Source organism: Callorhinus ursinus, unplaced genomic scaffold (assembly GCF_003265705.2).
Source record: "Callorhinus ursinus isolate GAN/ISIS: 27379988/994484 unplaced genomic scaffold, GSC_fseal_2.0 scaffold57, whole genome shotgun sequence".
Lineage (NCBI taxonomy): Eukaryota > Metazoa > Chordata > Mammalia > Carnivora > Otariidae > Callorhinus > Callorhinus ursinus.
This window is the reverse complement of record NW_027397119.1, coordinates 7,793,480-8,022,060: the sequence shown is the minus strand read 5'-3', so window position 1 is coordinate 8,022,060 and position 228,581 is coordinate 7,793,480. Positions and strand designations below refer to the sequence as shown.

The following is a 228,581-nucleotide window of genomic DNA, read 5'->3' as shown; positions in this document are numbered from 1 at the left end:
TATCACAAGGGTGTGTACCTATGAGGCTGAGTCTTTCTCTGCCGCAGTGATTGGGGTGGCTCTGGATTTGCTGTCAAGACAACTGGACTGTGTCTCAGTTCTGTCACTCTTAGCTGGGTGACACTGGGCAGATCACTGAAAGATACTTAATTGCTCTGAGAATCCACTTCTTCATCAGTAAAATGGGAATAATCTTATTCCTACTTAGGATAGTTGTGAAGACATGTGGATTAAACACAATGATTTTTTAAATTTTTTAAGGATTTTATTTATTTTGAGAGAGAGAGAGAGCAAAGCAGGGGAGAGGGGCAGAAGGAGAGGGGGGAGAAGCAGACTTCCCGCTGAGCTGGGAGCCCGATGCAGGGCTCCATCCCAGGACCCTGGGATCATGACCTGAGCCAAAGGCAGACGCTTAACGACTGAGCCACCCAGGCGCCCCCACAGTGATTTTTTTGAAAGATTTATTTATTTATTTTGGGGGGGGAGGGGCAGAGAAATCCTCAGAACTACTCCTAGCTGAGCTCAGAGCCTGACGCGGGGCTCAATCCCAGGACCCCAAGATCATGACCAGAGCCGAAATCAAGAGTTGGCCGCTTAACTGACTGAGCCACCCAGGTGCCCCTAAACACAATGACTTTTTTAAAAAGTGCTTTTTGTGTTGCCAAGAGCCATGCAAAATACTGATCATTGTTCCCTCAATTGTGTGGTATCTAAAGGTAGGGATTATCTCCTGAATGTCTGCATTCGCCCCCCACCCTCCTGCTGAGCACAGTGCCTGGCGCAGGCTCAGTAAATACTTGCAGGCTGGGAGTGCAGAATAACTGCCAGAAATTCAGATGTGGGGGAGAGAGGTTGCTGGGAGGGGTGAAGGGTTCGGTGGATGGGGGTGTGTGCCTCTGGGATGGGGCCTGAGTAGACAGAGGAAGTGAGGAGTGCATTCCTGGCAGGGGGGTGTTGGGGATTGGAAAGAACGTGATTTGCATGAGGCCGGGGGAGCCCAGTGGAACTGAGCAGGTGGACCTGGAAGGGAAAGCTCACTAGTCTATCTACACTTGCCTTCCTAATTTTGCTTGAGGGCCAGAAGGGGTCTGTGGGCTGGAGGGGCCTAATTATTCTTTTAGCCATTTCGACCCAGGGCTCTTGGAGCTTCTTTTTCAGGCTTATAATAGACAATGCTAATGTCCTTATTAATATTTAATAGTAATGATGCTAATAATGCCCTGCATTTATGTGGTCTCTCCAAAGAGCTCAAGGAACCCTGAGTTCTTTTATTTTAATGGAACAATATGGCCAATGTGGGGGTGGGGTGGGGTGGGGGGCAGGGGCAGTGGAGAGAGACTGAGTCATGGGGAGGGTGAAGCACAGAGAAGTCAGATGACTGAGCCAAGGTCACAGAGTGGGGGAGGTGGAGCCAGGACTAGGACTGGGTGCTTGGGCTCCCCACCTGGAGCTCTGCCCTCAAGTCCACTGGGGCACCGGGATCTGAGAAGGACACACCTGGTGGGGGCATCTTTTGGTCCTGGCAAGACCAAACGGTCCCTGGTTGGGGGCAGCTGTGACTCTGCACATGGGCTGGGCTGCAGAGAAGTGGCCACTGAGTATGGTTTATGACGCCTGCCTAGGGTGGCTAATGGGCAGCCATGGAACATGGGAGCTGGGGCAGGTGAGGACACTGGGGGCCCTCGACCAGACTCCGCAGGGCTCCCAGAGTCTCAGACCAGACCCCAGTTTTCCAGGATCCCTGGATATCTGATGCCTAACCTCTTAAAAGCAGCTTCAATCAACCCATGTCAGCGCACAGACCCTCCCTCTAATTGCTCAGGCTACTTGTGCTGACTTTGCTATCTTTATGTTCCCCACCATAATTTGTTAGGGCCAAAGACATAATCCAAATCTATAGTTATGCAAAAGATGGTACATTAGAATTTTGAGGCTGCAGTGTGCTGGTGCACCACCCAGGGGGCCGTATTTACGTAAGACCGGTGACTTGTGCCCCCTGGAAGGAGACCGTGCACAGCAGAGTGGAAGCCAATGGGCTTTGGAGTCAGACAAATATTGATTTCGGTTCCACCTTCTCTATTGATTCGTTGTGTGACCTTAGGCTTCTCTAAGCCTCAGTTTTCTCATCTGTAAAATGGAGGCGAGACTATCTGCCTTTTTAAAGGGTTGTATGGATCAGATGAAGCGACATGTACATGTGTTGGACAGCAGAAGAGGGGGTGGTGGAAGGTTCTGGCACCCTCATAGGAAGTGTCCAGAAGTGTCCAGTGTGGGCGATGCCAGAGACGGTGTCCTGATCAGGCTTGTCCCTGAGATGTGACCTCAGTGAGTCTCTGATGGCTAGCCTCCCTTGATTTCTGCCCATTTCTGAGTCGTCTTCTTTAGCCATTGATTCTGTGATCCATGTGATAGCTGAAGTTCTTCGCTGCTTATGATGGCCAAAGTCTGCAACTGTTGCCTGCAACCAAGAACCTGGATTGATTCAGAACTTAAAGCTCCTAGTACAGTGCCTTTCGCAAGGCAAAAGAAGCGTTCCACTGTGATAGCCAGAAATTGTTAGAAAATTATATCCATTCATCCATCCCTCCATGCATTCATGCATCCATCCATCCATCCTTCCATCTGTCTTTCCATCCATCCATCCATCCATCATCCATCCATCCATCCATCCATCCATCCATCCATCCATCATCCATCCATCATCCATCCATCCATCCATCCATCCATCATCCATCATCCATCTATCCATCATCCATCATCCATCCATCCACCCATCCATCCATCCATCCATCATCCATCCATCCACTTAACAAGCAAATATCGAGTACCTTTGTACTAAGCACTATACCAAATGCTGGGGATACTGAGGACGATAAGATATGATACATCCTCTTGAGAGGCTCACGGTATAATGGTGGGATGATATGTACAAATAATCAAAATATAATCCAGTAAGAGCTGTCACCCAAGTTTGCACAAAATATTATGGAGGGGTGCCTGCCTTGGCCTAGTGAGGATCAGAAACAGAGAAAATATTTAACCCGAGTCCTGAAGGAAGTCTCTGAACTCACCAGGTGGAGGTGGCACGGGCTGGGAGGAGGTAGGGGCGGGTGGGGCTCCAGGAAGCCCTAAGAGTTTGTGCAAAGGCAGCCGCAGAACGTGGAGAGCTTAGAGAGTGAGGAGTCATCACATCTGCACTTTTGAAGTTTCAAGGAAGGAAGGAGGCTGGAGGGATAGGCCAGTCCAGTCCATGAAGAGCCTTATGAGCCCTAAGGGGCTTTATCCAAGAGCCATTGGGAGCTCCTGGAGGGGTCTGAGCAAGCAAGAGGCAGGCTGAGACATGTACTTTGGAAGTCCACTTTGGGGTGGTGGGGAGGGTAGAATGCACAGAGCAGATGCAGACCTGGAGGCAGGGAGGCCAGCTAGTCAGGCATGGGCAGAGGAGAGGTGATGAGGACTTAGAAGGATCCTTGGGGCTTCAACCTGCACTGGCCAGACGGAAGTCTTCACTTGAATGCCTGTGGGCCTCTCACATTCCCAACCCCCTACCTCATTCCCCTTGATGGTCAGTTTCACATGTCAACTTGGCTAGGCTATAGTGATTTAATCAAACACCGATCTAGGGATTGCTGTGAAGGTATTTTGTAGATGTGGTTGACATCTACGATCAGTTGACTTTAAAGAGATTACCCTCAGGGCACCTGGGTGGCTCAGTTGGTTAAGCGTCTGCCTTGGCTCAGGTCATGATCTCAGGGTCCTGGGATGGAGCCCCATGTCAGTTTCCCTGCTCAGCAGGGAGTCTGCTTCTCCCTCTCCCTCTGCCCCTGCCCCTGCCCCTGCTTGCACTCTCTCTCCCTCAAGTAAATAAATAAAATCTTCTTTTTAAAAAAAGAAAATATTATTTGAAAAAATAAAGAGATTACCCTCCGTAGTGGGGGTGGGCCTCATCCAATCAGTTGAAGGATCTTAAAAGCGCAACTCAGGTTTTCCTGAGGAAGAAGAAATTCTGCCCTCAAACTACAGCTTCAGCACTTGCCTGAGTTTCCAGCCTTCCTGCTGTCTATGGAAGACAGAGCCAGCCCCCACAATTGGGTAAGTCAATTCCTTGAAGTGAATCACACCTGTGCATCTATGTGTACACACTCACAGGTAGGACACGCGTGTACTAGACACACACATACACATGTCCCACCTGTTCTGTTTCTCCGGAGAATGCTGACTGATACACCTCCCCCGTCTACCTGCTGCTCCTCTTGGGTTCCCTGCCCCCATGAATGGCACCCTCCAGACCTTCCCATCCTCCCCTCCACCCCCGTGTTCTGCCGACCACTCAGCCCTGCCGCTCGTGCCCCTCGGAGGCCTCTCCTCTGCGTGCCCCACAGTCTTGGCTCTGACCCTCACAGGCTTCATCTGAATTCTGGCCATCTCATCCTCACCAGCCTTCATGTCTAGTCTCAGCCTCCTATCCCCTCTCCAGACTGCAGCCGGAGTGAGCTCTCTAAAATGCAAATCAGAGCCTGTCACTCTCCTGCTAAAAATTCTTCAGCTTCTCCTGCCTCCAGGTTGGTGACAGGCTCCGTCCCGTGACCCAGGAGATCATCGGGTCTGCCCCTTCTTTAGCTCTGCCCTTTTCTCTAGCCTTGCCTCACCTGGCTCACTCCTGCCATGTTGACATACCTGCCCTTTCTGGAAGGGGCTAGACTGTCTCATTTCACCCTCTTCATGCTGTTCCTGGTTTGGAACAGTCATCTTTCTCCCTTGGGTATACCTGCCTAAGTCCTCTGTGCTCTCAAAAATTGGCCCAGTGGTCACCGACTCTCTCTTAGGCCCTCGGCGGTGCTGTCCCTTTGTGCGCACACATCTCACGGATCTGTCCCGGGTGGGTGTTTCCACGCTGGATCTCCTAGCTTTGCGCTTTTGGCAGAGCGTCCAGTGTGCACTATATGCTTGTTAAATGAACTGATGAGTGCGGCATCCATTCCTCTGCATTTCGGGATGAGGGTGGAGGAGCCCATGTTGGGGCGCAGCTGACTCCTTCTCTCCCAATGCTGGGTGTCCCAGAGGCAGGGCAAGTGCCAGCCCATTTAGTACAAGCTCCTTTGAATGGAGGCAGCATGGCCCTGGGGGTGCACAGCATGCAAGGGGAGCGTGAGCTAGTTTGAAGCCCCCAGTCACCACCTCGGCCAGGCCAGATGTCACGGTGCAGGGCACAGTCCTTCGTGCTGGCCCAGCCTGAGGGTCTGTGGGAGAAGCTGCCCCCAGGGTCGGAGAGCCTGCCTGATGGGCCGGTCCTCTGCCCGGCAGAGGCTGCGAGGTGGGTGCAGACCTTCCCGGGAGAAGACTGAGGTCTGGGGCCGGCTTGGTGGGTGTGCAGCCTGTGTGGCCGCCCAGGCACGGTGCTCAGAATGTCCCTGCCGGTTTCATGCTCTTCTGCTGCTGTCTTGGAATTATTAATAATTTTTGAAGAAGAGCCTCGCATTCTCATTTTGCATCAGGCACTGTGAATTATGTAGTCAGTCCTGCTGAGCTTAGTGGGGCTGCCCCACTGAAAACGGTACCTGGAGTTATTGGACCAAAGGGACTGGGGGTGACTGGCTCCCTCCTCGGAGGAGGAGGACCAGGACCCCATTCATACCATCAGCCTCTGCGCCTGACTTCGTTCATTTTGTGGGGGCAGGTCAGCAGGAACCTCGGTGTTTTGATTCCTCTGAGATCCTTGAAGCCAGGATCTCACGGTCCCTGTGCTGAGAATGAATGCATTTGATGTTTTTAAATGGTTGAAAAAACTAAAGAGGAGACTATTTTGTGACACATGAAAATAATATGAAATTCAAATTTCAACGTTCATAAATAAAGATGTATTGGAACACGGCCATGCTTGTTCACTTATGTATGGTCTGGCCGCCTTCATGCCACACCGGGGGCCGTGTGGCTTCCAAAGCTGAAAATATTTACTATCTGGACCTTTACAGAGGAGGCTTGCCAAACCCTAGCGAAGCCATCCCTCAGTTGCCTGGAGCCTGGTGGAGGCGTCAGTCACTGACGCTCAGGTTTTGGGTTTCCTTCTTGCCTTAGCTCAGTGGTTCTCAACCAGGGGACCTCTGGCAGTGTCTGGGGACATTTTTGGTTCTCATGAAGGGTGCGTGTGGGGTGGAATGTGTGCTAGCAACATCTAGGGGGAGGTCAGGGATGCCGCTAAACATCCTATAATGCACAGGGCAGCCCCCACCCCTAGGGTTACCCAGCCCCAAATGTCAGTAGTAATGAGGCTGGGGATCTCTGTGTGGAAGCTCAGGATGTGGGCATGGCAGATTCCTGCTAGGCCTTCTGGGCTAAGGAACCAGCCAGAACATCCACTGCCCTGCAGATGAGCAGCCCAAAGACTGCGTGTACAGGATGTGTGTGTGTGTGTGTGGGGGGGGTGACAATGAGAAGGACCAAGTAAGGGGTTTCCCTTTCCTTGGCCCCTTGAAGCTTCTATACCTGTTAGGGCCCTCAAAGGGAGGACTAGCTTCCTTCCCTGAAGTCCCCCGAGGCACAGGACTGTGCTCATCTACTTAAGCAGGTGAACTTGGTCCTGGAAGGGGAGATGGTTACTGAGGCTGCCGGGGGGCCAGGGACACAGAGAGGACCTGGAGGTGTTCCCAGGGGACCAGGTGAGCAGGGCGCTCAAGCTGACGGAAGGAGCCTGAGGTGTCGGGAGCCTCAGGGAAGGGGCTGGCACGGCTCCCACCCGACCTTCTGGAGAGTGACAGGAACAGATGCGGTGACTGTCAAATGAGAGGCTCGCGGCACTTGGGGAAATTGCAGAATTAACAAAAGGAGGGCTGCTTTCAGGGAACGCAAGCAGGGGCACGGTGTGTACAGCTGGGCTGGCCTCTGGGGACTCCCTTTGCTTGAAGGGCAGGGAGCAGGGGTCGTCCTGCTTGGCCTCTGGGCTGCTTGTGGGCTGGGAAAGGGTGGGCAGAGGCAGAGTTGTCAGGCCTGGGGGCAGGACAGGGTCAGGTTAGAGCCAAGGCCGGGGCCAGGCTGCATGTAGCCTGGAGTCTGGCAAGTGGCAGGGCTGTCTGGAGGTCATCTCATCTCTCCTCCTGCCTCTAGGGCCAGCCCCAGCAGATGGCATCTTGCCAGCTGAGGATCCAAGCAGAGGGGCCCTCAGCAGGAATGAGAACTCACCAGCTGTTACTTGCGAAGCCCCCTGAAGAAGCAGCCAGCTCTCTCGGAAACTCCACGGACAAAGAGGCATGTGTCTGAGGGTCTGCAGGGAGCCTGCACCTTCTCCTGGTGGGGGTAGGCCGTGGGAGTGGCCGGAGCTGGTGTGGCCTTAGCCCGGAGGCTTACCTGGCCTGCCCCGAGAGGCAGGATGCTGCGATGCGCACTGTATGGCCCGGAGGAACTAAGGAAGGTTCCGGGTAGGGCCGGTTAGAGGCAGGAGGCTTGGACTCCATGCTCCTAAAACCTATTAAAAGATCAGTAAAAGAGAAGGACAATAAGCCATTTCCCAAGTGGGGATGGTTTTAATTGTAACGTGGGGCTAATTTAGACCCAAAGAAAACTCTAAGGCTGAGTTATGGGGTGCCAGATAGACAGAGAAGCTGTGGAATCCTTCCGAGGTGTCAGGGACCTGCCTGCTTGATCTGGTGGCCGGGGCTTGGTTAAGGTTCCCCCAGCCAGATGGTCCTGAGCGCAGCTCCGTTCTTGCTTGGCAGACCCTCTTCTTCCTTGTTCCTGGAGCTGCAGCAGCTGAAGTACATAGATGGTAGACCGGGGGGCAGGGAAGCCGGGGGCTCCCGACGTTCTAGAGGCCCCTGGGCATTGGTTCCAAGAGCCCCCCCACGGGAAAAGCCTGCCCTGTCCTTCCGGGAAGTGACTGGAAGCAGGAGTCGGAGGGGGGCTGGAGGGTGGAAGACAGCGGACAGATGCAAGGGGTCACTCATTTGCTGGAGTGCCATCCTTCTCCCTGTCAAAGATCTGGGGTGGGGGCAGCCCGCCCGACAGACGCGCTGCAGAGGTGGGGGCTGCTGGCCTCTCCCCACTGGCCAGCCATCCTGGCTTCTTCCCCCTTCCTTGCTGGTTTCCCCGGAGCCTGCCACATTGTTAGCTGGCGCCCCAGGGGACAGACTTCAGATGGAGGGAAGCGGGTGTGTGTTTTGTTTTGTGGGGTGGGGGGAATCTCTGAACCAAGAACCTCTTTGGCTAATGAAGTCGTAATTACTCCCAGCTCACTAATAGGATGAAAGCGGGGGCGGGGGGCTCCGTTAAAAGCCACTGATGGACCCACGAGAGGGTGCCTGACAGCACTGAAGGGGGGCTAGGTGATTGGAAATGGATGTCAGGGCTGGGGGGAAGGAGGAAAGGGAACGCAGAGGCTCCCCCCTGGCCTCGGGCCTGCCTGTGTGTCTGGGAACTAAAGTTGCACCTCCATGGTCCCCAGTTTAGGATAGGACGAGATTCTGGAGAATGACCATATTGCCTCTTCCGGCCGCCAACTTCCCCAGAGCAGCACAGCTCCCAGCTGTCTGCTGTGGGGTATGTGTCGGGTGGGGGGTGGGGGGCTAGAGGGCCAGGGAGAGTCTAGAGCGGCTGAAGCTCTCAAACTATTTCTGTTGGCTTTGGAATGAGTGTATTTGTAAGTTTGTGTATTTCTCTCCCCCTGGGAAAAACTCTGAGCCCTTTTAGATGCAGTCTGGTTGGCCACAATCTGAAATGGGCACCTGCTCTCCCCAAGGAGCTTAGCTACTGTGGAAGGGAGGGGTGGTGCATTCACTGGGTCCCTGAGCAGCTGGGTGGCTGGGTCGGGGGAGCCAGTTTGGGATTTCGCATTTGATGTGGGGAATCTACGGAATGAAGGGGTGGGCCAGGGCTCACACCAGCCCTACCCGTCTGCAGGTCTGGGGCGGGTGCACGTAACTGAGGAGGGACTGGGCCTTCTCCAGGGGGCCTGCTGACTGACCACTGAACATATGCCTTCTTCCCAACCCCTCGAGTCCAGAGCATGTTCTCTTCCCAGCAGCGAGCCTGCAGCCTTGACTACCCTGGCTGGACCAGGGAAGGAGGCCCAGGTGGCTCTACGGAGGGACTTTCTGTTTTAGCCCTTCTGGACCTCCAAGAGGATTGACTGGATGATGGTCTTTGCCAAACTCCCCTTCCCTGGAAAGAAATGCTGTTGGTGTTGAGAAGGAAGGAGCCGTGTGGCCTGGAAGAGGTGCTTTCTCCTACCCTAAGCTTGGGAGTTGGGCTCTGGAATCCCGGGGAGGGAGGGGGGGGATTTCCTCCCTGACCCACTCCTGTGGGGATCAGGGCTGCGCATGCTCAGGGAGGGGGCGCTGGCTGAGTCCCTGTCTTTCTCTCTTAGGACAAACCTGGGCCTTATGGATGTCTGGCCTCATCTTCTTCCAACCCAGGGACTGCCTGGTGGGTAGAGGGTCGTGCTGTGTCTTAACCACCAGGCTGGAGCAAGAAGGAACGGGAGGGAGGGAGGTGGAAGATGGACAGTCCTTTCCGATAAATGAGAGTGGGTTCCTAGGCTTTAAAGAGAGACAAGAGCACTTAAGGGACTTTGGGAAAGTTAATTAATGGGGCTGTAGAATGAACCTCTAGCTCTCAATACCCATCACTGGCCCTTGCATCCAGCCACTCGGAACCTTGTAAACGTGCTTTTAGGAAGACAAATACTGCCTGCCCCCTGTGCCCCCTTGTCAATACCACACAGACTGAGCCACTAGCTGGGCAGTAAATACGGTAACGCAGCCGGCCTGAATACAAATGAGGCCTGCTCACTCTGTGGGGGCCACCTGCGTGGGAAGGGCAGGGCTGGGTGCCACAAAGGTGCAAGCGGGCATGAGTACTGGTCCTGCCCTCCAGAGTTTATAGACTGGCCAGGCATAGAAGAGACAAGTCCCTGCAGTGGCAGTGAACTGATGCTGAAGGCCAAGGTGTGTGAGGGTTGGCAGGGCGGGGAGAGGGTGGGGAGGGGCAGTGGGGAAGGTCAAGAGCAGCTCCTGGAGAGAAACAGCCCTGGGGGCTCAGCTGGTCACAAAAGGTGGGATTTGAGCCTGCCTGGAAGGATGGGGAGGACTTTTAAGGAAGAAGTAGAGGCTAGGGAGAACATTCTAGGATGCAGAAGAAGGGCAAAGCCTAAGGGGATTCATTCATTTATGTACATTTAACGCATTATTATATAATACCTACCATGCATCAGGCACTTTTCTTAGAACTTCCCACATTTTAACAGATTTCATCCTTACGTCAACCTACGAGAGAGCTACAGTTACACTCCTTGTTTTATGGATGAAGAAACGAAGGCAAGGAGGGGGTGTGTAACTTGCCTGAGGTCACACAGCTAGTGCCTGACTTACCTTCCGAGTCCTGGCTCTTCTTTTCCTGGTACTCAAGGCAGACTTGGAGCAGAATGAGTCCCTGTGGCTTCACTGGCACCCCCATCGCAGGACCACTGAGCGGCCCGGCACCCACACCCCTCTCCCCTGGGCTCTCCCGGGCTGGGGTCGGGAGCCTATGGGTGCTCCCCCCAGCAGAGCCAAGTCGTAAGGGGCAAATCGTGGCTGGGCCACGTTGACAAGCCGCCAGGGGCTGCGGGGGCATGATGCCTTTGCAGCACCGAGCGCCGGGCCCGTTTGTCGCGGAGATGCCTGTTTTTGTCACAGAGATGCCCGTTCATACCCGAGTGTCATGACCCACGGGGAGGTTTTAGAGTCAGACAGGCCTGGCAGCGAGTTCTGGCTTTGTCATTTCCCCGGGCGTAGCAGTCAGCCCTTTGCCGCCGCAGCTTCCTCCTGCATGACCTGGCCTGACGCTAGCGGCCTCAGAGGGCTGGTGTGGGGGTCACAGGAGAGAATTTGCATAAAGTGCGCATCACTCTCCCCGCACAGACCACAGACGGCGGGCGTCAACGTCATTAGTCGCTCTTCTCTGAAGTCACTTAATGTAAATGTATTGTGACCCAGATACCATCTGGTGCCCTCGTGCCTCTGACATGGATGAAAATGGATCAGTTCCCCTGCCAGTTCCATGCTCTGTGAAAAGTTGAAGACTCTCCCACGATGTGTGCTAATGCCTACGCGTTTGTGTTCTGACCCCTACATTCTCCTGCGGTCTCTGCTTCACCCTGCATCAATTTGGATGTAGAATTCACCAGCTTGCCTGGTTTTTCTAAAAGATCCGCTCCCGTGAAGCAAATTCATCCATTGGGTAGACACGACTGACACTTCGGGGAGCACGCGGAGGGGATGCATCCCAGAGTACCCAGTCTTGCCACTGTCCCTCTCATCTAGAGGTCCTCACACATTAGCCTGCATCAGAATCACCTGCAGGCCTTGTGAAACAGATTCCAGAGTTTCTGCTGCAGTTGATCGGGGTAGGGCCCAAGAATGTACCTGTCTGTAAGTTCCTAGGAGATCCAGATGCTGCCGGTCTAGGGACCATACTAACAGAAGTACGAATCTTCCTGCTGCCTGTCTCTGCTCCTCATCTGCCCCCCCCCCGCCCCGCTCTCGCCCTGGGGCTCCAAAAGCTCCCCCCTCTAATAACACAGGACTCTCCCACGGCCTATCTGCAAACTCCCTACCCACATCAGTCCCGGACCCTCCACTGAATAGGATTCAGCCTTGTTAGAGGGCAATTGTGATGTTAAATACTCACTAAGTAATTTCATTTGTTTGCTTCGGAGTGATTGTTCCACTGTCTACACAAAGCCGTGCTCCTCTGCCGTGGGGTCTGGGGCTAATCAGCAGCAAGTTCAGGGGCAGGGGTGGGGGTGGGAGTGGAGCTTGGGAGCAGGGCTGCTGGGCCGCAGCTGTGGCTCCAAATTGCTCTGAGGCCCACTGCCTGGTCCTCGCTCCAGCAGGAGCCAACATCAAACAAATGGGCTCTGATGCATTAAGTGGGGAGGGGAGGCTAAAATGGCCCTCCCCTACCTTCCTCCACCTAATATGGTTTTGAGCAGTAGCAGTTGCCTTGATGAGAGGGGCTATAATGAATTCCCAGATCCCATCCCTTTGGGGGCAGCTGGGCAAGATGGGTAGAGCCTTCACTCTTAATGAAGATTGGAAGATGACTTGTCGCCTCCCACTGGGTCGGTTAATCCAGCTCCATGCTGGAGATTAGCATTTCTAATGGGCTGGGAGGCACAACCTTCAGGAGACAGGGATGAGGGATGACAGATATTCTGGGAATCCCTTGGGCCCTGAAGAGAGGCAGCCGCTTTGTTTGGCCTCAGCTGAATTGAGGTTGGCTTTCTTCAAATAAGATGCTTGCTTCATCTCTCCATTTCTGTCCCCTTGAGGGGGGCCTCCTGCTCCCAAAGTGGGCCAGTGGACTGCCCACGGCCCCCCAAAAGTCATGCAAATCCAATATCCAAAGAGGATGACACAGAAGTCTTGAATTCACCTAGCCACTTCTTTCAAAGGAACGACTGTTCACCCATTCATTCATATTCATTCGTTTTGTCGTTGCTGCGTGCTGGCCACTGTGTGGACACACAGATGAAGCAAATCTCTCATACTCAGGATGTTCACGATTTCGTGAAAGAAATAGGCAATACATGCATGCGGACTCTCTGGGAAAGACAAAACAGAGATGTTCTGGGGGCAGAGCAAGGGGGTCTGAACTAGACTGTGCAGCCCGCGCCCGCGCACACACACATACTTGCACGGTCTACATCAGGTGGTGGGGAAGACTTCACCTGAGCTGACAAAGATCAGCACTTTGTGACCCAGCACGAGGCCACTGCCTGCCTTCAAGGAGCCCGGGAGAGATGATCTGTAAGGAGAAAGAAGATTGGAGGGGTTTGAAATGGGAGAGAGGAAAAAGCCTGGAATCAGGTGTTGCAGGGGCTGGTTGTGAGCATCAATTCCAGTGATTATGAGTTATCTAGAAGAAGGGGCGTATGGAAGGCCAGGAGGAGGGTGTACCAAGCAGACCCACCTTTGGGCCATCATTCATTTGTTGAACCCACATTTATTGAGCCCTTTGTCCTGGATACTATAACATTGATTTTTTTTAAAAGTAAACTCTCGTCCCAATGTGGGGCTCGAACTCACGACGCAAAGATCAAGACCTGCATGCTCTACAGACTGAGCCAGGTAGGCACTCCTATAACATTGCTTTTGCTTACTTGACTGTTTCTCATGACAGTTTGAGCTTCCTGAGGACTGGAACTCTATCCTACTTACCTTATAGCATTAATTAGCACAGAGTAGGTTATTAATAGGTGCTTTTGAGTGGAATTGAATTGCCAACGCTGAGAAGTGTGAGAAATAATTGCATGTCGGGGGGAGCAGGAAACAGAATAGAATGGGAATTTAGGATACATGTGGAGGAGTGGTTAAAAACAAGGCTGCCGAAGGAGAGGTCAGATCCACAAAAGGTCTAACATGCCAAGCCAAGGCGTTCCGATTTTATCCCATTGGAGCAGACTGAAGGTATTGTAGCAAACTTGAAGGTCTTCAGTAAAGAAGGGACATGATCACATTTGTATTTTAGCAGATCCTCTTGGCTGCAGTTTCGAGCAGGGAGTAGGTGCCAGGAGAGGCAAGGACTCTGTCAATTCAGGATGAGGGCTTGGGTTACTGGTGGGAGGGTGCACATGGACATGAAGGGCAGATTTCAGAGACAGCTTGTGAACTTGAGAGTGATGGAAAAAGATCTTTCACGTATTCCAAGGAGTGATCAGGGAGGTTCAGGGGTGTTACGTGGCATACCCAACGAGATACCCAAAAATTCAGGAGGAGTCAGACCCAGAAATAAGGCCTCAGGTCCCTATCTGTTCTGAGGACTTTTGAAGGGAGAGGAAACACAGGTGGGTTGGATAGTTACCTGATGGTCCTTTATCCAGGAGAGTGGGGCTTGCATTTTCAGGGGAATCCTTTGCCCTTATTTCCCATTTCTGCCTGTAAACCATCAGTTATCTTTCTACCTGAGCAGAGCCATCTCCCAGCCCTGCCCACTCTCTAGCCCCTGCACCACCCTGAGAATAGGGAGGGGAGTTACACCATCTGGGCGCCCCTCGCTATTCATCCTGCCCGGGTGACGGCCGATGGGGCACTCCTCAGTGAGAATTAGCCCAACTCAGGCTGAAGAATCAAGAAAGGACGCATAACTGTGGACCAGTGCCCCTCCACCAACACAGCCCTCTCTGCCTCCTTCCCTCCCCTATTTGCTGGTTGCTTGAGATTCCTTTGAGTCTACTGAGAGAGGTTTTTGGTTTGTTGTAGGCAGTATTATTCATTCCTTCAACAATATTAAATGTGCTGGTATTCTCCCACCTAAGGGCCGGGGTACAGAAGAAGGTGGGGGGACACAGAGCTTCATCACACACTTCTCCCCTTCTCCCAGCATCCCCATCACAGCACTTCTTAAATGGTCCACAAGCACACATACGGTTGCGTTGAATCAGGCTATCTCCACGGCTGCACACATATCAGTCACTGTACAGTTAGAACACAAATTGTGCCGATGAGGCTTCCGGGATAAGACCAACTTCAAGATGGGTCTTGCAGAATCCCCGGAAGTGGAATCATGGAACACTACATCAAAAACTAATGATGTAATATATGGTGATTAACATAACAATAAAAAAAGAATCCCCGAAGTGTGTGCTGTCTGTTGCCCCTGAGAAATCCTTTTTGATTCTCTCTGTTTTCAATCCCAACACCCCTCTCCCTCTTCCCATTAACTAAAGAAAATGAACAAATCACTTGGCCAGAGTCCATTTTGAACTTTTATTATACGTTTAGTGTTCTCTATACAAAAGAAATCAGTTTTTTTTTTTTACAGTGATTCCAAAAAAAAAAAAATTCTGAATAATTTGGCCTTTTCATTGCTCATGCAGTCAGTTTATAAGTCCATGTATTAGATGGTCCTCCGCGGCCCGGAAGTCTTCCCTGCTGAAGGTCGTGTGTGACACCCTCAGATCCGCATCTGTCGCTGACAAGGTTGGTTAATGCAAAATAACTCGCAAAGAGGAAAGAACATGATGTGAGAGGGGTTAAAACAAGGTCTGCCATGGAGAGTTAAATCTTTAACCAATGGAAAAAAGATCAGACCACTCTGTAGGTATGTGGGTGTGCAGGAAGGCATGGAGAGGTCGGGGAAAAAATAACCCCCCCCCGGGAAGAAATAATGCGGCACGGTGTGTGTGTGTGTGTGTGTGTGTGTGTGTGTGTAGGGGAAAGGGGTGCTGGTGGGGGGAGGCAGGGCGAGAGGTCCTCTCCGGCCAGGGTGGGCTGGAGGTGGGACCGGGACAGAAGGCGGCCATGTCACAGGCGACTGATGCTCAGCCCAGGAGGAGGGTGAAGTTGGCAAAGAGCTGGGAGCTGGGCAGAGGGACAACACTGACTGAGGATGTCCAATTGGGGGGATCAAAAAAAAAAACAGGGGCAGGGTCATCCGATCGGCATCGTTTTTTGAAAAAGAAACAGAGTAGGGCACAAAATTCTGGATTTCTTCTCCCAGATTTTTGTGTTTATTGCTTCACTGAACTCTTCACGTGTGCTGAACTCCAGCCCAGTGAGCCCTGGGGTGGCCGAGCCTCCATGGCTGAGGGCCCGAGGGACGCAGCCTGCTGGGGGCCCCAAGTATCACGAAACAAGAGACGCCACTCCAGAGTACAGTCGAGACTTCACAGTGACAAACACCAGTCAGCTCGTCACTCTCTCCTGGCCCGGGTCTTCCCTGCGAGGCTGGCTTCCCTGTGGGCTGCCGCAGACGGCCCGGTCTTGGCCTCCGAAAAATCCTTTGTGATTTTCATTTTGGGAGGCGTACGGAGGATGGGGGAGAAGTGATAAGAGGTACAGACAGATGTGAAGTTACACCTCTATTTCTAAGGAGGCCCCTGCGGGCAGGTGGAGAACCCTAGATAAGGACTCAGAAGGCCCGGGTTCAAGCCCTCACCTCCCCCTGATTTACCAGCCGAGGGACCTCGGGCAAGTCCCTTCCCCTCTGTGGATTTTAGTGTCCTCGTCTGCATGAAGAGTCCTGTCTATGAGATCAGCTCTGTGATTCCTCTGCGTGCTGCGGTCTGAGGCTATCCAAAGCAACGCACCCTGGGACGGAGCTCGTTTCCAGCCTTAGCGTCACAGGACTTCTGTTTAATACTATGTTGATAGAGGTGCGCTGGTTAGGGGTGCGGCACAAGACACGGCTCGGCGGGGTCTCGTGGCTCCCCCGGGCGGTTGTCCCATCTCTCCGATCCTGCTCTGAACCTGTCTCAGGAAGGCTCTTCTCAACAGGGGGGAGAAGGCAGGGCGCTGCCCGGGCTTGGGCTGGGCCTGCTGGCGTCGGCGGCAAGGTTGGGTCGAACTCCCAAGGACCGGCCCCCGCCTGGTTTAGGGGACGGGACTGCCCGGAGTTGGCTCTGCCTGGGGCACTGTCTCCTTCTGGCATTTCAAGTTTTTTGTCTCATTCGTTTGTCTCCTCCGATTTTTTTTTTTTTTTTTTTTTAAATCAGGGACCTCCTACGTGCTACTCCTAAGCCACCATGCGAAGCTCGACCAGGATCCGCCAGGTGATTTCTTCCTAGCAGATGTGTGTGTGTTTGGCAGGGGCTGTAGGAGTGGTGACCAAGGTGTCACAAATGGGCAGCACGCCCTGTGCCAGCATCCGAGGAACCTGCTGCCCACCCCCTGAGAGCTGGGGGAGCCTCCCTGCCTCAGTGTTAGTGAAGCAGCCTTGCTAAGACTGAGGCAAAGTGTTTGAAATTCCCACTGCTTCCGTCCCATGGGCTGTCTGTGACTCTCTGTGGCTTGGCTCAGATCCTGCAAAGGGCCCCAGGATCCTTAAAGAACCTCGGCCCCGGGCTGTTCCCGGGGAAGCTTCCCTCTCCTTTGGATCAGACTTTCTCTCTCAGTTCTGCCTGCAGGAATCACTCAAATGGGGTCCAACCTGGGCAGCCTCCTCCCCCCTTGCCCCGAGCTGCACACTGCACCCCATGCAGCCCTTCACATCTCGTCTTAGGCAGGTTAGGGTGTGAACTCACCCTAAGATGTCATAATCCGTACTGTTGCCCCTGAAAGTGCTGCCCTACTGTGTGGGTTGGCCTGTGCGTGGGTGCTGGGTGTGGGCGGGGGAGGCAGCCCCTTAGCTGGAAAACCCATGTGTCCTCAGCCCTCCCCGAAGGCTGTGTTCAGGAAAGCTATGGACGCAGTATCTGGCCCAGGTTGCAGATACCCCTTGCAGGGTGAGCAGGGGTGGCACTGGCTGCCTCTTGGACAGGTGGACACTTCTCCAGACCTTGGGACTTGCCAGGAAGGGGTGGGCCAGATGCCTCCCACCTCCCAGGGTCAAGGCAATGGACAAGGGAAAGAGCTAGTCTGGTTTTCCCTTCAACGGAACCTCAACCATCTCTTCAATAGCAACGTAAGGAAAGATGGGTCCCCTCCACCAAAAGCCAGGCAAGGTGGGAGGCAGCTGTCCCCTGGCCCTGCAGCATTCTACTCCTTACACGCTGGCCTTCCTGCTCCTTCAGGTGGGCCCCTGCCCCTCTGTGGGGGGAGGTATTCAAAGGATGGATGACACAGCGGAGACGGGGGCACCAACATACAGACAGGTTAAGCAACTTGCCCCAAGGGGCAGAGCAAAGAGGCTCAGGAAGCAGGACTTGTCCTCGACCCCACCCGGCAGCCTCTGACTGCCCCGTCTTGCTCAGCCTTGTGGACCATGTGCTCTCGCCGAAGCATCTCCCTTTGAGCCTGGAGCCATCGGTGGCTTAAGCACTCAGGGTGCTCCCAACCAATGCCCTCTGTGTCCTGAGCCTCAGCTCCAGGCCTGTGAGCCCTGGGAGGGCGGGGGCCACGCATGACTGTGGCTCAGAGCCCGGCTCACTCTAGAAGTTCAAGAGCGTCTCCTGAGCCCACAGCCTGGTGGCCGAGCACAGCAGCTGGGCCTGCAGCACAGGCAATGGGGCTTCTGGGGTCACTGCAAGATGCCCCCTCAACAGCCAGGCAGGTGGAAGCACCAGTGGTGTCCCATCTCCTGGCTCCACGGTTGGTAGGTTTTTGGGGGGCTGCTTGGGCGCCCCAGCTGGCCGGGCGGTGTGGGCCAATACGGCTTTCCGGCTACGCGGGCTGGGCTCTGGCACGGGCCCATGGAAAACGGACATCCTCTTCCTGGAAGGGCTGCTCTCGAACCCTGCCAGCCACACACCTCTCTAAGCATCTCTGCTTGGGGAAGACTGCTTCTCCAGGCTCAGGGTGGCGCCCGCCTGCCACAAGGGCTGGGAGGTGTGTGGCGCGGGCAGCGCCTCTCCTCGTGGCTGCCGAGGGCAGCTGTGGCTCAGAGCCGGCAGGACACACACGAGGAGCAGCCGGGCTGAGGGACCCTCCCTCCCCCAGACCCTGCGCAGGCAGAAGCCCTCCTGCGGTCCTTGGCTGCGCGGCAGGTGGACGGGCACTGTGACAGCACACAGTCCCCTCACCCTATGAACCTGTCTGCGGTACACTGAGCTCACTAGTGTGTGGGATGTCCCATGGAGTGAGAGGCCAGAGACTGCTCTGCTCAGATCCAGAGTGTTTTCTGGAAAGGCTGGTCCTTTAATTCAGTGCACAGGCACACTTCCCTGACATTCCCTTGAGGGCCGCTGGGCTTGGGTGCAGGAATGCCCCGCTGTATGCAGGCGGGTGTCAGAGGAAAGCCAGGGGAGGGGACCCCTGAGCTCACTCCTAGCCCCCTGTTATTCACCCTGTCCCCTTTCACCATGAGAGAACTGCCCCTCGGGCTTCTGGGCCGCAAGGCTGGCCATGGCCGGGGCCAAAGGCCTGTTACCTGCTCTCAGGTTCAAACAACATAATTGGCTCAGCTCTGGGCTATGGTTTCTTATCTGCAGACAGAGTGCATGTGTCTACGGGCTTGACCTTGAAATGACTGATTACTAAGTGATGCAAGCATTGCTAATACCTTTGTGGTTTAAAACGTGTGGCAAACGATGCTTTAATCGAGCCTCTGAAGGACAGAGCCCCGTTCCTGCCCAGGCCACCCTCCAAGCAGCTGGAGGCTCGAATCAGAGGCTGTGCCCGTGGCAGGCAGGCCATCGCTGGGGGTCAGCTTTACCCTCCCGAAACCGACTCTAGCTGCAGCGACAGCTACCGGCTTGCTCTCAGGCTCAAGATCTCTCTCTGGGGCTAGGTACCTTTGGTTTCAGAAACGGATTAGGTGGGGAGGATGAAGGCTGTGCCTTCGGTCTCGGAGAACTGCAGTCAGCCAGGGTCTCGGGCTGGGGCAAGAGGATGCAGGGCAAAGGTCGAGTGGTTGCTCTCGTTCTGCGGTGACGTTTGCAGGGGCCGCCCCGCTCTCGAGACTGACATCGCTGGAGGCTTCGAGGCTTGCGGGCAGGGGCTGGGAACTGGGAGCTGCAGGGCCAGATCAGAGCTGCGTAAGGCATCCGGAGGGCGTGGGGTCCCCAGGCCAGGCTCTCTGGCGCGGTCAGCGTGGTGTTCCCGCGGGCTCTCCTGATATGTAAATACCCCAAGGAGAGGACACGCTGGTTCGGTCTCGGTTGCGGGGGGCGGGGAACCACTCGGTTGGGGTGTAAAACGCCACGTTCAGTGTCTTACAGAATTGACCGAGGAGATGCTCTCTGCTAGAGACGAGAGGGGGAGCAGCACGTTATACCCCCAAACACACCAGCAAAGCTTCTGCATCGCCTGGTTCCATCTCCGTGAGGGCAGCGGCAGGGATCCCTGACCAGGTGGGGGGCACCCTCTCCCCTGCAGGCAGGGGGCATGGTCCTCTCTCCCACATCCTGGGTTTCACTGATGGGGAGGAAGGGAGTCCAAACCCAGCCCTTTCCCTCTCTCCTGAGGTGAGCACAGCTCCCCAGGGACCAGACGCCCGGTTTCCTTCTGGCTCGAGGTACTTGGCCCCTGGTGTCGAAGCTCTTCCCATCGTGGCCGCTGCTGTTCCTCAGACTCCTTCAGAGCCGGCGCAGCTCTTGTCTGGGACACTCTGGAGGAAGGGGCAGGGTGACAGCGAAGGAGCAAGAGGTAAGCCCCCCTCCCAACTGAACCAGAGTGAGGCAAGCAGGCCTGCCCACTCTCTCCTGCCAAAAGTCCTGCCATTTTCCAGAAAAGAGCCAAGCCCAGCTCAGCAACGGACAAGGCCAAGGTGCATGGGTTGGGGGCCCAGGGAGGCATCTGGCGAGAAAGGCATCCTTCGGAAATACATTGGCCAGGTGGCGGTGTGAATACGACAGCTTTTCTCGATGTTCTTTTACAGGTCAATCCTTTTGCCTATCTGAGGGAGAAGCCACCTATTCTTTCTTTGTCCAGGGACATTTCTTCGAAAGGAAAAGAAAATGGAGATGCTGGGTCTGGATGGGGAAGATGCACAAAGCAAAAATGAAGAGACAACGCGAAGGGCCATAACCAACAGAAACTGGTGTGTGTGCCGAGGTCAAGGGTGGGCAGTGGGGGTGGAAGGCTCAAGGTGGTCATGAGGCTGAGCAAAGGGCTGGGCTCCCTCCAGCTGAGCTTAGCCTGGACTCTGGCTCTTCCACATGGTGGCACCCCGGGGGTGCGGGGCGGGGGGGGGGGCGGCTTGGGGTTGGCTGGGCGGTCACTGGTCCTCACAGCTTGGCAGACCCCCTTGTTGTACCCTTGCTTGTCCCTGAAGGTGGTGGCGGCCGTGTGGTAGGTCTGCGGTGGCTTCATCTCCCCCTCTCCCCTCCTCCCGCTTGCAGAGTAGTGGCTGTGCCCTGGGTTGGGGGGGAGGGGCTCCGTTAGGCCAGAGAATAGATGGCGTTGACAGGCGACGTGGCCTCGGAGCTTTCGTTGCCCTCTGTCTCCTCCTTGTCCTTTTTGACCGTGTACTGGCCGATGAAGGACCCGTCCTCGTTAAACTGCCCCTCGCCACCCTCGCCATAGTCCACCAGGCTGTCGTCACTCTCCTGCTGCTTGATGGTGCCATCCAGGGACGTCTGGCTGCCCTGCAGGGGCTTGTTGTCCTCGTCACTGGCCAGAGAGAGACAGAGAATCAGGGTCCGGCCCAGTCCAGTGGCGCTTAGAGCCCGGTGGGGTAGCACCAGGCTGCTGGTCTCCCGCCAGGCGTATGTGCTCCGCAGCTCAGAGAGGGGAGGGCCTCGGAGGTCACCAGTCAGCGCCCCCACCCCCCAGGCCTCCCCCGTCCGGCTGGGTTACAGAAGGGAACCCAAGGCCCGGAGAGGACCGGTGTCTCCGCCCAGGCGAGGTGGCAAGGTGGTGGAAGCCCCCTCTTCCAGACTGCCGGGCTGGGGTCCCCGTCACGAGGCAGAGACAGCCACCCCACAGTGAGGAGAGCCAGCTGCTGTAAGACGAAGCAGGATGGGGTGGGCCGAGGAGCTGGGGGGCTAGAGCCGCGTGCGTCACTGTGTGGTTCTGGGGTCTTGGGAAAGCCTTTCTTCTCCCTGGGCCTTAATCTCTCCATCAAGAGGGGCTGAACTCGCTTTGACCCTCTGTGATCTGGGTGGCCCTGTCTCGAGAGGTTCTGCCCTTAACAAAAAGCAACGGGTCTGGGCCACAGGGCAACAGACCTCTCCCCTTCTCACCGTGGTGTGGTTTCCGCCTGCTCTCTGGTTTACCAACGGGCAGATGCGGTTGCTGGGGCCTCGAGTGAAAGAGGCACGAGCGGAGGGGCACAGACAAGAGTGCGGGGCCAGCACCCGGAGACAAAGCTCAGCAAGGCTCTGGCGACCCTGCCCAGCCTCCTTGGAGGCCCCCAGGTCCTGCCCTTGGGCTCCGAGGGGGGGGCCAGGTGCTCCTGGCCCCATTTCAGAGAGGAGATGGCCCCCAGGCAGGAGGCAGCCAGGTGGCAGTGGGAGTCTGGGTCCCAGCCAGCGGGGCCCCCACGGTGCCAGGTGTGCAGCAGACACATAATGTCCCCTCCCCGGCCCCCAGGCCACAATTAGTCCTTCCTGGGTGTGTGTGTGTGTGATGGGGGCGCTGGAAACAGCCGGCTGAGTTGCTATTAGAGGGGGCAATGCATGGTGGCTTCTAACACTGGTGCTGGGCAGAGACAGCTAGCAGGGGAGACCTGGAGCCCGAGCCCGAGGGGGCGTCAGTCCATATGCAAAGCTATCAGGCCTCCCTCTTTTGCTCCATTACCTCGGCCTGTTCTCCGATGGCAGGGCTACAGGGAGGCGGTGGGTCTGCCGGGCTGGACTGAGTCTGTACGGAGAGTGGGGCTCACATTTTGAAAAACTAGCAGCTTCTTGCTGGTCCTGGTCCTACTCACGGGTCTTTTTTACACACACTCCCTCCCAGAAGCATGAGGATTGTGTGTGTGATTCTAGGGGATTCCAGGTACCTAAGCCAAATGCAGCCGCTGGACAGGAATGGCCCAGCTTGGACAGAGGGAGCGTCTCTAGTGTGTCAGGTTCTTACAGAGAAAGAGGATCTAGATCTGGAAAGAACGGACCTCTTCCAAGGGAAGCTTGAAAGGAACCAGAAGGACTAGGGGGTCCCTGGTCTAGTCACCTGTCAGCCCATCTTCCGAGAGACCCTGGAGACGCAGGTGGGCAGATGAGGGAGAGAGAAGCAGAGAGACCCACAGGGAGGTGCTTCGCTGCCAAGCTGAAACCGAGGTGGGTGTGCGCGCATGTGCGTGTGCGTCCGTGGTGTGTGGGCCCATGCATGCACCTGTGTGTGTATATCCAGCCTCAGTGTGGGTGGGACAGGGGAGTGGGTGGGGAGAAGGCAGATATTTTTGCCCAACAGCTTCGGTGTCTGGGGGAGGAGAGGTGCCTGAGGGAGCAACTTCTCACAGCACAGGAGGTGGGGTTGCACTGAGGGCCTGGGGAAGGGAAAGCCCCATGTTCTTTGGAACCGGTAGCCAGGAAGGAAATAGGGCTCAGCCCCTGGGGAAGATGGGCCCTGCCAGGGCTGCTGAGGACAGTCAGGGGAGGGGCCTCTCCTGCTTGCCCTTTTAGGAGGCTTTTGGAGATGTCGGGACTGGGCAGACGGATTTGGTACATAAGTCTCCAGATAGGCTCCTGGCTGGGCAGTGGCTCTGGGCAGCGTCTGCCTGCCAGGCTGCTGATGAGCGGAGTGGTGGAGGCCGAGGGTAGGATAAGGAGAGATCAGGGGAAGACGGGGTGATCTCGCCCCAGAGAGTAACAGAGTGGGGGTGGGGGAGTAGGGTTCTGATCAGAGCATTTCCTCCCGCCTGCCTTAATTTGGGAATGAGGCCTCCGTGACCCCCCCCCCCACATCATTCCTTAACGCAGGATACACTTGCCATCAAAATGGAGATTACAACTTTGTAATCTGTCTCTCTCACACCAGCCACAAAGGCCCGTCCAGATCTGAGAGGGATGGGTCGTGATGTGACCCTGCTGGGAGTCAGGCCCTGGCTTCTCCAGCTCTGCCACCAGCTTGCTGGGCGGCAAGTATGGGTGGGATTCCTGGGCAGGTCACGTCCCTGTCTGGGCCTCAGTCCTCTGATTTGGGACAGGCCCCGACCAGGTGCTTCTCCAAGACATGCTTTGGGCTAGGGCCCAGAGATATCATTCAAGTTCACGAGGAAAAGATCTAGAACCCCCCCACCCCTGCCCCTCATCCCTCACTAAGTTGAGGTTTCAAGACAATACAGTTTCCCCGGGTCCCTGTCTTCAGGGTTAGGGTGGGGGGTGGGCAGAGAGGAAGCCAACAGCTCATTTCATGGCCACGGTGTCCCCAGCATCTGCTTTCAGAGGAAAGAGATGGAAACACACATCGAAGGAGCTCAGTAAATTGGAGCTGTGCGGGTGAATGCATGGAACAGTGTCCCTCAAGTCCGTGTGAGTGCGCAGGGCCGTGTCCTCCCTGCGGGGAGGCAGCCTCATCCAGCCCGCTCAGCACAAGCAGGGGCTGTTGGAGAGGCGGAGGGGACAGCCGGGATGGGTGGGGGGGGGGGCCAGGAGCCAGACAGGTCACCCACCTGTAGTCAAAGGAGCCGTCTTCTTCCTTGGGGTCCTCGGGGCCCAGGGGAACATCCTTCTTTTCTCGCACTTGGCCGGTAAGAGAAGCAGAGACACAGACATGGGGATTATGCCCCTGCCCCCCCCCTCCCCGGACCCCGACTGTAGCTAGTGACTCTCTCCCTTTCAACGAGGCACCGTCGATGCCTCCCCCATTCTTGCTTCCGGCATTTAACCAGCTGTCAAGTTGACGCCCCCGCCTCCTCCTCAACCCCGGCGTTTCCACACATCTCCGTTGACAACTGAAGCCTCCTCCCACCAGGCCCCCCCGCCACCTCTCCACGGGGTTGCCCCCAAACACCGAATAGATGTGATCCTCTCTTTGGCACCTCTCCTATGCTGCTCTGCAGGGTAATCATTTGTGCACGGTTGTAAAAGCCCCTAGCAGAGTGCCCTGGGCAGAGGGGGCGCTCCCTACGCACTTTCGGGCTGGAAAATGCTCCTGTGTCTGTGGCCTCCCTAGTGTGTGGGACCCCCTTCTCCCACACCTGCTCTGTGGTTTGCACACACCCAGCCCAGGCCCGTCTCCTGGGCTCTGATCTTCCCGCGGCGCCAACTGCAGTGTCTTGGGGGAGAGATCATCCTTCCTTCTCGTGTCCTTCCCGCCCAGCAGGGCCCGGCACACGGGGACACTTATGCGAGGGACTATGTATCCTTCCTGAGGTACAGGGCAAGATAATCTCCCCCATTTTAGGAAAGGGAAACCGAGCCCTTCAGAGGTGAAGAACATATCCCAGAACTTATTAGTGACTGACTCAAGTTTAGCATGAAGGCTAGAGCCCAGGCCTCATGGTTTGCTCATCTTTCCAGGGGACTAGGGCCTTACCTTGCAGCTGGAGGGAAGGAGGTAAGCTGTGAGAAGAACTTTCTGGAAAAGGACACTGTCTAAATGGGCAAAGGAAGCCTCCAAGCTTATCTGATGAGTTGGGGGGTGAGCTCAGTAAGGTTGTTCTTCTCCCTGACTCTGGCTTTCTAATTTACAGGAGAAAAACAATCCCAACACAGCACAACAAAGTGAAAGAAAACGTCATTAGCCAATAAAGAATTATAACTTCCTGCCCTCCCTCACAGACATCTCCCTCACTTAAAGCAGAGACAGAACTCTTTAGAATCCTAGGGTCTGAGGGTATGCGGCGGTGGGGAGGTGGGGAGAGGAAATAAAAGAGAATCTTCTCTCTGAGTTGAGTTTTAGGGGGACCCTGGAGGAGGTCTTGTTTAGAGGCAGAGAGCGGCGGCATTTGGGGAGCACGGCCTGTGCTTGGCCATGGGGCTTTGGGGGGCAGGGAGCAATTTCTTTCTGCAGCCCAGCGGGATTTTCGCTCCCTGGGTCATCCATTGCCCTGTCCCCTGTCATTCTACTCACCCCGTCCCAGACAGATGGCTTTGTTGCCCCTGTTTGAAAAAACAATCAATATTTCCAGAAGCAAGAATGCCAGAGGTCCTTGTCCTTGACCTTGGTCTGTCTGGGCTGGTGGATCTTGAGGCCCCCAGAAGAGCAACGGCTCTTTGGGACGCTAGGGAAGTCCAAAGCTCTTTCCCGATGGGGTCTGTACCAATGCAAGCCATCCCTCAACCTCTGCCTGCTCTTCAAGCAGGAGCTCCTGACCCTCTGCTGGGGAATCGGTCATTACAGCCCAGTCACCGACAGCCTCTCTCATGGGCGTGCTTCTTCCATCCAGACCCTCCCCTCTCTGTTCTCTCTCGTGGTTAGAGAAAATGCCTTTCTTCCTTAGGACACAGGATCCTAATGAGATTCAGGCTGAAAAAAGCCAATTTACTGAGCAGACGGCTGGTGAGTCAAGGGGAGGGAAGGTCATTCTTAATAGGAGCCAGGGTTCCTTCCATCCCCTCTTTGGAGCTGCCTGGACCGTTCCATCCACCCACCTCGGATAAACTTAATTAACTCAAGTGCTTTCTGGCAGCTTTAAGATGCACGGACCAGCTGAGAGGACTCTATGTCCAAGCTTGGCAAGGGTTAGGCTCGCTGGGAGAACTGAGCCCCCTGGATCTGGTCAGGGTCCTGGTGGCTCCCAGGAAAGCTTGCCGGCCCCATTCTCCCAAGCCCATTCCTCCCATATATCCTACCTGGGTACTTGCCACCTCGACTCCTCTTGATGAAACAGACGATGAGCAGGATCAGCACCAGGAGGGCGATGGCACACATGAGCCCAATGAACCAGCCCTGGGTGGCGATGTCTGCCTGGTTGTTGGTGTAAGCTGGGGGGGCGGGGGGAGGGCCAGAAGCAAACACACAAGTGATTTCCCATGGGCGGAGGTGAGGAGGGAGACGTGGGGGGGAGAATGGCTATTTCATGTCGATGTTCCTCTTTGAGCCTTACGCTACTACCTAGCAGTCCTCTGGCCTGAACCACCCCGCTACAGGGACAAAGAGAAAATAATTAAAGAGCCAAGGTCCAGAGGTCAGAAAAGAGGCACAGGAAAGGGGTATAGGGAGCAGAATAAGCAGCAGAAGGCTGAACAGGTCCTTTAGGAAGGGGAAGTTTCCTAAGGATGGGGCATGGCACTCTTGCAAACCAGACGGCTGGTCACAGCCCGGTGGGGATGGAGGGAAGGCCAGGGGTTGGCCCTGGAGGTACAATTCCCCATCAGCGAGCCTGGGGTGAGGAAATGGGACTCTGCTACCCATCAGGGAACGGGGGCCGTGGTTACACTGCAAAAACCTGTTCTAAGAACACCTTCACAGGCCTGCACTGGCTCCGAACAGCGACCTTTCCCACCAATATGGGCCCGAAGCCAACCAGGTCTCCTGGCTGTGGGTCCCGGGCAGGGTGTTGTTCCAGAATGCCCTGTGCTTTCTCACATTCCCCCAACCGTCTCCCTTACAGCAGAGACAGTCCCTGCACGGGTACCCCCAGATGGGCTGGGGCCAGGCCTTCAGTGCACCCCATGCCACTTCCGACCACTTTCACGCATGGAGACCCCCCCACCCCCGTGACCGTGAGTCTCTCCCTAGCCCCTCAGGGAGCGTGTGAAGACATGTCTCAACCGGAGCAGACCCCTTCACAAGTCAAGGGGCATGTGAGTGGGCCTAGAGGACCAGGGCTCAGCTGCCATCTGACGGTGTCCTGGATGACCCAACGGTTGGCATTAGGGTTTGGGAAGGGGTGTGGAGTGGGCAGGACCCCCTCACTCTTCTTTCTATGGACTAGAGAACACAAGCACCCCCTCTTGAAACCCAGCCTGCATTGGGAACCAAGACTTGGGAGGAGAGGCAGGATCCAAGCAACCCTGAGCAGACCCAAAGTAACCCCGGAGCCCTCCGAGTGCGCCGAGGGGTGTCTCAGAGCGCCGGTCGACAGCAGGGTCCCAGAGAGCCCACAGAGCCCAAGCCAAGCACGGGGCCTCCTCCTGGCGGCGGGGGAGGAGAGCACAAGGAACAGAGGGGTGACCCAGAGCCCTCGTGCCCCACGGTCTTTATCCCATGCCCTTCTGTGGGGCAGGTGTCTGGGTGCAATCTTACCCTTTGTTCTTCTTGGACAGAGAAACTGTCTCTATAGCCTTCTCTGTGCCTAGGCAAGGGCACGGCACCAGGAAGGGTCTGGACAAATGGGGAAGACGGATGAGCAAAGGCTTTCATGCTCTCTGCCCTGGTTGTGCTCACCCGATCTATGGATGTTGTGGGGGGAATCCCACGCCACCACTCCTGCTCCTGCAGGCCATTCCCTGGACAGTGTCACAGAGATCCTCCCAGAACCCCACGTACGAGCAAATTACTTCCTCGCCCCAACCCTCCAACGCTGCCCACTGCTACCAGGGAAACGCCTGCCTTCCTAACCTGTCCCGGCGGGCTCCACCTGAGCTGGCCCCGGACACTTCTCTGGGCCTGTCGCCTACCCTCTCTCCGCCAGCCACACTGGCCGCTCACATCCCTACCTCAGGCCCTTCCATGTGCAGCTCTGCCTTCAGATGGCCGCCTCGGTCAACTGGCCGCCCAGACCTTCTCAGCTAAAGCCAAAGCCTTCTCCCCCAACCAGCCACCCTCTGAGGGCTCTCATTCCCCTTTCTCCTAGCACTCGTTCTCAGCCGGAAGCCGCAAGGCTTTATCATCCCCATTTTACTGATGAGACGACTGAGGCACAGAGAGTTTATGTGATTTGCTCAAGGTCACAGAGCTGGTAAGCTACGTGCGCCTCAACTGGACCTCTGCTGCTGCCGGGCAGTCCCTCCACTCGCTGCTGCCTGACCCCCAAACTGGTGCTCCCTCTCGTGCCACTCCACGCCATCCTGTCCCCGTGCCGGCGACATCAGTGTGACCACCGAAACCTCACAGCCGCTGCAGCTGTCCCTGCCTCCAGAGCAGTGGCAGCAGCTCGCCCCTTCTGGGGGGTGGGGGTGGGGCTCAGTCCTAGAAGGATCTCCGACCCCCCAGCGTCTTCCTCTTTGCTTTCCCCTCCCTCCTGCTGTTAACCACATTGAAGCTTCCTGGATCTTAAAACAGAAACCCTGCAGGAGCCCACGACTTTTCAGCTCTAGATGAGGCACTGTCCTTTTCTAGGTGAACTCCTTCATCTTCCGTGGTCTCTGGGTCCCATCAACTCCTTCCCCCAATCCCGTCAGGCCAACCTCAAGCCTCTCTCTACTCAACAACTACCACCATGGAGTGGGTCTTTCCCAAACCTGCCTCTACCTCCTTGGCTCCTACCTTCCCCTGTCCTCCAGGCCTGACTTTCCAACCGGCGATCCCTCTACTCATCTCGCATTGTCCCTCCAGCCAGGTCCGCAGCTGTAAGCCCAGCGTTCCCAGCTAACATCCCAACATCTCCTTGGATGGTCCGTCTGCTTGAAATTCAACGCCATGTCTTCCCGCCCCTCGATGCTCCCCACTCCCGCCAGTGGCTTCCCCATTCCTGCCATCCCTAAGGCTTATCCTTTCTCCTTCCAGTGTCCTTCATATTTGCCCCATTGCTCTAGGCTAGAGGGGTCCCCTCCTTACCCTGGGCCTATCAGGTCCCAAGGATACAATGGCACCTCATGGCATTATGCTCTCAGGACACCTCCCGTCAGGCCTGGCCTTCCAGGCGCTCTGCGCGTCCCCTCCCTGCAGCTCCCCCCCTACCCCCGTGCCCAAGAGAGCCTGCCCTGCTGCCCTTCTTGCTCTCCACCTCCACACTCCACCCCTCCTTCCTGAATCTCCCACTCCTCCAGCTCACACCAATCTCAGAAGTCCGATTTTACCTGTTTACTCCGCGAAATGTAACATTCAATCGCTCCGTTTCCTGGGTCTGGATTTTTAATGATACTATTAAAGGCTTGAGAACAGGGGAGTCTTTGGGCCCCCTAGTGCTTAGCACGATGCTGGTCACATAGCAAGCAGGCAGTGACTGCTTATTAAAGACCAGTTTAATCCTAATTTAATATGGTTAATTTGGGATACTTGCCGGGGTCACAGGGAGATTGGCTTGACCATGTGCCACCTTGAGATTGGATGGTGGTTCCCACCTTCTGCAGAACAGTTGGTTTGCTCCACTACCATCTTCCTGATGCTTGTTCTGATATGTCCTGACAAGCCATCTCCCCGAGACTCCTTTTCTCTTGGGACAGGAAGTCACAATCGCAGGGAGAGAGGCCATACGGGCAATCCGGAAAGCGAATGTAGCTCTCCATTCCTGACAGCACCTGAAGCTCAGATGTTACCTTCAGTCCTTACCAAAAAGGTCAAAGAATGTTCTGGACCCAGAAGGCTGTTCAAATCCAAATGGGTTTTGTAAATACGCGTGGTGCTGGCTGTTAACTAAACTTCTTGTGGCCATGACTTTGCAATATATACATATATCAAATCGTCATGTTGTGCACCTGAAACTAATACAAGGTTCTATGTCAATGATACGTCAATAAAAACCAAAACCCCAACCCAAACCAGGTGGGATCTGGGGTGAGGTGAGCTCAACCAGACTCCATCAAAATGACTTAGTTTCTCGAGAACCAAAAGCTCACTCACAACGTGACCCGACAGAGTGGACTCTGAGAGGCGGAAGGCCTTGTAGTGAGGCTTCAGCGCATTACATTTGGCTGCCAACATCATTCTTAATCGATCTGCTCAACGTGTTTCAAGATTCCTAATGGAGACAGTAAGGACAACGTTCAAAGACCGGGGTGCATTTACACTCGCGACCTTCCACTGGAATGGGGAGCAGAACAGCACCTGCTCCTCCGGCCCACAAGGCCTGGCAACCTCAGGCCCAAAATGCCTCTGACTCTAGACCAGAGGCCATATTTTGTGTGCCTCCCACACACCTCAGCCTGCAACACTGCTCAGACATGGGCTATTCGTGTGCAAGGCAGGCAGTTCTCACGACTCAAAGGCCAATCACTCAGAGTCCGCGGAGAATTACATTCAGAAATAGGGGTAGATGAACACGCAGAACAGGGATGGACTTCCTTCAGATGCATCTGGGCTTAGCTGATCTTACTGAAGCACCATCTGACGCCTCTGCAACACCACTGTGCCCCATGGTGGGATTCTTCCAAACACAACCGAAAGAGGCTGACTACAGGGAGGTCCCCTAATGTCCCTCCTCCCGCTTTCCTGAGGCCTGAGGCAGTTTGCAGTCGGTCCTGCTGGCCCACCGTCAGCACCTGCCTGCTGCCGCCTGGCCCCACCCCGCCCACCCCAGGACAGAAGAGCTGGCGAGCCCCCCGGAGTCCAGAGTTATGTGTTTGTGGCCCCTTGGGTCTCTTTGCCTTCAAAAGCTTCAAAGAGGTGATTAACTTTCCATGTGGGATCTTCCCGCCGAGGGTCAGGGAGCTGGTTAGCATTCCTAGTGGTTTTCTTCCATATCCCCCGTGAACCACTGCCGCATGTTTGAGTCTGTGGACTCAAGTGATGGCCTGTGGTCACCTAAATGACCCGTGGTTGGACCCAGAGATGCTCATGAACTCTTGCTTTGATGAGACGCTGGGGCCTAGGGGATCGTGTGAATTTGGCTTGGGAGTCCACCCACAGGATACACAGCGTGCATTTTCAAAGAATCCAGAAACACACAAACTTCAGAAAGTGAAAATATTTCCCTTTCTTCTGTGGTTTGCACATAGTAATCTCTAGCCAGCCAGCGATGTCAGTAAGTAATACGTACTCAGGGCTGGGGTTGCAAACCTGCTCACCCAGCTCGCACGGAGAGGAAGCGGGGAAAACTCGCTCACTCTGAAAGCAATCTATCAGGAAGAGTGTCTCCAGAACAACCACAGGAAAAGAGAAAAGGACACTGAGTCAATGTTCAGAAGTGTATTATCAATCGTCTTATTTTTCTTTTCTTTTTTTTTTTCCCCCCTGTACCGCATGTTTTATATGGGGAAGCAGATTGGGATGTCCCCGAGGGCAGGGCCTGGTCCTTTCCTCTCTGGCTCTTTCTCCGCACCCCTCACTCACAGCCCCAGGACTTAGCGCTGGGAGAAGTCAAACTCTGGAAGCAGGCTGCCCTGGCTTTTGTAGCATTCCCTAGGAGGGGGCTCTAGCCTGGGATCTTATCTGTGCTTCCTGCCTCTGTGCTGGACTCAGGTTGATAACGAAGCAAAATCAAACGCACGCACCGATAAGCAACAGCTTGGGATCCTGACTGGGTCAGACAGAGTCCAGCCACCTGCTCTGCTCGTCAACTGTCCGGTTCCCTTGCCTGGCTCCCAAGCTGGCCAGGCCACTTGCTCAGATGTCTTGCCTGAGTTGGCTGGGCTGGCCTCAAGCAGGCAGCTGGACTCTCAGACTCCCTGCGTCTCGACAGCCTGGACATGGGCAGTACAGGTGGAGGCACGGGGCGGAGGACAGGACGTCCAGACCAGGAGGGACCAGGCCAGAAGGGGTGGAGTGAGACATTTATACAGATGGGTAGTGACTCTTAAGATGCAGGCTACCAGGATGAGCCTGGCCAGGCTCAGGAAGAGTGATGAATTATTTCAGCCAACATTCAGAATGCCATATAAATCACTGTGTGGTTTTTTTTCTCTATGCGTGCGTCTACTACCCTGCATCTGATTAGGACATCCTGGGGGCAGGGACTGGTCCTTTTCTCTCTCTGGCTGTTTCCCCAACACTCGCCCTTGGCCCCAGGGCTTAGCGTGGCCACCTGCCTGGCCGACTGTGAAGATACACATGAACACATGAGCGGGTGCCCTCAAGTCTCCAAGCTGCCTGCCCACCCTGACCTTCTCCCGTTTCCGGAGCCCCTACTGGCCTTCCTTTGGCACACTGAGGTTGCTTCTCTAGCAACAGCCGAAGTCCCTTTCGAGCCAGAACTCTGCTCCTACTGGAGAGCTTCCTCCTCTCCCCCAACTCGACGAAGATCAACTACTTTGAAGCCATGGCAAACTTGGGATAAAAATTAAGCCAAAATAAAGCCCCCAACAACTCGTGTCACACACTTTGGAATTTTTTTTAACAGATGACAGTGGCAAGGCAGGGATATACATGCTGATCCTGGGAAGATTTCTGGGTCGAGACCCTTGGATGGCCCTATCTCTTAATGCCACGTGAGGAAGCAAGGTCCTGTGCACACGGGGCAGGCTGCCCTGCGCTCCTCCAGCCCCCAGACCCACACACAGGGCCCAAGTTTGCACCTATGCCAAGCCCTTTTGTTCTAAGCACAGCGAGAAGGGCCAGGCGCCTCCTCCGTCCTCAGCCTACAATCCTATTTCCCTCGGACTCCCCATGCACGCCTCGGGGTCGGAAGGGCGCTTCCTCGCCACTGTGCATGCACTCTGGCTCCTCTTGGCTTCCTGGGAGCTGTGGACTGATGTATAATAAGAGCCGAGACACGCCATGCAAGGTGGGGAATGGGTGGGATGAGTCTTCTTTCCAAGAAGGAGAGACAAGCAGGAAGCTGAGAATGGAATGAAATGCCCCATGCTTGCCGGGGTGGGGGGGCAGGCCAGACCCTCTCTCACCTGTACTGGTCATAAAGGTGATGACGGTACTGCTGATGCCCTCGTTGTCCCGGGAATAAACGCGCAACGTGTATGTCATCCCGGGATAGAGGTCTGTCAGCTGTACAGGCTGGGCCTGGGCCTTAACAGGGACAGTTTTTTTCGTATGGTTGCCTGGGGAACAGAAACCTCAGTCAGCCTAGGGCCAGGCACGAGGAGCTGGAGAGGCAGTGCTTAGGTTCCTGGTCACCGGTCAAGGGCAGAAGCATGGGGGGAGGGCCAGGCTGCTGCGCAGACCAGGAGGTCACTGGACAGCTCACCAGGCTTCCATGCGGTGCTGACTCTCCCGCACAGCAGCCTTCCCGCCAAGGGCGCTCTTTCTCTCTCCTCAAGCTTTCGTTCCTCACTACAGTCTCAAACACTAAACACTGTGACCTACTTCCTGGGTGGGAGCCTTCCCGGTGAGGGTCCGAGAGCCACTCAGCATCCCTCATGGTGAAGGGAGGTGAGGCAGGACTCTACTTCTTGGCTCTCACCCCGGTTTCACCTCTCCTTTCTCACTGTGTGGAGGATTCACACATCAGGAGAAGCCAGTGCCCTGGCATCTGGGGTGCAGGGTGCATGGTGGCCGTAGGAAGCTGCAAAATCGGGGTGCCGATTCTATGGATGTGAACCCCTCCAACCACAGAGGACTGACAGTCGGCTTTGCTCTTTCCTTACAGATCTTCGGGTAGCTCGCCCAGGTGGATCTCCTGGCTGGGTGAGCTGGTTTCGTTCATTGCTAAGGATAACACCATAGTGGGTCTGAGTCTTCAGGGGCAGGGCCCTTCCCTCAAAGAAGGCAGATATCTTGACCACACTCTACAGTCTGATAAATATGTACCCTTGATCCTAAGATCTAATAAAGAGGAACAGCTCAGCTCCAGCCACCCGCTCTCTGCGACAAAGTGGCCCCGGTCAGTGCCTTGGATAGGAGGCCACTGGCATTCCTCCGTGAGGAAAGCACAGCTATACCCAGAAGTCTGAACTGGCCTAGCCCGTCTAGTGGACACACCAGAAACAGGGATTGTGAGTTAAGGAAATCCAGGCAGAAGTGAGGTTTGGCTCATGGCAGGGGGGGGGGTTGCTATTCAGAACCCTCATCCTGGACGGGAAGCGGACGCCAGGCCCCATTACCCAGGTCCTCCCCAGCACATGCAACCCTAGACCTCCACTAATGGCTTCAGAAGCCCTCTTCCTTCTCTTTTAGCTGCTCTTCCCACCCCACTGCCGCCGGAGTGCGCATCGATTTCATCGAGTCATAATTAAGCCGGACTAACAGGCCCCTCGGAGCCTGGGGGAGTTCGCAGCATCTCTCTAATGGCATCTACACCACCCGCCGCAGCTGCTGCCACCGCCCCCCCCCACCGCTCAGCAATGCTTACTGTCGGTGTACTCAACCACAAAGTCAGTTCCGGGCCCGAAATTGTGCTTCCAGGTGATGTTGGCCCATTTACTGTTGGGGAGCACCGTGACGTTCCATATGGACTGCCTGTCGGGGGCTGGTGGGCAGGTTAGAAGAGGGGTTAGTGGTGAGGGCGGAGGCAGCTCTGGAGACACACACATGTGCACACACACATGCACACACATATACACACGTGCGCAGCTCGGAAAGGGAGGACTCAGAAGAGGCTGTGCACGGGGCCCGACAGAGCTCCAAGCTGCAGCCTTGGTGGCCAGGCCAGAGGTCGCCATCCAGGGACGGGTGGGTGCAGTCAGGAGGACCTGTGCGTGAGGGAGAGTTGGAGATGGTCTGTGTGTCCACACAGGTAGGGGCAGGAATGAAAGAGTGGGTTTTGACCTATGCCACTGGAGGCTCGAACGTGGGCTCTTTCCCTTTTTAGATCCCTTGTCATGGATTGGAATGGGGCGGTGGAAGGGACCCGGAGAAAGCTCCGTCGGCCAGCGTACGGACCGAGGGCGAGAGATGTGCCAGCCTCGTTCCCTTCAACCACAGACATTCGACAGGAAGGAGAGAGGGATCTTCCAAAGGCCCTCGAGAGTCGTGATGCGTAGGAAGGGCAGGGCCAAAAGTCGGAAAGCTTTACAGGGCTCCTGAGACTGGAGGAGAACAGTAACCCAGACGGGTGACTCTGGAGTCCCTGTGGTCCTTCTTGGTCAGCAAGATCTTGGATTATGTGGAACAGGGCCTTGGACTCTCTGAGGAGACTTGGGGTCTACAACCCCAGGGTCCCAAGTAGAGAGGAGAGGTATGAACCCCTCTTGTCCCTCTCCTGGCTACGTGGGACCCAAAGAAGGAAACTCATTCTTGGCCCTTCACCCTCGAAGGTTCAGACACCAGGAGAGTCCAGTTCTTTTGGCTTCTCAGCACTAAATTGTCTTTGAGGCTTGATCTCCACGCAATACGGAAGACATTAATTATCTAGTGCCTACGAGCTGGGAGCTACTTTATCAAAGCCACGGCACCATCTGAAACCATAGCCTGTGGACAGGAGAGTGGCACTAATCTTCAAGCGTAATCATTTTTCACGAGTCCCAGCAGTCTGATTACCCCATTTCCCAGCAAAGATTTAATAGTGGAGTACTAGCGTGAAGCCTTGTATTTCAAAGACTTTACAAGTGTGGCTCCTGTATATTTTATTAGCATGCAAGGGGGCACTGTCACCAACTCACTTGTCAAAAATAAATGAATAGAGTACGTTGGTGATGCATTTATTCATTATCTATTTGACACGTGACTGAGTCTGCAGGGCTGGGAAGTGATAAAAGATCTCTTGGTCTTCACTTCAAAGAAGTGCCTTCTCTACTACAACCTTGTCAGCTGCTGGTTGCCCCAGGTGAATATGATTCTTGTTAGGTGAGGGGCCAAGGAAGAGACTCCACTGATGGTGCCATGGGGCATTCCCTGTGGGAAGCGCAGAACACAGGCTTCTTTGCTCATCTGCCTGGGGTCTCCATTGTACTGGTGGCTTTTAGCCACCCCAAATCCCAGCCCCTTGGAATCTCAAGTTCTTGTGAGTGGGAATGAACTAGGAGAACTCATGATTTGGGAACTTGAGCTTCTTTCTCCTCAGCTCTGGGGCCTGGAAATAGCCAGAGAATTTGGGTTTAAACAGTTTGGCCACCAATACAATACTGACCCAAATCTGATGGTCTCAAAGGTAGTGGAGATTGGGGCACTGCTAGAAAAGGTGAAGTGATGGGGAAGCAAAAGACTTAGAGGTGGGAGCTGGGGGAAGGCAGTGCCATGTAGAGAGACCTAGATACCGACCGCTAAAGAAAATGTTCAAAGAGAAAGACCAGGAAGGAGGGCTATCAATTGCTATAAAGAACAGAAAGCGTGAGAGGAAGTATGGATTGTTCTGCCGAGTCCTGGAATGGGAGAATTAGGGGGTATCCCTTGAAATTTGAAAGAAACAACTTAAGGACAAATAAAAAGTCCCATTTCACCCCAAAAAAAGTAAACTTAAGAAATGTGGTCCTAAGGCATAAGACATGATAAAGATGAACGATCATTTAAAAAAATCATGGATGACAGAGCCACTCTGCTGCATTAAGGGAAGTGAGGACGTTTGAGGGGTGTCCCCAGGCTCTAAGGATAAGTTCAGGGGCACGGGCAGGTCCTCTGCAGTGTCTTGGGCAGTTAGAAGTTGCACATGAGAGTCCATGGGGTTAGTCCTATGTGGTAGCAAGGCCGACCTCTCCAGAGGGCAAGTAACTCTGCTGGGGAGCAAGATCCAGTCCCTTCTTCCTCCTTTGTGCATCTCCTCTGTGACCTCACAGCATCCATGCGGACACAGAGCCCTGTTATAAGGTAAAGTGCCTCCCTGTGGCCCCAAAGAACACCCATCTTTGGTGGTAGCTTCTAATAACCTGCCAGGCTTCTCCTCAGCCAACCCCTTCCTAAAGCCCATATTGTTTAAATTCTAGATATTGTATCTTTAAAGCAAATCGGTGTTTTCAAGGCCTGAAGAACATGGTGTCAGTTATGTATCCCTTGTCCCCTTAGGGCTCATGTAACTCCATGTAACTGAATTAAAGATGATACTCACACTCCTCTTGCCTCTTAGTTGCCTGAGTTAGGTGTTATTTCTTTGCTCCCACCAAAAAGCCCGTAGACCGAGGGAGTGTGGAGGCAGCCCTCCCATCCGGGACCCAGGGGTCCTGCCTGAGGAGGGTGGGCCTCTGTCATCAAGGATCTGAGGCTAGAACGCGGCTGTGGAGCCATGGAGGGCCACCCAAGGTGGAGAGCGCCTAGGGGGTGCTCCACGCCCCCAGGCTCCCGGACTGGGAATCCCTGTGCGCTCTCCAGGTAGAAACAACCGAAGGTGTCGGCCAACCGCACCCCAGGCCCGCCCTCGTACGCGGGGGGCCTCCGGCGGAGGGACGGGGTGCGGGGACAGTGGGCAGTACCGGATTCGGGCATCTTAGTCCCGGAGGTGGTGGTGGGAGGCCTCTCCGTGGTGGCGGCGGCAGTGGTTGTGGTCGTGGCGACGGTGGTGGTGGCCACGGTGGTAGGTGCGACACTTGGGATGGTGGGGACTGTTGTGGCTTCGGTGGTGGCAGCGGGGGCGCCCGTGGCACCCACCGTGGTCGGGGGCCACGTGGGAGGAGCTGGGAGGGAAATGTAAAACAGCCACGTCCGGTCGGTCCGGGCGTCCCCCAGCCGGGACTCGCGGCCCCGCGTGCAAGGCAGGCAGCCCCGGGGAGGCGATGGGGCTCGGGGACCAGAAGCCTCCCACAGCGTGACGGACAGGGTCGGACGGGTCACAGTGAGAGAACACAGCCATGGGCCAGGAAGAGAATGAAGCCCTGTGTTTCATTTTCTTCTCATGGTCTGTGTGGCTCGAAGCACCCAGCATGCACCCCGCCCAGAGTGAGGGTGAGGATGGGTTAGGACCCACCCTGAATCGCTCAGGCCCCAGAGACGGCATGGGGTCCCCGGCCAGCACCACCCAGACACAGGCCAGTTAGCAGCGCTTGGGTCCAGCCCTGGAGCTCCCGCCTTGGAGGGGGCAGGTGGTGGCCGTGTCCTGCAGGAGCACTGGGAAGACTCCCATTCCCAGCCATTCAAGCCAAAAGTACTCTTGTTCACAGCTGCTTGAGTTCTAACACCCCCAAACCCAACGACAGAGCGAGAAGAGTCCCTACTCTGTGGGTCAGCCTCCCAGCGGGGTCTGTGTCTCCTGTCTCACTGTCTGCCTGTCCCCAGGCTCTCAGCTCTTGTCCGTGGCCCTGCCTCTCCTCCCTTCTTCCCTGCCCAGTGATGCTCCTTCCTGCAATTACCCCGCTCCACCCTAACTCCTCTCTTCCGAGGACATCTGGGCTCCAGGGAGCCCCAAGTCCTTTCCCTTCACATTAAGCCGTGGGATGGGCACTAATGGAGTCGCAGCGTACTCTGTTCTCGGTAGCTGGAGAAATCCCAGGACACAAGTGACACACATTTGTGGGCCTCTTTGTTGCGTAAGTCTTCGGGGAGATTGGTTCAAATCTGTGCCCTTTCTCACACTCTCGTCTCCTACCCAAAGCTACCCGGGGTGTCAGTCAGCCCTGCGGGGCTAAGTCTATCCGTGTGACACTGTCCCCACAGGCCCGCTTTCCTTCTACAGAAGGGTCGTGGAAGCTAACTGAGGGCGGCCCTACTACTCTCTAGTTCCAAAATTACCGAAAGCCGAGAGGATGACGAAGATGGGGGCAAATCTGAGAGAGGCAGAAGGCAGGGACGTTAAGACATAAGAAGATACCTGTAAACCCCCGAGGAATAGCTACATCCCAGCCCTATCTCAAAGCTTCAGAAGTTTAGGAAGATAAGATCCCCAACTGCCCAGAAGTGGGCCAGGGCAGGGAGGGAGACAGAGAGCTTTCTCAGGGGTGGGGGGTGAATGAAGAGACCCGAGGCCTTTTCAATAAGAGCCTGACCAACAAAGGCGCTTTCATTCCCCTGGGTCTCCAATATTATAAGTCCCCACAGAGAAGGAGGGAGTGTTCTGGGATCCCAGCCACTTCCCTATTCGCAAGATCAGAGGCGGTACTGGACACTGAGGGTGCTGACCACAGAAGTCACATTGGGTAGCTAGCTACGTCCCACGCATTCCAAACATTCCTGGGCAGGGTGAAAGCAGACTGCACTCTAGTCCCTATACCCCAGGCAATGCAGACATCAGGAAGGTGTGGGGTGGGGACAACTCTCCCTGTCAAAGTCACTGTTCAAGGATGTATTAGTGCAAGGCGGCCCCAGGCCTGGAATGCCCAGTGCTATAAAAGCTCCACAGGAGGGAATCCACCTATCCCACTCACCAAGACAGACAGACAAACACACAGAAAAGCCAGAGAGACCCACAGGGCAAAGGTCAGCTCTCTCCCAGGCCTGACTCCCTGCAGCTCCCGTGGCCACGGACACACATGGGCTTTTCCCATGCTGCTCTGTGCTGCAGGAAGGACTTTGGAGAGGCTACCTTGCCCCTGTGGGCAGGACCTGCTCTGACTTGGCTCCTTATCAATGGTGTATTTTCTAATCATTTCTGGCAAGTACAATGTTCACAGGGCCCTCCTTTTCTATGACTATTTAAAAGGCATCATCAAAAAGCTTTGCGGGGGGGGGGACTCTTTTGGAGTTAAAACCATCCCGTGCACACCTGGGCAGTGGTGTTACATTTCCTGGGCCCCCAGAATCAGTGGCATTTCCCCCCAAAGCTATACACACTCTCACATGCCCCTTGGTTCTCGTAAAGCGGAGACACACACACTACACTCCCACAGGCCCACAGCTAGGCTCACACACGCTTCCCTGTGCATTCCAGTGAGCAGCCCTGGGAACAGAGATGCTAAGAGAAGCTAGGTTAGGGTGACTTTTTTCCTGGGCCCTGCTGGTCAGAGACAATAATGGGAAATGACTTCGAGGCTGCTTCTCAGTCTTGCCCGTCCCCCGCCAACGGTCCCTTCTGCCAAACGTGCCAAGAAGGAAGCATTTCTGATGACGGCCACCTAACCGCTTTTCCTTCAGCTCAGCGGCCACATTCCAGCCCTATCTCAAAGCTCCAAAAGTTTAGGGGTATCAGTAAGAGGGAAACAGGAGGCAAGGAGTGGCTTCCCTAGTGTCCTCCCATTGGAGTCACTGTGGAGGTGGCAGCCTCAGCTGGCTGAGGTCACAGATGGAAAAACAATGCTCTCTCTGACCCACTCATTAGCTGTGTCTATTGTCCCATGGCTGGACAGGACAAGAGAGACAGGGAGATAGGGAGACGGGGAGACAGGGAGGGCAGAGGCGAGACGGAAAGGCTCTGAGTCAGGGGAGTGAGTTGTTGGAGGCTCACATAGGCGAGAGGGGAAGGCAGGTTTCCATGGGGAAACTGTCCGGTGCTCAGGTCACAGGGGACCCAGAGGATTTCATCCCCTGGGGTGGGGTTTGGGTAGAGGACAGAAGGGGACAAAGGGCTTAGAGACAGAGAGGCTCACAGGCTGGACAGGCACGTCGCTGAGCTCGGATGTCATCTCCAATTAAAGCAGGAATTATGGGCTGGAGAACCACCCTGGTCAATGATCGATGGAGAGCACCTGCCTGGCAACTGAGAGGAAGCGGGGGGTGGGGGGGGGGTGGGCACGGTGGGCCTGGAGCTGGAAGCACAGCACCCCTACCCAATGGCCATGTCAGCCTAATGGGTTACCTCATGCACACTGGAAGGCACCCCAGCCGTGCCTGAGGGTTTGCCACCAGAGTCTCAGGGAACACCACAGAAGAGATGGAGAAAATTGAGGAGAGAGGACTTGTCTTATTCATCTTCCTGACCCCAGTACCTGCCACGGAGCTGCCCAGCAAACATTTGCCAATCTGAGTCACAGAGGAGGCCAGCAGTTTCCAGACATTCCAAGGTGGAAGGTTCAGTCCAAAAATGGCCACATGGCGCATGGACTACCCTGGCCAAACCACAGATGGCCAGGCCAGATGGGCAGCCATCCTGAGAGGCTACAGACACGGGTGTGCGAGAGGGATTATTTTCAGCGGGTAAAATATGAACAGAGTAGTGTGGGGAAAAAACTCCCAGGCTCGGGGAAGAGGAGAGGGAAGGGAGCAGTGGGCTGGACAACAGACCCACGTCAGAAGTGTCGAACCTGGGCTCCATTGCTTGGCACCTGCAGATTGTGCAGAAGGTTCTTGAGGATTCACAGCTGAGAACAGCCGAAGCCATGAGCACATCTCATCTACAAAGATGTGCACGGTGCCTCTACCGCCATGTCACAGGGAAGCTGGCGCCCAGGAAGCACATTTGATCGAGGGTCAGCGACCGTGCACACATGGTGCATGCCATGATGGGCTTGGATCTTTTCTAAATGGGTGGCAGAAGGTGGGGGGTTTGGAATGATCACCTCTCCCTCGCAGGTGCCACTCATGAGAGGGGCAGCCCAGGCTGGCTCAGATGCTCGCTGAGCAAGGCGGACTCCCTGCTACCCGACCCACCTGCCTTGGGTCCCAGGGTGCCAGAAAGGGGGAGGCAGGCTGGGAGCTGCTTGACCAATGAGCTTCCAGAGGATTCTCTTGGTGTCCTGTGTCTCCACCTTCTATGTTCACTAAGCCTGCTTAGGCTACCCTGAGCACCTGCTAGAATAGTTCCAAAGAGACCCATGTGCCAAGTTGCATCGGAAAGCCAGGGCAGCCCCTGGAGTACAAGGATGGCTTTCTCCACAGTCCCCAGGCTCAGGACATCTCTCTACCTCATACCCCGGCGGAGGTGCTCGGGCCCTGTGGGGAGGCACTGGGACCCACCAGCCTGGTGATGATGTGGAGGGGGGATGGGGAGCTGGAGGGGTGGGGACACGGAAGGATGATGACTGCGCACCACCCACAGATCTGGCAGCACAAACACAAACTGAAGGAAGCAGGGTGTGCAACAGAAATAGAATCAACCTAAAATGGGGGCGGGAGGAAACCAGATCAGGCCGTCATCTTCACAAGCCACCCCTCCGGTTCCTCACCTGCTTCTCAGTCCTCCCCGCTGCCCAGAGCTTCTAGTGGTCCCCTGCCCCCTAGCCTTTGCTCTGCCAGGGTGAGCCTTGCCCTCAGCATCAGTGGAGGACAGGGGAAGGAACCCTGGGGTTCCCTGCCTAGCGCCTCCAGCTTGAGGATAGGCCTTCTGCGGTGACACACCCTTTGGTGTCCTCGAACCCACAACATGAGGGCTTGAGAGGACTGTGATGAGCAGGCCATTTCCTAAGCCGGGACCTGCCCGCCCACCCCTCACTGCTGCTATGCATTTACCTCCCAGACCCCGAGAGTGGAGGCTGTTCTTCATGCTGAAGACTCTGAGGAGCTAGGTTTCTAAGGGGCGAGGGAACAATCAGCCCATGGTGCCCACTAAGACTCCAGGTCCTGGAGCACCTGGCCCTATCCAAGGACAAGCTCACTCATGGTCACTGACCAGAACCCATGGTAGATGGCAGCGCTGGTGCTGGGCCCCCATGCAGCAAGCGTGGTCAGCATGCACAGCGTTGCACAGTGTGCTCCCCCATAGGTCACCCTTTCAGGGGATGGCAGCCTGACCAGAAGACAGGAGCCAGCTCCCTCCACTCATGGTACAGCATTCCTTCAAGGGGCACGGCCGGCCACCCAAGGGCTGCAGATCCTTTCCCTGCGCTCCGAGATGTCAAAACTAGGCAAGGGCCCAGGTCAGTCCGGGGAAGGAATCACTCGGCTTCCAAGAAAGCTGCAGGTGCAGAGGCTAGGTCTGAAGCCCATGTGTGTGTGGGGGCCCCTCCTAAGCCATCCGAGGGGGGCCAAGGGTATGTGAAGGGAAGAGGGGGAGGGTTTGAGCTCCTCTGGTCCCGTCCTCCTCATACATCCCTCTTGACAGTCTGGCTTCCCAACCCCTGAAAGGTTAAGTCTGGAGCATGCTTTCATCCCGAGCTTCTCCCTCCTTCTCCACCCTGGCTGGGCTGGGCTCCACCTGCATTGTCCCATGCCATGCCCATTACCTCTGCTGCTGGTACGGTACCTGCAGTTGGAGTAGCTTCAGAACACAGCGCCCAAGATGGCCAGAGAGAGGGAGAAAGGATGAGAGAGGGAAGACAAAACAGAGCACAGGTGAAACCACAGGACAAGCAAGCAGAGAAGCGTCTGGCTCAAACCTGACCCAGACAGTGTGGCCAGGTACTGGCTACTGCCCTGAGGATGCTGACTGGTGTCCAGGGTTTGTGGTCAGCTCCATGGGGGGTCTGGTATGTTCCTACAGAAAATTTTCCACCCGAATCTTGGAGACCTTTCTAATATACTCTGATTCTACCTCCACTCAAAGACTATCATCTAAGGGGTGGCCGTAGGGACGGTCTACCTAGAGTGCTTTTGTTTCCAGGTCTTTCCCCAAGAGTGTGTCCTTCCATAGCCGGGCTGATCTTTATGAGCAGGCCGGGTGACCTTTCAGGGTGCCAAGAATTGAGGGCATAAGGTGTAGGTGGCATAGGAGGACGCCAAGTCCAGTCAAAAGGATGGTTCCTGTATCTTTGGGGGAAGATGGTGAGTAGCGTTGGGGTGGATGGAGGAGGGGTGAGCATATTTCGTGAACCCTCTCCCACACCATCTCGGCCTTGGAAGGCCCGGGAGCTGTCACAGATGGCAGGCCTTGAGGTCCCTGCCTGGAGGGTCTGCTGCCCAGTTTTTTCCCACCAGCTGTACTTTATGAAATAAGAAACCCAACTGTGGATTGGGAGCCCTAAAAAGAATCCCTGAATTTAGTGCAAACCCCTAAATGGCAAAGAAAGTCTCCCTTTGTCTTCTTGTCCCCTGGGGCCCCAGAACGTACCCTGTGGTGGTCACTAGGGCTGGACAATGGGGTACTTGTTGATCTGATGTTCTGTGTTGGGCTCAGGATGGGGAGGGGCAAGAGGCTCTCTCTATGTCTCTCCTTCTAGAATTAAGGAATCAGAAAGCGCACTATCCCCTGTCTGGCCAGGCTTTTGGTAAGAGGCATATTATCAGCCACTTACCCAAAGTCCCCCAGCCCTAATAAACTGCCCGAACACCCAGGCGGGTTGATGAGCACACTAGGAGGGGAGCTTATTGAGTGGCTCACGCCTGGTTTACAAGACCAGAGAAGGACCGTTAGCCTTTTTCTAGTTTCTGCCTGTCCCTGCTCCCGCCTGCCTCAGCACCGGCCTGCCGGCCCTGGGGGGCTGGGGGAGGCAGGGCTGGGGAGGGGAGGCAGGGCAGCTCTGAAGCTGAGCTGGGAGCCCCGGCAGCATGACTGGCAGCGCCAGTGAAGGAAGCCCTGAAGCTCTCCTGGGGTGGGGAGGAGGTGCTCAGGAGGTCCAATCTGGGCCAGAGTCAGGCCGTCGGACCTCAGCCTTCTGGGACAAGCACCGCACAGAGTAACCTGTTATCTGCTTCTAGAATCCCAGGTCACACTGCCTCTTCCCTTGCAGAACGGACCCCTCCTCCGCCCAGCCTCTGCCCAGCCACTGCACCTGCCTCAGCTAAACCTAACATTCCTCATGTTGAACAGCAAGGAGATACTCTTGTGGATGTCTCCTCTTCTAGACCTTATCCCTTGGTTTTTGGCGCAGTGTCCAGCACCTCATGTTGCATGTGCTCGGGAAATGGCCGTTGAATACACCACTGCACCTCCGAAGAGGCAGGGGTCCCCTCCTTCGGTAGGGCGCCTGCCAATATCTAGGCTTCTAAAGCCTGGTATCGTGGAGCTTCTGGGCGCCAGCACGGGTACAAACGGGCCTGGAGTCCCCCCTAGTGGACTTCTTGGGCAGGCGCACGCCGGTGGGGATGCTCCGTGGCTGGGAAGATGCCAGGAGCCAAGAGCTGAGTGCATTTGCTCTTGGGGAAGCTAGCTTGGCCAGTGGCTGTTTCCCAACACCCCCCCTCCCCACAGCCTGACACCCCACCAGCTCAGGCTGCAAGCAGGGATGACACATCCGGCTCTGCTCATGATACTGGCAGGTAGCCTCAATCAAGGCTGCTTCCCTCCCTCCTTGGCTCCATGTGCCCTCGGGAGAAGGGAGCTCCCAGAGCCCTCCCCAGGCACCCTTAGTAACCCTGCTGCCCCTCTTGATGGGCGAACACTGCCGCGATTCTCTGAAGTTCATTAGCACGTTTACCTCGCACATGCTTTCCCTCATGTCATCTCTACTATGGACTTAGGCTCTATTTCTAACCCCCCGCCCCGCAGGAGGACAGATGATAGATGTTGGGTAGCCGGGCAAGTCAAGGCAAAGTGGCGATCAGGTCTGACTGCAATCGTCTAAGAAGATCTGAGTTTTCCAGATACATCGTCAGCACCTACCTCTCAGCATAGGAGATGGGATCTCTTGTATCCTACTGGGGGGCTGGAGGACCCGCAGCCTTATTTTCTCTCCATCCCAGAAGGCCGTCTGGCCAGAAGGCCAGGTCAGGGTGTTTCTCTAGGCATCGGAATTAGCCGGGACCTTCCACCCCCAAGGCTGCTGTGATGCACCTACCTTCGTTCGGGGGTGCCGGTGACTCCTCTGTGACTGCTTCCCCAGAGCCCACCTGCGTCCTGGCACTGAGGGTAAAGCGGTAGCGCGACACGGGGTCTGCTCTTCGCACCGTGAACTTGGTCTGATTGGGAGAGAAGTTTTCCACTATCTGCTTTCCTAATTTGGTTCCATTAACTGGGGAGAGATAGGTAAGTGAAATTGAACTTCAGCAGCATTGACCATGATGGGTTATATAATCTGCAGCTGGAAGGAGAAAGCCTTCCAGTGGAGCCTGCCCCAGGGCCTTAGTGACCCGGGGGGATGGGAGACTGGCGTTCAAGGGCAGAGCCCTGGGCAAGAACTTCCCAGCTCTGCAATGACACACCAGTGTCAAGGCTTTTTCACCGATCTCATTATCTCCAGCTCACTGCAAAGTTATGTGGCTGATTCTGAAAGATTTAGTTTATAATCCCCAGGCCTTTTCAACAAGGACAAAAGTTTTGAGGTCCTTTCTTCCTTTCAAACAGAACTAGGGCAAAACCACTAGAGCTTTTGATCATTAATGCCTCCTTTGTAAAAGGCCTGTTCAGGATACCTCAAAGGGGGACAGTCAGGTCCAGAGATCACTCGGAACGGCATATAAGGACACAGTTGGCTGCTAAAATCGTGAACAACACAGCACCTGGCCCTTTGAGCTCCCCACCAAGGTACAGCACCGTCTACTTTAGAGGCTTTTCAAATGTAACCACACGCATGTCCTCGCAGGGTGACACTAAGCTCTTTCAGTGAGGTGTCCCCTACCAAATCCTTCTAGATACAAGCCGCCTTACCATAAATGACACCTTATTTAGCGTCCCTGAGTGTTGTGTGAATTCCCTTGCATGTAGTCTACCCCATCGGATGAGGTGCACAACTGTCTTTCCTAGACTCACTTGTATGTGTTGGAGACTCTAAGATCCTCGAGGGGCCGGGCTTGAATCCCTCATTAGACCAGAAGTTCCCTTTGTCTCACGGACCAACCAGAAGCTCCCTGCAGAAGGAGCTGTGTCAGGCGAGCAGGGGGCTGGGTCTCACCTGCCTCCCCTAATCCTCTGGGGAACTTTCTCCGTGGCACCTCCATCATTCTGCACCCATAGGCTTTCTACCTCGATTCCTTAGTGAAAGGGTGAGAAGGGGGTTTCTGAATCCCGGATTAAGAGAAAGAAGGGAAGAACGTACAGGCCACGTATTTGAGAGTGTATCCAATCAGGATCCCATTGGGGTGTTCTGGATGATCCCATTCCAGGTTGATTGTCTCCAGGTTGGGCTGCCGGACTCGGAAACGCCTGGGGGCACTGGGTACTTGGGGAAGGAGGAGAGGGCAGGGGAAAAGAAGGGGAGGGCGGAGGCAGGATGAGGAAACACAAAAAAACAAAGCACAAGTATGAAGGCAGTGACCTCGGGGCAAGCCCCATGCTGGACAGCTGCTAAGCCAGAATCCAGGAGAACCACAGGGGGGGGCCAGAGCCCTTTGCCCCATCCAGGATGCTGTTCCCCTCACCCTGTTTAGGACAAGCGTGGCTCAGACTCCGTTTAAATGGGGGAAGAAATCAGTCAGGTTTGCCTTTAGCAACTACCGTGGATTCAGCACACGTTAGGCTCTGCCCCTGCAAAGATGCCTTCGAGCCAGCAGGGAACCAACCAGAGCTGTGGGCACAGAGGATGGGGTTCCCAGTCCTCAGACGAGGAGTCTCACCCTGGGGCCCAGCAGCAGGCCCAGGCTTCCGGGCTGAGAATGCGGGGTTCAGGGGTGAGGAGAAAGAAGCCCAAGATGGGACTCATGGACAGAGCACCAGGAGCGGGGGCGATGGGGAGAGGCTGGAGGCGAAAAGCAAAACAAGGGAGCGGGACAGATAGGAATAAAGAAAACAGGAGGGAAGAACAAAGAAGGAGGAAGAGAAGAAAAATGGGGGGAAAGCGGTTAAGAAGGGAAGGAGGAGAAACAGAAGAGGGCAAAGCCAACGCCGGGCTGATAAAGGAGGACGTGGTGAACTTCACAAGCGTCTGCCTCCCAGGCCCAGGGGGACCTGGAACCAGCAGCAGGCAGGGCGCCCCCTGCAGGGCTGCCGCGCACGCGGGCCAGCTGTCCCAACAGAAGCTTCTGGATCACAGTGCAGAGAGAATTCTGAATGAAGGTCCTGGGTGCTGGGGAACAAGCCGGGTGCTTCTGGTGGTCAGGGTGACCGTGCTTCGGCCTCCAGACGTGGGGGTGGCCCGGGCTCCCGCAGTGCCCTTGGCGGGGGGTGGGGAGGGAGAATGCCAGTCTGCCAGCCCATCTGGAATTTTGTCAGCAGGCGGCCCAGGTCTTCTCTTGAGATACAACGTCCTGTCAGGACAGGCCACCCCGGTGATGGGGCACTCTGGGAATGGCAGGAGCTGCTCGGCTCGCAGGACTTCAGCGCCTTGGGGTCACGCAGAGGTCACCTTGTGCTGTCGGGCCCAGGCCCGATGGGGCTGCTCTGGACCCACCTGGCTGTGCTGCCCTTGTCCTGCCCCACCCCGAAGAGCTGCAGGTCAGACCTACCTCCTTCCGGGGTGGTGAACTCCTTGGTTTCACTGCGAGGCCCATCGCCTCTCCCATTGACCACAACCATCTCCAGCTTGTAGTTACTGTAGGGGAAGAGGCGGGACACCACGCCCCGGGGGCGGTCACCAGGGAAGCTGGCTTGCTGCCTCTTCTGAGACACCCACAGGTTCTTCAGCAAGCTGCTCTCCCTCCAGTAGTAGGCCTTCGGGACAGAGGCGGGGCCGGTGAGGGGTCGGGCAGGCGGAGCTGGGTTAGTTGTTAGTGCCCGTGGTGGTAACTGGTCTTCGCTTTGCTTGCCACAGGCTCCAAGTCCCGAATGCCCTCAGCAGCCCCGCCTAGGGCTGGGGGAGCGGCCCGAGAGGCCCTGTTCATTAGCCCCTAGCGAGGACCAACTGACGTCAAACAGGAAACAGGGGCTTGGGGTTCGATCATTTTCTGAGCCCCATGAGCTCTCTGGGAAATAGGCAAGTTGGCCAAAGTTACTGATGGAGCGGACACTTATTTCCAAGCTGGGGAACAAGGGTCCAGGCATGGAAAGCTCTCTTCTGGGCTCAAAGGCTACATCGCCTTGAGTTGGATTAGTATGGTTTAGATCGGCAGTAGGCAGGAGTTGAAAAGGAGCAGGTTACCCTCAGAAGTCTGAATAGGGGAGTTGATTTAATCCTTTGAAGTCAAACGGTTTCTTTTAAAATTGTTTGAAGACCTTTAGAATGGGCTAGACACATGTCCAGGTCAGTGGACACCAGGCTGCCTGGTGGCAAGAGCTTGGATGGGATGGCCTTCAGAAGGTGGTGGTGTTAGGGGTAGAGTCGAGAGAGTTTGGGACACAAGGTACGGTTAGCAATATGTAAGAAGGCCCAGGTCAGGCTGCCATACCAGCGCCACCTGGGCCTCCAACAGCAAAGGAAGGCGGAAGTCCACACTTAAGAAGGGGACCCCTTAAGAAGCAGACCCAGTGGGAGCTTTAGCCAGAAAAATCTCCAGGCAAGTAGGTTAAGGGTGCAAGTGCTGGGGAAGAGCTCATTCAAGTGTATACATCTTCTTGCCTTCCTTCCCCTACCTACTGAATTCCCATCCCCAAAGAGACTGATCCCCTCCATTCTGCCCACAATTGTCCATCAGCCAACTCTCAATGACCTCTAAGTCACAGAACCTGCAGTATCCCATGCTTACAGCTGCCGTCACTTCCCAGACAAGTTTTAGATGAAGCTACGTGTAAGGGAGAGCCTAGAGTGGCCTGGTTTCCTCTCCCCCTTGCCTGCCTCAGCTCGCCCTTGCCAAGAGGAGAGATACGTGAGCAGAAACTGCCTGCAGGCAGGGAGACCAGGAGAAGCCAAGGGCCTCGATAATCCATATGCCAGGTAATCCGGAGTTGGCTGCGACAACCGGGAAGATGTTTACACCTTTTGGTGGCTCTGCCTGTTAGTGAAGGTTTCATGAAACCAGACTGGGTGAGGCAAGCAGCCCAGTGGGGGCCATTAAGAGAGGGGAGGGGTGTAGCTCAGTGGTGCCTCAACACTGCTCCTAAGATCCATGTGTGTGTCTGCTCACACATGTATTATGAGCATAACATGCCATATACAGCATCAACCCAAACCCACCACCCTCCGTGTGATTTTCTGCTGAGTAGAATCTCTCAGCATATCTGCTGCAGAACACACCTGGATATATACAAATAATTTTTTTTCCTGGGTGTATTTTTGAACAACTAATACTAGACATCATCTTCTTGAATCTACTCTGGATCCAACAACTATCCCTAGGACCCCTTCCAAGTAGCCTATGGCCCGCATCTGCTACCCCCTTGCCCTGGTTAGCAAGCTGGGTGGTTAGGCAGGGCTGAGAGCTGGTTTCCTCACTCGGTACTCTCTGAGTTGGCCCTGCACCGTGTCGGGGTAGACGCGGTTCCACTGAAGGCTGATGGCTGTGCTGTTCAGGACTCGGATTTTAACGTCAGTGGGTGCAGCCCTGGGATCTGCAATGTGTTGGGACAGAGAGCTAGTTAAGCAAACGGGGCTGGCCCCTGGAGTCTAGGGTCTCCTCACACTTATTCTCTGCTGGCTGGTGCCTCCACCCCACTCTGGACACAGGGTACTCCATGAGGGCAGGGGCTAGGACTGTTCCAGGAGATGGCCCTTGGGGGGGATGGGGGAAGGGCCGGACAAAAAGGCGGCCATCTGGGTGGGAGGGATCGGCCTCCATGTTTAGAGGGCAATTATTTGCTATCCTCCCAGCTGGGTAGCCTCTGTTTGCCCTTCCATCCCCATGTGCTACCCTTCTCCACCTGCTCTGTGTCCCAGCAGGCTGCCCTCTCTGGACTGTGTGGGCTGGCCCCCTGTTCACAGGTCCACGGATGGGTTTGCTCAATAGGTAAGGTCAACAGGAGGAGATGGAGGGTGGGTACCTAGTCCCTGGCCGCCTCTCTGTGGGGCTGCAGGTTGGCAGCATTGCACTTTGTTACCCAAGGTTCTACCCCTTGGTCGTGGGAACTCCCCCGTCTGCTGCCCCTTCAAGGCTCGGAAGGTTGCACTGGGGTCCTGCTGTTGTTAGGCCTCTGGGTGATTTCTGATACCTTGCTGTTTTCCCTCGAACTCTGTCCTCACATTAGAGATAGTCCCCTTTGAGCGACACTCATTTCCCATTAGGACCCTGCAGGAAACGTCAGCTACAAGCTGAAGATGCCCTAACCTCGTTCAGGAGTGGGTTCCGATCCTTGACTCCCTGAAGAGGGAGACCCACGCCCTCCCCCAGAACGGATTCTCGCCCCCATTTTCTGCACTCTGCTGCAGAAGAACTCTGCCCCACCCCTCGCATCCAGCAGAGCACAGGCCCGGGGGAGACGGCAGGCGCCACGGAAACTGTGGGCGGGTCCACGAAGTCCATGACTAGACACTGCTCATTCCATACTCACCAGCTGGTAGTTCCTGCCAGTCTCCTGTCTGGAAGTGTTTGCCACCACAAGACAAGCAGCAGGATGGGCAGAGAGTCTGCTGATACCACCCACTTATTTGCCAGTGGGTCCAATCCATAATCACCTCCAGGAAAGCAGTGCATGGGGCCCACCCCTCACTTCTTCCCGTCTGTCATGCACAACACGGGCCCTACTCTTAACCCCGGCATTGGCCTTTGCAACTCCCTAAGACTCTCCTCCTCCTTGCCTTCTGGTCACCCCATCCGCCTAAATGATCTTTTCTTGGGTCACCCTGACCGGGAGGAGCTCCACTGACCCTCCTGCTTTGCTCAGCAGCCTACTGATCGATGTGCTGGGAAGAGGGAGGCTGCCACCATCTTAAAAGCCAGGCAGATACTTCCACATATGTGCCCAGAATCTTGTTGATTTACCGAGGCTAGCCTCCAAAGAACTTCTCTTTGTGTGCTCAATTCCAAGGGTTAAGAGCAACACGGGGATGCCAGCAGGTAGCTGGTCTGGATCATTCCAGTCTGGGGCTCTTCTCTATTTCTCCAGGTCTCCCCTGGGGAGCCAAGGAGGAGTCTGGCCTGTGGCCCTGCTTCCTGTGGAGGAGTCTAATTATGGCTCTTTGGGAGGGACAGTCCTGAAGTCTTGGCACTAGCAAGGCTTGGCATTAAGGTAGATTAGAAGGCCTGGCCTCTGTTTTCAAGCATTGGGTAATATTGGCAAGGGTGTTCCTTTGCAGGGTCTCTGTTTTCACACCCGTAAAATGGGAGTATTGGACCAGGCGATGATTGTTCAGTAATGCTAACTAGCGCTCGGGTGATGACATTTTGGCTCCTGACATTAACAGGGGCCTGTTTGCCCGAGGTCACCATAGGGGATTTCTCTTTCCTGGGAACCGGCTGTCCTCCCAGGATGTTCTTGGCAGTCCCATGACCCACCCTGAGGTTCCTGGTCTGTGAGGCTGGCTTTGTGCAGCCCGGCTGTGAGGATCCTTGCTCGGGGACGGGGGAGGGTACTCACAATCTTCCCCGGAGTAACCGATGACAGTGTCTGGCTCAGGGCCCTTCCCAAAGTCATTTTCGGCCTGGACTCGGATCTCATAGGGCACATAGACAGGGGTCTGCCCCACCACGTAGCGGGAGCCCCATACTGTGACGTTGTTCCATGTCTCTCGAGTTTCTCTCCGCCGCCACTTGACGATGTAGCGCAGGTTGGGGCCAAAGGCGGAGGTGGCGTTCATGGGCTGAGCAGGGAGAGATTGAGGGCAGGGGTGGAGCCCACACCCACCCACAGCCTGCACTCTCCTTCTGTGCCAGGCACCCTGCCCCGATCTGCCCAGCACTGGCCCCCTTGCGGCACTGGGAGAGCATGCCACCCTCACACTGAGTCCCCCGAAGCCCAGAGTCTTATGAATTCAGCAGCCTGTAGATTTTCTGTGACAAAGGCTTCACCCGAGACCTAGTCACTCTGACTCCCAGAGCCACCCACCTTTGTAAGTGCACAGGGAGCCAAAGATTTATTTTCAACAGGACTTTCCTGTGACTGATCGGTAAGCAGAACAAAACAAGAAAATCATAGAATATTCTTTAACGTTGGAGAGGGATGAGTTTTGGTTTAGCCACAGCATGCTTACTGCCAATGGACTCAAAATTCCAGAACTGGCTTGGGTTCTACTGAATCCATGCGTGACTTGTCCTGTCCTGCCCAGCAGCTAAGGGTGGGTGCAGCTCTGGTCTTCATTTCCTAAGGGCCTAGTCCCCGAAGCCGTCCTCTACAGAGCTGTAGACCAGGAGCAGGTCCTTGCAAGGTCCTGAAGATGAGCCCTGGTGTCTTGGATCTGGGCTCAGCCCAGCTACCCAGGCTGCTGTGAGACTGGGCCCTCACAAAGATGGGGACAGCCATGATCCCACACGTTGTAGCTCCCTGCTTCTCTGTTACTCATGGCGACAGCACAGAAATGTTAGTATTTCCATGGCTGAATGTGCGTCTCTCAGACTTGGAATTGGTTTAGAAAAAAAGTCATTTTGAGACCACATATCCCAATTCTGGTTTGGAAAACAGTCAGTGAGCCCAGATGAAGATGGGAATTTTTTCAGTCCTGGCCCAGAGAGAAGCTTTTACATCCTCTCGTTCATTCCTGGACTAAAAGAAAGCCTGCCCTCAAAGCAGCTTGAGTGCTGGTCTCCTCTCTACCCCCAACCATCTCCAGTGGGAGGACCCCAGAACACACCAACACTAGGCACCAATGTTTAGGCTAAATCTTTTTTAGACCCCTCCTTCCCCTAGAGAAGTCCATTTTCGTTGGCTGGTACTCTCTGATTTTGCCAGACTAGCTGTCTATGTTCCTCGGTCATCTCTGCTCCCGTCTCCTGTCTGAAATCTTGCTCTTCGACAATGCTCCTGTTTTGTCCCTGGATGTCCGTGCAGAGAGTGGCCTTGGGGCCTCAGGGGTGTAAAGAGCAAAAGGACTCCCAGGTGCTCAAGGCCAAGAGAACAGGCCCATTGAGAGGCGGGCTGGGAGGGACCCTTACCGTCCACGTGATCTCCATGTTGTTCTTTCTGGTGCCTTCTCCCTTCACGTCGGCGGGATTGGACTCGGGGGCTGGAACCCAAGGGGACGCAAAGTTCAAGCCCGATGTGTGTTGTGGGCACAGTGAGCAACCCCCCTCCCTTCTAGCTGACCAGCCCCTTCTGTGGCTGTCTTCCCTCAGCGTCTCTCTGCACACTATCCCCTAGGCCACCGAACTCGTTCTTTGGCTTTCTCATGAGGAGGACGTGCCTCCCTAAGACGGAACTTTTCCCCCCTCCACCAAGCAGGGCTAATTTCTTTTGAATTTTAATCCCTCACTAGACAGCATTTATCATAAGGCTTTCCATACTTTGGGTGGTCCTGACAGCCAACTCAATGTGGGTTAATTATCCCCTTCATGGATTATCCACTCAATAAGTTTAATACCAGACCGGTTTATCCCCAGCATTCATTTTGGGGGAGCAGCTCCACTCTCAATGGGCTGGTATATTTTCGGAAATCTACACATTATCCAAGCGTGATAGGAAAAGAAATCTGCCATAACACCAGCTTATATATTTCTACTGCAAATCTTTGCCATAGCACTTCCCTTTCAAGCAGATGACCAAGAATTATTAAGGCTATTAGTAATAATAACCACAGTTAGCGTTGGCTGGGTGCTTACAACACGCCAGGCACCACGGGAGGTACCCAAACAGCATTTTCACACCCAAGCCTCCCGACAGCCCCGTGATGGAGGCGGTGTTGCTATCATTCCCTGTCTTACAGCTGAGGAAGCCCAGCCTTGGAGCGGTTAAGTGACCCGCCCACGCTCACGTGGCCAGGAACTGGGGGAACTCAGTGGGGCCTTGGGGCACCTGGCTTCAGCACGCTGGCCGTCAGCCCTCGGGTACTCACGCGCCCCGCTGGTCCGGTAGCGCTCGGAGGGGAGGCTGGGATGGCTGCTGCCCACCTCGTTGACGGCAATGACCCGGAACTGGTAGTTGACATATGGGGACAGCTGGAGGACGGCGGAGTTGACACTGCCCGGGAACTTGGAATGGTCATGCCAGACCCCGGGCTGGAACTGGTCCTCTTCAAACTGGACGACGTAGTCTGAGTGGGCAGGGAAGACAGTGCTGTTTGGGAGCTGAGGTAGCGGAGTTCTGCAGCGTACTCCCGCATGGTTGCCGCTAGTCTTTACACTCCCCCTTGGGTGGACAAAGGCACAGGGAGAAGTCCTCCCCGGACATGGAGAGGGGAACCAAGGCCTGCATGTGCTCTGCAAATCACCCGGGGCACGCGTCAGGTGAGGTGGGAGCCGGACCAGAAACCGGGGCAAGGCCTCCGGCTGCTACCACAAACCAGGCTGCCATCCATCCCTCTTTTCTGGACTGAGCGCAGGGCCCCTGGCTGACCTGTGATGGGGCTGTTGTTATCATCCCCTGGGATCCAGGTCAGCCTCACGCTCCTCTCGGCCAGGTCCGTGAGCTCCAGGTCCCGGGGTCGGTCTGGCCGTCCTGGGAGCAGAGGAAGAAGACACCACGCGGGACTCCCCAGTTAGAGCCAGCCTGTCCCTGTGCTGGCCCCAGCCTTGGACACTGCCCTGTGACAGGTCCCTGACGGGCCGAGGTCAGCACCCGCAGGAACCAGCCCTGGCCTGCCTGGCAGGGTCAGCACAGGGACCACCCCATTCCCTCAGGGAGCTGAGGAAGAACAAAGAGGAGACTTCAAATTCCCCCCCCCCCCCAGAAAAGCATGAAAGGATGTAGGTAGGGCACAGAGAGAACCAGGACCAACCCATCCCATTTCTGTGGCTGTTCTTAGGGGGTGAGCATTTGGAAAACACTGCCCTTTTCATGAGACCCATGCTTGCCACCTGTAGGGAGGCTGGTGAGGAAGTGCGGGATTTGGTCTCATCTTCTCGGGATGATTGCCTTCTACTCTATGTGCCAAGGCTTCGAGGGGGCAGGAGCCCAGGGGCGTGCTTGGAGCTGAGCAAGGCAGACCAGTTAGGAGCATGGGAGGGATAGAGGCAGAGGACCAGGCCAGGGAGAACATAGGGACTGAGTTTCAGTGATGGACAGCAGGATAGAGGAGCCGCAGCAAGCGTCCACACAGGGCTGGGGCAGCACCTTCGGGGGCTCCAGTCTCACTGGACTTCCTCAGTGGGTGTAAGGGCCATCCTGGCCTGGGGATAAGGCCACCTCACCTCTGCCTAGTGGGGTACGTGGGATGTCTCCCCATCCCGGCTGCTTGAACCAGTTATTTTGGTACTCTGGCTGGCTACTGGGAGGATCTGGAAGGTAGGTCGTGTGAACCCACATTTGTGTACGTGTGCACGCGTGTGAATGCAGACTGTGAAGGGGTGTGCAGCAGCAGACTCGGGGAGGCTGCAAACAAGACGGGCCTACAGGTAATCTGAGGTGATTGGGCTTTCCCGACTGGACCTCCATATTTCTGAGGCCAAAGCTGGGGAGAGAGAACAGGCCCCCACAAGGAAGTGGTGAGTGCAGCCAGAAGTAAGGGATGGGATGGATCGGCTTCCAAGGACTTCCGAGCCCAGCCTATGAAGGGCGCAGGAAGCCCGAGTGGGGCTGTGGCAGGGCTGCGAGGTGAGGGGCCCGACCCTTGAAAGGAATCAGATTTGGCAGCGAGTGGCCTCCACACGGTACGTCTTGTCCTGCAGCACGTTCGTCCTCAGACCCCACCCCCCAGCCACCTAGAGAGGGCTTTGGCAGGGGTCCTGTGATTAGTATGAATTACCTTTGGGCAGGGCAGCCAAACGGTTAGTTGGAGTGGCCTGATCAGCTGCAAGGTAAGACGGGTTATCCGGGTTAACAAGTTATCCAGGGTTACAGGTGTTCTAGAAGGATGGGAGTAGGTGGCTGAGGGTTGAACAGCTGCCCCGAGCAGAGGTGTACTGGGCACAGCTTCACCTTTGCTTCCATGGAGAAACCCCCTGTGCTTCCTCCACGGCTGGCGGGGTGGAGGGGGGGACTTGTCTCCTCCCCATCCCAATGCCACTGTGTGCCTGGGACCGCCATCCCCAGTGACCGTGCGCTGCTGCCACCGGAGAGATGGAGTGTACCAACGGTAATGGCAACAGGATGCCCAGAGAGAGGACAGAGGTGAGGAGGGCACGGCAGGGGGTGTGCGTCCCTGGATGGGCAAGACTGTCCTCCCCTGGCGTTGGGATGGCTCAGTATTTACAGTCTGGCTTAGACATGGGCAGGACATGACAGAATCAGTTTGCTCAGAGCAGAGCGCCCTATAAAAGCCCATCAGGAAACAGGAGCGGGGTGGCACGGAGAGGGAGGCTAGCCGAGGGTGCTGGCGGGACAAACTCAAAATGCAGTCTTGCTTCAACAATGGATTCTTTTAACTGGTACAGAGGTCAAAATGATCACAAGAAGAACCCCCGTCCACCTTCCCTCTCTCGCTCACCCATCCGTTGAGGATTTGGGCAAGTTTCGGGGAGGGGTGGGGTGGGGGGAGGTCAGAGCACGCGTGAGCAGCGGCAGTTACCTAACACAGTAAGGTGGGCCTTGGCCAGGTCCTGGTCCAGCTCAGTGCTGGCAATGCAGGTGTAACTGCCCTGGTCCCGCTCGGCCACACCGAAGATGGTCAGGGAGTCGTCTTCCTTCTTCATCCTGCAAGGGCACCAGGGAGGGGTTGGGAGGAGGGCGAGCGGGCCGACAGCGGGGGGGTGGGGGGGTGCCCTGGGCACTGCCTGCTTTCTCCCTGGAGTGGGGATGGCGAGCGAGAGGGCAGCCACAGCCCCTAGCAGGGGCCACGGGTCTCCCTCCCAGTGCTTTGAGAGAGTCATGGTCTTCACCGTTACCTGGAGCACTGTGGTGCTTGACGGAGGGGAAAAGGCAAGTGGGTGAAGCAGAAGCGGCTCTGACTCTGTTCACTGTCCTCAAACTCCCTAGTGTCTATCCTCCGTGCCTTTCTTATGCTGTGCCCCCCTCCCAAATCAAGGCACAGTGAGGTCCACCGCCCGAAAGGCAGGCTGGTGTCCCTCCTCTTCCCCCGCTTCCAGCTCCCCCTTCAGCCCAGGCCAGTCTGCGCACCCAGGCTCAGGCCAGATGTCCTGGGCTCCTTTGAACTGTCTCCTGTGGAGGGAGGTGAGCACCACAGAGCACGGTGGGCTGCGAAAGCTGTGGGTACCCACTGAGTGCAAGGATGCCTGCGCCTGCCTGCAGGGTGCACCCCTGGAAAAGCCAGATGAGCATGCAAACAGCTGTTCCTTATGCCAACCTCAGGGCCCTGCACCACCAGCCCCCGAGATGTGAGGGGCTACGACCAAGAGCCCTGCAGAGGGAAAGGCTCGGACCAGCCCTCCCCATCACTGACTGCACATTAGAGACACCTGTCGGGACTTTTAGACACGATAGGTGCCTCCCCTCCCCCCACATCACTTAAATCTGGACAAAGGAGGCCGGTGTGGTCTAGTAAAAGCGTCCCAGGTGCCTCAGCTGAGATGCCCCACTAACACCCTGGTGGCCGGCAGCTTGGATCGGCCCTGCCCTCTGCTGGAGAACAGGGGCACTGCATGTGGGGCTGAGGCCGGAGCGCCAAGGGGACCTGCCAAGGGGACCCGCCAAGGGGACCCCGCAGCAGAAGAGGAAGGGAGGAGGAAAAGGGGTGAGGGGAGAGGGGAGAGAAGTGAGGGAAGAGAGAAAGGAGTGGGAAAAAGAGGAGAGGGAGAAGAAGAGAAGGAGAGAGGCAGAGAGCACGCAGGGTGGGGGAGCCGCTGGGTGCCGCCGCCACCTCCGCAGCAGTTCCTGGGGGACACGCGTGATGCAGGCTCCCGGTCCCCGGGTTCCTTCAGTGTGTCACCGAGGACAAGGGGGAAGAAAACGGGCCCAGACTCGCACCCGGAAGAGAGAAGGAAGGAGCGGAAACCTGTTTCCAATGTAGAGAGGCTCGTCGTCCTTCAGCCAGGAGACTGTGAGCTTCAGGGAGGGGTCGTGCTTCACCCGACACTCCAGCTGCACTGTGGTGCCCCTTTTGGCCACCTGGTCCTCAGGCATCCGGTAGATCCTGGTAGGGTCTGTGGAGAAGCCGAGGGAGCTCATCACTGGCATGGCCTCTGCCCACCACCCGACGTGGCCACATGGCACGACGCACATTAGACGGGCCACGGAAGGTGGCAGAAGTAACGTTCAGTTATATGAATGGTGGCGGGGCGGGTGTGGGCGATTCCAAGGAGGAAACAATCCCCAAGTCCTTTCTCTCTGGCTTGGGAATCTATGATGTCCTTCCTGGGCTGGTAGTGGGGTGTGGGTGGGGTCCCAGACTTCCCTTTCTAATCCCACGTGGACTGGGCTCAAGAGGACCTTGTGCTCCCAGCACCCAGGCTAGCTGGAAGCCCTGTGAGGAAATGGAGGCCCAAGGGGAGGGCCCCACTAGCGGAGCATTTTCAAAGGGAATGGCACGCAGGAATCACCTTGAGGAGATGGCTTCCTTGGCTGTCCCACCCCGCACTCTCCCTGCGAAACTCTCCTTTACCTTTGACCTCCAGGCGGACCTGGTTTTCAGCTTTGCCCAAGATGTTGGTGGCGACACAGGTGTAGATGCCTTGGTCCTCTTTGCGGATCATCTTGATTTCCAGGCTGCCGTTCTCGTAGACGTGGTAGTTACCACCATCCAGGTTACTTCCCTGCCCGTTCTTAAACCTCACAACAGAGCAGCGGAACACACAGCACACTGAGAGAGGACCGGCCCCCTCGAGCAGGGGTCTGCCTCCCACTGCTGGGTGGCCCTGGCAAGTCTCTGGCCCTCTCTGGGCTTCAGTTTTCGTCTCTGCACAGTAAGGGGGCTGACCTCGATGATCGGGCAACTTTCTCCCAGGTTCGACCCTATAAGGTTACCTGGTCTTGCTGAATACCTATTTTGGGCCGGAGGGGAATGAGGACTCCCGGGGGTGGGGCTGGTCTCCTGGAACTTACCATCGGAGTGTGGGGATGGGGGACCCAAAGAACGGGCAGTCAAGCCGTGTCCGGTTGTACAGGATCACCCTAATGAGCTGGTTCCGGGGTGACAGCATCCGGGGCGGCACGTCTGCAATTCCCGGAGAACGGACCTTGGCTGGGGAGCCTACCTCCTCCAGTACCCCCCTACCCTGGCTGGGGCTTCCACGCGCCCTGGCAGCACAGCAGCTTTCCAAGCGCCCCATCCCTTTCCCCATCAACCTCCCTCCTTTAAGAAGCCTCCCAGGGTTAGGGGAGGGAAGAGGAAGCTCACCTGTCTGCCCTCAACCTACCCTACGTGCAATCCAGCTTTTGCAAAGGGTCTCCCCGGATCACCTAGCGGGTTCTGAAACTGCTCCTCCACAACCCCAAGGCATCTCCGAGCTGCCCCCGCCCTCTCCCTGATCTAGGAGTGACCCTAGTACTCAGAACCACTTCCTATCCTAGGGCCACTGAGAACGCAGGCAGAGTTGGCCTGGATATGCGGAGGGGGTGAGACAGGCCCCTCCCCCTCATCTGGAGACATGATCCAACATGGAACTAACCGTCTGCACACCCAGCTCCATGGATCTGAAGTTCCCTACCCTCCCCGGCAAATTCATCTTCAGTCTCCATGCTTCCTCCATCCCACGCTCTCCTACCCCTCCCAGCCTGGCTGACCTCCCCACGACAGGAGCAAGCCCCAGGGCTCACCGAGCACGCTGACGAAGGCGTTGGCCAGCAGGTAGCCATGCTCGTTGGAGGTGTTGCACTGGTACACAGCCCTGCTGCTGATCTGGGTGTCCCGGAAGATAATGGTGTCCCCAGCCACCTCACGGTTTGGGTTGGGTGGTGCCGCTACAGACAGGAAAGACGCTCCTCGTGAGAAATGGGCAGAGCATGGCAGAGGGCACTTGGGGCTCTGGCCAGGGCTCCCTAAGACAACTGGGGTGCTGTGGAAGCAGCCGCCCTGGGTGGCTCCCAGGAGACCCGGCTTCTGGCTCTACTGCTGCCCAGCTGTGTGGCTTCAGGCCCATCGTCAAACCTACCGGAGTTTGTTTCTCAGTCTGTCCAATGGGACTGTGAGTTCCTGCTGGACCTATGTAACAGATGGGCAGATGTGGTTGAGAGCATAAGCCGTGGAAACAGAAAGGGGTTTGAATTCCAACCACATCACCTGCCAGGGTCATTCAGCTCCTCTGAACTCCAGCATCGTTGTATGCAGAATGGGGATGACATATCACCTTGCAGGGTTCTTATGAGGATAACCTGAGATTTTAATGCATGTCTAAAGTCATCAGCAGAGGCCCGGCACACGCTGATTACTACTGTTGTTATTATTTTAATCGACTGTGCCTATACTTAAAGGTTTTGAAAAGGACAAAGGAATATACAACTGGATGAGACCTACCACCTTCCCATCCTCGGAGCAGAGCATTCTTCAAACATTCACAGAGTGAGACCCCTAAGCCAATGCCTGTTGAAACTGAATGAGTCCTTAAATTTGCCAAAGCTACCTGATCGTCCCAAGAGATGTGTCCTAAACTGAGAGAGAATATTTCCTCACACAGCTCTCCCAGCATGGATGGCTTGGGATGCAGAGAGCAGAGGCTGGAGAGTGGCCGTTGGGTCTCAGTCCTGTTCACACGTCAATCTGGGACTGGGACAAATCAATAAATCTGGGTCTCATTTCCCTCATCTGTCAAGTGGGGGAGAATTACTCCCATCCTTCTGCCACTCCGAGGAGCTTTATTAAAAAGAATGACAACGAGCGGTATAAATAAAGTTTTTTAGAAATGTAAAGAATCGCCACTTTTTTCATCTTTCACTGGAAGGTGACTTTCCTCTGTAAGGTTTCTGGACTGAGCCAGGTGACTTGGTTTGGATGGTCTGTGAACACATCCAGGATCGCTCAGACCAACAGCAGCGGTGGGCAGAGGACCACCTCGGGTCTGGTCCCCGAGGCTCCACTCCACAGATAGCAAGTCTGAGCCCGGAACTGGGCAATCAGCAGGAGGTAAATGAAGATGAGGGCAGCATCCTTATCATCCGTCCCCAAGTCCCCACTCAGCAAAAAGGCATGAAGAAGTCCGCGCCAGCAACTTCAATGCCTCCTTCCCTGGCAATTCTCATGGAGCCAACTTTCTTCTCGGCCACTCCCCTAAAGTGACAGGTGATCTTTCCAGGGCCAAGGCTCAGCTGCAAGTCCTGAGCTCTGCATTTATTCAGTGGTGCTGTGGAGTCTGGGCCTTTGTCGGCCTTGTTCCCAAAGTGCCGTCGGGACAGGGAGAACAGCAGAGGGCAGGCAATGTCCCTATCTCTGCTTGTGCCCAGGGCAAGGGCACAGACTGGGAGGGAGACCGTGCAGGTGTATGGTATTCTCACAGAGACCCACAAGGACATTTTATAAAGTACATGCAACCAGAGAGACTATGATGGGAAAACCTGACGGAGATCCCTGGCCAGAAGGGGCCCTGGAGTCACCTACTCCAGCCAGAGGGCAGGACTCAATTTCCCCAAATCTGGGCATACCCAGTAACTGCATCAGTGCATCTCTGCTCTCATGGGGGAAGTTCTTCCTCCTATCCAGCCTGGCTCTCATTTTGCCCTCAGCAGAGAGTGGGGCCTGGGTTACTGAGCTCTGCTCTACCTTCCACGCCCCACCCCCACTCAGAGGCCAGCTCTTCACAGACCTTGAACTGAGCTGTGTGGTTGTTTAGGGCAGAAAGCAAGATTCAAGAAAAACCCAAGGGAGTTTTATGCTCCCTAAATATGGGAACATAAGCACAGATTTCCTGTTCTCACACACAAATGAGGCAGGTTTCCCGCCTCTTGAGATGTCCAAAGAGTTGGGCTGCTCCAGAAGCAGTGGCCAAGGGGCTATTCTTTAACCTCATTCTGGTACAACTGGGGCTGGCCCATAGGGATGGGGACCTGGAGCCTCTGACAGGAGACGCAGCAGAGTCAGGTGGGACAATGGCTTGTTACTTACATTGCAGAGGTTCCCCATTTACCATCCACTGGACAGTGGGCTTGGGGTTCCCATTGGCTCGACACACCAGTCTCCCGTCCTCCCCAGGAGCCAGGATAAGGTTCTTGGGTTCGTCCAGCCAGTAGGGAGCAGCTGGAAGACAAGCAGAGCGCAGGCAGCCGAGTTAGATGCCTCGGGGCAGGCAGGAGACAGCAGACCGGCTCCTGCTAGGAAGGCAGGAGCCCCTGAGTGCCAGCTCCAGGCCCTCACCAGCTGCCCAGGGGTCATCCTCGCGGGATGACTCCATCCAGCCTGCCTTTGGCTGGCTTGGCACCACAGAGGCTGCCCACTCTATTTCGAGTTCACAGAATAGTTCTAAACTGGGGCTGCTTGTTAGACTCCTCTGAAGAGCTTTTAACAAACATGGACACTGGGGCCCGTCTTAGGCCCACTGAGTCAGAATCCTCAGAGGAGGCTGGAGCAGTGGATGCTTTTAGAGCCCCACAGGTGTCCACGATGGGCACCCAAAGGCAACAGCCGAGGCAGTTGGTAAAGAGCACCCGGGGCTGGCCCCTCTGTATTCCGTTGCTATTGCTGTGACATCAGACCATTGAGAAAAAGGCCTCATAGTCATTCTTAGGCATTGGGCTTTGGTTAGAGCAGAGCTGGCTATCCCTTCCAATTGTGAATATGTGGATATGTGGATTTTTTTTTTTCCTGAGAAGTTCCTGTGGATCAGATTCTCAAAGATCTTGATACTCCCAAAAGGGTTAAGAACCCCTGGTTTGAGTATAGTGTTGAAGCCAAAGTCATAAGGTCAAAGGAGCGTGCGCTTCAAAAGTTCTTGCACTTGGTATCAGACCTCATCGTCCCCATCATCTGGTCAGCCCCAGGCTGAGAAGGGACAGGTGTACCCCACCACCCACGGCCGGGACCCATCACGGCACGTGCTCTATTGCGGGCAACAGCTCACATGGGCCATCTGCGCTGCAGAGGGAGGGAAGTGATTTTTAAAAAAAAATAATTTGTGCCATGATAACTCCCCATTTTTAAGAAAGAACCATGCACAAGTACACAGACAGGACAGGGCTAAGACGACACACTGTGAACGGGAATGCAAAATGAAGAAGGAAAGGTGCTGCATGAAATCCGAATGGCCCACGGGGGTACATTCACCTGCGGAGGGAGCCTCAGGCATCACAGAGAGGTGGGGGATGGTCAGGGTGGATCTCTCCTTCCCCTCATACCCACCGTGCGTGCGCGTGCACACACACCCACACATGCACACACACACTCACATCCAGAGGGTGACACTATCCCTGGCAGGTCACCATGGCCACTAACCCATGTGTTATCGGCTCTCCCTTACTCCCCCCCGCCCCTCCCTCACCCGCAGAGGGAAAGGTGGTTGTGGCGTGTAGGGCTGGCAAAATCATCATAATGAGAAATACACACAACGTACCCTTTACTCTCACCGAGATCGTGTGCCGGATGCTGCCCATCTTGTTGGAGGCCAGGCAGAAATACTCCCCAGAGTCTTCCTCGGAGACGTTGGTGATACGGAGAGCCTTGTTAAAGTTCTCAAACTTGGCCTTATCAGAGGGGAGGTCCCCACCCTTCTTGTACCACGCGATGTCTGGTGTTGGGCTGGGAGAGAGACCGAGCAGGAAATAGGGATTAGCACCAACTGTGGCCCTGCTCTTCTTCTACAGAGCCCGGGACACCCGGGCGTCCTTGAAGTGTACGTGCAACCAGAAGGACGCAGGTCCTCTGAGAGAGGCCCTCTCCTGTACAGAGGGGATGCTTGGCCATAGAGCCCCGAGGGGCTGCTGTAAAGTCACACGGGGTGTGAACACACGTGCGGGACGCCTACCTATCTCCCTTCCTGGTCCGTTACCCATAAAAGAGACAGCCAGAGCGGGATGGGAATGATGATGCTTTGCAAAGGCCTTGCTAGAGGCTGTCTGTGTCTCTTTTTGCCTCCCCACACCGTGGCAAGAAGAGAGCCTGCGTGAATTCCCAGCCCCGTCCTCCTGGGGAGGGACCAGAGTGGGGGTGCAAGCTGTACGTACACCCCGGAGGCGATGCACTCCAGCAAGAGATCCATGCCACGCAGCACCATCTGACTGCTCGCCGTGCCCTGGGGATACATGAAGCTGGGTGTTCTTTCTGCAACTCCTCGTGCTGAAATAGGATAGAAGACGCTCTCATGAGCCTCCTGCCCAGAGCTGACCCAGCTAGGCCCAAGCAGTCAGGCTAGGAAGAAGTGTCATCACGCCCCCTACTTACCCCCTTACCCTCAGAGGCACCAAGTCCCAGACCCTCCCAGCTGAAACTGCCCCCCCCCCCCAAGAGCCAGGGCATCATTAAGAGAGGCATGTTAGGAAGCGCGGGGCTCCCCGGCCCCATTGGCACATGTGTGTGAGCAGCTCTAAGATCTGAAAGGATCTGCCAAGAGGAGCCCAGCTTCCTGCCCGGTTCAGTAAACCCCACCTTCCTGGGAAAGGCGGAGGGGGTTGTCTGAGCAGTGAGCAGTTTACTCCCTGAGCATCTTGTGCTGGGACCCCAGAGACCAATGTGGTGGCCCCCCGGGGAGGCCGTCTCAGCAGCAGTGTATGAATGAGAAGGCACGTACCGGGGCCACAGGACAGACAACCTGCTCTTTGGGACCCTGGAGACAAGGAGCTGGGATGAAGCCACAGAGACCCAGATGAACAGTCAGAGATGCAGGCAACATTATTAATGGTTTAGCAAAGACATGGAGAGAATGAATGAGCAGAGATGACAGGAAATCACTCTGGGGCCAAGAGCATTCTGCTTCTTCACTAATGACTCTGGAAGGGGGCTGGGAGGAGGGTGTTAATTGGATGTGAGAGACTGGGGGAGGGGGAGTGGAAAGTGGCAGCCGAGATGGGGGAGGTGATCTACAATTCAACTAGGCTGGAGCAGCCACGTCCACAAACAGTGCCATGCACGCAGGGTTTGAAGGCCAGGTGGCTCACAGAGGTCGACACGGCCAGGGTGGCTGTTTGGCTGTGGACGGGGTCATGCAAGTCTGGGCACACCCCCAGCACGGCGGACCCCACCTTACCTGCGCCTCACCTCTCCTGGGGAGCTCTTTGCACAGTTCTATGGACACAGGTAAGGCAGAAGGGAGAAGAGCAGGGGTTTTCCAACCAGGAACCCCAAAGCAAAGGGAAGCTGGAGGAGACACCCCTGCCCAAAGGTGTAGGGTTATGAACAAGAAGAGTTAAAGCTAGAAGCTGAGTCTACCCAGGGCTGCAGTGGGTCTTAGGCTCAGTTGGAGAAGCGAGAGGAGAAAGGCAGGCAGAGCTGCCAGGAGCTGGGAGCTGTCAGAGATGACTCGAGTGGGGACAAAGGCATCTTCCCGGCTGGGGGCCATTAAGGGGTCCTGGCGGTGAGGACAGGGTGGCAGGGGAACTCTTGTCTCTGTGACACTGGTGTCTCCTAAAAGAGCTTGTTGGATAGGCTGGTGCCTGGCTGGATCAGCAGGGCTCCTGTCTCAGAGGCACTCAGCTTCTCTCCATTAGCCATCGGGGAGTGCGTTTCATAGAGCTGGGGTCTATTTTATGCTTTCGTCAGGGGAAGAAATGATGAGACGTACGCGGGGTTAGTGAGGCAGCCGGCACAACGCGTGGCACATACAGCAAGCGTTCCATAAGTGTTGTGGGATGAATGAATTCAAGGGGAGAAGGGAACAAAAAAGAAGGCGAAAGTGTACCCCATGTGTTATTTCTCTTTCTGTAGATGTCCTCATGTGTCCCACCAGCACACACATATACACCAGTGGCTACTGACCGGGTTAATCCATTATGTGGTTAATCGGTTACCGTCTATGACCCTTGTAGCAGCCAGCTCTCAGTACCAAGGAAGCCTGATACCAAAGCAGCAGCTTCCTCCCACCCGTTATCATGGAATCACCAAAACAGTCCAGACAACACAAGGTCAAGGGAACTATGAGGAGAAGGGTATTTCAGGGCAGGAGGCTCTGGTATTAGGCTGGTGACTCTGAATGAGTGCTGGGAACGCTGGGACTACATGAAGAGGTCCCAGCCCGGCTGGCATTCTCCTTCCACGAAGTGAGGGAATCTGCAGAAACCAACCTGCGACCCCATGGACATTTAATTCACACCATAGCAGGCAGCAGCGTGAGCGCACTTGACCAGCAAAGCACCAAGTATGGGAAGGAGGAGAAACGAGCTGAGTCTCGCTGTGGGGGCCTTGACATGCTGTCGCTGTGACTATAAAAAGGTTACAGCAATACTTCACTTGTAGGATGTGGGCTAGCAACCATAGAATTATCCCAAAGGAAGAGAAGGTCCTGGGAAACAAGCCAAAGTTCAAAAATATAGGGAAGAGCATCCTAAAAGTCAGAGGTAATAATCAGGGCCACCATTTGGTGGGCATTCATGAGGGGCCAAGCCTGTGCTATAGCCCTCTCTAGATATCATAGTCATGCTTAATCCTCACAACAAACCTTCGGGGTACCACCTCCATTTTCAGCAGAGGGAACTGAGGCTCAAGGAAATCCACAGACTTGGCAAGGTCACAGGCCAGTTATGTTTTGGATTCTGGACCATTTGGCACCAAAGCGTGCACTCTGATAGTTATACTATCTCCCCTCTTTAAATATGGCTACCCCATCGGTCCCTCCTTCTGACAGTCAGCTTTGGGAGTATCAAACCAAAGAAAACCCAAATCCAAGGGTAAAAGAGGTGAAGGAAAAAGACATAGTATCTTGTTGAGCTGCTCTGGTGAACCTCTTCCACTCGGCTAAGATCCCATCCCTCCTTGGTTTCTAAGGCCCAAGCTGGAGAGAGAAGCTGGGCTAGGAATTAAGAGGTTCCAAAGGCATTTCAACTGGATTCTTAAGGCCATGGAAAGCTTGAAGAGGAGTCAGGGTGACACGTGGTTTCATTAAGGGATGAGAAGCTGAACCCAAAGGGGAGGTTATGAAGAACTGTGGTCAGCTGCAACAGGAGGGATTTACATGAAAATTGATGAAGGACAATCCAGCTGGTGGCTCTGGGGGCCACTGCTCCCAAGGGAAGGTGGCTGATTTCTTTCCCTGGAGAAGGAGATCCAGGAAGAATCTCTAAGACAAAGGTGATTCCTCTCTAGGACTGTGCATGGTAGAGGATGACAGTCTCCTAGGGTCATACGATCTCACCCACCCTCTTAGAGATGGGGATTCAGCCTGTCCAGCCTCATGATGCTGCTCTTATTCTCCCTGATCTTCAGGGCTGAGGTTGGACCTAATATCGGATCAAACTCAGAACCCTGATACCAAAGCTCACGTCGGTGGATTCAGAAAGAGCTTCCCACGTGGGCCCCTCTGACCTCTAGCCCAAGGACTGTCTGCCCTTTCCTGCTCTCCCTGGCTCATGAGTGGGATCATGGGTTTCCAGGGGAATCTGGGCAGCAGGGAGACATCAAGATATGACACTGCCTCAGCCACCTTGGCTTTAAAGGGCCAATGAAAAAATGTCTTAATCCACTCCTATGAGAGGAAAGCTCAAGACTGCCGAAAACTTGAGTTGCTCCCCTCTGTTAAGCACTGTAGGTTAGCGGAAGAGAGCCCAATCCATCGGATGCGTCTGAGAACCTTTGCCAAACACAGCTTCTAGGGGCAGCTGGGTCCCACATCTGCTGCTTTCCATCCTCAGAATCAAGAACCGGGGTTGGATCTGTGGCATTTCATCCACCTCTCTGGCTCCAGGAATGGCTGACCAAACAATCCCAGAATATAAGAAAAACTCTCTGCCTAGTACCATCTGATACCCTCCACTGTCAGGGAATCTCTTCCATAAGCCTAACCCCAGTCCCTCATGCGATAGTTGGAGCTTTTTCTGATCCAGGTCTCAGCAGAGCTGAGGATCTGAATAGCTTTCATTTTTCTAATCTGCCCTAAAATCCCTCTCTCCGCAACACTTTCTTCCCATAGTGGTGCTTGCTGAACCCCTTGGCTTCTCTTCAAGTTCTCTGTGTCCATCTTAACTTCCGTCAACACTAAACCATTCCCTTCAATACCAATACTGTAGTAACACGTACTAATCATTGATGTGTCTGACACCATGCTAGCGACCAGATGCGCATTATCCTGGTTATTCTTCATGACAACACTACGGGGCAGGTCATATACCTATTTTACAGATGAGGAGATTAAGGTTTTCACACACTAAATGACTTGCCCAAGGTCACTCAGAAGCCTGCATTTAATCCGAGGCTGTCTACCTCAGAGTGCCCACTCTTCTCTTCCTTGTCTCCTTGCTGGGTGAATTCTACGTGGCAAGCTACAATCTCAGACCAGCTGCCCCCTGCCACTCAGCAGGTCAGGGGACATCTGGCATAGGTTCAAAGGATACTAAACCACTGGAGAAATCACTAGAACAAAGTGTAGTTATGGGGTGGCCCTATTGCCACAAGAGACATGCCATATTTCAAAGCCAAGCAGACAGATGCACTGGGCATTTTTCACTGCCTTGTGTCTCACTGTCCAGCCCCGTACTCAGGAAGGACCTTATCTTCCTTCCTTCTCACTTTCTGTTTCTTTCTAGAAGCATTCAACCTAGCTGTCCTTTGTTCAGCATGTGTCTCACTTTGACTTCATATCCCTTCCAGCTGGCTTCATGCTTGGGTCAGCCCCATTCATTCTACCCTGGATTGAGGAGAAGGGGTCGATCTCCATGTGAGTTCTTGCGAGCTTTGCTGGGTTTTATAGCCCTGGATGGTTCTTAGAACTCCCAGTCATTCACTTGTAATCACATCTACCACTGGCCACAAAGTTTAAGTGGCTGGAATCACTCAAACTTATCCCACTGAGAAAACAATTCTACATGCATGTTCCCCTGAATGGTTTATCTAACACAAAGGAGGCGCTTGGACCAGATGGTCTCTACGGGACCTTCTGGCTCTGATATACTCTAGCTTCAAGAATACTTCCATAATAGATTACCTGAAATCCAATTTAGAGAAAGGCACATTCCACACCAACGCTCTGGGGCTCTTGACACAGTGGTGGTTGGCCCCATTATTTTGAAAACAAACAACGCCCCCGAATCCAACAAAGATCCCCTGCCTCCTTGCGCAGTAAATCTCTTTGGCATAATCTCAGTGTGGCTCTAGGGGCTTGATGCCAAGTTAGAGCCTTTGCCTCTCTCTGGGGCTCTCCCTCCCTCTTCCCTTCCCCCACCCCAGACACCAATCATTGTTTATATTAGCACATCACAATGCAGACACTTCCTATCTATTGGAGGCCACAATGCTGGCCCTGGGGACCTGCAGCCTCAGCTTCCGAGGCATAACTGATGATGGGGGCCAGCTGCCTCACCAAAGCCAGCAAATGACTGTTCCCTTTGGCTGCTCAAGGAAAACAAGACATTCTTGAGCCATGGTGGGGGGGCAGGGACTCAGGTGTGGAAATAGCCAATTACTCTACTCATCAGCTGAGCAACCAGTTGTGCGATGAGTTAGAAATATGCCTCACGGAAACTGTTCCAAGTGTGTGGACAGCTGGGCACTGGATTTGCACACGCCGCGGGAGGAGAGAAGCAGCCCAGGCAACAGAGACCAGGCATGGCCCACCTGCATTTACACTTACCTTCAAAGAGAACTCAGAGCTGGACGCTTACTCATTTTTTCCAGAAGGATTTTAAAGAGACATGGGGCTGGTGAAATGGTACCCTCAAGTAACTAAGCCTAGATTACAAGGTAGGCAGGTCACTTCCAGACATGTACAGGTTAACTAACTATATCACAAAGCTCTCTGCATCCTTTAAACCGCTAACAGGAACCAGACTCCCTGTTTCCTCCTCACTGTGCAGACTCCCCTCTCCTCGGATATTCTCCATCCATCCACCACAGATTCCTACGTTTCTACAGGATCCTCTAAGAAGCTCTTTTGGAGTCCTACCCTGGTCTGGCCAACCTGTCCAGATTTCAGCAACTGGCAGCTTGCATGTTCCCAGAAACCGGAGCACCACGTGAGTTACCTCAAACTCCCACACTGGCCACACCGTCCTCCCGGAGAGCAGTGTCCGGAAGGGGGCCTCTTGGCACCCTGGTCTGGCCGACTGTCAGCCCTGCCACCCAGCGTGAGTTAATGAGACACGGTATCAGTCAAGTTAGGCAAACTGGGGTTAGGACAGGCAAGGTTACTCCCAAGGTTACCGCGGCGACTCACCACTATACATGTCAGGGTGGTTTCTTAAGGACGAGTCATTATAGGGGTTGTCTGCAATAAACAAAAGAGGGTGAGCAAACAGGAGGCCACGGACAGCTCATGGAGGCATAAATAGGGAGAGAACAACAGAAATGCAAAGCCGCAGAAAACAACCGGGGATTTTGCAAAGGAAAGACACAGCATATTTGGAAAGGAAATGGGCTTGGTGAAGAACAAGCAACATAAAACAGCCCAAAAAAGGGAAGAAAAGGTTAAATCCTGCAAAAAAAGGCAATAATAAAAGAAATTTCTTTTTAATGAAAAAAATTAGGCTTGACCTTTAATGGCTTGATCCTACTGTATTTCAAACAAATGAGATAAGGATTAGTGGCATCCCGTAGCCGTCTTTTGAACAACTTCCCATCAAAATCCTCAGTTCCCAGGACTCTGGATCAGGCCAGCTCCCAGGGCAGCTAAAGAGAAAGGAGTGTGAGTGAGCCCTGAGGAAAAGTGCAAAGCCCTCCCTGGGCAGAAGCTAAGGTGCAAAGGTGGGAGGTCAGTGAGAGAAGACAGTCCAAGAGATATAGTTCATCAGCTGAGAGGGAGGGACAGAGGGACCCTTGGCAAGCGCCCCGGCCCCCCCACCTGACCAGCGGGCACCACCCTGGTCTGTGCGATGTCTCTGGTGGCAGAAAGTCCTCCTTCCGAGGAGGTCGGGAGTGCTCCAGGGAGGCAGACAGAACCAGGCTGCGGTTCAGATTTTCGGAACAGAAACAGAAACAGAAAGGGCGCCTGGGACAGGAGAGAAAGAGCATATGGACTAAGCTGGAGATTCAGAGCTCCTAGACTGGCTTGGGCTGAAGTCATTCCTTAAGTAGCAGACCGGTGCCTTTGGTTCCAATGTTAGGTAATTAAGACTGCTGGGCATTTAATCCTCAGTGAAAGACGTTTTGGAATAGGGCACTTGAGCCCGCCAAGGCTAGGCTTTTCATTCTACTGCCATCCGCGTCCAGCTACTGGGTTCAAGTTTTGACGGTACCCACAGGGGGTGGGGGGCGGTACAGCTGACTGGAAGCCAAGCAGACAGCCTTGAGAAGCCGACCCGGTCCAAGCAAGCGCCTGAGGGAGGCGAGGTGCTGTGCCAGAATATTTGCATATTTGAAAACAGATCAACTCCTGTTAAAACGGATTGCAGAGGCTGTGTGCACTCTTTGCTGGGACCTGTATTGCTTCCCAAATGTGCTTAAAGCCTGGTAGGGAGATTTGCATCATTCAGAACTATCCCTTAAGGTGGGGTGTGTTGCAAGACTGAGCCTGTTTGGGAAGTCAGCTTGGGTTTGTCCGGTGCTAAGTGTGGGAACCAACCTGCAGTGGAATGGAGAGGCAGGGTGGCAGAAGGGACGAGGGGCTGAGGACGCACTCAGGAGGGGACATCCCTCTCTGTGGGGAGGACAGGGGCACACAGCTTAAAGGGCCCTGGCTTCATGCTCCTAAGCTCCCATGCCACCAGGTGAAATAGAACTGCTCTCTTTCCAGAGAAGTGACCCAAGTTTGGAACTGATCTTACAGTTTGCGGATTCTGCAGCACATCTGAGCAATTCAGGGAGACTTTCTGACTCCTAAGAGTGCCACTTAGATAGCAGACATTAGGAGGAAGTAGGGCTAGTGCTCCATGGTCTGCCTCAGGAGAGACTCCTTCTCCCTCACCATGGTCACCAAAGGGACCTGTTCTGGCATGGGCAAAGTGGGACAGGCACATCACCCCTCTGTGAGGCTGACTCCGTTTGTCTTTGACTGCATCCCAAAACAAATTTTAAAAAATGGTTTCAGATCGCCCAGCGTTTTGTATTAGATATCTTTCCCCCCTGCCCTTCCTTAAATGTAGGTAACGCACAATCAGCCATGATGAGATTGGTGTCTTTCCCTAAGAGGCAAACTGTGACGGAAACCCGCGGTGAGGAGAGACTTGGAAGCTGTCCCAGCTTGGCTGTTTTTCCTCCCACCCCCAGACCTGGTTCTGAAGGTACAAGAAAGAGCCTGTGTCCTCTCTAGGCAGGAAAGCAAAGAGAGCACAACTGTGCTATTTTAAGCAACTGTACCCAATTCTGGGCTGGCTCAGATGCCCAGAACTTGCTCCTGGCCAAAGCTGCCCCTGGGAGAACTCCAGGAGGCAGACAGGGCTCTGTTCCCATCACCGGGGCGGGGGGGGGGCGGTTCTTGGCATTTGGTGGAAAGAGTTTTCAGTGGAGTAGGGGACTCAGAAATGAAGCAGAAACAAACAGCCCTTACCTCCTCTGGTAGAGAAAAGGATGTTTCTGGAAAGCCCAACTTCTAAATGTTGCTAAAAATCTCTATGCCTAATTCCACAGAGAAAGGCTCTTTAGCACCTCCATCTCCCTGCCTCTACCCTGTGTGATCTTGAGGGCTTCTGCCCAGGACCACAGAAGGTCACCTGACTCAGTCCCCAAACAGGAGTCTGACTTTAAGCATCGCACTGGGCAGGCAGAGGAAGCCAGGTGATGGCACTGAGGACCATCCAGGGATCGGCTCAGTGAGCATCCTGCTCGATGCTCCCGCTGCCCTCACTGCCCCATGCTGTCACCCCGTCCTGGCTCCGGAGGCCACTCTGAGGTCCTGGGCAGACCACTCTGTCCTCCGTAGCTCAGCCAGCTGGTCGGCGACCGCTCCTGACATGAACTGAGACACTTCAGACAACCCAACTTTCTTCTCCAAGGGTCCCCTCTGGGCCTGGGTCTGGAATAGGAAGGCCAGCGAGGGGGCAGCAAAGTAGACTGAAGCTGGGTCTACTGCCAGGAGCATGTGGGGGCTTATCCCGGGTTTTCCAGCCATCCTGTTGGTCAGCAAACTGTGGGCAGCCCGACTCCAACTTGGAACAGTGTGTGGGGAGCTGCAGGAGCGGGGGTGCTGGAGGAGGGTAGGTGGGGGTCCGAGAGAGAGAGAGATGATGAGAGGCGGAAAGAGGCAAGGAAGAAGGCGGGAGGGAAATAGAGAGGAAGGGAGTGAGAAAGCAAAGAGAAGACAATGAGAAGGAGAGGAAGAACTCCCACACAGGAGAAGGAGAACAAGAAGGAAACTGCTTCCTGTGGGTCCACCTCAAAGCCAGGTGGAGACAGAGTGTGGGGCTGGGGTTCTCAGCACCACCTGCTTCCATCACTGGCAGCGGCGGCTGAGGAAAGAGGACCAGGCCCCCCGCTGTCCTGAGGGAGGAGCAAGCTCCCTTGGCCTCTCCCTGACGCCCCCTGGGAGGCGTGTGGGCTCGGGAAAGCGGGGTTCAGGCCCTCGTCTCCAACCCGGGGCAGCTGTCAGCACCCACATAAGGTTCTTTGCCTGGCTTCCCCCACAACCACCACTGTCCCCGGTGTGGAAAACAGCATCCACAGCTGAGTCACACAGACCAAGGTCTTTTGGGGGTGGGGGGCTCCTCCAGAGAAGGCCTGTTACAAATCCACGGTGCAGACGAACACAGCCCCCTGGAATTCAATGTCCTAGGCAGGCTGAGGACTTGCAGCCAGAGCTCCAGGTCGGTGGGGCCCCAGCAAGAAACGTGTCTGGGAACTGACTACTCGCTTCTCTCCTCTGCGGGGCCACCCACGCTATCCTGGGTGAGGCAGTGCTGACCCCTTTGGTACCAGCCAAACAGAATACAGAAATAAAAACGAAAACAAATAAAACAAGAACATAGACCTCCAGCTTGCAAATGTAGTCATCCCATGTGGTCTGGCATCAAACACAGTTCGTGTTGGGGTCCCTGCTAAGGCGGATAGTCTGTCCTGTGGCTTTGTTTCTAGAAGTACAGACTACCAGGCAGGGACTAGATGACCACTCAAAGCAGTGCTGCTGTGTGTCCCGAGCACCCGGAGAGCAGAGGGAGGTCACGGAGCCAGGGCCGTGGAGGCAGGCTCGGGCTGGGCTGGGGATGGCTGCCCTGTGGGCCAGGTGATTCGGACTGCCCCCGAAGCTTGAGAGGCATTGACTCAGAGTAGGACCAAGTTTAACTCAAGGCTTCAGAATCAAGTGAGGTGGTTTCAGAGCCGCTGAAGGAGCTCAGGCCTCATAAGCTGGAAGGATTTCTGGGTCAGCCTCGGGGACAAGGCTGCCCCCAGACCCAGGTACCTGGGGCTCCTCGGGCTCCGTGGGCTTCCGCCCCCGGCTCCCAGCCCCGGGCTGGGACCTGCACTTACTGGTGAGGACCTTGAGGGTGAAGGCATTCTTCTGCTGGATGGTGTGCGTAAAGTGGAAGCGCGCGTTGCAGCTGTAGTCTGTCTGCATGTCCTGCAGCATCACGTTAGAGAAATACAGGTCGCCGTTATGGCCCTGAGAGACGCGCTTGTCTTGGGTGATGGGCTCCATGGCTGTAAGGAAGCAGAGGTACCGACGGAGATTAGCGGTCACGGTAACAGGAGTGCCAGTTGTGATCGGTCTGGCGACTGAGCACCAACAGAGCGCCAGGTGGGGCCAGGAGTAGAACCCGATTCCCTCTCATCCTCTCAACTCTGAGGGAGGGCTTATTCCCATTTTACAGACAAGAAAGCAATGGGTTTAACTTGTCCTAGGTTGCAAAAGCAATGAGAGAACAGGAGGATTTAGATTCGGACCCGCCTGCCCACCACGCCCATGCTCCGGGACCAGTCTTTTCTAGCTCCTGTTCGCATCACGAAAGCTCCGACTGGCCCTGAACCGGAGGGAGGGGACCCAATCCTTCAGATGCTCCCCAAGTCAGGAGTCAAATTCACTTGTTTTCTTTTTTAAGCCCTCACTCCCACCAGGAAAGGGAAAAGCACTGCCAATTATAATTGTAAGATACATACTAATCAATGATGCACACCATCAATTTTAGGATGCTTTCTACTTTTAGAGATGTTAAAAGATGAAAATGGTGCTTTTTAGAATTAATGACATCATGGGAGGGGCAGTGGATGCGGACTACATTATCTATGATTTTTGAAGCATCAGATGTCAATTCAAATGACCAGGTCTGCAGGTTATTCGACTTGTAAAAGCATATTTGTCAGGCTGACTATTAATTGCTAACTCCTTCCCATCCACCACAACGGTTTATTAAGTTACCATTTCGTAAAGTGCAAAGTTAATGATGTCATCTTTCCAATGATGGGCTGGGCAGTTCTTCAAATGACTTATTATCAAAGATTTCCTGCAGGCCTACTGTGAGCCAGGCACTGTGCCCGGGACTGGTGAAAGAGAAATGAGTAAGACAGTTCCTGCCCTCAAGGAGCCTGCAGCCTAGAAGAGACGGTAGATAAATCGTTGCTATGCAGTGTGGTGAGTGGGAAGGGGATGAGCTGAGAGAGGAGCACCGAGTCCCTGCCAGGGGGCCCTAAGCTCCACCTTGGGGGCTCCATGACACCAGGCAGAAGAGACAGGGGCCCTAGGAGGTTTCCAAGCAGCAGGAACAGCGGGTGCTAAAGGTTAAGAGCATGCAGCTGGGGCAGGGGTAGGAGAAAGGCCAGGGAGGCAGAGGGAACTAGATCAGGAAGGGAAAGAAGTGTGGACTTTGTCCGAGGTGATGGAGGAGCCAGTAAAGGGCGGGGAGCATATGAATGAAACGATCAGATGTATGTTTTTAGAAAGACCGGGGAGGCCAGTTATGGATGATTACTGCCACCCAGGGAAAAGCTGATGGTGGCCTACACTGGGGAGATGCCAGTGATGATGGAAAGAGGAGGGGCATGAGATCTGCTCAGGACACAGCTTGGACAGAAGCCGGTGACAGGTGTGATGCAGGGACGAGAGAGTCTGAAGAGTTAGCGAATCAACCAGCACTCCAGCCTGTGGCCAGGCAGACCTTCCCAAGCACTTGCACTGAGATGACAGAGAGACAATGGGTGAGCACAAAGCCACACCCTCTCTGCAAAACAGCTCACAACCCTGCCTCTTTTGGAAACAGGCTGGCAAAAACTCAGGGATGGACGGATGATGGATGCTAAGCAGGCAGGCAGATCTATAGACTGACCGATGGATGGAGAGACCGGGGGTGGGGGTGGGGGCGGGGGGCAAGTATGGAGGAGGGGGAGGGGAAGCCAGGAAGACACAGACAGCTAGCAATGCTCTAGGCCCCTTTATAACACGCCCCCACTTACTTTAATTGGAAAACATGGGAAGAAACTGAGGTCCAGAGTGGTTAAATGAATCTCCAAATGTCCAAAATGAAACAGGACAAGCTCTCAGTGATGATACTCTGTCCCCCTGCTACAAACATCCTGTCTCCCTGTCGCTCCTTCATCAAAGGTTTCATCCCTGTGCCCCTCTGTCCTAGCAGGGCAGCACTTAGTAAGTCCAGACGGACCAAAGATTGAATTCAAGGAGGCTTGGTGTCAACCCGCCTTCCTCCTCTTTTCTTTTCTCTTGCTTTTCTTCTTCATCGTCACAAACTTACTGTGTGTCTGGTTCTGTTATAAGCACTTTGGATGTATTAACTCGTCGATCCTTATAATGATCCTATTAGATAAGTACAATTATTAGCCCTATTTTTTTCCAGAAAAGCAAACTGAGGCCCAGAGATGTTACACAACTTGCTCAGGACCACACAGCTAACAGCAGCTGGGCTAGGAAATGAGCCTGAGCCACCTCTTGATGTGTTCTCAGCCACGAGGCCCCCTTACACCTGCTTCTCACAAGTCGACGTCTTCCAACCTTGGGCAAGCCCCTCCTATTTAGTACACTGGCCCCACTCCCTAAGATGAAAGCAGAAATCAAACGCCAGGCCCCCAAGACTTACAGCTGCTCATCCAGAAGATGACTGGGGATGGAAGTCCGGGTGGGGGGTTGCACTGGAGCGTCAAGGGAGCGCCTTCTTGAACCACGACAGGGTCTAGGTTTTCCTTGGGCCACAGGGGAGACTCTGGGGAGAATCAGACGGAAGATCATGAAGTGAGGGTGATGGAGGGCAAGGAGCAAGGAGCTCGGCTACAGGCAGGCATACAAGGAAGAAAGGCAGAAGGGCAAACAGGAGAACAAGGGAGCGGGCGAAGAGGGCCCGTGAGTCTAGGCCAGGTGCAGCAAGAGAGGAGAGGCCTTCTGTCTAAACAGATACACTTCTCCAAAGGCTCCTCTCCTTCCTCTCCTCCTATGCCCAGAGTACCAGTGAAGTTGTTCAAGACTCTGGCTTGGAAGCCTCCTTTCCAAGGAATCTTTTTGAGCAGGGAGAGATGTGCTCCTGCCCAGGGGCAGAAAAGCAGGCAGGACATGCAGGGCACCAAGGCACCCATTGGCCAAGGACCGGGGCGGCCCTTCTGGAATGATCCTCCATCCCCCCCCCCCCACCGCCATGCACCCAGGAGCAAGGCATGCCAGTCCCACCGTGTGCTACTCACTGGACACCTGCAGACGGATCCTATTGGATAGGGCTGTGCCAAATTTGTTGCGGGCAAAGCACTGGTATTCCCCCTCATATTCCTCGGGCCGCCCCCCACTGCGGAAGTCGATCACCAGGGTCCCAGATCGCCTCCTCATTGACACCCGGGGGTCCTTGGCGATGTTGAAGAACCTGCTGTTTCGAGTCCAGTGGAAGCTGTGGGCAGTGGCGGGGGGAGGGGGAGAAGCAGGGACAATATGGAAGAACATGGTGGGCTCTGGGTTCCAGGTGAGCACCTCAGGGCCCCGGTCCCTGGCCCAGTCCCATAACCACACCTCCATACCACCCTGGCTAAGTGGCAGAACTGGCTGGGAAGCCAGATAAAATGCAGAGTCCCAGGTCACAGCCACAGGTGAAACTCTGGGGGCAGGCTCCTGACATTAGAGCTTTTAGCCAGCAAAGGCTGGGAGTCATGGCTGTGATAGGTACCCAAACAGCCACTGGGGGTTTATGCTCTTTGCAGGAGCAGGCAGGGAATTTGAGTTTTTTACAAATCCAGAGTCAGCTCAGCTTCCACCCCAGGGCATCTCAACCTCTGACTACGAATGAAACCCAAATTCATATTTCACCAGAGCCAAACATATTAGGGAGTTAGCTCTGGTCCTCCTGTCTCCTTGTTTGAGAGCTGACTCTAAAGCCAAAGGGCAATGGCTCAGGTTATCTGTGCTCTGCTCAGTGGGTGCGGAGTATAAAGCAGTGGCTGCACATTATAGCCCAGGAGGGGCAGCTTTGAAAGAACCAGCAGCCTTCAAAAGATCCCAGAGGTGAAGAGACTAGAATCTCCCTTTGCTTCTGGAGGTGGGGGATACATCTGCACCTGCCCAGGACATAACCTTAAAAGAAGCTGGCGCAGTAGTGGCTGCTCAGTGTCATGGAATCATTGTCCCTGCAAAAGAACCACGGTGGAAAGGACCAAACTTCAGAAGGCCATCTATGCGCTGCCTGACCCTCCCAGGTGACCCTGCTTCTTCCAGCCTGGATGAGAGAGGCCCTGCTTGTTCTCAGGCTCATGCAAACTGGGCGGGGGGTGGGCAGAAGGAGGCTGCCACATACCCGAGGTTCCACCCTGCCTCGTTTTTCCTGACAGATGCCCAGCATGGGGTCCTGTCATGTCTGGTCTGAACGGTCCAGCCTGTGGATGCTGCTTCAAAGGTGGGGGACAAATAGCAGAACAATCTCTAGATCTCCAGTGTCTTTTGTTTGGTAGAAACAAACTGGCCTGGGGTGGGGGGCGGGCAGGGTGCCATCAGAGGTCTGGGTTTAAATCCAGGCTCTGCCCCCTTTCAAGCTGGGTGACCTTGGCAAAAGTACATAATATCTCTGTCCTTCCATTTCACTTCCTCTTCACGAGGACATGGGTCCGCCTGTGAAGGGCAGCGAGGTGCTCTAACGAGACAGTGAGGAGCAACATCGCACTCAGCCTGCACACTGCAGGCCTTCAGCTCTTGTCTGCTGACGCTTCATTTGATGCTGATGTGCTCACAAGCCGAGATGTGCTCAGAATGGAAGACTCAAGTTAGCCAGCAAGAGGAACTTCCTATAAGCTAGGAATGGGGGGCAGGGTGTTGGGGACATAAGGCATTGGAAAGAATGTGTGACACCGACAGTCAGGAAACTTAATATCTAGTCCTGGCTTCGTGGTGTGACCTTAAGCCACTTCAGATTTCTGGATCCCAGTCTCCTCATCAGCTAAATGTCTTAGTTCTCTGAATTGTACTTTCCACCAGGTAGGTATCCAAGAGATGTCTGCTGGATAATTTTAATTTTCCAGCTGCTTCAACTATGCTCAGAGCCAGGGCCAGGACGTGGTTTCAACACCTCTTCAATACCTGCACTCTTTGCAGGGGTTGGTAGGGGGGGCTTGGATTTACCTGCCAGCGCACTCACCTGGGGGCAGGGTTCCCCTTTGCTTCACACTCAATCAAGATGTTATCGCGGGGATCCACGATGTGGTCCTTCACTGACTGCTTGGTGATGGTTGGGGGCTGGGATACTGCAACAGCACAAACAGAGGGTGGTCAGGGCTTCAGGGCCCTGGCTTGGGGAATGGCTGAAATGAAGAGCTTCCGGAGCCATGTGTCAAGCAGGCAAGCAGGGGGTGGGCAGTGCCCCATGCCAGGGACCCAGCTCCTTAAACCGGGCCGCTGGAAAGGGAGTTATGTTAAGGACTGAGCATAAGAAGAATCCCTTTAAGATCTCATGGAATCCCTATGAGAAACTTCTGTTTTACCCATTCTTATATCCCAATGCTTAGTAAATGCTTGGTGCACAAGAGTCCTTGAGATACATTTACTGAATGGATCAAGGAACACAAAGCAGCTCCTTTCCAGAACCCAGTGGCCAGGATGGTTCTGAGCCCGTGGAGAGTCAAAGGATGGCCAAACTGCGGTGAGGCTGGAGCTCAGAGGCTTACGTCCCCAGGGACTTGTCTGCATGCCAAAGAGCTAGCTCCTCTCTTGGCCCCCACCTCCAATGTTCATGGTGCTCCTGCGCAGGCCACCAGAGCATGGGGAGTCGCGGCCCTTCTTACCCACCTGCTCTTCTGCCGTTCCCAGCAACAGGGTGCTCGGGGTGAGCCCCTTCCCTCCCCGTGTGGCAAGGGGCCGCACTACAGGGGCTCCGGTATCAAGAAGCCCCAGCAGGCAGGGTGGAGAGGCGGTTAATCCACCCCCCCTCCCACCGTCTCTCCTCACTTGGCCTTCTCCCGCCCCTCCTTGCTGCCCGCCTACCTCCCAGAGGCACGAGTGCAGAGAGGTGCCCGGGGGACTTACGCTCATTCTGAATGCTTGCTGTTAGTTCCGGTGGGTTAGCATTTCGAGGGGAGAAAAGAAGACATTGGTTATAGGTTATTGCACATGACTGCTCACCCGGGTTGCTGACGCCCCAGCCTGCAGGGAGAATGCTGAGGCCGGCCTGGGCAGGGCGCGGCGCCTGGGCTCTCTGCTCCCGGTGGCAGAGCTCAGTGGGACAGCCACACAGAGAGGGGACAGACCCAGCGAGTGCTTTGTGGAGGAGGTGACACCTCCACAGGGAGTTCAAACCATGCAGCTGAGCAGAAAGACCAGCCTCTGACCAAATTATGTCACCAAGGGAAGTCCAAATATGAAAAGTGACAAGGCTGCTTGAAAGAGACTGGGCTCTGAAGATGCTGCCCATCCTTCTAGATGCTGCTGAGGAAAGTGGGCTCCCTGGCCAGAGGTGTGGGGCTGAGAAGCCTGGGCGGCAGCAGATCTGAACCAGGGCTTCAGAGCAAAGCCCCAAGGGCCCCAAGCATGGTCCACAGGCTTCACTCCTCCCACCACACCTTCCTCTCTGTCACACATGCAAGCACCTTCTTGCCTACCCTTTGGAAAATTCTAGGGACCGATGAATCACTGTGGCTCTGCTCATGGCAGAAGTACATTGCCCTACAGAAATCCTTCTTCCAAACAACTGCAGGGATGAAGCGGAGCCCACCACTCCTTTCTGCGCTTTTTATGGAAGAGATAAAGAGGCAGGTAGCACAAATCTCCCCCATCCCTCACCTGAGACCTGCACGGGCCTGTGCACAGGTATGAGTCTATTTGAGGTCGGGCTTCTCACACTCTGACAAGTATATGAATCACCTGAGGGGCGGGTCTAGTTAGAATGCAGGTTCTAACTGAGCAGATCCTACATTTCTGACAAGCAGCCAGGTGGTGCTGATGCTGGTGGTCTGGGTACCACGCTTCGCACAGCAGGACTTTCGATGGTAATGAACTTTCTGGGAAGGGCGGCCTTGGTTTAAAATTTGCAGAAAAGAGAACAAGTGTTTCTGTAACTTTGTAAGAGGTCTTTTCTTTATGGCTCTAGCATGAAGTCATATGCCAAGCTTCTTCCACGTTGGCGCTGACATCAGGGACGTGTTGGTGTCGCAGGCTTTTTCAGGGGAAAGCAGAGGCTGCGGGTGAGCCCAGGTGACCTCGAAGCTTCCTGACTCAGCCACCATGAGATGGCTGAGGAGATGGAAGAGGAGCTTAGGGGCCCAGAGAGGGGGCAGCGTGGAGAAGGCAGAGTTAAGGCAGGACCAAGAGGTGCCGGAAGAATCCCAAAAGAGAAGACAGACATCAGGGAGGAGAGGCTGAGTGTGGCAGGAAGGGGTTCCCTGCTATGCACGCTGTCAGTAAGTCAAAGTCTTGAGTAAGACACACTAAAAGGTCCGGAATAATTCTTTCAAGTGGGCCAGGGTTGTGTGGCCTGCTGGGGCACCGGAAAGTAATTTTATCTGCTTTACCATTTGCCTGGGTGCAGCCTTGGCAGGAAACAAAAAGAAATGAAAAGTCCCGGGGAAAAGCAGAAATCTGTGGTTTCTGAACACATGCTCCCTGGAGAGCCCCACAGTGGCATCTTCACCCATATAAGATTTTCCGGCCAGGGGCCCAAGAAAGGTTAATTCTGGAAAGCCAGTGTAGTTGGGCATGGAGGGCAGGTGGGGAGAAGGGGTCATTTTCAGGAGAAGCAGGGCTGACACTGACCTTCTCCTTTGGACCACCAACCCAGGCCTGCAGTTTCTTCATCTCAAGACAGAGTTGATGCTTCTCGGGGCCCCACGCACAGTGGAGGGCTCTGACCTTGCCCTGGCCGAGGCTGTATTTTGCCCACATGGCCTTCAAGCCTCTCTTATAAAATCAAGGGCTGGCTCAATGGAAAGAGCCCTAGACATTATCCAGGGAATCTCAGATTCTTGGAAGGGAAGTCACTTGGTTAAGGTCACATAGGAAATTTGCTGCAGAACTGGAATGAGAACCAGCTCTTCTGTAGTCTGGTCCAGAGCTCTTTTTACGAATCTATCCTTGGCCAGAGAGGTGGGTTGGCCAGGTGGGGCCCCAGCACGCTCTTCTCCTTGACATTCCAGACAAAGGTGAGTAAGGGGGAGTGGAGACTCTCAGAGCCGGCCGGATGCTGTCCCCAACCCCACGATGAAATCAGTCCAGGGGCCTCTTGAGAGTCTACTTCCCTAAAGAGGTCATGACATCTGCAACCACTGTTGTGTCACCAAGGAATTTATTACAGAGATTCAACCAACCCAGAAGACAAGCCAGCACAGGGAGATGACAGTGAGGACTGCCTGCTTGGGGGTAAGGGCAACCTACCTTGTCCTGTGACACCCCGCAAACCCCATGTCATGCCACCCGCCCTTCTCCCCATCTACAAAACTTGCTGCTGATGTCAAGCGGAAAATGAGTCTGCTCTTGTGGCTTCCGAGGGGGAGGGAAAAATTTTCCAATGAGCTCTGCAGCGGGTAAGGCAGAGGCCTGCCCCATCTGTAAGGTTTCTGTATGCCTGCATGTCTTCTCTTTCCCTGGCTGATATCCACAGCCCCTGGCACCGGTCCCTGGAGGATGGAGTGTGAGTGAATGTGTGTGTGTGTGTGTGTGTGTGTGTGTGTGTGTGTGTGTGTGTGTGTGTTGAGGTCATCTTGCAGCACAATTTGGAATGAGAGTGAGGACAAAATGTGTCTCCTCTGTGGGTTCCTAGGAGAAAAAGGCCGAGTCCCTTGATGTGGGGAGGGGGACGGAGGGGCGAGCTGCCAGCAGACTCACTTTTTGGCAGACCCGCTCTTGTTGATGAGGTGACCCTTTGCTTTCTTCAAAGGTCATGTTGTTCTCCTTGGGGTGGGCAGGGGGGTGGGTGCGTGTGACTCTGTTGGCCAAGCAGCAGGGGCTGGAGGCTGGTGTTTCAATGAGGGATTGTGTCACAGCCTGGGGCTGTTCCAGGAAGCCTGCGGGGCCCAAACTCCCCAGAGCAGAAGCAATGCCCCAGTCCTCAAGGCACAGATACTGCCCCCTGAAGGGGCAGGCGAGTGGAAGGGCGCCCCTGACAGGGCAGTCTCCAGCCTCCAGCCTCAGCCCCCTCAGCCGCTCCCGGGCAACACACACAGAAAGTTTTGGGTGCCTGATCTTCACTTGCCCCACACCTGGGCGATCATGAATAATGCTGCAGGGAACACTGTAGATATCTCTCTTGCCTTTTGTGACAACATGGGTAGGCCTTGAGGACGTCATGCTAAGTGAAATTAAGTCAGAGAAAGCTCTGGTATGTTCTCACTATATGTAGAATCTAAAAAAGTCAAACTCAAAGAAGCAGTGGAATGCTGGTTGTCAGGGGCTGGGGCGTGGGGGGAAGCGGGGAGATGCTGGTGAAGGGGTACAAACGTCCAGCTGTAAGACGGCCATGTTCCGGGGGCTGAACGCACAGCATACTGTACTGTACACTTGAGAGCTGTTCCGAGAGTAGATCTTCCAAGCTGTCACTGCACGCACAAGGTAATTATGGGATGGGGTGGATGGGTAAACTAACCCATGTGGCAATCATTTCACAATACATATGTGTAGCAAATCACCAAGCTGTCCACCTTACACTTACATAGGTTGTATATCAATAAATACCTCAGTAACTCTGAGGGGGAAAGGAAAAAGAATGTGTGATCTTTCCCCAGCCCAGCCCCCTGGGCCTCAGCCCAGGGTAAGAGGGAAGGATGGGCTCAGGTAACTTGGGCGGAGGGTGCCTGTCATGCTTGGGCCCGCAGGAGGGGAAAAGCTGGCTGAAGAGGACTTCTTCCCAGGGCCACTGGGTCCCCTCTGAAGGGCTGGCCTTCTCTTGTCTTGCGTTCAGCTGTAGCAGACCCATTCTGGAGAGGTCGCCATGGCCACTGTGCCTGCAGCCACCTCAGATACACTTGCTCTGGGAAGCCCTCATGGGTTTCCTGCTGTGACAGAGCCGGGGAATCAGACATGGTGTCACAAAAGGATCCCCTTCCTCATTCAGAGAGGGGCTGTGGCCATGCGCCGGCCCTACCACTTAAGTGCTGGAGAGTGGTACCTCCATTTTCTAACCTGTCAGCAAAGGATTCACTGTGAGAATCACAGGAGATGCTCCTAACGCACTTAGCTCTCGGCCGGGCACACAGCAGCTGCTACCCTGGTGATTCCAAGAACTAAAAGAAGGCAGGATTAATGGAGGTCAGGGTGCGGTGTGTTGAGTGCCAACCTGGTGGCAGGTCAAGAGACCCAGGATCTATTCATGAATCCAGCACCCATTTGCTGTGTAGGGTCTCCGTGTCCCTGACGACAATTCCAGAAGTGGAGACTCTCCGGGGGCCTCCCTCCTCATGGACACTGAGGAGATGCGGAGATGGTGCTGGGGAGGTCAGGGCACCTGCAGCTCTCTGCCCCACATGCGGTACTTTGGAGACACCCACTGCTGGGTCACCTGCCCACGGTCCCAACAGCGCTTTAGAAATCCAGATTCCTAACAGAGAGGTCAAAGCCATCTATTTATAAGTTCATCTTGGAGGAACCCCTCACCCACTAGCCCAAGGGATCAAAGTGGCAGGTGAATGAGTGAGGAGAAGCAGCAGAAGAGAAATGAGCCTTCACCACTTCCTTGATAACCCAATTTCCTCGGCACACCCTCTCCTCTCCAGGGACATGGCCTTATCGTGCTCCTTATTAGATTGTCTGCCTGGGATTGTTAATGAGACACTCTTCTTTGAGTTAGCAGCACAGATGGTCTCCATGGGAACAGTTCCTTTCACGACACCGCCCCTTCCCACTGAATACACACACACATGCATACACATGCGTGTACACACACACACACACACACACACACACACACACTCGGGGCTGTTGGGAGGGCAGCAGGGGCCTTGACCATCTTGGTTCTGGGTCCAACTTATAGTTTCTGCTAGTCTTCTCTTACCCAGAAGTGCCTACTCCTCTTGGCAGCTATTATTGGTAGGGTTGGGCGGGACGGGGTTGAAGTATGTGCAACTCTTCTCCAAACTGGGCTAACTCCAGGCCCCAGGCCCTGGCTTAGGAGAGCTCGGTGGGTACTCCTTGGAGGCTGTATCACTCTCCCAACCCTCCCCAGACATCTGTCACCTGGATAGAGCCCAAGTCAGGGTTGGCATCATGTGGGTCCCATCTATTTCTGGAAGCAGGGAACAGGCGACAGAGGTGGTATGCCCACATCAGAGCACTGGAATGCCAAGACATTCTGATGGAAGAGCCAGAATTATGGCAAAGGTGGTACACATCTAAATGCGGGGCAAAGGAACGGGGCTGCCAGTCCATGGGCCCCTTCTGAACATAACAACAGATATGGCTGCTAGAGATGGGGCTATTAGATCAGCATCCTAAGCCCCTTGCCTGATGATTCTGATGGCCAAATAACACCCCCACCGTGGGACACAGAATGACACAGGTTTTACTTCCCAACTTTGCCATGGGAGAGCTGAAAACAAACACGAGAAATCAGTGCCTGGTTTTCCCACAGTGGCATTATAGTGGAGCTCTTTTTTAATGTTTCATTTAGACCCAGTCTTTTGCAGAATAATTCTCTTCCCCAACCCTCCCCAGGCCATCCACCCTGATTCAGTCCAGCCAAGACAGCCCAAGGGTCCAGCTCAGATATTAGAAAGGCAAATAACTATCTGCTACACTGGGTCCTTGGAAGCTCCACGTTGATGGGCAAGTCAAGACTGCAGAGGGCCGTGGGAGGGGAGCAGAGGGAAGAACTCCTGAGCGACACACAGACTTGCAAACCCTGCCACCTCCGGTCCTGCTCAGCAGGCTCCAGACAGCGCAAGCCTCGGCTCAGCCACAGTCCTCAGAGATTGTGCTACACGATTCATCTCACGGTCCCAAACACAAGCCTGCCGGCCTCCATTCTTTGGAGGGAAACCCAGCTCTGCACCCAGAATCCACCGCTACCCCGCTCTCCAGCCTCTTTGAAAGCTGATCTTAACTCCCCCTGACCATCCCTCCCCTCCAACTCCTCTGCCCCAAATCAGGAGAATTAAAGAAGAGGATGGAGCAGTACTCACGATCCATAGGAATCTCGATGGCCCCAGTGAGGCTAAGGAGGCAGAGCAGGATGGCTGTGTGGACCCAGGGCGGCGGCTGCTGCCTGGCCATCCTCAGCACGGGGCCCCGCTCCCTGCACCCCGGCCTGCGAGGTCTTGCTGCCTCCAGCCGCTCTACCTGGGCCTCCCGGACAGAGCTCAGCTGTGGAAAGAAATACAATGCCAAGTGAGTTTTTCTGGAACTTGCGGTTTGTTCTAGCAACCCTACAGGGCCTGAAGAACTCAAGGGTTTGGTCATAGACCGATGTTCTTAAATAAGGTTTCTTAACCTTGTGCTATTGACCTTGGGGACCCACAATTCTTTGTGTGGGCAACGATCTTCGGTATTGCAGGATGCTTAGCAGCATCCCTGGCCTCTATCCACGAGATGCCAGTAGGGCCCATTCCTCCCCCTAATCAAAAATGTCTTTAGACATTGCCAACTGTCCCCTGGAGGAAAAACCACTCCCAGTTGAGAACCACTGTTCTAGAAGGAAGGGCAACTCTGCATGGAAGAGTCGTGAAAAAACACTGTCCCACTGGTCTAGCACCTAGGATGCCATGCACTGGGCCAGTAAGCAACACACCAATCTCATCGCTTCTCTGGACCCTATGTATTGTGTGGGGTTAGACAGGTGAAAGCTGGCTGCTTAAAGGACTTTTTTTAAAAAAATGGATTTCTGCAGATATTTTGTGCAGCAAAGATACAGTGGTCCCGGATGCTGACCCTTTAGAGATAATGGCAATGCTGAGACTATGACCCAGAAGAAGGGGAATCCACCGGGTTGGTAGAATGAGAGATATTCTGACAGCCCAATGTTCACATTCTCAAGCACAACAAATCATTCCAGGCCCTTTAAGGGGAAAGATTAAAAATGACTGTCCAAGGGGCCTAGAATGAGTCTGTAAGAGATAAACCCCTTTCCCCACCTCCTGAGAGAGAATGGCCTATGGGAGGTGGGTGGGGGGTGAGTGAAACAGATTAAGGGATTAAGAGCACACTTATCCTGATGAGCACTGAGTAATGTCTGGAACTGCTGAATCACTATATTGTACACCTGAAACTAATACAATCCTGTATGTTAACTATGCTTGAAAAAAGAACAGAGTGGCCTAGGGAAGGCACTGAGCTAGAGTGCTTTAAGACTGCCATGGGGTCTGAAACGTGGAGTCTTCAAACTGGGTGCAGTGTGCTGTTCTGCCCTGAGGCCGAGTCAAAGAGGGTGGCAGGAGGTTCCCCCAGAATGCTCCTCTTCTTTGTACCCCACCACCGTCTCTCATCTATCCTGCCTGAGGCTGTTGGCAAAAGGAGCAGGGCTCCAGGGCTGGCTCCTGGGAGACAAGGTTACCCTTCTGAAGACCTGGAGGATGAGGCACCTCCTCTGGGCGGGGATGTGGGGCCAGCTAAAGGATTCGAATTCCAACTGCAGCAGTTTCTTTCCTGGAAGCTGGGCCCAACAGCAGCCCCCCAGCCTCAGGTATATTTCTGGACTCCATCCACTTGCTTTCCTTCCCACGGCTTCCACCCTGGTTCTGGTCACCATTGTTTCATGACAGTGACCACAACAGCTTCCTGAGGGCTCTCGCCACTTCTACTCTTACTCCTCTGACTCATTCTCCACCATCACCAGAGTTGTCCTTCTCTAAAGTGCAGATGCAAGTGTGCCACTCCCCAATCAAACTCACTAGCTCACAGCTGCCAGAGGGCTAAATCCTTCGAGGTGGCTCAGACGTCCTCCCGGCCCCCTCTGCAATCTTGCCTCCCATCACCCTCCCTCTGTGTTCTGTGTTCCAGCCAACACTGGTCACCTGCCAGGTCCCCTCATGCGTCCTGCTGTGACTTCTGTGCAGATTAGCTTCTGTCTAGAACATGCTTTGAATCTGCCCTCTCATGAGGATCTGCCAAGTATGACCTGTGTGTCCCTCGTCTGTATTCCTGAACATCATTTACGATCCCCTCCCCATTATATAGCATTTGTCACTTTTGTTTTAAAGGTTTATTTATTTTGGAGAGAGAGAGAGAGAGCTCATGAGTGGGCTGGAGGCGCAGAGAGAGAGAGAGAGAGAATCTCAAGCAGATTCCCTGCTGAGCATGGAACCTGATGGGGGCTCGAACTCATGACACTGAGATCATGACCTGAGCTGAAATCAAGAGTTGGATGCTTAGCTGACTGAGCCACCCAGGCGCCCCAGCATTTGTCACTTTGTATTCATTGTATTCATTCCAAAAGCCACTCGTCTGTATTCTCTATTAAAAAAGGAAGGCACCATAGGGAAGGTGCCTCATCTTGTTTATTCCTAAAATCTAACGTGGTGCTGAAAACACAGGAAGCACTCAAAAGTATGGGATGGATGGATGAAAAATGAGCAAATAAATGGCTGGCCGAATGAAATAAAACACTTGGATCACGTGTTTTTTAAAAACCTCATGCTTCCCCCAGAAAGCCAGCAGGCAGCTCAGGAGAACACATGCTTTGGACCTGGATGGCATACTGTGGAGGCTATCGATTAGTGGAGGAAAAACTCCCTCCCTACCGAGGCACTGCACTCGGGCCAGGGAATCAGTCAGCTGAAAGAGGCTCAGGAGAGTAGAAATCCCCCAAGGAGGAAAACCTCCTGGCTGGACAATATCACAGGAGGTCCTTGGTTCTTCCTCCTAACCTTCTAAGATGGTCTTTACATGGACTGAAGAAGAGTCTGCTAACTCCTCTCCTTGGATCCGACATCTCCAAAGACCAGACAGACTCAGGTGATCCAGCTGACACCTTAGTGATGAGAGAACTAGCAGGGGAGGAGGCTCAGCATTCCTTCAGACAGGACCGTGGGGATGGAATGGCTCCAGTCTTGGCTTCATGATGGCCACGTTTTGCTCAGGAGTTGCCAAGCTGTAGGAAGTGATGGGCAAGAGAAGGATATCTTGTTCTGGGAATCTTGATGGAAATAAGCCAGAAGCTACTCATTAGCTAGAAACACATAGGCAGGGGGGAAAAAAGCCCAATTACTTGGGGTGCTTTTAACTCACAATTTAAAAACACGGTAGAGAATGCATATAGAGATAATCATGTATAGCTGTTTGACAATTCTCTCTCTTCTCTCTGGAACCTAATTTTTCCAATAAAATCTTAAAAGACAAAGAGAATTGAAAGATGATTTAGCTTTATGCAGTCCCCTTACTTTTCAAATGAGGAAACAAGAGCCCAGAAAGGGGAAATGATTTGCTCAAGGTCACCCGGCTTGTTAGCGGCAAGGTCAGGAAAAGAACCCAGATCTCCTGACTCCTCACCTACTTCCCCTGTCTCTCCATATGCAGGAAAGCTCCAGAGTAGAGTTGCTATTTAAAAAAGAAATGTATAGCTTCCTTAAAAAATTAAACATAGACTTATCATAAGACCCCATATTTCTACTTCTAGATATATGCCCCAAAGAATTAAAAACCAGGACTCAAACAAGTACATGTGCACACATGTTCATTGCAGCATTATTCGCAACAGCAAGAAGGCGGAAACAGCCCAAATGTCCATCAAGAGAGGAACAAATAAGCAATATGGCAGTATGTACGTTCCGTGAAATATTATTTGGCCGTGGAAGATAATGAAGTACTACACATGCTGTGATGTGGATGAAACCTGAGAGGGTTATGCTCAATGAGAGAAGCAAGACACAAAAGGTCCCATATAGAATGATCTCATTTATATTCAAGATGCAAAAGGTAAATCCATACAGCCAGGACACAGAGGGGTGCTCACCAGAGGCAGAGGGGAAGGGAGAATGGGGAGCGATGGCTTAATGGGTATGGGGTTTCCTTTTGGGGTGAGAAAGGGATTGCACCGGAGTAATAAGCAATAGTCGATTGAGGTGATGGTTGCACACACTGTGAATGCGCTGAATGACAGTGAATTGTTCACTATACATTGGTTAACTTTATGATATGTCAATTTTAGCTCAATAACAAAGAAATGTAAGCATTGGTGTCTATAAAGGGCTCATACAGATAAAACAGCAGAGGATGAGGAGGGGGGGTTATTCCACATGGGGATATAGGCACCCTCAGCTCCCTGTGCCCGGTCCACTCAGCCTGGAAGATAAGTACATGACTTGCAATCCTTCCAGTACATCCTGAAGGACCTTCCACCTACATCTAAGGAAGGGAGTGTCAACTGGTATCTGGGCATGGGGCTTCTAGTGCTGCGCTCAGAGAACCCAAGGTGGAGTGAGGAGGGAGATGCCCCACCTGAAGCTACCCCCACACCACCGAGACTTACAGTTCCCCTATCCTGATAACCAGGCAGAAAAGGCCAAGGGCAGGGATGTCCAACCGAAAACAGTTAAATGCCTGCTTCTAACCAAATCTTACTTCTTACACTATCTTGCTATATGGCCCAGTCACATAATATCTCAAGTTCCTCTCCTGCTAGGAGTAGAGAAGTACATCATCCAGATGTGGCTGCGGGGGTGGGTGGAGTGGTCAGGACCCTTCAAGGGGAATGCCATCTAACTACAGAGCATCCTGGGGAGGAATAAGGAAAATCCCATATCCTGTGAGAGGGCAGATGGGGGCTGCAGAAGAGGGACCATGATGACTGTCTTGGAATGGTGGGAGAGGGTGTGGGGCTTTTTTGTTTAGCTCCATGAGGGCAAAACTAGAACCAAATGGGAGAAAGTTCAGAGAGGTAGCTGCTTCTCTGAGATGCAAAGAAGAATAACCTAACGACTATAGCCATCCTACAATACCATCCATGATAATAAAGACTCTACCCGCACACACTACCATACGATGTGTTTGAAAGATCCTTTTATATCAGATTGAACAGGTAAGAGGTGGACTGCAAGGATATATAAAATACATTAAAGGGAGGGCGACTGCAGGGGGAGAGAGTGAGGAAAGGAACAAAAATAAAAAAACTGAAAGAGAAATCTTGTGTGGACTAATGGTGTACTATGAACTGGGGAAGACGATGAACTCAAATCTTGTATATCTGAAGTTCTCCCCCCAACCCCACAAGCCCTGTGTGAAAAGACAAGAAATAAAAGAGAGAGAACAGAGTTATCCAAACATGAAATGTTCTGCCCTGTGAAGTACTGAGCTCACTGTTTCATAAAGAATCCAAATAGCATTCGGTAAGGTGCTGTGATGACAATGTACCCATACAGGAAGGAAACTGGATGCTTATCAGAATCTCCTGGGCACTACTTAAACACACAAATCCCTAGACCCTCAAACTTCTAGGCAGTGGCCAAACCAGGCCTTCGGATTCAAAAAAACCTTTTTTGAATTCGAATGCCCTTAGAACCTCTATTATCTTACACAGAGATGCTTCATTCACTTACACAACCTCCCTGAACTGAAGCTTTCAAGTTTCCTGAACTTTAAATTTGCAAGCCTTGTGGGAGATTTGGACTCAAAATGTCTAAGACGGGACCAGGATGGGTATGTGAGTTGGGTGACTCAGTGGGGACTTCTGGACATGACAGCCTCCCTCCGTGGAGTTCGAGAGCATGGACTGTGTGGGTTTGAAGCTGCCCTCTACAACAAGATGGGGATCATGGGCAAGTCCTGAACCTTCGGAGCTTTGTATTTCTCATCTGAAAAATGCACACAGTCATATTCCGGAGGGCTTCTGGGATGACTTAACACACAATTCCCACATAGAGCACATGGCAAAGCATGGGACACAGAGTAAACCTCGGTAAATGTTAACTGCCATCACTGAGCAGGCTTTGAACTCACAGGGATGAAGGAAGCATCCTGGTTACATACATGAGGTTACTGGTAACAGCAGCAAGGAGTAATAATTAGCCACTCCGCATCAGTCTGCTTTCCTATTTTTCTTTCTCTCTGCATCCTGGTTTGCTTTCTTTCCCCAGACTGGGGGGCCCCTGGTGTTGGTGCCACAAGCTGTCCCTGGCAGACGGAGGAGAGGCACACGGCTCCAGCAAGCTGTCATCGTGGGAAGCCCCCCACATTCCCGCAGCCCCGCTCTGGGCAGGCTGTGCCAGTGGTCACAACACATCTGTGATGATGGGAGGAAAGACGGATAGTGCTGGAACACGGCTCAGCGGGCAGTCCCACGTCTCCGCAAGCAGAGCCCACCTGGGACTTGTGGGCAGCAGGCAGTGGGCCTATCATTCATTTCACAGACCTGGCAGCAGGGACCACTTTAGAGAATATACAAGTTCAAGACACAAGGTTTCTCTGCTCTCATGGAGCCTTCTTTCTAGTGAGGAAGACAGGAAATAAATGCTGAACAAAAACAAATTGGGTAGCAATAAGCACAATGAAGAAAACACGATCTGACCCGCACAGGGGTGTGGAGAGCAGCCTTGTCTGTAATCGCCGCAACGTGGGAGCGCCTGAGATGTCCTCTGTCCTTCAGTGGGTGAATGGATACACGTATTGGGGTCCATCCACACAACGGAATACTATTCAGCACTAGGAAGAAATGAGCTATCAAGCTGTGGAAAGACATGGAGGAAACTTAAATGCCTATCACTAAGTGAAAGAAGCCAGTCTGAAGAGGCTACGTACTGTATGATTCCAGCTGAGTGACCTTCTGCAAATGGCAAAACCACATATGGAGACAGTAAAAAGATTAGAGCTTGCCAGAGGTTGGGCAGGAGGGAGGGATGAACAGGTGGAGCACACAGGATTTTTAGGGCAGTGAAACTCTGTATGAGACTCTAATGGTGGGCCCATGTCATTACACATTTGTCCAAACCCACAGAATGGACAACCCCGGGAGTGAGCCCTCATGTCAACCATGGACTGTGGGTGATGATGATGCGTCAGGGTAGGTTCATCAGCTGTAACAAATGCACCCCTCTTGTGGGGATGGTGATGGTGGGGGAGCTGTGTGTGGGGGGGGGGCTGGGGGTAAATGGGAAATCTCTGTACCTTCCACTTAATTTTGCTATGAATCTGTAAGTGCACTCTAAAAAATAAAGTCTATTAATAAAAAAGAAAAGAAAAGAAACCACACTAGGGTGATGAGGGAAAGGGAAGTGAATGGTCAAGGCCTCTGTGAGAAGGTGACATTTGACTAAGATCTAAAGGGCAAGGAGTAGCCAACTTTGTAAAGATGGGTCAGAAAAACATCCCAAGCCAGGGGAACCGCTCGTGCAAAGACCCTGTGGCAGGAAGCAGAGGGGTAGGTGCAAGGAACTGAAAGAAATCAGCGTGGCCAGAGCCTGGGGAAGCACACGGGGAAGAATGGAATAAGTCACGCAAGGGCATACTCACAGAGGGCTCTGAAGGCCAAAGCAGGGAATTTATTATTTTTTTTAAGATTTTATTTATTTATTTGACAGAGAGAGACAGAGAGAGAGAGGAAACACAAGCAGGGGGAGAGGGAGAGGGAGAGCAGGCTTCCCACCGAGCAGGGAGCCTGATGTGGGGTTCGATCCCAGGACCCTGGGATCATGACCTGAGCCGAAGGCAGACACTTGACAACTGAGCCACCCAGATGCCCCCAAAGCAGGGAATTTAAATTCTATTCTAAGCACGTCAGGAGGTTATTGCAGGGTTCTATGTGGTGGGGTATCTGAGGATATTTGTTCACAAAGACCACCCTGGCTGCTCTGTGGAGGGTGGCAGGTTGACAGGCAATGGTGGAGGCAGGAAGACCCTTTAGAAGGCTCTGCAGCCTCTGGGGACCTTCTCTAAGTGGGGAGGGCATTTGGGGAGGAGGAGCAGGTGGGGCTCAGCCGCCGCCCTACACTTGACTCTCACCAGGGCTGCCTCAGAGTCCCCGTTTTTACACTGGGTTTTGCCTAAGGTTTTATTTAAGGAAAGGATTCTATTAGTAAAACAAAGACCTGAAAATCCTGGTACAACTGTCTAACTCTCCAAATGCAGAAGCCCTGCACCACAGCAATAATGTATGGGCACAAGAGCGAGGCATGCCGGCCAGGAAGAACACACCAGGCTGGGGTGGCAGTGCTGGACTTGGAAACCCATCCGTCCGGCTTCCCAGCATTAGCATTTTTGCCTTGAGGCCTGGGGGCTTCTTGGGACTGCTTCACGATCCCCGGTATACCCCAAGTGGGTGGGAGTGGGGGGGTGTCTCCATGTGTCATATGAGGATAATGGAACACTGCAGAAGGCAGAGGGAAGATGTGGGAAGACATGATTCTTCATGCCACTGTTTGTGTCGCTGATGGAGCGTTTGCTGAAGCAAGCCCTAACTGTGGGTTTTTACATTGCATATATGCTCACATTAAAACTTCCCTTTAATTTTTAAGCCGCTTGGAAGCGAGTTTTCTATCACTAGCAACTGAAATGCCCCTGGAAATGTTGGTTGGATGCCTAAGCTTCCCATGGCCTCCACTTTCTGTGTAAGAAATGTCCCTCCCTCCTCCTGTCTGCCTCTGCTGGACCCAGCCCCACCCCTCTGCAGAGACCTGCCCTCGACCATCAGCTATCCGCTTAGCATGCTCCTCAATTTCCAAACTCTTCTCAACTGGCTCCAGGCCTCAGCAGAGAAACGCCTTCAAGTTTCTCTCATAACAAAACCAAAAGAATCTTCTCTGGATCCCACAGCTCCTCTATATATACCTGAACTTTTTCCACCTCCGTCTCATCTCATGCAAGTTCCTTTGTTTAAAGAGTGGGCTATGGCTTCTGCCTTTACTTACTGAGTTCTCTTTCACTCCTCCAACCAAACTCTAGAACTCTCTCTCCAGACCTCCCGTTGGCCTCCCAATGGCTGACTCCAGAGTTCCCAGTCTTTATCTTGCTAGACCTCTTGGAAGCATCAGCAATTGTCAACCACTCCATCCATCCCTCCTCACCTTCTTCCTCCTTGGCCTCTGAAACAGCACTCCAGAGCTCCTCTTCTTTCTGGCCCTGCCAACGTCCATGGCTGCACTGATCACACTGCCAGATCCTCTACTTCTGCCTGATGTTCTCTGTGTCTCCGCTGGGGTCCTGTCCCTCTATCTCTATTCTCTGTCTTTGTTGGTGGCACCCACCCGAGCCACCCAAGCCAGACACCTGGGAATCACCCTGAAATCCCAGCTCTTCTCATACCCCACACCAAGCACCGAGAACCTTGGACCATGCCCTCCTGGTGTCTCTTGCTCCCATTCCCTTCGCCACACTCACTCCCACTCTCTTACCTTTAATACACGCCATGTTTCATGGACTGCAGCAATAACCTCCCAGCTGGTCTCTGTCCAATCCATTTTCCACGCTGCTATTACAGTGATTTTTCTAAACCCCCGTCTGATCCTATCAGTGCTGGTGAAAACCCTTCCATATCACCCCAGTCAGTCTATACAATCATATCTAAACTCCCGAGTACAGCAAGGCTCTGGGATTTCAGGCTCCTGCAGGGCTCTCGGACCCTACCCAAATGCTGAACGCTGAGTGGTATGCCATTTTCTAAGCATGTCACACCATTTACAACCTCCACACTTTACGAGTGCCAATCCTCTGTGCCCGAAAGGCCTTCTCTCCTTGTCACGTGATTAATTCCTACTCAGTCTGCAACATCCTGCTGCTCAGGCATCTTCTGCTTTGTGACTAATTCGTTGTGCCTCCCACCTCCACCCCACTGCCCACCCCCAGCAGAGCTGAGAGTGTCCATCTCTATCCTACCTCTCTGGGGCACTTAGCACACTGGTAAAACTATATGTTTAAACTAAGGATTGGAGACCTTTTCTGTAAAGGTCTAGATCGTGTTTTCGGCTTTGTGAGAGCTTTGTGAGACATACAGCCTCTTTCACAACTACTGAACTTTATTACTGTAGTGAAAGAGCCATCACGGACAATAAGAGAGTGAATAGGCATAGCTATCTCCCAGTGAAACTTTATTTACAAAAACAGGCAGTGGGCTGGAATTGGCCTGAGGGCTGTAGTTTGCTTGCCACTGGCTTAACCTTTCTCTTTTCTTTGTGGCTTGTTTTTTATTTTTTATTTTTTAAGAAGAAGAGAGAGTGCATGTGCATGCGCAGCGAGGGGTGGGAGGGACAGAGAGACAGGGAGAGAGAATCTTAAGCAGGCTCCACGCTCAGCACGGAGCCTAACCTGGGGCTCGATCTCACAACCCTGAGATCATGCTTGAGCTGAAATCAAGAGTCAGGTGCTTAACCGACTGAGCCGCCCAGGGACCTCTGTAATTCTTGAGGCTTAAACCATGTCCCGATCATTCTTGTGTCCCAGTGCCTGGCATGGTGCCTGGTAGGGAATATTTATGGGATGGAAGATCCAAGTAAAGGCCTCAATCCTGTCACTTATTTTTTTGTAAATTACTTGTTTCCCAAGCCTTCTTAAAATTTTCAAAAATGGAAATAAATATTCCTGCTTCTGATGGTTGTTGTTGGAGAATCAGATGGATACAGCATAAGAAAGTGAACCACAACACCAATTAAGCTGCTTTTACTATTCTTATTGTGTTCCTTCCTGACAACCTCAAATGACTCTGCTCCACACAAGACTTTTCTTCTCTTTTCTTTCCTTTTCTTTTCTTTTTAAAGACTTATTTAGTTAGAGAGAGAGAACACGAGTGGGAGGGGCAGAGGGAGAGAGATTCTCAAGCAGACTCTGCTCTGAGCACTGAGCCCAATGCAGGGCTTGATCTCATAACCCTGAGATCTCGACCTGAGCTGAAACCAAGAGTTGGACGCCTAACTTACTGTGCCATCCAGGCACCCCAAGACTTTTCTTTGAACATTGGGTAAACCTTAGTCCAAGACAGGGCCTGTGACCTGCCCATCATTCTGCCCATCAGATGGCTGGTCTGGGCTTAGTTGCAGGCCATTCTCTGCTCTACAGCATCCTCCTGCTGTGGCAGGAAACCCCCAGGGTGAGGTTCCTCAGACCACATCTCCTCTCCTTGTCACTCCACTTATCTTCTCCCAGATTCCAGATACCACAGGTTTCTCTAGATACAGTGTAAGAGAGCATGTGTGCAACAGGTTGATGGCTTAACAGTATCCAAGGACCCCTGAGATGTGAGGATATTTTCTGAGTTAGAATCACCAGAAGCTGATGATTGATTGGTAGCGGGCAGTGAGAAGAAGGACGGCATCAAGGTTTCTAGGTTGCAAAACTGGATTAGGATGATGCTAATGATTGGTATCAAAACTACAGAAAGGGGAATGAATCCGTTAGTGGTTGAGGAGCAGGGAGAGCATGAGCTTGGAACTGAATATGTTCAGTTTGATGCCTCAGAGCCATGAACGAAGCAGTTCTGCAGGTACTTGGAGGCTGTGCTCCTGAATGAATAATGCCTAGGATATACCAACAAATTAGAACCATGAGGCCACGTGCCAGCAATTAGTTCTCAGAATAAATAATGAAATGACTAGAATAGTACTACAAAAACCAACTAAGGAATACATTCACATATCACTGCCACAGGCTATTGTGAGGGAACAGAGAGATAATAAAAGCCCAACAGAGCCCACATAAAACTCCACCATTCTGCATTAGATTAAAAAAAAAAAAAAGCAATAGGGCGTATTACTATAACCATCCGGAAGCAACCTGTTCGGAAATCAGAGAGGGCAGCTGAAAGACAAGAGACAATAAAGGTACCTCAAAATAAGAAGTGGGCAGGGCCAGGTGTGTGGGAGCTGAAAGCTCAGAGGCGTCCTACCCTGGGCCGGAGGGCACGCAGATAGGCAGGCACCTCTCTTAGCTGGAACCCGGAACTCAGAGCTAGGGTATTTCTCAGCTAATTTGTTCCCAATACAAACCAGTAATAGTTGCAAATGATTTATGCATCAATATAAATCAGTGGCTCAGGGGGAGGAGGGCACCTGGGTGGTTCAGTCAGTTAAGCATCCGATTCTTGATTTCAGCTCAGGTCATGATCTCAGGGTAATCAGATTGAGCCCCGCTTCAGGTTCTGCGCTCAGCAGGGAGTCTGCTTGAGATTCTTTTTTTCTCTCTCCGCACCCCCCCACCCCCATTTCCCTTTGCCCCTCCCCACTGCGCTCGTGAGCTCTTTCTCTAAATAAATAAATCAATCTTTAAAAAATTCAGTGGCTCGGGTTCCCACTATAATAACCACATTCTCACTCACTTCCCGTTTTCTTTCTTGAAGAAGAAACAAAGAGCCAGTGTATGTCCTGCCTGTGGTCATCTCTATCATATCTGTCTGGGCAGAGAAAGTGGTCACAGAGCTGGCCTGCACTCTGTGGCCAGCACTCAAGCCCCTGTGATCTGGCTCCCGCCCCATGCAGCCTCTCCTCCAGCAGGACCTGGTCCAGCGCTAGGCCCCGCACCACTCCCCGAACAGGCCAAGTGCCTTCTGTACCTTTGGCCACCTTTGCTCCTGCTTTGCCTAGGCCAGAAATGCTATCCCCTTACTTCTCTCCAGTGCAGATCCCCTTCCTCACCAAGGCCCTGAACGGTGACCCCCGCCCCCCATCCCAATACTGACCCTGCTTTCCCGCTAATAGTAGCCTGCATTTCCCTTGTATTCCCCAGGATGCCACCAACTCTGTTACCGCAGTCATTTCTTCCTGCCCATAGGATTCCCATGTCTGTCTCCTGCATCAAACTCTGAACTTCTTGAGCTCAGAGTCCATGTCTTGCCTCCCTCTGTAGTGAGACAGTATAAAAAAATATGTGTAGGATGAGTGAACAGCCATCTGATCAGATACTGCCTATTACTGGGAGATATTTATCCCATCAGCAAATCAGTATATTATAAATCCTTGGTTAATATCACATATGACAAAGCCATTGTTACAGTATAAGCCTGAGTCATGAAAACAGCAATAACCGAAGAGGAGCATCTATCCAGCATCCTCTCAGCAGACATTCTCATCTCCTTTTTTTCTGAAATTCTCCCCCCAACCCCCTTCTCAGAGCTTTCTGTCTGATCTGTCAGGGCCACCCTGTTTTCTCTATCCCACAGACTGGTCTCAGAATCCAGGGACTCCGCTGTGCCAGGCACTAGTCCCAGAACTGCTTTCCCATCCACCCCCAGCCTGCCTACTCCCTCCCAGGGCTTCCTTGTAGCTGTCCTGCGTCCTGAAGTCCACCGGCAGCTTGGTGTAGCTGTCCTGGGTCCTGAAGCTGTCCTGGGTCCTGAAGTCCACCTGCAGCACAGGGACTGCCCCTGGGCGCTACAGCGGACCCTCCTCCCCACTCCCCCTCCTGCTCTTTGATCCCCACCGCCACCTCCCTTCCATCTCTCTCATGCCAAGGAATAAACGATGCAACAGATGGTGACCCGAGCCTGCTCCGCTCCCTCTGCTCACGGGCATCTGAAGGCCAGGGGGTGGGTTTCCTAGGAAACTGGAAATGCCCCCTACTGACAATCAACAGCCTGTCCCAAAGAGACAGAGCGCTAAGCAAGGAGGAGAAAGACAGAAGGATCTCTGGAATAAGACAAACGTAGAAAGGGGAGCAGCGGGGAGGAGTCCTTGGCTTCCTCTTCTGGGAGCACTTGCCAAAAGATTACATTTCCCCACATCCCCCTCCTCACCCCCACGGAATGACCGCATGTCTCAGCATCTTTAAGAAAGTGTCTGCCCACACAATGCCCCCACCTCCCACTCTAAAGTGCAATCTGTAACTACACCCAACCCTCTGGGGCACCAGGGCTTGACAGCCTAAGAAATCACTCACCAGCCTGCTTCTAGACGCTGGCCTCTCCCCATGCCCAGGAGCAGAGAGACCCAGCTTCCTCGCCTTCATGGAGTTGAACCAGTTGCCTTGTAGGATTTTTCCAATAGCCAAGGAAACCCAGTATATGGGATTCGACTCCCCCCTTCCCCCACCTCCCTTCTCAGGGTTGGAGGGGGGTGGTCTCCATCTGCTCAGTGGCTGTTACAGCCTTGGCTCCCTTTCATTGTCACAGGGAGAGAACTGGGAGGAGTAAGGGGCTGTGTTTAACCGTTGTTAGTGATCCATTTGGTGGCAGTGGCAGGCACGGGCACCCAGCCGACCCAGCACCTCTTCTTCTTGCCTCAGCTAAGTTTACAGAGGCCACAGGGGTCAGCAGGAGTGGGGGATGGGGGAACAACTGTTATCAGGTGGCCCTTAATTCCCACCTGGGGAGGGAGCCGAGGGGGGACACCTGGGTTTAAGATTAAGGATTTGGCTGAAAACAGCTGCTTTCTGCTCAACACCCAGAACTAATCTTAGGTTGAAACCTGAACCACTTGGCTGGGGTCGAGGGAGGGAGAGAATGGAAGAGAAGAAAGGGGGAAGAGGCCCTTCCCTCAAGGGGACCGCCACGAATATCTAGTGAATATCCAGTTTTTGCACCAGGCTCTATAGGGGCACAAAGTATTTTACAGGGTACCCTGGTATTCATAAGCCACCAGGCAGGCTGGGGCCCCACAAGAAGGTTGCACCTACCAAGAGAGTGTAGCCACTTCCAGGGGGGCAGGGCAGTGCCCTCATCTGACTGCCACAGCCTAAGTGGTTGGGTCACCAAGCCAGTGGAGCTTGGACACAGAGGCCTGCAGTGATTCTCTTTCCTAACTGCACCGTGAGGGTCTACCACACAGCTTTTAGCCATCTCCTTGTCAAAGACCTTTTTAGGTTGTTCTTCCTTATTTTTTCTCCATTACAATAATGCCACAATGAACATCCTTGTACATAGAGCCTGATATATGGAGGAAGTGGGGTTGCTGTATCATCTCATCTCTCCATCATCTCATCCAGGCCAGCTGGAGCCTGGCACATCTTAGCCTGGCCTGGCAGGGAAGCCCAAAGTATACAGGTGGCCTGGTCCATAGCCTGGTCCTGTTGGCAGCTCCCGTATGGGCCAGCGGTTTGCTGTCCACGCGGGGAAGGGCAATACTGGTGCTACAATCCAGCCAGCTTTCTGAAGTTCTTTGGGGCTGCACGTTTCCTCCCCCTATTATTATTGCTTATTCATTCATCCTCTAGGAGGCAGGGCTCGGAAACAGACGTGGAAGGGGATAGGCTCTCCAATGTTGTCAGTGTAGCTGAGGACTAGCTGGGCTAACATGCTGTGCAGGGGCTGGCTTAAATAAGGTTTGTGGCTATCTGTGCCTTTCCATGCGTCAGGCTCCACTCGCTGGCCCTGCTTGTGGTTAACTGAGCTCTGGCCAGTCTCCTTCTGCATAAAGATTAGCAGGTAAAGCAGATTGTAAAGGAAACAGAAGCTAACATATATGGACAGCCCCCACCTCGGAGCCATTAGCATAAACCAAGCTGACGCCAGGAAAGGTGGCCTGGGAGGCCAGGTAGGGAATAACTCCCTTGGGGAGGAATTCTGGCACCTCCAGGAAGAAGAAAGGAGCTCCACCTCTCTCCAATTCAGCAACCTAGCTTCTCACTGTCTGGCTTCCTGTCTTCTACCCTCAGGGACAAAGTTTCACAGCAATTAGGCACACATCTTTCTTCACAGCTGGAGAGACACGGTTGTGAGGCCCCCACCCTCTTGCTGAGGGGGTGGGGAAACATCCACAGTAGCAGCAGCTGTCTCCCTGGGGCCTGTCATTAAAGGAAAGTGGCTGAGCGTTAAGGCTGGAGGGAAGTGATCATAATCCTATGGGACAGGTCTCCAAGGGTGGGGTCCAAGGTTTGGGTAGGGTAAGGAGGAGGGGCCCAGGAGGAAGAAAATATGGACATGGAAGGTAGAAGGCCAGAAAGAGAGGCTTGCATTTAGTATGAAAAGACATAGGGTCCTTCAGAAGGTGACACAGAGTGATCCGATGACCCAGTAACGCCACTCCTGGTTAGGTACAAAGAGAACGGAAGACATATGTCCACAGGAAAATCTGCACAGGAATGTTCACGGCAGCATAACCGAAAATCACCAGGAAGTGGAATGACTCAAATGTCCATCACCTGATGGATGGATAAATAAAATGCGGTACATCCATATAATGCAATACTGCTCAGCCATAAAAAGGAGTGAGGTGCAGAGGCACGCTACAACATGGATGCACCTTGAAACCATTGTGTGAAGTGAAAGAAGCCAGTTGTAAAAGATCACATATTGCATAGTCCCACTAATATAAAATGTCCAGAGTAGGTACATCTGTAGAGGTAGAAAGTAGATCAGTATTGTCTAGGGCTAGAGGAAGACCACAGTGGCGGAAGGGGAGGGACCCCTAATGGGTATGGGGCTTTTGGGGGTTGGAGGGCAAAGGCAATGAAAATGTTTTAAAATTAACTGTGGTGATGGTATGGGAATTATATCTCATTACAGCTGTTATTTAAAATATCAATAAGAAAAAAGAATTACATAAGGAATGGGAAGGCTTTGTTAGAGGACTGTGATATTTCAAAAAGGAAAGTGAATGATAAAATTTACAAACATAGTTTCAAATGTTGAAAGGGATTTAATGAACTAAGTTTCTTTTTTTAAGATTTATTTATTATAGATAGAAAGAGAGAGAGTGCACACTTTCCCACAAGGAGGGGCAGAGGGAGAGAATCCTCGAGCAGAGGACCCTGAGATCATGACCTGACCTGAGCTGAAGCCAAGAGCTCAACTGACTGAACCATCCAGGCACCCCACTGAACTAAGTCAGTTTCTTTCTTTCTTTTTTAAAAAGATTTATTTATTTATTTATTTTTGAACTAAGTTTCTTAATGGGATCCAACAAATTCTGGTTAAAATGAAGATAATTGTAGAATCTGTCAGTTGAAAAGTTTAAGGAAGAATTTGGTTTGGGGACTTGGAACTTTCATATATTGGATATTGATTTAAAACAAACGACGGAGGGCTACGAGTTTGTATGCCACCTTTGGCAAGTCACAGCTCTGTCCCTCAATCCATAGTAAATTGCAAAATGCTGTACAGAGGGCATGCTACAGAGATAACAGGTAGGAAACTCAACCCCTCTCAGAAGCTTTCCTAAAGGAAGACCACTGTACATCTAAGCCCTAGCCATCTTTCTTTCAAATTCTGCTTCCTACACCAGGCACTGACCGGTGGGCTCCCAGGTTCCCTGAGTGGGGTGCCCCATTTGGAGTCCAGCCCACTGTCCATCTGAGGACCTACCATCTGGATCCATCCCCTCACAACATCACTCATGTTAAGCTGCTTACTCCGTCCTCTGTTTGTGGGATTCTAAGCCTGGTTTCACAGACCAGGGTTCTGAAGCCATTTGAAAAGCACAAGCTTTTGAAAAGACTGAGCTCAAACAGGAAAAAAAGAGGCCAAGGTTAGAGGAGAAGCTTGTTTAGGATGCAGGAGAGAGGACCTTCAGCCCCTTAATCAGACTGTGAGCCTCCTGAGGGCGGGGGCAGTGGCTTCTACTTCTTTCCTGTGTCCTTCACAGGATCAAGAGCCTGTTTATTCAAAGCCAAAGAGGGCTGGGTTTAATCAATAGAGATAAACAATGAACTCCCTAGGACATCATGCAGACCAGGGGAAACACACCAGACATAGATTCAGAGATGTGGCTTCAAGAGGAAGTGACACAGAATGCCTCCGGCATGTGTCAAAGTCATGGGCTTGGAGCCACACACCCGGGCTTCGACACCCCCTCAGCCATCCACCTGCTGTGTGGTTTTCAACAATGTGTTTACTCTCTCTTAGAGCCTCAGTTTTCTTGTCTTTAAGAGTGGGATGAAGACACTTACTAAAAGGTTGTTGCGATGATTATGAATTAAATGGACTGTTTTGAGTCAGTTCATTTTACATCAGTTAGTGAGCTAAAGTTTACGTACAGCATCTAACTCAAGGCCTGGCACAAACTTGGCATTCAAAAACCACTGGTCCTTTCTCCTATTCCCCAAGTTACAGCTGGTGTATTGCATTGTTACATGGCTTTGGATGAGCTGGGCTTTCGAATCTACAAGCCTACTTTGTAGATCTACAAAATGCACGATGCCTGTGCAAATAACCAAACGTTGGCTCTGTGGCCAAGGAGTTACTATTCACTCTTAAAACCAACATATGGTTATCTGCATAGGCATTGTCTACTTCAGACCAGAGAGAAAGGGAGGCTCCTGTAAGATCCCAGACCAGCCAAAGCAGCTCTGGGCTCTCCTCTTTCCTGCTTCTGCCAGGGTCTTCTTAACCCAAGCACTTCACACTGCTGGAGACCCCTACCCTTTATTCATGTCAGCTCCTTCCACCATGCCCCATGACCTGTGATGTCAACTGTGCCTGGCTGGAGTCAGCCCCAGAGAGGGAGAGCCACGTCAGTTCTTCGGCGGTAACTTCCATCCTGCTCTCCTTACTGGTGTAGCCGCTGATATTCCAAGGATAGCACATCCCCAGTTGCATTTTTAAAAATTCCCGCTGGACTGATAAAGGGGCACTGGGAGAAAAGGACGAAGACAGCAGGAAGGAGTGGCTTCTGCCACCCCCCTCCAGCCTCCTCCATTTACATCCTAGACAGACATCAGTCTGGATCTAACTGCCATCCTGCAGGCTTCTGCAGGCTGGGGGTGTGAAAATACAGGAGCCTGGAGGAGGGGAGGTGGCACAGACGGGAAGGTGGCTGCCTGTGTTAGAAGATGCGCCATGTGTCTGGGAGTCTGGTGCAAAGTGCTGGCAGCCACAGTGCTTACACCAGAGACTGGCTCCAGCGGTGCAGAGGAAAGCTCTGCATCCTATGCCCTGAGAAGTGCATCCATCCTCAAGTAGAACCGCCTCTCTCTTGGCTAGAGATGCGGTCCTCTTGTTAGAAATAGAAACTCAGAGGTGACTTGCTGTCTCACACTCACCAGACCCGCTTCTGCTAAAAAGGTGGGTTTCTCGGGGTGGCAGCAAAGGCCGAGGGGTGGAGAAGAGATTGCATCACTTCGGGAGAAATGAGGTAGACAGCTGTTAGGGGTTGTATCTATCACCGACTTCGCTGCTGCAGCTACCACGTCCCCACACCTATAGCCTGCAGATCTCAGCACCCCAGGAGAAGGTGGCTAAGCACGGGTGCTGCCTCAGGGCCTGGGAATCAGTCTTGGGGCAGGGGGTGGACATGCAAAACAGCTCCTAATGAAGATCCCTGACCCCTCTCCAGCAGCCCACAGCCATGCATCCTGAGCTCGCGTTGTCCGAGGTGGCCTGTTAGAATGTTTCTGGACAGAGGAGGCCCAGCTTCTCCACAACAGGCAGAAGGGCTTAGGAGCGTGAGTGCAATTAACCCAATGGATCTATCTGAGAAGCGGAAGGCCTGGGGAACTGGGAGGTTTCTCTGCCTTGCATCAGAGGGCAGGTGTCTGCTCCAAGTGCCTCGTGAGGACCCGGAGCCGCAGCCCTGGGGTGGGGGAGAGGAGAAGGGGAGAGATTAGGCTGAGTGGGGAAGGTGCCTCACGGGGGAGGGAGGGGTGTGCTGAGAGCAGATGCCTGGAGCAGCTCCAGATGGCAGTGGCCTCACAACAAAAGGGGAAGAGCCAGAGGGAAGGAGGACAAACAGAGGACTGGCCTGGTGAGGCTTCCGAAATCAGATTCCCACCTGGAACCTGGCTGGAGGCGGGCCTAGAGAAGGCTACCCAGAGTTTCCAGGAAGACTTGGAAGCGACCACCCCAAACCCAACTGTTAGGGTCCCAGGGCTGGACTGCTGGGCTTCAGATTCAAGGCCTGGCACTTTCTTAGATATGCAGCTTTGGGCACAGGCCTTCATCTTTCTGTATTTCTGTCACCGGCAGCATGTGAGCAATAACGGGCCCTATCTCATAGGTGTGTTGTGAGGATTACATGGGAAAGCGATGTCAAGAACAGAGCACGGCGCCTGGTGCATATGGGGAGCACTCAGAATGTGGATTATTATAAGGATGATGATTATCACACTCTAAAGAAACCTGGATCAGCTCCCCTTCTCTCAGAACTCATTGTTTCCTCAATAGCCATATGGGCCTGCTCATATGTACTCTCTGCACTCTTTTTTTTTTTCTTTTTAAAGGTTTCTCTGTGTGTCTGAAAGTCCTCTGACCCGCTGACCCCTCATGAGGTGCCAGTGCCTGAGACTGGAGAAGGCAGTGTGATGTCACGGCAAGAAAAACAGCCTATAATTCAGGGCATCTCACTTCTAGGATGCGCTCCGCTGCTAATGAATTTTGTGGATTTCTTGAGCCTCAGTATATTCCTCAGTCAAATGGAATGAAGACCCTAGCCTTGCTCACACCACAGAATGGTCATGGAAGTCAAATGGCATAATTAAATGGATGCACTACAAAAATAAAGCTCTGAACACATACTGGGGATTGCTGGTTAGGTTGGAAGTGTTCAGAGGTGCAAGCCAGCACAAGTTTTCTCGTGGGAGTGACTGCAGCTGCCAGCCAGATGTGCCGTTGGCCTGTGGTGCCGTTATCACCTGAGAAGGGGGGGGTCCTCAGGCGGGGATCTGGGGAGGCAATCTACAGTGCTGGTGTCCAGGGAGGGCAATGAGGGCCTCCAGCGGGTACAGGGACAGACAAGAGGGAGGGTACCTGAAAAAGCACCAAGGGGGGGGGCATGGTAACGCAACGCTGACTACCTCCCGATTCTGTCCCAGACCCAGGGGGTCTGTTCCCATGCTGTTTTCCATATCCTTACATGCCCATGAAAACAGCCTGGTATACCACTTTTACGATCACAGTCCTCTAAAAACAGTAAGACAAAAGAATGGTGCCTCCCACCCCCAAAGTCAGGCTGTATGTTCAAGTTTAATATTTAGTAACAATGATTCAGCGAAAAGCCCTGTGGTCAGATGGATTTCCCATGCAGTCCCTGAAACCTGACAGTGTTTTAAGAGCTGGCCCACACAGAAACTACCTTGATAAGACAAGTATATCTGAGTTCTGTTGATAGGCTAGATAATAATAACTTTCCTTTACTGAACACCTGCTACGTGTCAAGCACTGTGCAGGGCTCTTTTTACATTTAATCTTAAATCTTTCCAAGATGTCCATTATTATCCCCATTGTATAAACCTGGAAACTCAGGCCTAGAGCCGTCAGAAACACTCCTAAAGTCACCAAGCAAGTAGAGCTGGATTTTGTCCAGATCTGAAATCCATGTCATCAGCATGCTCTGCTCCCACCCTTCAAACCCCTCCCTGCATCCCGCCCCCAGCAACGCACCCCCCACCCCCCGCCCCAGTCAGCCCCATCTCCAACTCCTGGAAGAACAGAAGACATCTGGAAAGGGGGCTGGAGAGAGAAAGACAAAATGCCGTGAGGCAGAGGTGCCCAGAGTCAGGAATAAGGAAACCTTTCTCTGTGCAGGCCTCCAGGCCGCTAGCTTGTAATCTGTCACCAGTGACTCCTCCTCCGTTAAAACTGCAGGCTTCACTTCCCGAGTTTCCTCCCCTGCCACCCCAGCCTGGGACTAAAACAGGAGCTGCAGGCTGCAGGAAATTCTAGCTGAGAATGGAACAATGCAGACTGTGCACACAGGGTCTGCTTTAGTGATGTGGGCCTCAGGTTGCTCACTGGGCCATGGACAGCTGTCCATCTGCTGGGGCCCAATGCCCCGCCCAGAGGAGGGGTTCTCGGGACTGCCCCCCATATGCCGAGGCTGTCACTCAGGAGGCTCCCAGGTTGTGGATGCCAGGCTACGTGGGGCGGGGCGGGGAGTGCGGGTCACAAAGCTGTTTCCCAATTTTTCAATTCAGGTGGACAGTTGGGACAATGACAAGACTAATGCCACTGACTGCATCTGCTGGAGATGCACTTCCCCAGTGCAAGCCTCCTTGCAAAGGAGAGCCTGGAGGTCTGGCTCTGTGGCCAGCTCCAGGGAGAAGGAAGGAGATGTCCTTTCACGGGACTCGGGAAGCCAAAGAACCTTGGCTCATCAAAGAGAAGGGGAGAGGCAAGAATCTCCCCCCACCCCCACCTCTGAGCCACGTGCACCAGGACAAGCCCCACTCACCCTACTCACCGTCTCTGCCTCATTCAGCCTCCTTCTTGCAGTACCAGAGGCTCTCTTCCAGCCTGCAGCGTGAAGGAAAACTCCAGGGTCCCAAATTGCACATAAGTCAATCAACCTGTCACAAAGCAAAAGCACAAAGAGCCCCAGGGTCACTCTAGGAAAGAAAGAGAAAAGGTTTGTGGTTTGCAGTCTGTTCATTCACTGGGAAATTACATCGTTGTCCACACCCATTTGGAAAGTTTTGCTTAGCATAATGACATCTTTGTTTAAAGAAATTCAAGGCACTGTGCAAGAAACGAGAGCAATTCTGCAAGGTGCCTAAAGATGTCAGACTTTGGTGGTCTCTCGCGTCCATAAGATCATTATTAGTGTCCTGACATCATAATCTAATTGCTTGATTCCCTGTTCACCTAAAGAAGTTAAGCCGTATCTTGGAAAATTTCTCCTATACTCATGGGGGAATTTACCCATAATTATCTCATTAACTGTCTTAACTTAGGAGAACTATTATTAGGTTTTCTTCCCCACCTACAGATAATCAAACTGAGTTCACCATAAATAAATCTATAACATTGAAAGGAGATCTAATTTTAGGGTCAGGGGACATGGATTTGAAGTTCTAATTTGTTATGTTATTTAGGGTGGATCACTTCCCTGCATGTGTCTCACAGTTTCTTCATCTGTAAAATGGGGAGAAGTTACTGCTAGTTAGTTAGAACTTGCAGGTTCAAGCCCAGTGCTAGTCCTTCTGGGCCACCATTTAACCTTTCTTGGTGCAGATAACATATCTCACTTAATCATTTGCTTTAACGTTAAAATGTGTCTGCAGGAAATGGTAAAATCCACCTTTGTAAAGGGGAATGTGGCAATGTCTATCAAAATATGCATGCACTCACTCATTGATTGGCAACCCCAGTTCTAGGAATCTAAAATATATCCTATGTGCCTATGTTGTGATCTCTACTATTAAGTGGAAAAAACATGATAGGGAAAAGTGTGTTTAATGTGCTATCATTTATTTAAGAAAGGGAGAGAAATGTGAAGATAAATATGTATCTGCTTATTTTTTTTTTAAAAAAGACGATAAAAAGATAAAGCATAAAATAAAATTTAAGGAGTGCCTGGGTGGCGCAGTTAGTTAAGCATCAGACTCTTGGTTTGGGCTCAGGTCGTGATCTCAGGGTCATGAGATAAAGCCCCACGTTGGGCTCCTGGCTCAATGAGGAGTCTGCGGAGACTCTCTTTTCCCTCTCCCTCTGTCCATCCACCTTGTGCAAGCACTCTCTCTCTCTCTCTCAAATAAATAAATAAATCTTAAAAAAAATTTTTTTTTAAAAACCTACAGAGAGGGGGAGGGATGAGGTGGATGGGACAGGGATAAAAGCTGGGTTTTATTTATTTATTTTTAAAGATTTTATTTAGAGAGAGAGAGAGATAGTGAGAGAGGGAACACAAGCAGGGGGAGTGGGAGAGGGAGAAGCAGGCTTCCTGCTGAGCAGGGAGCCCGACGCTGGGACTCGATCCCAGGACCCTGGGATCATGACCTGAGCCGAAGGCAGACACTAAAAGACTGAGCCACCCAGGCGCCCCAAAAGCTGGGTTTTAAATAGACCTTGTTGTGTGAATTTGCTTTGGAACATGTAAATATCTGACATAATTATAAAAGCACAATGAATATTTTTAAAAGAAATGCCTAAAATTCAAATAAAATGCAACAAGTGAGTTCATGTGTCCAGTTGGTTGGCACTACACATAGAGAAATTAAAACACAGTAATCTGACTGAATATCCTTGGAAGAATATACTTAAGCATAAAAGGAACTGCCCCACTCCCTGTGCCCCTCCAACCCTAAACTGTTTTCAATAATCATATTATTGATGGTACTATTATATTCTTCTTATTGTTATTCTGAGAATTTTGTAGTGTACTGTGGGATAAGTCAAAGGAATAATACTACTGATGTTGCTGAGAAAAAAGATTTTCTTCTTGAATGGTGATACAGATGTAAGATTGATGAGATCAGGTAAAAAGTCTGTAGCCCTGATTGTTAACAGCAGTAACAGAATGACCTTCCTATGTTTTATCTTCCATACATGCATGCATGCATGCATGAACACATATGCACACACAAGCATACTCCCTAGCTCTGTTCACTGTAAGACCTAGAAACAAGGATCAACCCAGGAGGATTAAGCACCCCTGGCAATCAGTTTATGAACTCTAAATACTATCCGCCCCCACCCCAAAGTAATCAGGCTTCCTTGGGGAAATGTCTGAAGCAGCAATTGTACAAGATAAGCCTAGAACATCTCATCAAACCAAAAGAGCAAAAGCAGTGTCAAAGACTACAAGAGTCATGCCAAAAGGACTCAAAAGCCAACCAGAATAAGGTTTCCTTGGTCAAACTGGACATCAACAAGGATCATAACTGCAACAGATTGAAACATAACAAATATGTTACGAATCCCTAAGAATATCTTTTAAAACTCCAAATAACCCATTTTGAGGCTGTTAGGGAAATACTTCATTATTTTGAAAATGGGTCAATAAAGCAAAAGAAGAAAAGGTGGGTAGGGGTATAGCTGAGACAGGATTGGCCTTGTACTGATGACTGTTGCAGACAATGATGGGCATGTCTGGTTCATTACGTAATTCTCTCCTTTGCAAAACATTTTCAAAATACAAATACATTTTAAGTGATAGAACAGACTGAGAAACAAGAAATCATTAGAATGCTAATTCTTTCAAATCATAGTTATTTAATCCTAACAGCAGTCCAGTCTGATGATGAAGGATGCAGATATCATCATCCCCATTTCACACTGGAGGAAACAGGTGGAATAAACCCACCGAGTCAGTATTCAAACCCCCATGTTCTTATTCCAAAGGCCCACTGTTCCACAGCTGCTTCTTTAATATCCCCATTTGCATATCTGGGTTAATAAAAGTTTCCTTGCCTATATGAGGGCATCAGGGGGCTACAGTGAGATAATGTGCGGGAAACACTTGCAAAACAAATCCTTGTACAAATATTTTACTGTCATTTGAAAACTGGGGATCAGATCTGCCCTATGAGGTTGCTGTATCAAATGAGAGCTGTGATTTGAAGAGAGATGGATAGATATAAAGACAGACAGACAGAGAACCTTAAAGATGAGGAGGTTATGGGGTGCCTGGGTGGCTCAGATGGTTGAGCATCTGCCTTTGGCTCAGGTGATGATCCCAGGGTCCTGGGATCAAGCCCCGCATTGGGCTCCCTGCTTGGCGGGGAGCCTGCTTCTCCCTCACCCTCTACTGTTTCCCCTGCTTGTGCTCCCTTGCTCTCTCTGTCAAATAAATAAAATCTTAAAAAAAAAAGATGAGGAGGTTAACTACCCCCAATGTTTTTATCATTATTGCTCACAGGACTTCAGGGTTAAGTGAGAAGGGAGACTTAGAATCCATGGTAAAGACTCTCTACCTGACCCTGGGGTAAGAAAGTTCCAGGAAGGACACCTGATGCTCTGGGGAGGAACCATGATCAAGAAAGACACCCAATATCCCACAGGCTGCAAGAAGAGTGGCTCTCAGTCACAGATGGGTGGGGACCACTCCCAGGTTGCTGGGCATCCTATGTACTGCTTCCAGCTTCTAGAAGGCCAGACACCTGCTGGGTTTCTCTGAATGAGGCCCGGGTTACAGGGGGCACAGTGGGCAGTGGAACGTGCTCCCCAGCAATAAGGGGCAGGCAAAGCATGTCCGACTGGTCACCAGAAGGAATGTCTGGGGCTGTTCACTGGCTCCCAATCTGCTATCTCTTGGTCTTCTTACCTCAGCGTCTGTGTGGGGGAGTGTTTACAGATTTTTTCTTAGCAAATGTTTATTCTCAGATTGTCCTGCCCTTGGCCGCAGAATAAAAGTGGGTCTGGGGAATCTCCAACACCTTTTTGCCTTAGAATTCTATGATTCTATAAGTGCATATTTCTGAAGACATACAAAATCAAAATTCTCCTGAATCCTGGCTCATGCCCCTCCTCCCCTTGGATATTTCATCGGTGCACAGGGAACAAAGACTTATTTTGTCTCTGTCTCTATTTCCTTCTGGAGGTTCTTACTTAAGCTAAGCATTTAAAAAATTATTTTACTTTTTTTGAATAGGTAATCCCGTCACATGATATGAAATTCAAAAGATGCCAAAGAGTATATAAAAGTATATTAAAAAGTTTATATGAGTATATATATATAAGTAAATTCCCCTCCCAACCCCATCCCCCAGCTTCCCAGTTCCACTTAGCCCCTCTCCCTGGCCTGCCACTCTTACCAGTCTCTTGTGTATCCTTACAGAGGCTGGTTATTTATACAGAGATATACTTTTTTTTTTAATTACAACATACGATACATATTTTTTACCTATCTTGCTTTTCTTGGTTAACAAACATATTAGATATCTTTCTACATTAGCTCAGGTAAAACTGCTTTTAGGAACTTCATAGCACTTCATTGTATGAACATATCATATTTATGTGCTCAATCCTCTACTCTTAGACATTTAAGATGTTTGTAATCATCAGATGTGGAAAATTGCTCCAATACATATCCTTGGATATATGTGATTTCTCACACTTGCAAGATTATTTTTAAGATAAATTCTTGGATACAGAATTTCTGGGTCAAAGGGAATGTGGCCAAATTGCTCTCCATGAAGGCTGTAGCAGTTTATACTCCCACAAACAATATTTAGTTTCTAATTCCCACTTCTCCAATATGCTGTATTATTAGGGGGTTTTTGTTTGTTTGTTTTTGTCTTTTGGTCTTTGACAATTTAATTGCCTTTTGTGGTTCACTTATTATGAATGAATTTGAGTATTTTCTTTTTCTTTAATTGCTCCTATTCTTTGCTCATTTCTCTACTGGGTAGTTGGTTTATTCTTATCAGTTTGAAGGAACTCTTTAGTTACGAGGAAAATTACCTCTTTATCTATAAGAGGAGCTTAAAATTGTCCACATCATTATTTTTATCCTGAATGTATCTGTGCACTAAATACATACTTTAGAAAAGAAGAAAAATCTCAAATCAATAATATGAGGTCCCACTTCAAGAAAGTTAGAGAGGACCAAATAAACTCAAAGCAAGCAGAAGGACGGAAACAAGAAATAGCAGAAATCAATGAACTAGAAAGCAAAACCAATATAGAAAATCAATGAAATGAGCTGGTTCTTTTTTCTTTTTTTCCCCCTAACATGAGCTAGTTCTTTGTAAAGATCAATACAATCAACAAACCTCTAGCAAAACTGAAAAAGAAAAAATTGCCAGTATCAGGCATGAAAAAGGGGATGTCATTAAAGACCCTCCAGACATCAAAAAGATAATAAGAAAACTCTACAAAGAACTCTACACACATAAATTTAAAAACTTACTCAAAATGGACCAATTCCTCAAAAATGCAAACAACCACAACTCCTAATATGTAACAGATAATTTAAATGCCTTTATAATTATTAAAGAAATTTAATTCATAATTTAAAAACTCCCAAAGAGATATTTCCAGGCCTAGACTGTTTCACTGAAGAATTCTAACAAACTTTTAAAGAAGAATCAACATCAATTTTAGAAAATCTCTTCCATACTATAAAGAGAACACTTCCCAATTCATTTTATGAAGCTATGTGACTCTGGTACCAAAATCAGAAGACAGAAAAAAGAAAAAAAAAGAAAAAGAAAACTAAAGATCAATAATACCTCTCATGACTGTAGATAAAAAACCTTAAAAAAATTCGCAAATAGAATTCAGCAATATATAAAAAGAATTGTACACTATGACCAAGTAGGTTCATTCCAGGGAAGCAACGCTGGCTTACTATTCTAAAATCATCAAAGAATTCCACCGTATTAACAAGCTAAGGAAGAAAAATCACATGATCCTATCAATCAAGGCAGAAAAAGCTTGACAAAATTCAACACCCACTCACGATTAAAAAAAAAAACAAAAAAAACCTCTCAGAAAAAAATTTGAGAGAAACTTCCACAACTTGATTTTTAAAAATCTACAAAACATCCACAGCTAACATTATACTTAATGGTGAAAGACTGAATGCTTTCCCCCTAAAATTAGAGATAAGGCAAGGATGTGCACTTTCACTGATCTTACTCAAGATAGCGCATGAAGTTCTAGCCAGTGGAATAAAGCAAGAAAAAGAAATCAAGGCCAAATAGGACAGAAAAGAAGAAACAAAACTGTTTCTATTTGCAGATAACATGGTGGTCTATGTAGAAAATCTCAAGGAATCTATAAAATAAAAAACAAAAAACCCATTTGGAACTAATAAATGGAATTATCAAGATTTCAGGATATAAGGCAAGCATTTGAAAACCAACTGTGTTTCTATATACAAGCAATGAACACATGGAAAAATAAAAAATACAATACCATTTACAATCCCTCAAAAAATGAAATACTTAGGTATAAAATGAACAAAATGTACAGGATTTATATGCAGAAAACTATGCAATGCCTATGAAAGAAATCAAAGATCTAAATGCACAGAGAGACACATCATGTTCATGGATTAGAAGACTCAACACAGGAAAGTTGTGAATTCTCCCCAAACTGATACACTGGCTCAATGCAATCTCTATCAAAATCCCAGCAGGATTTTAGTAGATACAGACAGATTATTCTAAAATATATATGGAAACATAAAGGAACTAGAATAGCTAACAAGATCTGGAAAAAGAAGAAAAACAGGGGAGGGAGCAGTCTATCCCACTGACAGACTCATTATTTAGCTCCAGTAATAAAAAAAAATGTGTGGTACTGGTAAAGGAACAGCCACATATTCAATGTAACAGAATAGAGAATCCAGAAGTAGACCCACACAAATATGCTCAACTGATTTTTGTCAAAGATGCAAAGGCGATGGAGGAATGGAGGAAGAGTCTTTTCAACAAATGGTGCTGGAGTAACTGGACATCCATGGGCAATCAATCAATCAATCAATCTCAACCTAAGTCCTTATACAAAAATGGACTCAAAATGGATGACAGACTCAAATGTAAAATGTAAACTTATAAAACTTGTAGAATTATAACAAGAGAAAATCTTTGAGAACTAGGGGTAGGCAAACAGTTTTTAAGTTTGATGCCAAAAGCACCATCCATAAAAGAAAAAAACTGATAAACTGGATTGCATCAAAATTAAAAACTTTGCTCTGACAGGTAGCAACCTTTTCGACCTTAGCCGCAGCAACTTCTTCCTAGAAACATCGCCAAAGGCACGGGAAGCCAGGGCAAAAATGAACTATTGGGATTTCATCAAGATAAAAAGCTTTTGCACAGCAAAAGAAACAGTCCACAAAACCAAAAGACAACCGACAGAATGGGAGAAAATATTTGCAAACGACATATCAGATAAAGGGCTAGTATCCAAAATCTATAAAGAACTTATCAAACTCAACACCCAAAGAACAAATAATCCAATCAAGAAATGGGCAGAAGACATGAACAGACATTTCTCCAAAGAAGACATCCAAATGGCCAACAGGCACATGAAAAAGTGCTCAACATCACTCGGCATCAGGGAAATCCAAATCAAAACCTCAATGAGATACCACCTCACACCCGTCAGAATGGCTAAAATTAACAAGTCAGGGAACGACAGATGTTGGCGGGGATGTGGAGAAAGGGGAACCCTCCTACACTGTTGGTGGGAATGCAAGCTGGTGCAACCCCTCTGGAAAACAGTATGGAGGTTCCTCAAACAGTTGAAATTAGAGCTACCGTTCGATCCAGCAATTGCACTACTGGGTATTTACCACAAAGATACAAATGTAGGGACCCGAAGGGGTACATGTACCCCAATGTTTATAGCAGCAATGTCCACAATAGCCAAACTGTGGAAAGAGCCAAGATGCCCATCGACAGATGAATGGATAAAGAAGATGTGGTATATATACACAATGGAATATTATGCAGCCATCAAAAGGAATGAGATCTTGCCATTTGCAACGACGTGGATGGAACTGGAGGGTGTTATGCTGAGTGAAATAAGTCAATCAGAGAAAGACATGTATCACATGACCTCACTGATATGAGGAATTCTTAATCTCAGGAAACAAACTGAGTGTTACTGGAGTGGTTGGGGGTGGGAGGGATGGGATGGCTGGGTGATAGACATTGGGGAGGGTATGTGCTACGGTGAGCGCTGTGAATTGTGCAAGACTGTTGAATCACAGATCTGTACTTCTGAAACAAATAACGCAACATATTTTAAGTAAAAAGGAAAAGAAGAAGATAACAGGAGAGGAAGAAAAGGGGAGTATGTCAGAGGGGGAGACGAACCATGAGAGATGATGGACTCTGAAAAACAAACTGAGGGTTCTAGAGGGTAGGGGGGTGGGGGGATGGGTTAGCCTGGTGATGGGTATTGAGGAGGGCACGTTTTGCATGGTGCACTGGGTGTTATGAACAAAAAATGAATCATGGAACACTGCATCAAAAACTAATGATGTAATATATGGTGATTAACATAACAATAAAAAAATTAAAAAAAAAACTTTGCTCTGCAAAAAGGATGAAGAGTGTGAGAAATCACACATGACAAAGAACTAGTTCTGGAACATATAAAGAATTTCCAAAACTCAGCAACAAAGATGCAAACAATCCAATTGGAACACAGCCAAAAGACATTTCACTGAAGTAGATATTCAGATGGCAAATAAGCACTTGAAAAGTTCAACATCACTAGCCATTAGCGGAATGCAAATTAAAAATGCAATGAAAAGGAAAGAAACAAGACAACAATGAGCTATCACTACACACCTATCAGAATGGCTAAAATAAAAAATAGTGACATCAAACACCGGTAGATGCAGAAAAACTAAATCACTCATACATTGCTGGTGGAAATGTAAAATGGTACAGCCAGGTTACAACACAATGTGGCAGTTTCTTAAGAAATTAAACATGTAACTATAATATGACCCAGAAAGTACACTTCTGCACATTTATCCCAGAGAAACAAGGACTTATATCCACACAAAAACCTGTACAGGATTGTGTATAGCAGTTTTATTCATAGTAGCCCCAAAATGGAAACAACCCAAGTATCCTTCAATGAGTGAAAGTTTACACTGTGGTATAGTATAGTGGAATACTACAGCAGCAATAATAAGGGAAGAATTATTGATACATGTGGTAACTTAGATACATCTCCAGAGATTTATGCTGAATGAAAGAAGCCAATCCCCTAAAGTTAATATACTGTGATTCCATTTACATAACATTCTGGAAATGACGAAATTATAGAAATGGAGAACAGATTAGTGGTTGCCACAGATGAAGGAAGTTGGGTTGTGGTGGGAGGAGCTGGGTGTGGCTTTAAAATGTCAACAAGAGGAGGGGGCGCCGGGTGTCTCAGTAGGTTAAGCATCTGACTCTTAGTTATGGCTCTGATCACAGTCTTGTGGTTGTAGGATCCAGCCCCGTGTCGGGCTCTGTTCTCAGTGTGGAGTCTGCTTCAGATTCTCTCTCCCTCTCCCTTCTGCTCACTCTCTCTCTCAAACAAATAATAAATAAATAAAATCTTTGAAAAAAAATGTCAACAACGGGGATCCTGACTGTGAGGAAAATAGTTTCCATCTTGACAGTCTATTGTCAATATCCTGGCTGTTAGGTTGTGCTATCGTTTGTTTGTTTGTTTGTTTGTTTGTTTAGAGGGGCAGAGGGAGAGAGAAAATCTTAAGCAGGCTCCATGCCCAGTGTGGAGTCCCCTGGGGGGCTTGATCTCATGACCTGAGATCATGACCTGAGCCGAAATCAGGAGCCAGATGCTTAAGCAGCTGAGCCAGCCAGGAGCCCCAGGTTGTGTTATCCTTTTGCAAGCTACTATTGGGGGAAGCTGGGCAAAGTACGTAACGGATCTATCTGTATTATTTGCTACAACTGCCAATGAATCTATAATTGTTTCAAAATAAAAAGTTTAATTAAAAATAGTTTTCAGTTGATTCTCTGCATTCTATGTAAATATAACATCTCTTCCTTTCCAATTTTTATACCTCATTTCTTTCTCTCAGCAGAGTAAATTTAAAATGCAAAAACAAATGCAAAACAAATTAGGAAGAAAAATCTGCTACTACATAAAATAATACAAACTAGATGGAAATAACTTTTTTAACATATTTTCATTATGGGCTAGCATGGTTTACAGAGTTTTGACAGTATTTCTAAAAACAAAAACACTTTCTCAGATGTATTTAAAAGCTATTTATTTCTCCTCAAAATAAAGTGCCCAGTGCTGAGCATCATGACTGTTCAATAATGACATTTCCAAGAAAAGAGATTCGTTAACTTTCCTTGATAACTTGCTTCACTGAGTGGATCTCACATTCCAAAGGTGCAAAAAATCCAGCTAAAATCGGACACTGTTATTTCAGTACAGTTGGAACTGTGTTGTGATGCCAAAAGAGATTCCTAACTGTAAGGAAGATGGGCATTTGCTCTGGAAAGTTCAAGATCGATGTGAGTACTCTCGCCCACAGATCCAACAAAATCAAACCAGTCCAAACAGAACAGTAAACAAGGTGGAGAAGAATCAGTAGCTTCAAAAAGTACCCCAGGTGATTGCTGGTGATAGTGGGGAATCCAGCATCAAGCATGTCTCTGCAGCTATGCCTGCCCCAGTCAGTAGGGAGAATGACCAGGGTGGGCAAGGAAGCCCTGCATGGCCATTTGAAAGACACTGGTGAGAGTATAAAGGACAAGCCACAAACTGGGGGAGAATGTTTGAAAAACACAAGTCTGATAAAAGTCCAGTCACAGAATATATCAAGAATTGTCAACTGATAATGAGAAAACAAATAACCCAGTCTATGGCCATACCAGCCTGACTGCGCCTAATCTCATCTGATCTCATCTGATCTCAGAAGCTAAGCAGGGTTGGGCCTGGTTAGTACTTGGATGGGAGAAAAGAAATAACCCAATAAAAAAACAAGCAAAGGATGTAAACAGACATTTTCCCAAAGAAGATATGTTTGGCAAATAAGCACAGAAAGAGATACTCATCATCTTTAGTCAATAGGGAAATGCAAACTAAAACTACAATGTGATATGATGATATATACCTGTTAGAAGAGCTCAAAAAACAAAAAAGCTCATGATACCAAGTCCTGGTGAGCATGTGAAGCAAACAGAACTTGCATACATTGCTAATAGGAATAAAAAATGGCACATCACTTTGGAAAACAGTTTGGCGGTTGTTTAGAAAGTTAAACATCCAGTTAATATATGACCTAGTATTCCTACTCTTAGGTATTTATCCAAGAGTAATAAAAGTATATGTCCACACAAAAACCTACATGTGGATATTTATAGTAAGTTTATTCATAATTGCCAAAAACTAGACACAAGCCAAATGTCTGTTAACAGGTGAGTGGGTAAATAAACTGTGGCACATAATACAATAGAATAGTACTTATCAATAAAAAGAAATGATCTACTGATACATGTAGCAAGTTAGAGGCATCTCGAAGGCATCATGTTAAGTAAAAGAAGCCAGTCCCAAAGGTTACATATTGTATGGTTTAATTTATATGACATTCTAGAAAATGCAAACTCTAGAGACCTAATAAGGGCTAGGGTCAGTGGGAAGAGGATTAATCAAAAAGGAGTACATGAGAACTTCTTAGAATGATGGAGAGGTTCTGTATCTTGATTAGGGTGGTGGTTACATAACTATATGTACTTGTAAAATTCATAGGGCTCTATGCCTAACACAGGTGAATTTTATTTTTTGTAAGTAATACCTTAATAAATCTGACTTGGAAAAAAGAAATCTTATGGTACATAAGAACACCAGTTAAGACCTAAGAGAAGATACTGGGTATGCACACACCTGACAAAAGATTACCATCAAGAACATGTACAAGGAGCTTCTATAAGCAAATAAGAGGATAACAAACCAACAGAAATAAAGGCAGGAGACAGACTGTAATATATGTGGCTAATAAACATAATGGTGATCTGGGAAATGCAAATCAAGACCATAATAAGATACCAGTTTACACTCACTCAACGAGCAAAAATTACTAAGTCTAACCATATCAAGTGTTGAAAGAGGCTGAAGATTTCTTATACATTGCTAAGGGTACAAGCACTCTGGAAAAAGGTTTACATTACCTCCTAAAATTGAACAATCACAAACTATGATTTAGTAAATCTGCTCTTAGATATATACCCATGAGACACTCTTGTACCTGCACAAAAATGTTCCTCACATCCCTATTCACCATAGCAGAAACCTAGAAAGAGCCCAAAAGCTCATCAATGGAGAAATGGATAATTAAACTGTGGTAGAGTCAAACAATGCAATATTACACAGCAGGTGAAATAAGTGTGAGTGCTATGCAATAAAACCATACAATAAGCAAGAGGAGGTAAGAGAAACTAGGACTCAGGATAACGATTACACAACTCAACAACAAAACCAACAACCTGACTCAAAAACGGGCAAATGGCTTGAGTAGACGTTTCTCCAAAGATTTACAAATGGCCAAAAAGCACATGAAAAGATGTTCAACATCACTAACCACTAGCGAAATGTAAATCAAAACTACAATGAGTTATTACCTCACACGCATTAGGATAGCTATTACTAAGAAAACCAGAAAATAACAAGTCGGTAAGGATGTGGAAAACTGGAGCCCTCCTACATTGCTGGTAGGAATGTAAAATGGGGCAGCCTCTACAGAAAACAGTACGGCAGTTCCTCAAAAAATTAAAAATAGAATTACCATATGATTCAGCAATCCCATGTCTGGGTTCCCAAAAGAACTGGAAGCAGAGACTTTAAAGAGGTATTTATATGTCCATGTTCATCCCAGCATTATTCACAACAGCCAAAAGGTAGAAGTAACCCAAGTGTCCATGGATGGATGAGTGGATAAACAAAGTGTGGCGCACACACACAATGGAATATTACTCAGCCACAGAAAGGAAGGAAATTCTAACATGTGCTACAACATGGATGAACTTTGAGGACATTATGCTAAGTGAAATAAGCCAGCCAGTCACCAACGGACAACAACTGTATGCTCCCACTTATATGAGGTGCCTTGTGTAGTCAGGTTCATAGATGTGGAAAGGGGAAGGGTGGTGGTTAGGGACTGGGGGGGTGGGGAATGGAGTGTAGTTGTTTAATGGGTACTGAGTTTCAGTGTTGCAAGATGAATGGAATTCTGGAGATCAGTTTCACAACAATGTGAATGTAACTTAACCCTACTGAGTTGTACACTTGAAAATGGTTAAGATGGCATTATGTCATGTATATTTATCACAATTAAAAATTAAAAAAATTTTTAAATTAATGATTACTTCTGGTAGTAGGGAGCTAGAGAGGATGGCTTGGTGGTGGTGGTAGTGAAATCCTAAGATTAGATATTTTCTAATTATCAACATTCTATCATTGGTTGTGGGTGTGGGTTTGCAGGTACTTACTATGTAAATAAATAAGTAAATGGATGGATGGATAAATGGAAAAGGGAAAAAAGTCAGAAAGGAGAGACGTTACGGAGATGGAAGAGAGGGAGAGAACAGAAATAAAAGAGAAAGAAAAATAGCAAGGGCATGCAAGTCTGATGATAAGAGTGAGTCATGAACCAAAGATCCTGGCTAACCCAAGGCTGTGCACCTGAGGTCCAAAAATAAAAGAAAGTTTGTTCCAATGGGTCAAAAGAATCCTAGATTATCTACAATGAAAGGGATCTCAGAAATTTCTAATTGAAGTCCATCATTTGATGGGATGAGAAAAGTGACTCAGAGAAGGCGCCTGGGTGGCTCAGATGGTTGGGCGTCTGCCTTTGGCTCGGGTCATGATACCAGGGTCCTGGGATCGAGTCCCGCATTGGGCTCCTTGCTCAGCGGGGGGTCTGCTTCTCCCTCTCCCTTTGCCTCTCCCCCTGCTTGTTTTCTGTCTCTCTCGCAAATGAATAAATAAAATCTTAAAAAAAAAGTGACTCAGGGATACATGAGAAATGTTAATGAAGCTCAAAGATGTTCTGTAATCTATCTAAGGTCACACAAACATCTACATTCTAATCCTTTCACAGTTATGTTTGCCAAAAAAGGCAGCAGCAATGAAGGAAAGTTAAGAATATTCACTCTTAGAGCAACCATCTCTTTTAGTCCTTACAACATTCCTCTAAGGAAGGCATTATTACCCTGGCTTTACACATTAGAAACCTGAAGCCCAGTGATGTTAAACATCTCATCTAGGGGTTCCCAGCTGGTGAGTGGCAGAGCCAAACTCCAACCCATGTTGGTGGCCCCAAAGCCTATGCTATTTGATGCCATGCCAAAATCGACTTCATAGCAATACAACAAAATGTCAATCAGTACTTTGTGAATGGCCCTGTGGAAGACACGGAGACGAGCAAACTACATAAGGGATTTCTTGAAAAAGTCTTCTTGTGATTATCTCAGAAAATTGTTGTTATTCCCAAGGGAAAACAAGAAGAGTGGCTATACTTGGTTTATATATTCAGTATGTCTTGGTTTTAAAATATACCATGAATCAGAGACAAATTTGTACTGATCATATGACCTGGCCAGAGAAATATTTGCTTTATGAAACATCTCTTCTTAAGGAACATAAGGCAGGTAAGCCATAGCACCTGGGTGCCCAGTCCTATGACTCGGACCTTCAAAGAAATGATCCAGTGAAAGAGAACTCCTGCTTGAGATGGAAGTCTTGGGACGCTATTAGACAGGAGGAGCCCATGGAGCACCCTACAAAGGATGAGTCATAATCACGGATGTGGAAAACATCTGCACTTTTAGATGATGCTTTGCTTCCCAACTGGCCCTCAAGGACACCCTCCACAGGACAAGCTAACACATGAACACGGATTTGATGCAGAAATTATTGTCACCAGAGGAATTAATGTCACACCTGCCCAGCCACGTGCACACAGAGAGAAAACACTCAAACCAAGATTGCCTGTACTTAGGGCCAAAGGGGAGGAACATGGGACACAAGGCAATTGGAACCACTTCTTATTTTTTTTAATTTAAATTCAATTAATTAACATATAGTATACTATTAGTTTCAGAGGTAGAGTTTAGCGATTCATCCATTGCGTACAACATCCAGTGCTCATTACATCATGTGCCCTCCTTAATGCTCATCACCCAGTTACCCCAGCCCCCCGCCCACCTCCCCTCCAGCAACCCTCAGTTTGTTCCTTATACTTAAGGGTCTCTTATGGTTTATCTCCCTCTCTGATTTCATCTTACTTTTCCCTACCTTCCCCGATGATCCTCTGTTTTGTTTCTTAAATTCCACGTGAGTGACATCATACCATAACTGTCTTTCTCTGATTGACTTATTTCGCATAGCATAATACCCTCTAGTTCCATCCATGATGTTGCAAATAGCAAGATTTCATTATTTTGATGGCTGAGATAAAGAAGATGTGGTATACCACATCTTCTTTATCCATTCATCTGCCGATGGACATCTGGGCTCTTTCCATAGTTTGGCTATTGTGGACATTGCTGCTATAAACATCGGGGTGCGGGTGCCCCTTCAGATCACTATGTTTATATCCTTTTGGTAAATACCTAGTAGTGCAATTGCTGGGTTGTAGGGTAGCTCTATTTTTAACTTTCGGAGGAACCTCCATACTGTTTTCCAGAGTGGCTGCACCAGCTTGCATTCAGTTGGAACCCCTTCTATCTCCAGTTTATTTTTTCTCATAGGTGCAACCAGGTAAAATCTTTTTAAAAAGACCATGGTAGAATAGACATTACACAACATTTACCATTCTAATCATTTTAAGTGTACAGTCTGGGGGTATTAAGTACACTCCTATTGTGCAACCACCACCACCAGTACCAAACCGGAACTCCATATCCATTCAGCAATCTCCATTTCCCCCCGTCCTTAGCACTTCCAAATATTGTGATAAAGTATTAAATTCAGTCAACACCTGTGGGTGGACTGGGGAATCAGCTAGTCAAATTAGCTGTGACGTCACAGAAGCAAAGACACCCCCCCCCTCCCGGTCCTTCAAGACATGATGGGCGAATGATATTTTCAATTCCTTGTGCATAGCTGGCTAAACCCACAACTCTGGTTAAATCCAGCTCTCTGCCTACTCTGTGCCTGCACATGTGTAGTGAACATGGCTGAGAAAATACACACCTCCATGCTGCCTGACCTCACTTTCGATTCAAGTTCTCTAATCTCCAGTGGGCCCTTAATGGCATCTGAAAATCAAATGCATCTCCCCCTCATCTGCCCTCTCAGATGGTAATTCATATCTTCCCTTTTCTTCTTAAACCCCTCACCTCTCCTTCCCCGTTCTTTTTTCTTTTAATTTTTATTATGAAGTGTAATGAAGCTCCATGTGCACACCAGCCAACCTCAACAATGACTGACCCCAGGCCAACCACACACCATCTACACACCCTGCCCCATGTCTCCACTGGATTATTTTGAAGCAAACCCCTGTCACTGCATAATATCATTTACAATACCTCAGCATCTATCTCTAAAAGATGACCCCTACACAAAACACAACTTCAATAACATCACAACTCCAAAATTAACAATAATTTTTTACTAGCAAATATCTATTCAGTATCCAGATTTCCAATGGTCTCACAAATGTCTTGGTTTGGTTTTGTTTTTGTTTTTTGCTATTTGTTTGAATCAGAATCCAAATAATCCCAAGGTCCTAACTAATAACATTAGTTCCTATGTGTATTATGTCTCTTTTAATCTATCAGTTCCATCTCGCTTTTTTCCCCCTTACACTTTATTTTTTAAAGAAAAAATGCTTCCCCATCATTCCTTGTTCACTGGATCTTTCCCACCAGTTTACAAACATGCTGTGATTTCTCCTAAGCTAAAGAGCCTTCCCTTAACCCCACTTTCCTCTCTGGCAACTGCCCTGTTTCTCTTCCCTTTACGAGAAAACGCCTTACAAGCCCTGCTCACATTTAGGTCCTCCAATTTCTCTTCTCCAAACTTCTTTTAAACCCATTCCAATCAAGATCCCCCTCCCTCTCCAACTCAACCCAAACTGGTCTCATCAAGGTCACCTTAACAGTGTAAGCCCAATGGCAAATAAATTCCTAGTTCTCATCTTTCTTGATCTAACACAAGTGATCACTCCATCTTCCTGGAAATGCTTCCTTCCCTTGGCACCTGGAACAGCACAATCTCTACAATCCCCTCCTTACCACTTCCTTATCAGTCTCCTGTGCTGGTTCCTCCTCTTCTTCCCAACTTCTGTTAGAGGGCTATGTCCTAGGATTTCTCTTCTACTTACGCTCTCTTCCTGGGTGACCTCATGTAGTCCTGTAGCATTAAATACCATCTACATGCTGAAAACTCTCAATTTTACATCTCTAGCCCAGAACCCTTCCAATGAACTTTGGACCCACATATCTAACTGCCTACTTGGCATTTCTCACTGTATCTTCTTCCACCTTTCCCACCAACACACGATTTGAGTTAATGATAACTCTTCTTCTAAGGTGTTCATGACAAACCCTTAGAGTCATCTGTGACCCTTCTCCCTCTCTCTCACCTCACACCTGAGCCATCAGCAAATTCTAGTGCCTCTTGCTTCATAAGGAATCTGTTCTGTCCTCATTTCCTTTCCTGTTATTCCCCTGGTCCACACCACCATTCTTGCCTGCTATCTTATTTTTCTCCCTTGGGTCTTCGTTCCATTGTCTCTTTAGGAACCACCTCGTCAACACTATCTGAAATTGCAGACCATGTTGCCCCAACACTGCTTATGCCCCTTACACTTGCTCTATTTTATAACTCGTCACACTTACTACCTCCTAATGTACAACTTATTTTATTTTCCTTATTTATTGCCCAACTTTCCCCCATTAAAATGTAAGCCCCTTCAAATGCAGGCATTTTATCTATTTCCCGCTACATCTCTGACTTCTAGAACAGTGCCCAGCCCACAGACGGGGCTCAAAAAGTATTTGTTCAGTAAATGAATATATTTTTACATGCAGCTATAATAAAAAGTGTTTTCTCCATGCAGGCTTCCTGGATTCCTTTGAACCTCCCCAGGACTTTGAGTATGAAATACAATGGTCAATATTACGCATTACTGCCATGTTCTTAGTCTTATTTCTCCTATTAAACTCTGAGTTTCTCTGAGCCTGTGACCTGGTTTCCCATTTATCCTTTCTCCCCCTCAGCCCTGGCATGGTATTGATCGCGAGTTAGCTGTTCCTACTGCTCAGGCTCTCAGGCTTGAGTGAACTCAATATTTATTTTGGCTACATTAATCTCTTATATTTTAATGAACTTTTTGTTTTCATATATGATCTCCCCCCCAATATTATCAACACCACAGTCATGTGAGGAGAAAAGGGAAACTTACTCATTTCCCCTTCACTGGTTATTGAATGCTTTAAAATTCTCAGAGCACTTCAACATATTCACTGCACTTGATCATCATAACCACCCAGCATCATCATTCCCATCCTACGGGCAAGAAAACTTAACTCAAATTATTTTTAAAGATCCTTTATCTGAGGACAAAGAGAATCACCTCATCCAAGGTCATGCAGCCTGGAGTAGGAGAGCTAAGACTTGAACCTGGGTCATGTGGTCTTACATGTCCACCATACTTCCTTAGTTTAATACTGGTGGGAAAAGAGTGGTCCTGGTGGCAGAGTAAAGGAATGGAGGAGAACTTGCTCAAGACGACATGTAAATCATTTGTGGGCCAAAAGTAAGAACCTCCTGGTTAATCCACTGTCCTGTTCAGCAAAACTCAAGCTCTTCTTCTTTCTTCCCTGCTATCAGCAGTCATGGTCTCCAGAGGAGGTGTTAAGGAGGAAGAGCAGGGAGACAGAAGGATTCCCTTTTTGCCAAGGCCAGAGAAATATACCACCTGCTAGACAGTGCTCTAGAGCAACAGCTGGAAGGCACAGCTGTTCTTTAGAGGTGGGAACTGGCAAATGTGTCACCCACTCCTGGTGCCACGGGCCTTGGCTGTGCAGGGGAGTGTGAACTGTGATCAAAGTTAGTGTTCAGATGAGGGGAAAGGGGGAGAGATGGCTTGAGTATTGCCCAGCTACCTGTCTCAGCCTCAGGAGTCGTACTTCCGTCTCTTCTGCCGGGGTTATAAGTAACAACCTAAAATAAACCTTGCGCAGAGATAACCCATTTAATTAAGAGGAGCATGATCTGGGACATTACTGTCTTCATTGGCTTCTACTTTTGCCATGTGATGAGTACTTATGGCTTTTGCAGCTGGCCAGGAAAAACTGTCATATTTCAAAGTCCTGATGGCAACGTGGAGCCAGGAATGCTGTGACTTTTTTTTTTTTTTACAGCTTTGGTAACGTTGATAATTGTGCTGCTTTCTGTGTCTCCCATCAGCCTGGAGGCTCCCTGGGGCAGGTCTGTTTCTTCCCTTCAGTCTAGACTTTATGAAGACAGGAGCTGTGCCTCCCCCATCGCACTTGCAAGCTCTCCAAAGTCAGGGACTGTGCCTCTCCTGTTAGACTGGAAGCTCCCCAAGGCTAAAAGTCATACCTCCCAACAGTTTGGAATCCCCTGAGCTCCAGGGCTCCTATCCCCTCTTTTCACCTCCCCTACACCAAGGACAGGAGTCTGCTTTCACTCATCCCCTGCAGTGGTTGGGTTGGCCAATGTGACCTCTTAGAAAGCAGTGAACCACTTGAAACCTGGTGGGTCCCCTGAGAAGAGGTCCTCTGAGCTGATGCCAATGCCAAATCTCACATATCTGGACTGTAGAGCACTGATATCCTCACCGTGAGCAGACAGGATGGAGGGAGGCTAGGTCTTGCTCAGCCTAGCGGCACAAGGGAAGGAAACAACCCTAGTTTAATCATATTATGCTTTACCCTCACAATTCACCACTTCATGCTTCCTCTCACACTTTATGATAAGAAAAATAAAAAGGTTCTTTTTGAGAGAGTCATCCATTTCTTTAGATAATCAGAGTTATCTATATGGTGTATATGTCTCCTTTTACACTCTATCTCCCAACAAACTTTTATACTGTACCTTCCTGCCCCTAAGGGGGTAAAATCTGTGCTCAAAATGAATTTATATCTCTTTTGACTTCACAAATTTTATTATGTTATTCTAAGTGTAATCATCTTGTTTTACTGAAGCCACTTTATTATAAGATCATTCAAATCCTAACTACTACAGAGATGCATTAAAAATTATATCATATTTTGTCTTCTTAATTACCTGAGAAGACAAAATCATGAAGAGGTTTGGAAAAGGGGCTTTGGAATTAGCGACCCAGATATAAATTCCAGCCCATATTAGTTTACCAAAGAGTTCCTAGCTCTGTGGCCTTCGGCCAGTTATTCAACCTGTCTGAGCTCTGGTTTGATCCTCATCTATAAAGCGGGGACAGTATTTCTCTTCAATCCATTCACACTGGATCTAAGTTCTCTACCCTGGTTTACAGGGCTTTCCCCCAGCTGGCCCATGTCTACCCCTGAGCTCTGCTATCATACTGCATGTCACAGCCCCAGCATGCACATGCTGCTCCCTCTGCCTGAAGCTTCCTCCACCTCACCTTCCACCTGTTACCTTCTTTCCTGCTAGGCCCTCATCATTTCTTAGCTTAAAAGTCACTTCCACAGAGAACCTTCTTTGATCTGCCATCCTGGAGCAAGCTAAATCCCAGTTTGCTGGCAGTGCCTTCTTTGCAGCACATACAAATGAATCACCCAGTGATCTTGTTAAAATGCAGCATATCTGGGGCTACATTCTACTAACAAGCTCCAGTGATCTGATGCAGCTGGGAAGAGCACCCTTAAGAGTGGCAAGGCACCCATACACACTTGTAATTACTTGCTTAAGGCTAGTTGTCTTTCCTGATGGCCTAAGTTCCCTCCCAACCCCTAGCATCGGGCCTGGGAAAAAAACCACTCAAGAAATGTTTAACGATTACACTTAGCGATATCTATAATGTTTCTAGCCTAGTTTCTGGTCAGAGTCAAAGAAATTCAATAAGTAGTGTCAGCCATTTATAATATACTGTATATATACTGTACAGTATACTGACTACACTATGTCTTTTACTTCTTTTCCACCCCCAAGTAGTTCCTAGAATGGTCCTGGACTGTGTCAAACCAAGGCCTGCAAAGTGTCAAATGGATGCCTAAAGGGAAAAAGGAAAGAGAGACCCTGGCCCACAACCCTTGACGAGTGTCCAATATACGTAGAACAGCACAATTAACACATCACCAGCCTTTCATAAAAACCCAAACCCTCCCTCCTACCAATTCCTACATTGTGGTTAGGAGCACAGAGGTTAAACACAAACAACAGAGACCAAAGAGTTACTGAGAAATCCTCAGAGCAAACAAATAAGTGACAGCCCAGGAAGGAGGGTATTGTTTTAAAAATTATTTCCTTAGTCCTCAAAGAACTAGAACAAAGCAGGATTGTGCTGGCTGCCTCCTCTGCAAGAATTCGCATTCTGGGCCTGACTAAATGCCAGTCTAAATGCTACTCAGAAAACAATTATTAAAGCCATGGAGCACCAGCCACAGTGGGGGGGGGGGAGGGGCTGCGCTGCTCCCCCTCCCACCAATTTTGCAGCAACCTCAGGCAATGGGCCTCAGTTCTCTGCGTTCAGCTTTTCTGATTACCCCACTCTGGCTCCCCCTCCTCCATTTCGTTCCTTCTGGCCCACTCCTTGCTGTCTCCTTCAGGCCAGAGAGTGGGCAGAGCTGTGTGCTGTTCAGAAGCTTCTACACAACACAGTCTCAAGGAAACCAGTGGATCAGGCCATTTCCAGGCAACTTATCCCATTTGCAGAACCAATTCCCTTCATTCTCAACCTCCTACAGATCGGGGAGAAAAGTAGAAACCCAGAGAAGGCTCTTCCAGTCGTTGAACCTCCAAGTAGGTGATTATAGGGTTAGAGGGGTCACTTACATAAAGGAGACTGGAAACAACAACCTTCAAATTCAAATGCGGGGTCTTAAGTATTTAAAAAATGAGTAAGTCTATGAGTGCTGGTTTGAAAATATAGCTATGAAGAAAATGTTGTAAGGAAATCGGATTAAAATCAAAACGATAAGTTATTTACTGAGAAAGATGCTGGGGGGTAGTACATAGAAATAAATAAGATATGATACTGCCCTTTATGCCATTACAATCTTATTAAAGGGGATAAGATATATAGGAAGCAGTGGGTAACAATGTGCCATTTAAGCAATGCCTCAAGGCTACAATATCAGAGGTATAACCAGGAAGTAAACATCTAAAAGCCAAATGAATAGTGCAAGTGTTTTCAGTTCATGGTCAGTGCATTTTGGAAGACCATATCTTAAAGCCCACTACCGTCAGCTGACATTCTGCCTCAGCCACGCCAGTCACATTCAGTGTCACCAGCAAAAATCAGAATGAATGAATAAAGGCAGCGAGAGTGGATGTGCTATCAGGCATCACCAAAAGAGCAGAGCTGAGTGACATAGGGGTCGCCGTGTCCGGGCCCCTGATGTACAACAGCAAAAGCTCACGGAGAATGCAAGAGATCCCAGCAGGCTTATGGGGAGGGGGAGGGGCTAGCAGGAGGTGAGATGGGGCTGCTGGGCAAGGTGTTAGTCAGTCTAGGTCTTGGAAGCTTGAGGAAGGGGTAGAGATTGATTAAGTCAGAAGGGAAAGGCACAGGTCATTTGATAATGGGTTGTGTCTTGTGCAACAGTTCAAGGCTGGTTTCGAGGGGAGGAAGGATGCCAATCTGAATGGAGAGGAAAGTTCACATAGAAGAGTAGTGGGAGAGGAGCTGGAAAGAATGTGGAAAGCTCAGAATGCTGGGCTAGAGGTTTCTTGTTTTGTTTTTTAATTATGCAAGTCACACAGAATACTTTGCTGCAGTAAAAGTCTCAAGTAATACAGATGACGTTAAGGAACCCCTCACCCAAGTCCCCTCTACAAAGGCAACACTGTTGTTGGCTAGGTATCTATCTTTTTATCAGATTTCAGACTTCATGTAACAGGCAATGGGGACTTACTGGAACTTTCTGAGCCACAGACTGTCCAAATTGGGAACAGTCAGCAGAGGTCAGCAGGTGACTTCGGAGGAACAGAGTGATACCAGGCCCAAGGTGGAAGAGAGTGAAGAGGGTAGGAAGAAAAAGAGAGTGAGCACACCAGCGAGAAGGTGACATTGACGTTGACAGATGGAAACTGAGACTGAGGGAGATGGATCAGAGATAGATAGGAGAATAGGCAGGAAAATATTTTAAAGGGAGGAGACCAGGAGTATAGAGGACAAGGTCCACCGAAACACAACAAAGATGATGGGAATCCAGGATTTTGAAAGTCAGGGGTAGCACCAACCAAGATGGTGAGGGAACTGGCCACATTATCAGTTTAGAACTGAGCAGAACCTAGAGGGTTGGTTCAGGATCCCAAGCGAGAAAAGTCCACCAAGGAGTAACAGAGCTCAACAAGAGGTGGTAGGCAGAAGGATCTACTCAGATTTTAAAATCTGACCTGTTATCTGCCTCAGTGATGAAATAACTATTCTTGATACATTGAGTAAGTACTCGATAAATGTTGAATTGAATGTTTTCAAACCTAAGTCACAAGGACCAAAAATATGGGTAAGGAAGACACCACTGATTTCTTTCCACAGCCATTCCCTCCTTCTTCCCTAGTTTATGGGGCACAGTTTTGTTTTTTGTTTTTGTTTTTTCTGGTAGTACCATGCCCAAGGAAGGTGGATCTTCCTCCAGCTCCAAAGGATGAGCCATGGTCTGGTTAAGCCAAGCATGGTAATACCATTCCCCTTAGCTAGTAGTTGGCTTAGGGATGGACATATGGCCAACCTGGCTGATGAGGCATAACAGGAAGTCAGCTGGGGAAACTTCTGATGAAGATTTTTATCTCCGTCAAAGATACAGCAGAGGCCTGACATTTTATTCCTACCAAGAACTTGACTATTTTAGGACATGATGCTTGGAATTATGGAGCCATCTCAAAACCATGAGGTAGTAAATGTAGGAACTGAGAGTTGACAAAGTAAAGATACGAAATTTGAAAGATTAAAAAAAAAAAAAAAGCACAGGTCCTTTACAACCAAAGTCCTGCCTCAGAACTGAAACCACCTACCTTCCGACTGTTTCATTATGAGAGGTCATTCCATGTCCTTTTACCTAAGCCTCTGTTACCTTGGGCATTCTGCTCACTATCACCTGAAGGTAGAAAATGGTAATGGTGAGATAATCGGTAGCTTTTCCTTAGACTCTGAAATGTTTAATTGGGCAACAAAGTTCTTGTTGTGTCCTGGACTTGGTGAACAAGAGAAAGGAAAGGGGAGAATCTGGACAGAGCAGAGCGAAAGCCTAAAACTCCTAGAGCAGCCCAGGAAGTAGTAAACTCAATTCAGCTCAAATCAGTGCAGTGCACTATAATGCAACTTAATTCAATTTAACAAACATTAATTGTGTATCTTCTAAAAGCCCTTTGGGAGATAAAAAGACGAACAACACATGGCTCACTACATTCCAGGAATCCCTTTCTCCTTTTCGTTAGCAATTACAGATGAAGTCCCAGGCCCTATGGCTGGATCACTTCTTGGACTTCTTCAAAGGTTCTGTTTCCTTTCCCTGCACTGGAAACATGCCTATTTCTCAGGGTCTCACTCTCGGTCATGTTGTCTTCTGAGTCTCCACAACCCCCCTGAAGAAGCTTATCTCCACCAATGGTTTCAACCACCTGCTGCTACTCAATATCAATTGCTGGTGTCCTTCCTTCTCTTCCACAATTAAATCTGTTATCTCTAGCTATTTACTGATCTTCTCCCCAAGGGTCTCCCATACACCACCTTAAAAACAACATAATTACACCAGACCTATGATCTCTATCAAACCTCCACCTCTTCCTTATAGTCGCATTATCAGTGAAGGAGATCATCATCCAGCAGGTTCACCCAGCTAGACACAAGAACCAGACTCCTCTCTCCAAGCCTCCCACACCCAATTCCTATCAATTTTAGCTCCTAAGTATCTAATTGCTTGGTCCCTTCCTATTCATGCTTCCTGCTGTGCTTTAGTTCAAGTCTCAACCAGATCACTAGAAAACGTGATAATTGTTTCCCTGCTGTCTAATGATATTTGTGTTGGAGCTTCTGCAAGGGGTGCAGCACAGCTTTGCTTTGCTGTAGCCATGGAAGCTACAGACTCCCTTAGGACCTCGGAGCATTTGGGCCAAAAGGCGAGGCAGATGCGCTTTAGCCCAGCTAGCTCAGTGATGGTCAGTAATAATCATAGGCTCTACTTTTCATTCTTGGTTCCAGGCTGATTTGGGAGCCCTGCTCCCAGTCTGGTCCCACCTGTGTAGGTTAGGTGAGTGAACAACAGCTGATTACAGCAGAATGTCAAATGGCAGTACTCTGAGCTCCTGCATCTGCTTCTGTCGCTTGGGATTGAGTATAAAAATGTCAGGTTGCCTGTGGCATGAAGGCAAGGCATGCGATTGGGGTAGGGAAGGGTTTTAGGGTGTCTGGAAAGAGGAGAGCACCTCAGCTGGAGAAGCAGATGGTCTATGGAGAAGTCTGGGATTCAACCAAGTGTCACTGAAGGGTGTGAGTAGCATAGACAGGCCTGGATAGCAGGAATCCTGGGTTCTAGTCCTTACTAAGTCATTTCCCTCCCTGGGCTTTCTTCCCTTTCTTCACAAAACAGAGGTGCTGCAAAACAAGGCTCTGCATCCTAGCCCAGGCTCCCCAAATGTAAGTGATTCTGGATCCTTCCACCAGAAGTGAAATGTATGGGCAAGAGAAGAAAGGCAGGAACATACATCTGTTTTATCAGTTACATGTGTAAACCATGAAATGTATGTTCTAGATCCACGTGTCATGCAACTACACATTTCCTTCACATGGCGCAATGTAGTCCAACAGAAATATAACAGCACAAGCCACATGTATAATTTTTAATTTTCTAATAGTTGTATTAAAACACTACAAAACAGTCTAATAGAAACAGGTAACATTAACTTCCATATACTTTATTTAACCCAATCTCCAAAAGATTATTTCAACATGTAATGAATATATAAAAATTACTAAATGAGATGGTTTGCAGCAGACATAGTTACAAAGTCTTCAAAATCCGCTGTGTGTGTGGTTTGCATTTACAGGACATCTCAGCTCAGGGCAGCCACATTCCAGGTGTTCAATCAATGGCCTTATGCAGCAAGCTGCTACCATCTTGCTACCATCTAGCAGAGCCCCGGACCAATCAGCTGAGATCATCCAGCCCCCTTTGGGCCACCAGGGGACTACAGCCACATGAGTCCAGGCATGACCATCAGAAGAACGTCCCAACCAAGCCCCGCTGAAATTGCTGACCCCCAGAATTGTGAATAAGTGATAGGTTGTTGTTTTAAGTCTGGGGGTGGCCTGGGAGGCAGCAGTAGGTCACGGAGACAGAGCTGAGTCTTAAGAGTTCAGGGAAGGAAGGGGTTAACTATTCAAGAGGGTCAAGAAGGATTAATGTAGCCTCACAAAAGCAACCTTCCCAGGTATAGCAGGTGTCAGAGAATCCACTTTATTCGAAATGTTTCTATTTTTACCAACCCTGAGCTACCTTCATATGCTCATATAGTGCTTACTGTGGGGCTCATTGATGAACTCAAATTTAAAACAACCCAGCACGACAGGCCTATACCAGGACAAGGCACATGCTGGTGCTTAGTACTAACAGGGGAATACACAGAATCTTTTGCCCTGGGCTGGGTTAGGTGCAGAGCTCCAGGGAGGCCAGGACCAGAAAGAAAATGGTCTCCCCGCGGACTGGGTTAGTCTGACCAGAGCTTTGGCCGCAGCAGACTCAGTGGCAGGTGCTGCCGCTTATCTGGGCATCTTTCCTCTTCATCTTTATCTCCATCTCTCTTGGGAAAACCAATAATGCTTCTTGGGCTACCCCTGCCCCACCCCCCCAATCCCTCCGTTCCACTCTACGCCCCACACTTTTGCCAATATTAAAAGAAAATTTCTCTTGCCTCCTGTCCATTGTGGTGTGCAGGTATGTGGTCAAGTGCCTCTCAAGCCACATCTGTCCCCAGAGCCTTTGGCCTTTTCTTATAGTCCCAGACACTACTGGAGTGACCGCCTCTGTGAGAGCTACCCACTTCACATGGGCACCACCAGCAGTGCCTCGATGAATTCCTACTTCCTGTACCTCTTGCTTCCATCTCTAGGGCTTCTTACTGACACTGGGGAGTGAGACAATGCAAGGCCACTCGGGAGCCTGGCCATGTGCCACCCAGAGAGGCAGGGGAATGGATGCCCAGTGGGACGAGCTCTTTACCATTGGGAGAAGGTAGCCCTTCCTCTCCTGATTGACTGTCCCAAGGAGCAATCTGTTTTTATAATCCTGAAAGACCGAGCCACTGGTTGGGCTTGATACCAAGAGGCGACCAGATCAATAATGTATCCTCACGGCCTCACCCTCTTTCCCTGTATCTCTCACCTTTTCCTTCGCTTCTGTTCTCTGAGATCATGCTCCCTCATGAAGTTGTAGCACAAAAGCCCTTGCCTTTCCAGGGGCTCCAGGCCAAGATGCCAAGTTATCAAGAATCCTGTCTGGGGGAGGAGATTTTTACATTCTACCCTCAAATATGACTCAAGACACCTTATATCTAGCTCCTGTGATGGAGACCCAAATTTCATTGGCTCTCAGTTGAGGTAATACCTTCTCTGTCCATCCCACTATGCTTGCCCAAGAAGGCCTGGCCCACTCCCACGGCACCAGACCACTGGGCGAGCGCCAGGGGATGCATGCACAGTCACCCCCCCATAACTCCCTCTTATAAAAGGCCCCCCAACTTTCCAAAGATACAGACACCATGTTTCTTAAATACTTTTCCTTAGGATACTTAAAATACTTGACTTCTCCCCCACTCCTGGTATTACTTCATGTCTTGTTTAGGAGCAAGAGCTTGAGTTTAACATGCTCTTTATTTACCTAGAACACAACGGGGTTGTTGGCCCAAGGCCTGCCCTGTATTGCTGCCTACATTTTCCTGTAGAACAGTCTGGCTTCCTCAAGCATCCTGGAGGCTCTGAGACAGCACACGCCAGGTCTCACACAGCTCTGGCCGCAGGGCTGCTCCCAGCACAAGTACCTGAATGCTCAGCAAACACTACCTGAAAGAATGGATGGAGGAAGGGATGGATGTTACCAAGGAGGCGCCTCATGGCCTCTGTCTCGGGGGATTTAAAGCACTGAATAACTCTTCCTGAAGGTCTAACACCTGGCAAGTCAGCCGCATCTGCCTCACCCTAAGCAGATGTATGCAGACAGCTCTCAGGGACAGGGGAGGCCCATAAAGACTGTGCTGGTCTCATTTGAAGACTCTATTGCAGCCTTCAGCAAATAAACATCCTCTCATTTTTATACACAGAGCAGCAGGAAAGGGTAATCAGCTCCTGGAGGGGAACTGCCCTTTTCAAGCAGCAGCAAGATGCTGAGATAAGGTGGGGGTCTGGTTACAATTAGCAGCAAGCATCGATGTTAATGGATTCTACAAATTTGTCTTCTGAAGACCTGATGACGGGCTCCCAGCAGCCAGGCAGATATCTCCAATTGCCACCCGGTACATTTACTTTCCCTGATTGTTCCTGGGATCTGGGAACCCTTAGCTGCCTTCCTTCCGACCGGAGGGAAGGAAACAAGGATGTAACACGTTTAGGGCTGGCAGTCTGGACCACCTCCCTCCGAGAAAATGGCCGGAAGGAAGAGAAAGTCAAAGTATCCAGATCTGACAAGCCATTTACCAATGTGTAGAGACATGTCAGTAAAAGTGGACTGTAACCATAAAACTCTACACAGAAAGGCTGCATCACCTGCTGATACAAAATCAACAAAAAGGATGTTATTCCTAGCCAACAAGGATTCCGTGAATTAACTACCACATCTACTTCACTTTACCCTCTGTTAATTTGGATAATGGGGCACTAGAACTAGACCAAAAAAGTAATTTCTGATGACATCAATAACGGGCATCTTGTCGCTTTAAAAAAAATTTTAAGTGACCTAGCCACTCCGTTAAGTGACCCTGGAAAGGGTGGAAAAGTGACACGGACCCACTTGAAGGAATTCCACACTTGCCTGCTATTGCATCGTGGATAGAAGGGTTCTGCAAATCAACCAGGAAGAGAATGCTGTGTAGTCTCAATTTTCCTTAAACTTAAGATACAGTCATTTTGGTTTTGAAGTTTCACAGTATCCTCTTGAGTCAGCTGAAGAGACATTTGGGTTTTTGCAGACTTGGGCTGGAACCAAGTTGACAAGTCTAGAGCCTATTCTTCCTTCTTCTTTTACCCCCAGTGCTCCCTCTGCTGATTTCGGGAGTCGCTGCTCTAGATCCCCCCAGATGAGGGTGGAAGACTCGTCCTCCAACCCTCAAGCTGGCACCTATTCAGAAGCAGAAGGCACTAGACTTCCCAACTGCCCTCTTTATTCCCAGGGCAGCACCAGGGTCCCTGCAGGTGGTGTAGCCCCAGAGACTGCTGGGTGGTGGCAAAAGCCAAGCCAAGTAGTTGGCTATTTCTTGCAAAATGCCCAGCCCCCAAACCCTGCCTGAGAGCACTCTAGGCTCTTTGTCATACTCATTCATTAACTGTGAATTTCTTACTCTCCATTCTGTGTGAGGTCTTCCCACCCCACCCCCTGACATGCTGCCTTCCTGGGAGGACAGTTGTATTCCACCCAGAGAATGGAAGGTGCAGTGCGATGGGGTTGGCCCCATTCATTCCAGACTTCGTTCTGCAATGCAGCGGGAGCCTTCTGGGGCTGGTGAGATTTGGTGGACAGGAACACAAACACATAAATGTCCCAAGACAAATACGAGTGGAGATTGGTGACAGTGAAGTCGGAGCAGAGTCAAGGAGTGGAAGAGAGAAAGCCTGAAAGACCACCTAGAGCCTCTAGGAGTAAACTGGGAATAACAGGGTTGCTCTATCACGAGGCCTAGGGGCAGCCGACTCACCTCCCAACATGGGCACCAGAGGAGTAAGAGCCAGGGCCTATTCAGACTCTGTTATCCACAAATGTGTTCATGGCAGATCCTTAAGCTCCTGGAATCAAAAGCAAAGCAGGTTCCTCAGAAAAGTAAACACAGAGGGCACCTGGGTGGCTCAGTCAGTTGAGCATCTGACTCTTGATTTCAGCTCAGGCCATGATCTCAGGGTCATAAGATCCAGCCCCACACTCAGCAGAGTGTCTGCTTGAGATTCTCTCTCCCTCTCCCTTTGTCTCTCCCCCTCCACCACCTCATGCTCATGAGCTCTCTCTCTCTAATAAATAAATAATTCTTAAAAAAAAAAAGGAAGAAAATGAAACACAGAATTGCCATATGACCCAGTAATTCCACTTCTGGACATATACCCAAAAGAACTGAAGGCAGGGACTCAAACAGATACTTGCACACCCATGTTCACAGCAGTATTATTCATAAAAACCAAAAAGTGGAGGCCACCCAAGTGTCCATCAACAGATGGATGGACAAACAAAATGTAGTATATACAGACAACAGGATATTACTCAGTTTTAAAATGGAAAGAAATTCTGATACATGGTACAACACGGATGAACCATGAAGACCGGATTGTGCTCAGTGAAAAAAGCCAGTCACAAAAGGACAAGTACTGTCTGATTCCGCTTAGCTGAGGTACCTGGAATCGTTCACGTCAGAGACAGGAAGTAGGATGGTGGTTACCGGGGGCTGGGGGAGGGGGCTACAGGGAGGTACTGTTTAACGGGGACAGATGTTCAGGTGGGGAAGATGAGAGAGTTCTGGAGATAGACGGTGGTAACAGTCACACGACAATGTGAATGCGCCTCATGCTACAGAATTAACTGCACACGAAAAATAGTGAAGAAAGTAAATTTTAGGTTGCAGATATGTTATCACAATAAAAAAAAAAAAAGCAAATTAAACACAAGCTATTCCGGCAGTGAGATGAAAATCATGACTTGGTCATACTAAAGGGGCTAACAGGCCAGACTACTATTTTTTTTTTTTTTATTCATTTGAGAGAGAGAGTGAGAGCCCACAAGCAGGGGGCACAGCAGAGGGAGAGGCAGAGGGAGAAGCAGGTTCCCCGCTGAACAGGGAACCCCACGCGGGACTCGATCCCAGGACCCTGGGATCACAACTCAAGCCGAAGGCAGCCGCCCAACCAACTGAGCCACCCAGGCGCCCCCAGGCCAGATTATTTGAAATTAAGAAGGTTTTGCAGGGCGCCTGGGTGGCTCAGTCATTAAGCGTCTGCCTTCGGCTCAGGTCATGATCTCAGGGTCCTGGGATCGAGCCCCGCCTTGGGCTCCCTGCTCCACGGGAGGCCCGCTTCTCCCTCTCCCGCTCCCCCTGCTTGTGATCCCTCTCTTGCTGTCTCTCTCTCTGTCAAATAAATAAATAAAATCTTAAAAAAAAAAAGAAGGTTTTGCAAAATCCTAAAAACTGGTGTCCTGTTAACTAGTCCCAAATCAAGAGACAGGAGTTTGAGAAGCACCAGATGGGGCATATAGGATGTTTGGATTCCACTGCCAGCTTTGCAAGGGAGGCACATCTCCCTGTACCTCAGTTTACCAATCTGTACAACAAAGGGAGTTGGATTTGATCACCAAAACCCCTTTCAGTTAGGCCAGGGGTTCGCAAAATATGGTCCCGGGGCAGCAGCATCACCTGGGAGTCTATTAAAAATGCAAATTACAAAGCCCCCCTAGACTTACCAAATCAGAAAGTGTGTGAGCCCAGAAGTCTGGGTTTGAGCGAGCTGAGGTAGGTCTGAGAACCATGAGACGGGACGTTTTACGTTTTTATAACTGATAATGATCAGGGCAAGCCACATTTTTAAGAAAATAAAAATCACAGACACCCTAACATAAAACAAATGCATTAGGAAATGAACAGGAACAAAGAGGATAACTGCCTTTTTAAAACATGCAGTATAAATATATAAAGTAGAAATTCATTTTTTCAAATCAGAATTAATGTATCCAAATGAGTGCTGTCCTTAAAATTACAAAAGTCTACCACCTGTGTTCTCAGGATGCAGTGCTTGCTCAAAACGTTCTTAAAATTCTACTTGGAACTGACTTCTGAGTCAGTTTAAAGCAGGACAAAATCAGCCTCATTTGTTTGGAACTAGAAGTGTCTTCATTCAGTTTGATCATATCCTTATTGTCATGACACGTGTGTATACTACATGACTTACTGTCCTGATTCGGAAACCAACTTCCCTCTAAGAGGAAGAAGACTGTCCATCACTGAGGATATTGAATGAATGTGCCCAAGCTCAAAGGCAAATTCCAAAGCAGAGCTCAGACGTGTTTTGGATCATGGCAGAATTGTATGTTTGACATCCCGGAGTGCCCATCTGGAAAAGGGGCAACACTCGCGTCATCCAAGCTCAGACCTGAGAGCTGGAGGCGAGCAAGAGACCACCAGGTCAGAACTCCCCTTCAGAGGGAGCAGAGCTGGTATGGCCATTTCACCTGTGAAGCAACTCAGGCCAGAGGGGCCCAGGGAGTTGTCTAAGGCTGTCCAACAAACAAGTGGAACCAGAAATGAGCTTTCCTAAAGAATCCTGAATAGGCGAACTGCCTTTCAGCCCCGGAGTGGGGGCTGGACGAGAATGGAAGGCCCAACCCACCAGGCTGTGATGTCAGATCAGAAGAGGAGGCGCCAGGCCAGCCACTTTCTTCATCAAACAAAAGCCTTTTGAATTTACTGAATATTTTGGCACAGGCCCTGGTCAGTTCTTTCTCCTTCGGTGGGTTGAAAAATATTTCTAGCATCCCACAGAGTCCAGCGAGAGCAAAGAGGGTGGAAGATTCTTCCTCCATTGGGCCATGCAGACGCTCTGATCTTTGAGAAGGAGCCTCCTTCTCTGCCCCCAGGAGAGCAAGGTGAATGTGAAGATGGAGGGTTTTATTCCCTGGGCTACTGGCCACCTGGCCAAGGACTTCCTCCTTGAACCCCACTGTGTTATTCTCAATTGTTCACTTAGGGAGAGAAGGGTGGGGAGAGATACTAAAACTGGAATATTATTTTGAAAATATGCCAAGCTTCTTCCTAATCCCACAATCAATGCCTCAAAAGGCCTTCCCTTATGGATTTCTCCCCAACACCCTTGTTTAGTTCGAAATCCCCCCATTTTAGATTGATGTGTATGTTTTGCAGGGTACTCTCTTTTATGTCATTTTCTCTATTCAGACCCATCCATGCCCAATGGCTGGGGCAGAAATCCCCTTGATCTTCTGTAATACACACCACAGTGCTGGGCACAATGTAGGCACTGGGCCATCATGTGATGATGATGACGATGCTGAGTTACGTTATCATGTTTACCTACTAGGGACTGGGCACTTGGATGAGTGCTCTATTGATATATATTATTTCAGGGAGTCCTCATCACAGTGCTGTGTGCAAGGTGCTGCCTTTTTTTTTTAAAAAGACTTTATTTATTTGAGAGAGAGAGTGCACAAGCAGGGGGAGTGGCAGGCAGAGGGAGAAGCAGGCTCCCCACTGAGCAGAGAGCCCAACCTGGGGCTCCATCCCGGGACCCCAGGATCATGACCTGAGCCAAAGGCAGACACTTAATGGGCTGAGCCACCCAGGTGCCCCGTGTGTTCAAGGCACTTTTAACTCTACTTTTTAGATGAGGAAACTGAAGCTTGGAAAGGTTAAGTAGCCTGATCAAGGTCACGGCAAGGGACTTGGGTGCAAATCTCAGGCTCCAAAACCAGAGCCCTTAACACTCAGACACTGCTCACTCCCTCCTCAAGATCCCAAACCGAACAGGCCTTCAGTTTATCTTCTAGGTCAGGCATTCTCTCTGCCCCATTCCCCTTCTGCTGGCCTCCACACGATCCCATCCTCCAAGCCAGGGAGGGGGCAGGAGAAAGGGACCTCAAAACACAGACGGTGACTTCGGGAACCACCCCCAGGATGAGGGACCCTGGAAGCACCTGGGCAGGTAGAAGGGAAGCCGGCCGACAGAGAAGGGTGGAGCCCTGCCAGGCACAGGCCCCTCTCTTTCATTTCAGGGCTATTCATTATGCACACTTCACCCCCATGGCTGAAAGTCTCCCAAGCACAGTCCTGGAGCGTGTGTGTTCCGCCACCTCCGGCAGGGTGATGAAGCCACATCACAGCCGCATGTTCAAGGAGAACAACCGTCACTCCAGCAGAGAGCGGGATACTTTTAACCCCCCTGAGCAGACCTTAATACTTTGGAGTGAAGTATAGGAAGCAAGGTGCAGGGCGCTGGAGCCCCCATCTCACTGCCCACCTGGGCCCCTGTCCCAAACTGTAGGTGTCAGAAAGAGTGTTGAGCTGGTCTGGGTCCCAGCTCTGCAGTAACTCTGGGTACCTCGTCCCTATAACAAGGAAGTCACTGCCTGGTTGGTAAAGGGTCTCCCAGCGGCTCGCGTCTGGTTTGGTGGCCAGGCTGCAGAGGCCACCTTGCCAGTCACCTGGTGCTGGCACCAGCCAGACTGCAGACAGTGGAGAGCTGATTCGGGAGATAGGGCCTGATCCTGGCCCACTCCCTGGGAACTTGACCCTGCTCCCCCTTAACCATAGGCAGGCTCTGACAGTCTTCCAAGGAAAATGCTGACCTCTGGCCTGGTTGATTCCCAGTTAAACAAAGGACTGCAAGCTGGTGAGCTGGGGACCAGCCTCCGCGGGCTGGGTAATCTTCCACCTGCCAGCTGACTCCTGCACACACCCTCCACCCCAGCTGCACCGGCCACGGTGGGGGGGGGGGCACTTCCTGAAGGGGCCGTCACACCAACAAGGCTGCAGTGAGCCGTAAGTGATGGGGAGGGGGCCAGAGAGCAGAGTTTATGGGTCACCGCTCCAGTGCAGTCCCAGCCCTGCACAGCTGTCACTCAAATGCAGGCTCCCAGGGCAGGAAGTGCTCTCAGCTTAACCGCTTCACCTTGCTCTATCCAAGTTCAGACTCCACTTCAGCCAAGTAGATATGCTGGGACCCCGTGGCCCATGGGGGCTTGCCCCATATGGCCCCTTACCATCACAAGCCAGACCCCGAAAGCAAGCCCAATGCCTTTCTGTCTTGTATAAAGACCTGCTCCTTTCTTTCAACTTGCTGCTCAAGATCTGCTTCCCAGAAAGTTCTCCGGAGGCCACCTCCAATGCACCCTACCTCATAAGACTTATGTACATGATTTCCAGCAACTTACACATGGGTCCTCCAAACTTGACCATGTACACCTTCCAAAAGTAACCCAAATCCCCAAACTCCCATGATCATATCTAAGAACCACCCGGGGTCCGTATACCCCCATGTGAGAGATATTGTCTTAGGAAACCAAAATCTAATTTTAAGAAGAATGTCTTTCCATCACAAATTAGGATTCCAAGTAAGAAGTTTTTTCTTTACCATTGGTGGGCGAGTAGAAAAGCATTTGTCGACATTCTCGGAGAATGCAAAGCTAACCATGTGCTACACACTTTGTCGCTCACTCATCCAGTATTTATTGAGTACCTCCCACGTGCCAGGTGATACTCTTCGCAGTGGGACACGGTGGTAAACAAGGCACTGTCCCAGCACTGGAGGAGTTGACTGTCCAGCAGTGGAGGCAGACAATCCAGCAGGAAACTAGTTAGTCGCACAGGTGCCATGAAGAAAAGCCAAGCAGGCGGAGAGGCTAAGGGAGGGGTCTTAGGTCTTCCCGGTCCCGGAAGCCGGGAAATGCTGCTTGCCACAGGGTGGTCCGGAAATTGTACCAAAGCAGAGATCTGAATAAATAAGGTGAAACAGTGAGGGAGCTGGGAGGTGATGGAGGAAACAGCCCCTGGCCAAGGGAACGGCAAGGCAGGGCCCAAGGGCCCCAGCTGCTGGGGTCTCAGAAGAGCCCAGGGCCTGGTGTGGCAGACGTGGAGGGAGGCTAGGGAAAGGGCGGCGATACTGAGTCCAGAGGGGCAGGAAAGGCCCATGTACAGTACCTGGTACACCCCAGGCGTGTTTGACTTTATGGGAAGTGTGCAGTGATGGGCTTTTTCTACCCTGTCTCTGTCCGTGACCCTGGGTCCTTGGTGTACCTCTGGTGGTCCCCATCGGGCTGGGAGCTCAAGGAGGGCATGGGCTGTGTCTCTCTCCTCATACCAGGCATGTCCGGATGGCATAAAGTATGTTCCCCCTACCTTTTCATACCTTTCCTGCAGCCTCCAGGACAGAGCCCCACTCATAGTATAAAGGTTCACCAGGTAATGCCTCCAATCCAGGAATGCTCTCCTGGGTCTGGGGAGCTATTAGCATTAGCCCCGCCAGCCTCCAAAATAAGGAGAAAAGAGGAGAGAACTGCACATGCAGCACCGATGGACAGGCCCCCCCATGTGGCACCTAAAGCCCAGAGACTCTGCACAGGTGGTTGGTGTGGCCTTAGGTACACAGGGCCCCCAGGGTGGGCCCTGAGGAGGCACCGCTCAGGCCAGGCAGGTCCCCTGTCCCTCACCGTGTGGCTCCACGGTGAGGAAAGCACAGACACTACCCCCAGACATTGCAACAAACAGCCTCACACCTTCAGCTCCCCACTGCCCCAGGGGAGCCCCAGTTGCCCGTATCCATGGCAACCGTCATCTGTGAGTTGCAGTCCCAGGAGGGCAGGCAGGCTGCCACATTCTGGCTTGTTCTGAAAGGCCACATGCATTTGTCTTGCCAGTTTGGGACACCCTCCGTTCCTGAAAGAGGTGTCCTCATGCACTTTCATGTTTCCTCTCTCTGTCAGCAGGGTCCAGATGGAGATGATTCACTGATTGGAAGACAGCATTTTCTTTTGGGTTCTATAGGAAGCTGATCTTGCACTCAGTCTTGCTTTTAAATTACCGGGGACCCCAACATGGGGACAACGAGGGAAGAAGACCAAAATGACATAGTTGGAAGGAACCTGGGACGTTCCTTCTTCCTGCTTCCGGTCCAGATGGCACCTCACACCTCGTCTCATGGTAGAAAAACCTCTTTATTTTTTTAAAATAAATTAAAAATTAAAAGAAAAAATCAGAATGCTAATAATAAATGCTTTCCTTTTCTCTCTTCTTAAAGGAGAGCCTGGCCTTTGGGACTCTCATTTCAATGTTTCAAATCCCTTTTTGGGTGGGCAGGCAGAGCCTTCTAAGTTTACCCTAACCCTGCAGGTCATGGCTGACCCACGGCCAGGGAGGAGGGGCTGCCTGAGGAGAGTGGAAAGAGGTTCATAGGTTGTCTTTTAAAATAAATCATTTACTGCCCCCTGCTAGACACATTAGCCGAGCCGATTGTAGAAAATCTGTTCAAACTCACAAGGCAGGCTTCCATGCAGAAACTGGGCACCAGAGCCCCCCTCCCCCCAGGAGGACAGGGATGACGCTGTCAGCTGTTCCCCCACCCACCACAAGAACCCCAAACCACCTGATCACTGGGCAAAGTCAGCCCAGATCAGAAACTGCTCCTTCCTTATCCGTAAAACAACCTCTTTCAGTCCCACCAGTTTGAAAGACACCAAATCTTCTTTTAAATAAAATCCAAACAAACAAACTATCCATCCCTTCCGGCAGCTCCAGGAAAGAACTCTTTCTTAAGTTCCAGTCTTGACTCCTCCCCTCCTCCTGAAGAATGGCCCCGTTTTTAAATAAAAATCAATCCCGTGGTCCTCGATAAAGTCCAGAGAAAAAAATGCGCCATTTGGCTGCCCTCAATCCTCTGAGAACACACATCTGGCGGGGTTTTTACAGAAGCACATTCCTGCAGCCTGAGAGAAGGTCCGGGTCCCCTCAGCCCTCCTCTGACCCTCGGCCCTCCCCAACCTACACGTATTCTGCACACGCAGCACAGGATGAAGCCCCAGCTTCCTTGTCTGCACCATGGACATAATTCTTACAGACTGTTTGGGGCCGGGGTATAAATGAGGCAATGCACATAAAGTGCACTGGCACACACAAGTGTGAATTGCTCTTAGTTATTATTTTTGTGGACCGCAGACTTCTTGAGAGCTGATACCAATGTGTCAGAGTTGGATGGGCCGCATTTAGCTCAGTGCCTGGTGCACTGAGGTATTCGTAAAAAACTAAAAGTGAAAAAAAAAAGTGGAAATGTTTGTTAACTCATAATAGCTGAAGAGGCTAGAGGCTTATTTCCCACCAGTCCCTGTTCCTCCTCAACACTGCTTTGGCTTAGCGTTGTTCCCCTAAGGGGACAGTTATCCTCACATAACCTTCTCTCTCGCCACTCAGAATTCCAATAAAATCAAACAGTAGGAGGAAAATGCTCTAAGAAAGGGAAGCCTCTCTGCATACCACCCTGCCAGGTCCTGCCAGGCCTCTCAAAAGATCTGCCCTCCTCCCCTGCCTCCTGGATGGTGTTCAGTAACCAGCTGAATAATGAACCATCAGAGGGAATTCCAACCGGTGGCGATTAACACTCCTCCAGCTGGGAAGAGATTTCGGTCTGCGACTCCCAGATCTGCTGATTTCCCTTCTCTCTTCCAGAAAACACCAACTGCTGCCATTCCACTTGGGAGGACCTCACGGATCAAAAAGAAGAACCTGACTGATAAAACAAGACAGACCAAGTGTCCATAATTATTGAAGCTGGGGAATGGGTATATGGGGATTCATGATATTCTTTTCTACTTTTGTGTATTTGGAAAAACAAAACAAAATCTTAATTAATAATTCCATATTTTACCGAAACTAGGGCAAGGAAGCCCAAAGGATTATTCTTTTCTAAGCAAAAGGGGAACTCCAGGCTTGGATTTCCATTGTAAAAGACAAGGTCCCAGAAATTTCTCTGGCTCATTTGCATTTGAAAGACCAGGGAGGTTGTTAAGTGTGGTATGGAGTGTTGGCCTCTGTGAGCTTGGGCAAGTGACTTAACTTCTCTGAGCCTCTCCTTGGTTTCCTTCCCTTGACACTCAGGTTGGAGTGTTATCTATCTATCTATCTATCTATCTATCTATCTATCTATCTATCTATCTATCTATCTATCTCACAGGAGAGCCCTTTAAAAGGATGTGAAGCTATAACTGTACATTTAGAATACCTTGAATGGTACCTAATAGCACAGGTACCTGATAGCACATAATAGATACTTGATAAAATTTAGTTTCTTTTCTTTCCTTGATGAACCAAAGATGTTCTGTTGTATTCTGGTATTAAGAAACTTAATGAACTCAAATTCCAAAAGTCAGCTGGTGGCCAAGAGTAGTTAAACACACTGAAAAGAAAGCTTCTAGGGAAAGGAACTCAAAACTCCTAAGTCCCCCATGCTCATCAAAGACTGAAGTATTTGAAGCATACCATTGGCCACAGGCATGAATTTAAGAAGAGACAGGGTGCCAGGCTAGGATAGCAGGAATGCACACCACTCTGGGCGGTAGGTCGCAGCAAATTTAAGCAGGAGGAGCTGCTGAGCATTTAAATACCATAATGGCTCGAAGAGATATTTGTATACAAATGTTCATAATAGCAGCATAATTCACAACAGCCAAAAGGCAGAAACAACTCAGATGCCCATTGGCAGATGAGGCAGATGAATGGATAAACAAAAATGTGGTATACCTATACAATGAAATGTTAATTCAGCTTTAAAAAGGAATGGAATTCTGATACTTGCTACAACATGGATGAATCTGGAAAATATTATGCTAAGTGATATAAGTCAGACACGCAAATACTGCATGATTCTGCTTATATGAAATACCTAGAGTAGTGGAATTCATAGAGACAAAGTACAATGGTGGTTGCCAGGTGCCAGTGGGAGTGGGGAATGGGGAGTTAATGTTTAATGGGTATGGAATTTCAGTTTGGGAAGATGAAAAGTTCTGGAGATGGATGGTGGTAATGGTTGCACCATAATGTAAATCTGTTTAATACCACTTAGCGGTATAATTAAAAATGGTTAAAATGGTCAATTTTATGTTGTGCATTGCAGCAGCCAAGGGCAGGCCACCCCAAGATGGGCCACATTGACATGCAGATTATAAAAAGATTATTAAGCTGAAAACAATCAAGACCCAAAAGACTCAGGAAGAAACTTTCACCTCTGCCTCCTACACATACACAACTGCCTAAAATAATTTAGGTAGAGGACGGGCTCCAGGAAGGGAGATATCACCACAGATAACTACATTATGATATAAACTAGGTAGGGTAGACAGGGAGGAACCTAGCAAAGCCTGACTGATCAAAGTCCTCTATGTCCCATTGTTTCTGAGTGGTCCAGCAAATATTTGTTTACCAAATGTTGAGGCTTTTTCATTTTTTCTGTGAATTGTATTCCTTTCCTTTGAAGTTCCAGACCCCACCCCTTCTCCTTAGTTCAGGATGACATATACCTCATATTGCCTGGCTGTCTTTGGATAGTCATGTCTGTGTAGAGACCCTGGATGTATGAAATTAAACTTGATTTTCTCCTGTTACTCTCTTTCATGTCAACCTATTCTCAATCTAGCTAGAAGAATCTTGAAGGACATAGAAAAATTTCTTCCTCCCCAGCAATGTATTTTACCACAATGAAATAATAATGAAGATGATGATAAAACAAAAGAAAAAAATATCATAATGACAGCATCCTGGCTTTAGTTTGTATCCCTTTTTTCCCAAGAAATGAAAGCACCCTTAAAATATCCTTCAAATATGCCCACTTGTAGAGATCAGTCAACAAGATCCCCAAAAGGCTATGCAAATTGCAGCAAATTCTTAGCACTGTGTCCTTCTCTACCAGGTTGGCACCTAGGATCACTGCCACACACCCCACAGGCTGGACCTGAAGTCAGCTTCCTCCCCTTCCCTGACCCTCAATTCATTCAAAAGAACCCCTGAATTCTAGGAGAGCAGCTTTCACACCCACCTTGAAGCAAAGAATGGCAGCAACAGTGGTAACAAAGCCAGCGGCAGGAGAGAGGCCAGCTCATTTGCCTGTCCACCTCCACATTACCCAGGGTCTACCTCCTGGAACCCCACAGCCATTTCTCATGGTTGAGAGTCATCCCCCACATCTTGAGCTCTGCAGCCATAGGCCACAATTCCCCAAACCTCCTCTCCCTACCATTTCCCTAGACTCAGTGCCAAAGCAAAGGGAAGGGAGGGATCTTTCTCCTGTCACAGACTCAAGGTGTATCACGTCCACACACCAGGTAAGAGTAGGCTGAAGGGTTTGAGAAGGACGGAGAGGGTGCAGAGACAGGAGATCTCCTGGCAGGGGCCATGCCCGTGCGGGAGTCTCAAATAACTTATTCTCCCCTGAGGCTTATCAAACCCTAGCAGCGACACAAGACCATACTGCACACACATGGATATCTAGAACAGGCAAATCAATCTACAGTGACCGAAAACTCCTCTGGTGGTTGCCTGGGGCCAGGAGCTGGGGGAGGAGGCTGCCTGCAGATGGGATGAGGGCATTTTCAGGGGTGATGAAATAGTCTATAACTTGATTGGAGTGGTAGTTACATGGGTATATACATATGTCAAATCTCATCTGACTATACCCTTAAAATGAGTACATTTTATTGAATGTAAATTATACCCCAATACAGTTGATTTTAAGAGTGAAAAAAATAAAAACACTAAGAGCTTGGGTAAGAGACACACACTTTAGTAGTGATTTAGAAGGCAGATCTTAACGGCTTAGGAAGGAAGACAATATATTCCAAATGACTGTGTATTTATCAGGCGATTCTCCATGGAGTCTAAAGGGCCTGCAGAGCCTTCTCGCTCCACCTCTTCCCCCCACCTCTCCCCCCAACCCCAGAATTTCAGAGTCAGGCAAACAAAGACTCCATCAGACCTCTCCTCAAGCCGCTGGAAGCTGAGTTCCAAATGCTCCTCAGAAGTAGTTAATCACATCCTGTCTTGGTTGGGGATTTGTGGAGGGGGGAATAGGGCGGCTGGTACCTACCATTGGCTCTGGGTGTGTGCTTAGGCCCATTACCATGTCACTTACAACGTCCTCCCCTACAAAGAGTCCCCAGCAGGGGCGCTGAGGGGCGCCAGGAGAGAGAAAGCCCTGAGAACAGCCCGGAGATTGGGAGGAGTTGTTCCTACAGACTGTACAGGTTTCTGGCTCTCAGGCCTCTGGTCCATCTGCAAACATTTTGCAGACTGTTCCCTCACAGACTGTTTTTAGGGAGGAGAAGCACTTCAGTTATTTTTTAAAAAGATTTATTTATTTATTTATTTATTTATTTATTTGACAGAGAGAGAGAGAGACAGAGAGCTCAAGCAGGGGGAGTAGCTGGCAGAGGGAGAGGGAGAGGCAGACTCCCTGCTGAGCAGGGAGCCCAGGGATGCAGGGCTTGATCCCAGGACCTGATCTGAAGGCAGATGCTAAACTGACTGAGCCACCCAGGTGCCCCTTTAAAGTAGCTTTTTTTTTTTTAAGAAAGATTTTTATTTATTTATTTTAGGGAGAGAGAGAGAGACAGTGTGTGCACAAGTTGTGGGGGGGGAGGAGCAGAGAGAGAGAGAAACTTAAGCAGACTCCGCACTGAGTGTGGAGCCTGATGCGGGGCTCGGTCCCAGGACAGGACCCTGAGACCATGACCTGAGCCAAAATCAAGAGCCATCCACTTAACTGACTGAGCCACCCAGGTGCCCCCAGGAGGAGAAGCACTTTAACTTTCTAATACTGTATTATTCAGACACCTCCAGATTCCTCATTCTGTTTTTTATCCCCCTTCTTCCAGCAAAATATAGCGTATTCTCTGGCATGTGTGGTCTGTGGGAGGCTGACGGCTTCAGCAGTGTGACTGCACTGCTGGCCCACCCTGGGGCCTGACAGGTTCAAGGTGGGGGTCTCCCCTCTTCCCTTCAGAGATCCACAGCCAGGGAATGGGAGGTTAGGAGGAAGGGACATGAATAGGACACTTGGGTTTATTCAGAGTCAAAAATCCAGCTCCAGATGTGTCTGCATTCAGATGTGTCTGCATTAATATCCCCTGTCCAACCCACCTTCTTCTAGAGGATATGTGATTCTAGGAAAAACAGACCCACACTCAAATCCTGACTCTCCCACTCAATCACTGTGTGACCTTAGGCAAGTCACTCAACCTCTCTGTTTCCCCTTCTACAGACAGAATGGGATTGTGTATCTGACTCATCAGGTTATCAAAGGGACTGCATGAGGAGATATATCAAAAGGATAGGGCAGTGACTGGGGGCAGCCAGAAAGCATTACGTCACCCTCCTCCACTCAACCCCCTCATTCTGACCCTGCTTAGTCTGGGGCAAAGTGGAAAGTTACCTCTCCTTTTCAAAAATGATCATGGCTGTGGGGCGAACTCTATCACAGGTCCCAGCTTTAAGCTTCCTATACCAGAAGGAGAGTATGCGGCATTCACACAGAAATGAAAATGTGGGTCCTTCAGCATTTCTAAATGTCAACAGATGTTTGCTTTGGGCATGCAAAGTGTCCTCAGATCCCGGAGAAGTCTAAACTGGACGATGTTCAGCCCAGGGACAAGGCAGAGGCGGGAGAAGGAGAAGGCTGCTGGCCGAGAGAGGGAGGGACCTGGGGCAGAGACACACAGGCCAGGAAGCCAGAAAGATGGAGAGAAGCAGGTGGACGCAGGACGCTGGGCTGGAGGTGCAGCAGCTGGAACTGGAGAGCCTGTCATCGGGCAGAAGGGGGGCAGAAGAAAGCCCTGACTCAATCCCAGGTCCCCGAGCAGCAGGTAACGGCTGAGCTGTGAGGAAGACCCGCCAAGTCAGACACATAGACTAAACCAGAAGTGGACTCTTACTTCTACAGAGCCCAAAATAAATGGGGCTGAACGCAGCCCAGGGAGCAGAAATCCTGGACCTTGAGCATCTGGCCTCGCCCCGGCTCCTGCAGCTAAAGGGAGTGGCAGCAGGACGCAGCTGCGTTATTTACCCTGAGCCAAGGGCAGGAGCAGAGGACCGAGCTACCAGCGCTTGATGAGGCCGCCTGTCCGACGTAGGCCCAGGCCCCAGTGTAAGACCGAGCGGAGCGGCGTGGGAGAGAGACCAAAGTGGCTGCCTAGCCCCGGACTGAGGGGTCTTCTTCCTTCCTCCTGTGCTAAATGACGTCATGGATTCATTCATTTATCTTCACGAAGTCCAAGAGACAGGTGCTATTGATGTCACTCTTGACAGCTGAGGACACTGGGAGGTCAAGCAGCTCAGGGTGGAAGTTGGACAGGAAGCCAGGCAGCCTGATGCTGGAAGCCCTGTGTCTGACCTCTACCCCACACTATCTCCAGGCGCTGGTGCACCATTCCTCCCTGCAGCAGATCAAGGCGGGAGACATCATCCATTCTTCTCTGTGGCTGCCCCCGTGGTACAGATCCGGGTGACACAGGGCAAGAAATGGGGTGAGTAGCCCTGTAGCTGCCTGGCGAAAGGAGCCCGTGTCCTACCCAGGTGGCTCACCAGTCCCACCTCCGCTTGGAAAGCCCCTAGCAGTAGTCCCTAAGCACACGGGAACTAGAGACACTTGCATCCTCTGGAAGGCGGCTGGTTGCAGGAACAGAGCTCGAGCAAAGCCAGAGATTTTTCTGGGTAAAGAGGCACATCTGACGGGAAGGCCAAAATGAAAAGCCTATTAACCCCACAAGCTGCTCCAGAGCTCCCAGGGGTGGCTTCCCTCTCTTGGCTTCTTCTCCCTACTGGAGAATTCTCAGAACCATCCCCCACCTCCCAGCCTTTTTTCCAGATCCCAAATCCCAGTTGGCGTGCCCAGAGGCTGCTGGTTGGTTATGCCCTGGGCCACTAATGCATGGTCCAGCATCTCTCACAGAGAGGCTGCTGACAGAAGATCCCTCCAGTGGTCATCAATCCAGAGTCCAGCCTGCAGGAATGCCCCCTCCCGAGGCACTAGATGCTTCTCAAAGATCTCCAAGGAAGATTCCATGTGGCCCTTCTCACTGTCAGGAAGTCCTCCTTTGCATCTGACCTCAATCCTTCCTGTGGCCTCCAAAACAAAGCATCTGTTGCCTTCTGCGGGGAGGCAGCCCAGCACAAGGGCTCAAGAGTTAACAGGGTCTTGGGCTGGGGAGGGCGACTGGCTTGGTCACGGACAGTGTGACACTGGGCAACATGCTTAACTTCTCTGGGTCTCAGTTTTCTCGATTCTAAAAGGACAGTAGCATGGGTTACAAGAGACAACAGACGTCAAAAGCTCAGAGGACAGCCCATCCCGGGAAAAGCTCTCAGTGAGCAGTCGCCTGTGACGTCGCAATGGCTCTCCCATCCCTGGGGAGAGGCCACTTTGCCCAACCCTCCTGGTACACACCGGCCTTGTCTTCTTGAGAGGGGCACGCCCATGGCATGACTCAGCCTGCCTGCCTCTCTGAGGAAGACCCTTGTCTCTGCTCCTGGACCTTCCAGGAACCTCCCAAAGCAACTGACAGCCACATAGTAGTCAGTAGGAACCTCTGAAAATCTTGGTGGAACACGCTGGGTCATTCCTCCAGGCCAGATGCCCAGGCGGGTGGACCGCAGTGGGGCTGATCACACCCCGCCCCACTCCTGACCACCAGCTGTTTTGCTAGCTCCGGTGCCCTGTGTTAGTAGAAGAGCATCCAGCCTGGCACACACATCACAGGAACAGTGCTCCTAGGAGCAGGCAGATGCTTCTAAAAATAGTCGCCACCTCTTCAGACCGTGGGAGGGGAAGGGAAGCGAGTGCCCACAGCGCCTGCAGGAGTGGAGAGCCCAAGGAGGAGCTACAAGTTCTCCAATCCAAACAAAAAGTTCAAGTCACTGGATCCAAGCGCTGTCGCAGGGAGCCATGAGGAGTGCTGGAAAGACAGTCCCTGCCACCGGCCCCCTTCTCCCTCCCAGCTCACAGCCAAACCAGCACACAGCCCCTCAGAGCTGGCTTGACATGGAAACGCATCCCAAATCAGGGGAACTCGAGGCCAGAGCCACTTGCAAAGGCCAAAGGGAGCACCATTAGCTCCTGACAGAGCCAGGTGACCCAGGCCTGCCTGGGCCCTGGCTTCCCGCTTGTTTTGGTTCAACTCTAAGTGAAAGGGAATCAGGACTCCCTGAATCAAAACCAGCTCTGCATCCCTAGAAGAGTGGAGAGCAAAATGGCCTGTTCTCACTTCTTCCCAGCCAGCAGCTTCTGCATCCCTGGCCTGAGATCCAGAGATGCCAAGACTAAGTCGGATAGGCTCTGCTGGAAGGAGAGGGCTATTTGGGGATGGTGGGGCCCAGAGCCAAGGGCTAAGGGAGAGAAAGGGAGGGGCTCGGGAGGGCTACCCCAAAGGGACAACAAGTCCCAGAGTTAATACGGGCTTTGCAATCAGATGCGCAGCCTGAGTCCCCTCCGACAAATGCTCCTCAGCCTCTCACTTCCCCAGATACCCTTCAGACCAAAGCTCCCCTGCGCAGCCTTGCCAGGGTGTGGGAGCCTCATCCCTTGCCACTCTTCCTCCGAAACTGAAGCTAATCCCTCCTTATTGCTTCTGTCCCTTCTGGCCTGCTTGCTTCATGTTCCACATCCTAACACCAAACCGGTCCGCCCCCTGGCTAGGAAGCTTCTTATAGATCTTGCCCACAAACACAACTCCAGCATCTTCAGGAAACAAGGCACCATCCCAACACAGGACACTTCAGAGTCTGGGAGGGCCAAAGTAGAGGGACTCACCTGGAAGGAGGAACGGGGTGGGGACAGGAGGCCGGGAGTAGGGTAGAGGTGACCACCCCACCTCTCTCCTGAACGTGTCGTGTTCCAGTTCATCCAGTGTCTTCTCACTCTCCCTCCATGGGGACAGGTGGGGATGGAGAGCTAGGCATCTCTCAGGACCCAGGCCATTCCAATGGGCAGACAGAGGCCTGAGCAAAAACCCCAGCTAGACCTTCCCCCTGGATGCTGGCCTCAGAGCAAACACAGCAGCCCTGCCCCGGGGCGAATCAAAATAATTCCTGGCTTCCCTGCTCCTTGCCACCTCCCACTTGCCACCTCCCCAGCCCTCGGTGGCATAAACAGGGCTTTCTTATCTCAAGCCCACCAGGTCCTCTGAAAGTGCTGTGAATGGAATCCCACACAATACACTTGTTTATTAATAACCACTCAGCCTCCCGCCCCCCCACCCTGGCTTGCTCATTCGCTCACCGCCGGGTCCCCCTCATGCATAATGGAGGAGTTATGTGGCCCATGACACAAGCCAGGCTGTGCTGCTCAGGCTCCAAAGGGATAGACAGACAGAAGTACCAGGCTGGGCCAGGCTCCCCAAGGCAGGGGTGGAAGGAGGAGCAGACCCCTTGGTTAAGACTAGAAGATGTAATGTTCTGTGAGTGATATCGACCCCCCCATATGCACACCCTACTCGAACCCAAGCCGGGATGGCAGCAGGTCGTGTACAATTTACTCACACCCACCCCGCCCAACCAAAGCCCAGTGAAGGACGAGGGCTCTCACAATGTCAGCTTCAGCCCGCTGGTCCACTTCTGCTCTAGGGCCTCAGGACAAACCACTCTCTCTTCTACTCAACAGCCCGTCGCACATTTGACTATTGCCAGGAGTGTAACCTCGCCTTCTGTCCAGCATCCAGGTCTTCTCCCGATGACGTACCTCCAGTCCCTTCAGCTGCCCCCCACTCAACTCCTTCCGTTCTCTGCACCGTCCTGTTCCCCATACGTGGTCAAGCTTCTGAGGGTCAGGCTCTCTCTTAAAGTGTAAGGCCCAGTCCTCCTATGTTGCTGGTAAGAGTGGACCTTGCTAACGTTCTTCTGGAGGGAAATCTGGAAATGCATCTACAAGTCTTAAAAATGTTTATGCCCTGGGGTGCTTCAGTGGGTCAGTCCATTAAGCATCTGACTCTTGATTTTGGTTCAGGTCATGATCTCAGGGTCGTGGGATTGAGCCCTGCATTCGGGCTCCATGCTCCAATTGGAGTCGGCTTGAGATTCTCTCTCTCCCTCTACCCCTCCCCTGCTCGTGCTTTCTCCCTCTCTCTCAAAATAAATATATTAAATCTTTTTTAAAAATGTTTATGCCTTGTTTCATAAATTCTACCTCTGAGAGTAGATCTTAGGTAAATGAGGATAATGAGAATATGTAAGTCACACAAATGTTCATCAGAATATTGTTTGTAATGGTAAAAAGTTAGAAACAATCTGAAGAGCCATCACTAGGGGAAATGATGAACTATGGCATGTCCATGGTTTGACAGGAAGTAGTGTGTAAAAATAAGGGTTCTGGAGCCAGATGACCTGGGTTCAAAATCTAGCTCTGCCATTTACTGGTTGTGTTACCTTGGGCAAGTTCTTTAGCCTCTCTGGGCCTCATTCTCTTTAGTTGTATAATTGGAGTAATGATAGTATCAATCTCAAGTTACAAAATTCAATGAATGATAATGCCTGATGCATATGGTAAATACTAAAAAAAAAGGTTGGATTCTTATTACTATCATAAGCCATGAAATATTATATAGTTATTAAAGCAATGAAATAATATAGAACAATATTTTAATGATATAAAAGATTATTCAGTGCAGAGCAGATTGCACAAACAGAGTAAGAATGGCTCTCTCTGGGTGATGAAATGATGGATGATCTGCATTTTCTTATTTGTGCTTATATGTATTTTCTAAATTTTCTGCGAAGAACATAAACTATTTTCGTGAATAGGGAAAGGTATGTGTGACAGTATGGTGCAATCCCCAGCATAGAACACAGGCCAGCCCTGGTTCCAGATGCTGCCCTTCCTCTGGGGAAGGGTGTGCACGGTCTCTCTGACCATCACATCACAGCCTCTTACTGAACTTCAAGTCCACAACGCAGCCCCCTGGCCCTGGCTCCCCCCTGCCCCACACCTTGCCCCCAGCCTGGCCTTCTTCCAGGGGCTACTGTTGAGCCATTTCTCTTGTCTATAATGAACACGGGTTAGTGGACTTTGTAAGGATGTGGGAAGGAGAGTTGAGAAAACCCCAACCAGACTGGAAGGTGTCAGCCCTACGGTTCAGAGCCAGAGCAGGAGGGCACACCCCAGGTGGGGGCAGAGGGAGTCCGTTTTCCATATCAGCAGGGTAAGAGAGGGGTTAAGGGAGAGACCAGATTTATCCCTCACTGAAGAGGAGTAAAAGGAGGTTAGAGTCTGAGAAAATCAGGAAAGCATTCAGATGCGGGGGGGTCGAGGGGGGCGACCCAGAGGGCAGGGCTGCCCCACTGCTTTGGAGTTCTCCTGGCTTCTGGAGGCTTCTTTGGAGACAGCCACACTGGTCAGTCCCCCAGAGCCAGCTGTGTCACAGCCCCCTTCTCAAGTAAGGACGACTGTCTCAGCCCAGGACAGCGAGTAGGGAAGGGTTGGCAGCCAGCAGGGAGGGACGCAGTAGGGAGCAGGGAGAGCTGATGGGGCTGGTCGGCCTGAACGTGGGTCACATCTGCAGAGGACGGCCCACACCAGCACAGGATGGCTGTGAAGACAGCTGGCTGCCTGCAGGAGAGCTCCATCTCGTCCCAGGTCCTAGGCAGGACTCCCCACCCCCTCCCCCTGCAGGCTCACCCCCTGCCACCCACTGTCCTCCCCTGGGAGAACTGGTGTGCCAAGCTCTGCCCACCCACTCTGCCATACCAAATAGATCCGCAATACAGTGATCTGGGGGACGGTTACCTTGCCAGAGAGTGGCCAAGGGACTGCCGACAGGAATTGAGGGGACAGTGTGGGGCGGGGTGAGCCTGAGGCCCACAAGCTGCAGTTGTTAACTGGCTGTTGACTGACCCGGCTAAAGGTTTAGTTTCCTCTCTGTGGGCATAACCCTCACTTCCCGAGATGGAAAGTGACTTCCATTACAACAGGAAACTTGCGGTATTTTGTCCGAAGGATTTAAGCAGAACTGGGGGTGGCCCGTTTCAGGGAAGCTGTAGAAATCCCAGCACTGAGTGGGAGGGTGCGTCTGAGGGCCCATCCAGCGCTGAGACCCCAGATCACACATTCATGGGGGGCCTGCAAGGGGAATGTGAGGAACCCCCCCAGCAGCACGGACTGAGTCTGCACCCACTTGAGTCTGTGTGTGCCTCTGCGGTGGTGTGACTGCCTCGTAGGTGTACCTACATGTGAGCATGTGTTTGTGAGCATGCGTGAAGGACATACCTGTGCGTCCCTGGGCAGAGTTTCAGTTCCCAAGTGTATGGCTCTGTGAGTGTAAGCACTCTGCTTGGCTGTGTGTGTGTGTGTGTGTGTGTGTGTGTGTGTGTGAAAGTGTGACAGTGTTTCAGGGTGTGCATATGTCTCCCTGCCTGGCTTGGTGGGCATATGGGTATGTCTGTCCCGTGGTTTCTGTCTCGTATGCATGACTTATACCATTAGTGTGGTCCAATATGTGTGGGTACCTGTCTTAGTGAATCTACAGATGTTCCAGCCCATGTACGTGGCACTGACTGCATGCCTCCTTCTGTTTACAGGATGGTATCATTCCATATGTGCCTGTGAGTGTGAACTCGTGTGTGTGTGTGTGTGTGTGTGTGTGTGTGTGTGTGTTCAGTAAGTTCTCATATATGGGTATGTGTTTTGATGTGTGGGTCTCTTGGTCTCAGCGCATGTGTCTGACCTGGTTCCCAGATGTATGTACATCTACCTTGATGTGTGTACTGTCTGCGCTTCTCCTTACGTGTTGGTCTGTGTGTGCAGAAGCAGAAGCCAGAGAGGGTTGGGCATTCGCATCTGCGAATTACCCTGCATTACCAGAACGCTCTCCAGTCAGGAACCACGCTGCATGACTCGTCCACCTGCAAACCCTGCAGGGGCTCCCTGCTCCTACAGAATAAAATCCACCCCCCCACCCCCCCGCGGACATCTAGGAAATTCCTTGTCAGCATCCAGTAATCTGACTACACTTGCTTTTCTCCAAATGCCCGGAACAGCCAACCTCCACTTCTGCTTTTTATGTTTCTTTTCCTGGAGTTCCCTTATTCCATTTCTGCTCAACAGAATCCTACTCATCCTCTAAGGCCCAGGGCCAATACCACCTCCTCCAGGAAGCCAATGCCGCCCTTTGGCTGGACATGAACATCCTGCCTCTGGCTTCCAAAGCACATTATGTATATCCTCACTAAGCACAGACCTCGTCCTCCTTTCATTGCAGTGATGTGTGCAAGTATTTCCTCCCCTACAGGATGATGAATAACACATAGTTAGCGACTTCATCCTCAATTTTGCAGGTCCCAAGGTGCCTGGTTCCATGCCTGGTACACAGAGGCCTGCAATAAATATTTACAGAACTACATGACTTGAGTTTGGCTAACCAGCAAGCTGAACATGGAAAGAGCAGTCACTGCCCTGGGCAAGCACAAGACACAGGTCTGAGAGTCTCCAGCCCTAGTGTGCTGTAGGGCTAGGAAAAGCCACTTACTCCTTGGACTCAGGCTCTGTGTCTGAAGGAGTCTCTTCTAGGAGCAAATGCCCAAGGTCAAATGGGACAGCTCTGCTAGCTTCCTCGTTCTTGTGAAGCAGTTCCCTAAGAACTGATCTCTCTCAGAGGCTAGGCACAGCTCCAAAAGCCTCATCCACCATGACGTTCATACGCCTGACTGCTGCAGCCAGGACAGAACCCAATGACCAATTCTCCTTTAGCACCTTAATAGGCACACTCCAAATCCCAAGGTTCTCTCGCATAAGCTGACCTTTTGTGCTGTAAAGATGCAACTCACTGGCCAGATCTCCAGCCGCTGTTGCTGAGCAAGACCCTGGCTGCTGCTGATGGGGCATGGAGCAGGTAGCACTTTCCAAGACTTGGTGCCAAGAGAAAGATCACCTGAACAAAGATGTAGATGCTTACACTGCCCCTGAAAAATACAGCAATGTTTCACTCATAATTTGGGGGCAAACTACCAGAAAGGTTAAAACTTTACAAAAGAACTGAGATGACCAAATGTTGGTAAAAGACGCGGCACAACTGGAACGCTCATAGATTGTTGGTGTATATAAACTGGCACAATCACTTCGTGAAACAGACAGTGCGTACTAAAGCTGAACATACTGATATTGTATGGCACAGCAGTATCTCTGGGTATTCACCCAGTAGAAACCAGCACTTATAGATCCATAAAAAGATATGTTCAAAAATGATTATATTCAAATACATAAGGAATCACAAGAAGCCCTAAATAGCCAAAACAATCCTGAAGAAGAACAACAAATCAAGTCAGAGACTTGCATTTCCTGATTTCAAAACTTACTCTCAAACCATAAAACTAGAGTAGTCAAATCAGTATGGTACTAGCATAAGGACAGACATATAGACCAGGGGAATAGAACTGAGAGTCCTATACATCTATGGCCAATTGATTTTTGACAAGAGTGCTCAATGGGGAAAGAATGGTTTCCCCTCAATGGGGAAAGAATGGTTTCTTTAACAAGTGGTGCTGGGACAGCGGGATTTACACATGCAAAAGAACTGAATTTGGACCCCTACCTCACACCATATTAAAAAAATTAACTCAAAATGGATCAATCAACAACCTAACTATAAGAGCCAAAATCTAAAACTCTTAGAAGAAAACAAGAGGTAAATCTTTATGACCTTGGGTTTGACAACAGATCCTTACATGTGACACCAAAAGCATAAGCAACAAGAGAAAAAAATAGATAAACTGGACTTCATCAACATTTAAAACTGTGCATGAAAGGACATTATCAAGACAATGGAAAGACAACCTGAAGAATGGAAGAAAATATTTGCAAATCATACATCTGGTAAGCGTTTAATATCCAGAATCTGCAAAGAATTCCTAAAACTCAAAACAAAAAGACAAACAACCCAAATTTAAAAATGGGCAAAGGATTTGAGTAGACATTTCTCCAAAGAAGATATACAAATGGCCAACACGCAAATTTGGCAGTTCCTCAAAAAGTTAAACATAAAATTATCATATGAGCCAGCAATTCCACTCCTAGGTATACACCCAAAAGAATGGAAAACAGGGATGCAAACACATGCTTATAGACCAGTGTTCATCACTGCATTATTCATAATAGCCAAAGGGTAAAAACAACCCAAGTGTCCATGGATGGATGAGTGGCTAAATAAAATGTGGTATATCCATACAATAGAATGTTATCCAGCCATAAAAAGCAATGGCATTCTGATACACACTCCAATATTGATGAATCTTGAAAACATTATGCTAAGTGAAATAAGCCAGACACAAAGGGACAAATCCTGTATGATCCCACTTATAGGAGGTACCCAGTGTAGTCAAATTCATACAAACAGAAAGTAAATTAGAGGTTACCAGGGGCTGGAGAGCAGGGAATGTGGAGCTGTGCTTAATGGCCACAGAGTTTCTATTTGGGGTGATGGGAAAGTTTGGAAATAGACTGTAGTGACAGTTAGATAACACTGTGAATATACTAAATACCACTGAATTATACATTTTAAATTGTTCAAATGGCAAATTATATATATATATAATATAAGCATAAAATACATATATAAAAATATATGTAACATACATAAATATAAAATATATATATTTACTGTAATTTTTTAAAAATCCCTGCAACATCCCTCTCTGCTTTGCTGTCAAATTCATCAATATCTGGCCCCAAATAAATGACTGTGGGAATAAACGAGACACAGATGTGAAACAGGTTTCAGAAGCACTATTTCCCCAGAGGGGGATATTCTTCAAACCTTGGAATGAGTTACTGAGGTGACAGAGTGAAAGAGGATCTATTCTTGACTCTGAAATTCCACTGACCTTGTCATCCACTTCCCGGGCCCGGGTGTAAAGTGGGGACAGTGTCAGCAGCCTCCAATCTAACTCTGAAATCTTCTAAAAGCCAACCTAGCTGCTCTAACCCCCCACCTTCCCTCCGGGCCTCTCTAGCTGTCTTTAGTCTCACCTCCTTCGCTGATGACTTCAGCTTTTTGAACGAAGACAAAAAACACCACTACCCCAGTAGTTCAAATAGATCCAGGACATTGGCCTAGGGGCTTTGCCCAAAACTTCTTTGCCAGACTTTCAAAGCTGGCTACAAATATTTAACCTTCAAAGGGAAGCCCTGGTCATGCAGGCTACAGCAAGAGATAGGCTATTTAAAAAAATTTAAAACTCAACTCACCAATGTAGCAGCTCACCCAGACTTCTCACCAGCCTCCTTTCTCATCGTCCCTGAAGATAGAGAATGCCCCTCTCCTAGCCAGATGGATGGCTGTAATAACCTGTCTTCTAACCCTTATGAAGATGGGGATGCTGTTCTAAGCTTTTGGGCTCCCCCACTGACTTCTCTCCTCCCCAGCAGCTGGGCAACACTATTTTGTGTTAACCATCCAACTGCATGCTTAGGCTATAATTTGAACTTCATCTTCTTAAAATTCCTAAAATGCATATCTTTCTCTGATTTCCTGGAGGTGTACATAACTCAATAACCATTCACATCATCTTTTTATTGTATGCCCATAAAGCCTTCTGACTGATCATTTAAATGAACACACCAGAATTTATACATTTAAATGAGCGCCGCCTCTTTCAAAGCTGTCCCCTCTGGAGGCTATAGCCATATTCCAACAATGTGCCCGCCCATGCTTAGAACATTCTGTAGCTTCTCTTTTGGAAGTGCTTGCAAAGTCTATAGCATATTCTTTTGATGGGCCCCCATGGTGGCAAATTTCTAGCCTATGAGGGTTGATTTTTTTTTCTTAAGTTCAAAGATTGGGCCAAGAATGAAAAAGACAGTGGGTGATGCAGTTGGGAATATTGTTTCATGTCAAAAGCAAAGAATGATTATCAAGGAAAGATCTCTGAAGACAATTCTCGGGGAGGATGAAACAAGGTTCTGAGCACTGGTACCACTGCAGGAACAAATGTGCAGCCCCCAAGCAGCTTTGGGAGACAGCCCATGTGTGGGTGCACAAGATCTGGTAACATCATTAGACACAATCAGAAATCACCCCATTGTCACCACTAAGATCCCTTTGTTGTGTCCATTCATGTCACCGTGTCTGGACCAGGGGCTAGGAACCAGAAACTTTCCCAAAGTGGCTGCCTAACGTCATAGCCTGGAGTGGGCATAGGGAGCAAGCTGCCCCCCTCTCAAAAGAAGACGGCGTCTGAAAAAAAACAGGGGCATCTGGGTGGTGCAATTGGTTAAGTGTCTGACTCTTGGTTTCAGCTCAGGTCATGATCTCAGAGTCGTGAGAGTGAGCCCCCCATGTTTGGCTCCACACTCAGCTTGGAGTCTGCTTAAGCCTCTCTCCTTTAGTGTAACTGGGTGGCTCAGTCGGTTAAGCATCTGCCTTCGGCTCAGGTCATGATCTCAGGGTCCTGGAATCGAGCCCCGCATCGGGCTCTGCTCAGCAAGGAGTCTGCTTCTCCCTCTCCCTCTCCCTCTGTGTGCTCTCTTTCTCTCTCAAATAAATAAATGAAATCTTTAAAAAAAAAAAAAAAGACTCTCTCCCTCTCCCTCTGCCCCTCCCCTCCCAAATAAAAAAATTAAAAAAAAAAAAAGAAGACAGAGTCTGGCACGTGCAAAGAAGTGGGCGAAGTCTGGCAGTTCCTCCACAAGTTAAACACTGAATTATCATGTGACCCAGAAATTCCACTCCTAGGTATATACCTAAAAGAACTGAACACAGGTGCTCAAACAAAAATTTGTAAACAAATGTTCATAACAGCACTATTCACAAGAAACAACCCAAATATCCATCCACAGATGATGGATCAACGAAAAGCTCACACATCATATGATTCCATTTATACGACATATCCAGAACAGGCAAATTGGCAGAGAAACAACAGAAGAGATTCACGGTTGCTAGGGGCTAGGGGGAAGGGAGTATGGGGAGTGACTGCTTAATGGGTACGGGATTTCCTTTTGGGGTGAGGAAAGTGCTCTGGAACCAGACAGCGATGATGGTGCATGACATTGTGAATGGACTAAATGCCACTGAATTGTACACTTTAAAATGATTAAAAATGTAAATTTTATGTTATGTGTACTTTATCACAAAAAAGAAGGAGAAAGCAGCGAGCAGAGTTTCCATGCTCATTCCTGGCAGGAAAGTGGTATGCAGAGGGCAGGGGTGCAGGCCCTGGTTGTGAGCACTCTCAGGCAGCAGGGTTGAGGCCTTCACAGGGAGAAGAGCAGAGAGGGTAGTGCAGGGATACTGGCCCACAAACCAGTGACAATCAGCCATGTACCCTGGCCCTTCACCTCAGCAATACTCTCAAACCCATAATAAACCCCTTCTCAACGAGAACTCAAGAGAGCCATGTGTAGTAAAAGATCCCCTATGGGGAGAGGCAGGGACAGTTCCCAAGATAAAGCCAGGGGAGGACATTTCTAATACAGCTGGTTTTCCTGTCGACTCTAATCTCTGCCTACAGCATCATGACCATCTGATTAGGACATCACTGCCATCTCTTCTGGGCCATCAGGGCTGTGAGCCTCTGGGCTGGGGAGGGGGCAGGGAAGGAGAGTCCTTTCCCTGGAGATAACGCTCTTCTCTCCACCAGCAGCTGCTTGTCATGAGGGCAACCCAGGTCACACTCCTCTGCAGGGCACCGCCCCTCCTTCCCCAATTCCCCAAGAGGGCTCCCAGATGCTCCCAAGGCATATCTGCATCTCCGGCCCCAGGCTTTGTTGGGGAAACTCACACCCCAGCCAGGCAGCTGAGGCTGGTCTCCAACCACCCGGCCCCCTTAGCAGCCTCTAGCTTAGGGGTATATTTTCCTAATCTTTGTGCATGAGGCTTTTACAAATTCAGAGAACAGAGAAGACTCTTAGCAGCAATTACAAGACTAATAACATTAAGTCTTAAATGGTTATTACAGGCCCAGATCCCCTATGAGTCATGACAGCCAGTGAATCAGGGGAGCAGTGAATTGTAATGCATATGAAAAATAACTTTAAAAATTCAAAGGTCTCAATCACCGAGGCTCTGTGCAGCTGTTGGACCTGAGGGCCAGTCTCTGGGAAAGACCGGGAGAGAGAGCCCAGAGGGAGCCTGCGTGGTACAAGGACCTGCTCCTGACTCCCAGGCCTCCTCCAGACCTCTCTTTCATTCATTCCACAACAAAGCACAAATATTTACTGAGCACCTACTATGTGGCACCTTGGAGCTTATGGGACAGCGGGGAGGACAGGCTTGCCGGTTGGCTGCATGCTCCTGGCATCTTCCTGCCCACTGAGGCCAGGAGGACGGAATGAAAGGTCAGCCGCTGTAGCCAACAATGGCAGAGCCAAGAGTGACTCATGGGGAGCTAAGGCCGGGGAAGGCCCTGCCCAGCTGCCCTGTGGGGGCGGATCTCTGCGGGGATGGGGGCACCTAGCGCAGTGACAGGGTTAGAAGACAATGCGTTCAACATGCTAGCTGGGGTGCAGCGACAGTGTCAGACAGGCTGGCAGAAGACACAGCGCTTTGAGCGCCTGCAGCAAGAGGCCTGGTGGTCTCTGGTGGTTGGGAAGCCAGGGGGCAACCCCTGGAGGGAGTCAGGCTTTGGCCCCGGTCACCCCCCTGCCCAGGGCCACACGGGGCTAGGGAAGGAGCCACTGCAACTGTCGAGAGCCCAGAGTCCCCACCCCGAGAACAGGCACGCTGCAGGCCACAAAAAAGCTCCTGAGACACACACAAGAAAACCCGAGGGGGAGGGAGAGCGGAGCCGGGAGGAGAGGCAGCTCTGGGAGGCCACTGTCAGGAGCGACCACCAGCAGCCCACCCGTTGCCATGACAACGCCCTCCTGTGGGGCATCCAGGAATAAATTATTGATCGTGGACACTGTTTCCCCGCCTCCCCAAAGCCCCCAGTGCCCTCCTGGCTGCCGCCATGTCTCTCCTCTCCTCCACCTGTTCTGTATTTGCCTGGAAGCTAGTCCCTCCGAAACCAAACAGGAGCCCAGAAGAATCACAAGTCCCCCCGCGACCCGCCACAGCCCCCAATCCCCTCCCGGCCTCTCTGCCTCCCTCACCATTATGCATCCTTGCTGCTCTGCCCCCCTGCTCTGGGCAGAACTGGGGCCCCCCCTCCCCCAACTCGTCTGCTGAAGTCCTAACTCCCAGTACCTCAGCATGTGACTGAGTTGGGAGATGGGGTACGTTGTAAGTGAGGTCCTTAGGGTTGGGCGGAATCCAGTACCACTGGCGTCCTTATGCGGAGAGCAGCTCTGGACAGAGACGTGTACAGAGGGAAGACCGCGTGAGGACACGGGGCTAAGACAACCATGTGCAAGCCAAGCGGAGAAGCTTCAGAAGAAGCCAACCCTGCTGACCCTTTGATCTTGGGGCTTCCAGCCTCCAGAACTGTGAGGGGGCAAATTTCTGTTTGTTTAAGCCACCCAGGCTGTGGTCCTTTGTTATGGCAGCCCGAGCCGACTGATCAATACCCCACCCAAGGAGGACCCTCTTAAAGCCAGCTGTTGCTTTGGGGTGCCCAAACAGACCAAACACATCATCTCAGCAGCAGGGCCGGAGAACTGTGAGGTCACTGGTGTTCACACAATGGGCTTCAGGCGCCTGGGGCTGATGGGCAGGGCACGTGAGAGGCAGGCCAGCTCAGCCAGAAAGCAGCCAGCAGGCCTGGAGCCGGGGAGTCGGGGGCAGGCGGTGCAGGAAGCTGCAGTCCCGCGATCCTCTGCTCAGGATGGCCAGAGCACACAAGGCCCAGCCTCGGGGTCCAATCCCCACCCTAAGGGAACCCACAGCTGAAGGAAGGCAGGACCCGCATGAGACATGGGATGAGAAGAGCTAGAAGCAGCCAAGGCCCCTGGCCCAAGGGGGGTGGATGCCAGGGCCTGTTCTGAGAAAGACGGAGCGCCCGCGATCCAGAGTCCAGTACATAAAACTGTGAGGGAAGATCTGTTAAGTCACACGATAAGCACTGGGGGAAGATGTGGAGAAACGGGAACCCTCGTGCATGGCTGCTGGGGGCGTAACATGGTGCGGCTGCGGGGAACACGGCTGGGCGGTCCCTCACAAGTTAAACACAGAATGACCCTAGGGCCCTGCAATTCCACTCTGAGGTAGGCACCCAAAAGATTGAAAACAGGTACTCACAGAAGCACACACACACATTTTCATAGCAGAACTATTCACAGGAGCCAAAGGATAGAAAGAACCCTAAAGTCCATCAGCGGATGAAGAAAGAAACAGCTTGTGGTCTAGCCCCACACTGGAATAGTATTCAGCCATAAAAAGGAACGCAGTCCTGACACCTGCTACAACACGGATTAGTGAAAACTAAGTGAAAGGCGCCAGACACAAAAGGCCCCACAGTGTATGATTTCCTTCATATGAGATGTCCAGAACAGATAAATCCATACACATGGCGGATGAGCGGTTGCCATGGGGTAGGGGAAGGGGACATGGGGAGCGATGGTCCAATGGATATGGAGTGTTCTGAGGGTGAACAAGTTTTGAAACTAGACAGAGGTGGTGGTCCCACAAGACTGTGAATCTACCAAATGTCACTGAACTCTTCACTTTAAAATTGTGAATCTTATGTCATGCAAATTGTACCTGAATTGTTTTTTAAGTTAAGCACTAGGTGTATGGGAGGTCATTCTAGTCTCTCTACCTCTGTGTATGTTTGACTGTTATTTACACACAGACACACACACACACACACACACACACACACACACACACACACACACACCCTTCTGCCTCTCTCCTTGGCACTTTTGTGGCCATCCCCATCTGGACTGCCCTCCTTCCCGTCTACCCCCTCCCTGATGTCCTTGACGCCCAGCTTCCCCTGCGAAGCCCTGTCTGCAACAGCTCATGGTGGCTCTCCCACCTTGACTCCCCACACTATCAGAGAACAATGACTACACTTCCCTCACCGTGTCCTTGTGAAGGTTAACAAGACAAACATTCACGAAAGGCCCAACAGAAATGGTCTTTAACAAATATTCTCCTTCTCCTTCTCCCTCCTTAAAATTTGTTCATGGCCAGTCCCAGTTACACAGTTTCCATTTTAGCTACCTCACTGGATGGTGCCACAGTACCTGCTGCGTGGCCAGTCATTTCAACAAGCAGAGGTTCCGGGGCTCACTGGGGTGGGAGTGGGGCCCCGGCAGGAAAGGCTGGAGGGTGAGGTCGAGGCCGTGCTCAAGAGCAAGGCCGGGCTGGCACTGTGTCTCTCCTCTAAGCACTCTTCAGAGCAGCCCTGCCCTCTTCCCTTCCAGTTCTTGAGGATAACTGGGTCTGATTTTCAGCCTGGAATTCAACCCTCCACAATGAGGTATCACTCCATCTCCCCCTACTCAACAGAGACCCTAGCCCTGAGGTGAGAGGTCTCCTCCCCTTTCCGCCTCCCTATGCCTCCTTAATCCTAAAGACCTCTCTCCTTTTTCTCCATGTGTTAAAATATCAATCTTTTAAAGATTTCATTTGAGAGAGAGAGACAGAGAGCGATAGTGACTGAGAGAACACGAGCGGGGTGGAGGGCAGAGGGAGAGGGAGAAGCAGACTCCCCGCTGAGCAGGGAGCCCGATGCGGGACTTGATGCCAGGACTCCAGGTCCACCGCCTGAGCCGAACCCAGATGCTTAACCGACTGAGCTACCCAGCCACCCCTCAGGATATCGATCTTTTATGGCCCACCCCAAAGCCTGCCTCTTCCACAAAGCCTTCCGTAAGGACCCTGGTCAATAACGGCGTTTCTCTATCCTCATCCCATCACTGCCCATCCACCGGTTCCCGTCATACTCAGTCATGTCTGAGCACGGAATGGCGTCCTTGAGTCTTTTTCACACGTGTAAATCTGACTCCCACTGAGATTATCACCTTGAGGAAGGGACTCAGTTCCATACACATGCTTTTTCTGCCGAGTGCTAATGCTGAGCTGGAGCAGTGGGAAAGGCCCTTTGCTGGCGTCACGCGGGCTGAGCACATCCTGGCTCGATCCCTCACTCACTGACTGAGCCTGAGTCCCAGCGGGCTTCATGCAGGCTCCCGGCCAGAATTCTCCCAGTGTTGTAACGAGGCTCCAGTGAGGCCTTGCAGGTAAAAGAGCCTTGCCCAGTGTGAAGCAGGAGACAATGTGACACATGACTGCTAAAGCACATGCTCCGTGACTGTTCGATGGGCTGGGTGAATGTGCTGTGTATCCACCCTCCAGTACTGCAGCTTCTCTGAAGGTGGTGGGTCTGGAAGAGTAGCTGACGGTCCAGAGAGGCTTCGGTGGAAAACTGCTTCTCACCAAGGGCTCATCAGGGGGCTGAATGGCTCCTGTTCAGACGGGGTTGGGAGGGGACCCTGGAGGAGTAAAGATTAGGGCTTCTCGCTAAACACACCATCTCCTGATCATCCCCTGCCAGGAGAGAGGAGCAGAAATGCCCTGGATCAGGCAGATCTGTGCGAAACTGGGACTGTGATTCCTTGGGTCACTGAGATGAAGGCATCCCTAGGGGAGGGCTGACTGGCCTGGAAGAAACTGGCATAGTAGTGAAAGCAGACACTTGTCCTAAGGAGGAGCAACCAGAGGGTTAATCCCAGAGTGGCACGTGCCCACCTGTCCAAGGATTCCCCCTCCCACAAATAGCAACATCTGCTGGGAATCCATATGCCACCCCACACTGCAGGTAATTAGGTCAGCTTAGAGGATTTCCCAGGTCAGGAGGGTGGGAGGCGGCAACCCAACCAGCTCTAGTGTCTCAGTCAAGCTCCCACCAGCAGAGCTGGCCCCTTCCCCGCCAAGACAGGCAGCCACCTACTGAGTGTCGGCCAAAAAACGAAGGAGCCTGGTGTGGGGGGAAAAGGAAGAAAGTAAGGCTACCCACATGCAAGCCCCCACTCATAGGCCCCCTGGACAAGTCCCCTGCCCAAGGAACAGGATGAACAAGAGAGAGAACTCTTAAGGATTTTGGATCTTGCTGTGTCTATGAGGAGGTCAGACAGAAAGGCTGGAGGGTGAGAGTAGGGAATTGTCAGCCTAATGGCCGTCAGTGAACAATCTAGCTGCAAGATTATGCTCACGGTCAAGTCTAGGTTTGAGAGACACTCAGGAAGCTTGCCTGCAGCCTCTTGGAAGAAAAAGCAGAAAAGGAGCCAATCAGCTCTCCTGCAGCCTGTCTCTCTAGCTCTTCTCCCATCGCTTGGGGTGTGGGGGAGCTCCCCACCGCCAGCAGAGATCCAGGAGTGTGCCTAGCAGACCCTAATAGTGGGAGGAGGAGGCAGAAAGGGCATGTCCAGAGAAGCCCAGCTGAGAAACTTGCTCACACCCTCCCCATGGGGGATTCCCTTCCCCCTTCTCACTCTCCAAGTGGGTGAGCCAAGAGCATCAGAGACTTCTCTCAACTTGTTAGTGAAATACGGAGCTGGCACTGGTTTGACACAATACCAGGAGGTATGGGCTGTGTGGACAGTGGTGTTCAGGACCCATACATACACAGCAAACGTCTCCCCTAGACATGCACAGAAGACAAAGGAGTGGCTCAGGGTTATACACCCTATGCTTCAGTTGACTTCATCTTAATGTACCCTAAAATAACAAGGGGAGCCAGTTACTGAGCCCTGCTAGACAGAGATGCAGAAAGGTCTCTGCTGGGGCTCCGGGAAGCCAGTCAAGTCTAAATGGAGTAAATGGGACGGGTGGACACACACACACACACACACACACACACACACACACACACACACAGGAAATGACCAAAGTTGAAAAGGATTAACATAAAAATATAAGCTAATGTGATTATGGGGAACTGAAAGCAATCAATTATCCGCAGTAAATGTTCAGGCCCAGGACAGCTTACTTCTGAGCCTGAGCTCATTCTAGGCTATCCACTTCTGATGTGGACTCCAAGTATATAAAAGCATTTGCTTTCAGCCTCAACAAAAGACAAATGAGGAAGGTTAATCTGCATAAAAATAAATGACATCCAATAGATCATTCCTAAACCAAATGTAGGTTGTAGATTATCTGGGGTTGGGGCTTTCTGTAGCATTGCTTTCCATCTGTTAGGGTGATCATAAAAGCAGCGAGCCAGGCTTTGAGGAAATGGCACAGAGACAGTGTCCACTGATAGTGCAGAGGGGGCTTTGGCTGAGTTGAGGTCTCAGGTGTGTCTCCAGCCCAAGTCCAAGGGCCTTTCCTCCAGACTAGGCCGTCGGCACCTCTTTCAAAGTTGCTGTCCCCTCCCCACAAACATGTAACTAAAATTATGCTGCCATACCAGCTAGTTCATCAGGCAAGCCTGGTGAGAGTCCCCACGGGGTCACATCAGTGTTCCCAGAAGCCCTAGGACCAGGCCGCAAATTCATTCATCCACGGACTGACTTTTAGCAAAGATAACTTTTAGCTGGTGGGAGAAGAGAGGAGGGGGTCCTGACCATGTGGCTGCACCGGTTTCTGAATCCCACTGGCAGGTCCCAGCCAGGATGCCAACAGAGCAGGCCATCAGCCCAGCCACTGGGTCAACAGCCTCTGCTGTTTTTAAACACACCCTAAGACACAGGGCTCCAACCTTGGGGGCTTCTTACTCCCCTTTCTATTTGGGGGCAGCTCTAATAGCTCAAGTGATGTCTAATGTCCCTTCCTACTCTACGATCTGGTGATTCTAACAGACAGTTCTTGGGTAAACTGGATGGTAGTTCTGACATCTGGACTTTCGAAAAACAGGTCTCATCCCATTTCCAACAACATTCTGTGGGGAATGGGGCACCCTGCCTCCCCTACCCTCAGCCAGACTATTACACTCTCCTGCTCTTCATCATGGTTCCCAGACCCCACACCATTCTAGAATCCCAGTGTGTCACAGCCAGAAGGACTCTCAGAGATTGTTCTTGTTATGCTTTCCATCCTTTATCTTGTGATCACCCTAAGGAAATGTTAACACAATTTGGTTATTTTTGCATGTTTTTAAGTTTAAAAATATGCCATTTTAGGTCAGCTTGTTATAATTTTTATCAAGTGTAGTTTAAATACAATCTTTAACAATGGTGATCACGTGCATAAATTCAACTTTCCCCCTCATTTGGCAAGCGGCACATATTGTCCAATTTATTTCAGATTAACTAGAGAAGAAGCAACGGGATTTGTTAACACATTTGTAGATGTCGTATTATATCACGTCAGCCCTGGGGATCCAATTCCATTAAAATAATTTAATCAAATGTTAAGGTATAAAAATAGTCAATAGCTGCTCTCACACCCTGAAGTTAGAAATTCTTATCCTTGGTGCTTTGGAAGTTTTAAATTTTCTTTCTAAAAGAAAGAAGCTTTCAGAGGGATTTATGAGCACTTCTCTGTTACAGCTGTGGATGGTGTTTTTTCCCAGTGAATGAAAATCCACTTTAAGTATAACGATCACTTTTTTGAATACTAGAAACATCTTGATGTCCTATATAAAAATTCTGGTCCAATGAATACAATCTGGTAACCATGATGTTCAGGCAAATTGGCAGAATTATTATTACTGTCATTGCGCTCCTCGTCAACTCTATGAAGTTCCATATGTCTCCCATCTCCGTTCATGGCTCATTATGGATAAACTAAACAATAGATGGCTAAGAAGAAAAGCAACTAAAACCAAGAGGCCAAAATCAGCCCTGGGGTCATTGGGCAGTGCTTGGCTCATAACATACCACCCGATCTCCTGGAACTCCTCATACCTCACACACTAGGACAGCCCCAGTCTGTTTCATATTAAGGAGGGGAAAATGGAATAAAGGTATTAATCAATTGAGTTGAAGTCAGATGCCATTTAGTCCTTGGAGAATCCCCAGAGCTTTAGAATCACAGGCTGGGAAAGGAGTCTTGTTTAACCATCACCTCACTTGGGGCTGCACTGAATTTTCTTTCCTGTTTTAGATCTTATTTATTTATTTGTCAGAGAGAGAGGTGGGGAGAGAGAGGGAACACAAGCAGGGGGAGCGGCAGACAGAGGGAGAAGCAGGCTCCCCGCCCAACAAAGAGCCCGATGCGGGACTTGATCCCAGGGCACTGGGATCATGACCTGAGCCGCAGGCAGACGCTTAACCGACTGAACCACCCAGGTGCCCCTTGCACTGAATTTTCTTACGAAGAAATCGAGGCCTAGAGAGAAGACTGAGCTGAGGTCATCGGAGCAGAGCAACGGTTGGTATCCAGGGGCCTGACTGAGTACTCTCCTCTTACTGTGCACCCAGAGCCCGTTCAAGGGTAAGGCAGTGTCAAGGGGTCAGAAAGGATGAAGTGGGCAGTAGGGCCCCAGCACTCGGACTGTGTCCTGTTTGCCTGGTTACCCCACCCAGTGCCAGGCCCAGCTCTTTCCCCATGGGAGATACGTGATAAACATTTATCATGTATCCCCGCTGAGCAAGGAGCCTGATGCGGGACTCGATCCCAGGGCTCTGGGATCATGACCTGATAGGTGACCAGGACATCGGCAATATATTTGAAGCACTGGGCTGGGAATCCGGAGACCTGGGTTTGATCCCAGCTGTGCAACCAAAGAGAACTAAGACCATTACTGTTTTCCCTCAGGCCCTGTCTTAGTCTGTTCGGGTTGCTGTAACAAAATGCCAGACTACGTGGCTTGTCAACTAAAGAACTTTACTTCTCATGGTTCTGGAGGCTGGAAGTCCAAGCTCAGGGTGCCAGCATGATCAGGTTCTGTAATGGCCCTCTTCTGGGCTACAGACTGCTGACTCCTCACTGTGTCCTGACTTGGTGGAAGGGGTGACCTGGCTCTCTAGGGGCTCCTTTATAATTGCAATTATCTCATGTACGAGGGCTCTGCCCTCATGACCTACTCATCTCCCAAAGTCCCCACCTTCGAATACCATCACCTTGGGCATATACATTTTGGGGGGATATAAACATTCAGACCATAGCAATCTCCTGCCTGCAAAAATGAAAGAGTTGATTCAGTGGCTCTGCAAGTGTGGTCCCTAAAGCAGCAAGAACAGCATCACCTGGAAACTTGTCAGAAATGCATCTTCTTGGGGCCACCCCAGACCTCCTGACTCAGAAACCGTGGGAGTGAGGCCCGCTCTGTGTTCTGAGCCTGCATTCCCAGCCCTCCAGGGAACTCTGGTGCAGGTTAACGTCTGAGCATCACAGACTACCCTGCCTTTCAGGTCCCCTGCAGCTCTGACAGTTTCTGGCCCAGTCTGCACAAGCAGGAGATGATGGTGATCTTCATGATGATGGCCACAGCCAACACCTGCTGACTCTTGGCAGCACCAAACACTCCTCTGAGCACTTCACATCAAATCATTCCATGCCCAGCAGATCTCAGTAGGGAGGCTCAGACACAAATGGTTGAGGCTGACGAGCCCAGGGATAAGGCCACATCTTCTCACCCAGTGGCTGCTGCCCTCTGAGCCTTGCTCAGAGGCCCAGAATGGGAGTCTAAGAAATAGGCTGGAAGCAGACACCAATTCAGATGTGTGCAAACACACAGCCTGTTCCCAGGCCAACTGGTCTCCCTGGGGACATACCTGCCCCCAGGCACTCCAGGACTCATCCCAACGTGTCAAACCCAACTTTTGTATTTTGAACAATGTGGGCTGTTCAATAAATCATGGCCTGCGTGATGTTATCACTGATTATTTGACTTAGCAGCAGTGAGGGCAGGGGTGATCATGTTTCTGAGTTGTAGGTAAAGGATCAAAAGCTGGGCTATAGCCTGGCAGCAGTGAAACGTCCTGGGGAAGGGCAAAGGACCCTCCGTGACCCCCCGTCCTTATCACCTCTCTCCTCTACAGCCAGCGTTAGCAACGACACTCTAATCAGAACAAGACCGACTGAAAGCACAGACACAAAATCTTAATGGTTGTCATTTCCAAGTGATTAGGCTTTCTGGTTCGTGGCTTGTTGTTTTTCACCTTTATAACCAGAAAACTAATGTTTAAGAAATAAAAAGTATGGATTTGTGTACTTTACTACATGTTTTACTTGAATAAAAATTATTGAAAAAGTAATGACAAAGGGGATTGCCTCCAACTCACTGAGTCCCTGCTGACCTAAGATAGGGTTAGTTCCTGGACAGAGTGGGTGACAGGGAGAGGCTGAAGTCTCCAGGATGAATTTTTCCCTCTGAGTCTCTCAGTGTGTCCCTCTGGGAAATGAGGAAATTCTCACTATTTCCAGAGGGTTCATGGGCAGACAAAGACAGAGCCAGAGGTGAGTCCCCAAACTGCCCTTCACCCTATCTTTGAATTCATGTTTTTATCAGCATCCTAAATGTGACTGATGTAGGTGAATTCCTCCACCCCTGGAGATCCTGTGAGCTTTCACCTCAGAAAGGGACAGACAGACAAACCTGACAACTGCCCCCGCTCCTTGCTCCCCATGCCTACCGTTCATAGGGAAAGAAGCAAAATATAAGGCGGCCCACCTTCAAGTGGAGTTGGAGGTGCATCCAACATGGGGCCGGGAAGAGTCACTCAGAACCTACTGGGTTTGCAGAATTTTCTAGAAAGAATGGGTCACAGTGGGTGGGCAGTGGCGAAGGGAGTGAAGTCCTCTACAACCCCCAGACTTCCCAAGAGCACCAGTGGGTGAAGAGACATAAGAGAACAGAGGCTGGTGGATTTTCAGGGAAAGGGTCAGTTGGGACACCCCCCCAACTCACAAGCCTACGCAGCCCAAAGCAAGTCAGCAGCCCCATGATAATAAGAGAATTCCGCCTGTCCCTCCTTCGTCCCTCCTGTCTCGCACTGGCATCTTGGGTCAGAGGATGGACAGTTGTGGGGCAGCAAAGGTATTCTACAAATAGACAGGTGGTGAGAAAATTCTGGCTACCAATTAGGAGGCTGGGTTCTACTCCTGGCTTTGCCACTGGGTTGCTGCACAGCTTTGAGTGAGGTCCTTCCTCAGGCTTCACTTCCTCCCGTGCAAAATTTGGAGACCTGACATAATAGTCCCAAAGTCTCCCTAAGCTCAGACATGAGATACTAAGGTCTTCCTCATAACCAAGGAATCTATCAGCAGCTCAGACCTGTGCGTCTCTTACTCCAGCAGGAGGGAATAGGGCCTCTACCCAGAGTTACGGTGGACTTTATGGCTGGGAAGTGTCCTTTCAGCACTCACGGGAGCACGGAGTTTAAGAGCTCCAACAGATGAAATCTGATTGGAGTCAGATGGATCTGATCTGAAGCCCCAGCTGCACAGTTCAGTAGCTGATAGACCGCGGGAAAAAGCCACTCAAGTACCTGGGCTTCACTTTCCTGTAAAATAAGGCTACTGAAAACACATCATAAATGAAGTGTGGAGTGAGACGATACCTATTAAAAGCCCTTATTGCATTGCCTAGCACATAGTAAGATCTGAATATCTGGTGGCTGCCATTATTCTAACCTCGCTCCCCTTATTACGACTATTGCTGCTATAACAATAACCAGGAATGGGAGAGGTTACGGGCCACTCATGCCTAGAGCACAGTATACCTCCTGTCCTCCCACTGCTGATGAGGCTGATAACCATGGTCAATATACACGTATCTCCAAGAAGAAAACCACAGGCACTCCTAGTTGTCTCAACCCAGAACCAAGCCCCACTGGAGAAAGAGGTCTCTTACTATTCAGGAAGCTTTATACCTTTGTCACCCCCCTTCTTCTCTCACACACACACACACACACGCGCGCGCACGCACACACACACACACACACACACACACACACACACACACGGCCAGCAGTCTTCCAGCAGTACCATGGAGAATTCTAGGATAGACTAGGGCAAAGGTTGAGCAGGTGCCAGCTACCCAGCTGTGCCTGAATATAGGGCTCAGAGCAGCCTACACAAAACAAACAGAAAATGAACAAGCAAGCTAACCAGCAGCCACACAACCAGGGATGATGCAAGAAGACAATGGGCTCTTCCCAGGCCTGGCCACCAAGTCCCGTGGCTGTTGAGACTAGGACTTGAAACCCAGCCAGAGCTGGGGTGGGGGGCGGTGGTGGTTGTGGGGGGTGTGCAGTGATGGTCACATGGTATTCTGGACCAGAGCTACTTGAACTGGAAGAGGTCTTGTGTTGGGTGGGTTGCTCTCCATCCCCCGCCTAGAGATCCAGGGCTGCCTTATGCTAGAACCCAGCTGAGACCTGAATCACAGGAGAAGCCCAGGAGAGAGCTAGACTAGGAATCCTTAGGCCACGAGTCAGGAGGTAAATATCCAGCCTTGGCTCTGCCCTGATTCGTGCCACTTCCTCAACTGGCCACCCACCTCTCTGTGCTTTGATTTCCTCACCTGGAAATGATATATTGCCTAAAAGTGATATATTAACTTGGCGTGGCCAGGGGTATGATAAGGATACAGTTCAGTAAAAAAAAAAAAAAAAAAAAAAAAAAAAAAAAGAGGAAGTAAGACAAGGGGACCAAAATGGTTTATTATGAGAAATGGACTCTCATTCCCTGTCCTGAGATGTGCTGATTGATAGTGGCTTCCTCACTATCTCTGAGCCTCAGAAAAACCACCCTTCCTCCCTGCTCTCCTTTTTCCCTGTGGGTGTGGCCAGCATGAAATGAGGAAATTCAGTCTTGAGGATAACAAACTGTCCCTTTCTTCCTAATCTCTGCCCCTCTCCTGTTTGGAGATACTCCCTAATGAGCTTGCTGGAGCACAGAAAGAGCCAAGAGCTCCATCTTTCAAGGGTCCGCCGTAAATCTCCTCCTTGAAGTCTTCCAGGTCTCCATAGATTGTATGTACTCTCTCTGCTAAACTGCAAGAGCTCTGTGGTCGGAACCAGCCCTTTGCATCTATCCTTTATGACTTTGTGTAGTTAGTTATCGTCATCACACACACAGGTGCCTGGGGCACTTTGTCAACCAGAGTACCAGGTACAACTAGGGTCCCAGAAGAGATGGCCGCTTCTTCCCGCTGCAATTCTCACCATACCTAGTGCACAGCAGGGCACCTTGCTGAGGTTCGAAAATATTTTCTATCGCTCACCAAAGTCATGAGGTGGTAAGGCAGAGCATGAAGCTACTATAAGGAAGGGAGGTGGGAAGTATCAAGAGCTCACTTTCATGGGCCACTTCTTACTTGGCAAAGGGGTTCATTTGCATTTTCTAATTTCATTCTAATAACTCCATGCAGGGCAAGCACCACTTAATTCCCCAGTTTACAGATGAAAAGTAGAGGAGATTTAAGTCATTTGCAAAAGGTCACACAATTAGTGACTAGAGAGCCAGATGTGAACCCAAGCCCTTGCTCTTGGGCTATTTTCCCCTTCCAAGACCAGATGCATGCCCTTGGGCTTTCCACAATGGGAACTGGGAAAAACAAACCTGGGGAAGGAAGAAGGAGGAGAAGGCTGACAATCGATCTGGAGCAAACACACTCCGAGCCAGTAGAATAGCTTTAGCCACCTCCAAGTAGTCGTTGGCCTGTTTTGGTCTGTCCCAGACTCGCCAGCATCTGGGTAGACCTCGGATGATGTCACCAGCCCATTAAGAAACAAAACATTCTTGCTCTCAGAAGCCCCAGCTGCAACTTTTTGGGGTGCCATCTAAAAGCTCTCTCTTTACTTCTCAGGGTGTAAGAACACAAACAACCTGGGGGATATGCTCAGAGAGGGTTTTCCCAATCAGACTCAGAATGGGGCCAGCGCCTGACCCAGACCTGAACCCCACTCTCACACCAGACTTCCAGAACCTTCCAGCCAGGCCCAGCCCCACACCATTCATAGTCTTTTGCAACATTTCCTTTAACCTCGGCTCTCCCGCTTAACCTGCCCATCTCACCAAGGCCCCCAGCTGCCAATGCCGCATGACAACGCATCAGCCGCCCCGCGGCTGAGGGCAGCCAGATGGAGAAGGAAAAGGGTCAGAGGCCTGGGGGCCCACCAGCCAAATCCATTCTAGCCCCAGAAGCCCAGTAGGCTTCATACTGATTGCTAAGATACACAGGACAGGTGGTGCTGGAATAGCCACACATCCATGGGAGGGCAAAGACGAAGCACTAAGGCCCCAGACCTCTGCAGCTGGATGGGGTATTTCATGGTGTTGCAGCAAGGCGTCACGGTGACCAGTCTTCCAGGCGACAGGGGATTCATTTTTAGCCTGGGCCTAACTGGGAGTCTTTATTCCTACCAGAGAGGCAGCATGCTGACCATGCAGAACCGCAGACAGGAAGCAGAGTTCTCAGACACAGAAAACCCTAGGGACGCTCAAAGAGAAAAGAGAAAGAAAAAAAGCCAAAATGGCTTAAAAATATACATGGGGATTTAGCAGAGAAAATACTGAAGCAACACAATGGATAAACCCTCTGTACTTAAAAGTAAACTCCGCACAATTCATAAAGCTGAAGAAAAGTTCTGGATGTTGTAATCCTGGCCCTGATACAGGAAAGTAATATACCAGCACCGAATTTCACAGAATACATAAGAGAAAGATCAGCCAAATTAGAACACAGCAAGAGGATGGATGTGGACCAGATATGAACAGAGACTGAGTCACATCTCAGTGAGGAACGTTAGGTAGTTATACCCAAAGCCCACCATGGGATATGTTTGTAGTGCCTGTGAAGCCCCTTGAGTTTCCTCTCTAGTTCTCTTTCTCGGTGTGGATTCAGTCTCAGCTGATACCCGACAAAGCCTCCAGGGGCGCCCGGGTGGCTCAGTGGGTTAAGCGTCTTGCCTTCCGCTCAGGACTGGGCTCCCTGCTCAGCGGGGAGTCTGCTTCTCCCTCTCCTCCCCACTGTTGCTCTCTCTCACTCTCTCTGTCATTCTCTCTGTCTCTCCCTCTCAAATAAATAAAATCTTAAAAAAAAAAAATAAAGCTACTCCAGGTATACACAGATGAGTACCTGGACCAGGTGGATCCCTCTGTAACTGGTCAAACCGTGCAAATCAGTCCTCCCCCCTCTCTTCCGAACAACTTAACCAGACTGACTTCGGCCAGGATGTGTCCTTGTCATCACAGCAGCACTGCTGAAGCCAGAGAGGTGGACAGGAGGACAGCAGACACTGGGACCTCCTCTCTGTGCTGAAGCTGTTGGAGGAGATGGGCCCCTCCCCCACCTCGCCCGTGGAGGGGAGCACTAACGCCAGGCGATGAAAATAACACACTGACGTTACACCCGTGGATGAGGAGAGGCTCATGGGATTGCTCCCTTTTGTGCTTCCATTTTCTTTTAGGACCAGAATGAAAGGGAAACCTAGATAGGCCAGAAACAGACGAGAGCTGGGTCAGTAGCTCTGTCAAGCACGGAGGGGACCGTGGGGGCAGATGCTGATTCTTCTATAGGGGAAGGTGTCACAGCCTTTGCCTCGGGGCCTGAGGAAGACTCTGAGCAGTGGCCTTCCAGTGCAGCGTTGGCCAAGACTCGGAAGGCTCCGGGGCCATGGACTCTAATGTTCCCTAATGGAAGACTGGCGTTTCTGTGATAGCCAGGATCTTATGACACTCTTCAAAACAAGTGACCCCCCCAAGACAAGGAAGCTTCTCAAACCAAGGGACCATCAATCAGCCTGTGCTGGAACCCAGCACTGCCTGTTGGGTAACGAGCCAGGATGAGGAGACTCTGGAATCAGATCCGATCCCAGCTCTGCCACTTACAGAGCTGTCCTACTTTGGGCAAGTTGGTTCCCATTCTGAGCCCACATTTTCTCGGTGTGATCAGGATCACAACACCCGATCCAAGGGTTGTGATGAATCAGGGAGATGACAAAAGCCAAGCCACTAGCGCAGTCCTTGACAAGAGAGTAGACGACCGGTCAGTGTGGTACCTCCCTGAGCCCCTCACTGTTCCTATAGACAGAGGCACACGTGGCGGGACCTGGGAGGGTCTGCTAGAACAAGAGCTTGCGACAACACCCGTGGCTGCATCCCACCACTTTAAAAAATGAATTCTTACACAATCTCTTGTCTGCGTAATACTAGCATTTACAGAGCCCCTTTTCCGACATTATTTTCTATTTAAATAGCCCTGTTAGGTAGGCGTTATTATTCTCATTTTTACAACTAAGAAAATTAAAGCTAAGGAATGTTAAATAACTTGCCCTACTCCCTTTGGACCCTCTAATCTTTCTGGCCTTCAGTTCCTTGATCCAGTGCCCATTCTGCCACCCCACACTGGAGTCATCATCCATTCAATATAAACTTCCTGAAAGTTTACTAGGTGCCAGGCGTGGTTCTAGGCACTGGATGCCCACTCTGACTTGTTGTCCCAAGAATAGAACTGGCCTGCTCTAAGCCAGCCATGTTCTTTGATCCTTCGTGGCTGATGGTACATGCATGGGAACAGTGGCCAGAGTGCTAGATGGTGACACATCATGCTGTTACCAGCTGAGCTGACCGAGGATGACTGTAGGGCATGACTGGTAATCTGATATAAGACGTTCTGTGCCCTGGAGGCACTTACAGTCTCTCGGGGTAAGGAGGGCATAGGCAGGTGAAAAGCCTATCCGGGGGAAGAGAAAAACCATCCAGAGAGCCAGTGGTTCTCAGCCTGGGCTATATACTGGAATCATTGAGGAGGCTTTTAAAACATTCTGGTGCCTTGACCTAACTCTCAGAGATTATGTTATTGGGTTGTAGAGTGGGTCCCAGCATCCGCATATTTTAAAATCTCCCCAGGTGAGACTAGCATGTTTCCAGGTTGACAACCCACATACAGGGCCTTACCAATCAGCATGTGGTTTGCTGACCAGCAGTACTGGCATCCCCTGGGGGCTGGTAAGGAATGCAGAAACTCAGGCCCAATGCAGACCTAATCATTCTGCCTGTGCACTTTAAAAAGATCCCAGGTGACTTGTGTGCCCACAGAAGATGGGGAAGGATAGGCTCCTTCCTGTGAGTCAACCAGAGAAGTCCCCCACCCCGGCCCCAGCTGGGAGATACGACCCACCTGCTCCCCACCAGGCAGTGCATACTCCATGAGGGTAAAGCAGGGGGGCTCAGGTGACTGTAGGGAGCCATGCCACCAAGCTCTGCTTTTCCTGTCTCCCCCAGAGCTGCACCTGGGCCTGCATCATGGGGCTCCATGTATAAGAGCTGTTGGGGTCCCCACAAACCCTTTCTGTGCCTAGAAGGAAGTTCGAGAGCTAGACTCTGTCACCATTTCAGTGACCAGAAGAAAAGGGAGTTTCTTCCCCTTCCGCACAGTCCTCTCCCCCTTCCCGAGTGCTCTTTAAAGGAAGAGGCAAGCTCAGGACAGCACCGCCTCAGCCCAGCCCCAGTGAGACATCAAGCTGCCCGGCCAACCATAAAGGCAGCACTGTCCTTGCAGGCATGGAAGTGGCTGGTACCAGCTATGCCTCATGAAGAAGGGAATCCTCGAGAGAAGGCCAGACAGAGACACACACAAAATCTGGCCCCTGCCAGCACCCTGCGACCCACTCCCAGCTCTGTATCCCGGCTACCACTTCTGTCTTTGTTTCTAGCAGTCGTGTGTGTGTGTGTGTGTGTGTGTGTTGTTTTCACACGTACTTGCCTTTGCTCTTGCATTAGACTGAGAGCAGCCATCCTTGCTCCTCCTTTGTCACTGCCCACAGTACCAAGTACAGAGACTTACGCCCAGCAGGGGCTCAATAAATATTATTTGTATTCATGTGCACACATTTTCTAGGAGTCAAACCCATAGCTCCAGGCTAACAAAGAGCTACTCACTAGCAGGGGTTTATTAAGGATTACTATCAGCACATTGAGATTCTATGGGAGAAAACAAGAAAACTATAAGGCATGTCTTCAAAAAGCATGCACTCTGGTTTAGGAAATCAGATTTATATGTGCCAAGCCTAAGACCAGAGACCCACGGAAATCGAGCATGTTTATGATAGGGTTAGGCACACCTATGTACACTGCATATGCCAACACAATGGAAATTTTCTACTCCAGTCTTTTGGCAGGTTATTATTACTTACTGATTGGCATTTTTTTAAAGATTTTATTTATTTATTTATTTGACAGAGAGAGAGAGAGAGCACAAGCAAGGGGAGCTGCAGAAGGAGAGGGAGAAGCAGACTCCCCACTGAGCAGGGAGCCAGACGTGGGGCTCGATCCCAGGACCCTGGGATCATGACCTGAGCTGAAGGCAGATGCTTAACCGACTGAGCCACCCACGTGTCCCCTGATCGGCATTTTTGAGCATTTTTTTCCTCTGATACCTCTACTATTTACTCATACCCCTCATCCTGGGCCATGTCCACTATATCAGATAAACAGGATGTAAAGATGCCTAGAGTTAGAAGGAGAGATGGATCAAGACCAGAAACTTCTCTCTGCCAGATTTCCACAAACATCCAACACAATAGCACATCATTTATCTGCCAGCTCAACCCATAGCCAGGTTTCCTGGGCCATACACACTACGTTGCTTGCCCATTCAAGTCTCCAAAGAGTCTTGGATCAAGTCCCTGGGACCCCAGCCAGAATCCAAGGAGCATGCTCTCTGTCCTTAAAAGGAAAACCACAGGGGCACCTGGATGGCTCAGTTGGTTAAGCGTCTGCCTTGGGCTCGGGTCATGATCCCAGGGTCCTGGGATTGAGCCCCACATCAGGCTCCCTGTTCTGTGGAGAGCCTGCTTCTCCCTCTGCCTCTACCTGCTGCTCTGCCTACTTGTGCGCTTGCTCTCTCTCTCTCTCTCTCTCTCTCTCAATAAATAAATAAATAAATAAATAAATAAATAAATAAATAAATAAAATCTTTAAAAAAAAGGAAAAGGAAAACCACAATACATCATGTATGGTTGTTTTCACTGTGACAATAAGAAAGTCAGGGCAAAACTCACAGCCAAAAGCAGACTTCCAGTCAGATTTAGCATGGGACTTTCCCAGCAATGTGTCAAACTCACCCCCATTCAAAAGTCCACTTTGCTCTATGTCAAAGAGGTCTAGGTATGACAGACCAATAAACAAGGGTAAGTGGCAAACGTGGAGGGTTCTGACTATAGAGCTGTGCAGTCCAATACAGTGGCCACTAGCCACACATGGCTATTTAAATTAAATTAAATTAAATTAAGTTAAAAATTCAATTCTCATATTAGCCACATTTCAAGTGCTCAAGAGCCACACGTGCCAGTGCTACCATGTTGGACAGTGCAGATACAGAACATTTCTATCATCACAGAAAGCTCTATTGGAAAGCACTAATATTGAGCATTTAAATGTTCCATTTGAACTAATGAGTTGGGTATTCTGGGAGCTTTTGTTGCTCTCTCCATGTTTGCTAGAGAAGTTTTTTTTTTTTTAAGATTTCATTTATTTATTTATTTATTTATTTATTTGAGAGAGAGAAAGAGCGTGAGCAGGGGGAGGAGCAGAGGGGGAGGGGGAGCGCAAACCCAACGTATAGCTGGATCTCACGACCCTGAGATGGGCACCTGAGCAGAAACCAAGAGTCAGATGCTTAAAGGACTAAGCCACCCAGGTGCCCTCTGGAGAGGTTTTAGATACTCTAAAATGGTGAGTAGAGGGAGTGCATTCTCACAATGAAAGAAGAAATGGGCTGAGATTCTCATGTAAATACAAAGACTCTAAGGCAAAATTTACTAGGCAACAAATTGGGTCATTTTAGCATGCATATGTGCACACACGTGGTCTCTCCTTAAAAGGGCCATTTACTAGTTCCCCCAATCCATAATTTTGCTTTCGTTACAAGGACTGCAAAGTCAGATGCTGTAAACTAGGCTGATGCCAGAAAGCCCACGCACTACTTAGTCCTGGCCAGAACTGTTTTCTAGATCCCTTTGGGTTGCTCTAAACATTCTCTGGCTTTACATTCTAACCTGGCATCATCGGAGAGAAAAATCTTGCAGAGGCAGGTCAGCACCCCGGACAGCAGCAAGCTCCCTGCCCAGCACCCAAGAGAAAGTTCCAGCATTCCCCTTTGCCCAAACACCTCTTCAGAAGGAACTATCTCTCAAACACTGAGCAAGCTCAGTTAAGAAGCTTCAAATGCTCCTGGCCAACCACTCAGTCAGGGTCAAGATTCTCTGCACTCTGGCCCCAGCCAGTCCCTCCAGCTATACCGTCCACTGCTCTAGCCTGGCCAGTGCAATGCCTGACCACAGCTTCCCTCCTGTAAACCTTTGATTATGCTCCCTTACCCCACCAGAAAGGCCCATTTCTTCTACCGATTCAAAACCAACCCATCCCTAAGAGCCCAAACCAGCCCCTGCTTCACTTCAAAACCTTCCCAAAGGACTTTAGTCTACATTAATTTCCTCTCTTCGCTGATATCCCAAAGCATTATTGGTTTAGATAATGCTTTAGGGAACTTAGTTACTTATCCTCTTGCACAATTACTAGGTTTATCTGTAGTTTTTAAAGTTCCCAGTGGTCCAGTATGTGGAAGAGCTACCTTTGCTAGCAACTAGCCATGCAGCCACAAGCAAAATATGTAGCCCTTTTGAGTCGTTTCTTGATCCGTAAAATAATGATCTTGGATTAGACCATCTCTAACATTCTACGAGATTAAAGATGCTCTCAAAACAAGAAGCCACCTAGAAGTGTGCCATGCAAATAGTAGAATCTTTGAAGACAGACTGCAGGAGCAACAAATATTATATATATTTTATAATATATTTTTTAAAAACCCACAAGGCATAGCCCAGGGCTTGGGTCAGTCAGAGAACTGGTTTAGTTCCCAACATGAGTCCCAAAGCCTTCAATCCCACTCAGTGTGTGATGATGATCAGAAAGAGATCTAGTTTCTGTCCTGTCCTTGCCTACGTCAGCATAGGAAAATTGCCTGTGGCCTCAAAGGCATTTTCTTTCATAAAGAACACGTCACCACCAATGTGTGGAAAAATACCACACAATGGGTATTATAAGTGTCTCTCATATAAACACAACAACTGACCAACGGGCCAACCAACAGCTGACAGCAGTGTTAACTTCACCACTAATTATGCATAAGCCCAGACAGACTCTGGCAAATAACAAAAGGCATCATCATCTTTGGTGATGCCCCAAAATAAAACGTTGTCTAGTCTCACAGGTAGAAGTTCCAAGGGGGACAGAGAACTGACTTAAAATTTCAGCTCAGTATTATACTTCCTGTCAAAATCCTAGTTATAATACCTCCTCATGTTTAAAATCCTATTCTCAAAGCATTCAGCTTATGGACCTACACACAATAAGATACAGGGATGACTCTTCCTCTCTTGCACCTGGAGAAATTAAGGCTCACAAATGTTCCGTTGTGTTGCAAATAAAGATCAAACTAGAATCAGAATCTAGTCAGAATAATTTCACTAATCATGGGCAACATGCATGCACAATCACAGACACACATGCACATACACACACTCTGAGAACTCTTAGTAATATAAAGAGACAAGTTATGAAACTCACTGACCCTGGAACTGGAAGATTCCACTGAATACTTGCAAAAGATGCTACTGCCAAGGCAAATTGGCCAGCATCAGTAAAGAAGGAGGAACTCTCACCGGGAAGAGTCCTTGGAATTGTTCTGCCAGCCATTCACTCGCATCCCAGAAAATCACAAGATCAGAGAACAAAACTTATCATCTGGTCAATCCACCCCCCCTTGGCCTAAACTAGATCCGGGACAGTGAGCTCAGCACAAAAACCATCCTGTTTTAGGCCCTTCCCCAAGCTGGCCATGCTGTTTCCGGAAAAGGAAAGCAGGGAGACTCCAGCACAACCAGGTTAGGAGAGTAAAGACTCCTGCACTCAGGGTCCTCTACAATTACATCTCAATAAATCGCCCCAGACACATACCTCACTGCTGAATTACATGCACCTAATACCCAAGCCATACCATTTATTCATCCTGACTCAAAGGTCCCCCGCACATTCCTGCTCTTACTCCAGGAGTTCTGATTGTTAAGTCTTCAAGTTTTGGTATCTCAAGACCTCAAGTACTTCCTCTCGCAAGAGGCTTTTCCAGATCACCAACGCCCAACGTAACGTCCTGCCAATTTTCTAGCATTTACTGTCTGAAATTAGCAAATGTTTCTTACATTTGAACACATATCTTCTTTCCTTTTTAGGGAGGAGACGGGGTCTCATGAGCCTCCAGAAGATGGTGCAGTACCCCTTATGCACACAGCAGGTGCTTAACAAATACTTGGTGATGATGATGACAATGACAGGACCTTCTCCGGAGATTCATCTGCCCCTGAAGGGCAGAACTAGGTATGAAGCTCTGAACATGGGGCTGGGTGGGGCCGGCGGAAAGAGCCCAAATGGGAGCCCACATGTCGGACAGCAGCTCACACAGCCTTCCTCCAACTCTGGGTGAGGGGGCTTACCTCATTCTAGGACTGAGTGAGAAATCCTCTCTTCCTACCCCTGAGCCGCTGATCCCAGGCTGTTTATCTCGTTAACTCTGTTTATTGTGATCCTGGTAAGAGGTTCTGAAGCCCTCCAAGCCCCTCTCTAATTAAATTCATTAGAACAGATTGGGGCTTTCTTTCTGTAGCTCAGAAAAATTAACAACACGATTAGCATCATAATAACGGGGAGAGGGGCTGCCGGGGAGGCCTTTGAGGAGGGGCTGGCCCATCCTGGGAGGGGATGAGTGAGGAGGAGCAGGTGAAGGAGGAGAAGGCAGATGCTCAGGCAGCTGCTTCCCAGAGAAGGGAGCTGTAGGAGCGAGGAGGGCATAACAGCCCAAGGGAATGAGCCCACCGTACCCCAGGCGCTCCAACTTTATCAAGGCATGACATCTGGGAGAAGAAGGGTAGGACAACAAATCAGTCAATGACATAAATTCCAGAGACATGAGCTTCTGGGACAAGAGACTTCGAGCAATCTTCTAGTTTTACAGAGAGAGAAACACATTTAAGGTCTGTTAATGATGGGGCCAGACGTAAAACTGAAGCCCCTCATGCTTTTCAGGGTGATGTCCTTTTGCTGTAAGACTTTACTGCAAGGACCGGGAGAGAGCAGGCCAGATGAGGCAGGTCACTTCTTTCCCAGAGAACCTGAACCCATCAGGTTTTTATTTATATACGTGGTGGGTTCCCTCTTCCGGGATACTTTCCTCTTCTACTAATTCTACCGATACTTCAGGGCTCAGCTCCATTCTCACCTCCTCTGTGAAGAGCAGCTAGCATTTGATGAGTATTTATTTTTTTTTTTAAGATTTATTTATTTATTTGACAGAGAGAGACACAGCAAGAGAGGGAACACAGCAGGGGGAGCGGGAGATGGAGAAAGGCTTCCCGCGGAGCAGGGAGCCCGATGCGGGGCTCGGATCCCAGGACCCTGGGATCATGACCTGAGCCCAAGGCAGACGCTTAACAACTGAGCCACCCAGGCACCCCTTGATGAGTATTTATTACCAGCCAGGTACTCTTCTGGGGCCTTCGTTGCCTTATCACATTTAATCCTTATAACAGCCCTGCAAGGTTCATGTTAATATCCCCACGTTACAGATGGGGAAGCTGCAGCTCCTCAGCTAGTAAATGGAAGAACCAAGGTTTGTTTTTTTTTTTAAAGATTTTATTTATTTATTCATGAGCGACAGAGGTGGGGAGAGAGGGGGAGGGGGAGAGAGAGAGAGAGAGAGAGAGAGAGAGAGAAGCAGAGGGAGAAGCAGGCTCCCAAGGAGCAGGGAGCCCAATGCGGGACTTGATCCCAGGACCCTGGGATCATGACCTGAGCCGAAGGCAGACGCTTAACCGTCTGAGCCACCTAGGCGCCCAGAACCAAGGTTTGAATGTAAGTCTGACCTCAAAGGCTGAGTAGTTTCTACTATGTGGATCACCTCCCTGACTCCACTAGCCATACTCAGCAATCACTCCTTCCTTTTAAGTTCTACTCTCCAGGGTCTGAAGACTTAATTACATACTGTCTTACATGATTCCTAAGAGTTGTCATATGTTTCCATTTATTTCCCCCATTTGAAAGCAGGAACCATGTTTCTGTATCCTTCAGAAGGATATAGTAGGTACTCAAATATGCATGATAACTGAGCCTTTCCAACAGATTTTCCTAGAGAGCCTTGGGCCACTGGATAAAACATCCCAGATTTTTATTTTTCCTCTCCTATAATATATAGTAGAGGTGCATGGGCTTCGATGGCAAACAAAAACAGGTTTAAATTCTAGCTCTACAACTTACCTGTTCTTCAATCTTAAATAACCACATTTCTGGGTCTGCTTCCTTATCTATAAAACCAGAATCCTGGGCGGCTCAGTTGTTAAGCATCTGCCTTGGGCTCAGGTCATGATCCCAGGGTCCTGGGATCGAGCCCCGCATCAGGCTCCCTGCTCAGTGGGAAGCCTGCTTCTCCCTCTCCCGCTCCCCCTGCTTGTGTTCCTTCTCTTTTGTGTGTCTCTCTCTGTCAAATAAATAAAATCAAATATGTGTGTATATATATATATATATATATATATATATATATATATATATATAACCAGAATCCTAACAATACTTTTTTATAGGGTTAACCCTTATGAAGATTAAATGAAATGATGCATATAAAGCACATAGTAGAGTGCCTAGCACATAGCAAACAATCTGTAATGATGACTATTATAGTATGACACTTTTATTTTTCTTGGCCTGCCTCAAGATCTAAGGAAAGGAGAGTGGCTCAAGAGTTCTCACGTTGGCTGGCACAATCTGACTGGTGCTCCAGGTCAGCAAAGCTTTGGAAGTGCCTACTCAAGCACGCAGCATAGTCATTAGCTCCCAGAGCCCTCCCCTACAGTCCCAAGGACCAAGCCATATGCATCCAACCTCTGCCCTTGCAGTTAGGCATGGGCTCTAGCTGGGCATTTTGAGCAAATGCTCAAAAGTTTGACATCAAGCTGCTCTGGCCAAAACAGGGTCTATCTAAACAGTGGAATACAATCACTCCAGGTCCTACTGTCTACCATGACCCCTCAGCCATGCTCCTACAATGCCAGGAACTCACCTAACCTCTGTTATAGCGTTTCTGGTACTGAATTTTAATTTGTTTTCGTTTCTGTCTCTCCAACTCACTCATATACCCAACTCCTAGCACAATTCCTGGGATATATTCAAAGACTCAGGACACACTAATGAAATGAACTAAATTTAGTGTGTAGGGAAGAAGGGTGCTCCTCAGACAGATACGACAGAGTGTCCCCATCCTTCCGTTCTTTCCCAGTTCAAATATGGATGTGCATGGTGACCTGTGCTCAAGAGTGTAACTTCAAAACCACCCCCCTCCCCAGTCGGGACTTCTCTGACGACTCCCACCTGACTCTGACCTCCCCAGGACTCCAAGACCCTTCCCCGCATACCAGAGCTCCTGATTTTCCTACTTATCCTGTTTCTGAGCATGCACCTGTGCATGTTACTTGCTGCTTCCCCATCAGATAGTCAGCTCCCGGAGGGCAGACTGGGCTTCTTCTCCTTTGACTCTCTCTAACCTTCTAAGCACAGCCAGACCACAAGGAAAACCTTAGTCAACTTCAGGGCCAGGCCTGACCTACTCTTCTGGAAAGAATCACCCAGTCGTCTCCATGGTTCTGGAGGAGAGGGGGCGGATACCACGGGGATGAAGGCCACGCCTCTCAACATCCTTGTCGGGATGTTCTCACTCAAGCTTATCTGAGGCATTTGTCTGTTTACTTGTCTCTCCTTCCCATGACGCTGGGAGCTCTAAAAGACCAGATGCTGCCTCACCTTTCATCCCTACAATCCCTGCGCGGAGCAGAACAGCACACTGTGGGTTCATTTGTATTTGCTAAATAAGTAAGAATGTAGCCGGCCTTAAGTTCTTCTCACTTCTCTCCACCCCCACCCCGCACCCCCAGTGCTCCAGGCCAAACAGACTGAGGACTGAACTCTGCTTCCCCCGCTTCTGGCCTTCTGGTGTCCTAAGGATTTCTTTTTTCTAAAGACTAGGTGATGGTCCTCACATCCCAGCTCTCGGATGGTCTTGGAGGACAGTGGTGCCAAGGGAAGAGAACACGACGCAACAACAGAGTGACGGGAGCCTTGGAATTCTGTCCCTCGGTCACTGCACGAAAGGGACCTCCCTCTGCACCTCCCCCTCAGACAGCCAAGCCAGAACTCCCCCCACCCCAGAGAGCAGCCACCTCCCTGTGCCCCTGAACGCAGCAGCCCCGGAAGCCAATCTGCTTCAGCCCACGGGGAGCTCGCTACACCTCGCTCCAGCTCTCCGGGGAGCCGGCTCGTCTTTCTATGTGCCTTGGTTTATCTCTGCGAAGCCTCTGTGATGCCAAACAAGGGATGTGGGGTGAGATTCATGGCGCAGAACCAGCAAAATATGTACATTGTTATCAGAATCCCCCACGTAACTGCAGCCCCAATCAAGCATTTCAACGTCAGAACCTTAATCCAATCAGCTCTCCCGGACAGCTCCAGGTGTTGCCTCCTCCCCGGGCCAGGAAACGCCTGGGGCAGCTTCCCGCCCCGCCCCCTATGAGGGGAAGGGGCGCAGAAAGGTGACAAAGGGTAGGACAGCCATCCCCCTAGACTCACGTCCCTCCCCGCCCCCACCAGGCAGTGCCTAAGTCCCCTTCAGGGTTGTCGCATGTGAGCTGGAGTCCAAACACTTGGATTTCTAAAGTGAGGGACTCAGAGAGATGGGACAGAACCCATCAGCAATATGCTCTTAACCCCCAATTTAAGCCCTGGGGATTTAGCTGAAGTCCCCAAGACAGGAATTGGGCTGCCATTCCCTGTCCGAGGGAGCAAACTCAATTGTGGGGTTAAATGTGAATGAGTCTCGTTCCTCATTTGTGCTATTCTCATTCTTTATCTACACACACACACACACACACACACACACACACACACACACACACTTTCAGCTGAATCCAAAGGGGAAGATATTAACCCCTCAGAAGTGCGACTCAAAAAGAAAAAGAAAAAGAAAAAGAAAAAAAGAAAACCCATCAGTTTTCTCAACACAGACACACACACAAAGAAGTGCCAACTTGGTCAAGACAAAAGGTTAGAATGACACCCCCCCCCCCGCATTTCCTTCAATTCCTCCTGAAGTGCAATTCCACCAGATCTAACCATCCCCAAACCAGAGAGGACGACAGGTCTCTGCCTTCCCTCTTCTGGCTCCCCACTCTCACAGCTGGTATGGCCCCTATCCTCGGGAGCTTCCACTCACCACACACATTTTCCCTGGGCTTCTCCTACTCGTGTCTCAAGTTCGGTGGGTTCTGAACCTGCCAGTCTCTGGCCCCATACAAACAATTCAACTCCTGCCCAACCATGTCTCAAAGGCCTGCAGTCTGCCCCCTTTCTGGACCTTTGACTGGGCCCCAGCAGGGCTCATCACAGTTCCAAGGGTAGGTAAGATACATCAGGCCCTCATCCCAGGCAGACAGACAGGCTGGAAAGGGGCACTGTCATCCATTCCTCCAGACTGAGGGAGGAGGCATCTCTGCCCAACACACACACACACACACACACACACACACAGCCCACTGCCAAATGCCAAGGAAGGACTCAGGAGCAGAACCTGGCTCAGGGCAGAGGAGGGGCGGCCATGGGGACCAGAGTCTAGGTGATTCAGCACTCTGCCCTCTCTCAGCCCAGCCCATGGGCCACACTCATGATAGCGCTTGATGCCAAAGTGCTGACTTGGAGGCTGAGGAAGAATTCTCTCTAAAATCCAAAATTCTCCAACCCTCCAGTGGGGCTCCACATCCAGGTCTTTGCATCCCAGGGCTCAGAACAAGACCAGGAAGAGGCCCTCCGCCATTCCCTTGGACCCTGCCTCTTGCCCAACCTAGTTTCCCTATGCTTAGCACTCCCTCCCCCAGTCCATCTAGGAAACAAACCTGAATAGCTAGGGGAAGAGGGTGGCTGAGGAGGAACATAAGAGGCCTACTAGCCCCCAGCATCCGTCACCCCCAAACCGTGAATTAGATCAAACATGCAGAAAGGGGTTATAAGTGGATCCCGCAACTGCGAGTACATCGGGCCTTCGGAGCCCTAGGCCTCCCCAAGCAGGGAAGGAGGGCCCGCTGTCAGGTGATGGGGGCTCAGTACAATCCGTGTGGCTAGACAGAGCACCAGGAAGGGCAAATGGCAAAGGTGATGGGTGGTGGCAGGCCAGCTAACAGCCCAGGAGGGGAAGAGAGGGTTCTTGAGAGGGACTACAGTGCAGAAGGAAACCAAGAGAACTGGGAAGGGGCTGGGACAGGGTGTGCAGGGGGACCTGGGGAGGACAGAAACTGAGGGAGCAGATGGAGAGACAGGCACACGGAGTGATGGGGATACGAGATGGGGATGAGGACAGGGGAGGCCAAGGAGAGGGGCTGATGGGAGGGGTAGGAAAGATGGGGTTAGACAAAGTGGGGCGCGGAGGTAAACAGGTGTAAGGGCAGGGCTGTGGATGGGGCAGGGACACAAGGCAAGGGGAAGAGGTCGAGGATGCAGGAAGGGGGAGGGGAGGCCGCCAATGAGACATTAAGGGTGCTGGGGTAGGTAGGGGGGTGGGAGCTGAATGGGGGGTGCAGACACCCCACTGGGGATGGATTCGGGGCAGGGGATGGTGTGGAGACGAGAAGGGACGGGGATGGATTCTGGGCAGGATGGACTCTGGGCAGGGGATGGTGTGGAGACGAGAAGGGAGGGGGATATGGTCAGAGGGGGATGGGGACAGGTCGGGGGATGGAGACGGGCAGAGGAGGGCGCGAACAAGGGGGTGTCGCTAGACGGGTTTCCACGACCCCCGTTCTACCGCACCCTCACCTTTCCGGTATCCGCGCTCGCCTACCTCGGAGGGCGCGGGCTCCGGCCCTGGGCGCAGTCGGTGCTGTCCGCCGCCGGCGCCGCCACTTCTCCCGCGTCCCCTGCAGCGCCTCTCGCCGCCAGCCGCCGCATTAGGGCAGAGAAGAGCCCGTGCGCGTCCCCGGGCGGCCGGCGCGCCCCCACCACCCTGCGTGCGCGCCCCCGCGCCCCTCCCTTCGCGCGCCGAGCGGGGACCCGGACGGAGGAGGGCGGGGGAAGATGCTCCGGGCGCCGTTGCGCCCGGCGCGTCCGGGAGCGGCTCGCAAGGCCTGCGCCGCGTGGGAAGACAAGCTCCTGCTTCCTCTTCTCACCCAGCCACCGGCATTGAAAAGGAGCGTCCGTGAAGCCCTCGCGGTATCCGGTTTTGTCCTGTAAATGCCCGTCCTCCACCGTCAGACTGTGTGACTTCTTGGAGGCAGAAATGTGTCGGAGAGCTTGTGTTCCCAGGGAGGCTTGCTTGCTTGGGGTAGACTCTCCAGGGATGTTAGTTGACTGAAGAATTGTTGGATCCCGAATTGGGGATGTAAGAAAGTTGTGATTCCTGCTGGGGCTAGCGTGGTCGTTTAAAAACGGGAGATTTTGTTCTGCCCTACTGGGGCCCAGGCCCCGTCCCAAACTTGAGATAGGGTGGAAGAAATCCAGTGATTGGGAGGCCAGAGATCTCAGTGTTATTCCTGGCACCGTGACTGTCTCTCACAAGGACGTGACACTTCCTCAGTGTCCTCCTCCACTGAACAGTGAAAAGTTGAGGACAGAGTCCTCCAGGTAACTGACAAAATGTTCCCGTCTTCCGTTGGCTGCTTCGAGACCTGCAATCAGAGCTATTGGATAAGGACCATGTCATGGGAAACAGAGGAAGGTCCATACGGCAGGGCCTCAAAGCATAGCTGCCGGTGGGCGTCAGGGACCCTGGGCAAAAGTTTCTGCAGGACCCTCGTCTATGTGAACAATCTGATTTCACTCAGAATCTTTTCTCAGCATCATTCCGGCAGCCTGACCTCACACAGTCCTCTGACCACAGGCCCTGGGATGGCCCTGTAGCAGCCAGTCTTGGGGCTTCTGGGGGTGTGTGGTCAACGCCGTTGGGGAGAGGCAGGAGGGAATGTACAGTGTTGGAAAATTCTCTGAAGGGGAGAATCTGGAAACTGGGGAGCCCCATCCAGATGACACTGTCCCCAGGCACTGGAGGGACACTTAGCTTAGAGAAAGGTGCTTCAGAGCACCGGGGCCCCTCAGGCCTGAACCCAGGGCAGGACACCCCTCCCTTCCTTACCGGAAGTGTCCGCGTGGCTAGCTCAACAGGAGAAAGAAAATAATTTTTCTTTTCTAAGCACTTACTGTCTCTTAGCCACCGGGTTTCTTGTATATATCAGTCACTTGCTTTTTACAGCACTAGGACATAGATATTTTATAGGCTGTATTGCACAATGGCTGTGGCATCAGCTCCGAGGCAGCCTGCTGGGGTTCAAATCCCACCTCCACAACGTCAGCTCTGGGTCAGCTTGGGCAATTTACTTATTTTCCTTTTATTTCTTTAAAGAAATATAATTCAAGCTATACAAGCATATAACTGAATCAGAGTCAAATCATTCTATGAGATTTTTATAAAATATATCTCCCTCATGCTCTGCCCTCTCCAGAAGCCATCACTTTCAACCCTTCTGAGCTGTTTCTTTGGCTCTTTTCCTCCCTATCTCTAAACAACATGCTAAATTGCTACTTCTTGCTTCTGGTTTAGGCATTATCTCTTGATGAATAGTGAAAACCCCATAAAAGACACTCTTTCATCCCTGCCTTCATCTCTCACATAGCCTTCCTATCCCCCTCCCGACCTCCTAATTTAGTCACATCTTGATATTGGTTATATCAAAAGAAATATTTATTATGACAACTTAAATCCTATTCACAACTGACTTTTTCATTTCCTGCAAACTTTGTTTTTTTCTGGACTTAATAATTATCATGTTTTGTTTCCTTGTTTTGTGTACAGTAATTATAATTCAACTCTAAATTTTCCATCAGTTGTCTCTATCCATATGTTCAGAACTGTCAGATTCTGTCAGTTGTATATCCTTGAAGATTCTCTCTGGAGCATTTTGACAGGTTCCAATCTCTATTGGTTTCTCTATGTGCAGGACACTGCTATTGACCTCATCAAGCTCAGTTTCTTCATCTGGAAAATGGGGTAATTATATTACCTCATAGAGTTGTTGTGAGGATAAGCAAAATAATTCACGTAGCACAATGTTTGTCATATAATAAACACTTAACAAATATTGCCTTATTATTATTCAAGAGGAGAAAACCAAAGCTCAAGTAACCTGCCCAACTAATGGTTCAAAACCCAGACGTGTCTGAAGGCTCCTACTTAAAACTACTTCACTATTTTAGGGCAGGCCCTAAAAATCTTAGATTTACAATGTTAGAATCTTCCAGTATGGGCGAGTTGAAGAAACACAGGATTTTCCAGGAAAGTCCTGGCTGACCAGCAGGGTGAACGTGGGCAGATCACCTAATCCCTCTATGACTTACTTTTCTCATCTGTAAAGTGGGGATAAAGTGAGGACCAAGGAGATAAGACACTTTGTAAACCAACTGCTCTGCACAAATGTTAGTTACTGCTTCTCTTCCTTTCCTTCATTTTTTTTTAAATAGCGGAGATAACCGAGTCCTAGAGAGAAGATGATGCAGAGAGGAATCATGCAGTGATTTGCTGGTTCAAACTGAACTGGAGCTCCAACTCATGGCCTTAGCATAAAGAAGTACAGGCCTGATGGGGGTGTAAGGCCCCCAGATGCCCAGATGGGGTGGAGGCAGGGGTTTCCTTGGCCTCAGTGTCCCCAGCCACTGGCCCGTCCTGATCAGGCGACACCACCTGCTGGTGATGGACACCGGGGATGAAGGCAGGCCTGGATCTGGTGCAGGCTGTTCTGCTAGTGTGTCAGGAACAGAACTTCTCGGTGCCAAGGGAAGACAGTGGTTGCTTTTCTCTTTCCAGACATTCATCTGGCCTTCCTGCTTCCTTTCCTTCCCTGAGTTTGTATTTTGAGTTCGGGCTGAAACCCCAGTGGGCATGGACTTTGTTGACCCTAGACCTGAAACCCTACTGACTGTCTCCTGTCTCATGGTAAATGGCAAGTCACCAATGACTTCCACATTCTCTAGCATGTCATTGCTCCCAATCAATGGCAAAAGCCCTGCCTAACCCCGGGCTCAAGTGAAGAGAAAGCCCCATGCACTGAGTCTCAGATGCAGTAGGACACTGGGCATGCGTAGGGATAGTGGATGCAGAGGGACAGGGCCGGGCCTCAGCAGTGTCTGTTATGCCCTCCAGGCCACTCTCCTGCGCATGGCCCTCAGAAGGTGTGGGGAAACTGGCTGTTCCATGCATTTGGGGTAGAGGCTTAACTTCATACAGGCTTTAGGGAGAACAGTTTGGCAGTACCATCAAGACTTTGAATGGACCCTTAACCCCATCAGTGTCACCTCAAAGGATCCAGGCTATAGAAACACTAGCACAAGTCACAAAGACGCGTATGCATAGGGGTGTTCTCTGTAGCCCATCCAGAGGGCAATGATCCGCTATGTTGTGTTAATTTGTGCAATGAAGAGGTATGGAGCCACTTAAAAAAAATGCACACACATCTTTTTTAAAAGAAGAACAGCTTAATAACAACGTGTAGGGTATTACCCTTTCCTGGGGGAAAGTAAGTCGGTATAAGCGGTGCGAGGAAGAGGAGAGAGAGAGTGATGCCCCGGGCCAGTATAGGAGATGAGAACTGAGCACTTGGAGGATATCAGGAGGGACCTAATTTTCACTGAAGCCTCTCACATACCAGGTCCTTTACATCTGTTATATCACTTAGTAGTCACAAAAACCCAGGCAGTTCGGTGGTCATTGCCTCCAGTGTGCTTATGAGGAAAGAGAGACCCAGTGAGGCTAGGAAGGTCTCAACATCACACAGATGAGATGTGGTCAAGGATTAACCTGGCCCGAAGAGAGGCCTAGCCTTGCCCTTGGCTTCTGGGAGGTCATCTCTGAACCCATGGGATGTCCTGCCTGATAAAAGTGTCTTTACCTGGGGGCCTGAGGCCACGCTAGGTAGTCTATGCAAACACCGTGATTTACGGTGGGCGCTTCGGGCACGTATCAGCTCAACCTCCAGAGAGGCTGGAAATAAAGGTTAGCTACACGGGTGGTTAGCCATGTCTACATGACTGAACCTCAGTAAAGACTCTGGACACTAAGGCTTGGATGAGCTTCCCTGGTTGGCAACACATCACTGGAACGTAGTGCTGTCTCCAGGTCTCCATGGGGAGAGGAGAGCTGGAAGCTCTGCATGTGGAGCTCTCCGAAACTCTGCCTCAGGCGCCTCTTCTCTGGGCTGACTTTAATCTGTGTCCTTTCACTGTAATAAAACATAACTATGGGTATTCCAGCTTCCGGTGAGTTCTGGATGTTCTACTAGCACCTCATAGAACCTGACGGTGGTCTTGAGAATGCCCAAGCTTGCGAGTGATGTCAGAAGTGAGGGTGGTCTTGGGGGCTGCTGCTAACTGTAAAGATGGTAAAGGGTGGAATTGGGATTTGCACAAAGATCTCAGAGACTCCAGAGTGTGCCCCCCTCCCAGTTCACCACACTCTCTTACACTGACCCACTGGGGATAAGTGCTGTAGGGAAGAAGTTCCGGCACCGTGAGGAAGAACAAGAGCAGAGTGATGGCCACACTCAGTGACAGCAAGGTGGGCGGATGAAAACATAGGAAAGCAAGGTGAAGAGCATGTGCAAAGGGACAATAGAAGGAGTTCCCGGAATCTGTGTCCCTCACAAGGCAGGAGGGCAGGAAGGCAGGTGCAGAGAGAGCTGATGGGAGAAGCATCCAGGGAGCCCCGGTTTCTGATAGATTCTCCAAGAAGATACAAGCGATGATAGACAAGCTTCTCCTCTTGTCTCTCCCTCAGCATCTCCTCCCTGCTCCCTATAGGCCAAGAGGGAAGATCACAGTTCAATTTATATATAGAATTGAGGGAAGGAGGGAAGGAACCAGGAGACTGCCCTTGATCCTTCTCCCATTTGGCCACCCGCACAGTGCTGGTGGTCCTCAACAGCCATACGGATGGAGACCTCATGCTTCCCCCAGCCCTATTATTGCCCCCACATCCGGCACATGCTTAGGTACCTAGCCTTTTCTGCCCCCCACCCAGTTCTAGGCTAGAGAGCCTCTTTCCACCTGCTTCCCCACTTCCTGCTTTGGAATGTAAAAATAAAAAATAAAGTCTCCTTTGGATTAGCCTCCTGCCCAGTACTGCTGAAGGCAGAACTGAGCTTCTGATCACCAGGCTGTTGGCTCCCAGATGCAGGCCCCCCCCCTCCCAGTACATGGAATTAGTCTTCTACCCTAGGCAGGTGACATTCCACTCCCAGTAGACTGGGCAGTAAACAGGGAGGCAGGTGGAGAGGAGGAGAGGCCCTAGAACAGCAGGTAGCCAGCCCCGAGTCTAGGTGTGTGTCCTAGCCCAGTCCTTGCTCCGAGTGAGGCAGAGTGGAGTCACACAGGGCACATTTCCCCTTTAAGACTATCTGCAATGATCAGTTGGAGCAAATTGCATCTGCATCAGTGTATTAGAGAAGGATTTTTTGGAGCTGTTCTCTACTGCAGTGGAAGGCCTCCACCTGTTTACCAGCAATAGTAGGGAAAGTGTACATTTCTCTCTCTCCGACTTCCCACCAGCCAGCTGGGAAGAAGACAAGCTCAGCTTCAGACTCTTTCTCTCTCTAAATGTATGAGACCTCGGTTTTCCAGGGGCCTTTAAGGACTGATCTTCCAGGCAGGTTGCTTTCTGCTCCTGTCCCCAAACAGGAGAATGAACACAGTCCCTCCCCAGCTAGGAAATCCTGGCATTTAGAAAACCCTTGTCAAAGGAGCTTTTTCTTAAAACTAAAAAAATAATAATAAGATTTAAAAATGGGGCGGCTGGCTGGCTAAGTTGGAAGAGCATGCAACTCTTGATCTCAGGGTCGTGAGTTCGAACCTCACATGGGGTGTAGAGATTCCTTAACTAAATAAAACTTTTAAAAAATTTAAAAGAGCTTTCTCTTTTGCCGTTGTCTTGCAAACCTATCTGTATGAGTAGCCTTCAGAGTGATCGTCATTGCTAAGCACAAAGGCATCCGTGTCATCACGATCAAATGGGTAAGATACATTAAACAACTTCTTTTCCAAAACCCTCTCACTCATTTTAACTTTGTGGTGTACTACTATTTTAAGACCCAGATTAAACACAATTCCTGTGGGAAAAACTCTCCTTCTGCCAGACTCAGCCTCTCATCTGGGCAGCAGTGCACACGATAAATGCTCCTTCCCCGCACCCACCGCACCGTGTTTCCTTATATGTGTGTCTTCCCTGTTAGACTGGAAGTTTCCTGAGAGCAGGGAATCCTGTAATCCACAGAGCCCAGCCACAACACACTGATCAGGGCTGAAGATCCATGAGTATTTGTTGAATGGGTGAATGGAGGCATGAATAAAAGCAGAGCTGTGGTGAACATAGATCGTAGTGTGGAATGATGGCAGCCACTAGCCACATGTGACTATTTAAATTTAAATTAAAATTGAGAAACCGTTCAGAGTGGGTCATTCAAAGTACCTCCCTACATGCAGTGCTGTGCTCCTTGCTGGTCAAAGAATTACACAGACATTTATTTGTAGTCTAAGACAGGCATGAAACCATCTAGAAGCACACTATAAAGAATGCCCCCTTGAATAAATATGGGCTAAATGAAGCAAGCGGATTGCCATTAGGTATTGTCAAATATATAAAAATTGAACAGACCAAAGGAAAAAAATATAAAGAAGTCTGGCTGTCCTTACAGCCTGAAAACTAATGTGTTTCCCTACTTATATTTTAAAGGGACATTACTTTGCTAGAATTATTTCTTAGAGAAATAAACATAGCAGCCGGAAATAATCATGCCGGGTATCAAAACATAGCCAAAGAAAATATTTGTCCTCATGTAGCAACGAGAGAAGATCTCTAACATGGAGCCACTGATTTTCTGGGTGAGGTAAGATTTACAATGGTCTTCCCTATTGTTTTCCCTAAACCATTGCAATGTCCCATCCATTGCAACATTGCAACCTCCAAACTATCTTTCGGATGCTGCCTCTGTACACAGCAAATGTATAAATATCCAGTGACCGTGTGTCTCAGTTTTCTATCAGGAAAATGTGGTTTCTGTGTCTCTCCATCCTGTCCATCTCCTATGGGCTATGATGTTACTCTGCCAAGGGAACTATACATCCAAATGGTCAAGAGTGCCTCCTTCTGCACCGGACTCAAATCAGCGGGCTGGGGAAAAGCAGAGGAGGCGTCACCTGTGGTTTGTAGCAAAGCAGGGGTTTTGTGTTCCAGACCCGGGGCTCCTCTGTTTCTTCCCCATCCCCCACCCCGCCCCTTACCCCCAGCACGATTCCTGCTGGCTGCCAGTGCTGGGAGCCAGGAGGTAGCAGCTGAGAGCCTGGCCTGTGAGCCAGGCCACCCCCAATTAGTTTGTCTTATTAATGCCAATTTATTAGCACGGAACCCCTGGGAGGGAAGCAGGAGGATGTTTTAAATAAGCATCCGCATTTCCTGTCTGTAAGCTTTACACCTGAGCTCAGTGCTCAGCCAGGCCCAAGATGGGTGGCCTCCTGCCTCCCACCTCCTCTGGGTGGATGGCCCCAGGAGGGTGGATCTGACTGGGCAGATGGGACAGTGTATGCTTCTCAACACAAGATTTGTCACAATATCATAAACGTTTGTGCAGGCTTCCCGTTAAGGGTCTTCTAAGGGTTCATTTACGACAAAGAATTTGTCTATCAAATAACAATGGCTTTGTAAATACAATAGCCTTAATAATTAAATCTTACTCCCTCTCAGGGCTCCAAATGGACTAACTGCTTCAAGTTCTTAACGTGTTAGGATCAGGGGAAAATGCTATCTTCCCCCTAGGGACTTCCTGGCTCGGAAAGGGTCCTATCATTCACTCCGTCTTTGAGGCTGGGGCCTAAATAAGGGGGGCCACATGCTTTTAGACAGAGGAGCGCATTTTAAATGAATTGATAAATGGCCATAATTTAACATTATTCCAAGCACCTGAGAAGTTTTCATGGGCCATGAGCTCTTTTTGCTTCATAGGGACCAAGTACCATGACCAGTTAGATCCTACCTGCAAAGGTACGTGTTTGGTAGAGGAGAAGACACCCACCCACCCCACCCACCCTGCCCCACACTGTTTCCTACCTCACTAACACCCAGCTTTAAAAATTCCAAGAACAAACAGGGCACCTGGCTGCTCAGTTAGTGGGGTATGTGACTCTTGATCTCGGGATTGTAGGTTTGAGCCCCACATTGGGTGTAGAAATTACTTAAAAATAAAATCTAAAAAAAAAAAAAAATCCATGGGGCACCTAAGCGTCCGACTGTTGATTTTGGCTGAGGTCACAATCTCAGGGTCTTGGGATGGAGCCCTGTGTTTGGCTCCGTGCTAGGCGGGGAGTCTGCTGGAGATTCTCTGTCTCCCTCTCCCTCTGCCCCTCCCCCTGCTTGCATGCGTGCTCTGTCCCTCTCTAAATAAATGAAATCTTTAAAAAAAAAAAAAATCCAAGAACAAACACCACCCCTCTCCTTACCCAGAGAGAACCTTCTCTTAAACAGGCATTTGACCATTGTGTGCCTATTTTTGTGTGTTAGGGGGAGAATGAGTTGGTCTGTAGCAGTGATGTACCGGTAAAGGTTTAATATCGGTTCACTGAGAAAAAAAGAGAAGCCCTGATTTGTAGCGTTTTCCAGTTTCTGTGGTGTAAATTCTCCCACCACGGTCAATTTCAAGGTAGCAGCATGAGGAGGTCATTGAGCACGGAGTTGGGAAAAGCTGTGCCGCAGCTCCCCATGATAGAATATCTCCACGATATCAATACCATAGATGTAAATAACCTCAAGATCATAGACCCCCAGCTTAGAATTTCTATTTCCTGGCTCCCACAGCACCCTCAATGAGGTCAGTGTGTTATGCCTGTGTTATAGAAGAGGAAGCCAGATGTGGTAGACGTTGGCACTAACTGCGCATACCTACCTCAATGGCTGGCGCTCCCACCACCGCCGCCGTGAGTGGGGCAGGAATGACGAAGACTGATGCCTGTGTCCCCTGGAGGCCAGCTCTGGCTGATGGGAGCACCTCTCCCTGAGATGCCTGCAGGTTACAGTGGCCAACAGTGCATGCAGCGTCCAAAGCCTGGCCCCTTGCTCGGGGAGGACTCTGCTGTCATGTGAGTCACACCCAGAGCATCTGTGGATGAGGCCAAGTCTTCACCTGAGACACAGCCTGGTTTGGCAGCTGCCTCTTCAGCATGCTTCCCACATTCCCTTTCTCTGAAGGCCCTCCCTTCCTCTGCCATATGCATCTGCATTCCTGTCTCAGGCTCTGCTTCTAGGGAACTTGACCAAAGACATGAAGCCTCAGAGGGACAGCCCTGATGTCCCACAGTGACCAAGGCAAAATGAACCCAAGACTTCCGATTCCTAAGAAAGTATTCTTGTTGTCATCCTACAGCTGCTGCTTCTACTTTAAGCCTCTTCAGTGCCTATAGAACGAAGCTAAAGCCCAAACACTCAAGTGTGGCATTCGAGGCCCTACCACTTTGCCCCCAACCTTCCCTCCCAGCCCTGCTTCCTAAGATTCTCTCTACTCACACCCGTGACTTCAGCCAGAGCAGACTGCCTTCTGTTCCTCAAACCTGCCCTGGGTTTCTTGTCTCTGTGCTTTTGATTCTGTTGTTTCTTCTTCACGACAAGTAAATTTAAATGTACTGAGTGCCCAGTGCATTCAGGGCCCTGTCCTCTGGAACAGCAGTCCTCAAAATGGGGCATTTCTATCCTTGTAGGTAGCAGAAGACTTTTCAAGAAGTATGTGCCCAAGAGTAGTTTTAAGGGAACTGGTCTCTAGGTCCTCAAATTCCACATTTGCACTTCCTTAAAATTTTCTGAGAAGGGGCCTACATTCAAAATAGTCCTCTTCTCACCTTACAAAAGAAAAGAAAATCTCCATTTTACTATCGTGCATTGCCCTAGGGTATAGGAATGATGTTTCCAAAATAACAGTTTTGGGGAAGGCTCCTTTCATGATTAGTCAAGGCATGATTACCCTTAGGATGTTCAGGAGCAGTAAGAAACCGTGATAGAAACCCATAGTCAGGCAAGGTTGATCTGGGCTTTGGTGCCAGGCAAAAGGGTTTTAGCCTTGGTATGGGAGGAAATGGGGTCAGTTGGCACCAAATACATAGATACTGGGATTTTTGCTCTGGGGTCAACTTTCCTCTAGCTCCATGCTTTATAAACATGGGGTCATCAGTATTGTATGAAGGGTTCTAGAACATGGTATATCTCCAGGGATCATAGTTCTTTCGCTCAGATCTGATGGGGACAGAGATGGGGTGGGGGAAGTTTAGTAATCTAGCTATTAAGTAATTCTATACATTTTCATGTTAAAGTAATAATAGCTAACACAGGTCATGCTTACTGGGTACCTGTCCCCAGTCTAAGGACTTGTTATCTATTTTTTTTTTTTTAAGGAAGCGCCACTCCCAGTGTGGAGCCCAACATGGGGCTTGAACTCACCACCCTGAGACCAAGACCTGAGCTGAGATCGAGAGTTGAATGCTCAATGGACTGAGCTACCAGGCACCCCAGAAATCTGATATGTATTAAACACATTGAATCACTACCTCAAGACTATGAGGGAACCAAGGTTGAAAATGGAGATAAAGTACCTTGTCCAAGGTCTCCCATCTGGCAAACTGGAAAGCCAGATCCAAACCCATGTGCTATGGTTCCAGAGCCTGTGCCTTTAAACAAAACTGGATGCCTTCAAGCAAATGCAGACTTGTTTTAAAGTAGAAAGCAAAAGTTGATGACTATTTCAGCTAAAATGTTAGGTTTTTAGGTTTTTGTGAACTGCTTCTTTTCTTAAAGGTGGGATGGTGGGGGGATATGGTTGCTCTACTATGACCTTAGGGTAGTAGGCACAAAAGATTTTTCATCCTTCCGGTCTCTCTTCTGCTGGGTGGGGAACAAGATGAGGGAACAAACGGAGGAGGGATTGAGGATGTCTTGTGGAGGAATAAGGACAGACCCTGATCCTGGGAGTGCCATTTGCCTATTGAGGAAGTTAATTTCCCTCTGTTTTCCAGCTCATTAGAGATGTTGGGGGCGGGGGGGGGGGGCGGGGATCAGGCTGGGGCACCTGCTGGAGTCACTGCATGGGCTATCTCACCACCTGGGCTGTGGTCTTTCTGGGAAAACCCTCCACCAATGGAAACGCTCCGTCTGTTTCATGCAGGGATCAGCTGGGGCAACCACAGAAGGGGACAAGGGAGCAGGAAAGTCCCTAGAACGGTGGGGGAAGGGCAAGGGATCACAGTGAAAGTGGGACCTATGGTCAAGGCTGACTTGCCTTGGTGAACAGGAGAGAAGAGTGTTATATTTAATGTGGAGGGGAAAGAACAATTCTCTATGTTACAGCCAATTAAAAAGATGCTTATAAAGAATTAGGGGCAGGAATTCATAAAAGCGTGAACGAGTATGTTCCTTTGTTCTACATTCTATTTTTTTCTTAATTAAGACTATTTTTTTAGAGAAGTTTTAAATCAAAAATTGAGGGGAAAGTACAGAGATTTCACATATCCCCTCAGCCTCACACATGCACAGCCGCCCCCACCATCCACACGCCCACCAGAGGGGTGCGTTTGTTATAGCTGACGAACTACACAGCATTATCACCCAAAGTCTATAGTCTATGTTTCAGTTCCACCCCTGGTGTTGTACATTGGATGGATTTGAACAAATGTATAATGACATGTATCGATCATTATGGTATCATACAAAGTGTTTTCACTGTCCTAAAAATCCTGTGGTCCACCAATTTATCCCACCCCGCCCCACCCCATCCCCTGGCAACCATGGATCTTTTTACCACCTCCATAGTTGCCTTTTCCAGAATGTCCCATAGTTGGAAATATACAGTATGTAGCCTTTTCGGATTGGCTTCCTTCACTTAGTAAGGAAGTAACATGCATTTACGTGTCCTTCGTGTCTTTTCATGGCTTGCTAGCTCATTTCTTTCTAGTGCTGAATAGCATTTCATTGTGTGGATGTACCAGTTTTTCCATTCACCTACTGAAGGACATCTTGATCGCTTCCGAGTTTTGGCAATTATGAATAAATCTGCTATAAGCATCTGTGTAGAATTTTTCATATGGACATAAACTTCAACTCCTTCAGGCAAATACCAAGAAGCACAATTGTTGGATCATATGATAAGAGTATGTTCAGTGGTTTAAGAAACTGTCACCTGTCTTGCAAAGTGGCTGCGCCATTTTGCATTCCCACCAGCAGTGAATGAGAGCCCCTGTTGTTCCACACCCTACCCAGCATTTGGCTTTTAGTGGTTTGGTGTCAGCATTCTGGATTTTGGCTACTCTCATAGGTAGGTAGTGATATCTCATTGTTGGTTTAATTTGCATTTCCCCGATGACACATGATGTGGAGCATTACATTCTATTTTTCAAACTTTCCTCAAGCTTTTTCTTTGCTAACAACAAAATATTTCTTTTCTAAGGGAAGTGGAGACTCGGGAAACATACACAAAACTTTTTCCTCCTGTCTGACACCAGTGAGGACAGAACCCTCTGAAAATGTCCTTCCTGAAGTTTGCAGATCACCCTGCAGTGTGTAAAGCACTCACAGACACTCTAAGTTATGAGTAGTTGCCCCCCCAAAAGCTAGGGAAGTGAAGCCTGGAGAAGGGAAGTGAGCTGTTGGAGATCTCACTGTGACCACACAGTTTCCCCACAGCGTGGGGATCAAGGCAAGTTGGGTATATAGGATCTTATGAAGTCATTGCTAGTAAACTGTTACGTCCAAAACACATTTCTAGTCCCCAGATTGGACTTGTGGTAGGGAAGCGGCCCAGAAGCCAGAAAGGGAGGGTGCCGAATGGAAGAAGAATCCTCTGACTGGTGCCGATGGAAAGCTCAGGGAGCGGTCCTGGCTTCCGTGGGCCCTGACCTTGGGGATGAAACGAGACTGGCAGTGACAGCACACTGATCCGCAGAGGACACCCAGCTGGTCACTGGAGACTCAGGATGGGAGACCCGTGGGACAGTGAGAATGGTACAGAAGACCTTGGCTTTCAAGTTTGACTTAGAGTCTGATTTAGGGAGGAAGTCAGGACTACGGTTTTGGAGATCCTCAAGACCACCTGCAAGTTCAGGGATTTATTAGAAGGACTCACAGAACTCAGAAAAACTGTTGTACTCACGGTTACAGTTTATCACAGTGGAAGGAAACAGATTAAAATCTGCAGAGGAGATAGCTGCATGGGGCAGGACCCAGGAGAGACCAGGAGCAAACTTCCGGCGGTCCTCTCCCCCTAGAGATACGGGGACAGCACTTATTTTTCCCAGCAACGTTATGTGGCGACATGTAGAGAGTACTGCCAGCCAGGGAAGCTCACCCAAGGCCTGGGTGTCATGTAGGTATGTCTGACCTTGGTGCTCAGCCCTTCCGGAGGTCAAGTTGATGCTGTTTGGCCCAAGGCCTCCAGCCTATACCACCTTATTAGCATAGACTATCTGGTATGACCCACAGCACCCCTGGTAAACAAAGACACTCTTGTCAGGTAGGATATTCCAAGGCTGAGAGGTTACCTCCCAGGAGCTGGGCAAGGACCAAGTCTTTCCTTGGACAAGGTTAATACTTTGCTGCACAGGGACCAACCCAAGTCACTGTGGTTTCTAGGCCTGGAGGGATTCCTTATCCCTCTTCCCTTTCAGACCTCAGTGCTATGCTCGGCCTGCGGAAGGAACATTTTTAGATTCCAGTCCACACCCAATTTCAGAGGCCAAACCAGGCCTTAGCAGGGAGAGACTTAGGTTACCATAGATCCTTATCTGCAACTCAGCAACCAGGCAGCCTTGCTGCTGAGACCCAGTCCCTACCTTCATCCCAGCCAGGTACCTGGTCATCTGTGCAATCTCCATCCACTGAGCGCTTGTCCTGACAGCTTCTCAGACTGACTGTTTGCTCCTTCCTGTGCCTTTCTCTGGGACTGGGGCCCTGCTCTGAACCCCCTGTCTAGGGTTTGGACCTTGCTGCCCACCTCTTGGCCTGGACTCTACATGTCCTCACCCTGGATTTGCCATTGCTGGGTTGCCCCCAGCTGCTTGGGGAATTGCTCTCTCCTGCCAGGCCCTGAGTGACTCAGGCACTGACTCTGGGACAGAGGCTCAGGGTCACTGCCCAGCAACTGTAGCAGGGACTGTCCTGGCTCTGTGGGTCAATGCAGTCTGGTTGTCCCTTTCGGCCACCATTTTCAAAACTGGTCATACCGTATCCCAGGTTATGTTGTGATGCTCTGGAAGGTTCCCCAGGCAAGCTGGGTCCAGTGCTCCGCAACAGGAGAAGTTCAAAGAGCCTAAATGACCCACGTAAAATTACTGGTGCTCTTACGTTTGTATCTTAGTGGTGTATTTGTATCTTAGCAGTCATTCAGAGGCTCTTTATGGGGAGTTCTGGCTTCATCATGGCCATGAACTTCAAACCTCCGGAATTCCTCCTGGACCAAAAGGACTTAAAGAAACACAGGTGGGCAATCTCTTATCAGAAGCCCCAGGGACAGTGAAAACCCTTAGGCCAGATGTATTTTAGAATTCAGAATTGTTTCGATTTTAGAAAGATAATTTGGTGCAGATAATGTATATTATGAACAACCCCAGTGACGTCTGGGGCAGCACACTGTAAATCAAACACATTAATATTTCCGCAGTGAAGTGTATGAATAGTCACACTAAACAAGATGAATAAGGCTGTAATTCATTGCCTTATGACAGTTCAGGTCAGGTTTTCCTACCAAATGACTTCACGTTAAATTAGGTGTTGCTACCATATAAATTATGGAAAAAAATTCATTTCACAAAACTTTTTGAGTAGGTTAAATATTTTCCATGTATTCTTTATATAGTTCATAAGCACCTTGAGAACAGGAGTGGTGTCTCATCTTTTTATCCCTAACGCCGACCCCAATTCCTGGCACACACTTGACACTTAATAAACGCTAAATGAATAGATGAAATGTTCTTTCATTTCCAGATTATTTCCTCACGGGTAACACAAGGGCAAGCAAAGCCCTTCCTGGAATGAGTCATGACAAATGGTTGGTCATCCCGGACAAATCTGTGCAGGGTTCTCAACTTTCCCCTCAAACTTCCATGAAGTCTCAATGATTTACAAAACGTTTATTCCTCTCCCTGTGTGAAAAGTGAGCAAGAGCCAAGAGCAGGAAACTGAGAGAAACTTTTACGGAGGGTCACTTGGGACAGCGGCGGAGTGTGTAGGAAAGAACACTGGGTGGGGAGCTCCAAGAGCTGGGCTCTGGGCACAGGCTTCTCATTCCCGGGGTCTGACTGCTGCTGCATCCGGGCCTCTATCCCCACCTGCTAGAAAAGTAGTCCCCAAACTTGCCAGTCATCATAGTCACCCAGGGAGCTTTAAAAAATACAGGTTCTGATTCTGTAGGTCTGGGGGTGGAGGGCAGAAATCTTACTTTTTAAAAAATATTTTCAGAATTTAAAAGGTAGTGATAATAGAGGAATATAGCTATATTTGTGATAGAACAAATACCTAGAAATATAGGTGTTAGGCTTCACACATTTTTAAAAATTTTTTTATTTATTTATGTATGAGAAAGAGAGAGAGAGAGAGAGAGAGAGAGAGAGCTGGAGCAGGGGAAAGGGGCAGAGGGAGAAGCAGGCTTCCCGCGGAGCAGGGAGCCTGACGCGGAACTCTATCCCGGGACCCTGGGATCATGACCCGAGCCGAAGGCAGATGCCTAACGACTGACCCACCCAGGCACCCTGCTTCACACATTTTTTTTTTAAAGATTTTATTTATTTATTTGAGAGAGAGAGAGAACGAGAGATAGAAAGCACGAGAGGGAAGAGGGTCAGAGGGAGAAGCAGACTCCCTGCTGAGCAGGAAGCCCGATGTGGGACTCGATCCCGGGACTCCAGGATCATGACCTGAGCCGAAGGCAGTCGCTTAACCAACTGAGCCACCCAGGCGCCCTGCTTCACACATTTTTAAAAAAGATTTTATTTATTTATATGAGAGAGAGAACGAGTCGGGGGAGGGGAAGAGGGAAAGGGACAAGCAGACTCGCCAGTGTGCGTGGTGCCTCACGTGGGACTCGATCCCAGGACCCTGACACCATGACCTGAGCCAAAGTCAGATGCTTAACTGGCTGAACCACCCAGGTACCCCTGCTTCATACATTTTAATGTTGGATTTTACTCCATTGGCAACAAAGGAGAAGGTCAGAATGAATTGGATTTTAATACTAGTATTAATAATAATAGCATTGATTTTTAACAATTTATAGGGTTTTTGCATGTGCAACTACTCATTTATTTATTAATGGTTTTTAAAATTTTTTTAAAGATTTCATTTTTAAGTAATCTCTATACCCAACGTGGGGCTTGAACTCATGACCCTGAGATCAAGAGTCACATGCTCCACTGACTGAGCCAGTCAGGCACCCCTATTGTTTTTTAAGTTTTAAAATTGAGATATAATTGACATATAATATTATATTAGTTTCAGGTGTATAACATAATTATTACACATAATCACACATATTATATATAATATAATCATTATATATATATATATTGCAAAATGATCACCAGAATAATCCTTGTTAACATTCATCACCACACATAATCACAAAATATTTTTCTTGTAATGAGAGTTTTTATGCTCTACTTTTAACAACTTTCAAATATTTAGGAAAGTATCATTAATTATACTCTCCATGCTGTACATTACATTGCTGGGGCTTATTTATTTTATAACTGGAAGCTTGTACCTTTTGACCCCCTTCCCCCTCTCTCCCACCCTCCCACGCCCTGCCTCTGGCAGCCACCAATTTGTTTTCTCTATCTGCAGGTTGGGTGTTTTTTGTTTCCTTTTTTTGTGTGTTTTTAGATTCCGCACGTGAGATCATATGGTATTTATCTTCCTTAGTTCACTTAGCATAACACCCTCAAGGCCTATCCATGTTGTTGCAAATGGTGGGATTTCCTTCCTTTTTATGGCTGAATAATATTCTATTATATACATACACCGCATGTTCCTTATCCATTCAACCACTGATGGACACTTAGGTTGTTTCCATGTCTTGGCTACTGTATGTAATGCTGCAGTGAACATGGCGGGGGGGCAGATACCTTTATTTTTTTAAACTATGTTATGTTAATCACCATACATTACATCATTAGTTTTTGGTGTAGTGTTTCATGATTCATTGTTTGCGCATAACACCCAGTGCTCCATTCAATACATGCCCTCTTTAATACCCATCAGCAGGCTAACTGCAGATACCTTTTCAAGTTAATTTTTCATTTCCTTCAGGTAAATACCCAAAAGTAGAATTACTGAATCATATGGTAATTCTATTTTTAATTTTTTTGAGGAAACTCCATACTGTTTTCCACAGTGGCTGAACCAGTTTGCATTCCCACCAACAGTGCATGAGGGTTCCTTTTTCTCCACATTCTCGCCAACACTTGTTATTTTCTGTCTTGTTGGTAAAAACTATTTTAACACTTGTGAGGTAATATCTCATAGTGGTTTTAATTTGCATTTCCCTGATGATGAGTGATGTTGAGCACCATTTAATGTACCTGTTGGCCATCTATATATCTTTTGGAAAACTGTCTGAAGATCCTCTGCCCATCTTTAAATCAAATCATTTGTTTTTTTGCTGTTGAATTGTATGAGTTCTTTATATATTTTGGATATTAATCCCTTACCAGATATGTGCTTTGCAAATATTTTCTGTAAGTTATCTTTTCATTTTGTTGATGATTTCCTTTGATGTACAGAAGCTTTTTAGTTTGATGTAGAAATCCGTACTTTAGAAAAGTTCCTTATACAACAATAATACCATAATAAGAAGAAAGGAAGGATGAAATAGAGCTATATGTTTCTATATATCACTGGAATTAAGCTAGTATAAATATGAAGCTGATTCTGATGATTTAAGATGTATATGGTAAGGCCTAGCACAACCATTAAAATAATAGCTTAAAAAACAGTGAAAAAAATCATTAAAAGATTAAAACATTACATTGGAAAGATTCACTTAATGCAAAAGAAAGCAGTGAAGGAGGAACAGAGGAACAAAAAAGACATGAGACATACAGAAAATGAAAGGTAAAATTGCAAATGTAAATCCAACAAGATCAATGAAACATTAAACATGAGTAGATCAGACAATCCAAATAAAGATAAGAAATTGTCAGAATGGGTTGAAAACACACCCAATCCAACTATAGGAGACCCAGTTCATATTGAAAGATACAAACCGTATCTTTCCATCCTGAAGGTGGAAGGTTAGAAACAGACACATCATGCAAACAGCAACTATGAGGAAGCTAGAATGGCCAGAGTGATAGCAGACAAAATAGATCTTAAAATAAAAAATGTTGGGGCACCTGGGTGGCTCTGTCAGTTAAGCATCTGCCTTCAGCTCAGGTCATGATCCCAGAGCCCCGGGGAGCTCGATGCCCCCTCATCAGACTGCCTGCTCAGAGGGGAGTCTGCTTCTCCCTTTCCCACTTCCCCTGCTCATGTTTTTTTTCTCTCTCTCTCAAATAAATAAATAAAATCTTTTTTAAAAATAAATTAAAATATAAATAAATAAATAAATAATGTTCCAGATATAAAGTAGGACACTTCCTAATGGCAAAAGGGTCCATCCATCAGGAAGATATGACAATTATAAACATAGGTGCACCTAATGACAGACAGAGCCCCAGATACATGAAGCAAAATCTGATGGAAACAAAGAAACAGACAATTCAACAATAACAGTCGGAGACCTCCACACCCCACTTTCAAAAATAGTTGGAGCAACTAGACAGAACATCAACTAGGATACAGAAAGTGTTAACAACACTATGAACCAGCCAGACCCAACATACATCTATGGAACACTGTAGCCAACAACGGGATATACTTTCTTCTTGAGTGCACACAGAGCATTCTCCAGGATAGACCATATGCTAGGCCATAAAACAAGTCTCAATTGCACTCTTGGGCATTTATGTCAGAGAAATGGTGGCATGCTCACACAACAACCTGTATGTAAACGTGTACGGCAACTTTATTTGAAATAACAAAAACCCCAAAACAGCCCAGATGTCCTTCAACAGGTGAATGATTAAACAAGCTGTATTTTTGTCATAGTTATTAAAAGTATTGTTTTTATTCTTTCTTTCTTTATTTTTTTAAAAGTATTGTTTTTATTCTTGAAAAATCATTTGGAAATCTCACCACCCAGAAACAACTCCTGCTACCATGCTAGGGACATCCCACCAACATCCCACACGCACGCACATCCCGAGAGCAAATAGGTATGTGAACACCTCCAGCATTGCTGTGCCCCCCACCCCCAGCAATGATTCTCAAAAGGAAGCTGTTGTTCCCAGGGGCACACATCAGTTTACTGGGGCCAGGGTAGGGGAAGGCTGTGCGCTTTGAAAAACTCCCCAGGTGATGCTGAATGACTACCCTCTTTAGGGAGGCACCCCACCTTCACACCACTACAAAGAGACTCCCTGGACACTTAATGCGAATGGCTCATTGCACACATACTACTTTGTACACTCCCTTTTACATTCTACATCACTATGCCTAATGGTTGCACAGTATACATTTTTTGTTGTAGCAGAATTTAAAAACGAATTCCATGTTGACATTATTTAATGTTTTCCATTAAAGATATATAATTTGGTAGCAAACATCTTTGTATATATAATTAGTACCTTGCATTAAACTCCTACTGGTAGAACTTCTGGCTTGAACACTTAAAAAATTTGAAACAGAATGACAGAATACTTTTCAGGAGGATTGCACAGATTTATATTTCTATCAGAGCTCTTTCAACAAATACTGCATCGGGCATTATATGGTCATAAGTGTATCCCCTATACCCTTGAACCTCTAAAAGTAAGTAAATTCCAAAGGTCTTTGGTAGAATACTGCCTTTAAGCCTCTGACCTCCAGTGACGCTGCTGATAGAATTCATTTACCTCCTAGGTTAAAGCACCTGTCAGGAGCCTTTTTCCTTTCCACCAGCGAGGCTGTTTGCTTCCCTCTGCTGCCACCTTGTGCTGGAACAGGGGAAGTTCATCCGGGAGGACGTGAGAGACCGCAGCGGACAACCCCTGACTTCAGGCACCAGAAGGAAGGAGCCTGCGGTCAGATCCTGATAGGCCATCCTAACTGGATCAGGGCCACGGAAAGTGAGGTCTCTGTGCTTCAGTGCAAAGGAAGCCCTGGGACAGAGCCCAGAGGAGACCTTCCTAGTGTGACGGCCGAAGAGCTCAGAGAGCTGAATTCGAGATCTGGATCTGCCCCTGATTTACTATTAAGCACACTTGTTCTTTCTTTGCCCTCTGTTTCTTCTCTGAAATGGGGGGTTGGCCTCAGACTGCTGGTGAGACTATTGGCCCCACCATTGGAGGAAGCGTTGGTGCTGTGCTGACATGGTCTCTTCTCTTTCCCTCCTCTTCTCATCTGCCCTGAGGTCACAGGAAGCCCAGCTCTCATGCAGATGACTGGTGAGAGTTTCTCACGGGGCCCCAAAGCAAAACCAGCAACAAACCACACCTCTTAAGTCCGAATTCTCTTAGAGCAGCTCTTCTCAGGGATGCCCAGTAGGGGGCCGACAATGTAGGTGCCTATGCCCCTGACCGGGCAGAGGCACCGGGTGGAGCTACCGCGCCAGGTAAAGACCCGTTTGCTCTGCTTATCAATACCTCGAGGGAACTGCAGAGGGCAGTGAGAACCTAGGAATCCAGGATGGAGAGGGAGCAGCAGGGCTGGAGAGCCTGGGGTGCTCTAAACCGGCCGCCCTTGGGTTCCAGAAGGCTGGGGTGGGAGGGGGAGATTGTTTAACTTGCGGGGGAGCCTCTGATCCTGCCACGTTGCTGGTGGGTCCTGCGGTGAGGAAGCTCCCAGGCAGCTGCAGAGGGCAGAAGCTGCCACTAGGGGGCAGCAGAACATTGATGTTGGAAACGTGGGGTCTGGCTTCAAGGTTGGGGACAAGAGGTAGCGAGACTCAAACGGGGCCGGAAGCAAAGGACTTGCAGAGGAGAGTCACCTTGCTTGCTCTCTCCCAGAGGCCTCAGGAAAGGGGGAGACTCCGATGTGCAAGATAAACGCCCTCCAGGGGTGTGTTGGTGCTGGCACCTACAAGCTCCCGAGAGCGGATGCTTGCATTTTCAAAACGTTTACAAGCCAGTTGTTAAACACGGCCATCTTTAAAAACTTAGAGCGAAATAAGTCGTATTCCAAATAAAAGTAATAAACACTAAAAAAGGCATCACTTTCTGTTGTACTGCAATCTGTTACGTATATTCTTCAGGCCACTTGCGTTTATCCTGTGCGGTGACGCCTAACAAAGTTGCGCTGCTGTGCTCGGTGACCTCACGTTGCTGGCCTGAAACTCCGCGTGGGAGCTTGACAGCGAACACTCCCGATCGGGGAGGGGTCTTCTCCTCTCCCAGAGCCAGTTGGTAAGCATTTACCAGCACACCACCGGGGCCCACTTGTCCCCCTTATCTTCAGTTCTTGGGTCACTCCTCCACCCCATCCAGCCCCTCCCACCACCGGCTGTTCAAAGGTAGGGAGATGCGAGACGTGGCTTTGACCTTTCACACTGGGAAGACTTAATGACCTCACCGGGACAAGCAGACACGGGAGAACGTACAACAGAGACTGGAGTTTGAAAGGAGGAAGCTGGGGCAGGGCAGCAGACTTCCCGGTGCCCTCCCAGCCCCCTCCCCTGCCCTGTGGGGAGCAGGTGAGGAAGAGGAGCCCGCTCAGCCTGAACAAAGAAAGGAAAGAAACCCGTCTAGCAGTAATGTGAAGGGTTGGCATGTGAGTGACGGTTCCGACTCGATCCATCTAGATCCAGGAAATAAAACTAGGGCCAAGAAATACAGGTTTAACTTAATATGAAGAATAATGTCAACCGGAGCCATTCGAAGATGTAATGAGATGGCTCAATCACCTTCTTCCTTCCTAGGGAACCGGCTGCATATGAGAGAATTTAAGAACTCTCAGGAAGTTGGCTAAACCTTGCTACTCAATATGAGGTCCATAGACCAGCATCATGGTATCTGCTGGGGCCATGTTAGAAATGCCGGCTCCTAGGCCTCACCCAGACCTACTGAATCTGAACAAGATCCCCACATGATTCCTAGGCACATGATAGTTTCAGAAGCATTAAACATTTTAGATGTCTCTGAGGGGCGTTACTCATGAAATTGTTTAAATGGCACATTATATAGAAATAATCTCATAATCTATAATTCGGGAAACCAGTTAATAAACTAATAAATCCATATGATAGAATAACTAGTCACAGCAGAAGGAATGAGATGACTTTCGTATGCTAAGGATGAGCTCTAGTCACATGAGCAAAACGAACGTAATGTTGTTAGCACAGTGATAGGGGGGTGCCCCGGGTGTTATGAGGACGCAGAGGAAAGGGGGTTACCCTGGTCATGGGGGTGCGTGAAATGAGGGACATTTTCCTGGTGGAGAGGGTTCTAGGGCCCAGCCTTACTGATACATGAGAGTCTGGAGTGCCCAGCCCAGCTTCTACAGCTAGCTGAGTTTTTATCCTTGATACTCTCCATCACCCTTTCCCCCTTTCTTGCTCCGCAGAGGAACTGTCCAAAGTAGGGGAAAGGAAACCAGTTTTGTCAGAGGGTCACATGGAGGGAAGTGAGGTACTGTGTAGAGTCTAAGACACTGCTGGGAGAAGTAGTGCCTTAGAATGCACGTTGGGAAGGGGATGGAGGTGGGGCTCTGGGGTGATGAAATCTCGCCTTATCCAGGGTCCTACTGGCATTTATTCTACGCCCTTTCAGGAAACACTCTCCTCTCCAGTGTAGGCTCTGCCCCTGTGGGTGCTCCCAGGCAAGGGCCCAGGGGGCAGGTGCATTCTCTGCCCCTCTCTCACACTCCTTTGCCCACCACACCTCACAACGCCCTTCAGAGTCCAGAGCATGATGTACCTTCAGTCCCAGGATGCTCAGAAGTACCGTCACACTGAGGGCATTAGCTGGCCAGCCCTAGGAGGAACGCACATGTATGTGAGCTCTCGGCTAGCCCATTGAAAGTCTTTGAAGTATTTGCGTTTCCTGACCCGTGAGCTATGTGCTGGGGATGTTGGGGAGTGGCTTTAGCAGGGATTTTTTTTGGAGATTAGAGGCAGTCATCTAGGACTTCTTCCCTGGACTCAGCTCTGGAGGAAATCTGGAAGCCAGTGGGGGTGGGGAATAAGAACCCTCCGTTCTGCCCTCTCAAAGGCTCAACCTCAGGGCAGCGAGGTGAGGAGTGCTTTAGACCCCTCTGATGAGGGACCCATTCATCCTGAGGCCTGGCCTAGCAGAGCCAGGGAGGGGCTTCTTACGTAAACGCCTTCAAAGGCTGACTCTCAATGCCCAGGGCCCAAGGTGGCCGCTGACCCTCCCTTCAAATTTAGATCCTGGGGCTGCTGCCGTGAAGGGCAAGCTTCCAGAACACTCAGAGAAGCCAAGAGGCTCCTCTCTGCTGGCCTGAATCCTCCACTCCCTGTCAGGACCCCTCCCCAGATAAAAGTCTTCTCGTGCAAAAACCTCCTATCTGAAGCGTTGGAAATCCTATAAGCCGACTGCATGAGCTACATGTCATAAATATTTATGCTCCTGCTAACGTGTGTCAGAGCGTGTGTGTGTACGCAGGGTAGGGCCTGCTGACAGACACAGAGAAGGCAGATTTCAGGTCAGTGAAAGGAAGAATGTTCTAACCCTGAGTGCCGTCTGGGGCTCCAACATGTGTTGAACTTGGGCGTCTGGACTGGACCACACAGAGACGGGGTGACCACCACCAGGGATACTGCAAGGGGAGTTCTTACTAGGGCAGGAAGGGAAATCTACAACCCCCTCAGCCCACTCCAGGCCCAGCCTCTGTGGTTCTGTAGAATATAAATGTCACTGTAGTTTAGTGAATTACACAGGGAGGCCCAGGATTTGAGCCCTGGGAGCCTAGCTTTCACGGAGGCCATCTGGTTTGGCCCTCCACAATGCCCAGAGGGCCGTCCCAACCATGTCCCACCTCATGGAGGAGGAGAATGAAGCCCAGAATGGTGACGTGACCCATCTATCTGTAAGCAACTCCAATTCAAGTTCTTGGCTCCAAGACCATGGCTCTTCTCTCTATGATGCAACCACCTGCCCTTTCAGCACAGACTTGGGCCACGTCACCATCCTGTCTGCAGGGGGATCGCCACTCATCCTGGCCACTGGGGGCAGGGGGTGCTTTGAAGATGGGCTGGGGGCACTGGGGGCTGTGTGCACAGCACAGACACCTGGCAGGAGGCTCACCTGATCTGACACCGTGATTGGGAGCACTAGGGGTGGGAGGGTAGCGCGGCTGGCCTCTGTGTTCACCTGTAGCCGTCAGTAGGTGCCCTGCGGGCAGTGCCCAAACAGGGCCCGGAGGCCAGGAGCAATCCTCTGCTGTCTCCCCAGAGTAGGATAGCCCAGGGGAGCATGAAGGGGTGACTGACTTGGGGGTACTTTAGAGCCCCCACCCCCAAGAATTCAGCGGGTTGCTCGACCTGCTGGCATGAGCTCCTGAGAGCCCGCAGTCTGCACCTCTTAGCTCTGCCTTCACTGCCCGCCCGCTGGTAGCATGAGACCGGCCGTGGTGGGCACATGCACTCTGAGGCCTTCGTGTCGCAGTGAATCAGGACAGCCCACCCCCAGCTGGTCGTTAACCACCGGCCAGCACACCACTGCATACAAAAACAAAGTCCAGCAAAGCTTTCAGAGAAATTCCCAATGATCAACCTTAAGGACCTTCTTTGAAGAAATTTGGACCTACTGGCACACAGTTACTAATTCTCATAGAGCCCTGCACTTTTTGTCCAAAATTCATATATATGCATTAAAATGAAGTTTGTACTTAAACTAAAATACATATTTTAATTACTTACCTATAAATATGGCCATGATTTTTTTTTAATCGAAAATTCACCTCCTCCCGAGTTTGCAGGTTCCATGAAGGCAGACACTGTGTCTGCTCTGCTCCCTGGCATAACCCCAGGACCCAGCTCTGGGTGTTCAAGAAACACTTGTTGAATGAATGAATGAGCGCCCGACTCCTGCCCTGCCACTGCCACAAAGGGGGTCAGTAATTCAGTCTGTATTGGGGGAAGTGTGTAGGAAGTGGATGGGAGAGAAAAGGGAAGGAAAAAGGGAGGGAGGAAGGAATTCTTCATCCCAGGCAAGAAAGGAAGTCTGATGGAGAGAAAGAGGCATTGCCTCGCCTTTGCCCTCTTGCAGACTCAAAGAGGAAAGAGATGCTTTGTCCCCGATTTGATGGGTTAACAAAATTCACCTCTTAAATAGCTGCAGCCTGGGCTGGGACAAGGCTGGTGGGAGATTCCTTAGACCCTGGCCCCTGGAGTCTTTCCCTGTCCCCACTGGAAAATGCCATGGAAACATGCCCCGTAGGACCTGATCTGCCCAGCATCAGATGGGGTAGGCCCTGGCCAGGAAGCTATGGGCCCAGGGATGGCAGCTCAGGGGTCTTGCTCTCCTGGGGCTGGCGGGGGGGGGGGGGTGCCCTCCCTGCCCCAGGGCCCTCCCAGCCCTCTTGAAGTAACTGGCTGGAGGGCCCCAACAGACTAGATGCTGCCAAGTGGCAGCTCCCACATAGCCCAGCCTTTTCCCTTGAAGCCAAGAGGGGACACTGGAGACCAAATCCTGCAGGGGGTGGGGGAAGGGGCCGGGGGGATAGCAGGTGGTCTCTGAAGGCAGGGAGCATGTGCCGTAATGGGAAGTTCTCCAGGTTTAGAGCCCATAGTCCCGGGTTCAAATCCTTGTTCTTCCATTTGCCAGCCGTGTGACCCGGGGACGGTCGCTTCTCCTCTCTAAACTCAGGGTCTTCTTCAAAAAAGGGCTGTATGGTTACCCCTCATCAAGGAATTAAGGTCAGCTGAGACGCTCTCCGTGAAGGCCCCTGACACAAAGCCCCGCGCTCCCTCCAGACTCAGCACGTGTTTGTTTATTCACACCGGGCATGGGCACTGCCCACCGCCTGTGCCCCCCCCCAGCCCATCCTTCAACCTCTGCCAGCCTCGTAAAGCGAGGTCGCTGCGGTCTAGTCCCGAAGGTCTGTCGGAGCAGGAGAGACACCCTAACTCCGGGCTGGCAGATGCAACATTGCCCTGAGGCAGGGCATACTCTTTTGCCTCTGGCGGGCCCTGCCGGCGGGTAGCATCCAGAAAGCTCTGTGCATGTTTGCCTAGGAAGCTGCGGCCTGCTCCTGGAGCCAACAGGGCCACACTGGGTATGCTGGCCCTGGCACGGACACAGCCCCGAGAGAAAGGGTGGTTGGCAGGGGAGGTGTGAGGGAGTCCGGGGGAACTTGGAGGCCCCGGAGAAGCTCACCTCACCTCCACACCCCCAGAAGGTAAGCGGGACAGCCCAGAGCAGGGCCTGGAGCCCCAGCCCTCTCCGGCCCTCACCAGGGCTCTCTCTGGAAGGCCTGGCATGTATACAGCGGTCACAGGAGGCCTGCTTTGGCTGCCCCCAACCCAGGATCTGGGCAGCAACCAGGCCAGGAAATTTTAATTCCAGATATGGAAAACCTACAGGTTGGTTATCTGGTCCAACCCCTCCCCTGGCCAGTGAGGGAAGTGAACGCCAGAGGGGCTGGGTAAGCTGCCCGAGTGTGTAAGCCGGCTGGTGGCAGAGAGGCTGCGGTCAGGAAGACGGCCCACGGCCTCTTGCCCTGGGCGCATGGGGTCAGGAAGCTGCCCATCCCCCAGAGCAGCCCTCACTCGGGCCCCACTGGCTGCAGGTGTGAGGGGGAGCCAGACACGCTGACCCACCAGGAGCGGGCCTCCTGCAGGTGCTCCTCAGTGCCACCGGAAGGGGCGGGACAGTGGGTGGCGGGGTGTCTACCTGTGTAGCCCATAGTAGGTGTTCAATGAACATTTAATAAAGAAATGGGGGAGGGCTGTGATGGCTAAGCTCCCCGAAGGACACAGGAGACACACTCAAACTAGGAGAATTTGAGGAAGGCTGAGTAAAGGGGCTATTTGCAAAGGTATGGCAGGCTATGGGTAGACCACAAAACATGGTGGGCGTACCCCAGCATGAACACAGCGGGGCTCTGACACCCCCTAGCCTAGAAGGGGCAAAGGGGGACAACCTGCAGGTCGTTAGCAGAACCGGTAAGGAGCGACTGGTGTGGGGGTGCTGCCTGGAGAGGAGCTGTGACTTTGGTTGAGGAAGGCAGCCTGCCTGAGGCAAGCCCACAGAGAGGGGCTGGGACCAATGCCCCTTCCTGGTGCTTCTCCTGCCCTTGGACCCTCTGCTGGGGCTCCCCTTGGCCAAGCACCGCTGGAAGCTTCGTGGGGCAGAGATCTCAGTAAAGAAGGGCAGAGGGGCAACGGGAAGGACTCCAGTGCTGAATGAAGGGGCTCCCCATCCCAGCCAACCCAAACCTGACCCCTCCTGGGGACACCGGCTGAGTCTTTTTCTTTCCCAAGGTGCTCTTCCTTCTCCTGTGACCCCAGTGGGAGACCCACCGTCTTCTGGTGATTGAGGAGAGGAGCCCTCTCAGCTGGTCCATCTTCCCAGCTGGGTTCAGGAACGCTGGCTTCCTGTTTTTACTCTTGGTACCTAGAACTAGCCTACCCTTAAGTCAGGCTTTCACAAGTTAAGCTCTGTTGACATTTGGGACTGGATCATTCTTGTGGGGCTGCTTTGTAGGATGCTCAGCAGCTTCTACGGCCTCGACCCACCCAATGCCAGCAGCAGGGCCAGAGGCCCACCCGCCCCCAGCCTCCAGTTGTGACCACCAAAAATGCCACCAGATATTGCCAGATGCCCCTGGGGAGGTAAAATAAGCCCCGGTTGAGAACCAGTGCCTTAAATGGCCTCTTCCTAGGGCAGACACCTGGACCCAACCCTTTCTTTTATACTGCAAACTAAAACACTGTTTCCTTCCTCCCTGGGTACTTATCAGAGCACCCAGTGTTAAATCCAGCCAGTTACACAATTAGCAAAGCACAAACACAGCCGCTTGCAAGAAGCAGCCGGCAGTAATTTTTTGGAAAAGAGATACACAAGAATATATACATATACAATGGGAAGCTGTTTAAATACAGATAGGATGTATTTATTTATCCCCACCTTGTTTCAAAATGGATTTAAGGCAGCTTGAAGTAAATTAAAACAAGTGGAGGGAAATGAGACAAAGGGAACATAAGAGTGTGCATTTTAGTTGGAGGTTCATAACCAAATGTAGAAAATGAAGGATTATGTGCTTGCTAGAGATGGGCCATAAATTTAGCTCCATGCTCTTGGTATCCAACTCAAAAAGGGAAGCAGGACCGGTTATAGTATTGGCGGGGAGCTTTTTATCACCCAGACCCTCAGAGTTCAGTCACCCTGATGTCTGGTTTCCCACACTGACCTGTCTCTGTGCCCCAGCACCTGCCCCAGGCAGCATGTGTTTGGGATTAGCAGCCTCATTGTGGCAGGTGATCCAGCAGGTTGGGGTTCTGCCGTGAACCTCCCTTGGGGGGGCTGGCCGAGATGCTCCAGCCATGCCCAGAATTGTTTCAGGAGCTGGAGGGATGAGCAGAGAGTGCTATCTTTCTGGTGGTTTCCAGGAATGGAATAGAGCACTATTGCTCTATTGGGCTTTTTCTCTTTCCTTCTAGATTTTATGATGTCTCTTTAGCATACAATTGTCTCACTTTGGGACTGAGGACATGATACCCATTTCACAGATAAAAATAATAACTAATGTTTATCAAGCATTTAATATGGACCCCCCCATTAAGTGCTTTATGCACATTATCTCACTTGATCTCCAAAATAACCCAACAGGGCAGGCACAGATGAGAAAACTGAAGTTTATAGATAGGAAACTGAGGCTTATCAAATGTGAAGCAACTAGCCCAATATCCCATAGCTCGTAAAGAATGGAGCAGGGACTGAAATCAGTCTTGCCTGCCTTTAGGGGGAAAGGCAGACGGCAGAGAAGAAAAGGAGTCATACCCTGAGCTGGGAGGTCAAGAGGGAAATCCTAATACAGAGTCCCGGGCACTTCAGGGAATCCTGGCCTCTGCGCTCAGGGGGAAGGAAGGAAGAGCTTGTTGAGGACTGACCTTGTCTTTATTTAAAAATGAGATACTTTGTTCCTGATGGAGTTTTGCCTTAATTTTGATTTTTTAAAATATTGCATTAAAATACTATTCACCTTGATTACTGAGTTGTTGGTGCCCCCTGAAATTCTGCAGGCCAGAGGTGAGTGCCTTGCTCACCTCCCCCTAGTCCCAGCTTCCAGAGGGCCTGACCCTGACTCTCTATTCTGGGCTTTCCACCTGGCCCACTGCTCAGCCCCACTTTCCTTGTCACGTGAGAGGGACTAGCCTCTCCCCTGCCTGACAATCAGGGCTGATGTAAGAACCAAGGGATGAGGAGGCTGGGAAAGTAAATCCCACGGAGCTGTTTTTGCCAATGATTATACCAAGTGCTCCCAGACTTCTCAGTCTCTACCCTGCCACACCAGCCTGGATGATCATCCTGTTTTACAGGGCGGGGTGGGGGTAGGGGACTGAGATTTAAAGTCAGAGTGTCTCACCTGGGGCCACAGAGCCCGGGGAAGGTTCTTGGTCCAAGGCTTTCCCCACCACCCCACTCTGCCTCCCAGTCCTGGTCTCCTTGGGTCCTGCTGGAGAGCATGGCCCAGGGGACTCCTGCCCCTGATGATCCCTCTCTCCAGGAGTCTGAAAGATGCCTCTCTGTGTTGCCTCCGCAGGCTGTGAAAGCCAATCCAATCCAATCTGTAGGAAAAGCAAATGGACTCTATGGAGAAACCATAAGATGTTGTCCGAGTTAATAAGATAACAATTTAATATGCTTCTCTTCCCCTACCCCCAGCCTCCGTCTTAAACAAGCTAGCAAGTGTTCACAGTTTGCCTTTGAGTAATTTAGAGAAGGCATTTGAAATTCCCATCTGCCCTGCTCCCTAACCAGCGTTGTTTCTTGTCACTGGCTAACAGCATTTAAAATATTTACAGCCCTTTCTTTGCCCTGGGGGTGTATCAGAATAAATCATTGTTACCACCAATAAATCAAAAATTAATCTCCAGAAAGCTCGATACCTGTCCTATCCCTCAAATAACCAGTAGCAGAATCTATCCAGGCGACTTGGCATCAACGGAATCCTGTTTCCCCAGCATCCCTGGGGAGAAGGTGAATTATAGGCAAAGGGAGCAAGGGCTCCACACTGCCCCCTGGTGGAGCTGCTGCAGGATCCATGCCCGCCGAGCCCTCCCGACGGTGAGTCTGGGCTCTGCAGCTCTGATTAATTCCCAATTCTCCCAGACACCACAGGCCCCTTTCGTCCTGGGAACGTACCTCCTCCTTTGCCATTTTTCCTTCATTATTTTCGTTTCCTCCCTTTGGATGTCTCTCCTCTCATCATCTCAGTCCCTCACTTCTCCCTCTCTCTTTCTAAAAGATTTTATTTATTTATTTTAGAGAGAGAGAATTCGCAGAGAGTGTGGGTATGGGGGGGCGGGGAGGGGGAGGGGGAGAGGGAGAGAGAGAGAGAATCTCAGGCAGACCCCCACTGAGCTGGAGCCCCACGGAGATCTACTGGAGACTCGATCCCTCCACCCTGAGATCATGACCTGAGCCAATATCAAGAATCCTATGCTTAATTGACTGAGTCACCAAGACACAACTCTCTCTTCTCTCTTCTCCAACTCTTCGCTTATCTCGACTGATCCCTTTCTCTTTCCTTCCCTCTCCCTTCCTTTGAGAGTTCCCTCCCTCCTCTTCCTTCCACTTTCCTCTCTTGCTTTGGAATTCAGGGCAGAAGAGTTAGAAATCTGGCATGTATATGACGTGCCAACTAGTGTGCTAGGGAATTTGCCCATCTCAGTTAATCCCCAGACAGCCCCACCATGCTATCCCCACTTGACAGATGTGGAAACTGAGGCTCAGAGGAGTTAAATAACCGCGAAGCTATTTGCATAAGCTGTTGAGTGGTAGACTCCACAGCCCACTCTCTTAACCACTAGGGTACTGCAGACAGTCTCAGAAGACTGGTCAAGGAGTTCGAAAGTTATGTCAAGTGCCATTTAGGTCCACTGAGACTTTTTAATCAAGAAAGTGACATTGTAAAAATTTTAAATCTCTGTGGGATTTTCGGTAAGATTTATTTATTTATTTTAGAGAGAGAGTGAATGAGTGAGCATGAGCAGGAGGTACAGAGGGAGAGGGAGAATCTCAGGCAGACTCCATGCTGAGCTGGGACTCGATCTCATGGCCCTAAGATCATGACCTGAGCCGAAGGAATCAGATGTTCAACCGACTGCGCTACCCAGGCGCCCCTAAATCTCTGGTTTAGAAATACTTATCTGTAAGAAAATAGGCAGAAAATGCTCTCATCAGTTAATCCTGGATGAGGGGGTGGATAATAGAGATGTTTATGGTTATTATGTATTCTCAATGTCCTTTTCTGTATATAAGAAGTATTTCATGGGGCTTCTGGGTGGCTCAATGGATTAAGCGTTTGCCTTCGGCTCAGGCCATGATCCCAGGGTCCTGGGATCGAGCCCCACTTTGGGCTCCCTGCTCAGCAGAGAGTCTGCTTCTCCCTCTCCTTCTGCACGCTCTCTCATTCTCTCTCTCTCTCTCTCAAATAAATAAAATCTTTTTTTAAAAAAGAAGTATTTCATAAATTTATTTACTTATTTTTAAAGTTTTATTTATTTAAGTAATCTCTGCGCCCAACGTAGGGCTCAAGCCCACGACCCTGAGATCAAGAGTCGCCTGCTCTTCTGACTGAGTCAGCCAGGAGCCCCTCATAATTTTTTTAAATTAGAAAAAATACGTTCTTGGGGCTGCATGGAAAATGAAAGGCCCTGAGTTTCCGGATGTGAATTAAGGAATGATAGAGAAATATGGGAGAAATCAGGTAGCTTGAACAGAGGCCATAACAGCAGTGATGAAGGGAATGAGACACATTGAAAAGATATTAAAGAAGTAGCCTGGGCATGAGCCAATGAGGCTAACACACAGGTTTCTTTGGCTGGATAGTAGTGAGTTGGGTCCTTGGAAGGAAGTAGGAAGTGGTGCTTGACAGAGAGAGGTGAGGCCGTTGTCCATCTGGGTTTGGAGCTACACTGGAGGGTAGCCTTGGGGCGACATTGGAAAGGATGAGCCCACTTCAGAAGGGAGTGTGGCAGGAGCACAGGCCCAAGGGTGGACCCTTAAGGAACCAAAAAGATGGGCAGAGAAAAGTACCTGGGGCCAAAGGGGCCAGAGACATAAAAAGAGCCACAGGAATTTATGTTCTCATGGAAGCCAAAGGAGGGATGAGTTTCAGGAATGGATTTGGAGGAACAGAAAATGTGTGTGTCATCTTCACACCATTGGTGCCCCTTTGTGAACATCTGACTCTCCTTTCCCCATCTTCTGGTGCTAGAATGTCTCTCTGTGAGCTTCATGTAGAGCCTCAGCCTCCCTAAACTACATGAAGGAAGATACAAAACGAAGCTACACGGCCCCCTCCCCCGGCAGCACCAGCCGTGCAGGGGCTGGACCAAGGCTCTGGGCAGGGGGTAAGAACGCAGGGGAGGGAGGCATGGACTGGGCTCTCCTCTCTTGTGCCCTACTCTTTCCCTTTACATGATCAGATCCTCAATAAGTGTGGCATCAATTTTTTTTTCTTACTTTTCCTCTGCTTTTATCCACCCTTAACTTCTACCTGAATAGACTTTCTACATGCCTCCTGCTAATGAGGTTCTTCCTCAACTTGCTATTATCTCTGTAACTACCTGAATTTAGAGAATTTATATTTGTCATGACTATAAAATAACCTACTCATTGGAACCAATTTGGAAAAGGCAGGAAATTACAGAGGAAAGGAAATCCACCCATAATTCCACCACCCAAAGACAACTGCCATTATTAACAACTTGGTATACTTCATTGCATTTTCCCCCACATGTAGGTATATTTTAGAAAGTTTTCATAAATGCACCATAATCAGAATGTATTATGTAAGATAGGTCATACTGCAACAATAAAGATTATTCAAAATTTGCCATGGCGTAACACATTACAAGTTTATTTGTTGCTCATGAAACAATCTTGGCTGATTATTCAGGATGGCAGGGCAGCTCTGCTCCACAAAGTCATTCGAAGACCTGAGCTCCTTCCTTACATTTTGTGGGTCCACTATCTCCGTAGGGCCCCATTAGGTCTCTATCCAGTTCTCAAAGAGGGAAAGAACACATGAAGGAGGCACACCCACTCTTCAAAAGCCTTGGCTCAAAGGGGATGCACCCTTCTGCTCATTGGTGATAACTTAGTCATGTGTCCCCAGCCGACACCAAGGGAGGCTGGGAAATGTAGTCCAGTCATACCCATGTCTACCACCCCGGTTTCTGTTAGAGACAATGGATTTTGGTGGACAGCTGGGGACTTAGGCAGTGTATCCTGTGATACTTACATCCTGTGATATTTCCCTAACACACCTTCCCCCACCCCTGCAATCTGACCTGTTTGCTGTAAATGCCTTGCTCTCCCACACTTCACGTAGATTACACATGCATTCATGCTCCTTTGTAGGTGCTGTCCCAGAGCCTGGAGCTCCTTTCCCTGCCCTAATCCCCCTAAGCTGCTTTGGGTGTTATTCCTCTGTACTCACACATCACACTGCAGTGATAGATGACTCAGTGGTCTCCCCAGCTAGACCATGAGCTTCTTGAGTGCGTCCTCTGACATGCCCCCCAACCCCTGCCCCCCCGGCCCTGGAAATCAGTAATTCTTGTTGTTGAGTTCTATCACACAGTAGTACTCAGTATGTATTTGCTAGGAGAAAAAGTGTTGGTGCTGATCAAGAAAGATAAGCCCCAGGAGCCCACTTGATGGAACCCGTGGGGAGAGAGTGGTGGACGCTTCTAGTACAGGGCTGGGCTCGGGGAAGTAGCATGAGTGGAGGCCAGGCAAAGGGCAGTCTCACCAAGCACTCTCCACAGGTAACTCCTCATCAATCATTTTTTTTTTTAAAGATTTTATTTATTTATTTGAGAGACAGAGAGAATGAGAGAGAAAGCACATGAGATGGGGGAGGGTCAGAGGGAGAAGCAGACTCCCTGGTGAGCAGGGAGCCCGATGCGGGACTCGATCCAGGGACTCCAGGATCATGACCTGAGCCGAAGGCAGTCGCTCAACCAACTGAGCCACCCAGGCGCCCCTCATCAATCATTTTTAAGGTAATGTGTTGATGTGATGATTCTTTAGACAGTAACACAAAGACAATAGAGGAAACCAAGAAGCAAGACTCTGAAACCCCAAGAGAAAGTAGTCAAAGGTCTTCCCAGTCCCCACCTCCATCCAGGCCTGGCTCTCCAGCCCTGCCCTTGCAAACCGGGGGTGGTAAAATGTGTATGCTCTCGCTTCCCTAGACGTTAGCACCTGACTGTGCCT

The 228,581-nt window shown here is 50.3% G+C and overlaps 1 protein-coding gene across 24 annotated transcripts; it reads right to left on the bottom strand.

Annotated features, from left to right (window-relative positions):
• Window positions 1–14,730: 14,730 nt before the first annotated feature.
• Window positions 14,731–194,013, bottom strand: NFASC (neurofascin). 24 transcript variants are annotated; one of them, XR_012375769.1, is made up of 35 exons: window positions 193,882–193,966; window positions 180,120–180,384; window positions 108,365–108,470; window positions 86,594–86,774; window positions 80,517–80,534; window positions 79,633–79,738; window positions 77,705–77,901; window positions 77,110–77,232; window positions 74,555–74,725; window positions 70,374–70,424; window positions 64,243–64,354; window positions 63,633–63,817; window positions 62,192–62,323; window positions 59,914–60,057; window positions 59,200–59,311; window positions 58,760–58,926; window positions 58,154–58,301; window positions 56,771–56,895; window positions 56,009–56,053; window positions 54,661–54,762; window positions 54,161–54,358; window positions 53,265–53,335; window positions 51,754–51,976; window positions 49,676–49,791; window positions 47,814–48,018; window positions 46,469–46,591; window positions 45,272–45,445; window positions 42,802–42,816; window positions 37,229–37,429; window positions 34,240–34,356; window positions 32,837–32,989; window positions 26,027–26,158; window positions 23,902–23,971; window positions 19,142–20,960; window positions 14,731–15,751 (listed from the first exon to the last, which is right to left on the bottom strand). XR_012375769.1 is itself a non-coding variant. In XM_073884404.1 (34 exons), exons 2-34 carry the CDS (start codon window positions 180,326–180,328, stop codon window positions 20,729–20,731), a joined length of 4,464 nt encoding a protein of 1,487 aa, XP_073740505.1. In that variant the 5' UTR covers window positions 180,329–180,384; window positions 193,882–193,966; the 3' UTR covers window positions 14,731–20,728. The 24 variants fall into 24 exon arrangements, 23 of the variants coding, with proteins under 23 accessions (XP_073740505.1, XP_073740519.1, XP_073740517.1 ...); XM_073884404.1 differs by having other exon boundaries at window positions 14,731–20,960; XM_073884418.1 differs by lacking the exon at window positions 180,120–180,384 and adding an exon at window positions 89,273–89,496 and having other exon boundaries at window positions 14,731–20,960; window positions 193,857–193,953.
• Window positions 194,014–228,581: the final 34,568 nt, after the last annotated feature.

What these genes read in the sequence shown, in the direction of transcription:
- NFASC (XM_073884404.1), bottom strand. Translation starts at nt 180,328, where the DNA reads ATGAGCCTCTCCTCATCCACGGGTGTAACGTCAGTGTGTTATTTTCAT. An exon ending in CTACCGGACCAGCGGGGCGC is followed by an intron (nt 53,336 to 54,160) that starts GTGAGTACCCGA and finishes CTTGGGTTCCAG; the next exon opens with CCCCCGAGTCCAATCCCGCC. An exon ending in ACATGGAGATCACGTGGACG is followed by an intron (nt 51,977 to 53,264) that starts GTAAGGGTCCCT and finishes CTCCCTGCTCAG; the next exon opens with CCCATGAACGCCACCTCCGC.